Raw genomic sequence first — 288,358 nt, forward strand, 5'->3', positions numbered from 1 at the left:
GTGAGAAGGAAGGAACTGAAAAGCTTTTGGCTACCCTCTCATCGCTAGATGCCCAGTGATGACACCAGTGTGATCTGTGGCTGTGATGATCCTTTGGAGAATTTTAGTGGTAATCTAATAATTGTGAGTACAGTCATTGAAAGTAGTCAGAAGTCACTCTGATCATGCCTGCTTGCTGCAAAGCACAGAATGGTTATGTGTGATAGCTTCAGGGCTTTATACTAAATCAAGGGGGATATATAGCTCAGGATAGTGTAAGTCTGCATGCAGATATTTATGCTGACCTAAGGGGATGTTGGATTGAGAACTAAAGATGTCAAATGCATATGAAGAAAAATACTGATGTCTCCACATTCTGAGGTCATCCTATAACAAGTCCTGAATATAGTCAATATGATTTGCTTCTACTCAAAGTTATGACCAGTTAATAGTATGTTTTTTCATGAAATATACTGTTGTACAGTAAAATGCAGAATGATTTTGAATGCAACCCAGTATGCGCTGAAAATACCAGTTCTTTTAGCAACTGGAACATACTATCCTTAATTATAGCTGAAAATTTCACATGTGAAAGTCCTGAGTTTGTTTCTTTAACAGAAACTATTATAAAAACAAATGTCAACGACTTATACAAAATAGTTGCAGCATGACTGGAAAATAACACGTACTCTAGTCTTGGCATTTCAGTATTATATAATTACTTACATAATCACAAAAATGCCAACAGCGTTCCATCTTGTAAACCAGCCTGACTCAAGCCTGGTGCCCTCCAGATGTGCTGGAGCACACTCCTAGCCCAGAGGCAAAAGTTCCAGTCGAACACATCTGGAAACCAGCCGTTTTCAGGAACACCACTAAAACCAAATATTTTAACTTCTGCATTCCCAAATAACAAGGAAATAAAACTAATTTACAGGCCACACAGCAGACAGAAATACACAGATTTGCCTGATAGATTTTTTTTATTATTATTGGACAGATGAACTAAAATAAGCCAACAATATAATTATATGCCAACAGCCCTCTCTCTAGCGCTGGTAGTGATAGACTGTGTGCCCCTTTCCATCTTGCCCCTGCACTCCTGTTCAATGCAAAAGAAATGATTGTGGCTTTTATCACTGTGTCTGAACTATAATCCCTTCACTATGTCAATCCTGGTATTTGTGTCTGGGAAAGAAGGAGCCAAGGGCTGGGCAGAAAACTAGGAGCAGTAAGTGGACACTCTTTCTGATTCACAAGCGGAGGCCTGGTACTTTGGAGAGCCACATCCATTAAGTGTGCCGGAAGCCATGTTGCTACTCTAGTTGAGCCAGAAGCTCTTTTCCCCATTAGAAGCCACCCAAAGGGCTAGATGCAAAAGGGTCTGAGAGAAGGGGAAGGAGAGTGTCAATTTAGGTAAAAACAAATAAATTTCAATGCCACCCCTCCCAATACAGCCTCTTTACAAGTCATTTCTTATAACATTTTAAAATGGCAGTGCCACCATCCTAGAGAGACGAAGAGAGACAGAAAGGGACTTGCATTCAAGGGCTTCCCCCCACCCCCAAGGGGGTGGGGAGGGGCAGAACAAAACAAAACAAAACAAAAACCTCAAAAGCAGTAGCCCAACTCAAAAAAATGTGGTTCTTCTCTAAAAACAGCACTCATCATCCATCTGATGGGGAGGAGAATAAAGGCAGCAGGGGAGGGAATAAAACAAAACTGATGCAACTTCTTGCCAAGGATGATGCATTTAACCAAAGCTCCATACAGTCCTGTATGTCTACATGTCCTGTGGTGGCAGCAGAATTGCTTAAACTGTCATGGCTGTGTATGTTTGTATATATACACATATGCACATATACATACACATACACACAGAGAATATAGAGTATTTTTTTTAAAAAAGTGTTAGCATTTAGTTTTGCGCCTGTTGGGAAGACTCATCTCTCTTTCACATGGTTCTGTGCTCCGGCGCTACTACTGCTCCCACTGCTGCTGCTGCCATTGCCGCTGCCGCCACCACCATTGCCGCTTCCATTGCTGCTGACGCTGCCACTGGTGGTACAGAGGACCTCTGTGAGGTCGTCCATGATGGTGGTTTCTTTAGGGTCCACCAGGTTGAACTCCCTGATGAATAAGATGAAGTGTATGTAGAGTGTGTTCAAATGTCCATGCAACTCCAGTGCCAATGTTTCCTTGAAGTGGGAAGAATAGATGTGGGCCAGCACATGGAACAGGTACTTGCAAATCTTCTTCACTAGAGACTCAAAGGAGTTGGGGAATTCCTTGCCTGTCAAGAGAGAAAAGTGGGAGTGAAGCCATCAGAGAAAAATAGGTGAGAAGCCATGATATCTTTCTGAATTCCCAGAACATTTCAAACATAGTAATCCTGCTCTGGATTATTACACTCAGTCTCCTGTATTCTACATTGATTCTTTACTATGCTTCAAGTATGGCTGTCTTAGATACCAAACTGTACATGAACATCTCACAGGTTTCTGATTGAATCTTCAATGTGCCAGAGCCAGCTACTGACACAGCAATGGTAATGCATGAAGTTTATTTAATTTGATCTGGAACAAATACCATTAAAACAATGCCCTTTAATATCTATGCTTGCTCACGGTTTGTCATATTTGCATATTATAGTCTTTATATCTTCAATATCTGTAGTAAAAATGATAAGATAATGCCTGAGGCAGATATTCCTTACTCAAAACATACCGTATTTTGTAGGAAAGACATCCTCATCTGTCACAAGCTTCTGTACTGAACTCATGACGAAATCAACATACTGAGGGGCAGTACACTTGATCTTCTTTCCCCGTTCATCATACCAGTAGTATTGTCTGTGGAGAGAATTGAAAACACAGTCACATCTGTCCTGGGTGCTTAATCCCATGTCATCCAAACCCATTGAAGCAAATGCAGAAGCACAAGGTCCTAGCTAGTGCCCCAAAATCCCAAATTCCCTATGTGTAAGGTCTGTTGCTGGTGATGAGGCTCCAGAAATTGCCCTGGCACCTAGCATTGAGGCAGAGGCCTTTGGGATGAAATAGATGTTTTCTGTTCCCAAGGCAGCTTTATGACAGTCAGGGACGGCTCAACCCATTACGCAAAGTAAGCATTTGCAGTATAGTTGATTTTGCCCAGGGGCGCTCTTGAGGCGCTCTTGGGGGAAAATAGACCTTGACATATGCGAGTTGTAGTTACTGGGATGTATAGTTCACCTACAATCAAAGAGTATTCTGAACTCCACCAATGATGGAATTGAACCAAATATGGCACACATAATTCCCACGACGAACAGGAAATATATATATCAGTGATTGGTTGAGGGGGGCGGGGGGGGGGGGGCGGCGCCAAAATACTGTTTGCTTACCATTGAAAATTACCTAGGGCCGCTGATGACAGTTCATGGATACTGGTGCCCCTTTAAGAAGTACTCCATTTACTTGAGTATAATGAGCAATTGAATGTATTGTACACCTCAATTTTGAAAGAAATGGTTTTGCCCTCCAATGTAATGCATTCAACAGCACAGGCATGGCAGGTCAGGAAGGTAGCAGCATGAACAAGGTAATTTGGGATGAAATGCCCCTCTATCAGGCTAAGTCTGGTGAACTTGCCAGTCTCACACAATTCTCAACTGGCCTCATTCATGAGATCTTCAGAACCATGGGGGAGGTTTTGAAGGCCTTGTGAATTCGACCAGTTGGGAAACACCTGGGACTGAGCCTGGGGGGAGTGGGTGAGAGATCCCGAGGGCCACCCAGGAAGCAGGATCTGTGACTAAGTAGCAGAAACAGCCAACCTGCTTCTCCAAGTGGCCATGGAGCCCTGAATCTGCCACTACTACACTACCAGGAACAGCTTCTTCACACTCTCTGACTCTCTGTCCGGCCTCAGGGCCTCTCAAATCTCAATTTGGCAATGTAATTTAGTAAAAAAAGGTGAGCATTACTGGAGTAAATATAGTATTTGAGTGGCCTCGCAGCCAAGACAGTCCACTCTACTTCTTGGCCTGTCTCCTTCCCCTCTCCCACTCCTTCATGGTATTTAATCCATGGATTTTTTTTTGTCGTGTCAGGAGTGACTTGAGAAACTGCAAGTTGCTTCTGGTCCATAGATCACAGTGGTTAGTCCACTTGCATGACACAAAGGTTGCTTTAGTTGTGTAAAAATAAGCTCCCATAACCCAAACTGAAGACTAAACTTTCAGCATCTCAGTAGTTGTATGTTCTTTTATTGTAACAGCTATTGCTTTGAAAGGTTACTAGAAAGACAAAATACATAAATATGCAAGTGGATTAGAAACACACCTGTTCCCCTCTCCCGCCTGACATGATGGCTTTATTCAGTAGAAACCAGGGGAGGCGAGTCCTATTTCCCTTTCACAAACTAATATGTGCCCTCTAGAGATGGGAACATTCAAATAAATACAAAGTGTTAAGTTCTCAATAAGCTCTTGAAACAAAATGTTCCAAATGCTAAATTTATACACAGTTTAAGTTTAATTCTGTGTAGTAATATCACCTATCAGGAGATGGCAGTATATGCAAATTTTAACAGCAAATGGCCATTACTGCAGGTTCTAGAAGACTTGGCATTTCAATGTATCTTTGCACCAAGTGTGAGTATTTTTAATGGTAATAATGTGCTCTTTATTGTAATACAGAATGCAAGGAGGGGAAATGTAACCCTTTTCTTTCTTCCTATGGACCCAGCAAAAAGCACTCCTTTGAAATATATCTACATTGGAAATAAAACCCTTTGGGTGTTTCCTCCTATATCCTTTTTTTAAAACTAGCCAATTTCATCAGGTACACATCAGAAAAGGAAAGGCTCAACATGCCACAGTATTAAGCAATAACAACCAATGTATGCAGAAAGGATCACTTAATTCTTGAAGCAGCTAGACACAAAGGCAGCATTCTAAATGTTTTTATCCTGACACAGCATTAAAGACAAGACTCCACAATCATTGATACACACTAGTTCTACAAAACAAGACCACCTTAAGGTCTTGTACAATTGTGAGATTCCTTGCTCCAAGCACATTCGCCTAAATAAAAAGGCCGTACTTTCCCCCTTGCTCTAGGGGCAACAAATAGACATGTAAACAATTGATCATGAAGCCAAATGCTTGCAAGAAAACAAGGATCTGGAGACTGTTAAAACAATACTAATCCAAGAGCTGGACTACTTCAAAATCCATGCGGTTGTGAAGGCAAGGACTGCCAGCACCACTGAGTCATGGAGGAAGCCATAAAGTAAGTCTGGGCTGTTTTCCTCAAAAGGGCAAGGCTTCCTTCCTGACTTCAAAACTGTTCCTACTCTTGCATAACTTTTTTGAGTTCATCAGGTAGACAGACGTATCCTCTCTTGGGGATTTGCTTGCTATCCGAGTTTCCTAAAACCAAGTTAACTTTCAGGAGAGGATTAAATAGGATTATTCAAGTAGCTGCATATTATTTGTGGCCTCACACAAAAGTTTATTTTTTCAATAATTCCAGACAGAGTAAGCATAAATTATTCTCCCAACATGACCCTGTTATTTGTCCTTTTGCTTTAGGGAAAATATCCCACTCTAACCAAAATACCGAACAAGAGAAACATAGTCAACATGCCAATTTCTGGTTATCATCAACACAGCAAAATAGTTTTGCTGTTTGCCTGAAAATCCAAATATTAAGAAACAACATAAAGAGCACTTTGAGAATGTGAAGGGAAAAGTAGCTGCCTCTAGTTTCACAGCTTAAAAGACCAAACTTAAAAGATTCCCAAGGCCCTTCCACATAGCCCTATATCCCAGAATATCAAGGCAGAAAATCCCACAATATCAGCCTTGAACTGGGTTATCTGAGTCCACATTCAGGTAATATGATACTTGCTGCCTTGATATTCTGGGATATAGGGCTGTGTGGAAGGGCCCCCCGCTGTCAAAACCTGGTGGAGTCTGTGGATTCAAAGGAGGATATCCTGTCACCTCAGCTCTTGGGCACTGTCCATTAAATTAGCTGCTGTCCTGATCAAGATCTCTAAATTATGATCCTTGCCTAAGGGCAGTGCACATTCTTCATGTACTTAAAGAGCACACCTGTTGGATTAGTCTGCTCTGTGGCAGGATTGCCCATGTAGATGCTGTTTAGGGCCTAACTAAACAGATTACTTCCTGCTCCATACATTCAGTGAACACTCCTTTCTAGATCTTCATCTCTGCTTTTAAAAGAGGGATATATCTTTGGAAAACAAAAGTAACTGAAAGAAACACAGATTTCCCTGTTTATAAAGGCATCTGCCACCACGGGTATTAGCCACATTCGGTTTATGCAGAATAAGCTCGACCTAAAATGTTTCTTGGGCAGAAAAGGTGCTACTTTGAACACAGCTGTTTTCAAGGAAGAGACACAATCTGAAGTAGTACACAAACTCCACATGAATCACCTGCTCAGCGAAGTGCAATTAGAGGCCAAGCATTCGGTTGTTTGTGTCCTTTGCGTCACGCAGAGAAGCTAGATTGAATTCCAGATGAAAACTCGCTAAAAGTTCAAGAGGCCAAATGGAGCCACGACTGCCTTGTGACCTGAGCAGCTCAACAGGAAAGTCCTGCTTTGGACAAATGGCAGAAATGCCCATTTTAGCAAGAGAGAAACAAAAAGACCTAAAAATGAAATTGGATTCCTGGCTGGGGTGTTCATGATTTCTGTGAACAGCTTAGTTATGTAGATTTTGTATATGTTGTATGCATTTTTAAATTGTAAGGTGTCTTGAGTTCTGATTTCTGGCAAAAGATGGGACAGAAACTTGAGGATGGTGTGTTCTCAGAAGACTCAAGTTCCACAATTTTTTGGAAGCTTTGACTACAGTTGCAAAAATAAGTGGGAAAGAAGGTCAAAATACAGATAAATCCTAAAAGAAACTATTATCCACTAAGAATCTCTACTTCAACATTATAAGGCAACAGCTAACGGGCCACAATTACCCAAATTTGTTCACTACTGAAGACAGAAAATAGATTCAACGAAGTGGAATAAATAGGGAGAACCAAAGATGGAACTAGATCTACTGCTGCAGCTGTACTAATTACTTAGCAAAAGTGTTCAGAGCTGCTTAAAGAATTCCATGCTCTGGTTACATCCTGTATTGACTACTGCAACGCTCTCTACGTGGAGTTGCCTCTGAAGACTGTCCGGAAGCTGCAATTAGTCCAACCAAATTAGCCAGATTACTAACGGGAGCGGGGTACAGGGAACACACAACTCCTTTGTTGCACCAGCTCCACTGGCTGCCAATTAGCTTCCGAACACAATTCAAAGTGCTGGTTTTAACCTACAAAACCCTATACAGTTCTGGCCCGGTTTACCTGTCCGAATGTATTCTCCCCTATGAACCATCAAGACAATTAAGATCTTCTGGTGGGGCCCTGCTCTCGGTCCCGCCACTTTCGCAATCACATCTGGTGCAAACGAGAGACAGGGCCTTTTCTGTGGTGGCCCCTCGGCTATGGAACTCTCTCCCTATTGAGATCAGATCTGCCCACTCCCTCCTGTCCTTCAAGAGGCTGGTGAAATCTTGGCTATGGAAGGAAGCATTCCCAGAGTAATGGATGAAACCGGCTACAGAACAAAGTTATCGACCACACATACAGACTGAGTTGGACATGATTTTATCTTGGTGATTTGACTTATTTGTAATTTTAAGCGATATGTATTTTAACTCGTTATTATATGATGTTTTAGATTGTACTGTTAGCATTGAATCTTTGCTGTAAGCCGGTCTGAGTCCCTCTACGGAGGTTGAGAATATCGGGAAATAAAAGTTTTAAATAAATAAATAATAAATAATAAAGAGGCAAAACTATAATATTTGGAAAGAAAGTCCAGCTTGAGCAGAAAAAAAAAAAACCACACACGCACACACTGCTCCCTAAGCTTAAATATTTTGCTTATGCTTGCACAGAAGCAGCTAGGTTCTTCTGGAAGAGCACAAGGAAGATATTATATCCAAGAAAAAAATATATTAAGCAGCAATATAAAACAGAGTGAAGCTTCAGTTTACAAACATGATTGTTCATCTGCTCCAGGGCACAGGAAAAACAACTACTTTGTTTAGTTTGATCATAACAACAACATTGCACCCAGATGCAGCCTATTTCCTGTTATCCTCAAACAGCTGCAACCTCACTTTCCCAGAAAACTGAAATAATGGTATGGAAACATTTTGCTCTACTGATATACTTCTGCCCATAATTAGCACTTAAATCGATGGTTCAAATGTGGCCTAATACTTTCCTTTACCTCATCTTCCAACAGATACTCAGTTTAGGCCATCACTGATCTCTCTCTTTTTTATTAAAATAATAATAATAATAATAATAATTATTATTATTATTATTATTATTTATTTATATACTGCTCTATCTCCCCTAGGTGACTCAGGGCAGTTTCCAAATCACAAAAAACACAAAAAACATACCATGTAAACATAACATAAGTGTAAAATTACCAGAATAACACATATACATTAAAAACAAACCCACCTTATTCTTTTGTGACAAGATTAGCTGTTAGAGTCGAAATTACAAAAAAAGGGGGGGCCTAGGCAGTTTGAGATGGCTGGGGCGGGGCTAGTACAAGTAAGACATGGGGGCCCAGGGAGTGGGTAAGGTGCAATAACCAGGCCCAAATATCCATAGTACAGTCTTAGTCCATTTCTCATCTAATAGCAAATGTTAAAACCATAAAAACAAACAACTCTTGTTCCCTGGCAGAATAAGGGACCAATTCTCTCACAAGGGCCTAGCAGTTCTATATAGCGGAATAGCCTGGGAAGACATTGATTACTGGGGAACTTCTTAGGAGAATCCCATAATTATACATAGGATATCAGCACCCTGGTCTGCTGTCCTCTTATATCCAACCCACTCAGTTGTATCAAATACTGCAAAGTCTTCAGATAGCTGTATTTCACTGCAAGAAATTCAATAGACACAATGCAAAGCAGTGAAGTATTGGTGGAGAGGATACAAGACTTGGGCCAGGGAGACTTTGCTCCGAAGTAGAGTGACTGCCTCATAAATCACCCCTTCTCCAGCTAATCCTGTTCCACATGCTTGAGAGGATAAAACAGTATTATCCCATCTATGTTACCTTGTGATTCTTAGAGGAAAGTGGGACAGAAGGGATGACTGCAGACTTTTACAGTTCGCTACATGCAGCAGTGCAGGTAGTGAGCTAGATCTGGAGATGGGAGAGGAAAATACCATTGCAAGAGAGCAAGCTAAGCATGAACAAAAATGATGGAAACATCCTACAAAGACTAAGAGGAAAAGAGATGGGGGAAGATCTAGAGGCTACCTTTACCCTATTTTTCATCACTATCTGGACTTCTCACACCCCACACAAGTTATATTTATGGAAGTTGCTTCATAAAAATATCCATTTGCAGTCTAAACACAAGTGTTGGCAGGGAAACATATGTCCAGAAGGGGTCTCTGGAGGCATGACTCCCTATTTTTGGCCATTATTTTTTCATCCGTGAAAGCTGAAGTTTCAGTTGAAGCCTGCACAGGAGCAGTAACTCCATATGTATGCATTCACAGAAGCCACAAAGAAAAATGCATAAATTAGTACAAAACTGATAAATATTTTGTTTGGACAAGAAGATGGCTGGATAGATATCAAGATTTGAAATATGGTTGAGAGAGAGAGATAGGAGGGCAGTCTAGAAGAAAAAAATGAATAATTGCTCAGATTAACAGTGTGATGTCTCGGCCTAGTATTATTTCTTTGTTGCCTGTTGGATTGTTCCATTTTACCAAGTTTAGGGGAGAGCTTAGGTTCCCCCTAGAGCCAGAATGGGCTGGTTATAGAACTTCGTTTCCCATTCTTTGTTTGTCATAGCTTATAGATAGTTACCAGATAGTGTCTGGTCTGGCCTAGCAATTTGAACAGGCCATCCTAATCACGTACTTGCCCTCTAGATAGAGAGTTCATAGATAGTTTGTATTTGCCTTAAAGTTTATAACACGTATTTGCCCTATAGATAGAGAGTTTATAGATAGATAGTTTGTATTTGCCATAGAATAGTTATAGATAGTTAGATAGATAGTTCATAGATAATATATGTAATAAAGGATAGATAATATTTGTCATAGATAGATAGTTACATCATCCCCCATAGTGTATAGTTTATAGAATACCTCATAGAAATAGTAATTTGTTACCTCAGAGTTATACCATCATAATCAATCTTCACCTTTGTACATTGTTGTAATTTACCTTGATTACTTAGTAAACTATTGTTAAACTTAATCTTGTTTATAGAGTTTTATTTTGGGGGAATTATAGTAATTAGGGCATACCGATGGTCACTGGGAAAATAGCCAGACACATTTAGGTTTCTCATTAGATCTTCCTGGTGTGCCATCACAAACAGTGATACATAGAATTAACTTCAGCTGTGGAGGGCGAGTCAGGGACATCCATCACCAGCGGAAGAGAGGCTAATACCACCAAGACATGATGGTTGAAAGGAGGCAGTGTTCCAAAAGAACAACACGGCAAGAGTGGCAATGCCAAAGGAAAAAACGTTTCTGAGAGAAAAGGTGTGGAAGATCATGACAGTATACAGGATAACTAGGGAAACATTATTTTATGCCATCAATCTTTAATCTTCTGTACTGATAAATATAGGTACCACAGACTGTATCCTGAATTCTTGAAATCACATGGAATTTTACAGCACAAAGCAGCTTAAACTTATCTCTAGAAATCTCATGTCTAGCTATGTGCTAGAAAACCCCAAATGGGAATTCTTATCTGTTAAGTCTTAAGGTTCTCAAACATCCAATGCCATTCATAGCTATCTGATCAGATTTAGACTAACTGTGCCTTCTAACCTCCGCAGGGGTGGTGGACCCATTAGAATGGTCCGCCCCAGGAGACTTATGGATCCAAATGGTTTTCTGACGGCTCTTGGGGATTTTTCCACCTCCTTGGCAGGTGACTCTGTCAATGCCCTGGTCTCCTGCTGGAATAGTGAGTTGACCAGGGCAATTGACACAATCGCTCCGGAACGCCCCCTCTCGAGTAACCGAGCTAAACCAGCCCCTTGGTTTACTGAGGAGCTGGCAGCGATGAAGCGAAAGAAGAGGAGGCTAGAGTGTGTGTGGCGCCAGAACCCCACCAATCCAGCCCAAACACACCTGAATGCCTTTTTAAGGTCCTACGGTGTGGCAATAGCGGCAGCTCAAAAAACATCTATCACAGCCAATATTGCATCCGCGAAGAATCGTCCAGCGGAGCTCTTCCGAGTTGTCAGGGGCCTGTTAAACCCGCCAAAATGCGAGACCCCGGACAACTCGGTGGCTCGCTGTGAAACATTTGCTCGATTCTTCACGGATAAAATTGAGCGGATTCGGTCAGGCTTTGACGTCATGTTAACGGCAGTCTCTGGGGATGTAACGAGAACATCTGCTTGTCCAGCTTTGTTGGATTCGTTTCAATTGGTTCAGCTTGAGGATGTGGACAGGATCCTTGGAGAGGTGCGACCCACCACATGCATCCTAGACCCCTGCCCATCCTGGCTAATAAAAGAAGCCAGAGGGGGTTTGGCAGAGTGGGTGAAGGTGATGGTTAACACCTCCTTACAGGAAGGAAAATTTCCAGCGAGCCTAAAACAGGCTGTTATAAAACCGCTGTTGAAGAAACCATCACTGGATCCCACTCAATTTGACAACTATCGGCCAGTTTCCAATCTCCCCTACTTGGGCAAAGTCATGGAACGTGTGGTGGCAGCACAACTCCAGGGGTTTCTGGTAGACACTGATTATCTAGATCCGGCACAGTCTGGCTTTAGGCCGGGACATGGAACTGAGACAGCCTTGGTCGCCTTGGTAGATGATCTGCGCAGGGAGCTAGACAGGGGGAGTGTGTCCCTGTTAGTTCTGCTGGACCTCTCAGCGGCCTTCGATACCGTCGATCACGGTATCCTTCTGGGGCGCCTCATGGACATGGGGCTCGGAGGCACTGCTCTGCAGTGGCTCCGATCCTTCCTTGAGGGTCGATCCCAGAAGGTGTTACTGGGTGACACTTGTTCGGCCCCACAACCGTTGTTATGTGGAGTCCCACAGGGTTCTATTCTGTCCCCGATGTTATTTAACATCTACATGAAGCCGCTGGGGGAGATCATTCGGAGTTTCGGACTAAGATGTTATCTCTATGCAGATGATATCCAAATCTGTCACTCCTTCCCACCTGTCACCAAGGAGGCTGTCCAGACCTTGAACCGGTGCTTGGCTGCTGTGTCGGACTGGATGAGAGCTAACAAATTGAAATTGAATCCAGACAAGACAGAGGTCCTACTGGTCAGTCGTAAGGCCGAACAGGGTAGGGTTACAGCCTGTGTTAGATGGGGTTACACTCCCCCTGAAGACGCAGGTTCGCAGCTTGGGAGTGATCCTGGACTCACCGCTGAGCCTGGAACCCCAGGTCTCGGCGGTGGCCGGGAGAGCTTTTGCACAACTAAAACTTGTGCGCCAGCTGCGCCCGTACCTTGGGAAGTCGGACTTGGCCACGGTGGTCCACGCTCTTGTTACATCCCGATTGGATTACTGCAACGCACTCTACGTGGGGTTGCCTTTGAAGACTGCTCGGAAACTCCAACTGATCCAGCGTGAGGCAGCCAGATTGCTCACTGGGGCGACTTACAGGGAGCACACCACCCCCCTGTTGCGTCAGCTCCACTGGCTGCCGATCCAATTCCGAGCACAATTCAAAGTGCTGGTTTTGACCTACAAAATCCTAAACGGTTCCGGCCCAGTGTATCTATCCGAACGGATCTCCCTCTACGTCCCACCTCGGAATCTAAGATCCTCTGGGGAGGCCCTGCTCGCGACCCCGCCTCTTTCACAAGTGAGATTGGCGGGGACGGGGAGCAGGGCCTTCTCGGTGGTGGCCCCCCGCCTGTGGAACTCGCTCCCCGGGGAGATTAGATCGGCAACGTCCCTTCTCTCATTTAGGAAGAGGCTGAAGACCTGGATGTGGGACCAGGCGTTTGGACACTCAGGCAGTTAAAGAAAGACTTGATGACGAGCTGGAACTGGACAAGAGGATTTACGGAACTCCGAACTCTGAGCTCAGGATTAGCCTACTATTGTGTTTATGGTGTTACTATGTATTGATGATTTAATTTAATTTGTAATTGCTTAATTGTTTTTATGTATGTATGTATATGTGATAAGGCATCGAATTGTGCCTTTCTCTGTAAGCCGCCCTGAGTCCCCCCAGGGGGTGAGAAGGGCGGGGTAAAAGTGACGGAAATAATAATAATAATAATATCTGCCTTATGTTTTCCATATGAACTTTGAGCTAGCATTGTTCATCATACTCTGAAAAATAAAACAAACAAATGTATCCTTTTACTTTCAACAGTTCATTGCTTTTTAGAAGACCATATCAACTACAACAGAGGGTAAAGTTTAGAAGCATATTGTTTCCCTACTCCCTGTGAAATGGCCAACTCATGGTCACAACACTTGAGACTTCTGGCAGCTGCACTATCTGGAGGTTTTATGCCAAGTGGCCCAGCTTTCATTCCTGAGGTAAAGAAGGCCCCACAGGCTTGCGGCACAAAATTAGCTTTTTGTCCTTCTACAATGTTCTTTGTGGTATTTAAGCTACGCTCCCAAAATGTAGAACTCTGCTCCAGAATGCTAGAAGTGCAGGACAGGGAGAAAATGGTAGATGTGGCTATATTTCAGAAAGCATATCCATTGCTCATTTTTTTACTTCAGTGAAATTTAGAAACTAGATGCATCAAACCTTTATTTTAGCAGTAACAAGTTCAATGTAATTCGCATATTATTTTCACAGATTTGGTATGTGACCAGCTGACAGCAAATTGTTTGATACTGTTCCCATGAAAGTATTATTTCGAAACATTTAATACTCATAAATCATGATATGGTTAAAATTTGCCTTGGTCGGGCTACACCTGGAATACTGTGTCCAATTCTGTGCACTGCAATTGAAGGGAGATGTTGACAAGCTGGAATGTGTCCAGAGAAGGGTGACTAAAATGATCAAGGGTCTGGAGAACAAGCCCTCTGAGGAATGGCTTAAAGAGCTGGGCATCTTTAGCCTTCAGAAAAGAAGGCTGAGAGGAAACAGGATGGCCATGAGGTGAAGTCATAGGGAAGAGGGACAAGGGTTTTTTTCTGCTGGCCTGGAGACTAGGACATGGAACAATGGCTTCAAACTACAGAAAAGGAGATTCCACCGGAACATTAGGAAGAACTTCCTGACTGTCAGAGCTGTTCAGCAGTGGAACTCTCTGCCCCAGAGTGTGGTGGAGGTTCTGTCTTTGGAGGCTTTTAAACAGAAGGTGGATGGCCATATGTCAGGAGTTCTTTGAATGCGATTTTCCTGCTTCTTGGCAGGGGGTTGGACTGGATGGCCCACAAGGTTGCTTTCAACTCTAAGATTCTATTTTGGACTCTTTTTTTTTTACTTACCTTCATGCATATAATCTAATAATTGTTTGTAAGATCACACTTTTCACCACCTACTAATGCCACTATACTAATACCATCACTGCTTTTAATCGCTTAGTTTAGAATAAAAGTACCACCCAAAGTATCCCATTACGCCAAGCAAAGCCATCACTTACGTATTGCACACTGCCATGGTCTGACATGACTCTCCTGTACAGAATTCAGAGATTGTACTATATTGTAAATTGATATGATGAAAAAAGGTTGTTGCTGAAAGAGAGGGGAAAAACATCAAGACGTTTCCATTACTTTTGGCTGCAGAAAAAAGATGCTTGTAAACAAGACTTAAACATTTTTACAATTAGACCAACTACAATATTTTCAGTCCCCTTTCAGTCCCCCTTTTTTCTCAGAAGAATTTAATAGTTGTGATTTCACATGCATCAATAAAATGTTTCTCTCAACAATGAGCATCATCACATTGCTTCAGGGAACAGTTGACAGATCTATAGGAGTCTGATCCCAGTCACCTTTCAACTATATTTGGGTCCTTTCAGAACATTGTGATTCCACTTCCTTGTGGTTACTGGTTTGGTCAAGGCCACTAGTGCTCTCTGATTGAGATTTTTAAGAATACAATTTCCAAAACTATAATTCCCAGGATTCCATTGGACAGAACTATGGCACAAAGTGTGAAAAGTCACTGACTGCTTCTATGCTCCCCTTTTTGAAAATGTAGGAACACAAATGCAAAACAGCTTTATACAGAGGCTTTTTGAAGCAGGAATAGTCTGACATGCACTCAAATGCCCTTCCACAATCAGAAGTGAGATAAATGGTGACAAAAAAGCTATTTTGACTGTGGTGCCCCAATTGTGCAATACCCTTCTCAAGTAGGTTTGACTACTCTTTCCTTACTATCTTTTAAGGTGATAGAATAACTATATTTTCTCATGTCTTACATTTTTAATGTCTGATCAAGAATGAACTCTGATTTGTGCTATTTCATTGTAAGCAAATAGCTAAGACAGACCCAGGGATGCTAACAAAGCCACTGCACCAAAACAAACAATTAAAAATAAAATCATGTTTATATGAGCCTCCTTTATACATTGATATTTGCAAGGCCAATTTGGGTACTTATTAAAATTGAAGGGAAAGGACTGTTATCAGAAGCAGCCTAAAATCTTCCCTAACTGGCATATCATCCTTATCAAACTACTTAATTAAAACATTGTTCAAAAGTGGATGAAGCCCATAAAGACCACAATGTGCCTTGAGATTTGGGAGAAATCAGCAGTCCTTTCCATCTCTGAAAGATACAGAAATGGTCCCATTCTTAATTGGGTTCTTCTGTTTTCACATTGATCAGAGTTCTGCGTTGTTCCTTACTTGAATCAACCATACTTCTATTTTGGCATTCAGATTCCTATTCCCAAATTGCAACTGGAACCAAATTATCAGATTAATCTCAGCAGAAGAAAATGGAAGTTCTCTCCAATCATACCTACAATAGATCTCCTTTTTAGGTATTCCTAAAACCCCTATGGTGCATTGTAAATTACATCATTTCCTTTTAATTAAGAAAATCTACTAACATGAAAACTAGTTACTAGAAGAGGTTGTTAAAAATAGTATAGTACTTACTGTTGCTAGCTAGCCACTCATTAAGATCTATTTCGCGTGGTAACATGACTAATTCTTTGAATTCAAAGTCAGTAATCCTGGACTTTGTATATTCTGGCTCTAGGTAGAGTTTCTTTTCTTCTGGTGCTGGCTTTTTACCATTTGGTTTTCCCTTGGATTTCCTGAGGAAGGAAGACAGAAACAGTGTGAAAAATTATCATCTGAGATACTCTTGATCTAAACCCACTTCATATATAGCCCCTGCATATATTCTTGTACGTATGTCATCCAATTTTCTTTAACACTAAAGAGGATGTGGTGCTACCGAGTGTCTGGGAAGGAAGGCTTCTAACAGCAACCAAAGATAAGGCATATGCCCCCTGAATGACTCTGCATGGTTTGAAAATGCTATTGCCTCTCTGCCCTCCTTTATGAAAACAGGATATGAGCCAGGATGTTTTATTTAAGCTGCCTTCTATCAGATGATCCATTAATGCAACCTTCTATAGTACAGGTGTCCACTCCAGATGACTGCAGCTTCAAATATTTAGAGCCATAAATGAATCTAATGAATCATACAGCCAGTGTTTTGGACAGTTATGTGGAAATATAGGGAGACCCGAGATGCATCTCCCAAACAGAAGAATAACAAAATGTTATGAAAGATGTAATGAAGGGAAATTCAGGACAGGTCCTTTAGATGCCAAAACCTCAATCCTCTTATCTATTTATGATTCCATATTATGTAAACAAAGCATCTGAAAGTCCTATCTATTCACTCTGCATCGCTGGTCCTTTGGTCCTAACAATTATGACTGGTTTTCTGTCCTTGTCAGCTGGATCTTGTCTCTGTCATGCTTCTTGTGGCCCACCCAATGTCCTCCGTATATAACGACAGGTCAGGATTGGTGGACATAGCACACGTTCCATTTTCCCAACATGAAACAGCTCTCTTTAGACCTGCTGGGGCTAACAGCCCTAAGAAAATCAACATGGTTTCAAGGGAAGTCACCCGCATGGAAGACCACAATGAGTTTGGAGCAGGAGGCAGGGTTATCAGTCACCCTACCTGTCCATCAGACTAGAGATGTTATTTCACTAGCAAGCATCTGTTAACTGGAGAAAGCATACTTGGTCATACAGGATCTACTGTGCACCAGGGCTCTTGGTTGCAGATGTAGCAGCTTAGGTGGCCAATAGGCAGATTCTTGTGAGGTTTGCCTTTGCTTGTGGTTTTGGCACTGGGCTGAAACTATGTTGGGGAAAGATGGAGATTGTATGCCCCCTGCCATCACTCTGTACAAATTAATCTCAGTAAGGGATTGGATTGAGATGGAGTAAAGAAATGCAGAGTACTGTCCAGTTTGGGAGCACCCCCCACCTCATTTGTTGATTGCCCAAGGGCACACACAATAGCATGGGGATTTCACTGGCTTCCACCCAATAGTTTTCACAGCAGACAAACTGGAGTGTGAAATTCATCAGTTAATAACTGAATAGCAAATGTATGCATCTACTGCCCTATACTCTCCAAAGACTGCAATAGCTCTAAGTCATAAATGCATGGCATTCCAACTGATTCAAATAATCCGTTACTTGTATGTTTTTAAGCAAACTGGTTTAGCCTCGGACTCTTCCTTATCACTGCTAGTCCTTCCTAAGGATGCACTAAATTCCACTAAGCTATCTGTCTGTGCTTTTACCTTTCCTCCCACCCCAGAAGGCATAGCTTTGCACACAGCTCTTTCCATACTGCACACCCTGTAAGGAAATGACTGAGTGTGCCAATTCCAATTCCCTTCAGAAATTCATTCCAAGCTTTCCAGACCTTCAGAGGAATAGCTTCCAAAAAGAGCAAAAACTGTTTTATCACATTTTCCTATCACCCAACAATTTAAATTCAGTGAGTTCGGAGTAGTTCAAACCATGGTGACTACGTTCCAATTCTGTTGAAGCTCAATATTGCAAAAAAAGTTTGCTTCCACCACAGAATGTACTAGCAAAACATAATAAAATAATGAAGTAAAATAATTCCCAAATCATCCCACAACATCTAGCCATGTTTCTGTATCAGAGCACATTATTTCAATCAGTACCTAATTTGAAATGCTTGAAGCACACAAATGTAGACATAAAAGTTAAAGAAGCAAATGAAAAGCTCACTTCAATATGCTTAAATGTCAGCTAACACTGAGCTTCAGGAATGCAAACTTTTTTTCTTTTCCCCTCAAAGTCAGATTGCATCTCCTTGCAGTTTCCAAGGAAATAAACCTCAGCTATGTTAGCCAGTAAAAACATGAAGGCAAACCAACTCTCCAGGCAACTCTTCAAGCAAAGGTTACTTGAAAAACCCAAACTAGTCTTGATGCAAATATCAGAGGCCCACCTCACCCTGCAGTAGAAAAGGAGGTACAATTAACAGAGAAGAAGAATACTTAGGTCATGATGCAAAACACTGCTGCCATTTAGGTTTGCTAGCCATCACACAGACATACATATACGCGCACACACACACTCCTTTACACATTTGTGGATTTATTTGCCAAGGGTTCCCTCTACAACAGCATTAGAAAATAAATTAATATGCCAAGTGTTTTCTATCAGTCTCTCTAATGATATTTTTCTACACATCTATCCCCTAAATGCTACAGTACTGAAAGCCTATTCAAAATTAAAAACCAAGCACTGGGTTGACAAAGGATTCACCAGGACCAAACTATTATCTGTTCAAGGCAATATAAAAGTTGTTTGATAACAGTAAAAGAGCAAGAAGATTAATGTTATGTAATTGCTTAAAATTGAGCCTGATGGTGGCTTCTGATAAGAACCAGCTCTAATTAATAATGAGCAAATAAATCCATTTCTACTTTTGTGTCATTTAAGGTTTGCATCCACTCCATCCCATCCTGTTCACATATACCGGTACATCTGAAGTGTGATTTTATTTTTTCCTACAATCCATCTGAAAATTCTTATCAAATTAACACATTTTCAAAATACATTTTGATATCTGTTAGACAAGAACTGTCCCAGTAATAAAATCCTTACATAATCTTCAAAGTTTTTTTTCCTTTAAGTACCACACCACTGATATTTTAAATGAGATATCTATGAGTGGGAATGTGTGGGCCCTTCCACATAGTCATATAACCCAGAATATCAAGGCAGAAAATCCAATAAACCAGTGGTTCTCAACCTGTGGGTCCCCAGTTGTTTTGGCCTATAACTCTCAGAAATCCCAGCCAGTTTACCAGCTGTTAATATTTCTGGGAATTGAAGGCCAAAACATATGGGGAACGACAGGTTGAGAACCACTGCAATAAACACTGCTTATCTGAGTCCACACTGCTATATATTCCAGTTCAAAGCTGAAAATAAATGACAAAGGCCTATTTATATATAATTGAATTTTTCACAATTGAAAGGATATATGTTTATCTTTTGTACTCTAAGATCTGTGTCCCAAGTATCTATCTATGACATTTAACCAGAGGAATTCATGAGGACAAATAGCACAGCTACATATAAATCAAACATGTACAAATGGGTAAAAAAAAAAACCCCAGAAAATAATGTTTAGGTAAATATTTCAAAAAGTTTAGATCTATACAATATATTTCAATGATCATACTTTTTGGAGAGTTTACTTTTTAATGTAGGTGGAGAGGTTACTTTTTAATGTAACCTCTCCAAATACATCATGTATAGTACAACAAATTCCTTTTAACAGTCAACTGCACCACTATGGATGAGATAAAGGTTATTAAAATGTTTTGTTTTTAAAAGATTGCTAATCTTCGCAAATATAGCTTTCCTTCCTCATTAGTCAAGTCACCCATAGATATGTGTAAAAAGAGGTCAACCTGTCTGAGGAGGAAGAGTCTTACAAAGGTAATAACATAAATCACATTCTTGTTAAAATCCAGAGGAACAGTTATAGGTTCTCTTCCCATTTAAAACTTCTAAAGTTGCCAGATATCCTTTGTTCTCCTCCTGGATGCTCTTTACTTCAGAGGGTCACAGCTGCTTATAAAAGTAAAGAATGACCCTGATTTACATAACATAGTCCAAAAGTGTTTCTTATAGTTTAAGTTCAGCAATACTGTCACCCTTTGAAATACATGCAAATATCAAGCTACAATCCAAGTACCGTTGTTACTTCCCTGGAAACCCATCTGAAAAAGTCAGAGAAAAATTACACTCCAAATTTCCTGTTCTTTTGTCCCCTTTCCCTATAGATTGAAAGCTTTTCCAACCACATTATAAGCAATGTTTCTATCTGATAGAAAGCTGTCATCTTGACAGATCTGATAAAGGACTTTGACTTTACAACATTGTATAAGATTGTGTTTATTGTTAATCGAGCTGTGGATATGCCAACATCTCCCAGAAGCATTTTATTTATTGCTTTGTAATTTTTTTCAGGCAATGCTAAACCCAATACAACTATTTCAGGTGTTATCTAGTAAAAACAAAAAAAGATGTCATATGTTCTTAATTAATGTTTGCCCTCTTGTTACCCAACCATGGTCTTCTGACCACACTTGATGTTTCTCTACCATTAATAAGTATTCCAGCTTCCATCTGTGAAACATTGGAGGTCATGTCACCTGAGCTCTCACTATGCTATTCCAATGAAAAGCATACCACTGCAAACAATATTGCACAACACACTATTCAGGAGAGAGATCTGATCTGATTCTATCAGACTACTTAGCTGTTTTAAGTTCCTGCCAGTCTTTGAGATACAGTAGATTTCTTATTAGACAAAACTGTTCAGTGCAAAAAAGCAGGAAAATACAGCAGTACCCTGTTTAGTTCAGCACAGAGTAGTAATTCCACATATAGCATTGCCACTATACTGAGCCATTTGCCACCTCAACAGTAGCAAATACCTGCTGAAGTCCCACACTCACCCACAGACATCATATATATATAAAAAGTGGAGGATTGCAGAACCATACTGCTATAGGCACATAGCCAGAGTAAAAGAGGGTGTATTATTCTCTGGTGATCACAGCAGGTGAGATAACTGCTTCACATTTGGCTACAGGGAAATAATTAGAGGCTCCTGCAACCCACCTTCCATCAATACTCTAGGAACAAATAGGATATGGGAGAAGGGCTTCAGCAGGCCTACAGTTGGTGCAGAAGGTCCCTCTGGCCTCTGCAGAGGCAAGAAGGGAATGGAAATTTCTACTGCAACTAAAAATAAATAAACAAGTAGGATTAATCCTTGTGTATGCCACTAACGGGATGTTACTCTGATCTAATCAGAGGATTACTTTGAGACAAAGTAGTAAAGTTTTCACATAAACTATTACACCAAGGCCTACAGCTCCTTCCAGCATAGATTAATATAGACTATGTGAGGATATGAAGTGACCAAGTATTCGTCATCCCCATGCCACAGACAACAACTAAATGATTGCTGCCATTGCTTTATTCATTGCACTTGTGTGCATAGTACACCTTTTATATTTATTGCATACAAGGGCAACATAAAAACTTCATCAAAGAATAAAAACAGAAAAAACTCCAAAAGGAAACTAGCACCAACACAGAAAAGGACTAAAGGGTATAATGACTATAGGCTAATACTAAGACAATAATAATTTTATGTGCAGTACAGCCACTGTACCTGCAGGACTGGTACTCAGTTTCACTTACCTGCATCCAACTAATTATATCTTCCCTAAGAATTTTATAGGTTCTTCGGGTGATTGTATGATATGCTTCTACCAAAAGTTACAACAGAATCCGCCAAAGGCCCTACCTCTCTAGGAATGTTCTAGCTCATCTATGCGACTCTATGTTATGAATGTTCTAAGTCATGTAGAGCGACTTTGTGTTAACTCCTAGCATAACTTGTTCAATACGATTTGCTATAATTAATGGTTTCCAGTTTCTGCGGTAAGTTCAGGAACATACCCCCTGTAGATACAGGGGTCACATTGCAGTCTAACTCTGAAATCTGCCTCAATGTCAGATTGCATGTGAGGCTGGAAGGGAATCCCAGAGCAGCACCAAAGTAATAGAAAATGGATCACATCCAGCAATGGATTGGAGATGCCGGTGATATCTCATACTGGAAAGTGAGAAGCAGAAGGATAGCATTACAGACAAACAAAAGACACAGCAGAACAAAACTTCAGGTAAACAATTTCTTCTTGTGCATAAGAAAGAACATTGCAAGGAAACAAAATCAATAAAAAGGACCGCTACCCATCAGCAGCAGACAGCACCATTCACACCACCAATAAATTGTCAATGAGACAACCATCACCACAGATTTCAATGTTTTGTCTCAATATTGAAAATTCAGCATATACTTGTCTTTTCTCTCCAGTTCCGGGGGGGGGGGGGAACGACCTCTGTTCCCCAGCCAACCTGACCTCTTGCTCCTTCTTCTAATAGTATTTGTACACAGAGTTCTTTCAATTTTCCTAGGATACATGTCCAACTTCCTGAAACTCTCTTTTTCCCACAGGTTGTTCTCACATTTTTTTTTAAAATGCTTTACTGCCTTTGCTATCTTGCCAATTCTTTAGTTTCTAATGCTAAAAATAGAACTGTATTCTAACCAAAACTTTCCAACAGAAATGCAGACTTATTTCTTTTCTAGACATGATGAAAGGTCTAGCTCCTTCTCTGCTTCCATTTTCCTTGCTATACTCTTGAGTCTGCACTATGCATGAAATATTTCATGTTCTCACTATGTGGCCAATGGAGGACACAATTTAATATAAACTTGCATTTTCAGTGAAACAGCTATGTTATTTTAAACATGATGCTCATATTACAGGCAACGTATCATTTATAACAGCTCTGCTTTGCTCCAAACAATGTTTTGTTTTATTTATAAAAACAGTATCACACTTTTCTTATGCATATTTACCAGGACCAATGTGAGCTAGAAATAACACAGCTGATGCAGCCACAACAAATTCTGACAAATACTTATCTTGCTGGGGGGAAATGATTTCAGTATAACTTCTTTAATAACTTCCCTAACACTATCTGTCTTTCAGAATGGACTACTTTGCCTTTCCAGCTAAAGATTAACACCTTTGTGTGTGTGTATGTGTGTACATGAGAGAGAGACAGAAAAAAAAATTGAACTGCCAGTTAATACATTCTGTTTTTCATGAATGTAAATAACGTTCTTCTTTAATTTTCCCCTACCGTTTGACTATTATAAATATGCAAACTTGCGGTGAGAGTGTATTGTGACCCTCTGCACTTAGTTTCTGTCACTGCTGTCACCCTTGTACAGATTCTTTAACCTGTTTTTTCCTCCAGTTCCAGTCAAGACAAGATGTAGACAACACCCTAGCTCTTTTGTAGTGAACAGGCACAATCAACACCTTTTTGTATTAACAATTACTCAGAAAATAACAACAAAATTGCATTTTATATTCACTATACTCCACTCAACTATTTTACATCCAAGTATTCACTCTATATTCTATTTCTGTTTTATTGATTATTCTAAAGCCTTGGACTGTTTGGATCATAATACACTGTGGCAAGTTCTTGGTGGTATGGGATATCAAGCCATCTTGTCTGTCTCCTGAGGAATCTGTATAATGACCAAGTAGCAACAGTAAGAACAGACCATAGAACAACAGACTGACTCAAGATCGGGAAAGGATTACAGGAAAGTTGTATACTCTCACCCTACCTATTCAACTTGTATGCAGAACACATCGTGCGATGTACGGGGCTTGAGTTAAAATTGCTGGAAGAAACATCAACAACCTTAGATATGCAGATGACACCATTTTGATGGTTGAAAGCAAGGAGGAGCTGAGGAGCCTAAAACCCAAGGTGAAAGAAGAAAGTGCAAAAGCTGGGTTGCAGTTAAACATAAAAAAACCCCCGAGATTATGGTAATCATACTGATTGATAACTGGCAAATAGAGGGAGAAAACGTGGAGCCAGTGACAGACTTTGTATTTCTAGGCATGAAAATTACTGCAGACACAGACTGCAGCCAGAAAATCAGAATACGTTTACTTCTTGGGAGGAGAGCAATGACTAATCTCAATAAAATAGTGAAGAGTAAACACAATGGCAACGAAGGACTACAGAGTGTGTGTGTGTGTGTGTGTATAAAACGGTCAATGACCAGCACCAAAAGTCTACATAGTTAAAGCAATTGTATTCTCCACAGTAACCTATGGATGCGAGTTGGACCATCAGGAAAGCTGAACAAAGAAAGATTGATGCTTTTGAACTGTGGTGCTGGAGGAAAAGTCTGAGAATGCCTTGGACCGCAAGAAGATCAAACCAGTCCATACTCCAGGAAATAATGCCTGACTGCTCACTGGAGGAAAGAATATTAAAGACAAAGATGAAGTACTTTGGCCACATAATGAGAAGAGAGAAAAGCTTGGAGAAAAGAATGATACTAGGAAAAATGGAAGGAAAAAGGAAGAGGGGCCAACCAAAGGCAAGATGGTTGGATGGTATCCTTGAAGTGACTGGCTTCACCTTGAAGGAGCTGGGGTGCTCTGGCTGGGCTGGTCCAGGAGGTCAAGAAGAGTCAGAAGTGACTGATCGAATAAACAACAACAAAACACTCTGTAAATTTTAATTAAGTCAAAACTTGGATGAGTGACTGTAAAATGGGCGGTCAAAGGCACGATTGAATATGAGTGGGAGAACAGGACCAGAAGTCTCTAAGAGGTAAATCTGACAGCCTTTCACTATTATTGCCTCCCTATTGCCACATCTGGTTGATAGAAGCTGACTCTTTTTGTTAGTCTTAAAAAAAAACTTAGTTCTCAGAATGCAAATTACATAACAAACATGGCATATGGGAAAACTATGAATGGAGATAAATGGTTCTTTTACTTTAAAGGATCTTGCAACAAGGCAAATGTCTGAAAAGTTATTCCTCTATTGCCACAGCCAGTCTGTTTTCCTGGTTTTTTAAAACAGGGAAAGCAACCAATGCTTTTGCAAAACATTTGTGAAGCATCCTTTGCTTGCTAAACTGCCTGACCCAGGACCTCATTTTTCAGCTTATCTTTTCCAGTCAAGAGCTCGCTTCAGGCCGAGGTGAACTGGCAGTCAAAAGGGAAAAAGGCAGCACAGAGAGGACCAGGGAGGAGAACTGGCTGCAACAACAGACTCCCCTTCCCACCCCCATTTTTTTGTTCTGTTTTTAAAGGGTTGCTAGTAGTTTGTTTAGGAGGAGAAGGAAGGAAGAAAGTTCCTTGCATGCCCGGGAAAAGCTTTTATTTCATATTCTCACAGCAGTTCTTTGCCTTAAAAGGCAATCTCTGCCTAGTCTCCAAATACTGCCAAGCTGTAAGCAGTCAGTGCCCAAGCATGGCAAGCATAGGGAGGATGACAACCCCCAAACACTACTTCACAGGACTGCCTTCCCAAAGGAGCATCCCCCCCCACACTCCCCTTGGAGGAAAGCTCTTAACCAACAGGTATAAAGACAAAATTGGAGTTCAGAAACTCTGCCTAGCATTTTCTCTTGGAAAGTGTATTCGTTTTATATCATTCTAGTTTAGTTGTTCACCACCCTTCAGAACACAAGGGCTTTTAAGGCAACCATATCACAAGTAAAAAGAGATTACAAAAGCAAAAACATTATGAAGATAGGCTAAACAATTTTTTCAAAACAGGTTAAAAAACTATTTTTAAAAATAACTTGGTACAGAGAGTCCTGTCAAGGTTGCTTTTTGACAAAAGTGTCTTGTGGTTGAAGACATGGAACAGAGGTGACAATGCATTGAGTCATATTCAGTGATGGGTCACTGTGAACAAAGGTGGCAAATAGGTATGAATCAAAAAGTACTCTGAGTAGCAAAAGACACTACTCCTATGAAAACAAAGGGAAACTATACTGCACATATGGACTGGCTAAATGAAGTTATCCCCCCCCCCCCAAATCTACACTTAAAAAAAAAAGATGTAAAATGCTAAAATACATTGTGCCACTTTATACTGCTGGTAGGAATAGGAATAGGAGCCCCTGCTGGTGCTGTGGGTTAAACCGCTGAGCTGTTGAATTTCCTAACCAAAAAGTTGGCAGTTCGAATCTGGGGGGCGGGATGAGCTCCTGCTGTTAGCCCAGCTTCTGCCAACCTAGCAGTTTGAAAACATGTAAATATGAGTAGATCAATAGGTACTGCGCCTGCAGGAAGGTAACGCCACTCCATGCAGTCATGCATGACCTTGGAGGCATCTATGAACAACGCTGGCTCTTCGGCTTCGAAACTGAGATGAGCACCACCCCCCCGGAATCAGACACGACTAGACTTAATGTCAAGGAGAAACCTTTACCTTTACTTTAGGAATAGATATCCACATAAATTTCCCTGCAAATATAACAAAATCATACCAGGGACAGATTTGCGCTATCAACACATTTTGCTACGTAAGTTTGCCTAACATTTGGGATTCCAAGCCAAGCCTCTTCTGATATTATTGGTGTGGCACTACTCTGTAAAGTTATACAAAATACCATCTCAAAAACAGATGTTACCAATAACAAACCAAAGCTTCCAAGTTCTGGCTGCAACGAAGGAAAGCAGATTTAAGAATGTGGATGGTTTACATGTGCCAAAAATACCTTTAACCTACACACACAACCACAGGTTCTATCCACAAAGTCTCATTATGAGTAACAATTTCTTTTGAGAGCCACTTATTCACGCTATAAATAGTATTCGTTTCTTGAAGAGAGAAAGACAAAAGTGAAGAGGCTTAGAATAGCAATTTATAACTTGGAGTTTTAAAACAAATCCTGAAAATGGCACTGAAGCCACTAGCCTGGAAAATAGATCAGGTTTTAAATCACAAGAATCAGAAAAGGAATTTCTTTGTGCCCATCACCTTCAGAGAGATAAATTTTTAAAGCAAACGTATTATATTATTTCAAGTTTTTGTGTTCATGTGCTTCCCTAGTAAGATATGTAAAACTGATCTAATATAAATTGAAATTATATTTCTAGCAAGTAGGTGACTGTTGTGCTGGGAAAATGACACAAAATGAAGGTAGTGCCTATTTAGTGTACCATTAGCCAATATATTTTGCTGCCTGAGGTGGAGCAGAAAATGATGCTCTCCCCCTTTTCAGTTTTGGTGCATGAAGTCAGACAATTTTACCAAAAGAGACAGGAATTCATGTAACTAAGGATACCATTCCTGAAGTCAACCAAATATTATAGTGCATTTTAGCCTAATTCATTATCTGTATGAAGTTATTAAAGGTAGCTGTAGATGACTAGGAATTACATCATTTGTATTAAGTACCCCTCACTCTATGGAAGTAAACAAATCTGTTACTTTCAAAACTGTGGTGCTTCAACCAACTGGCTCATTTTGTCTAATGGTATGGCCAGCTCTGACTCCTACTGATAAGCGGAGAACACAACATTATGAAGTCATTAGCATAGTGGAGGTTTTATTTATTTAAAATATGGAGCTTTGGTTTACACAACCTCCATGTGCCATTGCTGAGACAAGCTTTTCACACTGTCAGCTCTCAGCAAGAAAATAGCCCACATGCTGTTTACCAGATACAAACTAACGATACAGAAATATGAAGGGCTTGACTTACCATGCTGACATGAAGGTTCATAGTGACATTCAACTCTAAAACTTGCACATTAATACATTCTCTTCCTCTCTCTCTCTCTCACACACACAAAATTGGGTGTAGTAAAATATTTTGGCACAAACATTTGAATTATTTTCTCTAGCATCAACAATACCTAGGTTTTTAAAATTAAATTTAATTATTCTTTCATAACTGTTGCTGTCTATGGAGAAAAGGATTTTGTACATTCACATATATCTTCCCTTCAAGTCACTATTACAGATCTTAGCACTTATCTCCCAGGTCCCAGTCTAACACTAACTGTACCACATGATGTTTTAGAAAAGTATATCATTTTTCCAAGCTGTACAAGTGCTTCAAAGAAGAACGGAAGAAACAGACAAAAACTACAGCTCCAGTATTTTTCTCATTCAGAGGAAACTGACCTACTTCCAAAAAGGCTGCAAGCAGAGCACAGCTGTAGCTTTCCTGCACCTTTCCTTGCACCAACGCTTGGAATTCAGAGGTTGTTGCAGTTGTGTGCCTTCAGATCATTTCCAACTTATGGCAACTCTAAGGTCGCCCTTAGAGTATCTTATGTTTTCTGGCAAGATTTGTTCAGAAGGGATTTACCCTTGCCTTCCTCTGAGGCTGAAAGAATGGGAGCTGCCCAAAGTCACACAATGGGTTTCCATGATCAAGCAGGGACTTCAACCTTGATTTCAAAAGTCACAGTCCAATGTTCAAACCACTACACTATATTACACTACCCTATGCTACACTTCCCTGAGGCTCAGCCAAAATATATGTGGTTCCAGGTAGCTATCACATGTAACAGCTGGCCAATAAGTCTCTCCACTGTACATTAATCTGTTTTTGAGCTATTTAAAGTAACTTCTGTCATGGTTACATTTTTAGTTAGTAACTGACACCCTCAAAAGATTCTTCTTTAAAACCATGCTGAATCTTTCACAACAATTGTGTTGTCCCATGAATTTAACTATTTCAGATTTTAGAATGATGTTTTTTGACAGATTTACAATTTCCCAGATCCATTCTCAAAGACTGGCAGTGCACTGGCAAAGGCTGCCCTACACTTCTTCAGAAAGATGGCTGATTCCAGGAAGATGATGGTTTTTAAAATTCAAAGATAGTTTCCACATTTGAACTCTTTCTTCTTTTTTTTCCCAGATGCATGACCTATTAATTTGTCAGTCTTGTAATCTAATCCTTTGTTGCTGCTAGTTGTGTAGGGCAACATGGCTGTCCAACAGTTCCATTTAGTTTCTTTACAAATTGTTCTATAGTCTAATACCAACCATCTGCTTTCACTGCAATTTAGGTGAAGCTTTCTCTTTTCTACAAGCCCATCTTGTCCAAAAGTGTTATCTAGCATCTGAAACAAATTTAGAACCTTCCTCTCAAAATCATTACTGATTCATTAAGGCACTCTAATAGGCTTGTACAAGAAATAAACAGTCCTGAATGTGATAACTCAGAGCACTACTTCAGTGTTTTACCTTTGAGTCCCCTTTGGGGAAATAAAGCAGGGTATAAATATTACTATTATTATTATTTGAAACACAACAAGATGAGTCCACAGCATACAAGATCACTCTGCTGGCTGTTGCAACGGATCACACGTCGGACACTTCCCAAGTATCTAGGACTGTGTAACGTATTGACGAATAATGCGTGCAGATGCCAGTAAGGTGGCCTTCTGAAGCTGGCAGATGGTAATTTTGTCAGTGCCGATTGTGTTTAAGTGCAGGCCAAGGTCTTTAGGCACTGCACCCTGTGTGCCAATCACCACTGGGACCACCTTGACTGGCTTGTGCCAGAGTCAGTTCAATCCTGCTGTCACCTGGGATTGCAACATCAACTATCCATACTTTTGTTTTTTAACACAACTGTGAGGTCAGGAGTATTGTGCTCCAAAACTCTTTGTCTGAATTTGGAAGTCCCAGAGTAATTATGATAATGATTATGATTATGATTATGATTATTATTTTACCTTGCAACCAGAATTTCGCTTCCAGAATTTTACAACTATGTTTCCCAGGGTTAATGGTGTAAATATATACCAAAATCCAACAAACTCCTCTTCTACACTAACACACAATGACACAACATCTTCTCATTAGGCAGGGAAGTCACCATCCAAGCACCCTCTGATAGAGAATCCCCTGAGTTTTTAAACCACATAATCTCTTACCGCTAAAAGTATATTCCCAACCTACCTATCCGAACGTATCTCGGCCTATCAGCCCACCAGGACCCTAAGATCTTCTGGGGAGGCCCTGCTCTCTATCCCGCCTGCTTCACAGGTGCGGCTGGCGGGGATGAGAGACAGGGCCTTTTCTGTGGTGGCCCCTTGGCTATGGAACGCCCTTCCCATGGAGGTAAGATCAGCCCCCTCGCTGATGGTGTTCCGTAGAAGATTAAAAACCTGGATGTTCGAACAGGCATTTGGTTAATTTGGTGCAATGAATGTAATGATTAAAGGATTGGTAATATGGACGACGAAACTGGATCACGATTTTAGTCAGGAGATGCATTGGATTGTTATTGATGTGCGAATATTGTGTATCATGCTTTTATGGTTTTAAATTGTATACTGTTGATTGTTGTATTTTGTTGTAAACCGCGTTGAGTCACCGGCTAGGCTGAGAAACAGCGGTATACAAGTATAGCAAATAAATATTCCCAACATGAGAGATTTTAGTTCATTACATGAGAAATGGGCCTCTTTTTATGTCTCAATAATTACCCCCCCCCCCCACTACACTAAGTAAAATTAGCTGGATTAGTAGCTGATGAATTGAATATCTCATATGAACTATGACATAGCTCCAAGGTAGGAAAATTATCTTCATAATATTCAACAAGTCACCCCCTAGAGTGCCTCAACCCCCAAGAAATGAACACTTTGCAGAAATGCTATGATACGAAACCTTCCATATAGGTAGTCTATTCAAATCTTATTGATTACATAATGGCAAAGGCTTTTGAGCTTTTGTGCATTAACTCTTCAGATCTAACTGACAGTTAAAATGTTCATACTTAAGTCAACAAAAATGTTTAGATATAGCCTTGGCTTTAGACCTTGCCAGTGTTTCAGATACACAGGCTTACTGGCTTTATTTATGCTGTTAAATCCATTGGGGAGGGGGGAGAGGGATTGGGAGAGGTTTACCATGCTCTAACAATGTACTGGTTTTGTTTACTGCTTTTTTGAGATGTCAAATCTGGCCATGGGGACATGGTTGCATCCTATTTGGATTACTATAACACATTCTACTTGGGTCCGCCTTTGAAGATTGGTCAGAAACTTCAACTAGTCCCATGACTTACAGCCCAATTGTAAACTGAGGCTGGATACAGGGATCACACAATGCCCTTGTTGAAAGAGCTCAAATGGCTGCCAGTTTATTTCTAGGCACAATCCAAAGTGCTGGGTATGTTCTATGTGGCTGAAATGGTCCAGGATAACTGACAGATCATATTTTCCTATACAAACTGACCAGAGCTCATTCCCAACACCAACATAAGCATGGTTGGTGGGGATGCAAAAAAGGGTCTTCTTGGTAGCTTCCCTGGAAACAGGGAATCCAAAATCTGAGTTGTTAATCCATTCATTTATTGATACTTTACTTCCAAGAAAAGGACAGCTTTCACATCTTGTGGCAAAAACCCCTTTCTACAATACTAACATTTGTCTCTATTTTACCATTCTAGGGAACGTGTATTATATTGAATGTACTGAAAACAAAGAAAGATTAGAATTAGTTGAGAAGGTAAGCAGAATATACTAGAATATATAAGAGATTGTAGAGATGTGTTTATTATAAAGTGTTATTTATAATGTGTTTAAACTGTATTTATAATGTTTATTATAAAGTGTTATCTATAATGTGTTTGAATCTGTATTTATGTATTACATTTGTTGCCAGGGCCTAGCTGAGAGAGATAGGTTGCCATGGTAACAAAGCCTCAGAGGAGGTGGGCGGAGTTTAAGGAATAAAAGGTTTGAAAGCGTCAGTTAATATTCAGTCAGGAGGAAGAGACCCTGAGAAGAGGACAGAGTCAGATAGGGCTCTGGGAAATAGCAGAGTCAAGAAAGGACTCTGGGAAAAGTAGTTTAGTCCGGTGGATGAGACCCGGGGAAGAGGTTCAGAGTCAGTTAGGGCTCTGGGTTGTGAAGCTGTGAGAATTCAGCAGTTCTTAGAATTTGTGAATATTTCTTCAGCAAGAAAGCTGAAGGTGTTACCTTGTTAGATTGCTTAGGTTAAAGAATCTAACAGAGGGGGTTTTAAGGATCGCCAGTAAGGAAAGACTGGTGATCAGAGGTTTGTTCCGAGTATAGGGCAAACAGTGTGGACATTCACAATAGGGAACTCTGAAGTAGTATAAGCACTTCACTAAGGAAGGAGTTTGTAGAATTGTAACAACAGAAGCCTGAATGTTTCTCAAACCAGCCATATTGTAACATCAAGCTTTGTGCCAAGTTCAAATTCTCAAAACTGCAACAATTACGTTCTGTTAACAATAAAACTTGTTCTCTTTGTATTTCAAACCTGCCTCCTCCATTGCTTTTATGTTTGGTGCATTCCACACTACCAAAGTCACCTCACAACACAACTAAAGATAAACAGAGACATAAACCAGCGTCTCTAAACATATTGGTGGCAGCTTAATTGATATTTAAAAGAAGGTTCCTCACAGAATATTGGTGGCATTAAAGAAGATTAATACTTCCTCACATAATTTTTGGTGGCATCTAGTGGGATTAGCGCTTCTTTACATAATTTTGGTGGCAGACGACGGGATTCGTGTAACAACTAATCGAGTGCCTTAAGTTTAATTTAGGAATAAGTTGTGAGGTAAAAGTTGTTGAAAACATGGCTACCAGGCGGCAGAGAAAGCTGGCTGAGGAAAGAGAGGGAGACCAAGAGGAAAGCTCGAGCTCTGAGGCAGAGACAGAACTGGTGCCTATGTCAGAAATGGCTTTTAAATACAAATTAGAGATGAAACGTTTGGAGATGGAGGCAAAAGAAAAACAAAGAGAGAGTGAGTTTGGAGAAAGACAAAGAGAGAGCGAAATGGAGGAGAAACGAAGAGAGAGAGAATTAGAACAGGAGAAGGAGTTAGAATTGAAGAGAATGGAGTTTGAGCTAGAGAAACAAAGATTGGCTTTGTCTCAAACATCCAGTGATGTTCAGGAAGGGAGATCTGGAGGGGATACCCCAGATTTGATGAAGAAATTCCCAAAATATACCAAGGACGATTGTCCAGAGAAATTCCTAATATCTTTTGAGAGATGTTGTCGAGATTTTGGAGTGGCTAAGGAAAAATGGATGACATACCTTAGGCCACAGATAAGTGGGAAACTTTTGCAGATTTATGGACAGTTGCCTGAAGAATCTTATGGAGACTATGATCTGTTTAAGAAACAGATTCAACAAGAGTTTAGATTGACTCCGGAATATTATAGATTTAAGTTCAGATCCTTAAAGAAAGATAAAACTCAAAGTTTTGCTCAGGTGGCCTCAAGATTATCTCAACTGTTCGATAGTTGGATAAAGACGTCTGAGGTGGAAGATTATCAACAGCTGAGGGAACTTTTAAAGCTGGAACAGTTTTTTCAGTTAGTGCCTTATGATATTCGCTGGGTGATTCAAGATCGCAAGCCATCCACTATTGTAGAGGCAGCGGTTATGGCAGATCAAATAACAACCTTGAAAGAAGGATTCAAAAGGGAAGATCTGCCAAATGACCAAAGAACAAACAGGCAGCCATTTTATTCACAACAAAAGCGCTCACAGCAAGAAAAGGGTGCTGACTTAGAAAACACCCTCTATAGGAGGCAGAGTGTAACAAGACAAACTGCTCCTGAGGTAAAAAGACGATGCTTTCAATGTGGAGAATGGAATCATTTAAAATATAAATGTCCCTTGTTAAGGAAAGAGAAAACAACCCTCTTTGTAAATAAAATGAAAGAAACACCAAAGGCAGTTACTGTTGCAAAGGAGAGTTCAAGCTCAGAGCCTCAAGAGAAACAATGTTTGTTCATCCTGTCAGGCAGCCCATCTAAGGACTACTTAGAAACCATTTCTATTGATAACAAAGACAGGAAAGGACTCAGAGATACAGGTTCCGAAGTGTGCATAGTGCATCCCGAAATAATACCTCAGAAATTTCAACAGCCAACCTCTGAAATAAAACTAAAAGGTTTAGGACCGGCGATTTCATCAGCCGTCGTAACTTTGCCAATAGAATATGAAGGATGGAAGGGTATGTGGGATTTTGCAGTCAGTCCTGACATACCATACCAATGTTTAATTGGAAATGATTTGGCTGAGGAGATTAAATACTGTAAGATGGCGTGTGGGGAGAAAGAATGTAACAATGAAAGCCCTGAACAGAAAGCCCTGTGTTTTGCCATACAACAAGATGGGGATGAGAGCCCAGAAGCCAGTGCTACAGTGGCTGAGCTTGTTAAGAAGACGGGAGGAGTTGAGGAGATTCGGCAGGAACAGAGAGCCGATGGATCTCTGAAGCCTCTATTTGCTTTAGCTCAAAACCCCACAGTGTTGACAGAAGAACAGCCCTCCGAGTTTATACTGAAGAATGGTGTCTTATATAGAGAATCCAAAAGTGTAAACTCGACAGAAAGATCAGTGACATGTAGTCAAATTGTAGTGCCTCAAGGTTTTAGAGAACAGCTGATGAGGGTGGCACACGAAAACCCTCAAGGTGGACATTTGGGCATAAGAAAAACCACGAAGAGGATCACTAAAAACTTTTATTGGCCTGGCATGTTCCAGAGGATCAAAGAGTTTTGCCAATCCTGTGACATCTGCCAGAGATTGAGCACTGGAAGGGATAAAGTTAAAGCTCCTATGATCCCTATGCCAATAATTGGAGAACCATTTTACAGAGTAGGCATTGACATTGTAGGTCCTCTCTGTAAACCAAGCAGACGTGGTTACCGTTACATTTTAACCATGATTGATTACGCCACAAGATATCCAGAGGCTGTAGCTCTGACTAACATCGAAACAACTACAATTGCAAATGCCCTGCTGTCCATTTGGGGAAGAACTGGATATCCCAGAGAACTGGTCTCGGATTTGGGAACACAGTTTACTTCCAAGCTTATGTCGAAGTTGCTGGAGTTATGTGGAATTAGACACCTGACTTCCACAGCATATCATCCGCAAACAAATGGACTGGTTGAGAATATGAACAAGACTTTAGTCAAAATGATAAAGTCTTACAGTCAGGAAAGGCCTTATGACTGGGACGTCAAGTTACAACAACTGCTGTTCGCCTACAGGACCGTCCCTCATGACAGCACCGGCTACAGTCCGTTTGAATTGCTGTATGGAAGGAAAGCTCGTGGTCCGTTAGATCTGTTAAGAGAATATTGGGAAGAAAGTCCGGCGAAGGATCCTGTTCCAGTGACAGAGTATTTAAGAGATCTTCAAGCAACAATGCAGCTGGCTAGAGACATTGCTCAAGAACATTTGCTTGCGGCTCAGCAGAAACAGAAAGACTATTATGACTCTACTGCTAAGCCAAAGGTCTTCGACATCGGAGATGAAGTTTTATTTTTATCTCCCAACAAGGCCAACAAGCTTCAATTGGATTGGTCTGGACCATGGAAGGTCATCAGAAGACACAACCACATAAACTATGATATTTTTGATGAACAATCCAATGTAGAAAGAAGAGTCCATGTAAATATGTTGAAGCCTTATGTTGTAAGATCTGCAAATGTATGTTTTGTTGTTTCAGAAGAGGAACCCGGTCCTTTTCTTTTTGGGAGGGTGATCGTGAACAGAACAAAAATTTAGATCGGGTAGATATGAATGTAGAATTGTCCCTACCTCAGAAAAGAGAGGTTGTGGAAGTTTTAAGTAACAATTGGCATTCTGATAAATGTAATATGTCAACAAATGAAAATGGTTAGAAAATCTATAGGGTACGAATAACAAATTGTTAAGATGGAGTTTGGGTTTACAAGATTTCATATTTGACATAAAACATGTTTCAGGTAAATGAAATTTAGTTGCGGACGCCTTATCTAGGATTCCATAGGTTAAAGGTTTGTATATATGTGTAATTGAAATGTATTTATCCCTAATATGTTTCCCTTTCAGAATTGATGTATATATATATATTGTTGAATAATATGTGGAATTATTTTTGCCATTCTGGGATCGAGAATGGTACAAAAATAATATTTCTGGGGGGGGGGGAAGGTGTAGAGATGTGTTTATTATAAAGTGTTATTTATAATGTGTTTAAACTGTATTTATAATGTTTATTATAAAGTGTTATCTATAATGTGTTTGAATCTGTATTTATGTATTACATTTGTTGCCAGGGCCTAGCTGAGAGAGATAGGTTGCCATGGTAACAAAGCCTCAGAGGAGGTGGGCGGAGTTTAAGGAATAAAAGGTTTGAAAGCGTCAGTTAATATTCAGTCAGGAGGAAGAGACCCTGAGAAGAGGACAGAGTCAGATAGGGCTCTGGGAAATAGCAGAGTCAAGAAAGGACTCTGGGAAAAGTAGTTTAGTCCGGTGGATGAGACCCGGGGAAGAGGTTCAGAGTCAGTTAGGGCTCTGGGTTGTGAAGCTGTGAGAATTCAGCAGTTCTTAGAATTTGTGAATATTTCTTCAGCAAGAAAGCTGAAGGTGTTACCTTGTTAGATTGCTTAGGTTAAAGAATCTAACAGAGGGGGTTTTAAGGATCGCCAGTAAGGAAAGACTGGTGATCAGAGGTTTGTTCCGAGTATAGGGCAAACAGTGTGGACATTCACAATAGGGAACTCTGAAGTAGTATAAGCACTTCACTAAGGAAGGAGTTTGTAGAATTGTAACAACAGAAGCCTGAATGTTTCTCAAACCAGCCATATTGTAACATCAAGCTTTGTGCCAAGTTCAAATTCTCAAAACTGCAACAATTACGTTCTGTTAACAATAAAACTTGTTCTCTTTGTATTTCAAACCTGCCTCCTCCATTGCTTTTATGTTTGGTGCATTCCACACTACCAAAGTCACCTCACAACACAACTAAAGATAAACAGAGACATAAACCAGCGTCTCTAAACATATTGGTGGCAGCTTAATTGATATTTAAAAGAAGGTTCCTCACAGAATATTGGTGGCATTAAAGAAGATTAATACTTCCTCACATAATTTTTGGTGGCATCTAGTGGGATTAGCGCTTCTTTACAAGATGCACTCATATCCATAGTTCTACAAATTCTCATGCAGTTTAACAGTTTACAGAACTAACTCCATAGGAGTGAACATTAAAATGCAAAGCTGCATTGAAGGGTAAAGATAACCACATTCACCTCTCATGATCCATAATGTTGACTTCATGGAACAATCACAGAATAGTCATGAACCCTTTTTTTTAAAAGGATAAGTGTTATTCAACACAACATAACATCAGCTGAGATCAATCTGTCTCCTGTTCTAAAGTCACCTCGAGGGAAAGAATGAGGAACAGAACCGTCTTGTCCAAACTTGCCCAGTACTGCCAGAAAAGCTACAAGGACATGAAAAGTGCTCTGAACTGAAGAGAGAGGCTTTCTCTTATGTGGGAGTGGAGAGGAATCCGATATTTTTCATATCTTTTCCTTGCCCCTTATTTTGCTCATCCCATGCTTATTCGTCAAAGATACTGGATTTCCATCTGCTAACCTCTTTATAATATCTCAGAATAGAGAACACAGTAGATGTGAAATGTTCTTGCACTAAATGTGTGTAACACCTATGCCAAAATTTAATCCAGTTCTGGATAAGACAGAAACACCTGCCCTTGAAATTGAAAATCAGCTTGGTAGGCCTGGCATTCAAAACACTGTTTTAAGTTCTCAGTTTTGAATGCTGGCAGGCAACATTGTTCTATTAGAGTCAATACACTGATGATGAACAGAAGATAAAATACGATTCTCTGTTTTATAAACACTCTTTAAAATAAGTATATTTCAATCACTGTCAAGTCATATATGATTGTTTTAAACATACAGCTGGAACAGCCACAATATCTAAAATATGAGTTATTCACTTCTCACCATCGTTTAGCATCTGTTTCTAATGCAAATCTGCAAGAAACTTTTCAACATTCCTTTCCTGACTCTATAACAATGCAAACAGCAAACATTTCTGCACTGCATAGTCTCTTTCCAAGTATGTACAGGCAAGCTTGTATTTCCCTAGGCAAGTAATGTTGGACAGACTAAGAGACTAGGCAGAAGGGTGACAGGTTCCCTACTTGCCTGAACACACATTTAAGAACCACTTCCATGAATGCCACATTAAATATTCCTACAGCATCCATTAACTTATCACTTTAACAATATTTTAAGTATTTCTTTTCATTCTGAAACTGAACTCATTATGCTGAATGCTAAGTACTGATACAGCAATAGAACATCCTTATATTTCCACTTAGCTCCTTTCTCCTCTTTGGAGAAGCATATGACAAAATTTGTTTTGCCAACTACAAAACCTCTGCTATTTTCAACTGCTGCCATAGTTTTTAAAGGTCAATGGTTTCTGTGGGATCTTTGAAAGACTTTTTTTTCCTGTGACAAATTCAAAGCTAGAGATTGTACTGCACCTCTAACTGTCCCCAGATAAGAATTAAGATGTAGTAAATATATTCTTTATGGACACACTGATATTGGATAAATTACGTTTTCATCAGAAAGCATGGAGAACACTGTTCCTTAGATGAGAATATTGTGCATTATGGCTTTTCTTCTCACATCCATTCTCAAACATTGAGAGTCAGACAAAGTTTAGAAACAGAAAAAAAATCTATGCCTATTCTTTAAAGCTGTCATTCAAGTTTGACAACCCTAAATACCAGGGCAAAGACTTTTGTAAAACGGTAACTCCTGTGATTTCTACAGGTGCTATTTCAGAAGAAGATACTGGAAAAACCATTCCTGGGTCTTATTTCCCTAAGAAAACACTTAGAAATTCATGGGGTTACCATAAGTCAACTTGAAGGCACTTACACACACAACACATGTAAGGCAGGATACATTTGTCAACTGACAAGTTTCAAGCATATGGAGAAACCTTTACAACCACTAATCAGGCCCCGAGTCTTTGTATGTCCTTCACTGAGAACTCTGCAGATTGCTAAATATGATTTTCAGCCAGAACGTTCTCTTTGGGGGTAATATTATTACATAATAGGAGTACTTTTATAACACTTCAGTTTTAGGAAACACATAAGAGCTATTTAATTTATATGATATTTTGCCAAGCCTGCCATCCTTTAACCCCTGAGCAACAATTTTGTGAAAGATCTAAGATCCCAATTCATGTATCAATTACTTGGTATTCTCATATTCAAATATCAAAAGGAAGTTGAAGGGAATTCTTCTATATCTATATAAATAAAAATGTAATCTTCGTTTGTGGGATTAAAATAACTCAAAAACCACTGGACAAATTCAAATTTGGACACAATACACCTATCAGGCCAAAGAATGACCATCACTCATAAAAACACTGAAAAACACAGCGGAAGAGACTTAAAAAGCCAAAAAAGCAAAAAAGATGCTACAGTGCATGTGCTAAACCACATATATACACATATACACAAACAAAAACACATAGACTGGGCCATGGCAATGCATGGCAGGGGACATCTAGTAGTTCAGTAAAATCTTACAGGTTTGAAGTTGGAATTGTTGTGGTTATCAGAACTTGCATGCTTACAAATAACTCTTCAGCAACAGAATATGCTGCATCTGGGTGTGGTATAGCCTCCTTTTCTGGAGGGTTTTAAGCAGAAGATCTGTTGGGGATGCTTTGATTGTCTTTTTCTGAATGGCAGGGGGTTAGGCTGGATGGTCCCTGTAGTCTCTTCCAATGCTATGATCTATAATTCTACCAAGAAAACACAATATAAATGTCAGGAGTAAGGTCCCATTGATTTCAACAAGATTCAACAAGATTCCCAGCTAAGTGAGTTCAGGGTTGCAACATTACTGTGAATGCCAAAACGAGGGATGATTTTGTCTACTCTATTGAAACACAATGCCAAATATTTGTAAAATTTCCTTTCCATGTATATCTTTCCATTATAATGACCATAGCTAGAATACACTACAATAAACATAAAATACTGAAGATTCATTTTACCTTCTTCCTAGTTAAGGATGTGAGTGTATCCTAAGATTTTGTGGTTAGAAGAAAAAGAAGACATGTCTCTATTTCCCTGATTAGGTGATCTATCCCAAGGCCTCCAGTGTGTGTATCTAAAAGTGATGGGGGAGGAGAGAATAGACATTTTTTTTCATTTATTGTGAACTCCACTGCTCAAGAGTCTCTCTTCCTGAACAAGGCCAAGTAGTCTTGGGAGTCTGGGTTGGAGTCCCCTTGCTTTGTGTGTTGGGGCATTTCAACTCCCTTGCTGAGGCTACACCTTGGCATTTGAGTACATTTATGGACTCAATCTTGAACCTAGATGCTCAGATTCTGACAGTTTATACCTTAAGAAGAATATTTGGAAACTTCAGCTATTCCAATTGGTTAACATAATATTAACAGGGGCTGGTTAAAGGGAAGACACAACCCCCTTGTTACAATATTTCCACTGCCTGCCAGTCTGTTTCCATGCACAATTCAAAGGCTGGTTATCTATACACATAAAAGTAAAAATATGTTTGTTTGTATGCCTGTATGTATGTATTTGTATCTATCTATCTTCCAAGATGGCTTCCACTCCCAGAGAGCACTGTGAACCCCACCAATGATGACCTGGAATAAACTTGGCATATATACCCAACATCACCTACATAAAATACTGGAGGGGGAGGGGGCGGGGGAGGGAATTACCCTGGATGATGGAAATTGCAGTTCATCCTGCATCCAGGGAGAACTTCCAGAGAGTACTGTGATCCTCTTTTATGACCTATTTGGACCAAACTTGGCTCACAGACCCATCATGACCAACTAAGTACTGGTGGAGTTTGGGGGGCAATGACAGAATGATGAGAGTTATAGTTCACTTATATGTGAAGTGCACTGTGAACCTCACCAATGATGCATCTGGATGGACTTGGCACACTGACCCCCCCCCCCCAAATGATCAACTTTACACACTGGTAGAATTGGAGTGTGTGTGTGACTCTGGACAATGGGAGATGTAGTTCACGCACATCCAGAGGAGATAATACTGTGAACACCACCAATGATAGATCTGGACCAAACTTGGCACATATCATTCATGACCAACTTTAAGTACTAGCAGATTTTGGAGGGACTGATCCTGGACAATGGGAGTTGTAGTTCACCCACAATCAAAGATCACTGTGAACTCAACTGACAATAGATTGGGATCAAACTTGGCATGCATATCCTACATTACCAACTTTAAGTACTGGCAGGGTTTGGGGAGGATTGTCCCTGGACAATGGGAGTTGTAGTCCACCTACGTCGAAAGACCATGTGTATCCTACTGCCAGAGAGAGACATGTGTTTTTTCTGATGGGACCATTCTTAAAATCCAAAATGAAACAAAGACTATTTCTATTGCATCTCTTTACAAAATACCTAACCCGGGCATCACCTAAGCTAGTGCCTTGTATACAAGTTCCTTAACAGCTTGCTCAAGCTCAAAGATCTTTTCAGAAGGAGTTTCTCTATCCCAGCATGGGGCATATGCATGCCCCATGGGATGCAGGAGAGGGACCTCCCAAAGAATGCTCTAAAAATCTGGAATGCCCTTTCAAGGGAGGTGATATTTTCTTTCTCCTTAATGTCCTTTGGTTGGGAGGTAAAGATGTTTTTATTTTAGCAGGTATTGGGGAAGTGGTTGTTTTACATGTAATAGATTAGTGTTTTAGTGTGCTATGCAATGTTATCAAATGGGTTCAATTTTACAGATAGCTTAATAGTTTTTAATGTATAGGTACATTTTTGTAGTTACGCATGATTTTATTTGTATTTCTCTAGATCTGTAAATCAGCTTTCGTAGCAGCATTGAGGAAAAAGTGGGGCATGAACAAAGTGATTGAACTGAGAATAGATTAATTATATACATATAACACGTGTCCTTATTTTTAAATCATCTTCTTCCCCTCAAAAGCAGTGAAAATGGAGTAAACCAGTATTAGGAGATCCTTTGGGAAGGATCTCCTAATATCAGGGATGTGTGCTGTAGCATAGCATGATACACTTTGCTTCTTTCCTCATAAACAGCAGAGAAAGAACTATGTAACCGCCCATGTAAATTTAAACATATTTGTGTGCCATAATATACTCAGATTGCATCACTAGGCCTTTCTCAGTGCAGAATGGTTAGTCTGGAGCACAAGCGTTTTACTTTCAACACAAAATATATAAGGCTCTGTCATGCGCTACAGAAGTGCTACAGAAATTCTGATTAAGAACTTTTGCCAGACCAAATCCAGTGAATGTTGCCTTCCTGCCAACTTTTTGCTAAGACCTAATGAGGCAAGTAGAACTTGATGTATACCTAATAAGAGGCAATCAGGCTTCAGTTTGGAGGGATTAAAAAACACTGGACTCCGTCTGCAGACAATGATTTGCTCTCTGTCTAATGTTTCCCTGGACTATTTTAGTTCAATGGAAAGTTAGAGAAAGGAAAAGAACAAGACAGCTCCCCCATTGCCTACCAGTCTCCACTCCACTTGAAACATCATTTAAACAAGTTTCTTGAAGATCTGTTTTTTAAATAGTCTTCACAGGATAGGTCACATTGGAATTAATGAGTGTTTTTGCTTAGACATACAAATACCCAAATTTTCCACAGAAGATCAAACTCACTTTGATAAGAAGCAGTCTTAAAAGGGAACAGTGATAACAGAAAAGTGGAATCTTTGTTATAAAATTTTTAATTGCTAGGCAACATCTAATTAAACTTGTTGCATCAGATAATTACACTATGTATATTGTGACTAATACCCAAATTAACCAGGACTGCCAGTTTCGTTACATTCTTCTTAAGAATCCATTGTGGAAAGAAACAATTCTAGGAAGCAGAAATTGTATCCTTTTAAAAAGTTTGTAATTCTCATGGTGGTGAATATATACAGTTGTGTCTGTGTAGAGAGAATATAGTGCATATTTTTGTGAAACAAAAGAGATTAATAATATAATAGGGACCCATGGATGGAAAATGGAGCTGCCATTGTATTATATTGCCTGGTCTTCTATTTCGAAATTCCCTTCGCTCATGCACACAGGATTATGACAAATTGAATAGGATTCACAATTACAAGTTGTGGTTGTGGAAAACTGGTGAAACAATTTCACATCCAGAACTTTGGAAAATGTGTATATGATCTGACAAATCTAAGATAATGTACTTTCAGAAAAAGCATTAAATGTAAAAAATCAAAATAAAAAATCAAGGGAGAGCCTTTTCTGACTCATCCTCTACATCAGGAGTCCTCAAACTAAGGCCTGGGGGCCAGATACGGCCCTCCAAGTTCATTTACCCGGCCCTCGCTCAGGGTCAACCTAAGTCTGAAATGACTTGAAAGCACACAGCAGGAACAACAATCCTATCTCATCATTCAAAAGCAGGCCCACATTTCCCATTGAAATATTAATAAGTTTATATTTATTTTAATTATTGTATTGTTTTAAGTGTTTTTTGCACTATAAATAAGATATGTGCAGTGTGCATAGGAATTCATTCTTTCTTTCAGATTATAATCTGGCCCTCCAACAGTATGAGGGACTGTGACCTGGCCCTCTGTTTAAAAAGTTTGAGGACCCCTGCTCTACATTATGAGACGTGATGAGAGGAGATATATACAAAAATAAATATACCCCATGTACTAAATCAATTTAACTAGAGTAAAATGTTCATTTTAATATTTACACTTCCATTACAAGTTTTCTAACCTCCAATGACATTGTGTGCAGAGGTATTAAGAGTAAATGGGAAAATCTGCTCAATGGGTGGAGTCATTGAAAAAACGGCACAAAGTATACAAGTGTTAACTGGATGAAAATGAAGTTTGTTTATCTTTGTTTAAAAAAGATGAAAGCATCCCAACTGGGAAGCCTGGCACGTCTATGTCCCAATTCCCTCTGCAAACACTAAATGAGGTTCATTTCAGTTGCAACACAATGACAAGGCTACTGTTGTACTGACTTTAGCTCCTGCTGTATTAAGAGTCACCCAGCTGTCTTTTCTGAAGCCAGGATAATTGAAAGGGGGGGGGGGGGGAGAGGAATAGGACAGTCTAGTTCCTTTAAAAGCAATGTCAAGAGTTGTACGTTTTCACAATCTTTATCTGCTATCCCAAACAGATCCATACACACTGCCATCTATCTTTTTAAACACCGAATTATTTACTTTTGCTGAGCAGTCTATCCTACTTGTTGCTCCAAGCTTCTTTTCTAGTCACCCTTTTCAGTTGTACCCCTTTTTTAAACAGAGCTATTAAATTTTCGATTCATCAGTCCTGCTGATAGCAAAATAATTACATAAAGAGATGTGGACATATTTAATTACTCATTTCCTTTCTTGCTGGCACTTCAGGTAAGTACCTGAATACATAAAGAGTAACTCATTTCGTATGTGAGTTTTTGATTTGTCTCAATGCTTACTTCATTTTTCTGTTTGTTTGCCTTTCTTTTTCTTTGGAAAGACAAATGAACCATACAAATTTCTTTCACTTCCTCTATGATTTCATCACTCACCTTGCTCGGAGATTTGGAGTAAGAGATGGGGTGAACACACAACAAAATAATCTTACACCAAACTAGTATTGAGAGGAAAGCTAAGAATGTAACTTGCATACATTATACCATATAAGTAAGTTTCCCTCATAGAATTTATTTCATTGCTGCTAGTTATGGAGGAAGCCAAGAGGCTATACATGACACTGATGTCTTATCACTTATTACTGGAAATCACAAATTATGACACTACTTACTTCCAAATAACTCTTTCACAACTATTAAGAATAAAAATGTGGTTTACTGCTCTTTAGGAAACTGAACCAATAAAGTATTTGTTCTTTAGGAAGCTGAACCAAGGCAGATATGTATTTATCTATGTATGCATGCAAACATGGATTTGGCTTTTTGGTAGTCCTGTTCTTATCTTGCTTCATGGCACTCTTCCCTAGCTCATCGTATTTTATCCTATACGTTCATTAACACCTCACCATTCTACCCCATATGGAGTCTAATGCATCTTAGGCATCTCAAAGTATTGACTACTCTAAATGTGTCCCAATTTTTCATGAAAAAAGAGAAAGTGTATTCTTATTCAGCAATTTATTTTGAAAGTGAACCTATATACTATAGGTTCACTTTTAAACAAGTGAACCTATAGTATATGTAAAAAGGTTCCAGCAGTCAAAAATGACAAAATGATTCCATGGTGATGTCATTTTCTCTTCTTTGTTAATTGAAGTTTGATTCAGCAGAAGATCTCAGCCTACGCTGATGGGCAAGCCGCAACTCCACCCCCAAAGACAGGCATTAGATTTAACTCTCAGTGAGGTGATCTCACTCATATGCCATATCATTAGTGTTTTACTCATGACTTAAATTCCCATTGCTTAATCAGCTATGTTTTCTCCATCAACCAAGTCATACATACTACATATGCAATCAGGTTCGGTCACTTTCAGATAGAAAGCAATGCTGTCATGGCAAGTGATATTTAGAAGAAAATACTGTATAGATTTATTCTGATGGACATAGAAAAAAACATTTGTTTTCTCCACATATAAGTATATTATAGGTGGGAGGAAGAGAGAAGAATTAAAATGTTTACTTAATCTGTGAAATATTAGTACATTATACGAGAGTATAGCGAATTCCGAAAGTCATTACTTTCAAGCCACACATGTAAGACTTATAATCTGTTCCTAAAGGGTATAAAATAAATAAGAGACCAGGTTGGAATGGATAAAGAAGAGATGAATTTGTAATAGAGTGCAACAGCATTCAAAACAACTTATGCCATATCGAAATACAGTTTGGAAGGAGCTGTCCTAAAGCAAGTATTTTATGTACTAAGTTTAGGTATTAATAAAAGTCTTTACCAGTTTCATGCTGACAAAATATTTTAACTATTAGCCTTTAGTAGTAGGAACTAACTCCCCAAAGTTTGCCAAAAACAAGCTCTGTGCTTCGCATTTCCCCACTAGTAACCAGATTTTAACAGCTCTGTTTAACACCACCTTAAAGAAGAATTAGTGTGTGATTTAAATAAGAAAAACTCCAGTTGAAAGGTAATTTTCCATTTTGTGTCAGTGGGGAAAAAATCCTGCAGGTACAATGGATAAGTATATTTTCTAGTCAGAAGCCTGACCCCTCATCTTAATATTACGTAAAACGTACATGGAGTTTTCAACATGCTTCTGAATTTCAAACAGCCTTATAAAACTCAAATTTTATGAACAAAACCTCTGAAACAACAACAAAAAAATAACAGGCCATTTCTGTACATCATCACTGGGAGGGAAAAGACATATTATGGGTCTTACTCTAAAATGCGAACAGGATTGCAGATTTAGTTGAGTTCCTATCCTGTAAGAGCCACAGCTGAGATATATGATGCAAATTTGGTTTTCTCATGTTAAACAAGGGTAGTAAGCAAAAGCATACATGATGAATAAGCAAGGAGAAAAATTACACACATGCTACTTTCATTTTTTTAATCTGAATTTTAAGCAACAGAATATGCTGGATAAATCAATCCATTTAAGTTACTGTCATCCTCACGAAAGCCCAGGTTAAACATCCCACAGTCATTTCAACAAGATTTTTTCTGAAACCACTCCTATACTCATTTGTCTCTGAAGATCAAGACTGCTATTTTGCATCTTTAAATTCAATGCTAGTTTTGCCACTGATCTCTACAAGGTTCAGATGGACCCGAATTATTTCAGAGACAAAAATGTTCCAGAATGAGATTGTGGCAAAAGCTCTCTCTCTCATCTCCTTACCCTCCCATCAAGATGATATTTTGTAGAGGTTGTTACCTTAATACTTTGCCCACTGCCTGTAGGACCATTTTGCAGCTTAATCCAGTTTTGGGAGTTTGAGAAAGTACAGGTCTTTCGCCGCTGAGATTACAATGATCCCCAACCATGTTAGAGAGAGAGAAAGAGAGAGAAAATGAGGAGAAGAGGGGGGATTGGGAACTGCCAGTACAGACTTGAGTCGCTTTACCAGATCTCTCTCCTTCCCTTCTAAAAAAAAACTAGTCCAACTACATTCACAGAGTTTACACAGCTTACTTCACTCCAACCCTCCCTGCCTTCTTCCCTCCCTCTTTCCTTCAGCCAATGACAGAGCGGCAGAGGAAATAGGGGAAAAAATTCGGCTGGAAAAGACAAACAGCTGCTCCTTTTTACAAACCCTAAGTAAAAGCCAAGGCTGAGGAGCCAATGCCAATAAGGAAGCATTTGAATTGGCCTTTTCAGACTGGCGCCGACTGTGCAACAGGACAAGAGAAGTAGTGTGAGGCACAAGCAAGCATCTTTCAAGTGCCCTGTTTGCAGTGCAGTGTTACAGAGACACTGAGTGAACAGAAACAAGGAGGAAGCTCTTTTACACTCAAACGCCTGTGATCTGTGGGGTATTCAAGTACACAGGGGGGCCCACATCTAGTGATTCTTCACTTCATATGCACACATTTTACTAGGAAGCACTTATGTATTGCTATCTGGTATGTCTAATAGTATAGGGGAGGATCAGTATGATCAAAACACACATTAAAGAGAAAGGCCACTAATTCAGCCAATACCACTTGCAAATACTCCTTTCAGGAGGTATTTATCATATTTCTTCTATTCTAAGACACCATTAATTGTAAGAATCACTCTAATTTAAATATCACCAACAGAATATATATGGAAGCACCATGATTCTAAGATGCACCCCATTTTTAGAAATGTTTACATTGGTGAAAAAAGTGAGTCTTAGAATCAAAGAAAAAAAGTAGATCATCCAGATGTGCCTGAAATAAATGTACTCTCTCACATAATACTCCATTTCACCCAGCCTCAAATCAAGTATGCTTTGTTTGAAATGATCCTTCATGGCATGACAAACCCAGTGTGGATGCCAAAGTTAATAATTAAGCTGAAATAAATCTAGTTTATATTGGAAAGTATTTTGACTTTTCAGAATCATGTCCAACCTATGCATAGCATTCATCCAGAAGGTGTAGCACTATCTCTGACACATGCCAAATTCTCTGTACCACAAGGCTTCTATTAAGCACTTTACTGGATGCAAGCTCAAGAAGGCATGGCATTCACCCTTCTCTAAACCGCGAATAATGCCAGTCAACAGTGGCACACTATAAACCCTTGATTTAAGTGATGAGGGTAAACAAGTGGGTAAGGTGGTAATTTGCATACAACACCACAATCCAGACAATACATTTCCTCCTGAAATACTATGTCTGCCTTTGTGGTGACATTTGTGCTTATTGTATGATACTGCCTCTACATTAGGGTTTGCATTATACTGCTAATATGCAGGCAAAGTGATAATTTCATTACCACTACATCTCTCTGTTTTAAGCATGCCAGGTCTGTCAACAGAGGAAAGCTATGGAAAGTCTAAGAAAATTTGTTCTCCATAAACAGGGCTGGCTATGAAGAGTAATTATATGGTCCTACTTATACCAATAATATACACAGTCACTTTAAAAATGCAATATGAAATAAGTGAAAACAGAATTAGTAAGTGAAAATAGAATTAGTAAAAACCAAATGGAACTAAAACTTTGTCTATAGAAGCAGTCTGCGATGAAGCAGGCACAGGAGTCTAATCAAGATACGGGAAAGGGAGAGTTAAAAAACCAATTCGGCCAATTCGTGAGCAAACCTTAAGAAAAATTCCAAAATGTCCTCCCGACATGGTAAACTTGGGTTCCAAGGTAGACGGTCCTCCCGGATTAAAGGTGGTGCTGTTGAATGCCAGGTCTGTCAATGGTAAAACATCAACCATTCAGGATTTAATCCTGGATGAAAAGGCAGACCTGGCGTGCATCACGGAGACCTGGTTGGACGAGGCTGGAGGGGTTAATCTCACTCAGCTTTGCCCACCAGGTTATGCCGTGCAACACCAACCGAGACCCGGGGGGCGGGGAGGCGGAGTTGCAATAGTCTATAAAGATTCCATCTCCTTGGTCAGGGGCCCGGCCTTACAGTCGACCTTGTTTGAATGTGTCCACCTGAGGCTAGGAGACCGGGACAGAATAGGGCTGTTGTTGGTGTACCGACCACCCCGCTGCACCACGGCCGCCCTACCTGAGCTTGCAGAGTTGGTCTCAGGCCTGGCATTGGAGTCCCGGCAGCTTGTAGTGCTGGGGGACTTCAATGTCCATGCAGAGACCACTCTTTCAGGAGCGGCTCAGGACTTCATGGCTTCCATGGCAACTATGGGGCTGTCCCAATTAATATCTGGCCCTTCCCACTGTGCTGGACACACACTTGACTTGGTCTTCTGTCAGGGCTGGAAAAAAAAGGTGGCGGTGTGGAGGAGTTATCAATCTCCCCTTTGCCATGGACTGACCACCACCTGATCAAGTTTAGACTTGCTGCAACTTCTAACCTCCGCAGGGGTGGTGGACCCATTAAGATGGTCCGCCCCAGGAAGCTTATGGATCCAGAAGGACTCCTGATGGCTCTTGGGGATGTTTCCGCTGCCTTGGATGGTGATTCTGTCAATGCCCTGGTCGCTCACTGGAATAGGGAGTTGACTAGGGCAGTAGACACGATTGCTCCAGAGCGCCCCCTCTTAAGTCATCGAGCGAAACCGGCCCCTTGGTTGAACGAGGAGCTGGTGGAGCTAAAGCAAACAAAGAGGTGGCTAGAGAGCGTGTGGAGGAAAGAGCCCAGCGAGTCAAACCGAACACGCCTACGCCTCTATCTAAGGGCGTATGACGCGGCAATAGAGGCCGCGCAAAATGCTTTCTACTCGGCCAATATTGCATCCGCAAGGAACCGTCCGGCAGAGCTGTTCCGAGTAGTCAGAGGGTTGTTGAATCCCACCTTGAGTGGGTCCCCTGACAACTCGGCAGCGCACTGTGAAGCATTTGCTCAGTACTTTGCAGACGAAGTCGCTTTGATCCGCGCGGGCTTTGACACCACATTAACTGCAGTCTCTGAGGATGTAACTCAAGCATCTGCTTGTCCAGTTTTGTTGGATGCGTTTCGATCTGTTCAACTCGACGAGGTCATCAGGGTTCTGGGAGAGGCGAGGCCTACCACATGCATCCTAGACCCCTGACCTTCCTGGCTGCTAAAAGAAGCCAAAGGGGGTTTGGCAGAGTGGGTAAAGGTGGTGGTTAATGCCTCCCTTCGGGAAGGCAAGATTCCAGCCAGCTTAAAACAAGCTGTCATCAAACTGCTGTTGAAAAAAACATCACTAGACCCCACTCAATTCGTCAACTTTTGGCCAGTCTCCAATCTCCCCTACTTGGGCAAAGTCCTGGAACGTGTGGTAGCCTCGCAACTCCAGGAATTCCTAGTGGACACGGACTATCTAGATCCGTCACAGTCTGGCTTTAGGCCGGGACATGGTACTGAGACAGCCTTGGTCGCCTTAGTTGATGATCTGCGCTGGGAACTGGACAGGGAGACCCTGTTGGTTCTGCTGGACCTCTCTTCGGCCTTCGATACCGTCGACCACGGTATCCTTCTGGGACGCCTCACGGGAATGGGTCTTGGGGGTACTGCCTTGCAGTGGCTCCGGTCCTTTCTCGAGGGTCGCTCCCAGAAGGTGTCACTAGGGGACTCCTGCTCGACTCCTCGGCCATTGCACTGTGGAGTCCCGCAGGGCTCAATACTGTCCCCTATGTTGTTTAACATATACATGAAGCCGTTGGGAGAGATCATCCGGAGTTTTGGGGTGCGATGTCATCTGTATGCAGATGATGTCCAACTCTATCACTCTTTTCCACCTGCCACTAAGGAGGCTGTTCAGGTCATGAACTGGTGCTTGGCCGCTGTCACGGACTGGATGAGGGACAACAGATTGAAACTAAATCCAGACAAGACAGAGGTACTCCTGGTCAGTCGTAAGACCGAACAGGGTACGGGGTTACAGCCTGTGCTGGACGGGGTCACACTTCCCCTAAAAGCACAGGTACGCAGTCTGGGAGTTCTCCTGGATTCATCGCTGAGCGTGGAACCCCAGGTTTCAGCGGTGGTCAGGGGAGCTTTCGCACAATTAAAACTTGTGCGCCAGCTGCGTCCGTACCTTGGGAAGGCTGACTTGGCCACGGTAGTACACGCTTTGGTTACATCTCGCTTAGATTACTGCAACGCTCTCTACGTGGGGTTGCCTCTGAAGACTGCCCGGAAGCTGCAGCAAGTACAATGCGCGGCAGCCAGATTACTAACGGGTGCGGGGTACAGGGAGCACACCACTCCGCTGTTACTCGAACTCCACTGGCTGCTGATTAGCTTCCGAGCACAATTCAAAGTGCTGGTGTTAACCTATAAAGCCCTAAACGACTCCGGCCCTGTTTACCTCTCCCAACGTATTCTCCCCTACGAACCATCAAGACCACTAAGATCGTCTGGAGGGGCCCTGCTCTCGGTCCCTCCGCCTGCACAAGCAAGGCTGGTGGGGACGAGGGACAGGGCATTCTTGATGGTGGCCCCTCGACTTTGGAACTCCCTGCCATTAGAGATCAGAACTGCCCCCTCCCTCATGACGTTCAGGAAACTAACAAAGACCTGGTTGTGGAACGCGGCATTTGACAACTGATTTAATTCTTTGCCCACATGAAAGGAGGATGATGAATGGGATTGTGATGGTGTCGGACGATTTGGCTCTTTTAACTGGGATGATAATGTTTTAATGTGTATGGTGCTGATATTTTAATCGTGTAATGAAGTGGCATTGTGTTGTTATTGTCTATTTTTTGTATGTTAACACATGTTGTGAACCGGTCCGAATCCCTCTTGAAGGTGAGAAGGTCGGTATATAAAACCTCGAAATAAATAAATAAATAAATAAAGATTATAGAGAGGCACAACCGAAATGGAGGAAACAACTGGTAACATAAGGCCTCAGACTGAATATTTTTCCATGTATATAGAACTTCCCTTGTGCTTAATACATATATGATGCAGGAGTTCTCAGTGTTATTTGAAATGAAGCAAAGGAGGCCCATGGCTTTCATCTAATAATGTAGCATACTAGCATGCAGTAGATTAACTGACAGTACTTGAATTGCCTACTTCAAGACCTTTGCTCATGACTATCAGAAGCCATACTTCATGGGAAATAAATTTCATACATTGACACTCAAATCAACCATATTAGCCCCGTTACAATGGCATTGCTTTCCTCCAATGCCCCATTGTAAGCCTTATCACCACTTCAAAATTACATATAACCACAGGGTTAAACCCTTGTGCCAGCAGGACTGAAGACCGACAGGTCGCAGATTCGAATCCAGGGAAAGCGCGGATTAGCTCTCTCTATCAGCTCCAGCTCCTCATGCAGGGACACAAGAGAGGCCTCTCACAAGGATGATAAAACATCAAAAAACATCCAGGCATCCTCTGGGCAACGTCTTTGCAGACGGCCAATTCTCTCAAACCAGAAGCGACTTGCAGTTTCTCAAATCACTCCTGACATGACCAAAAAAAACACACTTCAAAACTCAAGAGCAGAGCTTGAGCATGGAATCGTTTTCTCTATCCTGAAAATGGAAGAATTTCATCAGAGCAATGGAAGAGTTGTCTCATGATCTGATAGTTCAGACATTTGATTTTCAGCAAACTTGTAGACAGATGCTGCTTTCAAGTCAGTGACAACAGCCCAAACAGGAGGATAACAAAATGGTCTTGAAAAATTAATCCACACACTTTGAACTGTGTACCTGAGTTTCACTGTTGGCAACCTTATAACAAAATTGAATATGGATCTGATGTATTGTATTCCTAAGGAAATAAAGTATTAATGTAATTAAGCCAGTGGTTCCCAAACTTTGGTCCACAATGAATTCATTTCCTAGAATTCTTGAATATTGGCGAATCTGACTAGGATTTCTAGGAGCTAAAATCCAAAACACTTGGAAGACCAAAGTTTAGGAACCACTGTACTAAACAAAGGGACTGTTGACTTAAGCATTCACATCTACAGGAGGAACATTTTGAAGGTGGAAGTAATTGCTAGCTTCACATGGACATGCTCAGAAGAATCGGAATCAGATATTCAAGGAAGACCTGAAAGCATGAGTGCAACCATCTTGTTTCAACATGAATCTCAAATGCTGAAAAATTATCAGCCCCAAAAAAGAAAGTACAGAGAAATCTTATCATATACACAGGAAAGAAAGCTTTCTATGCAGTTTACAGACATCAGTACCCCATACAGCAAGCCCTTTGTTTAAATAGTTTTCCATTAATAATAAGGATCAATTCAACACAGGAACATTTGTTAGAAAATATTAAGGAATAACATTGATAGAGTTTATAAAACCACTTTATTACTAACTGTTGCCCAATTAGCTTTTTATTTGGCTCTTTCTGTGGTTATAAAAATAAAGCATTCAGTAGGCACTCCAGAGAATATCAATATCAATAGGTTTGGGGAAAACATGTTGATTTAAGAAAACAACTCTATCTCAAGAATTAAAAGGAGTGCCTTTTTTCTGGTTAAAACTGAAGAGCAACATTTAGGAAACAAAGGTCTGCCCAGTTTTACTGCAGCGAATGCTTAAGAAAAATTACAGAGTACTCTCACTGTGTCTTGACTAACACAAACAAACGCTTCAAAACTGTTAACTGCCCTTTCTGTTTGACTATGCACTTGTCTTGCTGCCCAAACAAGCCCACTAAATATTTTCAAAAATATTTTGAAACTGATGGGGAAAAACACTCTAAAACTTTTAATAAGGGCTTTGTTTTTTTAAAAAAATAGCTGCAGGCTTCAACCTGCAGCAAGCTAAAACTAAAAATGTTTCACATGAACATATTGGGAAAGCTGTCTGCCCTATCTAAAGACTGATGTATGTTCAACAATACATATCTGAAACTGTTGGGAGACCACCTACTTTCTCTCCCTGATAGATTTCAGGTTAAAATTTCAAGTCATGATCCCGCAGATGTGTCTTCCATTTCCCATTTGATCAACTTTCACAATTCTCCATGCTCCAAATGTCCAACATTCACACACAAAGGGCTATTTGCAATTCTCCCAGTGTCAGGCCACATTTTAAAGACTACCTGGCCAATACAAACAGAAATATAAGTGGTCAAAAGAAGTATTAAGGACTAACAACTATGAAATGGAATCTTGAGTTTACTCCACACTATGAACACTTTGAACAGGGATCTGAAAGTCAAGAGACAGAAACAAGAAGACACCGAAATTCTGTATGGCCAGTAGGATCACTGGGGGGGGATAGAGAGTGTAGAAATTACTATGTGATTTTCTAATCCACTGTCCCATGATCTAAATACAAAGTGGAATGTTCTTTTTAGATAAAATCAGGTAGAATAAAATGCATTCTAACATAATGACACAGCAGTATTTTTCAGTCTCTGGCCCACTAGATGACTGAGACTACAATTCATAGAATCCTTGTTCAGACGCCATGCCAGCTGGAAAGTTATCAATTAAAAACAAATGTGATTGGAGAAACAAAGATTGAGAATCTAAAATTATTCAACCTTGGTTTAAGAAGACCAACCTATATTCAGGAGCATTTATGGTTTTCTAATTTATAGTATAAGGAGGGTGGAGGGACAGCATTTCTGCAATCTGTTTCCTAAGTGCAAAAAAAAAACAAAAACCAGGAGAAGACAAAAAATTCTGGATATCTCAGAAAGTCTCAAATTTATAAGCGCAAATGTTTTTCTACATCATTGCGACATGGAAGATCCTGATCTTCAGGGAAGACAATCTGAAGCAGTTTTATCTAGTGACTGATGAAGACCACATTGCATCAAATAATCACAAGTAGTTTGACCATTGTAATGCTTGTTTATAAGACACACAATGCTTCACTGCAAAATAATCAGTTGTGCACCACCAAACATAGGTGATCAGGTATAACTTTAGTGATAGTGTTCAAACAAGTAGCCATGTCTGTTACAGCAGCAGAAGAAAGAAGGGGCACAAAAAGGAAGGAAGGGAACTGCTGAAACGATTTCTTCCATTTTATTTAACTGACACACAACTTGTCAACACCTTTTTGGAGCGGTTTCTGAAAAAAGACATAAATTTCATAACATTCTAATCACAATTTGAATATACATTGTTTTTCGTAAGATGTGAACTTAAGTAATCCTTGTTAAAAGCCACTTCTACCCATTTTAACTTCTTTTTTTGTTATGACAACAGTAACAAGTCAGTATAATTAGAAACTAAATGAAAAACAGAAGGAAAACAAAAACAAAAACGGCAACAGTGTCAAGATAACAACACAAACATTGCTTATAAGTTAAGCTCTGTCAAAATGCTTACACAGTATCCCTTTAATCGCTTGATTGTATTAAAAAGGTGAAACCCAAAATGTTTGCTAGTACCATTAGTAGAGCACATGGCCATTCTGGCCTAGCTACTGATGGAATAAAAGGAGACCAAACTTTAGCAAAATGTATTTTTCACTAGAATGAAATTCCAAGTTGTGTTTGTTTTGCTTTGTCAACAATATCACATTGTTGCTATTCCTTCATTCGTTGCCTGCTTTTCTTTTCTGGGTAAATGGATGTGTTGGTTTTATTGTCATCAAAAACCTATTCCTAAAACGAACTTTACTCACAAGAGAATATGAGATACAGCAGTAAAACAAAAATCTCAGTTTCAACCAAGAATAAAAAATGTGGGAAGAAAAGCAGACAAGTTAATCTGTTTCTCCATCAGTCTGACACATTCTTCCCACAACTTAAGTGCAAATGTTGGCTTGAGACAGTGCAGACAGAAGTTCTTGAGTGGTTGGTTACTTCCTTTCAGGGTCTGCTCATTCAAGACAGCTTTCCTTCATTTTCTTTTATCCTCTGCGAAGCTTGATTTGAAAACAATAATACTTTTAGTTACAAGATACTCTGTTTTTGGTTACCCATAGTGTTTACCACCTTGGTGAGAATACCATTTTAGTTCCAAATCATCTTTTAAAACATTTTCCTTCTCTACCTTTAAAGCTGAACATTATTTTTTTTTTAAAAAAAAAAACACACACACACATTCTTGTCTATTATAACCAGTGATACACATTTTCCCCTAGATTCCTATCCATACAACCCAAGCTTCCTATAGAGAGTCTGAAGTTTCTAAAATTTTGGCTAAGAGGAGTCTCCAGAGTTCCGTTAATGCGATGTTGGCTGCTCATTTTACATAATGGAACCATTTCACTTCACATTTTACAACACAACTACTGTTTTCAGAATAAAGTGTCAATATCTAAAACAAAATTGAGACAGAAAATGGCTGGGGGGTCAGATATCTAACTTACATGAAGGGGAGGTTTATTGCATTTCCTCTGGATAACATAACTGCACAGTTGTAGTCTGTGAAAGGCTGAAAAATCATAGCATAGGAGCAACCAGTTCTACATCCAAGCTGGGATTTTGACAATTCCCTGAGTACACATGAGAACCTTGCAAAGAAAATGTGAGATGATACTCTCCTTTTCCCTAGACCCCCCCCCCCCCAAAACACACCACACAATGAAAGAAAGAAACAGGAACAATAAAACAACAACAAAATTTATTTATAAGCCGCCCACTCTTCCTGGGGGGACTCAGGATGGTTTCCAAGGAGTAAAAAAAGAAAAGAAAAGGCAAACATTGAGTGTCTAAAATAGACAAATAGCAATCAAGACATAGCCATGAAATAAAATGATCTCAATATAACTTATAAATCTAATTTAAAATTAACGAAGGATTAAACTAAATAAACATAATATAACACAAGGAATCATACAAATTAAAACAGTACATTAAAAGCACACAATCGTCTATCACATCCAGTGGGCAGAGGTAGGTATCTGATATCAAGGCGAGGACATATGTAAAGGTATATTAATCCTCCTCCTCTCCATAAGCTTCTGCAAAAGTAGGTATTTAAAAACTTTTTTAAAGAAGAGGAGAGAGGGGGCTATTTTAGTTATTTAGGGAGGGAGTTCCAGAGGCGGGGAAGGTCCCCTCTCTCGTTCCAACCAACCACGGTTGTGTTGGTGATGGGACCGAGAGCAGAGCCTCTTCCACAGACCGTAGTGCTTGTGCTGGTTTGTATGCAGAGGTGCGGTTTTTCAAATAGCCTGGGCCCAAACTGTTTAGGGGTTTATAGGTGATAACCAGCACTTTGTATTTAGCCCAAAAGCGGACTGACAGCCAATAGAGCTGCAGTACCATGGGAGTGGTTCTCTCCCTGTATGGCAGTCCAGTTAGGGGTGAGGGATATTTGAGGATTTCATCTGACCCCTATTTTTAAGTAAATCAGCCTTATTTGGACTTTGTGACTAGTATATGGACTGGAATGTAGATAACCTTCAGATCATGCCCTGCCCTGAATTTAGTGGTACACCTTTGGGCCAAAAAAATGTGTATTTTAGTACATTTTAGAGAGAATGTTTTCTGGTATTGTAAGCGTGTGTGTACAAGCTTTTAAAATTTGCAGACTGATGTGAAAACAAGATGAAAGAACTTACAATTAAACTCATGTAAAACTGACAGACAGAAAACGGTCTGGTTATGCCTAAATAAAATAAATGCAAACATCAGGGAAGCATACAAACACAAATGAATTCAAAGTACCTGCTGATCTTCCTTTTTATTTTATCAAGTGGTTATTTTATCAAGTGGTTACTGTATTCAAGAAATACTACTGTAATATAACTGAAGCCCTATCTGGCAGGTTAAAAAAGATGTCAACTGGACCTTACGGCTTGGTTGTAAACAATGGATTTTGAAGTACAAATTTCTATGCATTTAGATACACAATGGTCTGAATGAGTCTTAGAGCAAATCAAGTCTGAACTGTTATTAGATGGTAAGGTGACTTAACCGAAGCTGTTGTACTGTGGATATATCATGAGATGATATGATTTGCTAGGAAAGATTATAATGCCTGATAAAATGGGTCACAAAAAAAGGCGACTTTACTAGAGGTGGGTTGAGTCGATCAAGGAAGCTGTGACAGTTGTTGGTCAGGGCTTTTTGAACATCTTTAGTAAGGATAACATAAGCAAACTTCAAACTTCTTATATAGGGTAGTAGAATAACATGCCCATTATGGGACGGAAAATGCTGTCAAAAAAGCGAATCTGCCATCGATTTAGATGGGAGGCAATGTGGAAATTGCAAAAATCTTGATGGAATTGTTAACATCTCTCCTGTCTTAAATCCATATCCACGCATCTCCTTATTTCTACACAACTACTTGAGTTGTTTTACCTACAACATATTTCTCAAAAATACCGTATTTCACAGAATCTAAGGTGCCAACTTTGGAAAAACACTATCTTCTTAGAATATTTTTTAGAATTTTCTCTACATGTACAATACCTTGTTTTTGTTTCTATGTGGCTTTGTAGTACAATATTTCCTGTGCAGTGAGGAATGAGTGAGAGGAAATCCATAAGTCATCTTGCCAGGATGTGTCTATTTTACTAAGCCTATGGGCTCATTGGAGAGGCAGCAAAAACAGTAAGCTCATCTCAGCCAGACATTAAACAGTCATCTAGCTGAGACTGGAGACAAAATGGTGAGGGGCTGGCAGAGGTGTTTGGGGTTGAGAGCCCCTTCTCCTTTCTCTGAGATTAGACAATTAACAGCAAAAAAAAAAAAAAAAAAAAAAAAAAACAAAGGCAATGACTTTGAGGAATCATCAAATCTAAGCACACCCTATTTTGAAGCCCTCTTAAATAGGAAAAATGTGCCTTAAATTCTACGAAATACATTCTATGTTCTTTTATCCTGTTTGTACCTTCTATGCTAGAGAAGAATAGCTCCATATCCTTAAAGTAAAACCTGTTTGGACAGTCTACTTGTGTCAACATGTCTGCAAGGCAAGCAGAAATCTCCAGAAAAGCTTTAACAATGACCTACTTACCACACTCACATGCCAGAAAGGTTAGTTGTACACAGCAATAAATTCAGAAGTGCTCAGGCTTCTAATTGCAGGACCCACAATTGACATTCAATTGAACCCCTCAAAACTGTGACTTGAATCTCAACAGAAGCCACAACTAGGGTAGTACCACTGAATCACTTGTTGAATGGTGAGTCAATAAGTATGTAAATCCCATGCATTCAATGGACCTACTCTATTTGGGATTAAAGACAGGATTCGGGTGTGTGTTTTCTTAAATTTATCCATACACAGGAAGTCAGACTTGCTATTGCTTTATTAATAGGAGATGAAGCATTCTTCTTTGGAGAACTGATTTAAACACAAAGACACACACACAGAGACAAACAAAAGGACAATTTCCTGGAAGGCATCTCATAAACATGTTCCATTTTGAACTGTATATGGAGTTTGTTTAGGTAACAGTAATAATTTTAGTTCGGGAAGAATAAGTATTTGGTATTAAAAACTGAAATTGGTGGTTAACACATAAGGAACCAATAAATGAAATCAAGTCATTCTTTACTGCCTCCTCTCACATTAAAATGTTAGAATAACAATTTGCAGGTCAATCCAGAAGAAGGACCTAAAATGGTAGAAACACAAAGATTTTCTTCTGCAATTAAACCAAGATTACATAGTTTAACATTACCCCAGTACTACCAATTGATTGCACATCTACAATCTAGAAGGCCAGAGAAAATTCCTATGATTTCCTTTAAACATAAGCCATATTATTTATTTTGGATGAATCACAGACAGCATGTTTAAAATATAATTTGTTCATATTTAGATCTTTATACTAGCCAATGTGAAGAGTTTTTAGCTCATACTACTGTGCACTTTTCTTTTTAACAATTCATTAAAAAGTTAATTGTGATTAGCAATTAACAAAAAATGTCCAAATAAGTCTTAAAGTTATTTTGAAAGGCTGCAAATCTCTATTCTTTGAAAGTTTATACAAAAATATAACTATTGCCATAAGCATCTATTTTCTTACAGCTGTACATTGTCCAGCCTTCACTTCCAGACACTTGCTTTTCCAAAAGGTCAACCATTTTCTTTAACCTGTTGTTGAAATTCTACAAAATATCTCAAACACTCATCAGCATGTTGAAAAAGATATGTACTAGGGTAGAAATATCCATGAAACGTTGTGTATGTATCCACACTGGAAAATCTCTTTGCTGATTGTTGAATTTTTATTCCTCTAGTTTGGAAACACATTAGACCTGACTGTCACATCACTGAATGATGAGGTCATGCTCAAAGATCCAGGAACTTATAGATTCTCATGAAGCATTCCAGTATTTGTGTCCAGACATCTTACTATATTTAGCTTTGTCGCGTTTTTTACCATATTCTAGTACTTTTGGCAAGACGTTCGGATTGCTGTAATAGCTGTTTGCACTAACACATGTAAGATTTGCACAGTTCAGCATACATGAATACTGAGATCTCCCCGAGTCTATCTTTCCACTGTACTGATAATAAAAGAGTTACTGGAAGCCAGACAGCATTTCAAATCTGATAGTGAGTATTTATGTGGATATACTAACTTCACATTGACAGCATGTCTTTCTACTTCATCACACTACAGAATGAATCCACTTTAAATTCGGTTTCTGCCTCCTGCAGAATTCTGGGGTTTGTAGTTTAGTGAGGCTGTTAAAGGCTCCTCCCTAAAGGCAGCAACCAGATTTAAAGTGGATTCATCATCTAGTGTGATGAGGTCCAATGTACCTAGCACTTTCTCCACATTACATCTCTGTGGTTGAGGCACGTTACAACATTGCTGAAACACACATTCATCTAAAAACCTTATTTAAAATGCACATATTAAAACATATTTCCACAGAATACACATTAAAATACCCAAAACAAAGATTAAATATAAAATGCAAGTTTATAATTTGTCGTTAAAACTATCTGGGTACGCCTCAGACAGGTCTCTACTAGAGTTCTCTACTTATTACTTACTACTCTCCCAACTACAGTAGAGTCTGACTTATCCAACCTTCGCTCATCCAACTTTCTGTATTATCCAACGCAGTCTGCCTCCTGCCCAGATCCACAGTTGTTTCAATACCCTGCAATGTTTTGGTGCTGAATTCGTAAATACAGTAATTACTACATAATGTTACCACGAACAGAACTGCTTTTTCTGTCGTTTTGTTGTAAAACATGATGTTTTGGTGCTTAATTTATAAAATCACAATGTAATTTGACATTTAATGGACTTTTCCTTAATCCCTCCTTATTATCTAACATTGTCGCTTATCCAACATTCTGCCGGCCCATTAATGTTGGATACGCGAAACTCTACTATATTGTGATCCCCTCTATTATTCTCTCTGTTCTGTATGCTTCTACCATATTGGATTATAAACCTAAAGAGGGAGCAATAAACTATATTTTTAGCAAGTTGTAATTGTACCTCTTATAACAGAAATCTACAACATGGCAATATCATTCTTAAATTTCTTCAACTGAGTATTTTGGCTTCCAGACGCTGTTCAGTTTCCTGCCATTATCTGAGCTAAAAACTGAACCTAGATTACAGTCTGCAAACCGCAAATTGCCTCTGACCACATTTTCATTTTTCTCCATGTTGGCCTCAGGATGGCAAGCTCAAAATGCATGTTGGGTGGGTACTATAAAGAATAACATTCTGGTTTAATTTGATGCGATATCATACCATAGCTATTTGAAACTGGCAAAATTTAGGAACAAAAATTATAATGTGTAAACTTTAGCCGGCAACACTGCTAGGTGATAGCTTCAGGTTGTTGCTAAGACAATCCCTTGGAATTCAGCTAAGCCACAGTTCAAGACATCAGCAAACTATTCTTCCTGTGTATTCCAATCAATTAGAACCAGACTACACAGAAGTGAGGCAACAGTCTTCAGCATGATATGGTTGCATTGACTTACACCCCCCCCCCCAAAAGGCAGTGTAGAATTCTCCTGTTCATTAGTTTTGTCAGTCATGTTTATTTTTTTTCTTTTCATCCGATTTCCCATTTGTAACTCAAGTTTCTGTGACCAATGTGCATTTTTGATCCACTCAATTAGAGAGTGTCTTGTAATTGAAGAATTTATAGGTCCTCAAATACATTTCTATGGGATTTAGGAATGGACATTAGATCATTGAAAGGCATCCAGAGGTATCTGCAGTTTCACATAACGTGGTTCAGCTGAGAATGTATTGTCTTCATATATGAGGTCTTTATGTAAGTATTGAAACTTAACATCTAAACTAAAGAATTAGAGAAAATTATTACAATTATGCAAAGTTGTGTCAGAAATATGGCGACAAGTGGGACAAATCTAACTGCCACTATCAAAGTTTTTTAAGTAGTCCTTGAAAAAAAAACCCATGCATTTAGTATTTGCAAATGCATTTAGTACAATAGTGCAAGAAACACAACTCAGGATCATAAAAGCATGAACAGAACATGTGTGACCATTGCTTTCTGTGCTCAGAAAAAAGAATTACAAAACTTAACCCCTCCCTTCTCTGAGAAAAAAGAAATGGCAGGTAGGACTAAAATCATTCTCACAAAGACAAATGTCAAGGCAATGGTGAAGTATGGCAGGACTGTTTGTTCAAGGACAGTGGAAAGTGGAAGGCTTACTGGATTTTCTGAAAGTCAGTGTAGAGACTATCTTGTTAAACTTCAAGGAATTATACTGCTAAATTCCAAAGGTTCAGGAATGTACTATTAAAACATTAGACCATTTACAAGGTAGTAAACCATTCTGCAAGAGATATTTCCATCAAAGATATAAACACAGTAAATCACCTGACATACAGCATTTTAGAACTGAATATATTATCTCTTGAGAGATTATGCAAACTGATTGAAAACTTGTTACAGTGCACACATGCTAACATGTTGATCAGGACCAAATCATTTTCTAATTACAAACCCATCTTTGTGTTTCAATGTCAAACAAATGCAAATTTAGACCTCAAAGGTGTAGAATTCCATAAGACATACAAATTATGCCAATTTACCAAATATACAATTTTGTTTATCCCTATCCATCATAGCACTCAGCATCTCTCATGATAATTTTATCCTGCCAAGAATACTATGAAACAAAGCAGACAGTGATTAATATTTTTTTAGAAATTCCTGTATCAACATTGGTTATATGTGAATTCACTGCATGACCACATCTTAACTTAACAAGACTCAGTTATTCAATATATCTACTCTATATAGAACTGACAATTGGATTTAGTCATCCTCTCCCTTTTACTTTATATACTCAGCTTGAAAACAAGAAGCAGACATTTGTCAAGTGGTCTCCCATGTGGAATGCCCTAGAGAAAATTACTGTGCAAATTAGCCCTGAGTCCCTTTGGGGAGTGAGGATGGTCTAGAAATAAAGTTTACTATTTATTATTGTTTAGGATTATTCTGTTGCCAATTCAAGACGGTCTCGCTTAGGAGCGAGATGGGGTTTAGACTGGTGTATTGTTTTTTTTGTTTTTGTTAAAACAGTGCACTACTATGAACTGCGCATTGATTTTTTTTTTTGTATGTTGAAGAATAATTTTTGGCTTATTTCAAAAATAAGACGTGGTAGTTTTATTAAACTCATAGGTACCAGAAAATAATGCTTAGCTATAAATACAATTCAAGCACAAAATATTTAAGAGGCTTGTTTAAAAAAACATACTTTACACTGTAGAACACTTTCTCAATTTTATCTTTGTGCTCTCTTTGGCATTAATAAAAATTATGCAAATATGTGTCACTTTTTGAGCACATTCAGACCATTCTGAAGAGCCCTTCTGTATTTTAATTAATACAGCTACATGTGACAACAACATCAGACATACATTTTTACTAGACAAGCACCTAACTGGCTCATTTTGATTGAATGCTAAGCCATAGCGTAATGTCATGGAAACCAGTAGTGGCAAGTCTCACACTTGTATTTTGCAATCATCTCTCTGCTTTTTCGTCCATTTTAGATTAACTGCACCTTTTTATGTCATGTGAATTAGCAATCTGTGGTTAATCACAGAATCAGAGTTGAAAGAGACTTCGTGGGCCATGCAGTCCAACCCCCTGCCAAGAAGCAGGAAAATCGCATTCAAAGCACCTCCGACAGGTGTTTAAAAGCCTCCAAAGAAAGAGCCTCTACCATACTCCGGGGCAAAGAGTTCCATTGCTGAACAGCTCTCACATTCAGGAAATTCTTCCTAATGTTCAGATGGAATCTCCTTTCCTGTAGTTTGAAGCCATTGTTCCGCGTCCAAGTCTCCAGGGCAGCAGAAAACAAGCCTGCCCGCCTCCTTCCTATGATTTTCCCTCACATATGTTTTCATAACCATCATGTCTCTCTTCTGCAGGCTAAACAAGCAGTTCCTCATAGGGTTTGTTCTCCAGACCCTTGATCATTTTGGTCACCAGACTGTGAACACATTCCAGCCTGTCAATACCTCCCTTAAACTGAGGTGCCCAGAATTGGACACAGTATTCCAGATGTGCTCTGACCAAGGCAGAATAGAATGGTATTATGACTTTCCTGGATCTAGGCACTATGCTCACATTTATGCAGGCCAAAATCCCATTGGCTTTTTAAGCTGCTGCATGACATTGTTGGTTCATGTTTAACTTGTTGTCCATGAGGAATCCGAGATCTTTTTCACACATGATGCTATCAAGCCAGACATCCCCATTCTGTATCTTTGCATTACAATCTTAATTGTTGAAAACTAATCAGTGAGAATGTCTGTGTACCATAATACTACATACTTTTATAATAAAGGTCTACAGTTTGATAATAATCTAAGTCCAATCATTAGTCCAAACTAAATTAGTTCCACTCATTGATAACCACATCAATAAAACTGTTGCACACACATACACAATTTTTAAAAGGTCTTTGAGATTAGTAAGTCTGAGAAGTCACTGTACTATATAATTTCTACACAGAACATAAAAAAACAAAGACAGCTTATGTCCACCTGCATTTCCAAAACCTCTTATCCACAAAGTCCTTCAATCACCTTGCAATGATGCTACTATGCTAAAGGACCTGTTCAAACATCATCTAATGTAACACAAGGAATTTGATACAAGTGACTTGCAAAACATAGTGAAATCTAGATCCTAGTTTACAATCTCCACACTGGATTGTTGTAGGTTTTTCCGGGCTACATGCCCATGTTCTGGAGGCAATTTTTCTCCTGATGTTTCGTCAGGAGAAAAATTGCCTCCAGAACATGGCCATATAGCCCGGAAAAACCTACAACAACCCAGTGATTCCGGCCATGAAAGCCTTCGACAATACAATCTCCACACTGCTAAAATTAAGTTTTACAGATCAAAAACAACTACAGGTCATGAACCAGTAAGACTACTGTTGCTTATATCTACATACATACATATTGACATGATAGTAATTACATACATTATTTACAATTGAAACTGTTCCAAAAGATGCAGAGACTTTGATGCTGCGTGTCTTCCAGTCAATTTTACTGCTAGTAACCCTAAAATGAACCTAACATGGGATTCTCTTGGCAGGATTTGTGCAAGGGAGGCTTGCTCTTGCCTTTCTCTGATGCTGAGACAGTTTGACTTGTTAAAAGTCACTTGTTGAGTTTCAACTGAGTAGGGATTTGAATACAATGGTCTCAAAGTGTAGTTCAGCGCTTTCCAACCTGTGTGTCATGACTCAGTGGCTGCAGTGTGTAGGTGTGCTGCACAAAATGTAATGAGAAACTTCTAAGTCTATGTGAAATAAGAAATAAATCATGTATTTTAAATATATATAATTAATGAAAGGTTTTCGTGAGATATGTTGTGTCCCCATACATTTCATTACTACAATTTATGTATGTATCACTATATCTTACAAGGGGTTGGTTTAATGTCTGGTTTGTAAAACTGAATTTCTGTGTTGTGAAAGAAGCATGTCTGAAAAGGTGTGTCATTAGCATGAATTGTTTGGAAAGCTCTGGTCTAATATAACACTCAAACCACTACAGCATGCTGACTCTCAGGGACTAGTGGTTGACATTTACTATGTGCACTACAAAAGTGGATTTCCATAATAAAGGAAAATGGCTTCTTTGAGTAGTGCTGTTTCCTTTCAAAAATAGCGAAAAGTCAGTACAAAAGACAAGTCAGTATCAGTGGATGTCTGGCCATTAGCATGTGTTCCCAGACATTGCTGAGGTTACAACAACGGCACTGTTTAGAGCACAGATCTATTATAAAAAGCCAACACACGATGTAATGTTAAATAGGTTCACTGCTATGGATTCAGACTGAGTATATTCCTACACACTCATAAAATGAAATTAGCATATTAATAGCTCGTCTGGATAGTTTTAAATCAGAAGGCTATTATAATAAGACGGGTTTTCTAACTTGGAAATCATTGGAGCCATGCTGAAACAATCTCAAAGAACATCATCCTTCTTCCCTCTTCTCAAAAGCCAGTGCAACTTTTCCTATATGATATCTATAGGAATGAATTCTATAATTTGGAAAATGGTGAGCTTGTGAAGGTGTCTGAATAGCTGTGGCTTATTTGACAGTTTGCATTGAACTAATAGAGACAATGCTGTTTCCCTAATTTCTGGTATCAAGCGCAATTAGTGCCAAACAGGAAGGAAAACAAATTCACAACACACATATACACACTCACAAATGTTTAAACTATTTGTTCCATGTGCCACAGTTTTTAAGACCTCATACACAACCCAATACAAGCTTTCAGTCTTTTCCTCATCTAGAGTAAACCTCAATAAGTTTAATAGGTCGCATATCTAAGTAGCCATACAAACTACAGTGGAACCTCTACTTAAGAGCATCCCAACTTAAGAGCATTTTGAGTTAAGAGCTGTTGCTCAGCTCAGGTTTCACTTTGACATAAGAGAAGCATTTTGAATTAAGAGCTAGTGTCAAAGGAGCGCAAGCATGAGAGTACAGGGCTTTAGGGCTTCAAAGGAGCAGCCTCCATGCGTCGTGCTCTTTGTCCACTCTGGGAGATTGCTGTCTGCTTTGCTATTGTTTGTTTTGAGAAACTTTGGGTTAGTTGATTTTGTGTAGTTTTTATTTCTGGTATATTTGGTTTCATGAAGAGAGAGAAAGAGAGAGAGCAAGAGAGGGAGGGAGGCTAGAATGAGTACAGCATAAAGAATAGGATGCTTCTGCCTTTTTGCTTTGTGCGCCCTTGCCACAACTTTGTGTTTCTACCATTATGCCACAACTCTGTGCCTCTACCATTTTAAAGTTGGTCTTTCTTTACGTTTATTGTCACATGTTAATGTGCATTTATGCATTTTCTGTTATTTATAAAGTACATTTTCTCAATGAAAAACATGTAACAAATTTTTTTGAGGGGGGGGGCGTTCAGAGAGTCAGAATGGATTAATAGTATTTAAATGTGAAAAATTGGCTTTTAGATAACCGTGTTTTGAGTTAAGAGCTTGGCTATGGAACAAATTAAACTCTTAAGTCAAGGTATCATTGTACTGCACTACTAATCCCATAGAAAATGTAATGATGACTAGTGTTAGGGCTATTTCACTTGACAGAGTAAGTGTGGGACTCTCCAGGTATTACTGAACGACAAGTCCTAACAGCCATATCCAGCACAACCAATGGTGAGCAATGCTGGGAGCACCAGTCCAACAATAGCTGAATGGCCACACTTTGTCCACCTCTACAAGAAAGCATCAATTATGTACACATAAATTCTGTTTAGTACTAGCTTCTAAAAATAGTCAAAATTACCAGCCCTCAATTTAAATACATAAATATGCATGGGCAAAACAAAAGTGAACTTTAAGAAAGTAGTTCTTACATTTGCCTTCTACAACTTCAACATTATCTGACACAGATTGCTGTGTGAACAGGACAATATAAAATAGTTGCAACTGCTATCAAATGGCACAGTCACATAAGTAATTATCAATAGTTCGTCCAGAACTAGCAGAGCAGCAGCAGTAGTACATGGAAGAAAGAGCTTGGCCCAAGAAAATTTGATCTGGATCTTTTCTCTTCCTCCTCCTCCTCCCCCCTCCCCGGGTCACTGCTAATACAGTGGGATTGAAAGGTCAATTAAATATGAAGTCATTAGATATCATAAAAATATTTAAGAATATATATATGGAGGAATTAAAGTGTTTACTTATTTTCTCTAAAAGCTACACACATCTGTTTGTAATGCAGCTGTCCGATACTGTCTGAGCCACTTCAGCCAAAGTAGCACCTCCCTTTTGTTCTCTTTCGTTCCCTGCTTCAGTTTGAAAGTTCTAACTCATGTGTCAATATATCCCTTTACTTTGGGAATTGTTGCTGTCCAAACCTGCTGCCACCATGTCATCATGGAGGACACACAGGATGTTCACATATTTATCATGACATCTGATATTCAGGATGGTCCTGAGAGCATTATGATTTGTGGTGTCAAAGGCCTTTGCAAGGTCGATGAATGCCATGGACAAAGGTAGACTTTGTTCCTTGCATTTTTCTTTGAGCTGTCGTCCAATGAAAACCATATCCACTGTTCCTCTAGAGGGGTGGAAGCCATTCTGGGATTCAGGGAGGACGTTTTATCAAATAGGTAAAAGGCTGTTTGCGAGGATTCTTACAAGGATTTTTCTAGCTGAGGTTAAAAGGGGGATACCTTGATAGTTTCCACACTCTATTCTTTCTCACTTTTTGGAGAAAAAAAGAGATGATGATGGCATTGTTGAAGTCTGCTCGGATCTTCTCAGTCACCCACAGTTTTTAATGAGTTTGTAGAGTTGTTGTATTAGCTCAGGCCCACCCTCTTTAAAGATTTCAGCTGGCTTTGTTATTTCTTAGTTGATTTGTGGCTTTGATGACCTCCAAGGTAGGCAGTGCTGCAAGTCATCTCTGGTTTGTTGTTGTAGGATTTGCAAAAGAACCTCTTTAACCATGTTGGAATTGCAGTTAAGGAGATTATGATAGTGTTCTTTTCAACATAGTGCAATGCTTTTACTATACAGGGAAGCAGGTGGAGAGAAGTTATTACAAAGTTATTATCATATTTGTGATGCAGAAGGTAAGCAAAACCTCTTTCTTCTCCCACTTTTTTGCAAATGCCCTCTTGCACACAAGTAATATTCTGCACAGAGACATCAACTCCATTTCTAGTTATGAAGAAATATGTGAAGATAATACACAGTAATGCATCCCCAGGGCATATTAGAGCTACCCAGGTGTTCAAGTTGCCTGCAAGGGGAAGAGCAGAGTTCTGTGCTCAAGGCTCATCTTTCTTTTGCATTCCTGTTGGAGGACAAGCATCTACAGCAAGAAGCTATCTATACTCAAATTTGCTCCCCGAGTATTTGAATGCTTTTATCAACAGAAGCAGAGACATCACCCCAATCCAGTTGAGTGGCAAGGCAAGCAAACACACCTGGAGTTATTGCATATCCCCCCCCCCCCCCCACAAACACACACATGATTGCAACTGAATACCTGAATTAGGTTATAGTTCACAGAAGAATACTGAGCAAAAGCAATGCCCAAGAACAAGAAACACTAAAAGAGTATAAATTTTTTACAAATTAAAATCCCAACAAAGCTACCAGCAAAAATTTTTCTACTGTGTTTGTCTATGTTAAAATGTATGGTATGTTAACTGTCTGGAAATAAGTGAACAGTAGGTATTTTTCTAATTAACCAACGATTCTTTGCTTAGTTTACCCTATCTACATGGAATGTCGTTCTACAGAAATTATCTGCCAAAATACTAACCTGCAGTGCAAAGAAACACACAACAGATGCAGATAAGCAGCAAAGGAGGACAACATAGTAGTGTGAAGGACAAAGACGACAAGTGGGAGTTGTAAATCAGGCTTCATCCTTGAAAGATGTAAATATATATGAAAAGAAAGTCCGGCTTGTAAATAACCACTTAACTAGCAAGTAAATCTGCTTCAGGCAAAAAGCCATGGAAACTTTTCAAATGTTTTGATAGTTTCAATCACATAAACATCTTAGGTTAGGAATGAGACCAAGCAGAAAAAATGATTAAGATTTTGGAATTACTTGCAAGGCCTCAGAAGGCTCCTTGTCTAACACCAGTGGCCTGTGGGAAACTGAGAACTTGAACAGGAATGAACCAATGTCTCTCACAATCTACATGAATAGATATCCAAAGACATATAGTTACTGAAGTAGATATAGATATAGATCTATATTCGGAAAGGATATTTAGGCAAAAAGAATAAGAACAAAGGTGATAATTTTGTATACCGATCAGGCTATACACATACCAATACAAATGGGTAAATTGGTGTATCTTATGTGAATTTTATAATTTACTAAGGATGCATCTTCCCTTTAGAATTAATGCAACTTGACAGCACTCTAATATCATGGCTCAATGCTATGAAATCATGGAAGTGTAGTTTTACAAGGTCAGTAGTCTTCTCTCTCCCAAAAAGTGCTGCAGCGTCAACAAACCACAAATCGCAGGATTCTATAGCATTGAGTCATAGCAGTTAAATTGATGTTGTACTGCATTAATTCTATAGTATAGATGCACCAAAGAAACTCAACATTCTGGCTTTTGAAATTCAAAAGTAAATACAATAAGAAAATATAACAGTATCCAGAGGTATATTAATTGAGCAAAGTCTGACAAAACCTGAAGATGATAAACATAATAATTCATAATTGCTTTAAACTTTCATATTATAGCTGTCATGCTTAAAATATACTCGGTATCTAGTAAATCTGACAGTAATTGCTACAGAAATCGGTATCAATTGGTAATGATCCTATAGCTCTGATCTGGAAGAAATGGCACAAGAAATGACAAGCTACATCTGCTTTCAAAAACATAATCTTATTCCTATCAAGATGGAAAAATATGTCACTATTACTAAATGCATTCAGCATTATATCATCACACAACCTCAGTGTGCTAGCCCTGCAAAAAAAAAAGAAAAGAAAGTAACATGTCCTTCAGACTCACTAGCAATTTTCCAAATGGTGAAGCAACTATACTATACTTGGTTATAGGCAGATTTGTTTGGATTTGGAGGCAGGAGTACCCTCACTCTTGCATGTTCCTTCTCCCCCAGGAGTGGCGAAAAAACAAGAAAGGGGAGTATGAAAGCTCAGTGTTTTCAACAAATCTCTGAAATGTCTGCACTCAGCTCTCACATTTTCTCCAGCAGGCCTTATTATTGAGAGCCCCCCAAACTGAAACTGACCTCATCTTTATACATTCTTCCAAGGAAAGGTTTGTTTTGGTTAAACTTTCCTCCTTGTAACAGGCATGAATGTGTAACTGAAATCTGATCATCTTTACCACGTGCCACCACTGCAATTTAAAGACCAGGTTATTTTTTGTGTTAGGATACTGAAAACAAGGAAATTTTACATACCTTTGAAGTATTACAGCCAGTGTTGCACAACTACTGGTGTTTGGCAATTACAAGACTTGGAAAAATCAGTTCATATGCTGCAAGCCTACCACTTATTTTGCCATGAGGGCAAAGAGTTAAAACATTGATCATGACAAACTTTCTTAAGACATAAAGGAAATAAGGTATTTAAGTCTCTCTTGATGGCGTTCTAGATATGTGAAGGTCTTTAATTTACTGTTTCATATTTTCATCCTGTTTTGTACTGGCTTTGAAGACCTTTTTTTTCTTTCTCCACAGAAATGTATATACAGGCAGTCCCCAGGTTACAAACAAGATACATTCTGTAGGTTTGTTCCTAAGTGGAATTTGTTTGTAATTTGAAACAGGTACTTTTAAAAGTGTAACTCCAACCATACATACATACATATATTGGGGGGGGGGGGGGGGGGAGGTGGAGCAAGCTTTGGATAGCACAGGGAAGGGATAATGTGGCAAACTGGCAATTCCCCATGCCATATATAACAGAGATTAGTACTGCATTTGTGCTCATTGCATACAATAGCTTATATCTTGAAAACTTGCCAGAGAGAGTCAACCAATGGATCATGGATCATCACTGGTTCAGAGAACACTAATTAGAGCAGAATATTACAGATCACAAACAGGATAACTCTGTGAAAAATAAACCTAATCTGATACAAATTTCTTTTGCATTCCTCAGCAGAACCTGACCTTTTTAGCAAAATGGAGTCACACACAGTATATGGTGAAATAAAAAGCATATATTAAAGTATAACTGCAGCTAGAAAAAGGAAGTGCTTAGTCTTGTGACTTCTGCTCACACAAAGACACCAAAGCTTGGATATTCTTGCTGCATATTTCCATCCATACGCGTAAAAACAGGGAGTTAGGAGGTTATCCCAGGTGGAAGAGCACAAGTTCTACCAGACTCATGTTACTTACTACTTATCTACACTGTCCTCTCAGTTCTTCATCAGTACATTTTTGCCTCACACCCATTAGGTTGCTCAGAAGGAGAACACAAAAACACAGCCGGTTATAAACAAAGGATATTAGAGGACAAAGTTTGCAAGGGCAATCTATCTTTCTGCTGACAAATTAAAAGTTTAAGCTGCACAAAAAGAGCTATTTTCCTTGGCAACGTTTCCATTATATAAGGTTATAAGGTCACCTGGGATGAGACAACATAAATTAGGAATGAATTTAATTAGAGACAGATACTCTCCCTTCCATGTTTAGAAATGAAGCATTTTTTTGTTAAAACAAGACCTATACTCCCACATACAGGAAAAACTGGCAGAACTGAATATTACTCCTGCCTCCAATAAAATAGTGCTCAAGTGTCATGTTCTATGGTAGCTATCTGTAAGTTTATAAAAAAAAAAGAAGAAAGAATTAGAAGTGAAATGGTCTCCCTCACAAAGCCAAGTAGATATAAAGCACTCACTTCAAAAAATGAGCTGATAAAAGTAAATGAAGACCAGGAATTACATCGATCAGGTAATATATACTGTCTTATATAAATGTCTTCCTGTTGCATACTTTTTAGAAATAATTTTAGATAGTGAAAACAGTGATCCATTCCCCCTCTCCTTTTTATACTAGCATGTGAAATCTACAGGGAAGGCTATATGTGTGAACCCTACTTTATTATTCAGCTTGCATTCCTCATTAGAGATACACACACACAAACACAAAGAGCGAAATGAGACTATGGTTTAAATAGTTAAGACTTTAAGCTATTACAGTCTGTTATTTGTATAAGGGCAATTTTTTAGTCTATACAGACTAAGGCAGCATGAGCTACTGGGACACAAAATGCATAATGTACACACTATTGAAAATATCAGGAATCCTATGGAGCAAGTGAGTATGGAAAATAACAGAAGATTAAGACAAAGATTCAAAGGACATTCTTGAAAATATGACAACAGGAGCAAAAACAAGTGCACTGAATAATCTTGCTGTAAAATTTGTTTCTACACATAACAATCTGTTCTACTTAACGAGTCAAAATCTACTTCTAAAATGAATTACTTTACAAATTATTCGGGTATCAATAAAAAACATCAGCATGAGTTAAATTGTTTTGTGTAAACAATTAATTTACATAATTGCTTTAAGTTCTGGGCATGAAATGATAGCATGAAATGATGACAGCAAGCAACTATAATGTGTTGGGCTCCCCCAAACCTTTATGAAAATACTTCATGCATACTGCAATCCAACATACTGTTAATTTTTAAAGGCCAAACAATCTGAAATTCCATCACGTTGTTGTAATAAAAGATATGAAAAATGGGAAGACATTTTTTAATGTCTGAAGTTACTGTACTTAGTAGGAACTCCTAAGATTTGCATAAGAGATGATATTCTTTCAGCTTCCAAGATGCCTCATCGGTTTTCCATATGGAAGAGCCAACATGGTTCGGAGCAGAGTCTGTGCCTGGAAGATCTAAGCTGAGCCCACTTTTACCAAGAATTCATGGCATGATCTTGGACGAACCTTTCTCCCACCCTGGGCTTCTGCCTACAAACCAGAAAGCTATACCTCCTGTTGTTCTGAGGGTACAAAATTATGAAGAACTTTATTTTCCTTCAAACTCAAAAAATACTAAAACACACTTTGTTTCCATTTTCATAGCCAGTACAAATACAGTAAATTAGCAATGTAGTGGAAGCAGTGATATACTTCAGGAAAAAAGGTTTTGTCTTAACTTAACTAAAAATAATTTTAGCTGTAGTGAGATATGAATAAAATATAGGATTATCTTTCCTTACCTGTTCAGTGTATAAGATCCATTCTTCTTGAGTTTCATGCTTGCAGACAGAAATTTTATTAAAAAATCCAGAATGAGATGTGCCTGTCCTTGTGCTAGTGAGAACAGAAGCACCTGTTTATCAGAACAGCATTTGTTGGTCAGGGAAACTCCTGTTCCACAAAGTCATCAGTTAGGAACAATCAGAGACCGCCAATCAGCCGGAAGGAAAATCTCCACAGGCAAAACAAGAGCCCGAGGATGTGAAATACTCCACCTCTTTATACGCAAAACCTTTCAACCTTTTCCAAAAAGGACTAGAATTTGGCAGCTATGCACAGGACAAGGAAGAGATTTTTTTTTAAAGCTACATCCTCTCACATGTTTCAAAGAAGAACCAAGTTTGATGTCCTTCGTCTTCCTCTTCTAATTAGCCTGCAAGCAGCTTCAGAGATTGCAGTTCCTCTTGAGCTGACTTGACTTATAACTTAAGTATCCAAGGCTGCCGCGGGAGAACAAGGAAAAGGAGACACAAAGCAGAGTAGCTTCTATCTAGATTCCTGAATGTCAGAAAGAGATCAAGCTGAAGACAATCAAATAGGTGTGAAAGAATAATAACCAAAACTGTCAGAGAAGACTAGTTGGCAGGTAAGCTACTTTTAACGCAAGCAAAAACCAGGCCAGGCATACTGTGGGGTGGCAGGCGGCGGATGAATTTTTCCAGCAGCCTAGTGCTAGGCAAGCTGTTCTGCATAAATCACCAGATCGCACTTTACTGAGGCTGCTTAGTATCTCTTCCTCTACTGCTTCTCTACTCCCTGACTGCAAAACACTCCTACTGACCCATGCAGTTTCAACAATACAGAACTGAAACTATTATTTTTAAAAACATCAGCCAAGAGCAAATGTGGATATGCTGGAGTTGGAGAAGACGCACTAGTCCCACAGAACAAAATCATATTTGCACGACAAGGAAGATAGTTTCAAACAGGAATTCAAAGGTGATTTAGTAAAACAGTAAAAATGAGAGATGAGAACCAGCACAATATATGGTTTGATAATTGGACTACAAATCTAAGACCAGGGTTTGAATCCCCACTCAGCCATGGCAAGTCACACTTTCTTAACCTCAGAGTAAAACAAAGGAAAATCCCCTCTGAATGAATGTGACCAAGTAAACCCCATGATAGAGTCACTTTAGGGTTGCCATAAGTTGGAAATAACTTGAACAAACACAACATGTGTTCAGATGGTAACCCGTGATAATCACACTGGGACTTTTAAGCATGTGCCTATGAATTCATGCATGAGGGAAAGATCTGGATATGAGATCTGTACACGGTCAAAACTGAGTTCCCACCCCTATTCATATGCAAAATTACTTTTTGCATATGAAATCTACAAACATACCTGTTAGAGGAGTTTGAGCTACGGGAATGACCAGGATCCTCAGTGACATACAAAGTGCATTTCAACAGGAGCTTTAAAAATGCAAGCTTCTTTGAGCCATACATTGGGAGAGATATTAATTCATTAATCTAATAATGATGATTAAATCAGTACAAATGTTTCAAAAGCATCCAACAAGACAAATGAAAAATATGAGGCAGGAACTAAAGAAAAATATGTAAAAGGGAAATAGTGAAAGCATGTGAAATGGTGACTGTCTTGAGAGGGGGGAGCTAGAAAACCACTTTCTGGCAGTCTCAGTTTGTATGTTTTCTTTGAATCCAACCCATAATTAACAGATGGAGGAAATTAGTAAAATCAACCATAATACTCTCATCCCCCCCTCACACAAAGAAATACATAAATGAGAGTAAATTGGCGTGGGGGTGGGAAATGGCTTGAGAACACATGTATGTGGTGCATGTGTGATTTATAACAATCTAATCCACAAGTGCACAATTATCAAGGAGGAACAAATAAAAATGGCAAACTTGAAACAACTGAACAATGCCACAGATACACACCTGTAGGGCCCACCCCAAGGCATTTAGATGAAAGTTAAGCTCTCTCTTCACCCCCCCCCCACCCCCCATCTGTAATGGCACTAAGATTTGAGCAACAGGCTAGCCTTGAGGATACACGGAAAAGCGTGTTGCACTCAAAACTTTGTTCTCTAGTACTCTACTGCAACTCAGTGTTCTTCATACTCCTACTCCTGCTCTTTTCAAGCAAATGCTAAGAAGAAGTAATGCATAAGATATAAGCAGAGCAATACATAGTCATGCTGCAATATATAGTCTGGACTTGCTGCCCCATACTTGCTTTCTCATTCAGGGACTTTCCCTACAGGAACTGTGATATCTTCTGTGAAAAGATGATTTAGTAAGATAGCAAGCCCAGAGATGTAGCACTGGAGAATGAGTGTTGCCTTTTTTTGTTTCAGCAGGCCTTTGCTCAATCCTCAAAGACTTGATGAATGCCTTGAACTGTTTATTTATTTTATTATTTCATTGTATTTTAATAGTCATATTTCAATTGCTTTCAATGCTATTTGCAGTTCAAATAAAAATCAAACTGTGTATGATATGAACCCTTTAGCTCTATCTCTTCTAACTTTTAAGTCCTAGACTAGTAAGGACAATGTGATATAATCACAGTAATCGCAATAATAAGCTTCCTCGTTTTTTGAAGAGACTTTGGCACTTGAATTATTCTGAGATAGGGAAAAGAACACAAGACTTCATACATTATTCTGGTTTCAAACAGTAGGATGTGTTTTCTTTATTCGAACAACTTAAACGTAAACTTTTTAAACAAAGCTAAGAACATGATAGAAGGTAGGTATAATGATGTTGCAAGAAATTCAACTACAGTCCAAAATCATGCAGTTTGGGAAAACAAGTATTTTTTTATATTCTGCCCAATACAAATCATGCCAAGAAGGTGGCACTGTGACAAGTGCCACCTTAGGGTTGCCACATGTCAGAAATGACTTGAAGGCAAAAAAGCTGATATTTGAACAAAACACAGCAATTATTGATCAAAAATGACACATGGGAACAGGTTTGAGTCCCGTTCTGGGATAAAAGTGGGATAGAAATAAATAAGAAGAATAAGAATGGGCCCCTGCCATGGTAAACTTCCTGTATTTAAAAATCAGTTTTGAGCATTTAAAAGGATAGCTAAGCTAAAGGACTAGAATAAGAACTATGTAATATATAGAAGAACAAGGGTTTGAAGAAGAAGTTGAAAGCTCATCTAGAATAAAGCTACAGTTATTCTACCTATCAATCAACATCCACATTGAAGAAACAAGAACACAAGAACTGAAGACAATCAGTGCTCAACATGCAATTTACTGAGTTCTAATTAGAGACTGTGCCAATTTACTGGTTGAAAACTACCACACATACTATTAAAAATTACTTTGTTTCACAAAAAAAGTCACATCAAATCAATAAATGAAATAATGGAACTACTACTTTAGAATTAATTCACAAAATAAAGCATCCTATCTGTACAAGGGAACTATAAAACAATTGCTAACTGGTCTAATTGTAAAGTGCAACAATTTCTCATATTTTAGCACTATCATGTTTACTGGAGTCATACTGGTTTATTCCTATAGCCTGTCCAATTAAGGTTTATTGTAATTTTTATTTCATCCTGCTAATAAAGGGCAAGATGTTATACATTACCCTTTGACCCACTTGCTTCACAAAAGCTCCGTGGGGGAGTTTTGGCTGAAAGAGGGTGACTTTCACGGAATAGGGATATGGACCTGGATTTCTCCAAACCTCTAACCAATACATCACATTGACTCTCCAAGCGATCTTAACATCTGCTGTTCAATGCCCATCTGTATGTTCTCCTTTTTGATCCTCTTACAATCTGGCAGGCAATGCTGGTTTTAAAAATAGCTATGAGTTACCAGGGACAACACCATTATACTCAATGTTATTCAGCAGCTCAGTGTTTCCACTTTTTCTTTAATTTACAGGTTTTCAGTATTTACATTTCATTATCAGAATTTAATACAAACCAGACTGGATAGTATTGATATTTCTCAATGGTGAAGGAATCCCAAGAAACTATGAGCTGCCATGCTGGATCACACTCAAAAGCTCATATAGTCTAACATCTATGTCCACAATGCTCAACTAGAAATGCTAAGGAAGTCCACAAATAGCAGATATGGGCAGCAGTCCTCTTCTATTATATTGTTCAGAAATTTCCTCTAAACTAAACAGCATGACGTCGTCTTGAACCATAGCCGCCAAAACTCTGTGAGTTCATCCTATCCCCTTTAAAGCCATTGCCATAGCACAGAAGAATTCAGGAATATTTCAGACTGATTACTGGCTCCCTTTCCTACAACCCAGGCAGTCATAATAATTGAGGGTGCTCAAAGTATTCCAGGAAGGATCAAAAGAAGAGAATCTATTCTTCCCAACACTTTTACCAGATAACCAGTAAATGAGATAAATTGGAATTTGGTTATTGGTAGTTGGTTTTCATGCATGTTTTATATATTGTTAAAATGTTGTTTTATTTTGTTTTATATTGTTGTTATGCATTTTCATGTGTTATATTTTAACTGTGTTAATTGGGCTTGGCCCCATGTAAGCCGTCCCGAGACCATTCGGGGAGATGGAGGTGGGGTACAAAAATAAAGTTATTATAGCTGTTACTTCTTTATCATGAAGTCCAAACACCTGGCTGCTCCTTCTTTTAACACTTTCCTGCTATAAGACATTGAAATCAAAGAGCTTTAAGGGCTTGGAACTTATCTGCAGAATTGAAAATGAATTGCCATAATCATGATGAACAAGATTCTAATTTTTATCACCCCATTATTTTATTGTAGTATTCTTAAAATACATTTGAGAGCTTTCACTTGGAACATGAAATGTACAGCATTACTAACTGTGTTGTGTGTCCTGAAGCATTTCCAATTTATGGCAAACCTAAGGTAAACCTATTACATGGTTTTCTTGCCAACATTTGTTCAGAATGTTGCCTTCCTCTGAGGATGAGAGTGTGCAATTGGCCCAAGGTCACCAATGGATTTCCATGGCTGAGTAAGGATTCAAGCCCTTCCCTCTAAATTACTATACCACGTTGACTCTACAATTCCAACTCCCCTCCTGATAAAACAACTGTATATTTTCTTATGCTACTGGAATTGTTAGTTCTCTTTTGTTTTGCTTTCCATGGATCTGGCAATTCTAACAGCAAAAGAAGAAATATATGCACTGCAATATCTCCATTTGAAAGGTACAAGTAGTTTATCAGGAGCAAATTCAAAAAGTTCACACTGAGGCTATATAGCTGGTGTATATCAACACTATTTAAATAGACTTTCAACTGGCTTATAAATGTCACAACTCCTTTTTTAGCACACTGTATGAGAAAGCATTTATTTTAAAAACAACTGTCTAAGCAATATATTTAAAATTGGTCTAACAATGTAGTCTGGGTTCTGTCTGAAAAGTTATTCTCAAATGCAAATACAGGTAAAACTACCCTAAAGCTGGACTAAAGAACGGAAAAAATACATTTATTAACACAGAAAGTTACCACACAGTTTTTAGAAAAACGTAATATCACAATCAAATTAGCAAGTAGCTCTACACTCTTCAGTTTAAGAGACTTTTTAACTGCAGCCACCAACAAAAGCCACAGTCATAGCCTAGATAGACATGCTTAACTTCATGCTGGATTATGGCCAAGGTTCTTAAATATCCCAATATATGAAACCACTATTCCTCAGAGACTCAAATAAAGAGTTACATAAATTTTGTGGAGAAGGGGAGAGGGGAGGGAGCTTGCAGTCTATTGGAGCGGTTTTCTCCTCCTTCCACAGAAAAATAACAATCAGGTAATTATGCAGCGGCACAGCATTTGCCCAGATACAGGAAGCAAGCATGTAGCTTGCCAATTTGCCCCACCCAAGAACTCACAGTTGGTATAAAAAGCTCTGCTGCAAAATATAGCCAGTGACACAATCCAGGGAGAAGAAAGTTTGGAAAGAGTGAGGAGAGCAAAATACATGAATTCAAGCATGGAGCAATCGTTGCCTGATTCACATTAGCTGATATTAGTGTTGTCCTATTGATCAGAAACCCCTTCAAAGAGGTATTGGGTAGGAGTGTTACCCTGTCTGAGCTGAAGACACCTTGATCTTAAATTCTGTCTTGATAGAGATACATAGAACAGATCATTATTTGATAATAAAGAAATCTGAATAGAGAGCTATAGAGAAGGTTATTCAGATGATAGAAAAGCAGCGTATATCACACCAAATGAAAGAAGACAGATATGGAGACAATCCCCTAAGCCACTACCCTCCAACTCTTTAGGCATGTATCAATCATTTGCAATTCTCTGCAAGTTTCAAACTGGTTCAAATGGGAGTCTTTTTTAATTTTTGGAAATCTAAGAATGGGATGCTGCATGTTTTCTATGAAAAAAGGAGTGACGTATGAATTATATCAGTATGAACTATCTCAGAGTATACCTTGGCTAAGAAAATCCTATGAAACCCATGGGTCTGCCATAATTAGCAGGCAACCTGAAGATACACACACACACACACACACACACACAATCTTTCATCACTGGTTTTTGGGTTTGTGTGTGTGTGTGTGTTTTGTTTTTACAAAAGAGGGATGTTGTACGTTCCCAAACTGGCATCCATTTATTCACATATTTTCCAGTCAACAATGGCTGCAATAACTGTGGACAAAGGTCCATCTTAAGGGCACCAGATTTGGGTAGGCTTTGTCATTTTCAAGATATAGATACATGCACTTTAAAAAAAAACCTGATAGTTGATTTCCCTCCCATTCTAGATGTGTCAGACTATTTATTCGAATAAAGCTTCCCTTTTCCCATCCTGTGATCTTGACTCTCTTTCACATCTGGCTTCAAATTATTATTCAGGGTCTCTACTACAATGCCAGAAGTTGTTTCTTGAAAAGTTATGTATCAAACAAAATATGGGCCAAAATACAGAAACTTAATGCTGCAACTTTTCCTGGAAAAAAAAATCATCTGCTGCCTGTCCATGAAGACACTCCAAAAAGCTACAACTGGTTGATTTTCCATGTTGAAGTTAAGATGTTAGTTTTACTATAATAATAAACTTTATTTATATCCCACCCCCTCTCCAAGAGGACTCAGGCAACTTACCATAACTTGGGATGGCTTATATTCAAAACCCTCTATATCTTGGAACCAAACATATCTGAAGAATCATTTTCCAAACATGTGCCTGTCTGAGGCTTTTGTTCCACTTCAGATGGCCCACTGCCATCTGAGATAAGGTAAGTGGATGTGGGAGAGGGTTTCCCAGCTGTGACCTCCCAGCTGTGGAACAGCCTCTAAAAACACCCCAGACCTTCTGATGTGTATTATTAGATATGGCAGCCTATATTAGGTAAACAGAACTTTTACAAAAATCTGACCTGGTTAGTATTCTGCTGGTGTTATTTTGCTTAATCATTATTTTTATTATTAAAACTTATTTTGCATACAATTTTATATAACTGTCATATTATACTTTTTGTAAAGGTTGTGAAGAAACTATGTAGAGGAAAAGCAATTCAGAATCAAATAAATATATTTACAAGCTACAAAGTAGCAACCATTAGTAAATTGTAGTATACAATATTAGCAGAAAGTGTATGCAAAATAAGGTCTTCTCAGACTGTTTCTACTGCACAAATTCCTCATTTGTCGTGTCCAGAATCACCGTGACCTCATATGCCACAGATCAGGAGTCCTTAAACGTTTTAAACATAGGGCCAGGTCACAGTCCCTCAAACTGTTGGAGGGCCAGATTATTATTTCTTTAAATGAATGAATTTTTATGTACACTGCACATATCTTATTTGTAGTGCAAAAACACTTTTAAACAATACAATAATTAAAATAAAGAATAACAAATACAAACTTATTAGTATTTCAATGGGAACTGTGGGCCTGCTGTTGTTGTGTGCTTTCAAGTCGATTCAGACTAAGGAGGACCCTAAGCGAGGGCCAGGTAAATGACCTTGGAGGGCCATATCTGGCCCCCGGGCCTTAGTTTGAGGACCCCTGTCATAGATCATTGTTGGCCTATAGTCACTTTGGGAAAATGTAGCATTGTCCTCAAGTGTAGGGTCTTTGAATGTTTCATTACACAGAAAAGGTTCAATATGATTATTTAATACTTGCAAAGCAACTATCATTTCATAAATGTTGTACAGTTATCAAAAGATACACACCATGCTTGATTGCAGGCTTTCATTTAGGGATAGGAAAGAATGCAGAAAGTAAAAAAATTAATTAACTGCCATGAATTGTGCCAAATTGGACTCTATTTACTGAGACAATCTGCAGAGGAAATAAAGGGTGTAGCCTCATCAGCCGTTCTGTTCACACATCAGATGCCAAAGGCCAGTGTGTGCTTCCTCTCGGCTCTGCATTCCCAAAGCAAAAAGTAAAATGAAAACCAGAAGACAAAAATGTTATCAAGCAATGTGTGTTATTTTATTTATAATCAAGTCTTGTACACACCATTCCTAGGAAGAAAAAAAAAGATAGTGACCTGTGTGTCTTCACCTGTCAATCAATGGTGGCCCCATAAATATGACAGGGTTTTCCAAGGCAAGGCGTATCAGATGTGGTTTGTCAGTTCCTTCCTCTGAAATACAGGCCAGGCCTCAATTGGTAGTCTCACATCCAAACACTAACCAAAGCCAATCCTGCTTAGCTCCCAAGATCAGATGGGATCTGATACCTTAAGGGTATTTTTGTTGTTCATTCGTTCAGTCGTCTCCGACTCTTTGTGACCTCATGGACCAGCCCACGCCAGAGCTCCCTGTCGGCCGTCACCACCCCCAGCTCCTTCAAGGTCAGTCCAGTCACTTCAAGGATGCCATCCATCCATCTTGCCCTTGGGCGGCCCCTCTTCCTTTTGCCTTCCACTTTCCCCAGCATAATTGTCTTCTCTATGCTTTGCTGTCTCCTCATGATGTGGCCAAAGTACTTCAACTTTGTCTCTAGTATCCTTCCCCCCAGTGAGCAGCCGGGCTTTATTTCCTGGAGGATGGACTGGTTGGATCTTCTCGCAGTCCAAGGCACTCTCAGAACTTTCCTCCAATACCACAGCTCAAAAGCATCTATCTTCCTTCGCTCAGCCTTCCCTAAGATCCAGCTCTCACATCCGTAGGTTACTACGGGGAATACCATGGCTTTGACTAGGCGGATCTTTGTTGCCAGTCTGATGTCTCTACTCTTCACTATTTTATCGAGACTGGACATTGCTCTCCTCCCAAGAAGGAAGCGTCTTCTGATTTCCTGGCCACAGTCTGCACCTGCAGTAATCTTTGTACCTAGAAATACAAAGTCTGTCACGGCCTCCACATTTTCTCCCTCTATTTTCCAGTTGTCAATCATTCTTGTTGCCATGATCTTGGTTTTTTTGATGTTTAGCTGCAACCCAGCTTTTGCGCTTTCTTCTTTCACCTTGATTAGAAGGCTCCTCAGCTCCTCCTCGCTTTCGGCCATCAGAGTGGTGTCATCTGCATATCTGAGGTTGTTAATGTTTCTTCCAGTAATTTTCACCCCAGCTTTGCATTCATCAAGCCCCGCACATTGCATGATGTGTTCTGCATACAAGTTAAAAAGGTTGGGTGAGAGTATGCAGCCTTGCCGTACGCCTTTCCCAATCTTGAACCAGTCTGTTGTTCCGTAGTCAGTTCTTACTGTTGCTACTTGGTCCTTGTACAGATTCCTCATGAGAGAGACAAGGTGGCTTGGTATGCCCATCCCACCAAGGACTTGCCACAATTTATTATGATCCACACAGTCAAAGGCTTTAGAGTAGTCAATGAAGCAGAAATAGATGTTTTTCTGAAACTCCCTGCCTTTCTTCATTATCCAGCGGATATTGGCAATCTGGTCTCTCGTTCCTCTGCCTTTTCTAAGGGTATTTAGAGTCAGCATAGAAGCTGATCTTGGATTGTGCCAGCTAACATTTCTTGTCATAGATAAATCAGGATCAACTCTACCTAAATAGTGCAGCTCTAATGAAATTGAAAATTAGGGTGGAGACAGACCAGTGAGAAGCTCAAGGCCAGAAAGTAGAGAGGAGTTTCAGCACACATTCAGCAGTCCTTTCCAAGATACCCAAATCCTTGCTTTATATACATCCTCCCCCTCATTTTTCTTCATGGTATTATTACTCACCAAGCTCTGAAAACACTAACACTCCTGATATCATTCCCAATTGATAGTACACTGAATCACCTTATTTGTAATCTTCAATCATAAACTTTCTAAAAATATGTTCCTAGACAACTAGCTACATGAACTTGTTGCACTAAACATAGTATTATCTCTTCATGAAACAGAACAAGAAAACAATAGCCACTACCAGGAAGGCTTTGTTTGGCTTTTTCAGTTTCCCAATTGTAAAATAATAAACTATTATATCTGATCCTGATTCAGAACTAGTTTTGCTGAGATGCAGGGGCACATTAAATACTGATGAGTTTCTGTGACGAAGTGACAGCAAGGAACAGTGTGAAGAATTGTTACTAAACAATGAAGTTATAGTTATAAGTTAGAACCCTTGTTTTAGATGTTACCTGCTATATTGATTAAAGGATTATTTTAAAAAATGAAGAGGTCTAAATACAAACTAGAACTGTGCTCATTGTAAATATGGTTAATATTGATATGACTAAAACCCTTGCTACCTATTACTTCTGTTTGCTCGCTCTCACTTCAAACACAGATATCAAAATGGGACAAGGACGAACTGAAGACTCTTTCACAATATTTTTTTTTCCTTTAAAGAAAGGAAGGATGAGCAAATTCACTTGAAGATTAAGCTAATACATCAAAGGAAAAAAATGATTGCACGTGATTCACACATACAGACCAGGCTTACTTACCCACAGATGCTTTAAACAAATCTTTGACCAGACATTTTCTGGCCTGGAAAATATGGCAAGACTGGTCTTCAGGACTACAAACTTGGTCAAAAAACAAATTAAAATTAAGATCCAACTTCTATAAAGTATAAAGTAAGGTTAATCACAGAGTTGCCCTGGAGGACCTAGCAATTAATAGACAGAAAATATTAGTCTGCAAATAACCAAATCCACAAAAGTTAAACCCACAAACGTAAACTGCTATACAATTCCTGTAGCATCTTCCACTTTCTCCAGTATAATCACAGTGCATAAGCAAATACACTCAATCCCACATTCCACATCTTCTTCTCATTCTAATCATGCTTATAACCTAATACTAGGGTACAAACAATAACAGATTTAATTTAACATCACTTCTCTCCCTTCACTTTAACATTTCAAATTGTGAGAAACCAAGTCTTGTCTAGGTATGTATGAATTTGCCCCTTTTCATTACATACAGTAATCAGTCAATTGCAAGAAAAATCTCATAAGTCAAATCTGCTTTTAATTGACTTTGATCTGCTGCATCTATGCATATGAAGAATAGATACATATGCACCTGTGTTTGTACAGAATATTTAATCTGCGCCCGTATCTTGGGAGGTCTGACTTGGCCACGGTGGTCCATGCTCTGGTTACATCCAAAATAGATTACTTCAATGCACTCTATGTGGGGTTGCCTCTGAAGACTGCTCAGAAGCTTCAGCTAGTGTAACGCTCAGCGACCAGGTTGCTCATGGGAACGAGGTACAGGGAGCGCACAGCTCCTCTGTCACACCAGCTCCGCTGGCTGCCTATTAGCTTCTGGGCACAATTCAAAGTGCTGGTCTTAACCTATAAAGCCTTAAATGGTTCCGGCCCAATTTATCTGTCCAAATGTATCTCCCTCTATGAACCACCAGGGACCTTAAGATCATCTGGTGAGGCCCTGCTCTCAGTTCCACCGCCACATCTATGGCGGGCATCCTCAGATGCTGTAAGGTCTGTTCACTGCTTGACTCAGATAATACTTCTGTAGATATCTGTGTGTGTATACACATACACACACACACACACAACTACTATATAGTCCAGAAGTGCTCAACCTGTGGGTCCCCAGATGTTATGGCCTTCAACTCCTAGAAATCTTAACAGCTAGTAAACTGGCTGGGATTTCTGGGAGTTGTAGACCAAAACACCTGGGGATTCACAGCTTGTGAACCACTGATATAGTCTCTCCCAGTTTGAATTATGTAGTCTATTCAACATTTTTGCATACTCCTTAACCTTCACAGCAGGATAATATTGGTGTTTTTCATCCAATGATCCAGTGGCATACAGATAATCATCAGTCGTGGCCACGTCAAACTCAATGAATTTTACTACATAGGTGCACGTGTCAATCTCGACTACTCAAAATATCCACAAAAGTGTTACTTGTTAATACTCAGAAAGGTAATAGCAGACATACAGGGAAGAAGGAAAACAGAAGAAGAAAAGCAGGTTACTCAAGTAGCAAATCCAGTTCTTATGTTTTAGTTAACCATGTCTTATTGGATTGTTTTGTTTTATTTTTTCATCACAATGCTTAATTCTTTGTAAGCTCACTGTTTTTAGTGGCGCTTTATTGTGTATAATTTTGATATGTTCATACTTACCTGAGACACTGAATGCTTGTGTTTTTGTATGTGTAAACCACCCTGAGTGCCTTCGGGGAGAGAGTGTGGTCTAGAAATAAAGTTACTATTATGTTCTTACACAGATCAACAACCAACCCATGCAAAAAAGAGAGGTTTCTCAGCTCTAACAAGGTCTGTAAGGGTCATAATTTTTGCTCACAAGCATTTATATTAATTGCAATATATTTCTTAATAATTTATCACAGAACTTGCCATTTTTGTAGTGGCTCAAATGCATATCTGAAATATCAGAAGAGCCATGATGAATCAGAACTAAAATAAGCGTGGTGATTTGCAAGATCTAGGTATTAGTTCTCAGTGACCCATAAATACTCATCATGTGACCCTGTGGCAGTCACCTACTTTCAATCTCATTTCATTAAAACTAAATTCAAGTTTAATGTGTGTTTGCGTAGAGGCCAGCCAAACACATATATGAGTGCAATGTATGCCTCTCTGCTTATGATGACTAGTGACTAGTATAAAATTACAAAACTATATTGTTAAAAATAAATGAACACAACAGTTGGATCCCTCCATGCTGCTCCACAAATAGAAGAGCATTAAGTGAGTCAGATCCTGTCCTGCTACTCCCACAGAGGGAAGAAGAGAAAACAATTTCACTGACACCCCCTTCCTCTTGCAGCAACCAGCACATTGTCCACACTATTCCAGAGGGACAGTCCTCTGAAGCAGATTATCTTTGATGGGACAGTCAGTAGAGTAGATTCTACCCATATGACTTCCCTCTCCTTCCACTCACAGATACTCCATTATGTAGGATTGGGCCACACAACTCTGTATTCAACCCAATGGATCTATCTATCTATCTATCTATCTATCTATCTATCTATCTATCTATCTAAGAAGTGATAATAACTTGATACAGAGCAGAAATCAGTAAACACGCCACACTGTTGGAATGCTATAGTCAACCAAACTATACTTAAAGAAAACAGAATTATTTTTACCTAAACATTTGTAAGTATTTTAAGACACTGCAAGGCAACAGAACACATTACCTCACATTTTAAAAATAAGTGAACACTTAGAAAACTGTTTACTTATATACAATGTCAAGAAACCCAAACAGCTGTACATTTATATTAATAGATGTGCCCCCAAGGAGTAGTTACCCTCAAAAAAGTTATTTTTAACTTGATGGCTAATATTATGTTACTAAATTTATGAGATGGCCTAAATAACCTAAAGGCACCAAATTGCGTCTGACCTTGGAAGCATGTGCTGTTGGCAAAAACCCAGACAAAATAATGGGCAAAACCTAGAATCATAGAGTTGAAAGAGACCTTGTGGGCCATCCAGTCCAACCCCCTGCCAAGAAGCAGGAAAATCACATTCAAAGCACCTATACACTTTGCAGGAAAGAATGGACAAAATTGAGTTTTCTTCTAATTTTTGGTGAGAAAGCAGTATTCTTGAAAAACTGGAAAAGGCAATAGTAGTATCCTTTGCAAGATAAAAGTACCAGTTATTTTAAATATATAAAATACACATAAAGTATGTTTGCATTTACTTTTTCAAATGTTATTATTAAAGATGTCGCTACAAGGTCCTGAGTTATAAAGAATACCTAAACTATAAGGAAACTACTTTTACCAATTTAGAAAGCTCAGACTTCCAAAAAGTCAAAAACTGAAGAAATGATCAATATTAGTAAACCAGAGATTGTTTTCTTAAAACATTTAAAACATTAAAACATTTAGCATTCGTTGTTATACAAGGAATTGATCAGAGGAAACCAAGACCAAGAATTATGTACATGCTGTGTGACTTCAAGTAATTTCTGATTTTCTAAGATCTATAGAGAAACTTGCAGAACCACCTCAGCAAGTGTGAATCCAAAAGTGGCAGGCAAAAACCCAAAACCTCAATCCATGGCTGATAGCAAATGAGAGACTACCAGCCTGGGCACACAGAAGACTGAGCGACTTGGAAGGCACTGAACAGACTGCGCTCTAGCACCACAAGATGCAGAGCCAACCATAAGAAATGGAGCCACAAAGTGGAGTCCATGACATGTGAGTCCCCGTTGGGGAGATGGTGGCAGAGTATAAATAAAGATTATTATTATTGTTGTTGTTGTTGTTGTTGTTGTTATTATTATTATTATTAATGTGAATATGGAGAAGAGCAGACCACAGACCACCTATTACAATGCAGTCTGAGCCCTGCCACATGCACAATGAAGGACCTCCTTATACCAACACCAGAGGCACTCCAAGTGGCCAGCTACTGGTCAAAGGACATTTTATATAATGCAAAGTTTTTAAACTTTGTGTGTGTTTTTAAAAATACATTACAACTGTACACTTGGTTTGCTTCTGATATGATAAAAAAATCTGACCCACGGTGACCATAAGGTCATCTTATCATGTAGTTTTCTTGGCAGAGGTTGTTAATTTGCCATTGGCATCTTCTGGGTGTGAGAAAGTGAAACTTGCCCAAGGACAGTCAATGGGTTTCCACGGCATAGTACAAATTTGAACCTCTGTCTCCAGAATCATAGTCCAATGGTTAAACTACCATGCCATGATGCATCTCCATATTCTTCTAAACTATTTACTTGCAACATAGCCTTTGGGGGGGGGGGGGGGGGACTGGAGTAGGAACATAGGAATACTAGGGATATAGGAACATTTTCTTAAATAAAAGAAAATGCTCCACAGTCCACCATCCCCGTTTTTGTAGGGGGAAAAAAACAGTGAAAAATTGTGTCCCTCTCTTCTCAAATTTACCCAGTTTTCCCTCCAGGACCAGGAATTATAATGCATGTATGTAATCCCCCACACACATACCACACCCATAGTGACGTAAACTCAAGTGAGTGAATTAATATCTCTTTGCTAAATAGTGGGTAGGAAGAGGAATCAACAGTGGTCAATTAGCCAAAAATTAGTCATAAACACAAATAATTGTTCCACATAGTTTAGAATGGCCACAGGTGCATGTCTAATATGATTTGGACCATGTTCTCAGAATATGAATGAACATCGTGATACTTACTACAGAACAGTAGAAACTCCCCATTTACTGGCAATCTCAGAGTTACAAACATCTGACTTACTCGTAGTTAAGAACAAGAGTAAGAAAACAGGAAGTGAGAGATCTACCCTAGATCTCCTGAAAGAGTTATCAAGGGAGAAAGCTTTATCACCAATCGTTGTTTCCACAACATGCCAAATTTTTCAAAATCTAAATATCACAGGGACAGTGAGATGAAATGTCTATAAATTGGCTGGAGTTATACTTAAAAATGTCCTGGCTTACATACAAATTCAACTTAAGAAAAAACCTACAGAACCGATCTTTCTCATAACATGGGGACTGCCTGTATATGGTTTTCCCAAGGGGCACCTGTACTCCATTAGTGAACCGCCTACAAGAAATCCATCTGATATGATACATGAACTGATACTTCACCAGTAAGTTGTTCTGCAGTATTTTGCAATTACTGTGTCATCAACCTAACCATACAGCTGGAAGATGACCAATATAAAAGAAAGTTAAGCAGTCTGGAAAAGCAATGTTATTATACTTCCTTCTTCTGCTTGTGTGCCCCAGACAGTGCTGTTTGTAATACCCAATTTGTTGCCACGTGGCTGCGACAGGATTCTGTTAAAAATTCTGTGACAAAGGGTATACCTTACCACAAAATTGCTGAAATTCCATCACACAGAGACAGACTAGCATCTCCCCCTATAAACCCCTATAAAAAGTGTGTTTATAAACCAACATTTTAACATTCGGTCCGATTCATATTTAGTCAGAAGTCAGTCGCATTGAATTCAGTGATACTCCCAGATACATCTTCACTCCAGATACATCTTCTGCATGTCAAGGTCATGAGCTAATCTCAACAATAGCACTCTTCAAAGCCAGTAGGTAAGATAGTGGTGCTTTGGAAATATATCCCTATTTTACATACTATTCCATTTCTAGAATCCTGCCCAGATGGTAATTACTGATGCTATCAGCCAAATACATTGTACCAAAACAAACACTGACTTGCTGTGTTATTCTACTTGATGCAAAACATGGGAGTAAACTCGTACATATCTATGTTCAAGTTAAGAGAAAATAAGGAGCAACCCATTCAGCCAAAGCAAGGTTAAGCCATGGGACATTTTTACACAAAACTGTCTTTTCTACTATTTATGACTTCTGCATATTTATGAATTCTCCAGGAGCAAGCTAAGAATCAGCAACTTGGAAGTCCCTGAACAGACTCAGAAGAGTGAGTAGATCAAAAGACAACCTGGCAAAATGACACTACCTAAAAGAATCCTCCAACTTGTGTTATTGCGGAGCAGAACAGACAACTCCGCATCTGTATGCTTGTCCACAATGTCCTGCCTCATGCACAGAGGAAGAATTGTTTGAGGCTACAGACAATGCAGTTGCTGTTGCCCGTTTTTGGTCAAAAGATATTTAGACACTTGTGCTCCTTCTATTTTTATCAGTTTTATACTAATGTATGCAATGCTTTTGATACGAAATTTTAAGACAAAAACCCTAAAAGGAACAAGACAGAGCAAAAGCCAACTGCTTATTATGCTGTTCATTCTTGAAATGAAGTTGCGTCTCATCTGAGGCACAGGCTGCATTTAGCAGCTTACAAATGGTTACCTCAGGAAGTGAGTGGGCTTCTGTTTCAGGGATACTATTTTAATCCTTCATACCAAAACTTGTTCAAATAAAGCAACTATCCACTGCCAACTAAGAAAGCAGTCTCTTCCAGACAACTGTGCTCTTTAACTATCAAAAGTGACCTCTATCATTTAGACAGCATTACATACTTGCTGTATCTGTCAGACAATGATGTATCGGTCTGAGCAAACAGAGCTCTCCGCAAACTTATTCAAAATATGCCTCCCACTCACTGCCTTCCTCCACTGCTAAACTTCCATCACTCTCACCAGGCAAAAAATACAGACTTTTTAGCTCGAAAAAAATATCCTATAAAGCACTATCAAAGAAATGCTTATGAACCAACTCCCATGTAATTGTTAAAGAGGCAGAGTGTTATTCGCTTAGCTAAGCTTCTAAGGTTTGGTCTTATGTCAAATACCAGGAGAGGGAGGGGGAGGGGGGTGTAGTCACTGAACTGACACTTTGAAGTTTTTGAAGAGATTGCATAGAACACTTTGATATAAGGCATTTAATCTGAAAGACAGCAACCAGAGGCAGGCTTGAATGTTAGCATTTTTCCATATTTGTAAGGAGAAGGTTAGAACAGAGTCGTGTGGTTAGCTCATCCCTTTCATATATCCTTTCATTTTGCCATCTAGTATTCAAAAGAGCCAAAATAAATGTTGGGCTATAGTGACAGGATGCGCTACTATTCGGATTTGGAGGGAAAGTATAATCTTATCTAACTAGAGGTGTATGTATTTGTGGCTTCAAGTTGCCTGTCATTTTTTGGCAAACCTATACATTATATAGGAAATTTCTTAGGTGAGGAATACTTATAGGTGGTTTTGCTAGTTTCTTCCTTCAAAATACAGCCTGGTATTGTAATGGTCTCCTCTTCAAGAACCAACCAAGACGGTCCCTGCTTAATTTCAAGGTTCAGATGGAATCTAATGCTTTTAGGGCATTTATTAATTATTTATTTATTTACTTACTACACTTCTATACCACCATTCTCAGCCCGAGGGCGACTCATGGCGGTTTACACAGCGGCACAATTCGATGCCCACAACCGTACAACATTAAAAACATTTAACACAGATTAAAAAATCATTACAATTAACATCAATAAACATAATAAAAAACCATAAGTCCTCTGCATTTCATTTAGGCTATAAGTAGAAACTTTTCGGAAGAAAAAAATAATCAGTGGCCAGGATTCAAGGTACTTCTATAGACGGAAGTGCTTCTAGAAAGTGACTCAGAAAAGTGCAATTCACTCCACTACAGCCCCTTCCAATAAAGTCACGAAACCTGCTTTGGAGAGTTGGGAATTTCTTTCAGAGATGGTTTTGGAGTAACATGAAAGAGCCACAGAAGGAATAAGTCACACATCAGTATGATTCTGGGCATATTAATATTGCTAGGTTTTTGAAGAAAAGATATAGGAAATGATGAAATCAAGCCAACATATACTATCACACGTACTTGGAACCAAGATAGGGACAAAATGGAATGCCCACACTAAGGACATTTCAGTAGTTACTTGATTTAACAACCTTTCCTAATGTTCTTTCTCAAACAATAAGCAAATTGCTTAATAGGCAAACATTCAGTGAGAAAGAGCACAAACATTTGTGGGGAAGCATCCCTACTTTTAAATTTTGCAAACCCAGAGATGTGTAATCTGTATCCAAAAAAATCTTAGTGCCTTAGAGACTAACTAAGAGACAGAGGCGGCCCTAGGTAATTTTCAACGGTAAGCAAACAGTATTTTGGCACCCCCCCCCCAACCAATCACTGATATATGTTTTCTGTTCGTCATGGGAGTTGTGTGTGCCATATTTGGTTCAATTCGGTTCTGGCCCTGCTTACCTCTCCGAACGCATCTCCACCTATGAACCGACGAGGACGTTAAGATCGTCCGGGGAGGCCCTGCTCTCGGTCCCGCCTGCGTCGCAGGCGCGGCTGGCGGGGACAAGGGACAGGGCCTTCTCGGTGGTGGCCCCTCAGCTATGGAATGCCCTACCCGCAGACATCAGGCAGGCCCCTTCGTTGCTGGAGTTCCGGAGGAGGGTCAAGACGTGGCTCTATGAACAGGCGTTCGGTCAACAAGGCAACTGAACTCATGAAGACGGTATAAATGATCAAAGGAATGGTAGAAGGACTATGAGAACGGAATCTGATTTTTACTGAGGCGTTGATGACTACGTTGTGTTGTCTTGTATTGTCTGTCATGTATGTTGTGTTTTAACTAATTGTTATTGTTATAAATTGCATTGTAAACCGCATTGAGTCGCTGAATTAGGCTGAAAAATGCGGTATAAAAATAAAGCAAGTAAATAAATAAATAGATAAATAAATAAATAAATTCCATCATTGGTGGAGTTCAGAATGCTCTTTGCCTGTAGGTGAACTATACATCCCAGTAACTAGAACTCGCATATGTCAAGGTCTATTTTCCCCCAAGAGCGCCCCTGGGCAAAATCAACTATATTGCAAATGCTTACTTTGCGTAATGAGTTGAGCTGCCCCTGCTGAGAGAAGAAAGTTGGTAGAATGACCTTTTGTAGACTAAGCCTGCTTCTTCAGATTCAACTCATTTATTTGTTTATTTATTTCAGATATGTGTACCCCGGCCCTTCTCACACACCCCCCCCCCAGAAGGGGGGGGCAGGGTGGCTTCCAGCCAGCAACGATTTGATGTCCCTATGTGCATATAATAAAATACATAAAAAATCAATAATTACATACAGTTAAAAACGTTAAATCAATGCAATTAAAATCTGTTTAAATATAACAGCCTGGTGGCCTTATGTAAGCCGATTTCTGTGATTAGAGACTCCATCAAGCTTGTCCATTGTCCATTTCCATAGCGATTGTCAGCATAATTACCCGAAGGCCTGGTCCCATATCCAGGTTTTAAACTTCTTTTTAAAGGAAAGGAGGGACATAGATAACCTAATTTTGCCAATTCCACAGATGGGGGGCCACCACTGAGAAGGCCCTGTCCCTCATCCCCACCAAGTGCGTTTGCGACAAAGACGGGGTCGAGAGCAGGGCCTCCCCAGAAGATTTTAAACTCCGAGATGGGATGTAGATGGAGATACCGTTCGGACAGGTATGCTGGGCCGGAACTGTATAGTGAATGAGAAACAGGTCCACTGTCTCTCATGCACTTCTTCTACAAAAGTATATGCTACCAACTTCATTCTCTCATAATCTAATGTGCTACAAGATCCTTTTGCATATTGACATTCCATACTAACACAGTTTTTGTCTTTGAATCCTAGAGATGGAATGTTCATGTTTAAGCAACCACCTGCACCACCCATCCTGTATACATTTCCATGTCTGCTACCTCCCTGTGGTGTCAGATGGAAATGGCTGGATCAAAGGTGGTGGTGCTCAACACACATCGAGGAAGAACCAGTGTCAGCTAAAAGCAGACAAAACGCCCAAAATTGGTTCTGGATTGAGATTTGGACTTGATGGAGGGACAAGCGGCTATAGGGCCACAAGGGCTAGCAACCCTAATGACACTGCTGCAAAATTGCAAAAAAAAAAAAAAAAAAGACAAATATTACCTAAACAATTTCTGGAATTTCATCAAGGCACCTGATGAACTACGAGTACGGATCAGCAGAAAGGTTAAAAGACTGTCTAAAAATTTCTTTATTGCTTCCCATAACACAAGAACTATGTCCTCAGACACTCTAATTGATATTTACCAGTGGCATTATGGCAAATATAAAAGCTGACGTCATGGAATACAGTATGTGAAACAACAAGAAGAGAAGATCTACTTGCTGAATGGAAAAATTAAGACTAATTTTTTCGGGAAGGCCTATGTCAATTGATCAAGGAAAGGCAAAGTTGGCTTTGTTGCGAGAAAAAAAAAGATCATTGGCCTAATTAAAAGTTGTGACCTCATTTCACCTGGGTTTAATTTTATTTTTAAGTAGTTTCTTCTAATGATTCCAACACCTGGAATATTGTGTCCAATTCTGGGCACCACAATTGAAGAGAGATGTCGACAAGCTGGAATGTGTCCAGAGGAGGGCGACCAAAATGATCAAGGGTCTGGAAAACAAGCCCTATGAGGAGCAGCTTAAGGAACTGGGCATGTATATCCTGAAGAAGAGAAGGCTGAGAGGAGATATGATAGCCATGTATAAATATGTGTGAGGAAGCCACAGGGAGGAGGGAGCAAGCTTGTTTTGTGCTTCCCTGGAGACTAGGACGCAGAACAATGGCTTCAAACTACAGGAGAGGAGATTCCATCTGAACACGAGGAAGAACTTCCTGACTGTGAGAGCCGTTCAGCAGTGGAACTCTCTGCCCCAGAGTGTGGTGGAGGCTCCTTCTTTGGAGGTTTTTAAACAGAGGCTGGATGGCCATCTGTCAGGGGTGAGTTGAATGCAATATTCCTGCTTCTTGGCAGGGGGTTGAACTGGATGGCCCATGAGGTCTCTTCCAACTCTATGATTCTATGTTTCTCTGCCAAAGAACGGATGAGTTGATTTTTTGAACCAGTAGATATGATCTTTTCACCAATAACTGAGAAATCACTTAATATTCTTTTTGTATGTGACAGTACATAATCAATTTGGCTTCTAGTCTTACCATCGAGACTTCTTCAGGTCCACTGTCTCTGCCTGCTTTGGTGGTATGTGTTCATTATGTGCAATCAGTTACTTGCTGCAAATGTTACTAGTTGTGTCCCTCTGTCATTTCTGACACCAATTCCAAAGCTTTCAAAAAACCATTCATTTTCATGTAGTTCCCCCCCCCCCCCCATTATGGCACTGAAATCTCCCTGTACTATAGAATATGTCGAGGGAGGGAGGGGGTAATGCTGTTTCTACTTCTTGGTAGAATTCTTCAATTTCTTCCTCAGCTTCTCCCTGGCTTTGCTTGTAACTTTTTGCCTGTGCATAGACCTGGATTATTTTCAGACTGATCTTGATGTTAGAAGGACATTGCTAGTCTGAAAACAATCCAGGTCTATGCACAGAAAACTTTAGCAACTATCATCCTATTACACTCCTCTCTCAACTATATAAGCTGTTCACAAAGACCCTGCCACAAAGAGTATCTTAAGATGTGGAAATCAACAAAGAACAAGTGGGCTTCGGGTGTGAACTCCACCCTCGATCATATCCATGCAATCAAACAGCTACTGGAAAAAAGCAGAGAAATATCAAGTTCTGGGTTGTCTTGCTTTCGTTGATTACCAAAAAGCCTTCAACTCAGTTGAGATAAATGCTATTCTTAATGCTCTGCACCAAGCCGGTGTAAATCCAGAGTATGTGAACATCATAAAAACCAACAATACAAGGAATACAACAGATATTAAATTGTTGTCAGAAGTGTGTCATATCAGAATAAACAAAGGAGGGTGTCAAGGAGACACAATAAAGTCAAAGCTGTTTGCAGTGATTTTGGAAAGCCTGTTCTGAAAAATTAAAATTTAAAGGCGGGATTTCAATAGATGACAAACAACTTTCTCATCTCCTCTTCAGAGACAATTGCATCCTTTTCACCAAAAATCCATAAGATTTATAACTTGATCTCCAATAACTAGTACAACTCTCAAAATCAGTAGGACTGGAAATGAACTTGAAGAAAACGAAATGAATGAAAAATGAAGAATTTGTCTAGGGCCACATCATTATAAACGGACATGAAATTGAGGAAGTGACTGAATATGTATATCTAGGTCAACAAATACAGTCAAATAATTTAATAAATGGTGAATGGGGAAGAACATGTAAGGCTGCTTGGATGGCTTTTAATTGAAATCAGACAGTGCTAACAGATGATAAGTTGCCAATGAAGGTCAGGGCAGATATCTTCCAACACTACACTCTTACCGGCAATTTTATATGCATCTGAAACATGGGCAACAACAAAGCTAGAGGAGGAAAAACTGGCGGTGATTCAGAGAGCAATGGAAAGAAGAATGTGTGGTGTGACAATAAGAGATAAAATCAGCAATAAAGAGCTGCATCAAAGAACGAGAGTATGTGACATCATCAATTAAATCTATGAGATAAAAAGATGATGGGCAGGGCATATAGCATGAAAAAAGACAACTGATGGACATGTCAACTAATGAATTGGATACCATGAGACCACAAGAGGCCCTTGGGAAGTCCTTGTACTTGATGGGACGAACCAATTCGGCCAGAAGTAGAAAAGAAAAGCACAGGATTGTATATTTTGGCAAATGGTAGATTTGCACAAAGCCCAAAGGAGTGGATTGATGACAAATTGGAAAGGATAGGAATTATTTTTAAAAGAGATTTGATAGAACTGAGACAGATTTTGTGTTTACTGTTGAATATTTGAAAAACTGTTCTTGGGTGCCAAGGGACCCTTGGGAATTGTGTGGATTAGGAACTACAGCTAAAGGAGAAAATCAGCAGAAAAATTGGAACACACCTTGCATGAACAGAAACACCTTATGCTTATGTTTGTAAATAATTCCTAGTGTAAGTATATTTCTTACAGTGAGCATGCAGATTTACTACTATGGTCCAATACAAGCCTCATTAGTCCCAATTTAGAAACTGGTAAAGAGTCCTATATTTGCAATAAGAATTCGACTACTTGCTTTTCAGAACTGACAGCTGTAAGTTATCAACCTTCGCAAATGATATTCACTTTATGAGAGGGTTCAGCTAGTATAACATTTTCTTATCAACTATTGTATGGCTTTTTGTGTATAAAAAATATCTCAAGCCAAGTACTACCAAATAGGACAATTTGTTTCCAACAATATTGGGTTCAGTGGATAAGAGGTCTTCTTCATGCAAGTGAGATGTCTTCTGTTAATTAAAGCAGAAAGCTGTTACAGTAGTTCTCAAAGAACAGAAATATTCTTTTTCAGATCTTAACAGTTTTATTGCAAAGTTTGATGGATGGAAGAGAAATTGCACACAGAAGTGTCAATAACATAAATGAAACAAAAAAATTAACATGAGTTGGTAAAGAGATTATTTTAACATGTCAGTTTCACAAAACTATCATCCCATCATAGTCATATCCAGCGCAAGAAAACTCTTATGGCTTCAGAATGAGCCCAGTACTGTGAACATTTGAATTTAGAAACTGATTCATTTTGATCACATATCTCCCTGATGAAAAGGTTATATGTATATTCTAGGGGTGTAAGGATTGTTCATGAACTGACTTAAGAAAGGAAGGGTATCTCAATACGTCTTAATACAAGAGTTTGTGCATTCTACAAGGGGTTTTTTTTTTTCCATTTTATGATATTTGTGAAAAAAGTACCTTGCATTTGCACAAATACCTAATTTGACATTTTAAAGCAAATAAAAATATTTGCAATTTTTGACACAATGGGGGAAAATCACTTTAAAATGTGCAAAACCTCTCCCAATCTTGTCAAGCAAAGGAGAGAACTTTGAGCATTTTCCATTGTTTTGTATGAAAATGAAAAAAAGGAAAGCCTTACAAATCTACTTCATATTTCACTTTGCACTTGTGAGTGAGCATAAACATTTAGGATTCTTAGTATCATAAAGTCTATAAATAGAACAATAATTCTCTTACTGTATATGATCACATTCTAGTGCTGAGATAACAGTATTACATGAGCACATATCTAGATAGGGATTAGTGAAATTCCCCAAAGTATTTTCAACTAGTATTTTTCAATAAAGAACTTAACAACCTCATCTCAAAACTGGTAGTGCACACCACCTTGTGGGGAACAGAACAACTACAAGTAAAAATAAAATTGAAGCAACACAGGATGTATTGAATACAGGATGGCCCTTGCATCTGCAGAAGCAGTATATGTGATGCACATATTACTTGCTTAGGGTCTCCTGTACAAGGCATACACTACTCCATCTTTCACCCCATTGAAAATAAGAGATTTCAGTATTGTCTGTAGTGTCACATATTCACTCCAAGTCAGAGATTGCAGATATGGGTGTTGTTCTGTATATTCAACTCCTCTGCCATAGCCACTAATTTTTATTGGATTCTGAAATAGTGAACATCATACAGTATGAGGTGGAAATGCTCAGGTCTCTGACATTTAATGGTATTTCAGGTGCCAACAAACACACAACTGGGATATATCCAGGTAGACATTTATTAAGCTGTCATTTCTGACAGCAGCATACACTTCTTAATCTGGTTTTACCTAATTTCATTTCTCTTTCATTTTATTAACCTTTGTACCACTATATAAAATACTTCCATGTTGTTAACTACAAGCTGTAATCTCATGTCACAAATACTCTTCAAATTCCCAAAGTACATGTTCTGAGTGAAAGTTTCTTTAGGAGGGTTTTTGAAAGCAGGGTGAATGTTATACCACATATTTTGTATTTCTTAAGGAATCTATCAAACTTCTGATTGGGTGTTTTGCTTGGGCTCAGAAGCAAAAGTTTTTTGTACTTTTGTAATTTTTAAACTGTTTTAGTGCTTCCCTCTAGTGCTCAAATGAGGTAGTTAGAAAAAAGCATTTAAGCATGCTAAAACTTAGTCTTCGTCACTAGCAATTTTTTTGGCATTTAAGTGAAACTCTTTATCACTAATTAATTTAGCCAAAAAAGCACATACATGAAAAAAATGTAACTAGAGAATATGACTGCATAATGTAAGTCATAATGAGAACAAACCATCAGCTACACTGCTTCATAGTAAAGCGAATTGTTTTGTTGGCAATGGTTACCCATCACCATGAGACATGGATGTGTGGAAACCCTGGCACATCATTTATTGCATCAAGGTCAAAACCCTGGTCACATCAGCTCCACTCGCTACCAGTCTGCTACCAATCACAATTAAAAGTGCTGGCTTTAGCCTATAAGGCCCTAAATGGTTGTGGTCCAACTTACCAGTCTGAATGTATCTCCCTCTATGAACCACCTAGAACACTAAGATCTGCTAGGGAGGCCCTGCTTTTGATCTCAACCCCTTTGCAAGCGCGATTGTTGGGAATGAGAGACAAGGCCTTTTCAGTGGTGGCTCCTCGGCTATGGGACTCCCTCCCCAGTAACATCAAATTGCCCCCCCTCCCTTCTGGTATTCAGAAAAAAGCTAAAAACTTGGCTCTGGAACCAGATGTTCAGGCAATAATCTAATATGGAATTTGACACACAGCTCCATGAATAACAACTTTGAGACTAGGCATTATTTTTAATTGGTTTTAATTTGTATCTGTATGTTTAATTGTTCTGTTGTCTATTAGTTTTATTGCCTAATGTGTTGTTTGTTTTTGTATTTATAATGTGGCATTGAATTTTGCCATAAATGTAAGCCGCACTGAGTCCCCTTCGGGGTGAGAAGAGTGGGGTAGAAATACAGTAAACGAATAAAATAATTAAATAAATGTGAATATCGTTGGCAATTCAATAAGAGGAGGAATCAGGCGGATTGTACGCTCCCTGTACGCCACTCCGGTGAGCAACCTGGCTGGCACCCGTTGTACTATTTGGAGTATTATAAAGTAAGAACACTAAAAACATAACAAATTAAACTTAAAATGCATGGAAAAACATATGGGCCAAGATAAATATTAGAGAAATGGAAGCATAACTTTATTTTAACACACAAAACTTAAGCGGTTTTTGACAGACACCCATTGCATCCAAAAAATTCGTTAAGCTATTAAAGTGCAATCATGAGTACAGAAATGTATTGAAAACTCATCTTTTAAAGCTTCAATAACTCAGAAAAACAGCATTAGCTGTATCTGCAACAAGTACCTAGAATTCTGGAATCTACATCCTTTAAAATTCTTCCTCTGGAGGTTGTGAGCAACCAAATAAGAAGCATTCATTGTCAAGGTCAAAGTACTATTTGTGACAACTGTTTCCACCCTTCCTTGAATTATATAGACATTTCAGTTCAACCCTTAGCAAAGGACATTCTTTTACTTCAAGTATATCCGCATAGTCATCCAATGTCTGCTGACTATGGTTTCTCAAAAAGTTTTTGGCACTTCTTAAACTCTAGAAAACTATTTTCCAAAATATACAATGTCCTTGTTATTTCATTTTAGCTCACAAGAAAGGAGGATATAACACATAATTATGTTTTAGGAAAAAAAAACCTAATTCAATTAATTAATAGCTGAATAGTCAAATTTCACTTTTGTTACTTAAGTATTTCATGCTAATAGAAGACCAATGCACTGTGGAATAATGGCCCCTCTGCAGTTCCTCAATAGTCCTTGCTAGTCATGTAGAAGGGCATAACACAAGAGTTGTAAGTAAATAGTCCCTGGTCATCTGTGTGAAGCAAAAGACGCAGGCGATCAAGCAAGAAACTTGTGACTATTTCCTCCTTAAAGTTATGAATTTCAAACTAATACTCAAGCAAGTAATTTAGCAAAAGAATTGTGGGCTATAATGCTAAAAAACCAAGCTCAATCACTAAAAATAGAATATTAGATCTTATCACATGTTAACTAGTTCCTGTCTGTTAGTTCCTGCTAGAAAAGACCCATTCGACTGTAGAATATTAAGTCACCACACAGGTAAATCCTAATTATCTGAGAGGTTACTCTAGTCAGAAACAACATCAAGATTAGGGTGTTAATTGGCTTTCCTAACAGAATGATATCCACGTTATCAGCAACAGTTTTGTGACTGGCCAATCGTAAAAATGTCATTATCCTACTATTTTCTGCATTTAATTTCCTTGCAACTTCAAATATAATCCAGCCTCAAACCATTTGTATTTTATATATTTCTGAAATTCTGGGTAATACTGTACATAAACATTTGATTAATATGCTTTGGTAGTTATACTCCACAAAAGCCCATGCTGTAATTATTTTGTCCTTCCTTAGAATGTTAAAACTGCACTGTTATTTTTGCTGTAACCTGCCAACATAAAAATGGCTAGGTGCACAAGATACAATATGCTTGTTTTCCTCCTCAGCTGACTGATGAGCTCTAGAGCTGCTTAAGAAAATCAGGCCAAGCCACTCCAAAAGGCCTAGAATCAATAGGATAATAGTCAGCCTCTATGTAGCAGGAACTCAGTGTGCATAAGAACAGAACACCTGGGAACTTTACTGGTTGCATATTTGGCTTCTCCTGCCTTCATTAATAGGAGAGAACACATGTTGGTCTAAATCCTTACCTTAATTTTGCCCCAGAATGAGGGGAACTACATCTCACATAAAATATTTAAATTTACCAGTTTAACAAGTATAAGTTAATGTCGACAGTCTCCATTTATTTCAGTGCAGTTTTGTCTGGGAGTCTGAAACAAGTATAGTGCAAAAAATGGTCACACAGCAGCAGCAGTATTAAGAGGACTCTGTTTACATGTATCTCTAGAAGCTTATTCTAAGTCATACCAATTTTTACTAAATGATGTGATATGAAGGGTTGTTTCTGCCACAGAGCTGAGGAAAAGCACATGATTTTCCATGATGACACATGCTCTGACATCACATGTATGTAGCACAGGGTGTCATTAAACCAACAACATTATGTATCTTCAAACAAAATGTAAAAAGATAACAATGTTAACCAGAAGCAATTTCTATCATATGTATTTGGTCACATGCCCTGAAGACAATTTTGGCTTGTACAGAGGTTTTGTTTAGAGACAGGAAGAAATGTACGATAAGGCTACTTCTTATCACAAGTCAGACTTATGAAAATACTCTGACGAAACAGAAGATAGGTTTTACGTGCAGTCAATAGCACAACACAACAACCGCATTAGGAAAGGTTTCCCCATTCAGTGCATGAGCTAGCTTTAAAAGTCTACACTTAATCATTATAGTTAAAACTGAAAAAGCTTTAAGCTTCTGGTTGTACAAACCTTTAAAACCACACACAAATACAAGGTCAATGCACACTCAAGTTGTGCGCATCCAGTAACTTAAATAAAGAAAAGCATCCAGTTAAATTAACTATGTAATCACCACTTGCCTAATGTTTTTTCCAGCTACTGGAAAAATACTGTCATGCCATTTGGCTTCTTTAGAGGAAACAAAGAGGTTTAGGATGTCTTCATCTTGAAGTTCAATCTGGTTTATGCAAACATTTCTGTCCGAGTCCATAAGAGTCAGAAACAAAGTAGCAATCTTGTGAGAAAAAGTTGTTTCCCAGCCCCCTTTGGTCTCACACAACTTACCATCACACAAAAAGACAGACTGTTGTTCATATCGTAAGGAAAGATCTGCTACCTGTCTTAATCAAAGCGAGAAAATTAACCTAATACAGTAGGTAGTGATACAAATATATTCAGTCTGTTTCTTTCAAAATATTACCTCCTGGTATTTTCATTCAGAAGTTATAGAATGTGCATAATTTCACCGTCATGTAGATTAAATATAATATTGGGCATCTGCCTTCTGCTAATGAGAGGATGCCACATGTCCAACTTGTCCATTCAATTTCAAGGAGCTCCTACATGTTTCTCCTCATTTGGCAGGTAACCCCACCCTCTTTTATGCATTTATGAATGTCTAAGAAGTCAGCCCTACTTGCCGATTTGCCCTTTTGCCTGCTTCCAACTCCTGTGAATCTGCTTGTGGTTGCAAGATTCTCCACTTGACCAAATATAATATATGATCAAAAGAAACCCTCCTATTTGCAGAACAAAAAGTCTCCATTCAGTGGATACAACAGCAAAAGCTCATCAAGGAGAACTTGATGAGCTTTGTACTGCAAACTACTAACTTACATAATTGCTTCCTATAGTTATAAAAGGTATACAACCCACTCAGAGTTGTACTAAAAATGCTCTAAAGCAGAATCATATACTATGAATGAGAAGTACAGGCACAACTTCAGAAAGAAACACAAAAACTTCATGCAGCTGATAGTTGATCCTACTCCTGATTCTAACAGTATCAGGCTAAAAGTTTGAAAACTGGCAGCAATAAAACTATGTCCAACCAAGTGAAAGGCCACTAAAAGTGTCCACTAATAAGAGGCATGAAGTTTTTCAACTGAAAGAATATTCCAGAGTCACCACCACATGCAACTAAGGCATTTTGTGTATCAATCTGAAAACTGTAAAACTTATTTGAAACCACCAGGTGTTAATCATAACTGAGGAGTATGCAAGACTGGGTGGAGAGTGATTATTAACAACAGTAGCATCAAAAGTATCATTTTTAAAGAAAGGGTCGCAAGTATAGCCTCATTTAGACCCATGGGAACCAGTCCCTGTAAAGTAGAGATGGCCACACTCTGGAGCCCAGATCAACCACCACCCCCCCCCCCCAAAAAAGCTCCATAGGGTTGCAGCCATGCTATTGCAGCATGCTATTGTAGCTTGCTGACTAGAAGTGAATTCCAGCTGTCTCTCAGGCTATTTGGGGACAGGTTGTTTTGGGATGGAAAGCTCCCAAGCAGCAGACAAACACTCTCTCAAAGGGCTTTTTAAAAAGTTTTTCCCCAGTCCAAAACAGCTTTTTGACCAAAAATCTTTGGGGTTGGAGGGTCAAGGCTTTTAAGAAGACTGATGGAAATCCCAAAAGTCGAATGTGAAGTTCAGAAGGTACACAATTCCCACCGTGCTCTATGGAAAGTTCTGACCGCTGCTGCAACTGCGACTTCCAATCTTGCTGCTCTGGTCATGCATACACATGGTTGGTTTTGCTATATCACAATTCTGTCCATGTCCTTAATCTCAAAGGCACACATAAAAATGGGCTGAGATGGCATCACTTCATTCTCCATCTTTGATTCTGATTCAAAGTCAAGCCCAAGGAAGAGTAAATAGATGTAACTGATGAAATGAGTTGGGCAAATAAACTATTTCTATGCCTTGGTCAGGTTGCAAAAATGCTCTATGTCATGAAAAAGAAAAGAGGCAGGATGGAAAAGACAGGGTGCTTTACTTTATCATCACTGAATGCTAAGCAGTAGTTTGAGTTCTAGCTTTACAGTCAACCTGATTTCTAAATGTATTCCATCATTTGGTTCTCAGAAGCTCAGAAAACTAAAGATCTGGCAAAACTCTACAAACTGGAAGTGAATAATATTTAATTATTGGAATTGTAATTCACTTTTTTCCTATTAAGCACAATTGTGTCAATGATACATGTAATTTCCCTTTTCCACAGACCAGCCCGGATTACAGCAGAGTCCAAATACAGCTTATTAACAATAAATTCAGATTCAAACTTTTGGAGATGGGCCAATGCAATGCCTCTCAACAGATTTCCATGGAACTCCACATCCATCTTCCATCAGTTATTTCCCACATTCAAAATGTGCAAAGGTAATATATCTATAATAATTGTAGTAATGAGAGAATTCCAGCCACCCATCAAAGGGACTATATACATTGAGGCAGGCCCACAATTGCCACTCAGGCAAGTCCTAAACTAGCACACATGTAATAAGTCATCAAAGGCAACCAGTATGTTTTCATAATATACAAAACATTCTTTCTAACGCAGCACAACCTTTTTTTTATTCTTCTTACTGCTTGTTTGAAATATAGCTCTGTGATCTCTACTAAACAAGAACAGTTACTTTACTGCAAGCAACACTGAAACTGTATCCTGTGACTCCTGCAGAAACATGGCAATTGGGACTTGCAAAGGGACCCTGATAGTGCAGACAGTTCAACATTCCTTCTTTGAGAGGAATGGTGCTTTCAGACATTGAGTATGTCTGTACAAGATGGGCAGCATGAAAGAACCTTCTTCACAAGAACTGTTGTACACACAGAAGCAGAACAGTGTGCACACACATATGAAGTGGCACCTACAACTTAAAGCCAGGACAAAAGTATCTTCTAGAAATGTTATGAAATCTTCCAATAAAGCCCAGCCATATTTAGTCCTTTCCACAGACACAAATCCTATTTACTACTTGCCTATAATCACCATTTCATTCCATTTCCTTCATGCTCTTTTAACAAAATACATAATGATGTCATAATTATCCAAAGGTCTGACCCAACACTAATCCTCTTTAGTATTATGCCATAGTTCTGGCCATAGTAGGAAAAAAGTATTAGAGATAACAGCAGCTTAAATAAAGACAACATAAGCATTTTAAAAAATAATCATCATGCATTATCTATTATATCTAAGTATTCCACTTAAAAATAATCATGCATTATTTATTATAACTAATCAACTCCTAACTTTCAGGTTATCAGTGGAAATATGTAATTTGAAAATACATTGTAAGAACATCATTATTAACATACAAAGGTCATCAAGTAGAGATGGACAAATCTTGCATTTTCACATTCTCTCACATTTGAATGTTGTAGATTTTGATAAATTACTATAAAAAGAGCCATACATTTCTTGTTCATCCTTATTATAAATATCTTTCCCATAAGCATATTTTGCACTGATATTAATTGGATGGGATAACAGAGGAAAAAAGTTCAGATCAAGCGATCTCTATAGGTTGTCTCTGTCTACTTTCTCCATACTCCTAGGTCCTACTTAGGGAAATTGGTGGGAACAAGAGAGAGTCTCTTTTCAGTGGCTGCTCCTAGACTGTGGAACTCACTTCCAAGAGAAACAAGGATGGCCCCGTCCCTATTCGCCTTCTAAAAGTAGAATAGATACTTCTCTGTGCCAGCAGGCATTTGGGAAAGGATAAGGAGGATGCTGCTGAGAAGATTATGGTTGGGATTGTGGGAAGTATTTTAACTTTGTATTCATGATACAAATATTAAATTGTTTTAATGCTTGTATTTGTTTTGTTTTTAAATTTTATTGGGTTGTTTCATGCTGTTAGTTCTTATGGGGAGAAAGATGGGATAGAATTAAAGTTAATAATAATAATAATAATAATAATAATAATAAGTAAAATCACTAACTGTTTCAGAAAACAGCAGAAGGTGCAATATGTAATGGAAAAACCATTTATATTTTGTGAACCTCAGAAATAGTATCACTTCTTTCAATGCATCAAACTAGCTTGTGATTGGTGTTCTATTTAGATTAGTATCACAAAATTCATAACTTCCACTGGCAGTTTTAGGTACTGCTAATCACCTCTTCTACATACTTGTCAGTTATATTGCTAGCTAAGTTACCATATTTCAAATAAGAAATCTAGGAGGAGATAAAAAAAGGGAAATCTATTGCTAAAGACAACAAGGAGACCCCTCAATGTCTGAGGTCTATTTGTTCTGAAACTTTTAACTACCCTCTGTCTAGTTCTCATTTTAAGCTAAAAAGCAAGTACAATGAAACAAACTTAACTAATTATGTAAGGTGAGAACGAGGTTTTTAATACTGATACAAAGTATTTACAGACATTTTATTTCTTAGATAACACTTCAAGCATTCCCCCATATGTGTATGTGTTTTAAATATATGCATATATGTATGTGTATATGTATATGTATAGTTGGACCTTCCATCTCAATTTTGCATATAGGAACTACTTGCATTAATTTCTTCTGGCACAAGCAGGGAAAAAATAAAGCCTGCTAGCTGAAACACAAGCTATATTGCTTCCCATCAATGCTACTCTGTAAGAAATTACAGAACCTTTAAAAGGTAGATATTAATAGCTTGTTTACTTTAGGCTTCTGTTCTGTCACTGATCAGTTGTGCTACCAAAGAGATGCGTCATCACTTCCAAACCCCATTTTTGTACTTTGACAATGAAATCAGGTTTAAAATAACATTGCAAACCTCAGCCAATTCTGCATAAAATAACGAGAGAAGATTGTGTTTTACCTATAGTAGCATCTTCCTATCTCTAAGGGGAAAAGAAACGAGTTCTGCTGAGTCATTACATACAAGATCTTACTGCAGAATGGGTGAGGGACGCACAACAAATACTCAGCTTGCTCTAAGAGTATTTGAGAGAAAGACTGAATCTTTTGCTAAGCTGCCTACCCCAAACCTGCCTATTCCAAACCTCCTAGATTTCAAGGCAGGATGGTATTCTCACCTCCCTACAAGGTTATTCAAGAAGCATTTTGATCAAAACATAGGACAAATCTATTGCATCTTTATTTTTTAAAGACTAATACATTCAATGACACTGCCCACTTCATCAGTGGACATTTCGGAAGAGCTCTGAAGACATTTCAATTTATTTTTCATGGCTTGCTTCTCTTTTTTATTTGCTTCACTGACAGTGTGATATACATCAGTCATATGCTTACCATTTCATATATGAAATACTCCAAGCTACATTGCCTTATGTGCTAATAGGAAAATTTGAAAATCACATGTCCTTTATATGAGACATTTTCAGGTCTGGATGCCCAATGGGAAGAATGAATAAACCTGCAGAATTGCCACAGTGACTAGTACTGGGCTGTGACATTTTACAGATAAAAAGGAGGCAAGATGAAGAGATCTTTTTCCTTCCAAATATGTTTGCTTTGGGATTTGAGCCTAATGGGATAGCAGTGCCAATAATATCCAAAAGGAAAGATGCAAAGCATGGGGTTTGCTAATGTGACCCTCTTTATTAGTTGAGTCAACGATCTGGAAACAAGAAACCTATATTAAATGGGTTGTTGCCCACCTTTGACCTTTAAAAAAGAGTAATAAATAAGCAAATGGGCTTTGATGGAATAAACCCATATAATGCTTTTAACTATTTATTATTTTCCCTGTAACCTATGTCAGTTTACTTTCCTAAAATGATTTGTTAAAAAATTCTCCCAAAATATTTGTTTTTAATGTTGTTTTCAAAACCTCTTAGAAAGGCTTACATCTTAAATTTGCTGCAGGATTCAACTCTGATTCCTTGCTGAGACACAGACAGGATTTCATTGCTTCCTGTTATTAGCTCAAAAAAATTGAGGAAGGTCCTGTAAAAAATAGGTCAATCCATAACCTTTAATACAGGATGTCCCAATCTTGTGAATTTAAACATTCAACCAACCACGATTTACATCTAATTGTTTATCTCAAATAGAGAAGGGTCCCAGGTGGCGCAGCGGGTTAAACTGCTGAGCTGCTGAACTTGCTGACTGAAAGGTTAGCAGTTCAAATCCAGGGAACAGGGTGAGCTCCCGCTGTTAGGCCCAGCTTCTCCCAAGCTAGCAGTTCAAAAGCAAGCAAATGTGAGTAGATAAATAGATACCACTTCTGTGGGAAGCTAACAGCGCTCCATGAAGTCATGCTGGCCACATGACCTAGGAGATATCTACAGACAACATCGGCTCTTTGGTTTAGAAAAGGAAATGAGCTCCACCCCCCAGAGTCAGACACAACTAGACTTAATGTCAGGGGAAACCTTTACCTTTTGAGCAAGGCTACTGAAATGCCTATACTTTGGTAATCAGAAATCTAAACTAAGACATGTTATATTAATAAATGAACTGCAGTATATGTTTTTGTTAGCTTCTAAAACAAACATTTCTACAACCATTAAAAATGCAACCATGGATAATACAAAGATATTACTGAATTCTTACATGTCTACCTTATTTAAATTTTGTATATTAACAAAACACTTAATAACTTCAAATGGGATTGGGAAGAAACTCAGCACATTTTTATATTTGAGAACATCTTGTATCAGCTCTCATTTCTGCATCTGAGGAACTATAGATGCTTGGAATCGCACTTCCACAAACTCTAGAGTAACACATTTTGAATATAAATGAGGCATCTCATGTCTCTAATTACAAGCGCAAGAAAGTATGAAGCTCAAGAGCTGGGCTGCAAGGAGATCTGCAGCTTGCAATTTGAGTTGGTCTAGGTCAAAATAAAGTCAAGGGCATCCTCCACAACTTCAGAGACAAAATAAAGGGCTCACTCAATAAACTATAATCAAATATTTTCTTAGCTTCCATATTCACATCTGAATATAGAAGACTTTACAATCTGATCTGACCTGCTTTCTGCAAAAAGATGTGTTTTTGTTATATTATTTAAGTGAAAATAAATGTTCCCCAGAAACAGATGGAGTCATGATGACATATCTCTATAGTCTTAATTACTTCCACCAATGATTCCCCAAAAACCTGCAAGGTAGCACTCCTATTGAAGTGTTCTGGGAGCTGCGGATCAGGGTGCTGAAAAATGATGACTGCACTGAAGAAGGAAGCTTTGCATAAGTGCTTGATGTAGCTAGTTAATGAGTTAAAATGAAGACATCTTTGATAGTCACATCCTTTCAACATAATCAACATAATCAACAAATATGCACAAATATATTCAATGAGTACTCCTGCAGATTCAAACCTCCTGATAATTTAATCTTCAGTAAGAATTACACATTTTTTTTAAAAAAAATGTACAAGTTATCACTTTCAGAAAGCTAAGCAATGTCTCTTCTTCTCAGCAGGTCATGTTTCCTTATTTCGAATGTGTATTACTGAGCAGCATAGAAAACAGACATAGCAAGAAAATGGGGATGTTCTCTTAAATGATAGCTGCCTAGGTGGCTTTTTTTATTTTTCTACAAATTGAGCACCTTCTACTGCAAAACCTATAGGAAAAATATTAATGTAGCCCATGCCTTGAGCAAAACATTGGGAAGACGTAACAGAAGTTTTGCCAAACACTTAATCTTGGATGACTGTTTTATTCACATCAATGAATCACAACACAGCTTGGTGCTAAACTTTGTTACAAGCTGTCTTCCATATCCACATTCTAACACATTCCTTTACCTTAGTTTTGCACTCCATGGCACATTTTTATGTCTGCATCTGCATCCCAGAAGAAGTTTTAATTAACACATCACGAAACAGAAGTCTTGTTGGGTCAGACCACAGGGTCTAAACTGGAGTCAATCAGTATTCAGTCCACAACTCTAATAGGGGGATTCTGGGTGTTATATGCAAAAAGTGTTTCCCCCTACCTCCCCCAAGTTTTAATCCAACCCAACCAGAAATTTAAAATCTACTCCTCAACATAGAATATTATGGTGAATGTCTTCTGAGGTGACAAGGGGGTGATTTGGCTTCATTTTGTCATGTAAGGGATAATTAATAGCAACAGCTACATTGTATCACTCTGGAAACTTTGAGAGGCTAACTGTAAGAGGGACCACAAAAAGGCAACCCAATTGCATCAGGATATGAATGACCCCACACTTTTTTGGCAACATCACAGGTTCTTGCAAAAATTAGATGGTTAGTGGTGCCATATTCTTCTTAGAGCTCTCATCTAGTGGCCTCAGACTTTCACTTATTCCATCAACTGAAAAAAGGCCTTTGGGGATAGTACTTGAATGATAGGCGAAATGGAAGATGCTGTCTGACAAGAACCAGGGAGTGCCCAAAAGAGATTTTCCAAAGGGGATTTGATGAGTGGTTCAAATGTATCACCACTGGCTGATAATAATTTAAATATTTTGTTGAAGAAAAAGAGTTACTTTACGCCTTAAATAGTTATGTATGTCTCTTAATAAAGGAGCTATGACCTGAAAAGTATTAAAGTACGGCCCAGATATTTAATGTAAAACTTAAATGGTTAATGAACAGCATCTCTCAAATGTTTAGTCATCACCACAGCCATAAATCCTCCTGTATTTTTTATTCAAAATGGTGACTAAATTAGTTAGTAAGACAATGATTTACCAAACAAAACAGTTATGCCTCATTTGCCTTCCCGGCTTGTCCAGACAAGAACTAAATTAAACTTGTGGGAGAAAGCCACATAGCCTTGATATAATGACTAATTTATAAGTAACGATTTTGTCAGAATTGCATTTTCACCTATCAGTTATTATACATGAAAGTTTTGAAACCAATTAGATATGGCAGAAAACAGAAATGACAGCAGCCATGGTTAAGGAACATTGTAAGCGAAGATAAGGGAAGATGGGTAGGTCGAGATCTAAGTTTGAATAGCATATCTAAGGAGAAGTGGATTTTCCTCCACAGTAAATTGTCTGTGGGATTCAAGTGCTTTTAAAGGGTTTCAGGCTGAATGCACAAGAATCTATTCAACACACTCCATCTGTTTTTGGGGAACACTACATAGCATAATGATAGTGTTTTTTAGCCTGTGGACCATGGAACCCAGGGTGGGGGAGGAGGAGGAGGAGGAGACAAAAGTGTCCATATAGGGAATCCATGAGGAAGGGAAATGTCCAGCAAACAGGAAGCCCCACCATCACCAAAGCTAGTCAGGCAGTAGGTCAGGCAGAAAGAGACATTATAATTAGTGCATGGTTCTCAGCTGTCCCTCTCTTGTACCTTCCACTAAGGCAACAAGTGCTGAGATGACACTCTTCCACTGCTTCCTGGGAACGGTTCCCTCAGACAGCAATAAAGCAGCAATAGTAGCTGAATTATCTTTCTCCTCCATTACTACCCCAATCAAGTGGAGATGGCTAAGGCCAGGCAAAGCAGCACTAGTTTCTAATATATCTCTAGCAGATGATGGTAGTACACTGGCCCAGGCTGAGCGATGAGGACAGGATGTCTGTGTCAGTGATGAAGGCCGAGCTTAACTGCTCACCATCTACTGCAACATCATGGTGAGTGAGTGACTGTGGGGCAGTGGTAGCTACAGTCTACTTACCAGCCGCTGCACCTTTCTGGATTATTTCTAGATTATTATCCCTCAAATCTGGACTTGAGAAGAAAGTGACAGGTGAGGATAATGGGAGGAGGGAAGGAGACTTACTGCAGGTTAGTTGCTCCAACAAGACAAGGGCAATGATGAAAATATTACATTGGACCATGGCTTGGTGTTCGGATTATAATAGGCCATGCCTGCATTGCGATGTTCCTGCATAACCACTGTGCAACCCTGCAAACAAGACTGAAGTGCTGCTGCTACCACCATCATCAATCAATCAATGACAACTAGGGGCACTCCAACATGGCCATTTTTGAAAAATTTGTGCTCCTACTCAGTCTTTCACAAATGACTTCATAGGAATGCCTCCAATGACAACCGCAGGGGGAGGAGCAGCTTCTATTAGAATATGCTAATGGGGAGGGGAGTAATTCTGCTGAATACACAGAGTAACTGAAACTAATATCTGGATGCAAATAATCTTATTCTTTTTATCATAGCATTTTGAAGTAGTATTTGTCTTTTACATGTGTCTCTAAAACTTACTCCCTGCAAAAGCATCCAAATATATAATTTCAAAGCACTTCCTCCTTTACAAACCTTTGTTTTTTTCATCTCTGTCATATAGATATGCATACATACCAGGTTCGAGTTCACCATGCCCTTTTTAAAGTGCTGTGTTACATACATTTTACTTGTCTACATTTTAAAAAAAATATATCACCTATGTTTCAATGGCAAGTTTGTTATAAGGAGGAATTAAACTCCTATACACCTCTCTATCAAAATAGATCAACTTTAGGAAAATTTAATTACACAACAAGACTGGGTTTTATTCAGCAATAAAATTAAAAACATTTTTGAAAGTTTTTGGGACTTAATTTCATTTGTTCAAATTATCTAAGTGCAATAAAGAGAGCAGTTTAAGACATATTTCATTAATTGCCTTCAAATTAGACCAGGAAATTGTCAGTCATTTCATTCCATAATCTTGGTGCTTCTTTTTTGCAGCCTCCAGCATCAACTAAGTGGCTGTATTATACTTTGATTGTAAATGGGCACCTATATTCTTATCACATTATATTTAGGGTGTTCCTCCCCAGTGTCTAACAAAAGATGAAGAACAAAGAAAACATAAGGGTTACTTCCTCTTTTAGCGATTATCTAAGTGCAGTAAAGAGAACAGTGGCTGCTATGGATTCCAAACTATTACTTCTAACATCAGAATGTCAGAATACTATTTGGATTCTCATTTAAAGACTACACAGCAATCAAAGATTATTTTTGTAGGAACTATTTCACAGCATGTAACTTTTTAAAAATCTTCTGAGTTTAAAATAGAAATTTGGGTCGGTGTTCCCATTATTGCAGACAGTTTCCTTCTGCTGTTCTCACATTTGTTGTTATGTGTGTCTTCAAGACACTTCTGACCTATGGCGAGTCAAAGGCCACCTTATCACAGGATTTTCTTAGCAAGATTTGTTCAGAAGAAATTTGACTCACTCAAGGTCAGAGAATTTCATGCCTGAGTGGGGATTCAATTCCTGGTCCCCAGGTGGTGTAATGGTTTTAGCATTGGATCACAAGTTCCCACAGCACTAGGCTAATTTTCACATAACAGTGTGGGGTACAGTTTTGTATATAAGTCATAAAAATGTACTCCAAAATATAACATGACAACTTCACAGTATCATGACAATCCACACAATCCTTCTGTTTGCAATTCAAAATATTGCAGCTATCATTTCAGATACAGAGGTTGTCAGCCACCAGTGATTCGGTTTCCTTGGTTGCTTATAAATAGCCTGAGCAGGAAGAATGATAACATTTCCTTCAGAGTTAGTCTGAAATACTTCCTTTGGACCTTCCACTTTTCTTACAAATTGTTGTGAGAAAATTAAGCTCCACTGATATGAAATAGTTATCTAATATTAATCTGGATTCAAAGCTTTAAGCGGAACTGTAGATGTACTCAATTTTATAATAAAACACAACAAATTCATTGTACACATGCACGTTCTGATATTTTCTATTTTGTTTCTTTATTTTTATAACTGGTTGTAGTGTGTACCCCTCAGTTAATTTTAAGATTCAGAAAGACAAGAGTATGTATTTGTAACTCTTAAAGCGGTCATTTGTGCCCTCACACAAATAAGTCTCAGGCTTGTGTAAATCCATCCACAAAATGATCCACAGCTGATTAGCTTTTGGTGATAACTTTGGCCCTCCACATACAAACATAAATAGCACTTAGAGCTACTCTCATCAGATCGAGAGATGCCAGCATGTTCAGTGTATGGATCATTAAGAAAAGAGAGCAAGTGATGGCACAGATGACCACTTGAAGAACTACAGTTACAAGAAAGCAATCTGTACTAATTTTTCATGGTCTCTGTGTGTCACACACATTAGCTTACCAATGGAGGATGGGCAGGTCAGCTCACTGCCCTCACAAACACTGATCATCTCATGCTATACACTTGAAGCATTAGTGCCACATGAAAGTTTATGGCCATTTTCAGGTAGCTACTCTGCAGAATCCAGCAGAGATATGTCCCTAAATAATACTTGAGACATGGACACAGCAATGATAAAAAATGTGACCTCAGCTCCATTGGCTGAGTTTCCCTGACAAGCTGATACATCAAGTCAACTACCCATTTGGTGAGCATCTGCAAAGGAACCAGAAAGCTTGAGTTTGGGACCCCATAACAAATGAAGAGCTACAGAAAATGCCAAACTGATGTGGTGCGGTGGGTGTAAGAGGCCTGCCATATGTCATAGATAATGCAGGGCCTTTCCCATCTGGGACAAAGGATCGTGATGGACTACTGGCGAGAAGTATATGATGTTTTAATCTACAAGTGTGGCTAATATTGTGAAAGCCAAGAAGACTGCTGAGATCTCAACAACTATGAGGACTGGCATGAATTCCTAGCTGGTATTTGTGACCCCCAAGGAAGATAGTGGCATGTCATTGTGACTATAAGGTCTCAAAAGACAGACCAAGCAATATGCTTGGTGGAACACTTCTTGGCTGCTGTGCAGGCTTTGAAGAGGGTATCTATCAACTCATTGGTCTTTGAATTGGAAATACTTTTTCCATGGAAGGGAAAGGTCTCAAAACACTCGCAAGTATTCTCAGTCAGACCAGGTAATCTTAATCAAGCTAGCAGAAACTGTCATAGTAGACTACACAATCTCGTAGATAATGTATAGCACTTCGAGCCAAACAAATTGAGATACCAACCTTCTCTGTCCAGTGAGTCTCCCTCAATCACAATTGAATTTAATACTTGGTGGGTAAGCAGAAATGAAGTACCCTCCTACTGTAGGATCTCTAGAGCTTAGAAGTCCAGTGGAACAGAGGGAGGTTATGCCCACAAATCCTTAACAACTTAACTAGGTCACTTGGTTTCCATGGTGAGTAGGGAGTAGAACACTAATCTCCAAACTCACTGTTCAATCCTCAAAACACGACACTATGCTAGCTCTGATGTATACATATAGGTATGCAAAGACATATCATTGTCTCTTTATGGAAACACAGGACATTTATAATCCACTGTGTTCCGAGATGGATGAAGGTGAAGCGCAAGCTCCCTGAAATCATTCTAAAAGGTGTCTGGAAGAAGTTATACTGGGTATACTCCTCTGCATCTTTAAATCTAGCTTCATACTTTGAACTATTTTACCTGGGATAGATATTCATCTTACAACTCCTATGATATCCTGAATTCCCCCTTGATGTATCCTAGTATTTATGTAGACTTTATTTTTGATGAATAGCACACACTAGTATTTTTAAATAACAGGAAAATTAGATGCACAGTCCTCCCCCTTGTTTAATCATAAACAGCAGGATGGTTAGTGAGTGACTCTTGCTCAATGTGGACTGGTTCCAGGCCATCTGTATAAAACTGCAGGCGGGACGTTCTATCCTGCTTCCAGCATGGGCACAGTGGTGCCAGCCACCTCAGTGTCAAGGGTGGGGAGGGAGGCACTGTTGTTTTCCTTATTTCTGTTGCTTTATTCTGGCAGCAAGCAGGGGCCTTATGCTTGCCAAGCTCATTACCACTGAAAAACGTTCCCAATTATGACAGGAGAGAAAAGTACAGCAGGGGGAGGAGCAGGGCAAGAAAAATCAAGTTTGCAGACGGTACTACAGAGATTAGCCTCACTTCCCAGCAACCTGAGAAGAGCAACCTGACTATGTTTCTAGGAGAGAAGCATGCCCTCTCAACAGCTGATCTGGCAAATATAGCTACATTTTCCATAACTGTCATTTCTTTATTGAAGGACAAGATTCTGCACACTCACTCTAAAATGCTTCAGTTGCACCCTGCTAGGAAAGTATTTGCACTAGCTTCACTTCAGCTTTAAGATTACCAGCACCACACTGGTCACAGCACTCACTGCTTATGATCTCATCATACTTTTAAACAAATGGTTTTAGAATGTTATGAGCAATCTAGCTGCTCCTTGCCTCCCAATGGGAGGGGGAGAATCCTGCTACAAAAAGAACTACTGCAATCCTGGATCTGATTAGCACCAGAAAGAAAAGTATCAACCAAGTATTCACAAGGACAACACAGAAAGCACATGGTGGTCAAATTTAAATGCTACATTTTCTAAACATCTTTGAATTTCAGTAGAATGTCAAGGGTCAGGTCTGGTCACACAACCCCAAAACATGAAATATATCCCATGAACAGTTTTGTCCATTCTAGAGGTCATGCTCCCAAACAGCTGTAACCTAAAAGTTACCTGAGAAAGAACCTTGGCGAAACTGCTTGAATATTGTGAAGGATATTGGTGTAAAATGGTAAATGCCTACATTCGCTAGAAATGCAGACACAATCATGTTGAAAACACAAGACAAATTCCAAACTTTATATTATGATGATGTCTCTATTAGCCCAGCATAAAGACATAACATTCATTCTGGTGACTTTCAAAATTAGAACAATGAGCTTTAGAAGCTAGAAATAACATTTATGCCTTTTTAGTTGGGCTAATAAAGATTCCCTGTTATATCACACATCGAGAATGATTAGTAAGAGACCACTCCCCCAACCATGTGGGTTTGCCTGAGAGTTAAGATTCATGCACTGCCACTGGCCTATGTGGCGAGGACACATGAAAGGAGAATAAAGTTGTTCCCAGACTGTACCATTGCCACCCATGGCAGACCAGGCTGCCTCCTTCCCTGCTCTCATTCTGCCAGCAGACAAAGGCCCTTTTGTTTAAACAAACATCTAATAATTAACTAGTTTCACAGAAAAGATTTTTAATAGGGTGTGTGCTATACTTTTATCTTTACTGTTATATATATTTTAAAAATTAATGTCCTATAGTCTTTTGACTTACTCATTTTTAATACAATCACTCATTCATTTTTTTCAAAAAATGTTATCATGTAATTAGTTGTCTCTTTCTGTGAACCATGTTGTAAGCCACTATGTGTCACATGTTAGAAGAAAATCGGATAATAAATAAATACTGATAAAAGGACCAAATGATGATAAGTATTGATTTTATATTTTCACAGGGGAGATTATCTGAAGTCATAAAAAGCAGCCGTTATTAAAAATCTCCTGTTTAGGTTTTTACAGCTAAGGTTTCAAAAACAAAGCCAAAGTGCCCCATTCCTCCATTGTAAAATTATTTAGGATTAGATAAAGTTTTATGCAAATCCTAAATATAATGTATTCTGTTTAGTCACAGTTTAATAATCTTAACACTTGACCATTTTGATGTATTCCATATATGGATTGCTCTAGAGCAGTGGTTCTCAACTTTTCGAACACTGGGACCCCTAAATATGGTTCCTCATGTTGTGGTGACCGCCAACCATAAAATTATTTTCATTGCTCTTTTATAACTTTAATTTTGCTACTGTTACAAATCGTAATGTAAATATCTGATATGAAGGATGTGTTATAAATTCAACATAATTAAAACATCATGATTAATCAGAAAAAATATGTTTGGGTGAGTATGGAAAACAGAACTCCCATGTTAAACAAAAAATACTGGAGGGGTTTGGGATGAATTGACAGTGATTTAGGGGAGATGTAGTTCACCTACATCTGGAGTGCATTGTTAAGACAAACAATTATGGATCTGGACCAAACGTGGCACAAATACTCAATATGCCCAAATTTGAACACTAGTGGAGATTGGGGAAAATGCCGGATAGCGACGCAGGCTTTGCACCAGGCCAGGCCTTGCGTGGAGGACCCCTTGGCTGCCCTACCCCCTCGGCGAATGGCGAGAGAGCGAGGCAGGCTTCGCGCCAGGCCAGGCCTCGCGCAGAGGACCCCTCGCCTGTCCTACCCCCTTGCCGGATGGTGAGAACAAGGCAGGCAAGGTGGCCTTTGCGCGAGGCCAGGCCTCACACGAAGGAGACCTTGTCTGGCCCGCGTCCTTGGGACGGGGCCAACAGAGGCAGCCTCGTGACTTCCAGGTTGAGAACCGCTGCTCTAGAGACTGCTACGAATTAATGCACTATATGGCAGCCTACCAGAAACACATTGCAATCATTGCAGCAGAACTCAGGTGTAAGCATTAGCTTCCTATCGGCTTACCGATAGTGGTCAAGGTATTAATTCTGAACTACAAAACATTTTACTTGAAAAATAATACAGGATACAGTGGCACAAACAAAAATTCAAAATAGCACCATCAGCCGGAAATCCCTAGTTCAAAAGTCATCCCATTTAGAATATTTTTCTTTTCTCCTTCTTTTTCTTTTCCTTCTTCTTGCTATCTAAATTCTGAAAACTTCTTTTTAAAAGTATTTTTAACTGTATGTATATACAAAAAATGCTAATAAAGATTATTTAAAAAAAGTCATCCAGGAACATGCTGGCTGTCCTCAAGCAAGCAACTACCATCATCATTGCTACACCATTTCCACCTTGTATTATGGGAAATATTGCTATGTTTTAAAGCTTTAAATATTGCTAATAGAGTATAAGTGGCATGCTCTGAAAACTTAAAAAATCACTGTATTAAGCAGTATTTCCGATATCTCTGTCCCTAATAAAAGGACTGAATCATTTCGACCTCTACATAGTATGAAAACCATTACCATCATTAATGAGCTGCAAGATCAGAGAAGATGTGAATGACTAAAAAGGCAATCATCCCTAGAAGGCCATGCAAGTTCAGACAGATTTCAAGTCTAAATATCAGATTACTCCACCTATATTCTTAGTACTCTAGCATTTATAAATATTCTGAGTCTACTTAGTTCTGTAGATGCATACAATGAGGAAATGTTTAAATTTTATTGACTAAAGGCAGCAACAATACACTGAGGATAAAACATTTGAGTAAAGGGTTTACTGAAAGAAAGCAGTGGACAGGACTTGTGCAGTATTATCTTTTAAAAATAAAGTTATCACTTATTAAGTAGCATAACTCTTTTGGTATTCAGAAAGGATTGGAAAGTCATAATCTCAAAAGAGGGAATTAAACAGGGAAACATCCTTCCCAGACAAATGGCCAATTGCTTTAACTCTTCAACTGAGAACATAAACAAATCATTTCAGCAATATCCCAGCTAGATATATGTTCAGAATGCACGGACTTCATAAGGTCAGCTTGAGAATGTAAATAATCTACACAGGCAAACTGTTGTGAAGAGTCACAAACAAACACTTTCAAAAACATCTTGATATATTATTCCTTTTACCTGTAGGTTTAATTCTTCAACAGGGCTGATTTCCAAGACAAACTGACAATTACAGCTTAATCTACTGTTAAAGCTACTTGCTTCCTCCCCTGCCACTCCACCCATGCAGCATTACACCAAACATAAACAGCTGCTCCAGATAAACCTAGGCTACTGCTTTTTTATTGCACCAGAGAATTCTGAAACCGTCACAGTACGCTTAAGTGCTGTAACAAATATATTGCTACATGGTCTGTCAGCCAGAGGGACTAGGGAAGAAAAGAGAAGTCCAAAATGTTTAAAAGTGGCAGACCAGGATAAGTTTAATTTGAACAAGCCAACATGTTCGTAGCAACTACTTCTGTGTGTTCAAAATAGGTATGTTCTACATTTATACTTTTAAACTCCTAAAAAGGAATAGAGAAACCCAAGGCATTTCAGCCAAAACAAATATGGTATTTACTTATATCTTATAGCTTACAGCTATCAAAGTACAGGTGGACTGTTGAAAATGTGAATCTGGAAAACAGTGTGTATGTGCTAACAAATTACTGCTGTCTGGGGACCTCTCTTTTTCATACAAACACATCATATCCCACTGTTAGAATAGCAGGCAGCAGAAGATCAACTCAGGGAAAGGAGACCTAAAACACTACCTATCTTTGCAGGTTCGGTAATACTGGAGACATACAGGCTGAACATCTGCAATCTGGAAACCTGAGATCCAAACGCTCCAAAAATGCATTTTTTTGCCACCAGACGCCAATTCTGTCTTTGAGGCCATGGCTGTAGTGCTCCTATTCATTTGTTCACAAGGCAGAAACGAACAGCTGGTAGGCTCCCCAGAGATCTTGTGTAATACTGTATTTTCTCCTCCAAATGTCAGATCCCTTATTCCTCAGTCTCTCAAACCTTCAATATCTCTAACACACAACACAAATAGCAAACAAATGAGAGACTACAATATGTGAAATGGCAGGAGGCATTGTAAATCCAAGATTTCTCATTAAATAAGTGTAAATAATTTAAAAATTTAAAAAATGCCCAATCTGTATCTGTAATCACTTTCACCCAAAAAGTGTTTTAAATAAATGCTAGGCTAGCTAATAAGAAAATGCTGAGGATCCTTGAGCATAAAGAGTATGGCATCTTGTGTTGCATAGTTAAGGCCTGGTCAGTAAAATTACCACCTAAGTATCAGGTACAGCACCAGACACAGACTGAGAAGCAGATGTGTGAAGTGGTTATAATCTGTACAAAGTCTCTCTCCTAGTCATGTAGCCTACCAGAAGTAAACTACTTCTGGATGCCTTTGCTTGGCACTGAACACAGAATCAGTACCTCACAAATATAGAAAATGTCAAGGTTTGTGTAAGACACAGAAATACAATTCTTTATGCACTATCTATCATGTTTTCATAGGAACCAAACGTTCCTTAAATGGAAGCAACCAATTCACTTGCAAGATTAGTTATCACTGCATAAAAAATCTTCAAGATACACTCTTGTCTGTTGTAACAATCTTATCTGTTTTACTGTTAGATATTTGACAGGGGAAAATAAAAACCTCCTAGGTTCTTCCATTACAAAAAAATCAACATAGCTTCTAAAGACAGAGCTAAAACTGCAGAACAAGGAAGCTGCAAACTGATGAATCAAGTTTACACAAACACAAGGTGGAGTCATAGATCAAATGCAATGAAATAGATCATTGAACATTAAATTTGCATCCTTACATGGTTTGCTTGTGGAAAAATCTGCCCTTATTGAGTTTAAATTAGTTTGATGTAGACAGTTTTGAGATATTTTACTTCCAATAAGTACTGGAGCTTGTACTGCTGGCAAGCTGCAACATGATTCATAACTGCATACCAATGCTGATAACTGCAGCACTAGAAGATCACTCAAATTAGTTTGCAAAAATCAACTTGGGTGTGCAACCAAGTTAGTGCATGCTCCCCATCACCACTAATTTAATCATTCCCTTGTCAGCACCTCTCAATTCACCAAACATCCAACTCATTTTTACAACTACATTAAATTCGGGGTTTTACAATGCCACTTGCTTGGCTGCTGACAGAATATAAGACAGGATTACACAGTATCTGTGAAAATTGATGTAAAATTCTTGCTTGCTTTGCATGTGAGAACATCTGAGTTTTCTTGGTGCCCAGTCAATGTTCCTCTTCTCCTATCATTGCACTACTCTTTCAGATATCCATCAAAATATAAGCAGTTATACCCTAAGACTAAAAAGTATTACTACATAGACAGATGGGAAGTATTCCCAAATCAGAAATATTAAACTTAGACAATAGCATAAAGTTCAGTTAGCTGTGTTATTCTTAATACATATAATCAGTTCTTCTATCAAAAAAAATCTTTATACTAAACAAATTTCCTGTGTTTCAAAGCTAGAATCTTTGAAATTCTTGCTCGGGGCAGGTGAAGTTGGCGGGTTACACCAAGCAATTACATTTGGAATATAAGTCAAGTAACATGTAACACATAACAGCATATATAAAATTATTTTTGATACATTAAAAACCTTGTTAACAAATTATTTGCAGGAAGGAACTGAGGAAATGAATTAAATCTGCAACACGTAGTTAAAAATACAACATTTAATTTAAAACAGCACATTATAAAAATGGCTTCAACAACTTTATATTTCTTACATTCAGACATCTGCATAACAGATTTGTACACTGAAAAATGCAAAAGAAAATGTACCAAGGCTCCCATATTCATGGGACATACTTTCCCAGCTGGAACACAGTTACATGAAACTGTGTATATGACTGAGGCCCCTTCCACAGAGCTGAATAAAATCCCACTTTACCTGCTTTGAACTGAAATATATGGCAGTGTGGACTCAGATAACCCAGTTCAAAGCAGATATTGTGGGATATTCTGTCTTGACATCCTGGGTTATATGGCTGTGTGGAAAGGCCCTGAATGCTATTAAATTAGGACATTTCCAGCCCCAGGTTATGCTGGATATAGACAAGGGATCCCCAAGCTAAGGCCTACTTGGCCAGATGCAGCCCTCCAATGTCATTTACTTGGCCCATGCCCTAAACTTTAGACTTAGGGCCACCCTAAATCTGAAATGACTCAAAGGCACACAACAACAACAGTCCTAATTAACTTGACCATCTCATCAGTCAAAAGCAGACCCACACTTCCCATTGAAATACTGGAAAGTTTATGTTGGTTAAAATTGCTCTTCATTTTCAATATTGTATTGTCCTTTCATATTTTTGCACTACAAATAAGATATGTACAGTGGCATTGGAATTTGTTCATTGTTTTCTTCAAATTATAGCTTAGTCCCCCAGTAGTCATGAACTAGTCACCTGCTTAAATCATGAACTAGTCACCTGCTTAAAAAGTTTAACATAGAGAGTATGAGAGACATATCCTCTTCAGTAAATTCCTAGAGGCTATTTCCCCCTGAGTGTGGATAAGTGAACGAGGATATGGGTATTGTGATTACAGGGGTCTTACTGTATAGTTGGGGAATATTTCTCTACAGTCCTTATCCACTTGTACCTTACACCAGAATAGTGAGTAACTGAGTAAACAGATGCATCTGTCTTCAGGAAGATTCAGTGAATACTCCAGATCCAGCTCTACAGTTTTAAACAACAAATTAAGTTTAAATAATTAGAAACATGTGAACTAAAAGTACAGACCTTCAAAAACTGATGACAAATAAATTCATTTCTACAAAATAGTCATAAAAAGGCAGCAGTTCAATAATAATATGTACTTATTTTGTTTCACACTAAGGATTATTTCTTTCTTGTGTTATAGGTCTATATATGTCCAAGTATGTTAATTGTCTGAAGAGGAACAATATCACATTATCCTGGCAGTGACCTCAGTCTTTCTCAGGTGCTCACCCCATGTTCAAATAGAGGAGATTGAAGCATACAGCACTTAATGACAGATCACCAAAACTCCACATCCCCACCCCCAGGTCTTGTCTGCTACTGAACAGAGAACCTATCAGGGTAGATTCAACACTCCCCACCCCCACACACACTTTAGGTAGCCATGACTCTGTGATACAATACAAATCATAAAGCACAAACAGGATCAAGTGCTAGATGAAGGCTTCATAAAGAAACGTTGTCATCTGATCCCACCCTATATTTCTGTTCTCAATGCTCTAAAAAGCTGTTAGCCATATGGGGAGACAAATCTGAACCTACTAATATTAAAGGCTTGTTCTGTGGGAATACACAGAAGACTAATTTATACTTTCAAATTGAATGACAACTATGTACTACAACGCTGAAGGTCACAGATCAAATTCATTATCATCATAAACTGCTTTGGAAGAAACATAAATAATTCAAAGTGATACAGTGTACCACTAGAGATTTTGTTTTTTTAGCAGGAGTTATTATGTGATTAACAGAAATCAAAACAGCATTCTTTTCCTAGCCAAAATCATATCAAAGTACTGTGCACACGGGGAATTCTGGCCATATTTTTATACTCCTATACTGCAACCTGGGAAGCTGATGCACAAGAACGGAAGAGTTACCAAGTTATAAGAGAACGGTGAACCAATTTCGGGAGATAAATGTTACGTAATTATTGAGAGACTGACCCCTGAAATCATTAGTAAGTGAAAAGATGAAACAACTGAAAATACCTTCTTTCTCTACTTTGGACAAGATTAAATATACAGAAGGTATTAAAGAACTCATTTAAGCAAAAAGAAAGCCATTGTCACTCCACTGAGAAAAAAACATTTCTCCACTGAGATAAATATATTATTAACAATACAAGGAGGTCCAACATGTCTGTGAACTAGTTAATTTAAGCAAAGAGCCAATGTTGTGTGTGTGTGAGAGAGAAAAAACAGACCAGCTTTCAGTTATTTCAACTGTCCTTTTCAAAAGGGCATCTTGCCCACATTCTCTAGAGGCCATGAGACAACACAGCAAACATACCACAGAGCCACAAGAAGAGTTCCTGGCTGCACTACAAGCACTGAAAGGTTGCACAAAGATTTATTAGAATAAAAAGAAATTAAGCTCAACACATGTTCACTTTTTGTCTTTGTTCCATTTACAGTCTGACAGATCTGAAAACAGCCTGGTCAGCAGCCAAAACTAAAGCAGTGCCCTCCCATGAACCTTATTCAGCAATCTATGAAAAATACTCAGGTCCTTGAATATCACCTCCAAATTAAGCAAATTCTGTGCTGCATCCCATGCACACTGCCCAGTTATTTTGACAACCAAAGCAGTTTCTTCTTAATATTTGCAGAAGATTCTCTTGCTGGCTACAAAAGAAATATAAACTTTTATTTATAAACAAAAAATGTTAATGTTTCTCCATAGAAGGAGACAGAGGAAAATGCTTTCACTTTCCATTTTAGCATGGTATTATATTGGAAATTATCGATACTAAATTCTAAATGTTATATCATTATGAAGGCTGGAATCCTGCTGGAGTACTACAGTACTTTTAATGCAGATAACAACAACAACAACAACAACATTTATACCCCGCCACCATCTCCTCAAGGTTACTCAGGGCAGCTAACATGAAGCCAAGCCCAACAATTACAATAAAACAAAGTAAAAACTACATACCGCAAATAGTAACATCGAATAAAATTCAAGCAATACTAAAATAATACAATAAGGCAAACACAGGATATGAAATAAAAATGAAAAAGTTGAACACAGTGTGTTGGACCAGATGCAAGGGGTAAAATTATAAAACCCTGGGTGATATAGGTAAGTAGCGTAATGTATCTGGTGGGAGATTCAGATGGGACAAATGATGGGTTTAATTTCCACTAGGGGATGAGATAAAGTGCATCAAAGGACAAATTTGTACTGGGACAGTCATGGTATGGGGATTTGTTGTTCATTCTTCAAAAGCACGCCAGAACAGCCAGGTTTTCAGGCTTTTCCTAAAGGCTGTCAAAATGGGTGCTTGCCTAATTGTACAGTTGTACAAGTAATTATGCTTCCTCTGAGGCTGCATATAAGTACAGTCCCTTATATATGCAATCATTTCTGCAAGCACACATTGAGCTCTCTCCCACCTCTTTGATTTGTTACCTATAGAGCTATTTGCTTATGGCAGGCCACAAACCCTTCATCCTTGTTACATAGTAAACTATGGAACTGTCAAATCCAGCACAACTACACTGACATATTTATATGTATAGACTAATATAGTAGGATCATGTCAAAAGCACTGGGGTAGGAAAGGAGTGATCTGTCCACAGAAAACTGTGGACTCGCCTTCCCACCTTCCTAATCAAGCCACTGCTGTTACCAAAGACAGATCTCGGATGTGGCTACGTCCATTCAGGATTAACCTTAGGAGAGTATTTGAATTTGTTGAATGTATAATCACAATTAATAGAAAATCTTCTACAAAGTGAGAAAGTCTCAAAGGCCTAAGTTTAACTGCTACTCCAATCAAGAATAGACACACTCCTTGCCATTCTCAGCTCTCTTCCTCACCCCAAACATGGTCTCACTCATTTGGGGGGGGGGGAGGCAGTAGGAAAAAGAAAAGACCCCCAAAGAGCATCCAGCCAATCAAAGCTCTCCCAACAGATAGCCATCCAACCTCAGTTCCAAAACCTCCAGAGAAGGAAACTCTACTGGACTCCCAGGCAGTCTATACTTTATTGGGTTTGAAGATACCCCCACAGGGTTCAAACCCCTTCAGCCAGACAGGGAGATACAGTCAAAGCAGCCATGGATCACCATTCAGCCTCTGTTTAAAACCTCCAGAGGGATTTAATTACTACAGAAGCAAAATGCTGGTGTTGATCAAGTGTAGGTATTATAACTTTTATAATTTGCGCAATTTGTTGATTGACTTGCAGCAATAACCACAAATGGACATGTTTCTAATTAAGAAAAGAAAATATGTTGACAATGATGTTTGTTGTATTGTCAAAGGCTTTCATGGCCAGAATCACTGGGTTGTTGTAGGTTTGTTCGGGTTATATGGCCATGTTCTAGAGGCATTCTCTCCTGACGTTTCGCCTGCATCTATGGCAAGCATCCTCATGACCTCTGATGATGCTTGACATAGATGCAGGTGAAATGTCAGGAGAGAATGCCTCTAGAACATAGCCATATAGTCCGAAAAAACCCAATGATGTTTGTGATAACCCATATGGAGCGGGTATAGAGAAACCTACACAAGAATAAAGTGTACTATTGTACATAAGAAGAAAAAAAATCCTAACCTTGTTTATACATTAAAGAAAATATGAAACATAGATATAAACACTCATTCTCTCACTCTCATATATATAGCGGGAGGGGGGGGGAGACTGACTCTTATAAGGGGTTGGTTTAACCTTGGTTTGCAAGTGAAACCGAATTACCATGTCATGAAAGGATGCGTGTCTAAAAGACATGTCATCAACATGAAAGGTTTTGAAAGTTCTATAATTTGAATAATTTGAGAATTTTCTAATTTTTCATTACCTCTTGAAATAATATACAGGTTGAGCCTCCCTTCTAATATTTGGTGGGGGTACAAACAGTGTATTGTATTTGCAAGACTGAACAAGAAGGCTGGGAGGTGTAGATTAATAACGAGCACTACTCCTGGATTCTTGCCATTTCACAGGTCATGACTCCCTCGCCATCCTCGGATGTCATAAATAACACATGTAACACACAAGATGTGGGACTGGAAAGAGACTAGGGATCTGTGAAACACTGGAAATCCAGGCATAGTGCTTTTTGCCATTTCACAGATACTCGTGTCTCTCTCCAGCCTTGTGACTCTTTCTGCAGCCTTTCATTTCATGTTCATAATTTGTTTATGAGTTATAAGGCTTAAGAGGGACAGAAAAAATATAGAACATTTCCAGGGAGTCCACCAGCCGCCTCGAGAATGAAAAACAACAACAAAACTTTATTTATATATCGCTCTATCTCCCCAAGGGGACTCAGAGCAGTTTCCAAGTAACATAATCAATACATACAAAAATTAGCATGAACATAAAATTAACAAGACAATATAAGCATTAAAAATCACAGTGGCACATCTATTTAAAATAATCCTGCCTGAACAAACAGCAAAGGCAAAAGAGGGCAACTGGCAGCAAAAAGGCCCAATCTATATTGTATTCAACTTTTAAATCATTCTTAAGCATTCCAAATGGATTCAAAACTTTAAACAGCATTCTAGACTTTAAAAAATACTTTGCCACAACCCCAAAATGCATCCTCTCATTCTGATGAACTTTTCCTTCATCTCCTTTCTCTCCTCAACTGAACTACCCACCAACTACCCTCCACCCTTTCTCCATCACATCCACATTTTCCATCCAACCCCTACCAAGCGCTGTTGCCCTCTCTTGCCTCCCACCACCCCTTCTTATTTCCGTCCTCCCTTCCTTGGAAGATGAAGAAAAGAAAAAAAAACGCCCTTCCAGACAGCACCCTATAGAGTCAAATGCTCTCTTCCTGAGATTCTTCACTGAGTATAGCTAGGGCCAACTGGCAAAACTGCCTATGCTGCAAAGTTCACTAGTGTATTTTTGGATTTAAAAATTACACAAATCAACAGATCCTGTAGTTAAATAGAATACAGCGCTCAAATATGATCAACTAAAAATAAGCAAATATCCTAAACACTTCAGATTATGTGAATGTTTTGAGAGGTACTTTTTGCAGCTCATTTACCAAACAGGAAAAACAGGATGTCATTAAAGGCTTTGGAAAAGAAGAAAGCTCATTCTTATTTTAACATTTGGAAATTTTCATGATTTTTACATTGCACTGAAGAAACATTGATAGTTGAATTTTTAAATATATATAAAAGCAGCACAGGGGGGGAAAAGAACATTCCCAAAGAAGGGAAGTTGAAGAATATTCTTGAAAACACTTAAGTATATTTTCCAAAAGTTTAATAATGAGACATTTTTAATCACTAGTATTAGGCAGGAGAGCGACCATGGTGTAGTGTTTTGAATGTTGGACTAGGACACAGCATTTGCCTCCCTTTGCAAGAGCTTTGGCCTTCTATACAACACATCAATTAGGAGACATATATGGTATTGATGAAAATGCTTCCACTCAAAAATAAAGTCAATCCAGAGAGCTACGTGTAGCACTATTTGTACAAAAGATAAATGCAATGCGTTGCTAAATTTAAGAAAATTGTTTTATATGTATTTTAGAACGTTTTTATTGTATGTTATTCTGGAGTCATACATTCCAAATTCTCATGACCAAGCATAGCTGAGATAATAAAAGCTTTGCCAATTAAGTATGGTAGAAAACAGATCATAGAATTTGAAATGCCTTTTTATACCTGTCCTATTGTGGCATATTTACAAATTACATTTGGATATAAGGTCAGAGGCTCTATTCATGATCCAAAAAAAGAAAATTTGATATGTGTAAGAGGAAACTAACCGTGTTCAAGCACACTGTAAGACAGAAGTCCTGTTTTTGTCATTAACCTGGCAAATTACCACTATAACAGGTAAAGGGATATTTCTAACCTCATTAATGCCTCAGTATAAACTGCAGGGTTCCTTACACTATACTCTTGATAATGAAAACAGTCATTGGTTGTCTGAGGGCTAAAGTGCATCTAAGGCAACAAATGTGAATACAGGACTGAAATATCTCTGTCAATTAAGGGAATTTGTTCTTGGGCAACACTTATTTAACAGAAAATTGGTACAAGAATCAGAAATAACATGGAAAGAAGAGGGATAGATTCCTGCACAACAACAAAAAGAAGAGCAGTTCAACATGTGTGTGGTACTTGACCAAAGTGTGTGGTTGTTAGCTGCCTTGAGTCCCTATGGAGAGAAAGGTGGAATATAAAGGGAAAAAATATTGCAAAGTGAAATGAAAGTCTAACAAAAGTAAACAAAAACACCCAGGGAAAACATTTTCTTTTACTAGACACCACTTTTGTTATCATTTCTGTTATGGTGGGCAAACGTAATTACTGATCAATGCTTTTTTTTAATATGCAAAGAATAGCTGACAAGGCAAGCTTATCTCCTTTCCCCTTTTATATCTATTTTGCTGTCCATATATTGCTCAGTAATGAATTCTAGAGGCAGCTATTTAACGTTTTTGTTGCAGTCAGGCACACACAGCTGCAATACAGCAACACCAAACATAGTAGAATCCCATTCTTCCACAACTTGACACACTGCTGCAGCCCAGAACAAAAAGTTTTCAGCCTTTCTTTAAAATCATTCCAGTAATGATGCTGCTAGAAAAAATCTAGTTAGACAGAAACAAGTTTAAAAAGGCATTTTACAAAGAAGTATCTTTCTCTGAGGCTTTGTTAACTAATGTATACCTATACTCATTCCTGGGGAAAAATATGTTTAAAGTATTGATAACTATTGTGATAAGAGAACAAGGTGAATTCACCAGTAAGTCAGTGAGGCAGCACCCCCTTTCTGGCCTCACATCTTTAGTAACTAAATAAATCCATCAGTTACTTCATACTACAGAAATAGCACACATTTCACATTTCTAAATTAGGAAAACGTCTACATACACATCAAGAGACAGATTTCCAACATTTCCCAATCTTCCCTTAACAGAACAATCTCATATATGTCTTCTTAGAAATGCCATTAAGTTAAATTGGAGCTTACTCTTAGATAAATAAAAATACACCCCAAAAGACTCAGTCCAGGTTAAAAACAGTTACAAGCTTCTACTATTACTATGTTCTACAGGAAAGGGAAAACAGCACCTCTTTAAAACAGAACAACAGTTTAGAAAGTTAATATGCACAGTCATGCCAAGTGTTACTAAAATTTTGCTGAACCTTGTGCCAATAAAGTTCCTGAAGAAGCTTGTTCCTATATTATCTCCATAATTAAGATGGAACAGATAAAAGAAAGACTTAATGGATGCACAGTATAAAGATTTTTTTAACAAAAAACCATTACTAGGTCCTTTCAAGGCAAAGTAGTGAACAGTGAAGAAGTTATATTGCTGTTGACCAAGGTTTAAAGCATCTCATTCCCTATTGTTATTTTATGCCTTCAAGTCATTTCTGATTTATAGCAACCCAAAGGTGAACCGTTCATGGGGTTTTCTTGGCAAGATTTATCAAAGGGGGGTTGATTTTACTTTCCTCTGAAGCTTAAACATGTGACTTGCCCAAGGTCACCCAGTGGATTTCCATGGTTGTTCTCCAGAGCCCTAAATGCAACACTCAAACCACTACAACAAATGGATCTTCTCGTTACCTATGGAACACAAGAAAACATACTTCACTGCTCAACTGTAATACTACAGGACAATATATGAAACATGTCCTACCTTGGCCACCCTCGTCAATCTGTACCAAAATACCCCAACAGTACTTCAGTTCCCATCTTACCTCCAACTGTGTCACCACTTCAGATCTCTTCTCCCACCTCAGTCTTACCCTCTTTATTTTACCAAAGTCTTAGTCTCTTTGGGAAAGTTTTATACCACTCTTACAATCTAAGTTTTATACCACTCTTACAATCTCGGAGCAGAAGGGCACCAAGCCAGAGCAGCCCCTCATGCCACAGCCGGGAAAGTTTCTCTTTGGGAAAGTTTTATACCACTCTTACAATCTAAGCAAAGTTTAGTTTTCTCAGATTGCAACAATTATTTGGTATTTTAAATTAATAAACAGTCAAGATTTTTGAATAAAACGAGTAAATTGAAATGGCAAAACATTTTTGTAAACCTGCAAGCAAGTGTTTGATGAACGCACTTCATGAATTCAGACACAAAGATCAAAAAGAATAAGAGTTATAATTTAAGTAGAAACCCTGCAGCAAAGTAGATGCAATCACAAGGGTCTATTGTGAGATACTATATCAGATCTTTATGGCACATTTGATTAGTCTATAAGACTTTTCAAGTATGGGCCTGATACTTTTGGAGATAAAGATTTACAAAAACAGAAGCACATGGAACAAAAAAAGCTTTACATGGAAAGGGGGCATCTGCTTTATGAGGCTTATGGGGGGTGGGGAGTTCTGGTATCGGGTAAATCTGTGTGTGAAAAAGACTTGTCAAAATGTGTTTTAAAAATACAGTCATCTCCGAGTTACAAACACCCAACTTAAAAACTACTCATAGTTAAGAACAAAGGTGAGACAATAGGAAGTGAGAGGACTCTACCCCTAGGAATAGAAATTCACCCCTGAAAGAGTTATCAGAAGAAAAGGTGTCTCAACTGAAGCTTTCTCGCCAATCCTTGTTTCTACAACATGCTACATTTTTCAAAATCTAATTATCACAGGGAAAGTGAGGTGAAATCTTCTGAACAGGGGCACAGACAGAAAAACAAACACCACAGGAATGTTAACCCTTCTCTATGCTATCCAAAGCGTGTGAGCACACACAAACAAATTCATCTTAAGAACAAACCTACAGAACCTATCTTGTTCGTAACAAGGAGACTCCCTGTAGTTCGAAAGTATGTCCAAACTTGAGTTGTCTCACAACATTTCTACAGATTGTTAATGATACAACTCATTTCTAATTTCCTTTACCAGATTACTGTTATACTGAAGTAAATAAAGTGTCTAGTTTAACTTTGTTTCAACTTTTGTAGATACTTGCCAGCTACATTGCAAATAACATCATCTGATTAACTCCTTCACTGAGCCTAACTATATGGATCAGAGCAAGAAAATTATCAGTGTATGACAGGCGTGGGCAAACTGGGGCCTGCCAAGTGTTTTGGATGTCAACTCCCACAATTCCTACCAGCCGGAGGGCCCAAGTTTACCCATGCCTGGTATATGACAAGACATCTGACATATATTCGACCAAGGCTATACAACAGCAGTGGGAATCATGGAGTATTCCAATTATTATTATTTTTTTATAAATCATTTTTATTGCGTTTTAGTGTAAATACAAGGAAAGTGGGGGAATAATTGTGGAGGAGATAGAAAAGTAGGAAATAATAGTGGAGATAGGGTATTGTGGGGAAGGGGGGGAGAAGAAAAAATAGGGTGGGGAAGGTAAGAGTAGGAGTACCAAATAAAAACTAAAAATTTAACATCAATCAATATATATATATATATATATATATATATATAATAGAAAAAAAAATAATAGAAAAAAGAAAAAAAAGGAGGGGGTGGACTTCCATCTGTTCTTTGAAGATCTTCTAATTTATTTTGCAAAAACTAAAAACATGGTTGGAAAAAAAGAAAAAATGAAAAGACAAAAAGAAAAAGTCTTTCATTTTAAATAGTCCAGTATGCTTTCCTGTGGTACAGTTATTTGTATTCTATGTTGTTGAGGATCAAGAAATGACCTCTATTTTTTGTCGTTTGAAATAGTTTTTCACCAAATCCCAGTTTGCGTGTTTTTTCGGTTTTCCTTCATTCGATGTTAGCCAGTATGTTAACTCATCCATGTTCATTATTTCTAGTATTTTACTTTGCCATTCTTCTATTTGTGGTATTTCTTTCTGCCTCCAATTCTTGGCATAGACAATCCTGGCTGCTGTAATTAGGTAGTTAAAAATGATATCTTTATTTTTGTCTCCTATAATATCGTACATTCCCAGCAAGAACAACTCTGGTTCTTTTCTCATTTTTATGTCAAGTATCTTTTGTATATTAAAATAAATTATACTCCAAAAATTTTTTGCTTTTGGGCACAACCACCACATGTGGTAGAAGGATCCTATGTGTTGATCGCATTTCCAACATCTATCGGATGCTTTTTTGTCGAACTTTGAAATCTTTTGTGGTGTGATATACCACCTATGTATCATCTTAACTTGATTTTCTTTCAGATTGTAAGAATAGGTGTATTTCATTTTCTGATTCCAGATCTTCTCCCATTGATCTATTCAAATTTGATGGCCTATATTTTGCGCCCATTTAATCATTGATTCTTTTATTTGCTCTGTTTCTGTTGACCATTCTAGTAATTTTTTGTAATTGTTTTGTTGTTTGTCCTCATGATAGTGTCCCAGAATCCCTCTTTGGTTCCAAAATTTAATTCTTTATCAGTTTTATAGCAGTCTAGAATTTGTCTGTAGTTTAGCCATGATAGGGTACTGAAAATTTCTTTGATCTCTTTTTCTTCTTTTAATTCATATTTCCCTCTTTCTAACCTTAATAAATCTTCGTAAGTGGGCCAATTATTACTGGATTACAAGCCCCAGCAGCACTATCCTGCGTAGCCAATGTTGAAGGATGCTAGGCATTCCACTTGGCAATATGCGAAGGACCACACAATTCCCAATCCTACTTTACCACATCATTCATATATGCATGCCTACACATGCACCTGTACACATCCATCTGTTCACACAAATATGGCAAGTGACTGTGAACTATAAAAAGGTTAACACCTTGCAAAAATAGGTTCAGAGTTTCTCTTGATCATACTGACCTACATGCCACAAATTTTATAATGTATAAAGCAGCAATATTTTTCCAAATCCTAGGCACTCTTAGACTTCTTAATAATGGCTTAAAGCAAGAACAAAGGTTAAGTGTAATCAAAGGAATTCAGAGCAGAACGGTTTTACACATTACCTCATGTGATTAACACTGCAATCTTATTCTACATGTAGGAAATTGATGCATTTGGAAATATTAGTTTAATCAGGAATCCAAGTGCAATAAATGACAGAGTTAGAATGGTTACAGAGCTACCTAGAAAGAATTTATCCTTGGCTTACCCCCCCCTTCTCCAGCATGATGCAAGTATTATTAAACTGTCCAGGAACTGTCATCACCCTTGTATTAAACTAAATAAGAATGCAAATAGAAAACTGGAAAGGAAAATTCCAACAATCACATTAAAAAGAAAACACTACACAAACACTACACAAAAACATGAGGTAACATGTTTAAAGACAGTGGAGGAAAAAATCAAGATGTTATAATACTAATCATCATCATCTTTATTTATACCCCACCCAATCTCCCCGAAGGGACTCAGGGTGGCTTACAACAGCGGCTAAATGCAATAAAAATACATAGAAAAAAAACACAAATAAAATAACACACTATATAAGCTATATGAGACAAAACTATATAAGCCAGATTAATCAGTAAGCATTATAAAACATTAGTTAAAATCACAGTCATTTCTACATTTCATTCAGTATTACAGTATTCATTGTAATTTAATGCAACATTAATAAAACTTATTTACAATATTGACCACAGATTAGGAAAGGTCAAATCCAAAGAGATGCCAGCAATGTTAACAAGCAGGAACTTGTAAACCATAAAGACCCTATTCCTTTAATAGTGAAGGCTCTATTCCAACACAGAAAGAAAAGTGCAAACTGATCCAAACTAGATCTTTGATTACAAGGCTACCAAAAATACATCAGAAGCAGGAAACTAGCCAGGGTGGTGCTAGGCTGTTAAGATGAGAAAGGTGTGAAAGCACAGGAGGATATGACAATATCATTGAGCTTCACTAAATTCTTTGCTCCTGTGGTGTTGGAGGAAAGTGCTGAGAGTGCCTTGGACTGCGAGAAGATCCAACCAGTCCATCCTCCAGGAAATAAAGCCCGGCTGCTCATTGGAGGGAAGGATTCTAGAGACAAAGTTAAAGTACTTTGGCCACATCATGAGGAGACAGGAAAGCCTAGAGAAGACAATTATGCTGGGGAAAGTGGAAGGCAAAAGGAAGAGGGGCCGACCAAGGGTAAGATGGATGGATGGCATCCTTGAAGTGACTGGATTGACCTTGAGGGAGCTGGGGGTGGTAACGGCCGACAGGGAGCTCTGGCGTGGGCTGGTCCATGAGGTCACGAAGAGTCGGAGACGACTGAACGAATGAACAACAATAAACCAGGAAAGACACCTGAAAATCTAAGTCAAATAGGGGTGAAGTTCAAGAGCTAGATGGTATGATACAAAAAACACAAACCGTTGCATTGTGTCTCTTTTTAGAGATAAAAGGTGGGATATTAATAATAATAAATTACCAGTACTGGTTACCAGCAAATTCCAGCTATATAAAAGTACTTCATGTTATGGCAGTGTGTCTGCTGTCATGCTGAATTTATCTAACCAACAATAGGTACCCCCTTGTCAGAAAAGCAGTTTACCTCTTAAACTCAGTTCTTCTTAGAGCAAACAAAGGGTACGAAATCATCTGGCTGGCCACTGTTGGAAACAGGATACAATAGCAATCCTATCCTTCTTACTCAGAAACAGGCTTAGTCCCTATTAACTGAGTTTAGGATTAGAGCCTAAATGAACTATAGATCTGACCCATTAGGACAATCCTTGTGTTTGTAATCTAGTCAACCACATACAATGACCTAAATGTTTAGATCTCGGTATCACCAGTCCAAGTTAAGAAGCATGGTCACAAATGCACTCAAACCTTACTAGTATGATATTCATTCACCATCAAAAATAGCTTTTTTAGCTGTTACTCGGAAAGAAAGTTTTGAAGAATATAAACTAGTGTTTTCAACATAAAGCATTTTATCTGGAGAATAAGATTTCTGTTTTTCAATGTGGACAGTGTTAGTGATGCCTCACTTTGCCAACTAATACATGTTCAAACAATATCAATATTAATATTTGACATTCAGTGACAGGGTTGAGTGATCCAAGGTCATCAAACTAATTTCACACAGTAGATTGAGCCTTAGGGAAAAGGGGGAAAAGAGCTGACAGACAGCCATATAAAGCAAGAGCTTGCTCCCTTCTAGAAAAAAAAAATTAATAAAACAGAGCAGCCATACTGAATAGAAGGAGGGGAAGTGGCCTGCACAGTTCAAAACTCCTTCTTTGATCAGCCTGCTGGGCATAGAAGTAGCAATAAAAGCACAAAGAGAGAAGCCACATTCACAGCTTGCACGGCAGCCACCAACAAACTTCTCCCAAAGGAATAAAGACCTCATAAGAAGGGAGCTTTTCCACTACTGTTCTACCAGAAGAAATAGACAGACGATGGTAGATATATTCTATATGCACAGAAACATTATCCAGCATTAGGGTTAGGGAACCTGTAGTCTTCCAGGTCTTGCTTCCACATTCCCTAACATTGGTTATTCTAGTTCGAGTCAATGAAAGCTGGACTTGAATATTATCTGAGGCCCTTCACACTACACAATTATTGCACTATGATTCTTACGAAGTCCTAATCAACTGGAGTTGAGACTCCAATTTGATCATTATGCTAACCAGCTTGGATTTCCCATGTTTCAGAAAAGAGCCTGCACTAAAAAAAAATCAGAAGATGTAATTTAACATATAAAATACTATCTTTCTCCAAACATCATAGCTTTTGGTCAAAACATGGGTGCAAATGAAGTAGTGAGTCATCATTGTCTTCATTACAATATAAAATTGTGGCACAAATTAGAGAATAGTGTTATTTCAGGCGAAATGATCGCTCCTTCAGAAGCAGACACCCTGAACTCCCAAGTGCCTTCTGCCTTCTCTAAAAGCACACGGGTTTTAACTAGCTCAGTGGACAGCAAGCAAAGGCTGGACATTTTTCTCAGGTCAATTAAGGATCCCCTTAGGAACAGATAATATAAATCCACATCCTGAGCTGTTTTGCCTTTGCTTTCCCACAAGGTACAAAAGTCTTCAACAACCATAGGGAAGTTTAAGGAAATATATGACAGGAGGTATATGTCATCATCGACACTGTATCTTGCTCCTAGGATTACATAAAAGATTCCTAAATTGTAGTTCTACACCAGTTGTAAATCCAATATACATGTACCTATGCACTTCATAGGTTCTTCTGTAATCCTTACCATCACTCTCTAGGGTAGGATACTGCTGTCCCCAAATTATTAGAAAAAGTTCAAATTATAATTCATTGATTAAAGAACACAAACAAATTCTCTGGATTAGATTTGGCTATATAGAAAACAACTGCTTTGTAAAAGAGCTGATTACATGTAAAGTTTACAAAACATTCAGAAACTTTCTAACACATCTCCTACAAATAAACAATTATCATGAAAATAATTTTAGTTGGCACGGAACATCTTACCAAATCTCATTATTGAATATTGACAATCATGTCACATTCAGGTTGACGAATTCAGTAAGTTTTACTCCTTAATATGGTAAAATTCAAAATGAGAAAAATTACATAACTCAAAAGAACAAATCGTCTTTATTTGTAGCACTAAAAACTAACAACCCAACAATTCTTCTAAGCAATCAATCCTCTTCTAAAACAAAATACTTTCACCAGATCTATTACCACATCTAAATGCATACAACCCTTTAAAAACTCTGTAAAGTTAAAGCTGTGTCGTGGTTTTTTTTTTTTTTTTACATGTAATGAGTTTTAAAAGGTGCAATGTCTTGCATAACATGCTGCCTGTATGCAGTACAACTCCTGTGCAGACTAACAGGATTTACACACGCCCTTAAGTCAGTAACCTTGACATTAGTATGACACTGTTCTGCAGTAGGCTATGGGCTGTTTAGCCAGTGCAATGGAAGGTCATGTCAACTTGGTGGCTCAATTCTGGAAGATTGGTTAGTTTTTTTCCATCCCACATTTCAGCAAATCACTGAGAAAACAAACTGCATCCTGAAGTTCAGGTGAGGAAGTCATGTCATTATAGTTACTCCTAAATGAATACCACATATTTTTCACAAAAATGGACCACATAGAAGCAGAAGTACAGTGTTTCTTGACACCACAATTATCTTGGTTACTTTCCTCCGAAACAACTTTCATGTTTTCTTCCTCCGCTTAGATTTGGTGTGGAAATAATATTCCCTAATGTTCTCACCTTGGTTAAATAAAAGCATCACCATCTGACTGAATGGTCAAATCCCCTTTCTCCAACATAAAGAGTGTCCATTGTTACCTTTGGGTAACTATGTATTTACAGAGGTTAAACACTAATGATGGTTTGCTTTAACCAGGATCTCTACAGTCTCCTTAATCTCCAATTGAAGACAATCATTAAGTAGGTGTGCTGCTCTGCCATCAAGAGTGAAAATGTAGAGGAAATCCCCAAAGAAAAAGAAAGAGGTGGATGCTTCCAATCTCTTAACCTTCAGGAAACATTGCACATGCAGTAAGTTTACACTCATAACTAAGCCCAGAGATTTTCAATTCACACTCAAAAAAGATAGATGAGAATTAAGCTCAACCAATGCTTGTAATGAAAAGCAATTGCATAGTCATTATAAAGTTGAATATGTAATATTCTACAATATTCTACTTAGGCTGAGAAGAAAATACAAATGTTTCTGAAAGTAACATTAGCCAAATACACTGCAATCCAAGCAGCAGGAGCTTTAATAAGCAATACTGGAGAAAAATCCCAAAGCATTCAAATTATTTCAGTTTTTCTTTTTCCTTTTTTATTTTGCTATTCTCAAATGTTTTCCTTCCTTTAAAAATAAATTCTAAAGTTTTACTTACAGTCAATACTGCTGCTCATTATTAGGCTTTCACTTTAGTGATGGAGTACAAACCAGTGATCCTCCAAATGTTGATGAACTGCCCCCTTCCCATTATCCCTCACTATTAACTAAGTAAGCTGGGACTAATGGGAACCAGAATCTAAATCCATTATTCCAGGTCAGAGGACCATGTGCTCCTGAAAATTGAAATACACTTGCAAACTATGATGTTCTGAAATGAGCTCAAATTATAACACAAAGATGAGCAACTTAAAAGCACACTTATGAAGCACATATTACTCACCAAGAGATTTGGCAACACTGCACTTTATAATTTGCTCAAGGCAAAATATTCACGTAGCTGGAAAGCACTCAAATCTTTGCACCTTGTCATAGCTAACTTCCCAACCTAACTGAGATTTTCAGCCCTAAAACCAGCACCAAATAGCTTCCTGCCTCTGTGTAATTAGCATTAATCCCAAGCTCTTCAAGGCCCCTGGTGTGGCAATGATTTGGTCTTAACCTCTGCCAAGGTCTCTCCTCTTCTAAGTTCTAGAAAGCAAACTGCTGAAAAAAATGTTAAGGTGTGACTTGAAGTACTTTAAAAAATGTAAGTCTACATTGACAGAGATGGGCCAAGACCTGCCTTTTCTGAATACAAGTTATTGCTGCATTGATGATTTATACAGAATGATTTGTACTCCACATTCCTTTCTCTTAATATCTAATTAAGCAATATTCTTGGGCTGAACAACTAACATATTTAACAGCATCACTTCCAAAACGGTTTTCAGTATTTGCTCTCCTGGTGTTAATGTTATCTCTGTGCTTCTCGTTCTGACCAAGTTATCTTTGACTGTGACCAAGTTTTCTGCTATTACCATATATACAAATCTTTACTGCTGTAGGGGGATATCTGATTATTTTTGTGGTCTTAAAATACACACACTGCCATGGTATTCCTAAGGAACAAGAGAAAATTTAAAATACCTTCATGTAGAAATGAAATAAAGCAAGCCAGGAATTACTAACCATTTGGCATCCCTTGGTATCCAGCAACACAAAATCCCAAACCAGCTGCTGTGATGCTCCATGACTGCCCATCAGGAAACGTCCCTTAATGACATCTGATCTAGCATTCCTGCAGCTCACCGGTCACACTTTGTGCTTCCCTCACTCCACACTTTTTGGGACTCCCTCCTCCTTGGTGGGGGGGGGGGCTGTGCCAGGGCTCGGGTTCCCATGGAAACGGCATCTCACTACACCTTCCTATTCAAGCCAGATTTGCTGCCCTCCTCCCAGCCCCCAAGTAATCCAGGGCATCCTCTGCCTGCATTTCTTGATAATCCCTGGTTCATAAACAACGGAACAGTAGAGTGTATTACAGGAACACGTTCCAAAACATCCTGGCAAAAAGCCACATCCTTGACTTCAGACTGTGTTTTCCTGTGGTAATAATCAGCCCTTATTCCACACATCAAACAGCTTAACTTGGGCTGAATTCACTGCTCCCTACTTTCATGTGCAGCAGACAACTCTGCAGATGCACAGGAAATTGGGCAGGATTTCTTCTCCCTCTCATGATTTGAGGCCTATCCCACTGAAAAAGGGGTGAAAATGGAAAGGCTTTCGCAGGTAAAAAGCTCCAAGCAAAACTTAGTGCCCGTTTGCTCAAGACCAGAAGTGTCCCATATTTTGGATTTTGGAATACTTTGTGTATACAGTTGGCCTTCTGTATCCACAGACTACCCGTGGCTTGAAAGTATTTTTTAAAAAAATCCAAACGGGGAACCATGAGTTTGCCATTTTATCAAAAGAACACCATTATAATCCTCCAATGTATATACTGGAACATGTGCACCCATGGAGTTTGGTCCTGGATCCAAACTCCAGCAGATATTCATTGCAGATCAAGAGATATCTTGGAGACTATGTGTACGCCAATCTGTAAGCTATCTTGAGTCCCCTTCAAGGTCAAGAAGGGTGGAATATAAATATAGTAAATAAAGAAATAAATAAATGTACGCTGTAAATAAAATACCAGTGAATTTCTAAAGATAAAATTCACTGATTTTCATTCACTTTTTGTACATATTGCCTGTAGGTAACTGCATACATAATATTTTAATGATTTTTTGAACATGTAACAAAGTTTCCCCAAGCAAAGCTGTTGCAGCCACAGAAATTGGGACTATTTGGGGATTCATCTCCACTGTTGAATTAGTAAAGTTTTGCCCCACATGAACAGCCATGGCTCAATGCTAGAGGATCCTCAGAGACATGGTTTCACAAGATCTTTAACCTTCTCTGGCAAATACAGAGAGGTGCTACATCTACAGCAGGCGTGGTCAAACTTGGGCCCTCCAGGTGTTTTGGACTTCAATGCCCACAATTCATAACAGCCTACAGGCTGTTAAGAACTGTGGGAGCTGAAGTCCAAAACACCCGGAGGGCCAAGGTTTGCCCACGCCTGATCTACACTATGGAACAGTAGTTCTCAACTTCTGGTCCTCCGGGTGTTTTGGACTTCAACTCCCAGAAATCCCAGCCACCTAACCATCTGTTAGGAATTGTGGGAGCTGAAGTCCAAAACACCCGGAGGGCCAAGGTTTGCCCACACATGATCTACACTATGGAACAGTTCTCAACTTCTGGTCCTTCGGGTGTTTTGGGCTCCAACTCCCAGACATCCCAGTTATGTAACTAGCTGTTAGGAACTGTGAGAGCTGAAGTCCAAAACACCTGGAGGGCCAAAGTTTGTCCATGCTTGATCTACACTATAGAACAGTGGTTCTCAACCTTTGGTCCTCCAGGTGTTTTGGACTTGAACTCCCGGAAATCCCAGCCACCTTACCATCTGCGAGGAATTGTGGGAGCTGAAGTCCAAAACAGCTGGAGGACCAAAGGTTGAGACCCACTGTTGTAGAAGGAATGCAGCTGGAGGCCAGTTTGCCTGTCATGAGATACTGGGAGTTGTAGTTTGGTGAAGCACGAGCTCTCTTAAGCAGAGAAGGCGAAAGGCCTTGCAGAACGACAAGGCCCATTATTCCCCAGCCTTGGGCCACAGGAGTCTGGAACTGAGTTAATTCCACAGTTAAGACGCTGCCTTGGCGTGTCCTGAGTAAGCGATGCTCAGCCTGCACTCCTGAGGGGCAACCTGCAACTTCCAAGCCTCTGTGAGGAGGAAAGGAGGTGGCTGTAAAGCAAGGCTGCGTGGCCACCTGCGGGAGTGCCTGGACGGTGCCTGGCCCAGCCCTGGGAGCCCGGGAAGGCAGGCGACTCACTCACCCCATGAGCCAGTCCATGGCGACGGTGGGCCGGGGAAGCGAGCGAGCAGGCGGCTCTGGCTGGAGGGTGCCCTCCGCCGCCTGCTGCCCGCCCGCCCTCCCGCCGGCCTCAGCGCCTCTCTCCCCGCCGGCCCCGGCCTCTGAGGCGGACCATGGGTGCCTCTCCCAGTCCGGACCTTCTCCTTCGCGCTTCTCCTCCTCTCCTCTCCTCTTCCTCCTCCTCCTCCTCCTCTTCGGCAACCTTCGCTTTCGGTTCAGCGGCGGCTCGGCTGCTCCTTCTCCTCCTTCTTCCTCTCCTTCCTCCTCCTCCTTCTCCGAAGAGGTTCCCGCCCTCAAGGCAGCGCCCGCCGGCTCCCCTCAGCCAACCAGCCGGAATGAGCGAGGCAGAGAGCGGCACTCACTCCCTCTCCCTCTTTCTGCGGATGGCCGGAAGTAAACACACCGCGTTTCCTACCACACTTTTTTTCCCCGCCCCGTCCCGCGCGCCCACGTGCAACCCGGAAGCGGCCGCCTCCCCTAGGAATCATGGGAAGTGTAGTCTATGGAGGGCGGGAGCATGGCCTCTTAAAGGCGCAGGGTCCCAGGACTGCCACTAGGGAGAAAGGAATGGGAAGGAGGAGGGAAAAGGAAGCACGCTTCTCTACCCAATTCAGGAAACTGGAAGCCAGTGGGTGGAAATGAGAACCAGAAGAGGAACATGAAGGTGTATGTTACAGGTAGATGAGTGTTCCCTTATCATTTGTTGTGGTTCATTCGTTCAGTCGTCTCCGACTCTTCGTGACCGCATGGACCAGCCCACGCCAGAGCTCCCTGTCGGCCGTCACCACCCCCAGCTCCTTCAAGGTCAGTCCAGTCACTTCAAGGATGCCATCCATCCATCTGGACCTTGGTCGGCCCCTCTCCCTTTTTCCTTCCACTTTCCCCAGCATAATTGTCTTCTCCAGGCTTTCCTGTCTCCTCATGATGTGGCCAAAGTACTTCAACTTTGTCTCTAGTATCTTTCCCTCCAATGAGCAGTCGGGCTTTATTTCCTGGAGGATGGACTGGTGGGATCTTCTCGCAGTCCAAGGCACTCTCAGCACTTTCCTCCAACACCACAGCTCAAAAGCATCGATCTTCCTTCGCTCAGCCTTCCCTAAGATCCAGCTCTCACATCCATAGGTTACTACGGGGAATACCATGGCTTTGACTAGGCGGATCTTTGTTGCCAGTGTGATGTCTCTACTCTTCACTATTTTATCAAGATTGGCCATTGCTCTCCTCCCAAGAAGTAAGCGTTTTCTGATTTCCTGGCTACAGTCTGCATCTGCAGTAATCTTCGCACCTAGAAATACAAAGTCCGTCACTGCCTCCACGTTTTCTCCCTCCATTTCCCAGTTGTCAGTCATTCTTGTTGCCATAATCTTAGCTTTTTTGATGTTTAGCCGCAATCCAGCTTTTGCATTTTCTTCTTTCACCTTGATTAGAAGGCTCGTCAGCTCCTCCTTGCTTTCTGCCATCAAAGTGGTGTCATCTGCATATCTAAGGTTGTTAATGTTTCTTCCAGCAATTTTCACCTCAGCCTTGCATTCATCAAGCCCTGCACATCGCAAAATGTGTTCTGCATACAAGTTGAATAGGTTGGTGAGAGTATGCAGCCTTGCCGTACGCCTTTCCCAATCTTGAACCAGTCTGTTGTTCCGTGGTCAGTTCTGACTGTTGCTACTTGGTCCTTGTACAGATTCCTCAGGAGAGAGACAAGGTGGCTTGGGATGCCCATCCCACCAAGAACTTTTCACAATTTATTATGATCCACACAGTCAAAGGCTTTAGAATAGTCAATGAAGCAGAAGTAGATGTTTTTCTGAATCTCCCTGCCTTTCTCCATTATCCAGCGGATATTGGCAATCTGGTCTCTCGTTCCTCTGCCTTTTCTAAACCCAGCTTGAACATCTGGCAACTCTCGCTCCATGTATTGCTGGAGTCTTCCTTGCAGGATCTTGAGCATTACCTTACTGGCATGAGAAATAAGGGCCACTGTACGGAAGTTGGAGCAGTCTTTCGCATTTCCCTTTTTTGGTATAGGGATATAAGTTGATTTTTCCAGTCTGGTGGCCATTCTTGTGTTTTCCATATTTTCTGGCATATGGCATGCATCACCTTGACAGCATCATCTTTCAAGATTTTAAACAGTTCAGCAGGGATCCCGTCGTCTCCTGCTGCCTTGTTGTTAGCAATGCTTCTTAAGGACCATTCAACCTCACTCCTCAGGATGTCTGGTTCTAATTCACTCACCACACCGTCAAAACTATCCTTGATATTATTATCCTTCCTATACAGATCTTCTGTATTAGTCTTGCCACCTTCTCTTGATCTCTTCAACTTCTGTTAGGTCCCTGCCATCTTTGTTTCTTATCATGCCAATTTTTGCCTGAAATTTACCTCCAATGTTTCTAATTTTCTGGAAGAGGTCTCTTGTCCTTCCTATTGTGTTGTCTTCTTCCACTTCCGTCCATTGCTTGTTTAAAAATAGTTCCTTATTTCTTCTGGCTAACCTTTGGAATTGCACATTTAATTGGGCATATCTCCTCCTATCACTGTTTTCTTTAGCTTTCCTCGTTTCTTGGGCTACTTCCAGTGTCTCAGCAGACAAACATTTTTCCTTCTTGGTTTTCTTTTTCTTTGGTACATACTTTGTTGCTGCTTCCTGAACAATGTTGCGGACTTCTGTCCATAGTTCTTCTGGGACTCTATTTACTAAATCTAGTCCTTTAAATCTACTCTTCACTTCCACTGCATATTCGCTAGGAATGTTAGTGAGATCATATCTAACTGGTCTGTATGTTTTCCCTAATCTCTTTAGTTTTATTCTAAATTGAGCATTAAGAAGTTCGTGATCTGAACTACAGTCAGCCCAGGTCTTGTTTTCACCGACTGGATGGATATCCGCCACCTTTGGCTGCAAAGGATGTAGTCAATCTGATTTTGGTGTTGTCCATCTGGTGAAATCCATGTATAGAGCCATCTTTTAGGTTGTTGGAAGAGAGTGTTTGTTATACACAGCGAGTTCCTTATCATAAAACCATAGAGTTGGAAGAGACCTCATGGACCATCCAACTCCCTGCCAGGAAGCAGGAAAATCAAATTCTAAGCACCCCCGACAGATGGCCATCCAGCCTCTGTTTAAAAGCCTCCAAAGAAGGAGCCTCCACCACACTCCGGGACAGTCCCACTGCTGAACAGCTCTCAAAATCAGTAAGTTCTTCCTAATGTTCAGATGGAATCTCCTTTTTTGTAGTTTGAGGCCATTGTTCCATGTCCTAGTCTCCAGGGCAGCAGAAAGCAAGCTTGCTCCCTCCTTCCTATGACTTCCTCTGTCAGTCCTAAGTGTCGCATACGTTGCTATAAGGGGGGATGAGACAAATAGATAAAACCAATCCTTGATTCCACAAAAGCCAAATTTTCCAAAATCCAAATATCACAGGGACAGAAAGTGAGGTGAAATCTTCTTAACAGGGGCACAGACAACAAAACAAACACCACAGCAGTGTTAAACTTTCCCTGTGCTATCCAAACAATCCCCCCCTCTCTATATTTATGGAGATACATTGAAAAAATGTATCATCTACACTACAAAATTATAGCAGTTCTGCATCACTTTAACTGCCAAAGTTCCATCCTATGGAATCCTGGGATTTGTAATTTGGTGAGGCACCAGAAACCTTTAGCAGAGAAGTCTCAAGATCTTGCAAAACTGCAATTCCCATAATTCCCTTGCATTGAGCCATGGCAGGACAAGTGGTGCTGCACTGAATAAGCTCTACTACTATGGTGTTCTTGCTCCCTTGGAGTCACTGAATAGTGATATATATAAAGTCACTGTTAGCTTTGGTTATTGTTTATGTGATGTATATCAGTCAATCAACATGTTTATTGTACTAGCCAAAACCATGGCAGAAAGCTATAAATGTAGATAGCAGAATGTGCTATATAGAAATCCAGGGTGCCCACTTGAGAACTCATCCTTTAACAGAGTAGCTATGGGGATTATTTGATGACTAAGTGCATACATTTATATTGAAGAGAGAATGCTATAACACAGGTTGAACATGCCTTATCCCAAAATCCCAAACTGTCCCCGTTGGAGGCTGCGAGAATAACACTTTTGCTTTCTGGTTCCTCACTGTAAGGGCTGAGAATGGCGGTTAATAAGTGCATCAAATAAATAAATAAATAAATAAATAAATAATATGCACTTCGTTTTATGCACAAAACTATTAGAAATACTGTGTATAGAACTGCCTTTAGGGTATGTGTGCAAGGTGTAAATGCAATATACATGAAATTTGTTTCTGGACTGGGATGCTATCTCCACAGTATCTCATTATGTACCTACTTGCAAATATGGGTACAGGCAGTCCCCGAGTTGTGAACAAGATAGGTTCTGTAGGTTTGTTCACAAGTTGAATTTGTTTGTGAGTCAAAACAGATCCTTTTTTCAATGCATATATATATATATATATATATATATATATATATATACACACACACACACACATACTAGCCATCTCCTGCCATGCGTTGCTGTGGCCCAGTCTGTGTATATGTGTTTTGTGTTTGTATATATGTGCATATGTGTGTATATATTTGTGTATATATGTATATTTGTGTGTTTGTGTCTATATATGTGGTTCTGTGCATGCGTTGTAATGTAGTTTTCTTTTGGCTTTTTAAGTCTCTTCCATTGTGTTTTTCAGTATTTTTATGAGTGATGGTCACTTGTTGGCCTGAAAGGTGTATTGTGTCCAAATTTGGTGTCAGTTCATCCTATGGTTTTTGAGTTATGTTAATCCCACAAAGAAGCATTACATTTTTATTTATATAGATATATATATATACACACACACACATATACATACATACATGCATACATATAAATAGAGAGCGAGAGAGACATACGTACACACAAACACATACATACACACATAGTACACATATATAGGGATGGTTTGGATAACATAGGGAAGAGTCAGTAACTCTTAACCACACGGACAAAGGTGATGAATTGTGATTTTATTTTGACGACTTGGCCTTATGTAATTATATTACTGCTTTTAATTTATTTATGTATTACTGTATTATGGGATGTGATGTTTTAAACTATTGTTTATGAATCTTTGTTGTAAACTGGCTTGAGTCCCTCTCCGGAGGTAGAGAAGACTGGTATATAAAAGTTATTAATTAATAAAACACCCATGTGGTGTTTATTTTGCAGTCTATGCAGAATATTTCACCTCACTTTCTGTTCCTGTGATAATTGGATTTTGGAAAATAAGAGTTCTGTGGAAACAATGATTGATGATAAAGCTTCAGTGGAGATACCTTTTCTCCATGATTACCCTTTCAGGACTGAATTTCTCTTTCTAGGGGTAGGTTTCTCTCACTTCCTGTTGTCTCACCCCTGTTCTTAACTTTGACTCACTTGTAAGTCAGGTGTTTGTAGCTCAGGGACTGTCTGTATTCCAAAAGAAATTCTAAAGTCCAAAACACTTCTCGTCCCATTTTGGATAAGGAAAGAGACAGGTACCCTTTTACCTGATAAAAGGGTATCAGGTAGTAATTATGGCTATATCCAGGAGGACAAACATCCCTGTGGCCCTTTCACACTGTACAGTTATAACTCCATGACTCCACTTTAACCGTCCTGGCTTTTCACCTGTGGAGTTGAGAGTTCTTGCTTGGCGAGATACTGAAGGAGCTCTCTAACTGAGAATTATAAATACTGACCATTGTAGAATTGGACAGGACAATCTCCTGCAGTTAGACTGGAACTGTAGCAATATAAATGTGCAGTGTGAAAGTGTTCCTGGAAGCACTAGCAATGCTTTCCCCTTGAAGAATCATCTTTAAAAGCCTGCCTGAATTGTTATTCCCTTATTGGAACGTAATAGTCCTGTAAAAGGAAAATAAGAGAAGTGCTTAGTGTTGTCTCAGTAAATATATTTAGGTGTCCATTTAGTAACTACTCCATGAAAACCAAATTAGGTAGCATTTCCTAGTGACTCAACAATGAAATTCAAGACTCAACCAGTAGACAATGTTATAATGACAGGTGTGACCAAAAGAAAAACTTTGAAGACTAAAGTATTCAGATACCATTGTCAGGCCCATACTAAATCCTTAAAGCAATTCAGTAGGTCTCAAAATTCTTACTCTCTTGCCTTGACTTCTCTATTATAATGAATACAACACTTCGATAAGAGCCATGGTTCGGCAGTCTACAGATTAAAGACAGGAGCTATAGGATCTATTTACATTTATTTACTCTATTGGAATGTATACCAATATTATAAAATGAACTAATAACTCCTATATGCACATCATATTGGAGTGTAAGCAAAATTACCAGCTAGATAGATGACTTGGAGAATGATCCTATGCCTAAAACACACTGCGTTAGTTCTCTTTTCTGCAAAAAAAAAAAAAAAAAAAACCTTCCCAAACAGATTATCACATACTTTAAAATGTAAAATCCATTATCCAGTGCTCTGTGCAAAGCAAACAGGAGCAGGTGTAGCTGGAGTGGTCCAAGGCCATACACAAATCAGAGAGTGTGGGAGAGCGAATTGATTTCTGAAATGTCAGGAGAGAATGCTTCTGGAACATAGCCATACAGTCTGAAAAACACGCAACAACCCAGTGATTCTGACCATGAAAGCCTTGATCTCTGATTGTCAAGGCTCAGTTTAACTCCAGCCATGTCAATAGGGCTAATATTCTCTCTTTGCATCAGTACCATTTCAATGCAAAGGTTTCCTTTCATCCCTTCTTCTCCATATGCAAAATGAAGACTGAGATCTCAAAACTGGTTCTTCCCCCAAATATCACTGTGGCCTGCTACTCCAGCCTCCTAATTTCCAAGTGCAAATTTGAATGTTCTGTGCATAGATCTGAGAGGTCTAAAAACAAGCCTTTACAACAGAAGTTTTAGATCTAAACATTCTTAATACCAACAGTTTTTTCTCTTAATTTCCAATTTCTAGTTCTTAGGCATTTACATTCTTACACTTGTTCAATTTGCATATAGATTAGACATATGCTAATGTATGCTAAATGTAATAATACATGTTGTAAAAAGTCACAGGGGGTTAGTTGTCACTTAATTTTATTCTTACTTTATTTTTAGTATATCATTCTGAAAATGCAAGATAATTGTAACTATCGTGAGCTGCAACATTTATTTTCTGTACCTGTTATTACTTCTACATCACCAATCAGCTTAGCAAGTTTATTTTAGTCTGATTACTTTTAATGGCTCAGGAAATTCATAAACATTATCCACCAGCCATGGCAACCCTCTGGCCCACAGGTCAATATGTTCCTTAGGATACCCCATTGACCCCACAAACACCTTTTTCCAATACAGATGGAGACAGGAAAAGGCTTCTGTCAGTTTAATTGTAAAACACATGAATTTGTTGCGTATTCTCATTGTTCAACCTTTTTCCTTCTTTCTCCCAGCTTTGCCAATCTGGTTTTTGCCAGCATCAATGTTGGTTTGTTTTTTCTCCTATCATTTTTCTCTCTGCTAAAAGTATTCTTTTTGATCTCATTTCTACCATGATTTATTTGGTTGCACAATTTTCTTTGAGCGATGGAGCGACATAATCATTTTTCTTTGTTCTTTTTCTATCTGGGTTATTTTTCTTTCTTTTTGTGCAAGTTCCTTTACTAAGCACCATAAGTGCTTTCTCTTGCAAGATCACAGATTGGCCACATAACTTACTATATTCAGTATATACTATAGTTGGTCTAAATACTCTAAGGAACCAGATACCATCTGATCTTGGAAGCTAAACAGGGTTAGTGTTTGAATAGTGCTGCAGTGCAGGATCCACCAATGAATACTAAGTGTTGTAGACTCTATTTCAGAGGATGGAAATGGCAAGCCACTATTGAGCATTCCTTTCCTAAAAGAGTACTGTGAAATTCATGGGGTGGCCCTAATTTGACAGGTGACTTGAAAGCACACACAAGGGAAGGAGTAACTTCTGTTCTGTCACCATGCTTTCTTTTTTCCTCCAAGGGAGACAGCTATGTTGAGTCATAGACAGTGCAAGAATATCCTAGAGCCCTCTTTCTCTGTCAGTCCTACATAGTTTCTCATTGAGCACCCAAGAGCCTATCAGATATGTTGGCTAATAACATCTAGAGTAGGGTTGATGATCGATGGAAGGAGAAAGTGCCAATTTTTGCACCAGCACACTTGTAGTGAGTCATACCATACCACACATGCACACACACTGAGCCTGAAGTAACAATTAAGAATGGCTTTCAGTTGCAACTTCTGGGGATGCAGAGTAAAATAGACGGTGTTATACGTTTTTATCTTTTCTGTATGTTTCTGTCCCATCCTAGGGAGTATTTCCAAGTCTGGGGGGGGGGGGGTGCAAAACACAAAAGGTCTTGGGAGCTGCAAGCAACCTCTGATTTGTCCACCCCAATCTACAGTGCCACCAGGTGCCCACCACAGCCTAAGATCAGTCTAGAGACTCTGTTTTCTAGCTACTGATTGCAATGCTTTCTTCTGTTTTTGTCATTTCTGCAGGTGTGAAGATATCTCACTCCCACTGCAATGCAGGCAACAAATGTGGCTTGAAGCAAGGCCAGCAACAGCAACAAATGCCACTCTAGTTGTGTCTCTGTGGAATAGACCAGGTTCAGTTTCTGCTGGCATCTCTTTTCTTTCTCTTCTCTTTTCTTTTAGGGCTCCTTGAGTTAAAAACTCCATGGACATTGGATGTGTAACTATTCCTTTAGCCCCCATGTACTGTGTATATGCAAATAACAGATACTTCACAATCCATAAAACTTCTGGTCACAAGTATTTTGGATAAGGGAGCCTCAACCTTTATTATGTATCTGACAAGTATTTTGCAACAGAAAAATCCGCAGCTCTGCTTCACTGTCATTAGTTAATAGATCACACAGGGAATCCTTTAGGGATGCTCAACAGTTTTTGCAGGAAAGTTAATTGTCTGATATCGTCTAAAATGTCATGCTAAGGTAAATAGCTTTGTTTATGTTCTCTATATGCTAAGTGTAAAATAAATCATTTAAGGCTATACTGTTGCATTCTGTTCATGACCCATGTATCCATGATAGCTAGGACCATACCCCTTACTCCCTACTTCAAAGAGGACACTATGTGGAGAGATGTTGGAATACAATCCTCTGTTTACATGTATCCATTCTTTCAACATCTATTTGAAAGGCTCTCCAGTCCAAGCTAAATTCAAATGAATATCTACAAGAAAATAGGTTACTGGGCAACCAATGTTGTCTAGTACAAATTAGCTCATGGAGATCAGACCTAGAATATAATAATTGAGTGGGTTTATTAGTCTTAGTTAGGGTAAACCCATTCATTGTAATAATACATAGGAAAATCCCATTGCTTCAATTGGTTTACTTTAGATAAATTTCTCATGAGAACTTAAATCATTTATTTGTATTTCTTTTTTAAAATAACCATTTTCAAACATTGAAATGAAAGATACGTACATTTTCCAACACATTGTCAATTTCATATGCTGTTACAGAAATCCCTTTAAAAGACATTCGAGCAATGGAAAAGCTGGAGTGCTATTTGGCGCAGCATAAGGTAGCAGTTCCATGTGCGGCACCATATAGCAGATGTCCATTGACCACTCTCCAGACTTACTGTGGAACCATTGCAGTCTTGCCCTCACACACATTCCATCCTTGGTAGAGAGCACAAGGGGACGAGAATCATAGAGTTGGAAGAGACCACAAGAGCTTGCCTGTTTAACCTCCTACTATCCAATGAATGGATATCAAACTGAAACTATTTTGCCTGTCTTCTACTGTTCCTTTCATGTTTATGAATTTAAATGTTAATTTGTTGAGCATTGTAAAGGTATGGACTCCCTCAAGCTAATTGTGAACCCTGAAAGTATGAGATGAGATACAATGGTAAGGAGGACTACTATATATCCACGGATAATATACCTGCAGCAAAGAACATGTTCTTGTTAACTGTTGTCAAGTCAACTTCAATTTATGATCATATGAAGAGTGACAGCTCTGCTCTGGTCGTATAACCTCAAGGATATGGCATCCTTGACTGTATCTGTCCATCTGCACTGTGATCTTCCTTTTTTCTATCTTGTCAAGAATTATTGCCTTCCAATAAGCCATGTTTTCATCATCTACTTTAAAGTTATGTAAATCATCGGGGGGTGGGGTGTTGGTTTCTTAATGTTCAGTTGTAAACCTTCCTTTATACTTTCCTCCTTAAAAGTCAGTATTCATTCAAGGTCTTTCTGTTTTCAAACCATTCCCAGGATGCTCCAACATCTTACTTTAAGGCAGGTCCCTCCTTTAATTCCTGAGCATTGCCTCCACATATATAATAAGGTTGATCCCACATGTTGGCTCCATAAAACAGCAAGAACAGATGTCACAGATCTGCATTGAGCCTTTAATTTTGAAATCTTGAGTAATCTTCCCCCTCTGCCCCACTTGTAACTGCAATCACTTCACTCCTGAAAGACTCTTAATTCTAAGTAGCATGGCATAACAGATTGACAACCCCAAAAGATCAAAGGCAATACTGTTATCCGTAAACAAGAACACATTTCACCTCACAAATACAGGTGCATCTTTTATACAAAAAGCTATATCAGTATAAGCAACCCAGTGAAGAAGAAATATAGGCAGACCTGCACTATAGGATTAGTCTTGAGACTACAAATAATCATTTCTTTTCCTAAATCTATATTACAGAGTGGAGATCATTCATGTGCAAATCACTTTTTCTCATAGCAAGTGATACAAAAGAAATCATACAATTTAAAGTAATGACCTTTCCTTTCCCTTTTTATAGATTAAAAAAATACTGATAAGCCATCTGCTGAAAATAATTATCCTTTATGTCGTCACTCGATCCATCATTATCTACAAACACTGTAGAACAATTGTCCCTTCTTTTAAATACTCTTTCTTGTCATCTCTTGTTAAGGGTGTTTTGAATGGGATGGGGAAATGTGAATTCTGTGTACTTCTACTCATCGTGTTCCTACAGTTAGAGTAGGACATTTAGTTATATGACACACATTTCAATCCACAATTGACTCGCAAAACAATGCGCCTGTCATATCAGATTAAATATATTCTTCATGATGGCAATGATATTGCATGACAAACAGCAAAAAGATTGTGTTCAGCAACATGGTATACGCTTTCTAAGAAGCTTTGTATAGTTCTTGTTTTTTTGGTTGCATGTTATCTAGACTGATTTTTGCTCTTTTGTTTGTAATTTAACATACTGTTTATTTTGCGTAATAAGATTTTAATTTTACTTAAAGTCTGACTAGTTCATTAACTACCTTCAGAAATGTTTCTTGCAAATACTTTCTGTACAATGCAGTCGTATAATTGTACACTGCCAGGCATTCAGCAGTTGCAGGAAGACTTCATAAAAACAACAATCATCAAGTAGCATAAAAGTTAAAAAATACAAATTATAGTTTGTATTTTTAATTTACCTTGTCATTGAAGTGCATAATGTGGATTAATTGACTGATTGATTGACGTAAGGTTCACAGAATTTCATATTTAGACGTACACTCTGGTCTTTACACTACGATATAGCTTCCTCTCTGTAATACATTCAGACCTGTGTATTCAGGGATTTAACCATCCATGATTACATGTCCGAATGCATCTCTCCCTATGAACAGGTGCAGAGATTAAGATCCTCAGGGGAGGCCTTGCTTTCCCTCCCTCCATTGTCACAGGCACAATTGGTGGGGACAAGAGACAGGGCCTTCTCAGTGATTGCTCCCCAGCTATGGAACTCCCTTCCTGGTGAGATCAGGTTGGCCCCCTCTCTCCTGTCCTTTAGAAGGATGGTAAAAACTTGACTGTGGGACCAAGCTTTCAGGACAGGGCAATAAAGCAGCAATAGGAAAGATTACCAGGCCAATTAGATTTGACGTGGGTGACTAGGACAGTTTTAAATGGTGTATTTTAATATTTTGATTAAAAAAATTTAATGTTTATGTATGTATATAAGAACTTGTGTCCCGGCATTGGATGTTTGCCATAAGTATGCTGTGCTCCACCCTGAGTCCCCTTCGGGGTGAGAAGGGTGGAATATAAATGTTTTAAATAAATAAATGAATGAATGAATGATTGGAAAATATTTTTAAAATCTGCATATAAAACCTAAAATTTTCTGCTCTGCATTATATATAATGGAACTTGAGCATGCACGGATTTTGGTATCCATGGATTCCCATCCTGGTACCAAACCCTAGAAGATCTTTAGGGCCCACTGTACATTTTGTTTTTATCCTTACAACAGTAGTTTCAAATAGAATAATATTATCATAGCCATATTACACAGGAAGAGGACTCTGGAACTGAGGCCAAGATTAAATTCCCTAAAGTCATCCCTTGAGTCCTTAGCTAAGTAGGATTTTTTTTCATTAGTTTGACATTTGTTGAAATAAGCACCTCCCTCAATGCTGTTCCCCTGTGAACAGCATGTGAAGCTCTGAGTTATCCTTCCCTCGTGATGATTTTACCCCACCCCCCAAAAAGGGGGGATGCTAGAAACCACTATCATGGCTTATGCAAAAATCCTTTCGGCACAGACCAAATAGTAGGAAAGCCCATTATCACAAACCCTAACTTGTTTTATTAAGCTAAATAATATGTACAGTATGTGAGTGAATGAATTATATGTTATCCACTGCCTTTATATACACACTGCCTTCATATACACATATTGGTTTTGCTCCCACTCACTGGTCTTTACATGACTACCCCCTATTTCCATTAATAATTGCATCCTCCTCCTACATCTCATGCAAAATTTAAGATTGTCTGATTGGCAATCAGGCAGCACTGTGATGGTGCCAGCAAGAAACTGTGCCTTACAATAGCCCACAATTAAGTGTTGGACTTGGAACTGACACAGCAAACAGACAGGCAACATTCATAATAATATGAAAGTAACCCTCTTTATTCAGAGAGACCAACACCCACTGCATATGGGGTGGCAATCCAGAGTAGACCAAGTTAAACAGGATAAAAGCATATTAAACAGGCCAGATAATGCAGCAATAAGGCTAAACAGTTTAAACCATGTGTGTATAGCATTTTAATAAATGATTACTTGGTCCCACATGTAAGCCGCCCCGAGTCCCTTTGGGGAGATGGTGGTGGGGTATAAAAATAAAGTTGTTGTTGTTGTTGATGATGATGATTAAAGTCATGCTTAACTTGACACCTAAAAGAAACCAGTGCTGGTGGTACCTGTGCCTCCTAAGAGAGGGCACAACAGAGAAGGCCCTCTCCCATTTTCCAGTATGTTGTTAGATGGATAAAATATCTATCCAGGTCTCAGTTCTTGGACAGGTATACATGGTAGAGAGAGAGAGTCATGTCCTACTTTGAATGTCCTACTTTCTCAAGATATGAGAATGTCCAAGGTTCAATTCCTGGTGTCTCCAGGCAGACCTAGGAACAACTCCTAATTCAAACCTCAAAGAATGGATGGCAGAACTAAATGGACCAGCAGATTGTCTTTGTGTAAGGAAGTTTCATATACTCCCATGCATATGGAAAAGGAACAAGTATTTAACATGAATTTGCTGAACAATGAGTAAGAAACCATTATAATTTTTGCAATCCTGAGTGCAGAGGAAATCTATGGCTTTTGCTAGACTGCATTAAAACAAGTCTGCTGCTTCAGACAGTGTTTCCATCCTCCGTTGGCTAATGGAGAAAGCCTGGTGGAAAGGGAGTCTGTTTGTCTGCACCAGTCTCACACAAATGGCTCTTCCATAAATAAACAGATGAGAAAGAAGATTGTCATCTGTTAATATTACCCCAGGGAAATATAATTTCACCAAAAGAGGAAGCAAGAATTGCCTAGAACATCTAAAGCAGCTCTACTTTCCATCCTTTTATATGCTGGACACACAACATATAAAACAGGCTTACCTGAATTTGTAGGTGGAACTCATTCATCCTGTGACATGTATTAGAGGTGCCCTAAGGTCAAGATCATACAGAGAAAAGATTCACGTTAACCTTAGGTCCTTTGTAATTCCATGGCACTATAGTCCTGACTTGAAAACTTCCTTCTATGGCATGTCTTAATTATAAAACTCCTAAGAGACCACAAGCATTTTAAAGCTCAAGATCCAATGCTAATGTTTTGAACAGTTGTTGGACTTCACTCATCTCACTAATTGCTATTGTTATCGCAGACTAAAGTTAAAACTGTTTCTTCATTCTTTCTTCTTCAGTTCATGTCCCTACATCATTTGTAATAAATATTTAACCCTCCTTCCAGAAGAGTCTATTAAACTGCATGTTTAATCCATGGAATGAAAAGTGCTCATCTACAAAAAGAAAGATATTACAATTGGATTGATGCCCTAATGCAGTTTTGTCTGCTGCAGAAAGCCCTGAGTCATTATGTTCTATTCAAGATAATGGAAGGGCACAAAATAAACAGGATTAGACCTATATCCACACAGATAATTTTTTCTAAGTCCTGTAATTGTTCCTCATCCATTTTATATACTATATGTAAGGGCCTTGTGCTAATGCTGTTGAAACATGATTCAACTTGCTGAACTTGACGTCAGAGCATAAGTGCTAAGAATGTTAGAGCTTGAAAATATTACTATCTGGGGGATTCTGGCAATTGTAAGATCAGGAAAGCAAGTCTTCCATGCCCTAGTTCAGATGTGTAACACAGTGGTGCTTGAATAGAAATAGAATGCAATGTTACCCTAAAAGTAAAAGATTGCAGTAAACATCTAGTCCCCAATAACATTGATATGCAACTGCCATAGGGTTTCTGATCATGTGGAGAACGATGCTGTTAACATATCTAAAGACTGTCAAATCCTTTTTAAAAGATTACAGGAACAATACTGAGCTTCTTGAGCTAATCTCTGTACAATTCTATTTTAGTTTATTTTCTGTAGAGAGTCCAAAGCAGCTAACATTAACCAAAGACAGAAAATCCATATTGGTATTGGAAGTGCATACAAACTCAACAAAAATAAAATCAAGGCTCACTACAAAATAGTGTGCCTTGATTTTAACTAGACCCATCTTCTATGAAACACAAAACAATCAGGCTGTATCTAATGGCATTTTCATAAATATTTGTAACTTCCAGTACAGCAATACACAGTGTTGCCATTGAAAACTATTTGGAACTTAGCTATCCATCTTCTGGGAGGGTCTAGCCATAGTTTGAGAAGTTCTCATCCTGACACAATTGCATTGCCTGCTGTCAGTGTTTTAAAAAGTTCACTCAAGTTGAAGAAAAACAGCTCAAATGTATTCACCTATGCCTTAATCTGCAGTTGAAACTTACAGCATGTGTTTTCTATTTAACCTAAGAGTAGTAGTTAAATAGAACAGAGAATCTTTTTCAATTAAAGAGCCAAAAAATACTGGGATTTGGCTCCATAGTTGGGTGGAACCAAAAGTAAAAGGGTGAAATAAAAAATGCCAACTGTCAAGACCCTATATTTGAAGGAATAGTTTTGTATTTGAAGATAAAGTCCTGAATAGAAGGAACTACAACATATTTACCCATAATCCCACTTTCCAGGTGTTGGTGCCATGGTCATTTACAAGTTGGTGGGGAACATGGATTTCCACAACAGAGAAGTACCCCACTATGTTCCTTGCACAGCAACAGGATCCACTGGGAGTTCTTACAGTTTGGAGTGGGTGATATCATGGCTCTATTCAGCACCAGGAACATGGCCAAATCCATTCCTCTTGTATGTCAGAAAATGACCATGTTATGAAGAGGCTGCAACAGCTCAACATTGGGTCTCAAGTTTGATGTTTTAGCCAATCGTAGAGGGTATTGACCTCCACAATGACCAAATATGCAAGTTACATAGTTATAAAATAGATTTACATTTATATTCACAGTGCTCTCTGAATGTAGGTGAACTACAACTCCTATAAATCCACCCAAAGACCGCCAATATTTTTTTGTTGGTCATGAGGGTTCTGTCTGCCAAGTTAGTTGCAGGTCTATCACTGGTGGGGTTCAGAGTGCTCTTTGATTGCAGATGAACTATAAATCCCAGCATCTACAACTCCTATAAATCAAGATGAATTCCTCCCAAGTCTCTCCAGTATTTTGTCTTGGTCATGGGGGTTCTGTGTGCCATATGTGGTCCAGGGCCATTGTCGGTGGGGGTCATAGTACTCTGTCTTGATGCATGGTGAACTACAACTTCCATCATGTTGAGTCAGGTGCCCAAACCCCTCTAGTATGAGCAGGTGCTAAACAATTCCTCTGTGTTTACTGTGTGCCATCGGAAAGAATAGGAAAGGGTTATGGGAGAGGCAGTGTGTGGGGTCATGCAAATTCTACACCAATGGAGTGAAAGAAACAAACACTGGGATGTCTTTGGTGGAGGAAAAACATAAAATCTAGGATGAAATGGTCCCTGAATGAAAGGCTTCACTTGGATGGGGGGGCAGTATTGTGTTTGTGGAGGACATTGGCAGGACTTTTGGACATACTCATTGAGCTCACTATAACCTGCAATGTCATTGGAGGGAGGGCCATTGGTGTCTCCTGAGTGGTGGGAGCTATAACTGTATGTGGAAGCAGGAGCTAGTATGTGTAAGTGGTCATCCCAGACACATACACACATACAAATTCACGCACATATATATTTTCACGTTTATTATTTGTATAATGTATAGATATATTCTGCCTTTTACTCAATATTGGGACTCAAGGCAGCTCGCCATAGAATCAGCAGAGATGAAAACACATACAAAAACATCAGTAAAATAGATAATACATGTTAGATTAAAATAAAAACTAAACAACCTATGTTCTTGTTCCATTGCTCAAAGTAAGCAGTTAGTTGCTTCATCAAGACAGGGGAAGTAAAATGAAATTGCACCATCTAATGGTCATATGAAAAATAGAGACTACAGCATTCTAAATTGCTCTGCAGATCATACGGACAAGGCTGAATCAAAGAAAAACAATGATGCACCTACAAGATGAGTGTAAATAAAGAAATCCCAGAGGATATTCTGGAAGGTTCACCCAGGAAGACTCCTTCTTCTGTAGAACCTCAAATATACCCAGAAAGAGAAGGTTATGGGAAAATCAGGACACTGGGTTGTTCAGAACCTCAGATCATGTTATTCACTATGTGACATAAATAGGCTTAATAGTGTGAAGCAGTTGGTACTTCTCCTGGGTATTGACGAGAAACCCTTGTGGCAACAGAGAGATATGCCTCCTGTTCTCACCATGAAGGTGCATCACATACTTTTGCTATGAAAAGTTGGGGGAAAGGGTAATACTTCTTTTAACACACACAACCCTGGTAATTTATCATCCAAAATCACAAATGTACATCTCAAATATATAAATCAACAATTTTTGTGTGTCTCACTCCTATCCACTCCTTGTAATATTAAGAAAATTCACAATGAGACAGTTTATGAGATGCACTTTATTATGCAGTAGCTCTCGGAATATTAAGTGGACCTCTTTCAGGGATGGGCATAATACAGTGCAATCTCACTATCTGTCAAAGATACATTCCCAGGATCCACAAAACTGCAAAGAATAGTGAACCCTGTTGGGAAAAAAATGGAGTTCTGGCTCAAGAGTACCATTATGCTAGAGAACCTAGAAAATGCCTGGAGATAACATATTTTGTTGGATGTGGATTAATGAAACTATGGATCCAGTCCCATAGATCTAGGGGTACATAAAAAAACTGAAAAGATCCATGGGAAGAGATGGTCCTATAGAAAGCAACACCACTTTCCTGACAGTAAAAGAAGTAGACAGTTTCAGCCACCAAAAAAGCACAGAGAGAAGGGAATGAAGGGCTGTGCTTTCTCCTCCAGTTCTCTGATCAGCTGAGATGCCCAGCCCCAGTTCTCTCTTTTGTTGCTAGCAGTCCAATCTACTGATCCTTATGCCTGTAAGAGCAGGAGCAGCCTGCATCCAAGCAGCTGTGTGCTGAATTTCTGTGCTTTCATGTGCCAAACAGATGGCTGTCAGTGGATAGATTGGAGGATCAGAAGGTAGAGGAGGTTTACAAACTGGGCGGGGGGGGGGGGGGGAGTTCTGAGCATTTGAGAAACACTTAACAAAGAGTGCAGGGTCAATGGGAGAATGTTTATTTGGCTAAATTGTATTATTTCTTATAATGGATCATTGTACAAAATAATCTAATCCCACACATCTAGTTTAATTTTGATTGTAGTTTCCAGATTTGTATGTTGATAATAGTCACTATTTTCTTTCTTCATCACCATCATTTGCAATATTTATATTGCACCATCTCCGTATGTGGCACTTTATAAGCAAAAAGACAGTTCCTTGTCTTCAGTTTTAAAAACTAATTCAGACATGAAACAAAATAAAAATAGGATGGCAGTGTGGGAGGGGATTGGGATTTTGAATCCCTAATATAAATTTTGATGTATTAATGCAAATTGTACTAAGTAAAACAATGTTTTTTCAAAGGAGAAAATCCATGAAAAAAAAGAACATTTTGCAATCAGTTAAAAACAACCATACAAATGGGTGGCATCTAATTTTGATCCTCTCCCAGTAGAAAACTTTTCAGTTTCCTGCCTCCTTCCTGCCCAGTTTATCTCCTTATACATTGCAGCTGATTAATTTTTCCATTATTTAAGCACCCTATTTCAAAGGTTGTTGTTAATTATACATAACTGAGCTATTTCCAATAGTGTATGTGTCTGAAAGATTTCAGACACATATTAGAAACAACTGAACACAGACTTGAAACTGAACGCAGTGTTCAGTCTCTTAGATTCTTAGCACAGCATACAAATTTATTATTTATTTGGGGTTCTTCTACCCCGCCCTTCTCACCCCAAAGGGGACTCAGGGCGGCTTACAGAGGCAAAGGCACAATTCGATGTCTGCATCATAAAACAATCATACACAAAATTACATCAATTCACAGTTAACAACAGTTCATGCATTATAACCATAAAATCAATAAAACCAATACAAACCCAATTTCTCCTCTTACATGGTCAGCATTCGCTAACACATAGATCTAGTTTTACGTTCCACTTCATCAATCCTGTTGGTCTTACTCGCCTGATTGTCTAATTTAATTGCCAGAGTGCCCAAAGGCTTGGTCCCATAACCATGTCTTTACCTTCCTCCTAAAGGCGAGGAGGGATGATGATGCCCTGATTTTCCCCGGGAGTGAGTTCCACAGATGAGGGGCCACCACTGAGAAAGCCCTGCTCCTCGTCCCCACCAGCCTCACTTGTGACAGTGGTGGGGTCGAGAGCAGGGCCTCCCCAGACTCCGGGGTGGGACGTAGAGGGAGATACGTTCGGACAGATACACTGGACCGGAACCGTACAGGGTTTTGTAGGTCAAAACCAGCACCTTGAATTGTGCTCGGAACTGAATCGGCAGCCAGTGGAGCTGGCACAGCAGGGGGGTGGTTTGCTCCCTGTATGTCGCTCCGGTGAGCAGTCTGGCTGCCGCTCGCTGGACTAATTGAAGTTTCCAAACAGTCTTCAAGGGCAACCCCACGTACAGAGCATTGCAGTAGTCTATTCGGGATGTAACAAGAGCGTGGACCACCGTGGCCAGATCAGACTTCCCAAGGTACGGGCGCAACTGGTGCACAAGTTTTAATTGCGCAAAAGCTCTCCCGGCCACCACCGAGACCTGGGGTTCCAGGCTCAGCGATGAGTCCAGGATCACTCCCAAGCTGCGAACCTGCATCTTCAGGGGGAGTATAACCCCATCCAGCACAGGCTGTAACCCTATACCCTGTTTGGCCTTACGACTGACCAGTAATACCTCTGTCTTGTCTGGATTCAATTTCAATTTGTTAGCTCTCATCCAGTCCAACACAGCAGCTAGACACCGATTCAAGGTCTGGACAGCCTCCTTGGTGACAGGTGAGAAGGAGTGACAGATCTGGACATCATCTGCGTAGAGATAACATCTCAGTCCGAAACTCCGAATGATCTCCCCCAGCAGCTTCATGTAGATGTTAACTAACATTGGGGACAGAATCGAACCCTGAGGGACTCCACACGACACCGGTTGTGGGGCCGAACAGGTGTCACCCAGTAACACCTTCTGGGACCGTCCCTCAAGAAATGACGGGAGCCACTGCAATGCAGTACCCCCGAGTCCCATATCTCTGAGGCGTCCCAGAGGGATACTGTGATCGACGGTATCGAAGGCCGCTGAGAGGTCCAGCAGAACTAACAGGGACACACTCCCCCTGTCCGAAGATCATCTACCAAGGCAACCAAGGCTGTTTCCATTCCATGTCCCGATCTAAAGCCAGACTGTGCCAGATCAAGATAATCAGTGTCTACCAGAAATCCCTGGAGTTGTGCTGCCACCACATGTTCCAGGACTTTGCCCAAATAGGGGAGATTGGAAACTGGCCGATAGTTGTCTAATTGAGTGGGGTCCAGTGATGGTTTTTTCAACAGCGGTTTGATAATAGCTTGTTTTAAGCTCTGTAAGGAGACATTAACCACCACCTTCACCCACTCTGCCAAACCCCCTCTGGCTTCTTTTATCAGCCAGGATGGACAGGGGTCTAGGATGCATGTGGTGGGTCGCACCTCTCCAAGGATCCTGTCCACATCCTCAAGCTGAACCAATTGAAATGAATCCAATAAAACCTGACAAGCAGATGCTCTCGTTACATTCTCAGAGACTGCAGGTAAAGTGGTGTCAAAAACCGACCGAATCCGCACAATTTTATCTGCGAAGAATCGAGCAAACGCTTCACAGCGAGCTCCAGAGCTGTCAGGGAGCTCGCTTTTCGGCGGGTTTAACAGACCCCTGACAACTGTGAAGAGCTCAGCTGGACGATTCTTCGCAGATGCAATATTGGCAGCAAAAGATGTTTTTTGTGCTGCCGCTATTGCCACATCGTAGGACCTTAGAAAAGCATTCAGATGTGTTTCGGCTGATTTAGTCGGACTCCTGCACCACACGCGCTCTAGCCACATTTTCTTTCGCTTCATTGCTGCCAGCTCCTCAGTAAACCAAGAGGCCGGATTAGCTCGGTTACTCGAAAGGGGGCGTTCCGGAGCGATTGTGTCAATTGCCCTAGTCATCTCGGTGTTCCAGTGAGAGACCAAGGCATTGACAGGGTCGCCAGTCAAGGAGGTGGGAAATTCCCCAAGAGCCGTCAGGAAACCATTTGGATCCATAAGCCTCCTGGGGCAGACCATTCTAATGGGTCCACCACCCCTGCAGAGGTTAGGAGGTACAGTAAGTCTAAACCTAATCAGGTAGTGATCGGTCCATGACAATGGAGCGATGGTCAGCTCCTCCACCCCGACACTATCACCCCATCCCTGAGAGAAGACCAAATCCAGTGTGTGTCCGGCAGTATGGGTGGGACCAGATACTAATTGGGACAGGCCCATGGTTGTCATGGCGGCCATAAAGTCCTGAGCTGCTCCTGAAAGAGAGGTCTCGGCATGAACATTGAAATCTCCCAGGACCAAAAGCCGCTGGGAGCTCAACGCCATGTCCGAGACCACTCCTGCTAGCTCAGGTAGGGAGACTGTCATCCAGCGGGGTGATCAGTACGCTAACAGAATCCCTATCCTGTCCCGGTCACCTAACCTGAAGCCGGCACACTCAAATGACGATGATTGTGGGATGGGGCACCTGATCAGGGGGATGCAAACCTTATAGACCACTGCCACTCCTCCTCCCCGCCCTCTGGGTCTTGGCTGGTGCTGCACAGAGTAACCTGGTGGGCACAGTTGGGAGAGATTCACCCCTCCCCCCTCGTCCAACCAGGTCTCTGTTATACATGCCAGGTCGGCTCGTTCCACCTGAATTAGATCTCGAATGATGGAGGTTTTTCCATTTACCGACCTGGCATTAAACAGCACCACCCTTAGCCCAGAGGGGCCACCATCCTGACATCTCAGCTGTATCTTGTCGGGAGGATTTTTTGGAATTGCCAATACATTCCTATTATTTTCAGGCCAAATCGTTTGTATGGTTGTGGTATGAGTAATCTTTAGGATTGCCAATGTTCTATTATAAATTTTGGGCCGAATTTGTTTTTGTCCCAAGTCCTTAATACGTTTTGAGTTTGCCAGATTAATGTTATAAATTTTGGGTCGAGTTGGGTGATTCGTTCTCCCTTTCCCGTATCTCCCCCTACCTGTCACCACCCGTAGCAGCCCCCCACCCGTAGAACCACCCGCCCTGGGGGGATTTCCTCCATACTCCTCACTTGCAGAATCAGTTTTTGATGCATAATAACAGACATTGTTGTAATTGTATATCTCTTGACCCTCCGGGTCATCCCCCTCATTACTTTCTACTCCTTCCAGTTTGCTGGAAATCCTAAAGTGCATTTGTGCGTCACTGGCAAAGATTTAGATCAGTAATAATAAAAGTGACAAAAGTGATGACATCAATAGATTACTGGAAGTACACAATGTAAATCAAGGGTTAACCAGAGACTCAGTCTGTCTAAAGTGCTATAGTGCCAACACCTCAGCAGCAACTTAGTGGTTTGGGACCAAGGCTAAAGTGCTTGATAATTCTATTACTCAAAGTCAGTGCCCACAAGAGATTCCCAATGTCATTCAACTAGGACGGGCAGATCGAAACACAGGACCCAGCTTCTAGGGCCCGTGGACAACAAGCCGGCACCCCTTGGCCCGGTCCTTAGTTCTTCTTGACCGCCCAAGTGAGAAGCTGATAGAGCTTGGTGGGAGTTGGTCTTATATATTGCAGGCAGAGACTCCAAGGAGATAGTTCTAGCAGCAGTGTGGGATGATGTTATTGCACCTCCAGCCCGAGAGGGCGATGTTGCAGAAAATAACAGGATTTATGTTGCTATGAGTTCTTAATGGCAACCAGCTGAACGCTAAAACTTCTAATTGGTAGGCCTTCCGGTTGTTGCTTAGGCCCACAATGATGGAAGATTGGCGGTGTTGTTCCGGATGACAGTGGGCGTGATGGATCACCATTGCATCACTCTCAGAACTGGTATGATATTTAAGAAAAATATTTTACTTCGCTGTTGTAGCCTAGATTCAATTAGATTCTTAGGGACATGCATGGTCTTGTTCTGGTGTGGGAGAAACTATATTTTAACAGCAGCCTCCCTTCTCACATCACAAACATTTGAAGCTTCTCTCAGTGATACCTGCCATTTGATGTAAAAGAGACCAGGGGCTTGCCTACATGAGCCCAAAAACCCAGAGTGAGGCAGGAGTCACCCAGGATGTCCAGGGATTTCTGGCCCTTGCTGTGAGGTTATTCTTTCATTTCAAAAGCATTGCATAAATTAGTATAAAACTGATAAAAATAGGAGTTCAGGCGGCTAAATATCTTTTGACCAAAAACGGGCAACAGTAATGGCATTGTCTGTAGCCTCCAACAATTCTTCCTCTGTACATGAGGCAGGGCAGAGTGGACAAGCATGCAGATGCGGAGTTGTCTGTTCTGCTCCACAGTCACACAAGGTGTGGGATTCTTTTAGGTAGTGCCATTTTGCCAGGTTGTCTTTTGATCTGTCCACTCCACTTCTGAGTCTATTCAGGGACTTCCAAGTTGCCCATTCTTGGTTTGACCCTGGAGGAAGACCCTCGTTTGGGGGGAGGGGGTATCCAGTTGGGATTTCCTGGTTTAACTGCCCAGAGGGATACCCTTGCTGTTGCTGGGGGACACAAAGAGGAGTGGTAGTTCTCATAAAGCTTTTCCTTGATTTGAGAGGAGACTGGTAGCCAAGTAGTGGATGGCTTTCACAGTGTTCAACCTTTTTTCTCTCACATTTAGCAGCAACTTCCCATCGCACATCGGGGGGGGGGGGGCAATGCCAGCTGTGAGGTAAACCAAGGTGAAACAGTTTATCCTTGTGCTTCTTACTCTCTTGCTTCTTTTTCCCTTTGCTTGACTGGGGGATTACAGCTTGATGTTATTGATTCTTCCATCCAGCCAAAGTAGTGTTGTTCTCACTCATTAGCTTACTTTTAAAATGCAACTTTTTTCTGCTCTTCTTAACTAACAGAAAATAACAAGTAACAGTCCTGGATAATATTAATGTCAAGAAACGTAATTGATTAAAATGGTGTTAATCAATTATGGTTCTGAGTGAAGTTCCTTGCTTTTTCTTTTTCTTTTTGCATATGTTTGTAAGGCACATGGCATTCAAGAGCTCAAGATTAAGAAAGAGGATATCTAACTTTCTTAAGCCATCTCAGCTGGACCCTATTTTCCCACTAGCCCCCTCCTTGATATATGTGTATCTTCAAGTTGCCTTTACATAAGGCGATCCCATGAATTTCATAAGGTTTCCTTAGGCAACGAATGCTAAGTGCCAATTTCTTCCTCTGAAATAAAGCCTCAGCAGCACCTGTATTAATTGTTGGTCTCCCATCAAACTACTAATCAGAGATGCCCTCCTTAGCAAATGCCTTTAAGGTACATAGTAATGTTCTGCAATCATATAAATATAGCTGATTTTAAAAACAAAGACAAGTTGCCATTACTTGATAGTAGCATTTTCAGGTTCTATTCCTTTAAGTGCTAAACTTATGGCCTCCCTTTCAGAATAACACCACAGTGTATGTCTACAGGAGAAGAAAGAGATTTCCTGAAACAAAAGCCCTCGGGGGAGTTTAAGTGGAGGCTGATCAATAGCCAAGCTTCCGCTGAGCCTCTCAGACCCTCCAGCTCAGCTATAATTGAGAGGTGACCTCATTGCTAACAATTCAGATAGATCCCAGACCCAAGGGCACCTACAAGCTCAAGCAGTGGAAGAACCTGGGTATCATTTCCCCCACGTCCCCGTTAGTCAGCAGCTACGGCACCTCACATCCCTGGGAAACAGACAGCAAGAGTGCTGTCCTCAGAGGTGATGTGTTACATTTTGGATGAATGCAAGGGCAATGCTGACAGTCACCTTGTGGCAGCATTCAAGATTGTTGACACTCAGCCTGCTGAGCATAAGCGGCACTGAGACTACAAGGCCCAAAATAGTTTTGAGAGCATTAACTCAGAAAGCAAAGTTCTCATTCCAGCATGTTTCCCTGCAGAATTGTCAAAGGGAATAGATTCCCTTTTTAAAAAAATCCCTATAGAAAAATAATACCTATAAAGTGAATACTATATTTGGCCTCATCACTTTCTCATTGTCTACATTTCACTCATATTTGTAAAATAGTATCCCTATATCATCTGAGAATATGTTACCAGAGTTTGTGCTGATATATAAAACCATGGATAATAATGAACCCAATTGAATTGAAGGACATCTGGCTCAAATGCACCATAAAGTTATGCTGGAGGACTAGAAAATGTCACGGTGGAATTAATAAGGTTATGTATGAGGCAACTAATGCCTGACTGCTCACTGGAGGGAAGGATATTAGAGACAAAGATGAAGGAGTTTAGACACAGAATGAGAAGACAGAAAAGCTTGGAGAAGATAATGATGATGAGAAAAATGGAAGGAAAAAGCAAGAGGGGCCAACCAAGGGCAAGATGGATGGATGTTATCCTTGAAGTAATTGGCTTGACCTTGAAGGAGCTGGGGACGGCCACGGCTGACAGGAAGCTCTGGCATGGCCTGGTCCCTGAGGTTATGAAGTGTCGGTAGTGACTGAACGGATTATTTATTTATTTGCTGTATTTATATACCGCCTTTGCAGCCTGAAGGCGACTCAAGGCAGTTTACAGTTGGCACAATTCAATGCCCCCAACAACATAAAATGCAATTGAAAACATTAGCATATAAAATATAAAACCATACAAAACCAATAAAAACATAAATCCTCAGTGTCTTCTTACTAAAATTATTATCCAGTTGCATTGTCCAGTCGTTCCACAGGTCTGTTTTTGCCTGTTACACTGCATTTGCAAATGCTTGCTCAAAAAGCCAGGTTTTAACTTTTTTGCAAAATGTTAAGAGGGAGGGGGCCAATCTAATATCCCTAGGAAGAGCGTTCCACAGCCGAGAGGCCACCACTGAGAAGGCTCTGTCTCTCGTTCCCCCCAAGCACATCTGTGAAGAAGGCAGGACCGAGAGCAGGGCCTCCCCAGACAATCTTGAAGTCCTAGATGGTTCATAAGGAGATATATGTTAGGATAAACAACAACATGAGGCAACAGAAACAACCCCCCTTTTAGCAGAAGTTCTCTCCCTCCGGTTTAAGGAGTAGATGTACACCAATTGCCTTTGTAATTGAAAAAGAGTTTATACAAAAGAATATTTACAATATAGCAGAATATGAAGACTCTTCTTTAACCCTTCTGCCAGGCACTCCCAAGTAGTTGAAATTGAAATCTTCTTTCTTGCAAGAGGCCTTCTCCTTCTTCTGGAACTTTGCAGCTCTTCTCTCAATCATTACAACTTCTTCAACACCAACCTTCAACAAAACAGAAGCTTTATACTACTTTAGTGCCATTACAACTGCTCCACCCTGGTTATAAATTACATAAGACTAACCAGGTGACTTGATTCTGAATTTTCACAGTATGCTTGGGCTTGATCCTTTCATTTACTTATTGTAACTTAAGAAATGACAAACTTAAAAACTCCAACACTTCTTTCCTTTCTTAAGTGACAATCCCCAACCATTCAATTATACAATAGCACAACAACAACAACAACAACAAAACATCTTCATACAGCTTTACACAATCACTTGAACATAAGGATTTTGTTAGATTTTTCTTCACATCTATCGAACCCAAACCAGATATCAAGTGGTAATGTTTTTCTACTAAAAGTGGTTTTGTTAATATATCAGCCATATTTTCTTCAGATCTGCAATATTATAACTTTATAGTTCCTTGTTGAATCAATTGCTCAATGTTATGATATTTTACAGTTGGACAAACGTTCTGCTCTTCCGACTTTCACTTTCAGCCATGGCTATGCACGTTTGTGAATCTTCATATATAGTGACTGGACATTTATTTGCTAAACCTAAATCAGTCAGTAATTGTATTATCCAAATTAATTCATTTGCAGCCTCTGAAAGTGCTGAAAACTCAGCTTCTACAGTAGAAACAGCTACAGCAGTCTATTTTTGTGACCTCCAACAAATCAGAACTTTTCCATTCTGTATAAAATAGCTGCTTACTGATTTCCTGAGCTGTTCTTCTGCAAATGAGCTGTCTGCAAATACTGTTAGCTCTTCATTACTTTGCCTATGAAAATACAAACAGTAGATAACGGTTCTCTTTGAAATGTCAGTTCCCATGATTCCACAGGAGTAATGCCGTGAAGGCGGTGTGTTCTGCAGCCTTTCGGTATAGAAGCCCGTGAGCAGTTTTTACTATTTTGATAAAGTGCTTGTATTCCTCAGGAACTGAGGCAACATATCTGAGAATTTAGACCTATCTACCTTTCTGAAGTTGAATCAGTTGGTGTAGCTTCTGCAGGAAGATAACGGCGTTCCATGCAGTCATGCTGGCCGCATAACCTTGGAGGTGTCTATAGACAATGCCGGCTCTTCACCTGGGAAATTGAAATGAGCAACCCCCCCCCCCCCCGAGTCAGATCAGACACAACTAGAGGTAATGTCAAGGGAAACCTTTACCTTTACCTTCACTGGCACATTATATATCTAAATTTGAGCTGTACCTGCCTTGCCTTGCCTTGACACTAGATGTCGCTTCCACACTTCTTTATCAGGCCTGGATTCTCTTTTGAGAAGCCAAGCCAGTATATGGTATTTTCTAAAGATTAATATTTATTTCCTTGAGAGATTTTATGAATGTTGTAAAATAAATATTTTATGAAGGTAACATAGCTTGTAAATTCATCTGATATTGCATGCAAAGTCATTGTTTCTTTGAGAGGGACAGTGAAGAGAAATAACGCACAGGTTCTTGTATAGATAAAGATTTTTTAAAGTCACCTTTAAAGTGTTCTTTCATTATTATTATTATTTTATCAACAGGGGTCACAGAATGAGTCTTCTCAGTGAAATTGATGCATTTTAGGGTCCTTCAATATGGGAATAGTGATCCAAAATAATAAACCTTCTAAGCTGTGTGTCATGTGATGTCCATGGTGATTTGTCTAAATGTGCCCATTACCACAGAAAGGTTGATAATGCCTTATTCTGAGAGCCTCCCTGGTTTTAACTTTACCATATTTTGCATGGATGGTAATCCATTGTTGTTAGTATACGTCTTCATATCATTTCCCACTTATAGTGATCTTATCAAAGACTTATTTTGGCAAAATCCATTTGGAGGTGGTTTGCTATTGCCTTCCTAAGGTCTTCCTCAGCCAAAGGCTGAGAGGTGTGACTTGTCCAAAACCACCCAATCCATTTCCAGGCTGAACAAGAATTTGAAACCAGGTTTCTGGAGTCCCTGGTTACATCTAAACTGTAGAATGAATGCAGTTTGAGACCACTTTAACTGCCATGGGTCAATGCTATGGAATCACAGGAGCTGACATTTTACAAGGTCTTTAGCAATCTCTGCCAAATACCACTGGTGCCTCACCGATCTACAACTTCCATAATTCCATAGCATTGGCTCATGGAAGTTAAAGTGGTCTCAAACTACATTCATTCTCATTACAAAAGATGAAAATGCTTTGAAAAGTGGGGGCCCATCCAGACAGTACCTTTATTTCAGGAGTTTCCACAGCAAACAGAAGGGTGGCCAGACCCCATTCCCTGTTAATGCAGAAGCAATCGCTACAAAAGGCAAAAAACATGAGATTTCCAGGTGCAGGAATATTGCGGCTTTGAGTCGACTATCCACATCTTTGAATGTCTGTATGTCCCTGCAATCAGAAATTATGGGATTTTTTTAAACCTAGGTTTGTTCCCAGGTTTTAGATATTTGTTCCTGATAGGTTGGTTTCTAAAAAGAAGGCGATAGTTGAGTAGAATGCAAAAACTTTGTTTGCCAGAAACTTTATGAAACATGTGGAAGGCACATTTTCTCTGGCCAGGACAAAGTTATGCCCCCTAGTCAATGTTGTCCATCTTTTCACAAGAAGAGCAATCAGAAACAACCATGTATAACCCAGGAACAGCATCCTGTGTTTGATGCCACAAGTACACAACCAAATATGTCTGGACAGATAGCCAGACAGCTAGGCTCGAAAAAGTGTCAATAATGACAACGTTCTGTTCCTGGCTTGTGTGTTCCTGTTTGATTATGCAATGCTGACTTGGGACAGAAGTAGTCATACTCATAAACTTTGTGTGGCAGATACTTAATGAAACATCTGGAAGTCACAGTTTCTCTGGTCAGGACAAAAAACTGAACTTATGCAGTGATTTACTGCAGTGATTCTCCTCATATCTGCATCTTGAGGTTTTTTTAAAAAACTGCTGAAGTTTCTGGCGGACGTCCTGAGGCGGTCATCTTGGGAGCCTCTAAATCTTGCAACAAAGCATCTAGTCTGGACAAAGGAGGCAGAAATTCTGGGACCAACAGGTCTATATGTGGACCTCTTCTGAAGTCCTGGGATGTTTTACTCCTGTTTGAAACCCGTGATTTAATGCTGTCTTGAAGCACCCTGGGAGACAGGCCCGTAGCCAGGATTTTGATTCGGGGGGGAGCTGAGTTTGGTTGGGGGGGGGGGCTGAGTCTGAATGAAAGAGGGTCTACGCTAGCAAACCTTTTGTATCGTTAGCCCAATACCCCCATGCACATGGTATATATTGAGCATGATGATCAGATCATGATATGAATAAACATAACAGTTTAAATAATATACCAGTAAGGCCTTCTCATGGACCACCATGAGAATTTCGGGGGGGGGGGGGGGCTGAAGCCCCTCAAGCCCCCCTCCCCCCCCCCCCCCGGGCTACATGCCTGCTGGGAGACAGTAGGGCAAGAAGAAGACAGCATTACAAAGTGGATAGACTGTACCAAGGAAACTATTGCCAAGAGTTTCCATGATCAGAACTGAACTATTGATGATGATGTCTTGGAGGTCTCTCACTGCAAGATGAAGCCAATTTGATGGAAATTAAAATTTGCCTTAAATGTAGATTTCCTGTTTTTCCCCAATGAAACCCCCAGAAAGGATTACATTATAAAGGTACTGCAATTGCACATGGTCTTCTAAACCTGGGTGTATCATGGTCATAAAATGACAATATAATAGCTGATGTTTAATTCTGAGATTTATATTGCAATTTGGTTTAATTTAGTGTAAAGTGGTGCATGTTGGGACAGAAATACATGGCTATTTTTATAGATTGATTGGCTTTGCCTCTCATTATGGAAGGGACCTAGGCCATCATGGGGAAATGGCTCACTATACACATCAAATCTGAGTGTTTTAAAGAAAGAAGTTGAGAATGAATCAAAAGGTCACCATGGATCTGTAGGAGTGGAAATGTGGTGTAAAATAAAATAAATAGGAGCCTAAGCAGACACATAACAAAATAATAAATGTGATAAACTAACCTGGAGAATATACAGTACAAACTCCTAAGAGACCGTTGTAGGTCTCCACAGTTTCCTGTGTATAAAGACATGTCCTAGAGTGCAAAGATTCAGCCAGGTTTTTAACCTGTGCAAATCAGTGTGAGAGCTCAGAGATAATGACCAATTTCTGCCTGCTGTGATGAATTGCTGTTTTTGTGGCATATTTTACCATTGTTGTGGTTATTGTTTTTTCCTATGCCTGCATGAGGGTGTTTGGGAATCTACAGCAGAGGACACAATTCCTTTCTGAATCCTCATTATGGATTCATCCAAAGATAATCAAGGAAGTGTCTAAGAAATCTCTCTCTTGGCTGACGTGCAGCTGTAGTCATGTAAGCCATGAGTTAAGATAGGGACTTAAGCAGTCACTTTTGTGTGTGTTTGCACATATTTTTCTTAGTGAAGTCATCTTCCAAGCTGGAGTGACATGGTGAGATCATTCCAGCCCATTACATACTCTGAGTAATGGATTCCAGTCTATACAGATAACACCCCTGGTGCCTGGCACAATGTCCCCATCTCAGGCTGCAGAGATCTATGGTTCAAGCCGTTCTCAGAGGCCATAAACTTTTATTCTGTAACGTAATATGGCCTTTAAGCCGACTTTGCTGATAGTACTGTCGCCTCCCTCTTTGCTGTTTCTGTCTGTGTTCTGTGTGTGAGCAGACCCCATGTCCCCGTCCCACAGCAAAGTAATGGCTGCTAATAAACACCCTGATTTCTCTTTTATATATGAGGTGGAAGCATACATGAAAAGGCACACAAACACGCCCTGAAGGTTGAAGCACCTATTCACATCTAATAGAGCTCATTTCTCTGTATGGCCATGTTCTAGAAGCATTCTCTCCTGACATTTCGCCTGCATCTGTGGCAAGCTTCCTCCTGATGTTTTGCCTGCATCTGTGGCAAAACTCACGACCTCTGAGGGTGCTTGCCACAGATGCAGACGAAACGTCAGGAGAGAATGCTTCTAGAACATGGCCATACAGCCCGAAAAACCTACAACAACCCAGTGATTCCGGTTATGAAAGCCTTCGACAAGACATAAATCTCATTTCGCCTGCTGCATCAAGTGAGAGGAGGACTACCCAGTCCCTTTGAAGATCAACATATTATTCTGCTTTTATTTAAAAAAGAAAATAAATGAGATGAGTGATCCTAAAAAGGGGGGGGCTAGGGATCCAGAGATTTCTTATTCCATTTTTGTCATCCTTCCTCCCTTGCTATTCTTCAGGAGAATAAAGATGAAGGATATGAATTTCGGGGCTGTGGCTTAGGTGAGTATTCTTTCTCACTACTAATCTCTGCTCTTAGTTGGATTCAGGGCATGACTTGTGTGAGACAATGGGATGTTTTCCCTTGTAGCTAAATAGAATGGAGGTTGCTTTGCAAGCAGAAAGTGTCAGGTTAAGTGCCTGGCACTTCTAAGTAAGGCTGGGAAAACTCTGGCCTGAAAACCTGCCAGTACTATGCTTGAGGGGCAACAGTCTAACATGATATAAAGCAATTTCCTTTGTTCACACTCCAGTCAGCAGCACCTAGCTTACAGACTCTTTGCACTGTGGGAATTGCAGATTGGAAATTGCACTCCATAGGGGCTGGTAAAGTGCTATTTGGAAACCACGTACAGCTCAGGAAAAGGATTAACTGGGCCATTGCCCATTTTTAATGTTTTAAAGATGGATTTTGCATTTTAAGCTGCAGCTTGATTGATGATGTTTTTGTTTTGTTTTGCTTTAGTCCTGAAAAGTCTATACATCAAGGTTACAGCTCCAGGACTTCAAGGCTTGGCCCTGAACCATCTTCTCTGGTCCTCACAATGAGGATGAGGAATCTTAGGACAAGAACTCTGCATTTAAAAGTGTTTGTGGATGTCAGACTTATGTGGGTTTTAAGAATAGTATCTGAATCATGTATTGTCGAAGGCTTTCATGGCTGGAATCACTGGGTTGTTGTAGGTTTTTTCGGGCTATATGGCCATGTTCTAGAGGCATTCTCTCCTGGCGTTTCGCCTGCATCTATGGCAAGCATCCTCAGAGGTAGTGAGGTCTGTTGGAACTAGGAAAAGGGGTTTATATATCTGTGGAATGACCAGGGTGGGACAAAGGACTCTTGTCTGCTGGAGCTAGGTGTGAATGTTTCAATTGACCACCTTGATTAGCATTTGATGGCCTGGCAGTGCCTGGGGCAATCTTTTGTTGAGAGATGATTAGATGTCCCAGATTGTTTCCTATCTGTTGTTTTGCTGTTGTAATTTTAGAGTTTTTTAATACTGGTAGCCAGATTTTGTTCATTTTCATGGTTTCCTCCTTTCTGTTGAAATTGTCCACATGCTTGTGGATTTCAATGGCTTCTCTGTGTAGTCTGACATGGTGGTTGTTAGGGTGGTCCAGCATTTCTGTGTTCTCAGATAAAATTCTGTGTCCAGGTTGGTTCATCAGGTGCTTTGCTATGGCTGACTTCTCTGGTTGAAGTAGTCTGCAGTGCCTTTCATGTTCCTTGATTCGTGTTTGGGCGCTGCGTTTGGTGGTCCCTATGTAGTCTTGTCCACAGCTGCATGGTATACGGTAGACTCCTGCAGAAGTGAGAGGATCCCTCTTGTCCTTTGCTGAATGTAGCATTTGTTGGATTTTCTTGGTGGGTCTGTAGATAGTTTGTATGTTGTGTTTCCTCATCAGCTTCCCTATGTGGTCAGTGGTTCCCTTGATGTATGGCAAGAACACTTTTCCTCTGGGTGGATCTTTGTCTTGACTCTCGTGGCTTGTTCTCGGTCTTGCAGCTCTTCAGATGTCTGAGGTGGAGCATCCATTGGCCTGTAGAGCCCAGTTTAGGTGGTTCAGTTCATCTTGGAGGAGGTGGGGCTCACACATTCTTTTTGCTCTGTCTGCCAAGGCTTTAATGGTGCTTCTTTTTTTTTACTTGGGTGATGGTTGGAGTTTTTATGTAGATATCTCTGTGTGTGGGTTTTCTGTAAACAGTGTGACCCAACTGTTGATCTGGTTTACGGAAGACTAGGACATCTAGAAAAGGCAGTCTTCCTTCATTTTCTTTTTTCATGGTGACTTGGATGTTTGGATGGATGCTGTTAAGATGGTCCAGGAACCTGTTGAGTTCTTCTTCTCCATGGCTCCAAATGGTGAAAGTGTCATCCACATATCTGAACCATATAGAGGGCTTTTTGTTGCTGTTTCCAGGGCTTGTTTTTCAAAGTGTTCCATGTAGAAATTAGCTATGACCGGGCTGAGAGGGCTCCCCATAGCTACTCCATCTTTCTGTTCGTAGAATTCATTGTCCCACTGACAGTAGCTGGTGGTGAGGCAATGGTGAAACAGAGCTGTGATGTCTTCTGGGAGCTTCTGGTTGATTAGTGCAATAGTGTCTGCTACCAGGACCATTGTAAGTAGAGCCACCACATCGAAGCTGATCAGTTTGTCGTTGGTATTTAGCTTGAGATTGCTGATTTTTTTCTATGAAGTGGGCTGAGTCCTTGATGTAGTGTGGAGTGAGCCCAATATGGCTTTGTAACTGCAACAAGAAATTTTGATAAGTCGTACGTGGGGGGTCCAATGGCACTCACGGTGGGTCTGAGTGGGGTGGAGTCCTTATGGATTTTTGGGAGTCCATAAAGTCTAGGTGGAAGGGCTTCCGATTTACATAGCTGTTGTCGTATGTCAAAGTTGATTGAGGAGTTCTTAATCAGAGTGTTGGTTTTTCTGGTTATTTTGGAAGTTGGGTCTTGTTTAAGTTTTCTGTATATAGTAGGATCCAGGAGTTTTCTGATCTTCTCCTTGTATTGTTCTGTATCCATGATTACTGTGGCATTCACCTTGTCTGCTGGGAGAATGAGGATGTCAGGATCTGAGTTGAGGTCTCTGATGGCTTGTCTTTCGTTCCTTGTTATGTTACTGGAGGGAAGTTTTGCCTTTTTCAGGATCCTTGCTGTTTCCCCTCTTACTTCTTCTGCTTCTTCCTTGAGGAGGTGATAAATTGCTGATTCGACATTGGCAATGATGTTTTCTACTGGGATCCTGGTGGCGATTACAGCAAAATTTCCTCGTTTTGCTAGTATGGATACTTGGTCTTCAGAGAGTTGTCTGTCTGTCTGTCAGGTTTATGATGATCCGTAATGTATCCAGTTCTGGTTTCGGCTGTTTCTTTTGGCGTTTGTGGAATTTTTGTTTTTGTCTGTTGGTGTGGACAGCCATGTTTTTCTCCATTTTCCTGTAAGTGAGGTTGTCTATTTTGTCCCAGTCCTGGGAATTAATCTTCTGGTGTTGATATGGAGATGCAGCCAGGCATGTAGCTGGGGGGGGGGGGGGGGCTTGGGGGGCTTCAGCCCCCCCCCCCCTCGAAATTCTCATGGTGGTCCGCAAGAAGGCCTTACTGGTACATTATTTAAACTGTTATGTTTATTCATATCATGATCTGATCACCATATATCTCATATGCATGGGGGTATTGGGATAACAATACAAAAGGTTTTCTAGGGTAGACCCTCTTTCACTCAGACTCAGCCCCCCCCCCCCCCCCGAAACAAACTCCTGGCTACAGGCCTGGATGCAGCAGTTCCTTGTCTGTGTTTGCGAGTTCTTTGCGGATGACCCAGTATCTGAATACTTAGAGCATTCGGTGATGGTTTATGTTTTATGCTGCCATTTGGTTACATGTTTTGGCTCTCAAATCTAGAGCCTGGGATGATAGTAGGATTGCCAGAGTGCAAGCTCAAACTGTGTAGAGTCACCCTCTCAGCCTCAAGATGAAACTAAATAAAATAAGCTAAAATGAAATAACTTGAATTTCCCTTAATCCTGCTGCCCCAAGAAATACCAACATACAAATATATAAAATCATACATTTATTTAATCAACAAAACTAACCTGTCTTTTTCTCTCGGTCTGATCCATTAGGACTGTCTCTTTCTTTTTCCTTTTAATTTCTTTGCTATTGCGGATCTTTGCATAGCCGATCTACCAGCTCCAGTATACAACCATTTTGCTTCTACAGCTGAGCCCCTGCCGTTCAGCGGACCAAAATAGGATCCATTGGACTGAAGGTTTTCAAATCTCAGAACTTACATAGTGCTTATGTGACTTTGGTTTACAAGCCTGTCTTGAGAAACAACACAGATTCTTCCAGTGGGTGAGTGGACTCCTCACCGAGAGACTGATTTCCCTCAGGACCCAGTACTCATCAAGGATTTTATTTGCATACTTGATTGACTTTCCAGTTTTTCATGCCTCACTTTTTGTCAAGAGATTAGTCCAAACTTCCGAAGTCTGTTAGTGCCAAGTACCCATTATTTCCAGATTGGATCTCTGTTTCTGCTGCCTTCTCCTTTATCCCAGCCTCAAAGTATCCTCACGCACCATTTCAGGTGAGCAGCTGATTTTGGTAACACTGGGACTTGACATCCAAAACAACTGGAGGGCCAAAATATGGGAATCTCTGTAACAGATTAATTGTTAGAGCAAATGATGGTAGCCATACCTTTATTAGGTCAACCCACTAGGTTGAATTTTGTGCCTTTTTGAGTGATTGGAACAAGGTTCTTGCCACGATGTGGACTGTGAAATACATGTCTCCTAATTATATGCTTTTCAATTTTTTTATAAATCAGAAAAGAAATCTTGGAGTGTCCCACTTTAGAGGTTATGCTGTTTGCAATAAGAGTGTGAAAATTGGCCAAAATAAATAATCATTTTCTTTTTGAAATAACAGATATCCAACAGCTCCTGCCAAGAATTCTGGAGCCTCTTCTTAAGCAAACAAGCTCTGCACACTGTGTCATCCCTGAAGCAAATCAGTATCTGTCCATCAAAAATACCTGCAAAGAAATGTTTGCAGGCATAGCCGCTATGATTTTAAAAAAAACACCAAAAAACGAGGCTATACAGAGAACACCAAGCTGCCAGTTAGAATAGAAAAGAGGTTTGTGTGTATATGCATGTGTATGTGCAATCAAGCCTGCTTCAGCTTCATTTGCATTGGCTGTACAGTTTTGTTTACATGGCACAGACCCACGATGCTGATGTCATCTGTCTTTTCTGGAAGGAGACAGGCCATGACTTCACTGCTGTGCAGGCAGGAGTCAAAGTGTTTGCTCCTTATTCAGCCACAAGGCAGGGCGAAGCCTTCAAAAACAGAAGAGCCTGTCTGGCAAGTCAGTTTACTTTTGTAGCTACAGTGAGAACTGCAGAAGCAATGCAAACCCACAGATCATGGGTTTTTATGTTGACCTCTCATACTTTCAAAATTACATTTTTTAAAATACTAAAAAAAAATGCAATAACATGGCAAGGGCATCTGAGAGTTCTGATTTCAGAAAGTTGAAATCAATACTGACTGAGTGACAGATGGATTTGATTTATAATCCATGTTTTCCCTTGAATAAGAATCAGCTTGATTTAACCTAGTTGTGCAAAAATGTAAAATGAACGAATGTAGTGTTTAAAAATATCCAGCAATAAAAGAAGAATGTCTCCAGTTAAATGATCTTCCATGGCAAGTGATTCCACATTTAAGTTTTTCAAACAGGGGTTTTTGTTCTGTTCTCTAGGAACAAACTGTCTCCTTTGAACTAGGTTTCACCAGTTTTGCTGAAGTACACCTTCTCATTAAGCTAAATATGCCCTTCATTTGAGGGAGAGACTGAAATCAGTACAGGTGATCTCAAACTCAAGTGGGAGGTCTCACACTAAGCAAAATCAAATTATTATGTGAAATCAGTGTCAAAACTTTTCAAGGTTAGTAGAATATGTTTCATTCTTTCGACAGAAGGAAATTGGCATGCGTATTGTTTCTCTACTACCCCAGTATTCAAAATTTAGTCTATTTTACTATGTATAATCTATTTTACGATATATAGTTCTTGGCCCTACAGTTTTGCATTTGCACAATCCCTTGTCCTGTCCTATTAGTCTCAAATCTGCACATACCGACTTTTTTTTTCAGCTACTGGTTGTTTGATGTCTGGTTTATGTTTTATGATGTTTTATATTTCATTGGTTTTACTGTTTTAATATATTTTACTGTTATGCATTTTTAATTGTGTTATTTGTAACCTTTGTTTATATTGGGTTTGGTCCCCTGTAAGCTGGCTCGCGTCCCTTCGGGGAGATGGAAGCAGGATATAATAATAAAGTTATTATTATTATTATTATTATTATTATTATTAAGTGAAGTTGTCAAACAGAAAAATCTTGGCTTGTCATCAGAAAGACAACAGAGAAGAAAGCAGCTCCTAAGCTCCCTCAGTAGGAAGTTCCAGAGTCTGGGAATGACCACCAAGAAAGTCTTACCTCTATCCACACTGAAAATGCTTCAGAAGATGGTTGGAACAAAAGAAAGACTTGTTCTAGAATCTCTACATCTTGACTGGGGAGGCAATATGTTGTATAATATGATATATCACTTAGCCTGAATCAAGATGCACAGGGCGTTATAGATAATTTTGAATTATGCCCAGAAACAGACCACTAATTAGTGTCACTGTTGTAACAAGGGAGCCACAATGCATTCATCAACAAGCCTCAGTGTACAATCTTGGCACAGCACTTTGCACTGCTGAAGTTTTCAGAGTAGCTCTTTAGTTATAACTGTGCATACCTATTTTCAGGCGCGATTGTCTCAAATTTAGACACTAAAGTAAGATGCTCTGAAAATTTGGCTCTGGGCAAATATATAGGAATTGATAAATTCTGTAAGCTATACCTAACATCTCTGGAATCGTGCTCTTCTCAATGTCAAATTGACTAGATTGGAAAAAATTGCAATGCACAATACCTGAAATGGAACACTTGTTCTGATCATTTGTGAAGACAAATGCAGAGCATTTTCAGATGAGGCTTTTACTGTGCCATAATCTGTCTACATTGTTTTTTTATAAAGGATGGAGAAATATGTGCTGGTGAAGGGAAAGGATGTGGCCTTTGCAGGATAAAATCATCAAGTGTCCCATAGAAGCTGAAGTAGTCCACATTTCTTGAGCAGCTACAACTGAAGTCAAAGTAGAAAGACAAATTCATGGGTCCTAGAACAAAGCAGGCCTGAACTCTTTCTAGAAGCCAACATAACTAAACAGAGATGGTCATGCTTTGTTCAGAACTCACTAGAAAATGCTATAATACTTGGTAAGGTAGATGGCAGTAGGAAAAGCAGAAGACCATCTTCCATATGGATAGATTGGAGGCCAAATACCTGAGTCTATAAAACCTGAGCAGGGCTGCAGATGGCGATCTCTTATTCATGGGGTTGCTAAAATTCAAGTTGACTTGAAAGAACCTAACAACAGAAAACCAAGTGGCAAAAGAAAGAATGACCAAAAACATGGTACATTTTTTAAAAATGGTATGTGTGGCCTAGCATCACTGTTTTCATTATGAATGCCTCACAGAAGGAGGAAGGTGTCAATGAAACCAGTAAGGCCACCATCATCTCACAATCTTTTGCTGCATAACTGCTGAAGTGACAGATACAATTTCTGTCTTGCAGCCGGTACAGTTGCCAAGTTATATCAGTCATACCTTGGGAGCAGGAGAACCACTCTCTGCCTTCAGCAGAAACCCTTTCAGTTTATTGGCCTCATTGTTGCAAGAAGAAGCCCTCATTATTGTTGCATTGCAGAGTACCAGGAAAGCAGTCTGTGGAAGCTGATTGAAAGATGGTCTTTCATATTATGCACAAGTTTACTTTTCAGAGCTGAAGAGATGAAAACTCAGGGCCCTTCCACACAGCCATATAACTCAAAATAGCAAGGCAGAAAATCCCACAATATCTGCTTTGAACTTGGTTATCTGAGTCCACACTGCCATATATTCCAGTTCAAAGCAGAAAATGTGGGATTTTATTCAGCTGTGTGGAAGGGGCCTCAGTGACATTTGACCAAATAACCTCAGAATGTGGTAAAGATGGCAAAAGTTATTAACGATGAAGAACATACAAGGTAGGAGAGACTGAAGCAGTTTGCTTTTGCCTAAGACTCTGGGAACATTCTGCAGCTCTCTTGACAATTCTGAGTTGAGTACAAATTAGTTTTGATCTTGTAACTTAGCTTGCAGCAATTGATGTAAAGGGAAAAAGGAAAAGGAGGAGAGGGAAATTGAAACATTTTGAGAGTAACTAAGAAATTAGACCAATAGAAGGTTAATCAGGACTGCTCCTGCCAAACTGAGAAAGCAGGAAGATATGACACCATCACTGGCCTCCAGCAAGTGAAAGTGATCTGCTGTTCCCCAATAGTCTTCAGTATAGTGCAAAGCTGGTCTATAAGATGGAACCAAAGTGTAGCACTGCTATGAAAGTGAGACAAACTTTCACTTGCAATACACCCAATGCTTGTGGTTGTTTAAGCTTTGAACTGAAACTCATTTAGATGAAAATTATGAGAACATAAATCAATTAATAGTCTGCATCTTTTGAAAACAACAGAATGAGAAGCAGAGACTCCATCCTGGAGAAGTGCAGACAGCTGAGTAATGGGCACCTTTAAGTAATGGCATGCCCAGCCAGCTGTGAGTCACTGAAGAAGCTGACTTGTACTGGAGCCACAGCATGGCTGTTCTTAATCACAGTCTGCTTCCAGATGGTGCCTTGCAGGGGAATAAGCAGGTTAGAGGATCAGAGGTGTGGGAAGCAGACTCCTGCTCTAAAATAGCATCATGCTAGATTTTGTTTTATGACCACCTCCTTTCCTACTTCCTTCTCTTTTTTCCTAGCTGACCTCATTGTTGCTCTCCCATTGCATTTGCCTTCTTCAAGGTTAAAGCTTCCTTGGAACCTTTCCGGTAGCCTCAGCACTCTACAGCTAAGGGTATTACCCATCTAGTCTGGCCCTTTTGAATTTTTGCACATTCCCTCGGCTCTATTTAGGAACCGGTGCACTTACTTTGAGCCTGAACCCAGACTCAATTTTCTTTCTGTCACGATACTGTTTTTATGATGTTGCTTTGAGATTGTAGTATGTTTTTATTTGATTGCTACTGTTGATTTTATTTGTTTTATTTGTATTCTTTGGGCTTGTCCCTTTGTAAGCTGCCCTGAGTCACCTCGGGGAGATGGTGGAAGGTTATAAGAATAAAATTGTTGTTGTTGCTGCTGTTGTTGGAGTGTTTATAGTGGGAACTGAATATACTGTCATCCAGTTGCAGCCCAAAATCTGAAATTATGCAAAAACCTTGATTTAAAATGTTTAAAGCAGAGGCTTTTAGTACAGTATGACCCCTGTATCCATGGGACTGACATCTATAGTTCATTTACCCACATCTGAGAAAACGTCCTTTCTAAGCATTTCCTAGGCCCTCCAGCGTTCTGGTATGCTTCAGTTAGAAGATGACCACAGAGTTCCTGGCCAACCATGGCTGAAACTACCTCAAGCAGATGGAGCATAAAGTTCTATCAGCATATTTCTATATCCTTCTTCCGCTTTCTGGCCACCATCAATCCTCAGAAGGGCCTCCCTGTAGCTTATTACCAGTGGGAAGGCAATTGAGACATTCAAGAAGCAGCCTGTCTCTGCTTGGAGGAGGGAAGAAAATATGGTGTGCTGTATGACTACTCTATACACATGAGGGATATGTTCCTGGATGAATAATAATAATAATAATAATAATAATAATAATAATAACAACAACAACAACAACAACAACGTTTATATATACCCTGCTTTTTCTCTCCACCAGGAGACTCAATGTAACATAATGAAATGAACCATTTGTGGTGGAAACATACCACAGACTCAGAAAATGCCTAGTGAGAACATCTCCTTAGTACTTTCCAGTGTGATTCTATGATCACTTTCAGGCAGAAGCACACTATATATTTGTGTCGGAGGACCTAGAAAAATGCTTTAAAAGAACATAATTTGTACTGTACCCACATTCCTTTTCCTTTCCCTGCACCTTCACCATCTGAATTGCCTCCACCTCACCCATCATAAGCAAGCACTACTGAAGCCTTTGCTGGGGTTTGTTATCTATTTGGGGAGAAGGTCTGGGACAGAATGCAAAGGGCTAAGGAATAACTCCCTGTAACTGTCCAAAAAACGTGCCCACATGTACTAACTTAGGTGATCTGAGTATGATGGTGTAGTGAAATCTACCTTTTAGGCGACCAGACCGAAGCCTGAGTATCAGTAGCTGTCATCTTGAAAGACAGGCAGAAGCAGGAGGAGGAGTCAAGCCAACTCCTGATTGGTCAGAGCAATTAGGGGAGGAGTCAGTTGAGAGAGGGAAAGAGGCTGTCAGCTTTTGACAAGAGAGAGAAGTGTCTTGACATCAGACACAGAAGGAAGGGATTTTTAGGAGAGGAAGCTAAATAGAGTTCTGACAGGGAAAGAAAGCTTTAAAGTGAGCCTTAAGGAATAGGGAATAAGGTTGAGACAAGGGCTAGGTTTTTACTGTGTTGAGAGGACCAGTAAAAGAGAGTCTTGCCTTCTTATACTTAGGGAAAGTATAAGAGAGCTTATTGCCCTGTGTGTGAGACAGATAGGAGTCTGTTCTCTAAGTGATACTGTTTCTAAGACTAGAACAGGGTGTTTAAGGAAACTCACAGTTAATAAAAGCTTTATTGTCAGTAGCACTACTTGTTTAAATATCTAAGTCTCTACAACTGAATCAAGTCTCTGTACCACTCATTCTATGAGTAGATATTTGCTTAAAGTTCAATAAACCTTTTCTAGTTCATTTTTAACTAGTGTCAGCTTCAGTCTGTCAATCTCCTCAGAACTAAGTCAAGTCAATAATAGAAACCTCTTTAAAGTCCAGTCAGCCAGCGAAGAAGCAATAGAAGAACTAAGGGCAAACACACCTTACTTACAACACACTCACACCTTTTGGTTCCTCAGACCAATAAAAGCTGAGGTGGTGGCAGTCATATCTACCAGAAACATCGGTCGTTAATAGCTTTATAGCATTGGCAGCCAGTATCTTCCTTACAGATGGCCTTCCAAGTTCTTGGAAGATGCCTATGTGAGAGTTTTTTTAAAATGTGTGGAGGCCGGTGCACAGCTGATCAACAATATCTTCACAGAGTGAGGGTCCCAACCACTGGCATGGTAAACATGAAAACGGTGGCTTCTCAAGTCTGTTACAGCCATCTTCCGCCTTCACAGCAGTTGTAACAAATCTTCTGCCTGATCCACCGTTGAAGTCTTCAGATTGTGCTCGGTGTGGAACCTCCCTTATGGTCCCCCTGGGAGTGCATGACTCTGGTGATTAAGCCTGCAGGTTCACTGGAACACACAACCCCCCTCCCCACAACAAGATTGCAATCCATGGGGGGGGGGGGGTAAGCAGAGGCAGCCCTAGGTAATTGTTAATGGTAAGCAAACAGTATTTTGGCACCCCCCCCCCAACCAATCACTGATATATATTTTCTGTTCATCATGGGAGTTCTGTGTGCCATATTTGGTTCTATTCCATCATTAGTGGAGTTCAGAATGCTCTTTGATTGTAGGTGAACTATACATCCCAGTAAGTACAACTAGCATATGTCAAGGTCTATTTTCCCCCAAGCGCGCCTCAAGAGCACCCCTGGGCAAAATCAACTATACTGCAAATGCTTACTTTGCGTAATGGGTTGAGCTGCCCCTGGGGGTAAGCTAAAAGGATTCCACCTAATATTTTCCTCCTTGAATAGATGTACTATGCACATATACCTGGGGGCTACCTGTGCAGAATATTTAGTGGTTTACTTCACTGGGATCTTTCCCCATTTTCCCCCTAATTTGGGGGGTTGTAGGTTTTTTCGGGCTATATGGCCATGGTCTAGAGGCATTCTCTCCTGATGTTTCACCTGCATCTATGGCAAGCATCCTCAGAGGTAGTGAGGTCTGTTGGAACTAGGAAAGTGGGTTTATATATCTGTGGAATGACCAGGGTGAGACAAAGGACTCTTGCCTGCTGGAGCTAGGTGTGAATGTTTCAACTGACCACCTTGATTAGCATATAATGGTCTGACAGAGCCTGGGGCAAACTGTTGTTGAGAGTTGATTAGATGTCCTTGTTTGTTTCCTCTCTGTTGTTGTGCTATTGTAATTTGAGAGTTTTTTAATACTGGTAGCCAGATTTTGTTCATTTTCATGGTTTCCTCCTTTCTGCTGAAATTGTCCACATGCTTGTGGATTTCAATGGCTTCTCTGTGTAGTCTGACATGGTGGTTGTGAGAGTGGTCCAGCATTTCTGTGTTCTCAAATAAAATGCTGTGTTCCCCTAATTTGATATGCTTTTAAAGATGGTGTCCAACATGTTGGTTGCAATCCTGTGACAAATTGGTTGCAATCCTAACCTTTCCTAAAGACAAGGCAATTTTTAATCCTAATTCTCATTAGGAATGTATACAACGGTTTTCTATGCTTCTGAGCAGATTTTTAGATTGAGAAGAATTTAAGAGAAGGGAGGAACATTTAGAATTGATCTTCCATTTTTTTAAAGTTCAAGAGTGGAATGTCTTTAGAAGGAAACATTGATTTAACGCCTCATTTGATGGACCATGCCAAATCTACTTTTTAGGTTCTGAATAAAGCCAGTATTTTTGTTGTTGTTGTTGTTTAAAAATTAATACTCTGTTTTTAAAATAGTATAACTGTGGTTTGGATTTGTATTTTTGTATCCTTGTGTTATAGAAGCGATGATTTTGAGGGTTCAGTTAATGGATATGGATGTGACATATGATTTCGCTGGCAATCACTTATTAAATGCTTTCCTCTCTATGTCATGAGGGGAAACAGAACATAAAGTGAATAAATAAAAATAACTGCAGCAGAGTGGGGCTGGGAAGTTAATTGAAGCTGCAGTATTATACTATGAAAGGAATATGGGATTGAGAAAACATGTATGTCTGCTGTAATGTAAAGAAAAATTGCAACCCCTTCTTCTCATCTTCCATCTTTAACACTTCAACCATGCAGACTTCATTACTTTAACATCACTTTGCCCCCATCCCCTTGCCCTTCCTCCATATTTATTCCTGCCCCACTAAAGAATAGATCTGGTGATCTAAAATAGTTCACATTTTTGGTGACTTCTGAATTAGCCAGGTAGAAGGCATTAAGCTTTGAAAGCTCTTGGATCTTTTTCTTACCATCTATATGGATACCTCTGCCTTTCATTGTGAATTTACCATATATAGTCTTCTGTATTTTGTTGGTACTATGAAGCCAGGAGATAGAGTGCCAGCTGAGTGGCTCAGCCCCCCCCCCCCCCACCCCCAATTAATGTGTTAATCATGCTCATTGTTTGCCAGGGATGGACTGTGCGAATGCAACTGTTAGAATGCACATATGTGGTTCTTTGATTCAAAGTCAAATGGCCTGTTTCTCATTTATACTTTAGAACATGATGTGAAGTGAGTAGTTGGGCAAAATGGTTAGAGCTAGCCAGTTGCAACTCAGATCATGTTCTGAAGGAAAAAGCTAGGAGGGAAAGGATATAAAATGGAGGCTGATCAGTTAAATTGTTAGGGCCAGTTGGAAATTGAGTTATACTTAGAAAAACAAAAATGGAGGAAAAGAGTTTGTTTTTAAAGGAGATGCTACTATAGCCTGTGTGTTCAACCCCAGCATACAGCTAGATGCTTATTTTATTATGCAATAAAACTTTCCTGGTTTTGTTTTCTAGAAGCCTGTCTGGATGTTTTAATTTATTGACTGATAAGGACAATTTGGACACATGTAGCCCACTGCATACAATAACCAACACATCCACCTGTCCAGGTACCAATCATCTTGAGGCCTGAGTATGAGATGCAGGGAGGGATCTCAGGAGGAAAAGGGCAATTGCATGGGCAGGGGTGACCAACCTCCCCCTGCAAGAACCTCACAAGGAAAGACAAATACAATGGTTTGGGATAACCAAAGGCCACAACTTGTTTATTGGCCACAATGAGAAACAGGGTCGATAGCCATGCATGGGTCCTGGATCAAGAATCAGACAGTCCCTGGCAGTGAGCTGAGCAGTTCCAGCCTGGGACACTGATACTACCACACCCCTATGCCACCAGGACACTTCCCCCTCCCGATAAAGGGAGGAGGTACGCAAACCAATCCAGGGCCCATGCCACATGCCCACAAATTGTGACAAAAGAAAATGCTAAGCAATTGAACAATAAATGCATACAACAATACCATTTCAGGGTGGGAGGGATGGGACAGCTGAGTGGCAACTGGCTCTACGTGCTAGTCTGCCCCAGCTTTGCACTGGCAGAACATAGCAGGACCCGCATGCAGCTGATACAAGCACAGTTTGGAGTAAACTCCTGATTGGCTGCCCAGTCAAGTATGCCAAAAAGCATAGGGCACAGGGGCTCCTGGGAGAGAGAATACTGAAGAGATGGTGGTGGGTAAGGTGCACCAGCCACCACAACCTCTCTACCTGGTAAGTCGGGCAATGCATTAATAGGAGTCCCAAGGGTTGAATTTGCAGGCAAAGAAAGGGGAGTGCCACACACTATTATTATGACCCTTGGCCCTCCAGAGCGCCCACAACCTTCTGCAATAAATAAATAAATAAAAACCCAAGCTTTTCCTGCTATTGAAACATCCAAGACAGTAGATTTCACATACCACAGGTGGTGGTGGGAACCCTCTTAAGTTTCTCGAAAGCTCCCCTTTAATTAATTGGAAGTGGATGTCTCATTTCCCCTTATTTCTCCCCTCCTTTCAACTTTTCCAAGTATGTTGAGTACTGAGGGTAATAATATGACCCATATCCCTCTAACTGCCCATCCTTCCTTGGGAAGATTATTTATCTTACTAGTTGCTCTCCATCTTAGCGAAGTCTGTTTCACTAGCTGACAGCTGTACCACTTTACTGATATTTCCAAATCACAGTAGGTGACAAAAATCTGAGCTGCATCCCTTTACTAATCCCTTTGCAAGCTCATTTATGAATCAAAAAATGGACAGCTGTAGGCTCTTGTGTAACTTGTAGGAACCCAGGCAGACAGCAGTAATGGTATGCAAAGGGACTCCAAGCATTTGAGGAAGTAGACTTAAGACCCTTCTATGCTATCCTAACACTTGGGAGGAACTGGCTTATTTTAACCCAGTTCCTCCTGGGTTGCTATCCCCACCTTCAACCCAACCCTGGGTTTTCCATTGGGCATGACCAGATACCTTCCTGGGTCAACTAAGGCCCCCCATTTTCCCCTCAAAAACCTACCCAAGGGGCCTGCCAGCAGTGTAGGCCTCTCTGGAGAGTACTCCTGACATGCAAAAATGACATATCAGGATGTTGGGGGGAGAGGAGGAGGAAAAGGGAAATCCCAGAAACCCAACTCTCCCAGAGTCTGAAGAACCGGGATAGCTGTGAGGATCGATATCTGTGATTGCAGAAGAAGTCCAGGGAGTCAGTCCCCACAGGTCCCTCACCCAGAAAGATCTGGACCTTATGTCTGGATTTATCCATGTATTTTATTAAACCGGAGCAAACTGGGAAATTAAATTTTTTCTCTGAATTAATTTGGTGTCATTTGGACATTTCAGTTAAAACTGAGGCAAGTCCTGCATTTTGGGCCTGTCTGGAAGAGCCCTTAGGGTGCATCTACACTGTAGAATTAATGCAGTTTGACATCACTTTAACTGCCATGTCTCAATGCAATGGAACTCTCTGGCAGAGAAGGCTAAAGACCTTGTAAAACTACAAGTCAAATGGCATTGAGCAAGGACAGAAAAATTGGTATCAAACTGCATTAATTCTACATTGTTGATGTTTGCTCAGCCTGTGAAAATATGACAACTTCTTTCTCTCTGTTAGTTTCAAATGTACCACAAAGATCCACTTTGCATTCTGATATTTCAGACTAATATAGCAGTGTCTTTTAATTCTACTAGCAGTAGTGGTAGTTGCACCTCTGTCATAACTTCTAGCATTTACAACTCAAATAATTGCCTCAATCAGCCTAAGAGGACTGGATCTAGAAGGAATGTAGAAGGACAATTCAAGTACTTGGTTTCTTGGCAGACCTGACAAAACCTCCCTGTGGAGAAAGGGCTTGTAAGGATGATAAGTTGAAAGCTGTTTATGTGCAACAGTTCAAAAAGACAAGCTCACTCCATTCTCCGCTTGCAGCTCTTCAGCTTTCTGCCTTCCATGAGTGGTCATGGTATGACTGGGCTCGACTATGTTAGATTTAATATTGGCAGGCTCTTATGGAGGCACAAGCTAAATAGTCTTTAGCCTGTTGCAATAGCTTCTATATTTAGTACTAGAACATTTATTTATAGGCTTGGCAACCAATCTGAGTCCATAAAAGCTTGAGTAGTGGAAAAAGGATGTTCACATGCAGTAAGTGCTGCTTCCATGGCCATCAGAGGAAGTCTGCTCTCATTCATTTAGGGAGTGCTATCCCTCCTTAACCTGGAGGCTGAGGGCAATTAATTTTCACTATTTTAAAAATGATTGAAATAGTGAAAATTGAAAGTTGTTACCAGGGTCTTACAACAAGAAAAAAATAATTATTACCAGTGTTTCTCCTAAAGGTCGATCACGCTCTTTAAATGTCAATTGCAATAATTTAAGAAGGGATTGTCAGCCATGTAAGGAATGAGAATAATTCTGTTCTACGCATCCATGACGATGCATGAACAGAAATGATGTCCCATCACTTCTGGCTTCATTTTCAGATAATTTCCACTGATTCCCAGTCTTCTATTTCTTTAAAATAAGCTTATAATTTGGGGAGGGGAAACCACAATTTTTAAAGTAATACTGTTCCATGTGGGGTGTTTCAAGAAGAAAGATATCATTAAAAAAACACACGGGGTTGTCTAGGAGCCTTGGGAGGCTTCAAGGGCCCAAATTGGGACCCTAGGGGCCCAAGGGCTGGACTTTGCCTACTCTTTGTCAAATATCTAAAATCTACCATTTGTTTGAACTAGGTAAGAGTGATTGAATCAACTGGATGTATATTTTAGTTAGGGCTAGCCAACAGAATTCCAATCTAAATTATGCCTCGAGAGAAAAATAACTGAAGGTATTGTTCCAGTGGATTCTCTCACCTTTGACCACATTGGCCAGTATCTAAAATACTAGGTGCTGTAAACAATAATTCACAGGAAGGAATTGAAAAAAACAAAACCCACTTCTGAGTATTCCTTGAATAAGAAAACGCGAGGAAATTCATGAGATGGTCATAAATTGACAGGATGATTTGAAAGTACACCCCACCTCACCCCAATGCATTGAAGGACACTGTTTTCTTTCTTAAAGGCTGCAACTGTATCCAAACTGCCAAATCAGACTCTCCTTCGGCAGCACTAGTTCAATATTCACTTCTCGTTGGATGCAGAGGTATGTTCAATGCACTAGCAGGTACGCTGACCAGCCTTTAGGCACCAGGCCATGAAATCAAAAGTTTTCTGCACATAGGACCTAGCAGTCTGAAACTGTCACTCTCTTGATGCGTTCCTGAATAAAACTGCAATGTTTAGGAAAAAGCCTGGCTTTGTGATTCATTTGGCAAAATTATCTTTCAAAGGTTTGTAAAGCGCAGCTGTTGAGAGCTTTCTGTAGGCAATCAGTGACAGATTTGCTAGTGAGTTCATATTCTTCAAGTACAATGGTGAGATTAGTGTGCATGTGTGTGATGCCTTTGATTTTTTTAAAAACTGAGAATAAGTGTACAAATGGACAGTAATTTGCTGCATGGCTTCTGGACATCTTTATCTCCATGAGTGTATTTACGAGGCTTTCTCAGCATTCTGATGCTGCAACATTTTTGTAACTGGGAAACAACAAAGCAGTTTTCTTTTCTGTTAATGGCCTCTTTTACCATTGTGACAACTGGGTAAGAGGTAGTTGGGGAAACATCACATACATCAAAGGAGACACAATCATGCTTTGCTTGTGTGTTCCTGAATTGTAGGGGGTTATATTGGGTGGTTTTTGAGGCTTCTTCAGGATCGCAGTTTCTGTGATTATATATCAATGTGTAGCCATGTTGGCTATGCAAAAGAGATCGGTACGGCTTTGAAAACTTGCAGAATGGATTGTGTACATTTTGGTTGGCCAAAATTGTTGTTGTTTCATAGACATCAGTGGGCTGTGCCCAGATATACAATTCCTCCTTCATAGCTATATTTGTAATCTGGATGTCATTTTTGCATGTGTCAATCTAGACTTCCAGTCCTTTTCCAAATCTACATGTGATTTCTACCCCACAGACCCACCAAATACATCATGCTAAAATGTACAGTACGATCCCAATATACATGCATTTACTTTCCACATTTTGAGTTATTTGCGACACTCTCTTCTCTCCCCCCCCCCCATTTTTTGCCCCTTTGGAAATAATAGGGTTCACTATTGCTCATATAATTTAAATGGCCATTTTGATGTCTTTCACTGGATTGCAACACTTGGCAGAAATGGATAACTAGATTTCAATCTGTGTATGAGCCCTAAAGGTGGAGATCTCATCCTGTTCCATAGCTTGCAGCTTGGGTCCTTCAAAATGCCCATTCACACCCCACTGTTGGTTTCCTTGGGAAAGAATAGGGTTTACCATACTGGTTGGGCTATGCAGATACCCTCTTATGTGCTGAAGGTATTCAGCTCATCACTGTGCCGCTGTCACCGGTTTCTTCCGTTCAATCCTTCTTTGTCTGTTTTCCTTATGTTTTCCTCCATCCCTCAAGAAACACCCAACACTCATTGTTAAAACATCTATTAGGAATTTATTACAACACATTGTTCCCAAATACAAAAGAAAGGAAAAGAAAGAGAGGGTAAAAAAGCACTGCTGTTTACAGCCTCCAGTAATAAATAAATAAAGTCAAAGCAAGGGCAGAGTGTACCACTCCATCCTGCCAGGCAACATCCAATGTCAGCATTCCTTTAGCAGGCAGAAGGGGATGCATTTTGGTTACCATGACTCATGAGAGAAGGAAGGGAACACACTCACAGACTGAATGCAAGATGTTCATCCCTCACCCACCCCACCCTACCTGTAGCCCACCCCAGACACAACTCAAAATCCATTCCCAGAACAGACAGATGTTGACATTCAACTCCCATTTCATAAGTAATTCTTGCTAATGAACTCCACAGCCAGAGAAAATCTTGTTCACCTGTTGCATATTTTTGCAGATTCCGACCTGTTCTGTATTTGTATCAAGGGCTCAACATCTCAAACGCCCTGCATTAAAGTTTGTTCATGAATATTTGGAAAGTAGGAGAACTTCTGGAACAGAAATGTGGAGTTGCAGAGAAGCGATCAAATGGGATTCTAGATATACCTCCTGAGAAGACTAGTTTGACTCAGTTTCTCCACTTTCCAAAAGTATTCTGAGCAACAATAAATGCAACACACTACAATGAAAAGACTTCCTTTTGCATTTCCTTCCCCAGCTTATCTGGTTTTTATTGCAAAAAACCCCTTTACATGTTGAGTGTTCTAAACTGATTTGCTAGGAAAGTACTGTGGCAAGAAGGGGATGACAAAAGCCAGATAGTTCAGTTCACCAATGTTTTCTGTAATACCAATCCCCGCCCCGCTGAATACTGAGAAGGCAAGACATACTAATTTCCACTGGGATACTAGTCACCAGATGATACAAGGTCTGTAATGAATTTGGGGTGTAAGATGGAAATGGAAAATCCTTTCCAAGTATGTTGGAACAGGCCTCAATTTCTTCACAACCCAAGTGGTGATTTACAGTCAGAATTGTCCATTACCTTAGCCCATATAGGAAACATGGTGCTTTTAGCATTTGGAGAGCTATAATCCTTGGCATGTTTACCTAGAAGCACTTCATTGGAATTAGCAAGATTTTACAATTATCCTATGTGAAAAAGCTCTTTATTTCAAATAAAGAGTCATGTGTCTTGAATCTCTGCAAGTCAGTTTGAACCTCGTTAATTTGAAAATTCTTGTTGATTTGAATGCTTTGGGATGTGTTTATTTTTCTTCTCTCATTAGGGACATATTTGTATAATAGCTATTGTAGAAAATATGGATATGACTTTTTGGAGATTGTTATAAAAACACAATTTCTAGGGTCCCAGGAAGTTGCTGCACTGAAATTAATTTGGGTTGTAGCCCATGGTATCCAATTTTGGGTCCTTCAGTGTTGGAAGACCAGGATTCTCATAATCTCTGATCATTGGATACACTGGCTGGGGTTCCTGAGCTCAAAGTCTAACAATAGTGGGGACCTGGGGCTTGAATCAGTGGCTTTAGAAAGAAGGAAGCTTATTAACACCTTTCATTTCTTTGTCATGAAGTACTACAGTATGACCCTCATATCAGTGGGACTGGTATTCCCACTTTCATTTATCCATATCCAACAAAAATATGTCCTTCATAGGTATTTTCTAGGTTCTCCAGATTGACTCTATAATATTCTTGGGCCAGAAGTTCTTAATTTCAATAGGGTTCACTATTATCCACATTTTCATGTATCCATGTGAATGTATACCCCACAAAGGAATGTATACCCCACAAAATTTGGGGGCCTTACTGTACTTAATTGTATGAAATCATTACAGACCTCTTCACTGTGCCATCTACAAGCATTGTGGCTTGGAGAAAGCTTCTTTTTTGGCAGAGCTTTGAAGAATCCATAGTTACCTAAATGTAAGCTCAATTCCACCTCCTCCTGCTGAAGACATCCAATGACCATAAATGCCACAGTACTGACCAGCTTTAACCTGGGCCTGAAGCCAGGGAAGGTGGTGATGGGACAAGCCCACATATACCCACAACAGAGAAACAAAGATCAACATACATATAAGAAAAATTACATAATAATAATATAATAAATACTTGAATCTATAATTCATACATTGCAATTACAACGTTGATAGCTTATTATCGTTAGCATTAGGATCAGGAGGAAGGCCGGAAAGATCTCCTTGTAAAGGGATGGTGTCCAGTACAGAAGACAGAACAAGAACACATGGGCTACCAGAAGAAACAAAAAGGAAAATAATAATAAATAAAACCAGAGAGCACGCATGAGGGAACAGTCAGAAGGGCAAAGAAACACAGCACAGATCTGAAGGAAAAACATTTTTTTTTGTTATAAGAAGATGCTGCAAGCTAGAAATTCACCATGTAAGATATGGGTGGTAACACCCTTGAATAGTTTAACTCATGAAATAATGTCTAAGTGGCATTCCTTTCCAATTCATTACAAAAAAGTGTTAGAAGCAGGAAAATGGCATTTCTCCAGAATCAATCTGCCACCCAAAGTAAGCTACTTCATGCTAAAGCTGATCCTAGACTTACATTTCAAGATTTGCATTGCAGACACCATATGCCACATTGTCTCGCAAGCATTCAGCCCTACATGGAGCATAGATTCATGTGTAAACATTTTAAAGAAAAAATTGAGAATATTATCAATTGGTATTCCATTTGAGGCCAGGTTGCAATATTAAGGTCTTGTTATTTCCCTTAGCAATTACAACATCTAAAAGACTTGATGTCTGTGTTGCTGTAAGACAGGTGTAATCCAGGATGCAAAATATTTCCCCTTTTCATTTTGATTGTCAACTGGTGGGGTGTAGTAGATAATACCTCCCCCACCATATGAGTGCATACATGGTATTATGGTTCTCATTCAAGATGCTGCCGAGTCAGAAAAAAATCTACTTTAGACAATGGGGTGGACAAAGAATGGGCATCTTATTACAACTGGATGTTATGATCCCTTTGCATTTATTTACTGGTAAATTAGGACTACAATAATAAATTGCAATGCTGCTGCTATTTCCAGGAAAAAGCATATACTAAGTCAACAAGGGCTTCATTTTCATCCCACAGAAGGCTAGACAGCAAGAAAAGCTTGAGGGGATAAGCTTGGGTTAACTTGAGTTTTGTATTTCCTGCTATACAACCTTAGCGAATTAGGCTGCAGATATTGAGACCTTTTGTTTCCCTTTCCATTTTGGGAGGAGCGAGTTCTGCAAGATGACAGCAGTATTCTTATTGTCCCTCCACAGAGAAACTATCTGAGGCTTAAGGACTGCAGCACATGTTCAGGTTCTAAAAAGAGCAAGATTTTGTCTGATTTGATATACTGTAGCAGTTTTATATAATCACAGTGCTTGCAGTCCTGACATTTGGGTATTGGCTGCATCAGACCCTGTCCACTATTCATGTTAGCATGGAACAGATTTCAGGGGTCTTCAGCATTGTTATCAGAGTACAAGCTGTTAATCTTTGTAACTAAATAGGTATCAAAATCACACTATCCCAGTTTACCGTATAAAATGAGCTTTATAAATGAGGAACAGGGTGAGTCAGGCTCACATTGTAGTGATGTCACAATAGCATCCATGCATCTGCAGAAATTTAGGATCAAGATAATCGTATCCATTGTCATGGCCAAGATAGCAGCTGCCATTGAATGAGGTAGGGTTTTTCAGGTCTTGGGTTTTCCAATAGTGTGCCACACACAGGCAACACTGTGCCAGCAGGCAACTACTCGCTACCCTTCAGTCTCCCTGCTCCTTCTAAATTATTTCATTTGAATATTTAATTAAAAATTAGAAAAGCTGGAAAACAACAAAGTTAAGAGAAGGCTTCCAGAAACACCTTTGTTTCTGCTATAGGGCAGTGCTGTCAAACTAATTCCCACCAAGAATCACATCAGCTTTATGGTTGCCTTCAAAGGGCCAGGTGTAATTGTAAACCAGTATAAATATAATTACGTTACTGTGTCACTGAAAGCCTTGCAGGTCACATAAAATGATGTGATGGGACATATTCGGCCCATGAATTTTACATTTGACACGTGTACTTTAGGGCCTCATAAGTAAGTTTAGAAATTAGGCAGGAGTCTGCTGTTGAGTATTTCATTTGTAAGTGTAGACACATTTTTTTAAAAACCCAGCAAAATTAAAATGGTGGGGAGCATCTTGAAGGCTAGATGAGATGGCAAAGTGAGTGTTGCAATCTGTGTGTGTTTGCTTCTTTTGGAGAGGGGATTGGTGTCTTGGGCCTTTGCTTGGGTTTTGCATATGCACACTTGCGTTTTACCTTGGAATGGGTTTGTATCTCTCTTGAAAACCTGCAATTTGATTTCTATGAAACAGCTATATTGTTCAATTTCTTGCAGCAAACATTGTCAGTTGAAGCTGAAACCCAATTTCTGTCTTGTATAGTTTTAGGGGGACACCTTACTTTTCTTTGACAATGGTTTTGCTTCTATTAAATATGTTTTACACCACGGAATTGGGTGTTTTACGAGCTAAAGTTGTGTTTTAGAGTTCAGACACCATCTCTATCATACATTTAGGTTCTAGAGCAAGTTTGAGCCCCATCAGTTTGCCATCTGAGTAATGTATTTCGGGATTAGTAACATCATAGCCACCTTTTTGGTTAAGCATACTCTCTTATATCTGGGTGGGCTGTAAAAGGAGGCTGAGATTTGGAGATTAGGTTATGAAATGAAAGCATGTTCAAAGAGAATTAGAGAACCCCTTAACTGTCAAAGGCATTATTATACTAAAAAGGAATAGTTTGTATGCAAGCTCCATGGAAAGAGGGTGGAAATTATGCACCAGTAATTTAGGTAACTCTGATTCTACTATCTAAAAGATTATTAGTCAGCAACACATGAATTCTGATTATTATATGTCAGAAAGGAAATGAATGGGTGTACTACACTTCTCAATAAAGGAGTGGAGGAAATATTAAATTATGATAATATGCTCTAGATTCCTAATATAAGTTGGAGGAATCTAGAGCATGTTATCATAATGTAATATTTGTCAGAGAACTTGGAAATAGCAAACTACATATAGCCAATTACTTGTAAGCAGCTCTTTTTCTTAATAACAAAGATGTTCCTGTGTTAACAATCCAACATTATTCCTTACATAAAATGACAACAACTATTCAGTTATTAATGTAGGTACAAGGCATGGCCTCATTTAATGAGAGATGAAGAATATCACCTGTTCAAATACTAGGTCAGGCTATGCCTTTTTTATTGGATTTATATCCCACTGTTTTCCCAAGATGAGTTTTAATATGGGTTTGAAACTCAAAATAGGATTCAAGATAGCCTTGTGTACCTACTTTGGAACACAACAGCATTTTGAATCCCTTTGTGTCACAGGCTAATAGGTTACACTACCCAGAAAATGTGAGAAAGGTGAGTTATTTTTTTAAAAAAATCTGTAATTTGAAGTACTAAGAAAATCCTTTGGAACTATTATTGTAACTTAAAGTAATGCCCATTAGTTATTGATTCACATTGTCATATAATGTAAGTTGCTAAAGAGGAGCATTTTATCCACATTTCAGATACATGGTTACAAGTGAAAGACAGATTCTGAACTTTCAGCCAGATGCCAAATATGTTAAGCAGTTGTAGCCGTTGTAGGAGGTGTGACCTTACTGACGAATATGTTAATAAATTGGTCAATTTCTCAATATATGCACCAAAATGTATCCTATCCTATGCCATGACCCCATTGTCCTCTACCACACCGCTCCCAAAATACTATACAGGCCAGCAGGATCACTTCTGAGCTTGCAGCATCTAATTCAAACATATCATGGCAAAATATGTATAACAAAATCTCTGCCTTCTGTGCTGGCAGCTATTTATACTGCCAGGAAACAGACAACCTGATGCAAAAAAACCATGTTATTGCTGCTCCCTGTGGTTTGTAACGGTTTGCAAGATTTGAACCTGAGATTATTATTTTTGTCTTGTGTAGGACTCTATAGTCAATGCTTTTAAAAAATTACCATTCAGCAAGAAAAGAAATGAAAAAAAGAAATGAACATAAAGAATCTTGACTACTTTTTCCTTTTAAAAGCTACACAAATAACCCTGAGGTATTAGCTCAAAAACCAGCATGTGATAGAAAAGGAGCGGATGTAAAATCAGTTAACACGGGGGGGGGGGGGGGGGAGTGCTTTCAGCTTTAAGAGCGATAACTCTGTGCCTTTGTCCCAAAAGGATGAAGCAGCATTGTGGTGTCCCTGTGTCAGGAGCTCTTGAGCTCATGTCTATGCTGCTCCCTGTAAGGGAGGAAGTGTAGTGCAGTCAGCAGTTAAAAGGCATGTTGCCCTCTCCTACACTGTCTTAATGGTATTCGCCGAATTGCCAACACTGTTCTGACATGCTTGTTCATTCTTCTGCTCTAGAATTCCATTTGGTACCAGTGATGGCCAATGTAAACAATATGGACCCCAAGTAGAGCATACTGAAAAATATCTTGTGCAACAGTCCTGTGTAGGGCCTGTAGTGTATACCTCACTTCTTTCCCATGTAATGCGGTCCCAGCTCAGCAGACGATCTGCACACCAGCAGAAGTTATACTTGCTGGAATGGATGCTCTCCACATTATTGGAGCCTTCCTCTATATAGCCAGTGTTTTACAAATCTTGCCACCCTTGCAGGGAGTGGTGACTGGTAACCATTTCCCCATCAATTAGGGATTGTGAAGTGCCATAATGTTTGAATCAGTCCTTAGTATAATTAATGGAAACTGATTCCAACACTTTCATCATCCATGACCAGCCCTGCTAGAAAGCAAAGGAAAGCAGTCACTTTAGACAACAGATTTCCACCTGCAAAGTATGACTAATGGTATGTTATTTAATACAGTATTGTATTTTTGCTATTGGGAAAGGAGTTGGGTGGATAATAACCCAATGCATGACATTTTGACAGTGGACGCAGACAATCTACTTCTGGTATGAAAATGTCTTAAATTGACACCTTTCTAATCCGTATCTTTTGCTGTTCAACTTACATTATTTTTTTTTCCTCATTTTTCCAAATAAAAGAAATTTCCATGAAGGATAATTTCTTTAATCCAAACTTTCTCCAGTGATGTATTCAGATTAGAATTAAATTTCTCTTGTGGATAACATCTCAGCCAATCAACAGCTTTTGAAACATTTATAGTAAGATTTATAGTCGCAGTAATCTTCTTAGCCAAACACGTGAGGGCTGGAAGATGGGTTGCTGAAGTGGAAGATGGAAATGGATCAGCAAATCCGTCCATTCTATGCTGAAATCATCTGTCCTTTCTAGACGTTCCTTTCTCAAAGGGTTATTTGAATCTGGCCATTCACTGGTTCAGCTTTGTCTTTGGACTGCTACTTCATTGGCTGATTTGCATTCACTGGAAAATCCCTGTGTTGCAGGGACTCCTTTGGTAGATGGTCAGCATGTACACAGAGTAGAAATTTGCTCTTTCAGTTGTACGTTGACCCTGGTTTACAGCAGGATCACTACCTAGGGCCTAAGAATCTTAAAGCAATTTTACTATAGTACCAAAACAACACAACTCAAGATTTTCTCCCAAGTCTAGCCCTTTCCATAAAGCCTGGATTCAGTAAGACCAGTATCTGAACAGCTATTTGAAGTAGTCTACCCCATTTGTAAGGGCACAGAATGGCCTGTTTATCACCCATAATTAATTTGGGAGATACCCTGAGCTATTGGAAAGGGACTTATTCTATGGGAATGCCACCCCAGATCTAATATGCCCTCTCTGTAGAGAGGAATTAGATATAAAAAAAACTTTGTTGAAATAGTTGTAATGATCCCACTCACCCCTCCTTACTCTAGGGCTCTTTTTTGAATAGTGATACAAGTGCCTGCCCTTACCACCCTAACCCAATCCCCTTCCCTTGAGTCAAGAAGGGGAAGATTTTATGGCTTTGATTGCAGATGCAACAAAAGTAGGAAGAAGCATTAAGAAGAATTCCTGGCTCAGTTTGCCTTGAAGATTTTTCTCATCTTTTTCAAAAAATAAAAGTGCACACACATGCAGCTGCACACACCCACACGCCTCCTCACCCACACAGAAATTTCTTATCCCACTTTTGGGGGTGTCTGTGCCACTGATGTGAGCTACAGAAGGAGCCACAGGCCTAGGATATTGCTTTGAAACTCATGTTTCAGATTTAAATAGTATACACAGTAAAAACAGAGCTGGAAGTACCGCCCCAACATTGTCTGAAAATCATTGCCAGAATGAACAACTTCAAATAAATTAAAAAGAAAAGTTGAAATATTATTTGTCTCAATAAAAACTGTAGTAAAACCATTTAATGTCTTTTCTTTGTGTTTCTCTCTCTCTTTTTCTTTTATATTATATATAATATATATTTATATATGTATAAGGCTGCTTTTGTGCAGCATTAAAGAATACTAGCCAGAGAAACACAGAGGAGCATGCTCAGTATGGGAAGGGAGGATATAGAAAAAAGCCATTGAAAATTAGCCTTTCCATTTTAAGTACCCCAATCTGGAAAGCAGTCATCAGTACATAAATGTCAAGCCCTGATGGCAATGGGAGGGAACTCCCTTCCTGCAGAGGGAGTGGATGGGCCGTTTTACATCATTTCCTACAGGTCAGATAGGAAAGGATTATTAACAATTGCTAATGCACGCTCAAAAGAAAAGAACCTGCTTCCCTTTAACTTTCCCCATGCAAATCTGCTGATCAAACAACAATAATTATCCTCTGGAAAAACTTTAAATTGGTGGAAGTCTTACACAAATGTAACTCCCTGCCCCAGGTTTCTTTACCCAATCTTTGAAGCTACACCTCAGCTCTCCCATTTCCCCTGGGGAGAAGGAAGCACTGTCTACATGCGAAAGGAAAAGAATCCAGGATTTAAAGAGTTAACACACTCCACCTGCCAAAGAAGGGAATGTGGCTATGGTTCACCTTGGTGGTGGAGGAAGGACCAAAAGGAGGCACTAAGCATGCACCATTCTGTTTCTTGACTTTGGATTCATTTGTCTTTGCCGTCTTCTTCGTCTGAGCATGTGTGCCCTTTGGAAACGCACACAGGCATATAAATAACACCCCCACCCCCACCCATGCCCTTCATCTCCCCAGTTAAATATCTCACGGGGCTTTCCCTACCCACCCACCCGCACACCGATGCACACACGCTTGCTCTCAGATCTCACAAGGTGAATGTCAGGACACCTCTATGATTTCCATGCTGCCTGAAAAGCTAGACTGTTTGCTGATTTTGCCCAGGTCTTCCCGAGACCTGCTCTCAGATAAGGTCTCCTCGAATTCCATCTGGCAACTCCTTCGCTTGAACTGCTTCTCAGTGGTGGTGTCCTCGTGCCAGCTATGCCGCACGTCCCGCTGCTCCCCACGCTGCTTTTCCCTCAGTCTTATCTCACAACTTGCCTGGATTGTGCTGCAGCTGAACGAAGTATAGGTGGTGGCATTGGCAAATAGAGTCCCGCTCCCATTGCCTTTGCCACCCCCCACTGCTGGGTCTGTGCTGAAGTACCAGGGGTTCTCTGATGAAGGTGTGCTAGGGGATTCCAAATGCAGCCCCCAAGTGCCAGCAGAGGTTGGAGTAGATGTTGGCTGTGCCAGCTGTTGCCCCCCACTGGGAAGGCTTAGCCGAAGTGTCTGCTTAAGACTGTCCTCCACACTGCTGCTTTTATGCATGGAGCACACCCCACTGAAATTAAGGCTCAGCCCATGGGCGGGAGAGCCTGCTTGGTGCCTGTGCTTTCGTCTCTGCCGTACTTTAGCTTCTAAAAGGAAGTCAGGACCACTGGGCCAGTCAGGGCTATCAGGGAGAGGAGAGAACTGGCATGTGCCATTGGGACTTGAAGGGCTGTCCAGCTTACAGAGCTTGGGTGTTTCTCCTGCTTCTGTAGGACCTGGAGTCTCCTGCCTCTGCGTAGGGGAATAGGCAGACTTGATGTCTAGGGAGAAGGAACGTTTCAGACGGTTTGTGTCTTGGATGCGCTCTGAAGATAAGTGCAACCCATTCAGTCCTTGTTGTAGTGTCGTTGGTGAGAAAACCTTGGGAACACCTGATGGCCTCTCAGAGTCAATTGAGGAGATTTCCAAGGATGTGGTTTTGAATAGCTCCTCAGCCTTTTCTGAGGTAGACAGAGTCTGCTGCCAGTTGCTTTCATGTGCTTCAGAGTAATCTTGGTGGCATTCTCCCTCACTCTTCTCTCCTTGTGTCTTTAAAGCCTTCAGCAGCTTCAGGCTTCTCTCATACTCTAGGAGCTGACCCAGGAAGTTGAAGTTGGGGGATATGGAAGGCCGCCGGTCTTTGACAAACCTTCCAAAACAAACAGAAGAACAATGTTTATTACGCTGCCTCTCAACTATATTCTTTAGTTCCTTGAATGATACATCTAACTCTGGGAGCATCTAATCATAGCCACCCAAGTAGATGAAGAATCTACCCTTCAATCAACAAACAATTATTGCATTTATCTTTTTCATCCATCCTATGTTTGAAAGAGTCAGGATGCAGCATTATACTTTCAAGACCTTTCACTATGTTTAGGCAGCACCTATTGTCAATTTACACAACCTTCGGGCTCATGAAAATTGCTTCCATAGATTGGGTCTTTGTCTATCTTACTGCAACATGTAGTACTATGCCTTTTGAGTTGGAAATACTAACAGCAGAAACTTACTATTTAAAAAACCAACTCCACATCCAGTCCTGCATCTAAAAGCAGATGTATAGGGGCCAACTGGCCACAAGCCAGGAGCAAAACTGCAGGTGATATTTATGTAAGATTCAATTATGCAAGTTAGCTTCTTAATCTCTCACCTAAGGCATGGGCAGCAACTGAGCCCTCTTCAAGTTCCACAAAATGTTCCTTGCTTGGTTATATACCTCAGTTGATATATCTCAGCAAATGCTTGGGTGCAGTGATTTTCTTATGATCATCATATAGTACTCTATTTTTAGACACATGGAAAATATTCTTCATGTGCATTCTTAAGGGGAAAAAAGCTTTCCTCAAAAATAAAACCTGCCTACATGCATAACCCAAGCAAATTACCTTCAGCTTCTTTGGGGGGAAGCAGGGGGGAGATCAGCAATCTCTTTCAGAAAAAAAACTTACCTGTAGGCATCATCTGATGACATGCCCATAGTCTTCATGATGTATGCAATGGCAATGGTGGCTGACCGGGAGATTCCTGCCAAGCAGTGCACAATCACTTGGCAGCTGGAGACCTTAGCCTTGTCTGCAACAGGGGAAGACAGCTATGAGTAATCTTGCAAAATTCTACACACTCAGACATTTTGAGCAACTGGAGGGCTTTTTGGAACCTTAAAAATTAACAGATTTATTGCAAAATTAGTGGACTAAAGATTATTTCTTGAAAGCTCATGCTGTCAGAAATCTGTGAGCTTTTAATATGCCAAAAACTTTTATGGTGTTGCTGTTATAGACCAACACTTTTGGAAATAATTCTGAAGGAATACTCTTCTTAAACAACAGGAAAAGTAAGTACATAACTTGAAATAACTTGAAAGCAATCAACAACATGCTTCAGGCATACAATTTCTTTCTTAGTTTCCTTGTGCCACATAATTTTTCAAGGAAGGCCAGACAGGCCTAAATTGCCTCTAAAAGTCTCACCAATAATCTCTGGTGTTAAGTGAGACATAATTGTTTTTAATAAACAAAAGTGGCTAGATAAATCAAGCTATTTCTACATGGAACAGCATTAATGTCCCAAGTAAGTGAATCTTGAGAGTTCTTGTATCTGGAGAATTCACCGCCAAGAAGCTTGTTTTGTACTATGGAAGTAGGTATAGCTTTGAAGGACTGAAGGATGTTTTGTACACAGTAAATGAAAAATAATGTCAGGAACAAAACAGAAGTATGCTGCAGTAGGGTGGAGAGAGTGAATAGCTCAGTCATAATGATCTAGGAGGCTTCTGTAGCAACACCACAAAAGCATAGTCCAGAAGAAAGAAAAAGCTCTCAGTAACTGGTTAGAAGGCTTACCAATGAACTCAATGGATTTGTCCAACCAGGGAAGAAGCTTCTCACAGTAATTGTCATTAACCGGAATGCGCATGAAGTGACTGTCACATATGAAGTCTGGCTTGGGACAAGAATTGCTGGCATTGAGGACATAGCTTATCCCATTCTGGGTCATCAGGTCCTGGGCAAGAGTGAGACAAACAATGCAAGTTAGTCCAGTACAGAATCTTTTCATTCACTCTTCCAGGGGTTTGGCTCCATCTCTCCCTGCCTCCTTCTACAGTGTTCACTCTGCAATCTATGGCCGTGCTATCATATAGAGGTGCGGTATATTAGCTGACAGCTTGGCAGAGTTGTCTAAGAAAGAAAAGCTAGAGGAATTCGTGGTTTTTGCCCAATGGAAAAATTGAAGGTTTCCACGAGGAAGTAAAGATGCAGTATTGCACAGATGCTTGCTGTATGCTAAATTTCTAAAGAGGCAGTCTTACACAAAAGTCTCTGGGCTCCATCTCCTATTACATTCCTCCCATTTTCAAATAGTGAAACTCAACACTATGGTTCCTCTTCTGAGTTCATACGGCTCATTTTTTTTCTTTCTGAGCAGTTCTTATGAGACAACCCTAACCTCAGTCCCTAAGAGCAAGAAGCCAAGCTCACATTCCTGGCATTTTTCTCCCTCATTTACTTCTACTCCCTGCATAAAATGTTTCCTACTCTCCTTTCTGTGCTTCTAGTTTAGATCCTTCCACTTAACCCTCCCCTGGGACAAGAACGCCCAACTGGCTCCCTTCTGTCCAGGATATGTGCCCACTGGTATTTTAACAACAACTATGGTTTCCTTCTCCTTTAATTTTATTAGGTTTTCTTTTTCCTTTAAGTAGAAATCATTTCCTTGAAGTGATATCATGGTTCAGGCATTCTGGCTCCTTTTGAAAGGACACTGCCTGTTCTATTCCTCTCCTGCTCCCAATGTACATCTTTGTCCATTTCAGAGTTGACTCAAAGGGCTCTTTGGTTGCAGATGTGGGCTGCAGGATCTATGTTGTCTTGTACCTCAATTCAGCATCAGTCAGAACTGAATGCCAAACCAATACTTCATCATCTGGCTCCAAGGCTTGACATGGAAGAGCTAAAGTCAGTGTTATTCTTTAGCTTGGCTTTCAATGGATCTTGGCAATAAACATCTGTCTCTCCTTTCAAATCTCCCAGGCTCAACTTTGCTGTCTTGATGCTCTTGATGCTGCTAATGTCCTTAACTCTTCAGAGGAAATTCATATATTGAATCGTTGCCCATCTACAAAATGCTCCCAGAAGATAACACTGTCTCTATATTTTTTCTATACTGTCAATGGAAGTACTTTCCCACCCAGTTCCCCAAACTCTTAAGGGTTCTACAAGGCAAACACTTCACTTGCTGTCAGACTGTACCTTATTTAAGACATCTTTCTGGGAGCCGAGATAGAGGTGAGGCAGGATGCGTGTTGGGCCAACGTTGGCCACTGGCATGCATGGCTGGGAGATACTCATTGGCAGGATTGCAGTGGGCTTCCCTTCACAGAGTCCTGGGAAGCAAGATGAGAAGGCAGCAAACCCCCCTGAAGGAAAAAAAAATGACAAGAAATGAGACTGAGCAACAGTGAATGTTTTACATGCATTGTTAGCCCTCCACATTCACTCCAGTTAAGAAAGATTTTAAAAAAACCCACAAATTAAAAATGCTATTTTTAACCCGAGTGTAAAAAAAAACTCTATGGTCAATGTCTAAGCTGACCATAGAGTCACACTGGAGGATGTTGAGATTCCTAGTAAGAGCATTTAATACAAATCTGTGAATAATCAAATCTGCAAAAGTCAAACCCGCAAATGTGGAGTGTCGACTGAATAAGGCATCTCTCTGTGAGCTGTGTTTAGAATCTACAAAGCTTCCTTCTTACTCTGTTATGATCATGACTGCCATGCTGGTCTTTTAAACCCTCTTTCCTTGCTTTGTCATACTCAACCTCCTTTCAACCAAGACCCTAGTCCTCTTTTCTTATAATGCTGCCATTGTTTCCACACTCTTGAAGTGTGAAACACTTTTTGTACAGTATTTGCACTGCAGAGATTTAGAGCACCCCTTCAGTGGTGTTGGGCTCCAATGCCCATCAGCCCCAAATATCACTGCCAATCATCAGAATTGTTTTGCAGTGCAACAGAAATAGGAGCGCTGCTATGTTAAATTATGGCTCACAATGCATTGCTTTTATTAAGACTAACTAAAAACAAAACAAAACAGCAAGGAAGCTTTTGAGATGCACAGAACTCTTCAATTATGTACATTGACAGAATGCTATCCAGCCATGCATTTTAACCACCAGGGTGCTCTTTCTGCTTTTTGTGCTTTTTTTGCATGGCAGAGGGTTGGACTAGATGGCCCAGTTGGTCTTTTCCAACTCTATGATTCTATGAACTTTCTCAGATGAGTTAAGTATCTTGTAGAAAAGTTTAAAAAATGATCTGGAGTAAACAAGAAATACAAATAATTTACACTTTGTGAAAATAAACATGTTGCCTCAATCAGGAGACATGTGATGCCTACAGCAATGCTGTCATCAGCACTGAACACCAAACTGATCACACTGCACACTCTAATATGCTTGTAAAAATTCACATTTTAAATCTGAGATTAATGATTCAGGCCATTAATCATATCCAGTAAGTGCCTCATTCTTTCAGCTCTCGCTCTAATAGCAAACAGAACCCGGATTTACTATTACCCACTTCTTTTTCTATTATTGTACATATTTTTCAGGATTGACTTTTAGTTGTTCACTGATTCCAATCTGTTAGTGAGCCCACGTGGCTAACTATAATCCTTACAGGCTCTTCAGTGGAATAAATTACTTTCCCCAATACTCTTTAATGTTTTAGGGGTTGTTGATCAGTATGTTACAGATTTTCAACTCATTCCAAGGCAACCAAGTATCTTAGTGAAGAGAGAAGTAATAGTTATAAACACGTAACGCTAAACAAGTTACACTGAAACTGCAGGGGGTAGGGAAGAAGCCAAAGTGTGAGCATGTGCGTGTGTTGTGTGTAATTCTAGGAAAGCAGAAAATAAATTACCTGCACTGGAATTTAGCCAGGAGTCTAAAGGATAATTTTACTCTTTTATAAATAGCCCCCTGGGAATTTTGGCAGCCACACATGAGAAAGGCTGGTTATCTAAGAAACAGCATGCCTAGCTGTTGCCACTATTGTTATGCCTTGGTTTAGAAGGAAATATGGTTGCCTACAACAGCAGTTTTTAAAAAACTGACCTTTAGGAGCCACTGCAAGGTAGACATGATGGCCAAGGAAACCAACTTGGTTCCTCTAAAAGCCCCAGAGCATTTGTTCCTACCCCACACCTTTTTCTATCTCACAGAAAATTCACTTTAAGGGGTGCACTATCTCTTCATTTGGGGGGCTCCCTGGATATGCTGGGCCTTGCTGTTACTCTATGTGAAATCATAAGCATGAAGTTGGATCTTCAGCTGGGCAGTCAGGAAACTGAAAACAATTAGAAAGTTGGTTTCCTAAATGTATTGTTGAAGGCTTTCATGGCCGGAATTACTGAGTTGTTGTAGGTTTTTTCGGGCTACATGACCATGTTCTAGAGGCATTCTCTCCTGACGTTTCACCTGCATCTATGGCAAGCATCCTCAGAGGTTGTAAGGTCAGACTCACAACCTCTGAGGATGCTTGCCATAGATGCAGGTGAAACGTCAGGAGAGAATGCCTCTAGAACATGGTCATATAGCCCGAAAAAACCTGCAACAACCCAGTGGTTTCCTAAATGCTTGTTTGGACAAAGAGTGGGTTCTAGATCTCAAACAGAGATAAGAAGTAAATAATTCTAGCAATAGAAATTCTAGCAGCTGGAGGGAATCAACACAATTTCCTGCAGAAGGGAGTCCCACAGCCTGGAGCAGCCAGAGAGAAGTCTCTCTTACATGATCTCACCAAAGGTGGTGCTGGAACCAATGGAGAACCCTCCCCAAGGTTCTTAAAACTCAGGTCAGCTCATTCAGTGGTATAGGGTCATCTAGATAATCTGGAGACAAGCTGGTCATAACCAGTACTTTAAATTCTGTCCAGAAATGGACCAGTAGAAAATAAAACTGTTTCAAATAGGGTGGATGACATAATCCCCACAATCAGCACTAGCCAGCAGCCTGACTTCAGACTTTCTGAAGTTTCAAAAGGCAGCCCCACACACAGTGTGTTACAGTAATCTAAATGGTATACAATCAAGGCACATGTCATTGTAGCTAATTCTTTCTTCTCAAGGAATGAGTGCAGCTGGTGCATTTGTTTTAACTGTATGAACATATTCCTGGTCACGAATAAAACACGGGTACCTAGATTCAGGGTACACCCTGATACATCCACTACAGCTGGTCTAGTCCCTAATCTGTCCCACTGTGACCAGAACACCCCTGTCTTATCTGGATTAGCTTTCAACTTGGTCACTCTTGTCTAGTCCATTAGCAGAAACTAGTTTAGTACAGAAATGACTTTTTTTTTAGTTCAATGAAAATAGGGAGCTTAGGGGACAATAACTGCATTTTTAAAAAGTAACTGTACAAACACTATCTGAATGGGTTGACCAAGAGCACACCAAATGTTTTCTTGCAGCCGCAGAGGAAAAATTTGCAGCAATCTTTTGAGGAAGCAAAGTTGTCTTTGTAGCAACTTCTAATTAACAAACTCCTGGTCAGATCTGAGAAATCTCTCAGAGTCAATTGAAAAATACTTGCCTAGGCAATGATTCCCAACCGGGGTAGATACCACCTTTGTAGAATTCCTAAAAATTATGAAGAATTTGTTCCCTTTTGATCCCCATGCCATTGTCCTACAGACAATGACTGCCATAGATTATCTATCTACAACCTTTTGACAAACTGGAAGCCACTTTAGATACTTGCCACTTTAGATACTAGTCCCCATCTCCTGCTGCCCATCATTGATGTGCCGATTACTGTTTTCCAGCTACTAGTATAATTCATATTTTGTGTCTTCTAGCATTGCAATTGTAAACTTACTGTAAATGAATAGCTATATACTGTATTTCTTTGATTGCAAGACACTATTGATTTTAAGATGCAACCTAATTTCAGTACAGTCACTATCAACAGAAATACATGAAATACACCTGCGATTCTAAGACACAACCCATTTTTAGAAATGTTTCTCTAGAAAAAGTGAGTCTTAGAATTGAACAGATACAGTATTTGTTCTTAGAGAAAAGAGGACTTTTTGTTACTATTATGGTAGGACCCAAATTCTTGGATAGCATAACTGGTGGTGCTTCAGATATGAAAGACTGGAAACCATGGGCCAAGGGACTCTCACCCAAGATTGTTCAGTGGCATCTGTTACTGGTAAATCTCATCTCTTAATCCACCATCTGTAATCTCTATCTGAATCACTGCAAACATTGCTGCAGGCCTTTGTACTTGAAACAGACCTACGTCAGAGTCATGCAGCATTTCAGAAGCGCCTCTCTCTGCCTCTCTCTCCCCTCCCCGCATGCTCTTTCATTGGGGCTCCCACTCATGTACACAGAGCTCTTTTCTATTTCATGCCTGAGTGGCTGGCTGCTTAAGCAGTCCCATGTACAGCACTAATTAGAAAAGTGAGGCCTTACACTGGGTGGCTGGCCATGGTATTTGGAAAGAGATGGCAGGATTTTATTTCTGAGCAGACCTCAAAGGGATTTCTTCATGGTCAATGTGTTGCAGGACACAACAGAGCAAGCAGCATCTGTAATCACAATAATCCTGTTCCAGTGTGCAGCTTCAGGCTTAGTTGTATTCCAATCAGTTCCCCCAAAAGCTGAGTACAGAGAAAATGTGACTTCTTTAATTCTCAGTTTTAATAGGAAGTATCTGAAAGGTTTGCTTTCCTAACATATTGGACCAATGTGACCGAAGTGGAAATTGCTTCAATGTTAAGTGGAAAAGTTGTTTCTAAATCAATTTGGCAATAGTCTTTTTACAAAGGGTCTGCAATCCCCAGAGCCCATGCTAGGCACATTGTAAAGGTCACATTTTATATGGAGTACTCTTGCTGGTTTCTCTCAGCAGGAAGTAAAGCTTGATGTCAAAGCTCATATGAGACTTGTGGTTTTTCTTTTGCGATACCCTTGCTTTGAGTAAAGTAAATGAATAATTCTGAGCTACACCTTGACAAGATTTTATTTTGTTTTCCTACAGAAATGACTACTTACCAAGAAAAAAACAAAACAAGATATGCTTATTATTTTTGGTGAATTAAATTACCTCTGTGTTCCAAATGTACACAATAGAAACACTGACACAAAAATTAACAAAGACTTGTCAGTTTGGGGCATGAAGAGTTAATATTATGCCTTACAATACCGCCTCCCCTATGGCTCTTTGTAGCATGACATCACCCACTCAATCAGGATATTAAATAAGAATGAATGAAACAAGATTAGCACAGGTGCACATGAGCTCTGGTTACTCTTATCTTCCTCCACCCTCCCTCCCCACAACTGCATCAATTGCACCAGGACGCATAAATCATAGGTTTGATAGGCATGAGTGTAATTCTCCCTTTTATCGTGGACTGAGAGAACTGAGGAGGGGGATGGGAATGAAGAATAATTTGGGAATGAAAAGGCAAACATCTGGAAATACTAGAAGCAATCCCACTGTATACAAGTGGGGAAATATGCTGTTATCATATGAACACATAAAATTGTAATATGAAGTGAGTCTGCTGATCCACCTAGAACGTGAATATATGGCCCTACAGATCTTTTGGACTACACCTCTCACAGTCACTTATCACTGATCACATAGGGTGGAATAATGAGAGTTAAAGGCCAAAGTATCTGTAGGGTCAAAGGCAGCCTGCCTTTGGGCAGCCCCCCCCCCCCCCATCTACAAGAGAGAGCTAGTTTGTCTAATATACAGAGGCTTTGTAAACTGAAGATTCACATCAGTTGTGGGAGAGCTGGATACATCTGTGGATATACAAAACTGCCTGGGAGTTAAACCACAAAACAGATATGGTAATACAGTAGAGTCTTGCTTGTCCAACATAAACGGGCCAGCAGAACGTTGGATATGTGAAAATGTTGGATAATAAGGAGGAATTAAAGAAAAGCATATTAAACATCAAATTATGTTATAATTTTACAAATTAAGCACCAAAACATCATGTTTTACAACAAATGGACAGAAAAAGCAGTTCAATACTCAGTAATGTCATGTAGTAATTACTGTATTTACGAATTTAGCACCAAAACATCGCAATGTATTGAAGCAGTAGTGGATCCAGGTGGGAGGCAGACTGTGTTAGATAATACAGAATGTTGGGTGAGCAAAGGTTGGATAAGTGAGACTCTACTGTATAGAGTCCTTCCCTTGCCTGCTGCTTATGTTCCCCCTTCAACAGAATACTTCTTTGATAAGCAAACTGCTGGTATAAGAGTTCAACTTGGAAGTAAGGTGTGAGTGTGAATAAAAAGGTCTATAAAAGTGGAATGCAGTTTACAAAAGATTTGTACAGTCACAGTTTACATGCCACCAATCTATACCCGCCAACACACTTAGGGGGGTACAGATTGAGAGCATGTAAAATGTGACTGTGCAAATCTGTTGTAACCTGCATTCCACTTTTATAGATCATCCCTTTTCTTTCTGCATGGTTCAAGTACAGTACAACCATGCTTAAACATGAGGGTGTGTTATTGTTTGCATGAGATCTTTAATTGGAAATGTCACAAATTGAAACTGGTACAACATATCCAAAACACATACTCTAGACCAGTGGTTCTCAACCTGTGGGTCCCCAGATGTTTTGGCCTTCAACTCCCCAAAATCCTGGTCGTGTCGTGTCAGGAGCAACCACTCCTGTTGTGAGAGAATTGGCCGTCTGCAAGGACGTTGCCCAGGGGACGCCTGGATGATTTTTTTTATGCTTTATCATCCTAGTGGGAGGCTTCTCTCATGTCCCCGCATGAGGAGCTGGAGCTAATAGAGGGAGCTCATCCGCCTCTCCCCGGATTCGAACCTGCGACCTGTTGGTCTTCAGTCCTGCCGGCACAGTGCTTTAACCCACTGCGCCACCGGGGGCTCAGAAATCCTGGTAAAATGGCTGGGATTTCTGGGAGTTGTAGGCCAAAACACCTGGGGATCCACAGGTTGAGAACTACTGTTCTAGACTAAGACACAATTCCTTCAATGGATACAGCCATCCTCCCTTAAAAAAGTAATGTTAAATACTTTAACAACCTGTGCCCCAACAAACACCAGTTATCAAGACAATTAAGCAGGATGGAAAATTAGCACTCTCTCTTTTTCCAGGCAGCAGACTTGCTGCCAATTTTGTGGGTAAACATTTTAGCAAGTGTGCAGGGGCTTTTAATTCCAGTGAGGATTCACCAAGGGAAGCAGTGCCCAGGATCTTAGATTATGCTTGGCACATGTCCTGACCCAACTAACCCTTGCTTATGGGCTAGGTGGGCATGAGCTGGCATTGGATCTATGCATGAAATCAATTCAAAGGACACAGAGTATGGGAGAGAGAAAATCAGGTTCAACCAGGTCCCATTGCAATAAATTGATTTCCATGCAAGGTTAACCTCTTTTCATCTGAATTGGAGTTTAGACACTCCTTTCAAGAAACAAGTGGTAAACATACAGAGATGGGACTGGAAAGGGCTAGAGGAACGAGGGACAAGAAATGAGAGCAAAACAAGGAGAGAAGGTGAGGAAGTGGACATGTGAAGAAGAACAATGTCAAGGGATGTTGCCAAAGGGCTAGTGGAGTGAAGTAGGACATAAGTGCACCAGCTGTCATTTATTGGTATAGTCTTGGAATCTCTTATTTCTTTTTTCTCATTAAGAAGCATAATATTCATATTAATCAAACTGCTGCTTAATTTGACACCACTAAGACCATGAGCAGGTTTCTTGACACAAATGGTAATGGTGCTGTCATTGCTATTAGTGTTTGTTAACCGACCTTCTAGCAAAACAATATAAGCAACAGGTCCCAGGCTTGTACAAGCATGGCTCTGTTATTTGCTGGGCTATATAGCCTGGGAGTGGTATTCTCTTGGCATGAGTGGAATTAAGCGAGGGAGTGAATTGTATGTGGGATGGGGTGGGTGGAAAGAGCTCTCAGATTTCTCCGGCTTTCTCTGGCAGCAAGTCTGGCTGAAGCTTTGGGATAAGGAGTTTTTTCTTGCCCTATTTGGAATCCTGAGGCCGGCCAAAGCCATTCAAACTTTGTTGGAGTATTTAGACTAGCAAATACTAGCAAACACCCCAACTGATTGAGATAGTGGTCTACCGTACATGAAAGCAATGTGATAAGAACAGGGATCTAATATGAAGAGCAGTCTGGGTATCTCATTCTTTTATAACCATAACATAAGAAATACATTACAAAAGATTAAGACCTCACGACGCAGCACCTACTCACCTAGATTTTAGCAGAGAAAGAAAAGAAATTAGTGCTGGCACAAACCCTAATTTTTGTAATCACACTATTCACATTTCAATCTCCCTATTTAAGCTATGCGAAGAATCATGGAAACATTACGGCAGGGTTGTCAGACTCATTTTCATTGAGGGCAATATCAGCCTTATGGTTGCATTCAAAGGGCCTCTGAATCTATGGACAGAAAATTCATGGATATAGAGAGCCAACCATATTTTTTTACATAATGGTCAGTGCTCTGTACTTTTTACCCGATTTGCTCCTCAGATGTTATTGAATGACAACTCCCATCACTTTTGATTATCTACTATGTAGACTAGGGATAACAGGAATTGCAATCCAACAGCACTTGTTGCTCTGAAGTTGGGAAAGGTTAAAGAACATTTTAAAGTCACACATCCTATCCACAAGCCTTGTTTCTAAATTCAGATCCCAATATTCTGATGAAAAAGAACAAACTATAGCCTTCCAGATGTTACTGTATCACGACTCCCATCAGTTGTAGTCATGGTGTCTAATGATGAAGAATACAGGAGTCATATTACAGCATCTAGTGGGCCAACCAATTCAATTTGTACTGTTTAAATGGTTTTTAATCTAATTTTAATGTTGTAACTTACGCAATTGTTGCTTATTTGTTGTATATGTGGGGCTTTGAATTGTTGCTGGCTGTAAGCTGCCCTGAGTCTCCCTTTGGGGGTAGAGAAGGGCGGGGTAGAAATATTTGAAATAAATAAATAAATAAATAAATAAATAAAATGACATGTTGGGCAAGATTCGACTCGCAGGCCTTAAGTGTCACATATGCGCATTAAGGAATCTGATCTCAGGCCATTCTGCAGGTACCAAGGATGGCTCAACACTCTGGATTCTCGGGAGTTGTAGTATTACAAGAGCTTTAGCCTTCTCTGCCAAAACATGCTGGTTCCTCACCAAACTACAAATCCCTAGATTCTGTACCATTGAATCATGGTAGTTAAGGTCCATGTTCATAGTAAATCAGTTGTCACTCTTGATTGTATTAGAAACAACTGACATTACTGCATGCTTACTCTTAAATTTTCAATAAAGGCTTCTGATGGTATGCTTAGCTGAAAGTTGAATTTATCATAAACTCTTTGGAGACTCACATGCACACATTATAATCTTGTCTAACACCTAATCATGGGAATAGTGGTTGGATTACCACATCTTTAGAATAGATAATGCCTTGAAACAATGTTGTTCCCCTCTTCCCACTGTCACTACACAGAAACTGGGAAGGGACTTAGAAGAGAAAATGTAAAGCTAAAAACAATACATGCTACTTCACGTTTCCTAGCATAGAAAACAAAAATAGCTGGCAATTCACACATAATCCTTATATTATTGCAATTGTAATGTACACAAAAATATGAACATAAAAATTCTTTTAAAAATATTGCTTAATTTCATGTCCAGATCTTGCTTATGGCAATTAAGTGAATTTATAGCAGAGATGAGATTTCAGATCAATGTCTCTCTGAATGGGAGTGATTCTGCATGTAACAAAGCTCAATGTGTTGCTCTATTTAGAAATTTCACATAAATAGCAGGAGAGATGGGCTTGATTTAAAAATGCAAAAAGAAGAAAAATGACCTTCATATTTAGTAACACTTAAGTGGCAGGAGTGAAGGAATTAGTTTCCTGCTATATTAAATGAGGACAATATACAATTCACCAACTGTGAATATGCCCACCCACCTAGTGCTTTTCACAGTCTACAAATTTTTTGTTAGAGAATCTCACATTTTATGCTGAACTCAGATTTACTGCCTATAACCTTAAGTCATCAAATTTAATTTGGAGGGTGGGAAGCCTCCCTGCCCTTACAGTTAACAAAGCAAGCTTGAAAACAGAAGGGTAACATGCCTGCAGGGTATGCTGAATGATAAAAAGCAAAGAAAAGGAGCTCCATGTTTGTAATATGAGGAATGAATTATCTTTTTTAACTGAGTTAACAATATTGGTTATCTCGGTCAGCTTGTTCATCTGATGTAGTAACCTATGTCTTTACATAAGTTATTTGAATGGAGCCTCCACTGGCTTGCTAACTGAAAGGTCGCAGGTTCAAATCCAGGGAGTGACGTGAGCTGCCACTGGTAGGCCCAGCTTCTGCGATTCCAGCAGTTCAAAAACATGAAAGATGAGTAGATCAATAGGTACTGCTCCGGTGGGAAGGTAACGGTGCTCCATGCAGTCATGCTGGCCACATGACCTTGGAGGTATCTATGAACAATACTGGCTCTTCGGCTTAGAAATGGAGATGAGCACCAACCCCCCAGAGTTGGACACGGCTGGACTTAATGTCAGGGGAAAACCTTTACCTTTACCTTGCATATAATGATAGCATTGTACAAACAGAATATTGAAATCAAATGGTGAACTGTTAGAAAAGAGGTATCAATCTTGTGTCCCTCCAGAAGTTTGGGCCTCCAACTCCCAGAAGCCCTAGTCTACTTGTCCAGTGGCCAGGAATTTTGGGATCTGTAGTCCTGGAGAGCCACAAATTTGACACTACTGTTATAGGACATCAAACATTGTATAGTGTTATGACACTTCCTCATTCTACAATACTGATAACAATGCAAGTTGTTAGTCACATCATCAAGGAGTTGGCAGGGAAGGGAATGGCTCACCCCCCCCCCTACACACACACACCTCTTAAATTTCATTTTTCTTTCAAGGTTTCTTGTGCAGGTGTAATGAGTCTAACCTTTTGCCAGGAAGGCCGAGGCCTGAAGTCAGTAGCTGACATGTTGAGAGATAGGCAGGAGAGCTAAGAGGCAAGAGGGAGGAGTCAGCCGGCTCCTGATTGGCTAGAGCAGTCAGGGGAGGAGTTAGGTTTTAGAGGGAAAAAAGGCTGTGTCTTTTGACAAGCGGGGAGTTGAGCTTTAAACATTGAAGACTGTAGAAGGATAGTTAGGAAGAGGGAGCTGAGAAGATTTTAGGCAGGGAGAGAGAACTTTTGAAGTGAGCCTTGTAGTTAGAGCATAGGAAAGGCAAAGGTTCCTGAGTCACTGTACATAGTAGGGTCAGTGAAGGAAAGCCTGGTTTGCTCTGTGAGGCAGTCAGTGGACTGTTCTCAGGGACACACTGTGTCAGTGTAGAGACCAGTGTGAAGCAAGGAACTCACAAGAAACAAAAGTAAAAGTCTTAAGAGAAGACTGTTTGTCTAACCAGCTAAGCCTCTGAAATGCATTAAGCTTTTGTACCACTCTTATTAAGAGTTGATTTGTTCATCAAGTTTTCAAATAAACCTGTTTATAGTTTCATCTTAAAACTGGTGTCTGCCTCGGTCTGTCACAATCATCAGATCTCAGCAAGTCTAAAAGCAATTCTAATTTCAGTCCAGTCAGCGAAAGAAGCAGCCGTTATAGAAGAACTAAGGGCTTGGACAAACTTTACCTATTTTCACATTCACACTTATGTTTTCCTCAGACATATAATTGAGGTGGTGGCGGCGAATCTACCTATTACATCAGTCATTAACAACGTTAATACAGTTGGTCACTGAATAATATTACTGAGGTGGGATAAGAGAGACTTTCCCCCTTTGTCACAGTCATTTATTCTTGTTAAAGTAGTGTCCAGCTGAACGCTAAACCCTTCACACTGGTGGGCAGTGGTGGGATTGTGTGTCCCCCCTGCCCAAGATAGCGTTTATCTTTGTTACACTGGTGGCAGCGGTGGGATTGTTGTCCCCTCTGCCCAGTGTGTCGTTGATCCCCTTTATAGCAGGTGAGTCCAAAATCTAAGTCTTGTGCATTTTTTTTCTCAGAATACCTTTTACAATCATTTTTCATACAAGTAATCACTTGTATCTTAAAATGCTTATTGAGGGAAAGTAATTTTTAGATAACTGATGCAGATATATTGCAGCTAGTGTATAACCAACAGGAAATTGTTGATGTTTTTATCCCAAACAAAAGATTGCAGATGGAAAATTTCAATCTTACTGGGGTTTCTTCAAACTTGATTTCTTTGATAATATATAAACTGTTTACTATTCTTTGCCACTTATACCAGTTGACAAAGCTGATACACCTTTTTAAAAGCGATAAAAAGAGATATCGAGTGATGATTGCTGCCTTGAAAGACAGTGGGATAATTCTATATTTCTTTTCAAAGTTACTGTCTTGAAAGACACAGTGCTACAGTCATTTTGGAAAACTTGCATCTTAGTCCCTATCTATGGTTTATGGTAACCACTGCCCATTCATCCAATTACTAACGCCTCCCCCTCCAGACACACACACCCCTTTTGAAGAAGGTATCAGGGAAGGTTGTGGTGACACCACTACAAACATTCTTGGGTGAGACCAATTATCACTTACCGGCAACATGTGAGAATGTGCCTCTTGACTTTGAATGGACCCTTTGGAATACTGGAATTCATATATGAGCCAGTGATTTTGAGCTGAAGACAGAGATTTTCCCACCATATGTTCTCAGATTGCTGATCGAATAAATGACTGTTTACTAGGCTGAGTTAGACAATATATGGATAGTAAAACTATTACGTAACTACATGTACAGTTCTGGAAAAACCCACACAAATCACAAGATTAATATGTCAATTTTCTTATGAGTACATCTCCTTAGGGATGTTTCTAGTGTCTTCACCATAGTATTCAAACCTCTTGTAGTTTGAGTATATTCCCATTTATATGTGAGTGAGATATTACCTTCATCCCTTTAACATGCATACGAAGACTGGGCCACAACAATGACTATTCAAGACAAAACATTAAATCTACGGGAGAGTGGCCAAAGCCTGTATTCCAGAGGAACACAAACAAACATCCACAAGCCATCTACAGGATTTCTGCAATTTTCCACAGAACCAACTTCCAATGGATTCACTCATGGTTTATCAACTTCTTAGCAGTTATAAGAGATCCCAGCTACTAGCAACTATTCAGGAAACATATCTCAAGAGTTCAAGCGGACAGCTTTGGAACCTTTGAAACGGAAATCAATAAAGTCATAGGTTGGGATGTAATCTCTATGAGTTGTCCTTCAACACATTAAAAAAGTATTTTGAAACTGTAAGATGTAGGTTCATTTGCTTGAGAAACACTAGTCTGTTTCATATGGTGGTGCTAATCAACTGTTTATATTCAAGTGCTTAGCATGTTTTTCATCATGAAAAATTATTTTAGTACACACACACCTACACACACATGTCAGATTCTCTGCATTTGTAAATAATGCCATCTTTCATGAACGTCTCTGCATTTTTGCTATCCTTTGATATTCTTTCTTTCTTTTTCTGTTCACCATTCAGTGAGTTGGGTGTTACTTATTTTTTTCACTTTACTCCTCACCAGTATTCGTATTTTCATTATATATATATTTAAAAACCAAAGATTTGGAATCGTTTTCCTTTGTCTTTATCACATCTGCTGCCCAAGCGTTCCCTCTCATAGTTGCTTCCATTTTCAAAGTAGTCATTTTAAACTTCTGATTGTTTGGCCACACTTTTAACTTTTCTGTCATTCTCTTCCCAAATTCTGATGCTCAATTTCAGCATAAGCAAGGTACATCTGCAACAAGTGTTCAATTTCCCTTCCATTTTTTTTGTTCATCATATCTGTCTTTGCACACTTTTTATTACTATTATTTAGAGTTGTGTGTGGAACCGTTTTCCTTTAGTACATCTGTTCTGTCATTACTTTTGTTACCTTCAAGAGCACATAACGGGAAGGCCCCTTGAGGTACAAAAATCAGCTCAACATGAAAGCAAGTGGGAGCCAATCCTGGCTCCTTGCCTGCCTTTCATGAGCTTGTGGTACTCCATGCTTCCTTGCCTTGTAAAGAGCGAATGTGTGGCATGCATGCCCAGAAAGCATGCCTACCTGCAGCCAAGCACCTCCTCTAGAGTAAGAAAGTCAGAACTTGTTTCCTTGCCTTGGAAAATGTGTGTGTGTGGCATGCAGGCCTGGAAGAGAAAGCACACATGCCTGCCTGCAGCTGAGGGCCTCTCCTCTAGAGTAGAAACAGGTAAGAAGCCTCCTTAAAGCATGCACCTGCCTGCAGCTGTGTGCCTCTCCTCTGGAGTAAAGCAGCCTAAATGCCTAAAATGGCAGGAAAGGGAGCCTGGGAAGCCTCTCCCACCAAATAATGGACTGATAGAAAATGGATCTTTCAGCACCCCAGAGCGAAAACAGATATCTGCCCTCATCTCAAATATGTCAATTTCTTCACCTACTCCTTCATCTTGTTTCTTTTGTGATGCAGTGGTTACATTGCTCTTTGCTGCCGCCCCCCCCCCCCTCTAGATTTAATTAAATTGAAGTCCAGAAGGAAGCTTGCAACCTTTTTAAAACAGTGTGATTGATTATAGCCAATCTCAGACATTTTGGAATGTCCCCATATGGTTTTTAACACACAAAGTAGACTTTAAGTCTGTGTGTCAGATTTGAGAGATAGTCTGGTGTAGTTTTAGGAGATTGTATATGTATATATTCTATCTTCGTATTACATTACATTTTGACTTTAAGAAAAGTGCATTATCAAATAAAAGAGGCACACAGTGACATATTTTTAAAATATTAAACACTGAAACCTGGTTTATATTAAAAGAGCTCACCAAGTTCATGATCAAGTCATGTACAGGTTGCCAATGTTCTTTGCCATATACTTCTGGTTTCTGATGCTGTCAAGGGAAGCTGCCATTTTTGCCAGTTCCCTCTCATTCATCCCACCTTTTCAAATAACAAATCCTCTCATTTTCAGGAACAATGATCTTGAAAAAAGATCTTACTCTGCTCCAATGCCCCCCCCCCCCACACACACACACACACAAACCATACTTGTAGGCTGTGTTGAATAATTTCCTTTAAAAACAGGAATTAATAAAGTCTAGCAATTGTAGCATCAAAGATAATACGCTGATTATTCAGAACTGCAGTTTCTTTATGCTGTTTTTATGTAGGCAGAAAAACAACAGACTGGTTCAACATTACCATGCACTGATGTGCAACCAGCCTTTGCAGTCTGCATTGTGGCATGGATCAACTGAACATCAGTCCTGCACCAATTTAGAACAAAGCCGCAGGATCCAGACAAAAGGCTTGCTCAGTCATTGGTGCACTAACTATGCCAGCATCTGTATGGCTCACACTTCACAGTCTATTAATTTTGAGAACAATGTGCCACCCAACCTTTCCATCTGTTTCTTGCCATACCAAAGTTGTGTCAGTGAGGACAATAGGTGCAGCCAGCCTTAGCTTTCTTTGCAAGGCACATGCATTTTTGCTCTATTCTTCTTTAGGGGAAAAGGCATTTTCCTCTGTTCCTTGCAACCAGACAGATGCTTGCCTTGGTTCAAACTGAGTGGAGTCTGAGAAATATCCCTTCAGCAGGAAGAAACTGTGACAATTATGGTTTAGTTTAATAAGCCCACAATAATCAATTCCTCTGTTTTTCTTGACTTTCTTGGACAGCAAATACTTAATTAGTACTGAAATGTTATTTTATTTTGTGTTAAGTAGGAAAAATGGGTCCATTATTTGTGTGTGTGTGTGATACACACACACACACACACACACATACAAACACAGGGGTGGCCATCTTGCAAATGACTGTGACAAGGGGCTGTTTGTGTGCTAGGAGAGGGGTCTAGCAGTAATCCTTTGAAACTCTATGTCCAACTCTTTCAAATGGGAGAAGTTTCACTCATTGGTAGTTTGTGGTTGTAGAGATATTGCAATTTCAAATCAAGTCCATCTTTTTCAAACATGCTATGTGAGTGTGTATGTCTACTTTGAAAATAAGGGATTACTCCACTCTATGGAGCATGAAGCCACCTGCTAGGGAAGTTGAGTGATAAAATTTAAATCTAACAGGAACTAGAGGTGTTAAAGGGCATATACCTTAAAATAGGATTTCACCCCAACCCACATGCACCTTACAAAAAGCCCCAGCACAGCTGTCGTCCTGGGTGTTATGTATTGATACGTGTCTTTTCTGGACAGCTCCTGTAGCAGACATTAAAAAAATGCTTCTGGGAGGAGTACAGGCAACTGTACACACAAACATACCCCATCTTATGACCCCCTGCTGCTTCTCTCCATTCAGCACGAGTGTTTCCCAAGTAGTGTTTCCAAGTACCATAGGGATTTTGTTTCATAAACGTGAAACAGAAGAGCGAAGGGAGCTTACTGGAGATGCCTTAATGCAATCGGGCAGTGCAAAGACATTCCTTAACCACCTTGTAATAATCTGGTTGGGAATTTTAAAAAGGTGCAGTACTCCCTCCCAATCCCAGATTTTCAATGCATGTCTGTGAATGAAATATAGGCTCTAATCCACTACTGATGATTCTTAGACATGAAATTAGGGTGTTACTTCTTTCTGGAGCATAGTATAAGAATTTTTGGGTTATCATAGGTATGTGGTGCTATTATCTCTGTCCTCATCCATAAATAAGAAATAATTCCTGTTTTTAAAAGAGGCTGTATTATTGCAATCCCAATGGATATTATATTAGTAATACTAATCTAAAACACTGAGAATGGAAAGCTGCAGCTCAGTTCACAGAACATTTGAATAAGCCTTGCTTGTGCTTATAATGAAAAGCACTTTTTGTTTTACCTTACATAGGCAAATTTTCCATCAATGACAGCAAAATGTGACTGGCTTAGTTATTTATAATGTAATGCACATAATATAATTATAAAACAATTTTAAAACATTCATCTATCTCCTGTTCACTCCACCCCAAAGTCAAAATCATATTATTACCAAGCCATGGGGAATGACACATTATTTTCTTCTTTTTATTCAATAAAAATTCAATAATTGTACACTAGAAAATATGGGCATTGAACAAAGAGAAATATACAGGCTGCATAAGGAGAACTGTATCCTTATGTCAACATGGCAAATCCTTAGGAACGCACACCTTGTTTCCTCTAGCATCTTTTTCATAATGGAAAAAAGGAGGGGGTACTAAATTTTAATACTTGAAAATATCAGTACAAGCTTTGAAAATTCCTTGGCTTTCACAACTTTACACCCCTTTTGCTAAAGGTGCTGCTGTCTCCTACCCAGTTCTTTAAGTGCAATACAGAAACCTACATTTTTTTTTGTTTCTACATAAAGCGGAGTTCTTGAGCATGAATAGTATGTTTTTGTCACTGCTTAGTATAGCTCTGACACAAAAGAATTGTGACTCTTGCACAGCTGAAGAAACTGGAGGAAAGCAGGGACAACACTTCCAGCACAGCTTCACATCTGACATTTTTTCCTGGGCAGATATTTATTTTTGAGTAGGAAAAAAGCATAAAAATGAAAAGGTAGGCAATTATGCTATTTTGATGTGTGTGCCACATATTTGCTCAGATTAGGATAAGTGGGCAACTAAAAAACCATCCCAATTGAACAGCATGGTTGGGCTGTTGAATCAGGCCAGAAATAGCAAAACAGCATTTTAATAATGCTTGTGTCCACTCTATACCAAAACCCAGGCATCAGGCAGGGACACTTGGCAGCATTTTCTCCCCCTTACAGAATTAGCGAAAGGCAGGTTTGGCTTCCTTCCTCATGTAACAAATGGTGCTCCACTCCTTATATCAACTCAATTAGCTCATCCATTGCTGGACAATGGCCAATTTTACATAATATCCTTTTTTGTATTATCAGAGTGGCCAGAACGTTCGGCACATTTCTGACGCAGCCTCGCTGGCCCCTTGTGCAAGGGCAACATTTGCTGTTTCACCAGAGTCAAACACTGATCTTTTTATGGTGGTCAAGGCAGTATTCTGAAAGAAATTTGGCACTTTCTCTTACTCCCTTCTGAGACTGCCTTCCCTGATCCCTCATGTTAAGTGGCTTTAGACTCTTACCTCATCAAGTTCCTATTTGAATTCTATTACTGCAGTGCAAAGGCTCAGTAGGTTGTTCCAGCTGTTTCCCCTCAAAATCCTCTGTTATATTGATTTTTACTGCACTCCCTCCTTGCATTTACTGACCTCTTGCCATGGCTACCATTCTATTCTTTTGCTAGCACCATCTGCTATCTTTTTTTCTCACTCCAGCTCTAGAATGATGTTTTTCTACATTTCCCAGTTCAGATCATTTGAAAGCAATAAACCTCTCTGATGATCATTACGGTATATCTTCTGTCTTTCCCTACCTTAAGGGAATCTGAAATGTACCCAAAAGGATAGAAAGGGCCCATACTACTATATTATAGCACTATGAATCCACTTTAACTACCATGGCTAAATACTAAGGAATCCTAGGCATTTGTAGTTTGGTGAGGCCCCAGAGGCCGCTACTAGCTGAGAATCCTCTAAATGTCCTAAGATTCTATATGATGAATCAGTGCAATTGAAATGGAATCATAATAGTATACCTGTGTAATGTGAAAAGACCCTTGACTTCCCCAAATTTTATAAACCAACACCCAAATCATACATCAAATGCTCTGAGTGCACTCATCATAGAAATGAACATCTGCCCAGACGAAGCCAGAAGACTCCACACTCACTATCCTCAGCTGATCATTTTTCAGTTTGAAGGCTTTGCCAACCCTGTCATACTTCCTAAAATGCTCATGTAAGTAGGCAAGCAATCCTTGTGTGTTTGTCTTCTAAAAGACAGGGCAAGGACAGAGTTCAAGAATTAATCTCCTGAGTTGCTGGTCCAGATTTTCCTCTGGTTAATGTTCCTCATCAGGACAAGCTTTACTGGTTCTAAGTAAAGAGAAATGTGTCATATCCATAAATGACCTATTACTAATAGCATCATCTCTCAAGTATGTATCGCCTGACATTAAAAAAAAAAAGACTCCCAACGCCCCACATAGGAGAATACTCATTTTGTAAAGAGTGTGGGAATGATGGGAAAGTTGCCTGGTTCCACCATTTGGCAATGTAGGTCATTCTAGTTTTTAGACCTGCGTTTCCCTCCTTATCTAGGTTTGCAAGTAATAAGCTGCTGCCTGGACACATGGATTCCCCAAAAGAGAAAGGCAGTTAGCCAGATTGAGAAACAAAACAGTGGGATTTATAGAGTAGTTTTTCTTAATGGGTTCTGCAATCACCCTGTCTTTATACTCTCTTTCTAGAGATCACTGCTTCCCCTACTTTCCTTTCCCTCCATCTACACAACCTGTTATGCATTGCTGCCTTTTCTAGAGTGACCTCTTAAAAAGATAGCAATGAATGTGCAATGCTTCTTCATGCATAAGGATGTCCCCAGGAAATTTCCACCGCTCCCTACCCCTCTGTCCTGGAGAAGTGAGTGTGTATAGGTTACATAAGAAAGGAAGAATCTGCCTTTGTCCACTGCATTCCCTATTGCATGCCAGCTTCAAGGTCTTCCAACACAACAGTAAAATTAAACATTTTTGTTACAGTTCCAGCCTTCTGAGATTAAAAAAAAGAGGCTGGTCCCCTGAATTTGATAGGAGGACCATAACATTGCATGTGTAGGGCCAGAGGGGGACATCACAACAATCAGCAGTAAATACCCATTTCTTTGCAGCTGAGCGGAAAGATCCCAAAACAACAGTACATCTGTTAATTGGTTTTTGGGGAGTGGGACCGAGGGAGGGAGGAAGATAACGACACACTGACACATTCTTGACAGCCCAATTCTGAGCACGATTCTCAGAGGTAGATTTCATAAATGAGCTTTATGCAAGTATGCATGCATAGGGACTGATGCCCATTTCTTGTATCTTACACATGCAGCAAAATGGGCACCTGACCACCCATTACTACTACTGACATCTTAAACTTGTGCTGTTGTTTCTCTGGTCCAGTGGCTGCAAAATACCAGTTGTCAACACACATACTCCTGTACATTCCAAAAGCAGAAAGAGGTTCAGTTTAAGAACACTATCTCTCACCCCAATCTGTTTATGCATTCACTACTTTTGCACCTCCACTTTTGCACCTCCCCATCTAAAAGAACAGCAGTAAATAGACTAACCTCTCATGTCCCTGCTCTCCTTCATCCGCCTCACCCTGATTTTCAGCTTCATCTGTCCCTTGTGAGTGTCTGGCCAGAACTGGTCCTCAGAGGGAGCAATCATAATATCCAAAGGCATCCAGGCAGCTGGGTTGTGTCTCTCCAAGAGCTACCTCCTGCCCTCCGAAAACAACAGCTGGCGGAGATGGGAGGGAGCCTCCTCTTTCCAAAAAAAAAAGGGGGGGGGAGAAAGGGAGAGCTGGAGGCACCCTGAGATCCAGCTTTTAGGAGAAATGAAAAGGGGAGGGAATGGGGGAGGGAATGGGACAGAAATATTCCTGCTCCTTCTCAGCAGGATTATTCTCCTCCTCTCTTCATTCCCTGATGTGCAGCGCCAACTCCAGTGAGCCTGAATGAGCTCAGCACATGAGCAACAGCCGTACTGATCTACCAAGGAGCAGTCATAGCTAACGGGTCAGGCATGCAACCGCATTCCTTACTCAGCACACAGACATGCAGTTTAACTCAAGGGCTACACTGCTGGCATATGGTTTGCTCAGCTGCTTAAAGAGACAATATTCCCTTTTTTACTGCCAACAGCTCTCCCCTGCTGCTATTCCAGAACTGTCCACCATGAACCAGCAGTCAGCAGGGGCAAGGGAAGCCCCTCTGGTGTGTTTTGTTTTGACAGGTTAATATATCTGCAGGGTAATATGAAGCTTTGGAATGTCATGCAGTCCTGTTCATCCAGTGGCTGCATGTTCTTTGTCTCTCCTCTCAAATCAGTGGCAGAAAGGAGGAGGACGTTGAATTAGCTTCAGATCACATCACAGATTGACCCCACTGTTCTGGCATAGTGGATTGGGGCCTCATACCACACAGAGGTAAACATAATGTGCAAATGAGATGCTTTGTAATTTCAAGTGGAGAAGCAAAACTTTATTGCCTTTTTACTGCCTTTGTTCCCAGTCAACTCATGGCAGGAGCAGGAGGAAAAACCTGAATCAGTGCTTTTTTCTCTCTCTTTTTTTTTTTTTTTGGGGGGGGGGGGGGAGAGCCTTCTGGCCTCTCTACTGATTTTTAGCAGTGGTTTTGGAAGTGGTAACAAAATGAAGATACTGGGAATGCAACTTGTTTGGGGGTGACAGTACATGTAGTTATACTTTCCACACATGTAGATAATACTGAGTGAAAAGAACCAATGGCTTGATGAATCAGAAGAAGTTTCCCCATTTTTTGGCTTTGTGAGCCTAAATGTGCTTGTCAATCAAATTCCCTAGTCTACTGGGAGTTGCTATTACCCATACTGACATGTGTGCAACCAATACACCAGAAACAAAGAGATAGAATGTTGCCCTGACCAAGTGCCCATACTCTCCTCCAGATCTCTCCATATTCTTTGAACACATATCTCAGTGATGCTTTCTATGCCTTTGTATGATTCCGGGTGCATCATACTGCTGTGGCTCAATGCTATGGAATCAAGGGGGTTGTGGTTTGGCAAGGCATCAGCATTCTGAAAGCTTAAAGACCTTGTAGAACTACAGCTCCCACAATTCCATAGCATTGAGCTCTGGCAGCTAAAGTGGTCAAACTGCATTCATTTTATGGTTTAGATATACCCTTACCTCTATGGATATACCCTTTGCCTCTATGGAAAATATACAGAATTAGATGTACATGATAGGATGCTTTGTCTCTTTAAATCTAAAGATTTAGGAGGAGAAGGAATTCAATGCTGAACTGTTTCATGAGAGTTCAGTGTTTTTCCTAAACAGTGACATCACTCCAGATGAAATCACCAGCATGAAATAAACCCTCCCACCTTCCCGCGCCATGATTGGAACCAGTGTTCTAATGAGAGTCGTTATTGTAACAAATGTGGGGCTGGTTATTGTCACATGTGAGTTGGAATTTAAAAAGGCATGTGCGTGTGGTGTGTGTGTACACGCGCATGCACATAGATTTTGAAAGAGAGACGATATATGAAAACATGAGATGCTGTTCACAGTTAACTCTCAGGAACTGTAAGGGCATGTCTCTATTGCTCTTTATGTCATGCCACTGTGCTACAATAGAGCAAGGGTATAAGAACATAACTTTCGGTTGCACTACATAGGCCTTCCTAATACTTTGAAACTTTTTTTCATGTCAGGAGCGACTTGAGAAACTGCAAGTTGCTTCTGGTGTGAGAGAATTGGCTGTCTGCAAGGACATTGCCCAGGGGATGCCCGGATGTTTGATGCTTTACCATCCTTGTGGGAGGCTTCTCTCATGTCCCCACATTGGGAGCCAGAGCTGACAGAGGGAGCTCATCCATGCTCTCCCCGGAATCGAACCAGCAACCTGTCGGTCTTCAGTCCTGCTGGCACGAGGGTTTAACCCATTGCATCATCAGGGTTCCACTTTTAAACTGGGTGATGTCTCTAATCTGGTAAACTTGCAAAGCCTAAATACTAAGTCACCACATTCCATCTGATCTTGGAAGCTAAGCAGGGTCTGTCTTAGTTAGCAATTGGATGGAAGACTGCCAATGAATACCAAATCTTGTAGGCTATATTTCAGTAGAAGGAATTGACAAATCCACCTCTGGGAATTCCTTAAACCCCCAAACCATAGGAAATTCATGGGGCTGCTATAAATTGACAAGCAACTTGAAGGCATACACCTACAAATCTGTTTCCTAGTTCACTTGTGAAACACACATTTCTGAAGCTCTGGAGAAAGGACTTCTCCAGCCATTTCATAACAGTATTATGACTGGGAGGTTTTTCAGGAAGCAGTATCCCATCTTCTATATATATATAAATGTTCTGTGCATAATGAGTACCTTAAAAACAAAATAACCAATGAACGAAGTCACACCAAATTTGGCAACAAAATGTCTCACAACACAAGGAATGACCATCACTCAAAAAATTATGATTTTGTCATTTAGGAAGTTGTAGTTGCTGGGATTTATAGTTCACCTACAATCAAATAGCATTCTGAACTCCATCAGTGACGGAATTGAGCCAAACGTGGCACACAGAACTCCCTTGGCCAACAGAAAATACTGGAAGGGTTTGTTGGGCATTGACCTTGAGTTTGGGAGTTGTTGTTCACCTTTATCCAGAGAGCACTGTGGACTCAAACAATGATAGATCTGGACCAAACTTGGCACAAGCACTCAATATGCCCAAATATCAACACAGATGGAGTTTGGGAGAAATAGACCTTGACATTTGCGAGTTGTAGTTACTGGGATTTATAGTTCACCTGTAATCAAAGAGTGTTCTGAACCTCATCATCGACAGAATGGGGCCAAACTTCCCACACAGAACCCCCATGACCAACGGAAAATACTCAAGGCCATCCAGGCCAACTCCCTTCACCAGGGCAAGAAAACATAATCAAAGCCCTCCTGACAAAGAGCCATCCAGCCACAGATATAGATAGATATGATTCACACACAGAGAGATATAGTATAGATTTGAAAGGGACCCCTGAAGAAGGACAATTATATGTTGCATGTTCCAGAGTAGGCAAATCAGACACTCTCCACATCAACACTGACAAAGAAACAGCAAGAAATACTGTTTACCCACAAGCATAAATAAATTAAATATATTAGAAACCAACACTTACTTTATTTTCCAGATCAACAGACTGGGCCACAGCAACGCGTGGCAGGGGACAGCTAGTATTTAAAAATCTTTAATGATGGTATTGGTCTTGAAGATGTGAATTGTTCAAATCCAGGATCATTCCCAACAAAAGTCATAATAAATACAATAATCAGGAAAAATATAGGATTGATATGTGCAAAGGGGTGTAGGAACTAAATACGTACCCTAAAGATACTACGGATTGCATACTAGTGGAGAAATCACAACACTGAATTACACAGCAAAGCCTCGGTTTTCTGTCTTTAAAAGAATAATACACATACACACCTCACTACTTGTTTTATCTTATTAAATTCCTTGCAACAACCATTCTCTTTTTTTAAGGCTTCTTCTACACTTTGTTAAGCATGTACTAAGTGCAGTGAGTAGACACTTTAAGAAAAAGACCCAGCTGTAGTTGTGCTTCTTCAGTTTGCCTACTTCTGCCTTTCAAACAGCAGTGCCGTTGAAAATACAACTAAGCCATTGCTTGCAACATAGACTGTCAAACATGCATGCACACATATGGACACACACACACACAGATAGAAAGTTCAATTTGTGATAAGTCCTCCTTAGACTAGAGAGAAAAGCATCAAAGGTGTGTGCAATACTAAGAGGTATGTCCTTAAGCCCTTCAGTGTCTCTTTTCTGCATCAACAAGGTATCACTGTAATCTTGCTGCTTAGCCTCAGTACAAAGGAAGGCAATATTAGAGCTCTCCACTTAATGGTTTATTTGAATGGATTCCCTATACACACCCACATGAGGTCAGTTTTACTAAAAGGAAAGGCATACTAACACGTTTTCCTCTCCTGACATAGAAATAGAGTGTGAAAAAGCTTAGTACTTTTGCAGATTTAATGTTTAGAGACTCTTTCATGTCACACAATTACAGCCTGATGATTTCACTTCAGTTGCCATGGCTCCACCTGATAGAACGATGGGATTTGAAGTTTAGAAGGGTGTTTAGAAGACCTCTCTGGATAAGACTTCTAAACTTCATATTCCAAGATCTCATAACATGCAGCCATGAACGTTGAAATGGAATTATAGTTCTATAATTGTGTAGTGTGGAAGGGTCCGAAATCTGTGGATTGTCCCTCTGGTTCTTCTCCCCTGTTACTACATGTTAATCTTGTTCTTGATCCAAAGCTGGTTTGGTGTGTATATGTGCTTAGTGGGCAGAATGCATCCAAAAAGAATAATTATAGAACCAGAAAAACATCTCGTGATGACAGCTTATTACACTAGATATTACAGAGTACAAAATGCAATTTGCACATTCAGTTGACCTAGCTTGTTCTCTCTCTCTCTCTGAATAAAGTAGTTGGTGAAATCTTAAGATTCTGGCCAACAATCACTCTTCCTAGTGTTCAGTCTCTTTGAATATGGGTGAAATGTATCTCAAACCTTACTAGCAAATACAGCCACCAGTCTCATTATTTTTTTTCCTATTTTCTCCTACCTAAAATGAAGCATGGAAATCTATCAGTTCAGGAGGACACAGATCTCTTTTATTGAGCTGACTCATCTTAGTTTCCCTTCTCACCTCCTTCCAAGAAGGGAAGGGAAGTGGTGTGCCTTGTCCACATTGACCCCCTTTTCCAGCTGTTCAGAAATAACACAAATTTGAAATGGAGGAAGAGAGTGGGCTGGATGCAAAAGTCCAGATTTATCCCACAGAAATTCTTCAATTTCAGGGGCTTCATGGGAAGGATAAGGAGCTTTTAGGGCTATTGTCACCATTATTATGTTTGTTTATACCCCACTTTTTTCTTTCCATGAGGAAACACTACCATACCTTCTCCAGGAGACACAACTTATTTCTAGAGTGACAGAGGCGATTTGGATCTAGTGACCATCTATTCTTTAGCATCTTTCAAGGAATTTCTTCCATGCAGTGAACTTTTGTTTGACAAGTCGTTTCTTCAATTTTTTTACACTGAATTTTGTCTACCCTGTTCATTCAAGTGCTTTAGTAGAAGTATGTATCCTGTGGCACGCAGTTGCTTAATTCTAGGCAATCTGATCATGTCACAGAGAAATTTGCAGTATAGCCCTGCAGTGGATATATATGGCTACAATATGTTCAATTCTAGAAGAGTAAATCTCCTAGCTACTGGGAGATGAGATAATTTTCCAGCATTGCAAAGTGAGACTGTAAAAATGTTTCATACCCAGAACTCTCTTGCATTTTTTGTGTGTTCATGTTCCCTTGGAATTGTGCCTGCTTCTTTTCTTGGGATGCATAAACTGTCTTTCTACAAGTTCCCTTGAAGTTTTAAGTTGCTGCAATGCTAGCAATTTGGAAACTGAAGGAAAATTTCTTATTTTGGAGTAATATCTTTAGATTGCCCTCAGGAGTTACACCCTGGACCTCCTTCTTCCTTTCTGGAAAAATTGCTGTTTTTTTGTTTTTTTAATGATTTGCTTCTCCATGACATCACCAATTCAATACTTTATCTTACTATGGAAGAATGAAATTAAGACTGCAAATTTCATTCTTAAAGACTAGCTATGTCTCCAGGAAAGATCTATTCTCAATGGACTCTTTTAATACGTAGAAGACAGCATTTTGTATTTGTATGTGCCTTCAAGTTTATTTATTTATTTATTTATTTATCAATTTTATATACCGCCACTCCCCGAAGGCTCAGAGCGGTTCACAATATACACATGCAATACATAACATTAAAATCAAGGAAAAATTCAATCAGCAAGGTTCAGATGCCAGCCTAAATAAATAAGTTTTACAAGCTCTACAAAAGGATAGTAAATCTCGGAGAGCTGGTTGCTTTATGTTAATCCCATGAATTTCATAACATTTTCTTAGGCTTATGGCTTCTGGTATTCATCCTTGGTCCCCCATTTAAGTCTAACCAAAGCTAACCCACCTTAACTTCCAAGATCAGGTGAAATTTGGAACATTTACAATATTGTCACATAATTGTGTAACAGAACAGCAAAACATATATTAAATATGGCTATCCACAATCTGTTTCCAGATTGCAACTTTACTCATGCAAGTTCAAGAGTGATATTGTGTATACATACCCCTCCCAGAGAATATGCAGGGCATCAAAGTAGAACAGAGCTGAACCCCAAATACTGAATTTAGGCTCAATGCTCATTATCTTCTAATTTATGAAACAAATAGAAAACAATAGATACTGACTCAATGTTAGTGTCAAATTCCCAGGGGTTTCTACTGGAATAGTTATCTTGGGGTAACTCGCTACTTTTTGGAATAAAAATATATTTCATTTATTGGCATAAGGTAAACCAATAAGAAACATTAAGGCAGTTACTAAACTGTGGGAAGGAACCTTCATGATAGTTCTTTGTGGTTTGTACAACTGTTCCCCCTCTGAAATCATCCAAGTATACATATAGCAGGGATTGAGAACTTGTTGCTCTCCAGATGTTGCTCGAAGATGACCCCATTATACCTAACCATATACTGGCTTGGTCTGATGGGAGAAAATCCCAAAACAAGTTTCAGAAATAACTGTATTAAGAACACATTAAAAGTTACTTAATTAAAAGTTAAAGGTTATCCCTTGACATTAAGTCTAGTTGAATCCTACTCTGGGAGGTGGTATTCATCTCCATTTCAATGCCAAAAAGCTGGCGTTGTCAGTAGATGCCTCCCAAATAATGTGGCTGGAATGACTGCATGGAGCACTGTTACTTTCCCACCAAACAGCATCAATTGATCTACCTACATTTGCATGTTTTTGAACTGCTAGGTTGGCAGAAGCTGGGGCTAACAGCCGAAGCTCATCCTGTCCCATGGTTTCAAACCATCTTCCAGTCAGCAAGTTCTGCAGCATAGCAGTTTAACCCACTGTTCCACCGTGGCCCCTAAGGGAGGTAACGTTCAGTAATATCGAGAGCAGGCCTGTACAACATTGCCCTTGTGAAGGGCCAGGATTTTCCCCAAATCCTTCTGCAGGCCACCTCTCCTCCCCTCCCTTCTGAAGGGGAAGCCCTTCCCCTTGCACAAGGCTGGGAAGGGGTTCAAGCCCCAAGGATGAACCACCGGTCTCTCCTCAGCTTCACATCAAGCCCATGGGAACAGAGTAAAGCTGAGGAGAGGCCCGAGCTCTTGGCCCTTCACAGTCATCAGACTCACCTCATCAGGCAGGTGTCAAAGAGGAAGCCTTGCCAAAAAGTGCAAGGAGGCATGACCTTGCCCATGGACTGCACTAAAGGTCTTCACAGGCTGCATCTGGTTCATGGGCTGTATGTTCATGGGCCCATGACCACAGGTTCCCCAGCCCCATTCCAGAAATACACACTAGTGTGGTTGATAGCCAGACATTCCTAACACAAAGAATTACTCCTCTTTTCCCCAGGAAGTGGATAGTTTCCCCCTTAAATCTTTAGGAGAATTGTGCAAATGTGTTTCAAAAAAGGGGTGCAATATGTTCACTGGATTGAGCAGATGGCTTTGCATGTAAGTAATTTTTGTAACAACAAAGGTGTTTGCAGAAGCTTATTTGGATGGAGGCAAGCCTTCAGCCTATTTAGCAGAGTCTGCAGGCAGATCCTGACACAATTAAAAACTTGCAACTTCCCCTGGAAAAAAGCCAAAACAAATAAATATCGAATGAAAAAAATCTTCCTGTTATAGGCTTCAGTGACAGCACTGACTGTTCTCAGAGCCAGCATTTTGTGAATCAATAAAACTATATAACTGCATTCAATGGGTTGCATGCCCAGGTTTTTCTCCTTACAGTTCTTTTCTGTATAAGTTTCTGAGCAAGGCAACAACTGAGACTGCATTTGCATGAATAAAATATCATACGTACTCAATGCGCTCAAGGGTAAATCTCCTGCTGTGAAGCCCCTGTCTTATTTATTCCCTTTTTAAGAAGACCACAGTTGTCTCAAAGCAAATATAACATAATACAACATGACAATTCCTAATCAAAAAGAACATAACAGTTTAGTAATACCAGTATATAACAGAGGGCATTAATCGTAAGAGTTTTGTCAAGTGCCAGAAATGAATTTCCCATATAAATCAACTGTACGTATTTTACCCCCATGGTTATCTAAATTTAGTTCTTTTGTAACAGAAGTTCAAAACCATAGAGATGACGAGCTTAACATCTAAATCAATTTTCACTGGCCAGTGAAATCACATGCATCAGAGACAAAGTTTCTATTACCCAATGATCCAAAGTACAATCTTTCTCCAGAGCCTGTGTACAGTTTGTCACTCATTCATCAGTACTTTTATTCATTCATGATATTTATTTATTGCCTCTCAACTCATCATGGCTTTCATTTTCTATGCTCACAAAACATCTGGTCTCAAATATATATTCTTCATATATTTTGACATTTGGTTTCACTTTCTTGGGAATACATTTCTTTTGACATACTTTTTAAGTTCATAACCATGTGGAAAAATGGATATCAGCTACTTCTCAGGAAGATAGTTCACAGATTTGGTATCCTCTGGGCTTTGACAAATGAAAACTAAAGTGCCTTTATTCCTGTTGATTTTCTAGCGTTGGGGTAAATGGAGAGCCCCTTGTCTGAGTATGTCACACCAAGCAAATGGACAGTATTAAGTTTGTCAGGAGACAACAGACTTAAGGCAGCTTATCATGCTCATATTCAAAGGACCTTTTATAAAAAGATATAAAAGGAGAGAAACACTGCATTTTCTAGATCTACCACAACTGCAATTAGGACTTTTTACATCTCATAATGGGGAACAGAAATACCTGAGAACCAAAGCCAAGTAATAGCTCATAATCTAAATGCATACCTATTCCCTGAGAATTATAAAATGTGTTTAATGTGTAAAGAAAGGTACCAAGACTAAAGCCTTACTTGAAAGTCCTACCTACACAAATCCCTCCATCTAAAGTTTGGATGAGATAGTGATTACCTGTTTCAAGAAAACTGAACTTCATGAAACGCTTAGAAACTCTCCTATTAGTTCATAGCCATAGGACTGAACTCTGGAGCCGTAGGATTGAACTCTGGCTCTGACAATAAGACTCCTGGCTTTTCTAGGGTTAGACCTGGCAAAAATTCATCCTTAGTGGTGCATGAGATTGTAACATACTTGTATATGACAGAATTCAGCTGCTCCATCCTTTGAATGCAATTTTCCTGCTTCTTGGCACAAGGTCTCTTCCAACTCAATGATTCTATGGAAAGACAACAACTAAGCTCGCAAATTCATTTGCATGCTGGGCTAGAGAAGCTCTTTAGGTAGCATTTGAAATAGTTCAGAATACCCATGGACTTACATATGAAGGGATGTTTTTTCTGGAGGCTGCATATGTGATAACTATAACATCTTATTCTTATTGACCAACAAGATGTTGTTTTCATAAGATGAGTCACTGACAATTGAAGGGTGGGGAATTGTCACAGTAAGGTGGTAGAGACGTCTCATTAAGAAAGGTTTGTAGGGGATACATTTGAGATATTTTCCAGTGATAATTCCTCCCTACACATAGTTGAGGATTATCTCTCTCTTCATGCCATTTGTGCATGGATGACTGGAGCTAACAAAACAATTTTACAGAAGCAAACCAATGGCATAGTGGTTTGAAAGTTGGACTATGCCCCCCATCTACACTGCTATATAATGCAGTTTGAAGGTGCATTATATGGTCAGCATAAACCCATATAATGCAGTTCAATGCAGTTAAACTGTGCTGCATTATATGAGTCCACACTGACTATATAATGCAGTTTCAAGCTGCATTATATGGCAGCGTAGATGAGGCCTATGGTGAGGATTCAAATCTCCATTCAGCCATGGAAACTCACTTGTGCAAATCAGACTCTCTGAGACACAGAGGAAAGCAAGAAGGAAACCCTCTCTGAACAAGTCTTTCCAAGAAAACCCTGTTACATTTGCCTCAGTGTCTCCTGGTCAAAATCAACTTGAAGATACACATCTACACAAAAACTAATGAAATCCATTAATTTTTTTTTGAAGTTCACTTGTTCTTAAAAGAACTGAATAAGATAATGCATTTAACCTTGGTGATATTTTACAATACATAATACAATATGTATAAATTGTAGCTTTTGAACAAGAACTTTATTCTGTGACCTTAAAAGCCCAGTTGAATAAGTGCATGATTGAGATAAGCTTCTTGCATTCTTCCTGAGACATTCATTCATTAACAGGCCCTATCAAATGTCAGGACTTAAACCAAGATGCTGACTTATCCATCCTCCTTTCCTCTGTCATACAGATCTGCCTCATACCAGGCACTCCAAACAATGAGAAGTCAGCCTGAACTTCCAATAGGAAATGGTATGCCATTGATTACCATGATTTTCTGAAGATAGAAGTGACAATTGTCCTGTCCCTTGAAATCTTTGTTATTACAATAATACATTTATGAGGTGGGAAATAGTTGCAAAAGTGTTCACTTTTATACTGTATAAAGCATGCATAAGTACAGGGTAAAGAGCAACTACCAAAGATACAACCTCCTCCATAGAGCTTCCCCCATTTGTGGAGTGTCCACCCAAGACAGGCCAACCTAGTGTCTTAATGGCAAAGTTTGGTGCCAGGTAAAAACTGTCCTCTTGCAGCAGGCATTTGGTCCTTGAAATTAATTTTTATCTTTACACCATTTTACTACATCATTGTATATAATGGAATTTGAGTATTCATGGATTTTAGTATCTATGGGGTGGTTGGGATACTAAATGCCAGCATAGCATTTAATGGTCCCTTTGGTTTGCTACTGGCAAACTGCTTTGTTAGCACCACATTAACATCCACAGTTAACAAGCATTCAAGAAGTCCACTCCTGAAGCAAGCAAGACTGCCACAAACTAAATTGTTTTTACCAAATCAGATCAAGTATTTCCTTTTCTTCATTTGGAAGTCAAAAGTGATAGTTTCTAAGTATGATAAATTGTAATTCTAATGATAATCCACATCTGTATTGCAAATTTAGGGTTGAATATGGGGTGCAGAAAGAGGTACTAGAAAACTGGGACTTATTAGATACAGTTCTAAATTTTTGTCCAAAATAAGCTTTATTTAAAAAAAACCCCTCTAACAACAGTGGCCTCCAAGAATTTAAAAAATATCCTAGTACACATTCTTTGAGTTTTCTTAACAAGACTGCTATATGAAAGCTGTACTGTACTATATAAGAAGTAACAAAATTCTTCCAAATTGCTTAACAAACCATATCTATAGGAAGAATTTCCTGTGCAACCAAACTTCAGCTAGATTATTAAATCAAGATAGAATCGTATTAGGATGCCAAATTTTAAAGTATTTCTCTTTTTGAACATATTCACCCTCCATAGCTGGAAATGTCTCTGGCAATATCATGCCCTCTAGCATGATTGTGATACTTGACTGAAACCCTCTCTATCATACAACCAGTCTTTTGCCTTGAAAATTTCTGATCCAAGCACTGGCTAAACATAATGGCAAGACCAAAAGGCACTCATGCCAGTCAATTAAGCATTGCACAGCAAGGAAAGCCACGTCAAGAATTCTCCCAGTTGAGGCAACAGTTTAGCACATTTGTATGGACAGATTTACCGGAAACATGGACATTATACAAAAGCATTGCCTTTATCTCTCCCAACCCCACCACCCACTATAGCTGTTGAATTCTGGTTTACACCAATTATCCATAATTCTGAAATCCAAACTGCTTCAAAATTGGCCATATGTATGGCTAAGATAGTGATACTTTTGCTTTCTAGTAGTTCCCAAGCATTTTGGATGTTACCCAACTTATATAAGATTATGTGGTCACTAATACAGGTTGTGCCTCCCTAAACCTGATAAAAAAAATTTTGCCACCAGCTGCACACTTCCACCTCTGAGGAAATGGGGCTAGCCATATGTCCAACATCCGCTGAGTTTTTTCTCAAAAAGCCCTGATGGGGAAAAGAGGTGAGTTCCACTTGTACAAGCTGTGACAAGATGGAATGTGTCCAGAGGAGGGAGACTAAAATGATCAAGGGTCTGGAGAACAAGCCCTATGAGGAGCATCTTAAAGAGCTGGGCATGTTTAGCCTAAAGAAGAGAAGGCTGAGAGGAGACATGATAGCCACGTATAAATATGTGAAGGGAAGTCATAGGAAGGAAGGAACAAGGTTGATTTCTGATGCCCTGGAGACTAGGACGCAGAGCAATGGCTTCAAACTACAGGAAGGGAGATTCCCCCTGAACATTAGGAAGAACTTCCTGACTGTGAGGGTTGTTCAGCAGTGGAACTCTATGGTGGAGGCTCCCTCTATGAAGGCTTTTAAACAGAGGCTGGATGGCCATCTGTTGGGGGTGCTTTGAATGAGACTGTCCTGCTTCTTGGCAGGGGATTGGACTGGATGGCCCACAAGGTCTCTTCCAACTCTATGATTCTATGACTCTAAGGCTCCTGTAAAAAACAGATGTTCCAAATACTTCTGTACTTGCTTTCTGCCCAGCCAACTCCTGGCTATATGATAGAAAATTGTTCTAATACAGAGGGATTCTGCTGCTTTTTGAAATATAGGGGGTATACACATTTAGCACAGGAAGGAAGAGACGGATCAACACAACTGCTTGCATTTTAGATCCTTCTTAGGGATACTGATATGTGTGACCATTATGATGAATTCCTGCAATTCTAAACTCACCACTGCATCATAACTCACCACTTTACCAAAACTAATAAACTGATTTCAATAGTCTAGGGCCCCTTCCACACAGCTGAATAAAATCCCACACTTCTGCTTTGAACTGGAATATATGGCAGTGTGGACTCAGATAACCCAGTTCAAAGTAGAAAGTGTGGGATTTTCTGCCTAGATGTCCTAGGTTACATGGCTTTGTGGAAGCACCCTAGATTGCTGGGGAGATTACTATATCTAAAGGTTATCTTTGCATTGTGGTATCCTTCTCTACTGTTTTCTAATGTATTACTTCACTTTTACTGAAACCCCATGGTTACTTAGTTCTCTTAATAGACTCCAAAGACCTATAGGCCTGTTTGAGAAGTTTAAATAAACTATCCATTCTGCCGGTAGTGGTTCAATCATTTCCGTTACACATACTCTACTTATAAAAACTGGGGTCCTGTTGCTGTTCATTCATCAGGCACTATTAAACAACTCAGCATAAACAAATGGGAAAGTTAAATGGCCCAACACATATATTGGCTCCCAAGGTGTCACACGAATGTGAGAGTATTTCTCCACAGCTGTAGACAGCGGCCCTTCCTGGATATTATCCAACCCACAGGAGGCAAAGAAAACAAACGAGTTTTCTGAAACTGGGGAAATGGAGTGGAGGGGAAATGGGTTGGTGTGATATGCTCATGAAAGATCCAGGCTCTCTACAGCACTGCAGGGTTGCAAGTGGTCTGGGAGCACGGCCAGATCCATCAGAAGCAACGTGTTTGCTGAAGAGCTGGGGGTGGGGAAAGATCCCTCATCAATTATTTCTGTGCTGCATTCTTTCCAAATCATGAGAGTGTAAAGAGGGACAGTCCAAATTTAGAAAGAAGAGGGCTGGAAAAATCTAAACATTCTTCACAGAATTGGTGCAAGCTCAAGAGTCGGGAGGAAGATGAGCTCACATGTGCATCAGAGCCAGATGAAAAGCTTCTGACTTGAGAAAGGAAACGAGAGGCCTTAGTACAGGTTGGTGACTAAGAACGAAAGAGAAGAGGGACAAACGCAAAGACCTCATAATCTAGGTGTAGTTTCTTAAGGCACAGAATATGAAATCCCCTTTTATCCATGTACTTAACTGGCTGTAAAGTTGCCTTTGAAAACTAACTATTACTATTTAATGTATTGTTGAAGGCTTTCATGGCCGGAATCACTGGGTTGTTGTATGTTTTTCGGGCTGTGTGGCTTCTAGTGCAATGTATGGCTTCTATTGCTTCTAGTACATGGCGATACAGCCCAAAAAACCTACAACAACCTATTACTATTTATTCATGTGCTCAAAACCAGAGCATGTTTACTCTTTTGGAAGTCTATTTCTGTGTAACTTTTAATGTTAATGGCTTTACTTCTACAATGCTTGCACAACCGACCACTCTGAGAGCACACACCATTTCCACTGATGTATGTCAGGATTCTCCCAGTGTATCCTCAATGTGATGGGGAAAGGTAGCTATTCCATAGTTCCTTGCAGCATCTATGAATGCACAAAGCATACTGCAGACAAAGAGGTGAGGGCTTCCAGTTGGGAGGAAAGCAATAGCTGTTAATGAACCACCAAAGCACCCATCCTGTCCCTTCTAAAGCCAATTTAAAAAGTACATAGAAATATTGCTACAACCACCTGGTATAACCATCTCTTTTAAGACTGACCTACTGTGAGGAAAGTGCATGTTCTACAAGAATTGATGCCACGTTAATTTCGCTAGTAATCAGGTCAGGTGCTAATAGAGCTAGTGATACTAGTCCTAGTACAATGTGCTTACTGTAGGTGACTGAACACATACAAATGCAGTGAGAGAAAACTTCCATTGCAGACAATGGGTGTTTTCAACTTTCCGATTTACCCCATGATCTATACAATTTTTTCAAGCTAGTGTGATCTCATAATGCTAATGATTTTTTTTGCATAACCAAGTGAATGCAATGGCCTCACATCAGAGTCAACAAACTCCCAGCTCCCCTTTCACTGATTTTTGTGGGTAGAAACAGAGGAAAACTCTTGTTTGCAATGGTTTCAAAAGACCTACCTGACTCAGGGTGCAATTCTATGTTTTCCTTTGTGTGGGACTTGCTTATGAATAAACATGTATAAGATTGTGTATTACAGTTCCAAAAACAATCCCACAAACCCTCCCAAGCCCCAGAGTTTTTGTCAGAGTGCTGAAGCCCAATCCTGCTCTTGACAGGGTCTCCCCATAGCGAAGGAAATCTGTTTGTTCCCTTCCTTTCAATAATAGTCAGTGGATACTTGATCTTCTGCAGAGCAGAGGAAAGGGTTCTCAGAGAAGGCAGCTACTGTGTCAGAACTTGTGTTTGACATGCTAATTTTTTCACCCCTCTTGGAGCCAAATATAAAAGGGGGGGGGGGGAATGTGTCTCACACAGATTTCTTTACCTACATCAGCCTGACACCTTTACTGCTGACAGCACAAACTTAAGAGGGCTTCTTGATAAACCAATTATCAAAAAAGCACAGAGGTGTTAATTGAGGAGCTGCACAAGTTGCTTTGAAATCAGAGGTTAAAGAACAGTCAGGCTCCAAAAGGAGCAGCAATGCTGGAATGGGAGGAGTACGTAATGCAGAAAAAATGTTGGCTCAGTACACTTTTTTTTTCAATGTGACATCAAGAAATCCATCTAAATCAACAAGCTTTCTCTTCCTGAATGTGGAAGACAAAAAAGGAGGTCTGTTTACAGATATTTGCAAAACAATGTTTAACAACCACTGCCTAGAAAAACAAGAAAAAGTTGATTTCCAAGAGTACACTCAATTTAATTCCTGGTTACTCCTCCTCTTTTGCAGATTGCCTATGGCCATTGTCCACTTCTCCTCCAGGTTGCCACAAAAAAGATTTCAGGTCCATTGCAACTATAGGGGCTCTCCCCTTCCATCACTTTAGTAATCTTTTGGTGTTCCTCTCATGTTCCAAGTCACTGAATTCCCTTCAGGAAACATAAATACCAAGCTGCTACATGAAGAGGTAAACGGCTTGATAAAAGCATGAGCAAGGACAGCAAAGTGGTGCCATTCTGAGAGGGGGAGATACATTTGCATGCACCCAAATATCAGAGCTAGGAAGATCTCTTATCAACCACAAAGGGTAAGAGAGCAAGCGCCTTAGCTCCAATAAATAGCTGCAGCAGTAATCCATTTTTTTCTACAACAGGGGAATTCTCAGTACAGCAAACCCAATGGTTTCATAAGCCAAGAGATTTTACTAGCTGTCAGCTGCAGGGAAATTCCAGATGGGGTTTCTCAGCCCAGTGGGAGCGCTTTGTAACCCTGCCACAAAAGATCAAGGATTATACATGATGCTTTTGTTCATCAGTATCTTCTCTGTGGGTCGACAGTTGACAAGAACAGCAGAATCTGCTATCCATGCCTCTTATTTAATCATCAGGTTATTGATTTTGAGATTTTGGTATATTTCACCTATCCGTTCTTTGCTAGAACATTTTATCAAATCCCATTTGACCCAAACTTTCTTTTTTTATCCTTAGAGCTTATATACAAAACAACAACAAAAATTTAACACTTCTTAAGAGTGAGTGTAGTGTCATGACCTATGGACACCCAATTCAAGGATAACAACAACAAAAAACAAATATCAAGTGACCTTCTATCTGCACAAGAAGCCTTGTTTCCTGATTTGCTTTGGTCAACAGACAAGGTTTCTGTGCATTTACTGGGTGTGCACACAGGGAGGTTTTAGTACATACATAAACACCCTAATACAGAATTTGCTTCAGGATCAACATCACTAGTGCTGCTTTTTCCTGTCCTAAAAAATTGGATGGTGTGTCTCCATGCACAAACACAGAGACACATGCACAACTTTCTACCTAGGGTCACGTCTTCTTGGAAGACATATTTTGCACTTGTATGAAATGAAGTAGAAGAAGACAGAACTTTGGAATGCATTATGCATTTGCCAAGGGAACCTTAAATAAGCCAACTACCTAAAAGGTGAAGCAGATATGGATACTATCATATGTTTTCTAATAGTCATATATATACACTACCCAATTATCTTTTAAAACATTCATGGAGAGCTTGGAAATCATAGAATCATAGAATCAAAGAGTTGGAAGAGACCTCATGGGCCATCCAGTCCAACCCCCTGCCAAGAAGCAAGAATATTGCATTCAAATCACCCCTGACAAATGGCTATCCAGCCTCTGCTTAAAAGCTTCCAAAGAAGGAGCCTCCACCACACTCCGGGGCAGAGAGTTCCACTGCTGAACGGCTCTCACAGTCAGGAAGTTCTTCCTCATGTTCAGATGGAATCTCCTCTCTTGTAGTTTGAAGCCATTGTTCCGCGTCCTAGTCTCCAAGGAAGCAGAAAACAAGCTTGCTCCCTCCTCCCTGTGGCTTCCTCTCACATATATACATGGCTATCATATCTCCTCTCAGCCTTCTCTTCTTCAGGCTAAACACGCCCAGCTCCCTAAGCCGCTCCTCATGTATTTTCATGGACAACAAAAAACATAACCTCCCTTGGTCAACAAGAGGGCTATGTGCATTATACATATTTTCTGCATATAGATCTTCAGAAAATAACAGCAGAATGGCCTTCAGACCACCAAAGTAGTGAAGCAGTTAGTCTAAATTAATAGGCAATGTCCATACTAGATGAAAGTGTGAGTGTATTAGAATTTTAATCCGCCTGCCTCTTTTAAGACTTCAGCAGCTTTCTTGTTTTGAGTCACGATTTCCATATAAAACTCAGCAGCCGTGACCCAGTGTTCTACATTTCAGTTCCTCTCCTCCACCCAGCACATTAGTGGTCTGCATTTGACATTAGTAACTTGGCGGGCTCCAGGGCATGCAGCGCATGACGCCACAGCAAAAAAACACATCAGAATCTTTGCCAAAACCTCAGGAAGGAAATTACCAGCAACTTCTGGGAACAGGCTTTCTCTCTTGCATGAGTGGAATGGTCTATGTGTGCATGTTATTTAATTGAGAAAGTGAACAGGCAGGGGTAAATGAATGTAAAATAAAGGCACGGGTAGGTTGATCATCAATTTTTCTTACTGGCATAAATTTTGCTGATGACAAAATAGATTTCATTGATACAGCATACTTGAAAGTTTAGCTGTCAGTGTTTTTAATTATCATATTTGTATCGCACTCTAACTTTGAGGAACTCAAAGCAGGTCAGTTTATCTTCAACGTATTTCTGTGATGAGCCAGTTAGAGGAACATTTCACCAGATGCTGATCAGCAGTCTGCTGGTGGACCTTCATCTGACTCCTGGTCTACACATATCAAATTGTTCAATTCAATTGTTGTCACACTGGGTAAGGAATATGGTCAAATAATGCGGACAACTTAATCCAGAGGACCATTGTTGGTTGAGACACATTCTAAGAAGCGAAATCTTTTCCAAAATGAAAGTTTACATGAAAAGAAAATTACTTTCACAGAACAATAGATAATAGTCTCCCTTTCTGACTGAATAAATCCTGTATTGTCGAAGGCTTTCATGGCTGGAATCACTCAGTTCTTGTGGGTTTTTTCGGGCTATATGGCCATGTTCTAGAGGCATTTCTCCTGACGTTTCGCCTGCATCTATGGCAAGCTTCCTCAGAGGTGAGGTCTGCTGGAGCTGGGAAAAAAGGGGTTTATATATCTGTGGAATGACCAGGGTGAGACAAAAGGCTTTGGTAAGTTGGGCTAGGTGTGAATCTTTTCAACTGACCACCTTGATTAGCATACAATGGGCTGACTGTGCCTGGAGCAAACTCTTCTTGAAAGGTGATTAGATGTCCCTGCCTGTTTTTCTCTCTGCTGTTTTAATTTTAGAATTTTTTAATACTGGTAGCCAGATTTTGTTCATTTTCATGGTTTCTTCCTTTCTGTTGAAATTGTCCACATGTTTGTGGATTTCAATGGCTTCTCTGTGTAGTCTGACATGGTGGTTGTGAGAGTGGTCCAGCATCTTTGTGTTCTCAAATAAAATGCTGTGTCCAGGTTGGTTCATCAGGTGCTCTGCTATGGCTGATTTCTCTGGTTGGAGTAGTCTGCAGTGCCTTTCATGTTCCTGGATTCTTGTTTGGGCGCTGCGTTTGGTGGTCCCTATGTAGACTTGTCCACAGCTGCATGGTATACGGTAGACTCCTGCAGAGGTGAGAGGATCCCACTTTCACCATTTGGAGCCATGGAGAAAAAGAACTCAACAGGTTCCTGGAACATCTTAACAGCATCCACCCTAACATCCAGTTCACTATGGAAAAAGAAAAGGAAGGAAGACTGCCTTTTCTAGATGTCCTAGTCATCCGCAAACCAGATCAACAATTGGGTCACACCATTTACAGAAAACCCACACACACAGATAGATATCTACATAAAAACTCCAACCATCACCCAAGTCAAAAAAGAAGCACCATCAAAGCCTTGGCTGACCGTGCAAAAAGAATCTGTGAACCCCACCTCCTCCAAGATGAACTGAACCACCTCAATTGGGCTCTACAGGCCAATGGATATTCCACCTCAGACATCAGAAGAGCTGCAAGACCAAGAACAAGCCATGAGAGTCAAGATGAAGATCCACCCAGAGGAAAAGTGTTCCTGCCATACATCAAGGGAACCACTGACCGCATAGGGAAGCTGATGAGGAAACACAACATACAAACAATCTACAAACCCACCAAGAAAATCCAACAAATGCTACATTCAGCAAAGGACAAGAGGGATCCTCTCACCTCTGCAGGAGTCTACCGTATACCATGCAGCTGTGGACAAGTCTACATAGGGACCACCAAACGCAGCGCCCAAACAAGAATCCAGGAACATGAAAGGCACTGCAGACTACTCCAACCAGAGAAATCAGCCATAGCAGAGCACCTGATGAACCAACCTGGACACAGCATTTTATTTGAGAACACAAAAATGCTGGACCACTCTCACAACCACCACGTCAGACTACACAGAGAAGCCATTTAAATCCACAAACATGTGGACAATTTCAACAGAAAGGAAGAAACCATGAAAATGAACAAAATCTGGCTACCAGTATTAAAAAATTCTAAAATTAAAACAGCAGAGAGAAAAACAGGCAGGGACATCTAATCACCTTTCAAGAAGAGTTTGCTCCAGGCACAGTCAGCCCATTGTATGCTAATCAAGGTGGTTAGTTGAAAAGATTCACACCTAGCCCAACTTACCAAAGCCTTTTGTCTCACCCTGGTCATTCCACAGATATATAAACCCCTTTTTTCCCAGCTCCAGCAGACCTCACCTCTGAGGAAGCTTGCCATAGATGCAGGCGAAACGTCAGGAGAAATGCCTCTAGAACATGGCCATATAGCCCGAAAAAACCCACAAGAACTGAGTGAATAAATCCTGTCTGCTCAGAAAACATACCCAATGGTAAATGTGATAATATAAGAATAGAGATAAGTTCTGAACCTTTAAAGGTCCAGATGAGGTTTTTTAACGATCTGAGTGAAAGTCCATGTGAAGATGTACAAAAAGAGACTCCCATTTGGGATCATAACTTTATGACATCCTAATTCAGGGCCCAATGGCTTTCCAGATCCCAAGAGGGTGGGGGCCAGGGGTGGGGTAATGCAGTCCACCAGCCCTTGTAGTTGACCACATCTGCCTTAAATAAAAATAAGTATTTGTATGTTCACAGTACAACTATCCTGACTGCTGCCTATCTTGTGTGGTATGGCCAAGTCTGAACTTTCTGCCTTATTTCTAAATACATGTGAGCCGAATTTAGTTGAAGACAAACATAATACCAAGTGAATTATAATTATTTTCTGAAGAGAACTAAATGATATGGGTTTTTAAAATGATAAAATCCCGATACTAGTATCTATGTCTTCATCATTCCACAGGCTTTCACTAGGATTCATTTTAACCAGAGTACAGGCAATCCCCGAGTTACAAACATCTGACTTACAAATGATTCATAGTTACAAAGAAGGTGCAACAACAGGGTGTGAGGCAAATCTATCCCTAGGAAAGGAAATTCTCTCCTTAAAGAGTTATCAGGGAGGAAAGGTGTCTCCACTGAAGCTTTCTCATCAATCCTTGTTTCCACAATAGGCCAAAATTTTCAAAATCCATTTATCACAGTGACAAAAAGTTTGGGTTTTGTGTGTGTGTGTGTGTCAGGAGTGACTTGAGAGACTGCAAGTTGCTTCTGGTGTGAGAGAATTGGCCGTCTGTAAGGACATTACCCAGGGAACGCCAGGTTGTTTTTATGTTTTACCATCCTTGTAGGAGGCTTCTCTAATGTCCCCGCATGGGGAACTGGAGCTGACAGACGGAGCTCATCCGCGCTCTCCCCGGATTCAAACCTGCGACCTGTTGGTCTTCAGTCCTGCTGGCACAAGGGTTTATCCCACTGCGCCACCAGGGACAGAAAGTGAGGTGATATCTTCTGAACAGGGGCACAGGCAGCAAAACAAATACCACAGGGGTGTAAACCCTTTCCTATTCTATGCAAAGATAAAGATACACACACACACACACACATGGCTGGAGTTACATTTTTAAAAGTATCTGTTCTGACTTACATACAAATTCTACTTAAGAACAAACCTACAGAAACTTTATTGTTCGTAACTTGGGGACTGCCTGTACTCTTTACAATGGAGATTGGGTATTTGCTAGCAATTAAGCTGTCTACTTTACTGTGTACTTAGGGAGCCTTGATGGTGTCCTATTAATTTAAATGTGATAATAATTCCATGATAAAGCTTCACAGCCTGCTACATCAGCTGCTAATGAGATGTCAGCAATTCTCTCTAAGACACAAAAAGATAACAAAAGACTTTTCTTCATGACTGTGCCCCACAGACATTTGCACATGGAGCACAAAGGAAAGCTATCTAAGCTCTTCATTGCAGCAAGAAGGTTGTATGTTTTTTTTTTCTCTTAAAATGCATTTTATGCCTTTAGAATCCTAGTTCTCTGTATGGAAAATTTTGGATGGGCATAGTGCAATGTCATCCCACTGAATCTCACCTACACTGTGAAGTGGTGCAACCCACACCAAATGGAAATGGAGCTTCATAACATCACCATAACGAGGTCCATGATATCACAAGTTTTTGCCCTTATGTCTCAGGTTTGGATCCTGAAATTTCTGAGTCTAGGTTGGCACTAATGTAGCAAGACTACTGTCAACTTACTTTCAGAATCAGAGATGGGATGGTTGAAAATAGTCTGTAATTCCAGACTGATTGTTCCAGGTTCAGTGTGTGGAGTCTGTAAGCTGCTCTTAAACAGCAGTAGCCGCAACTTCTTCTCTTCCTCTTCCTCTTTTTAAGGGGATGGGACCTAGGTTACTGAATCACAGAATTTCTTCATGACTCATACTTTTGTCCCAAAGGCATGCCATTTCACACATGGCATTTCCCCCTGTAGAATATTAATCTATACAAAGAACAGCATATATTTGTATATGTACCATGTCAAGTTTGAAAACAGTACATTTGGTAGTGATTGCTGGTACTTGGAAGCTGCAATTCCAAACACACCAAAATCCATACCTGTGCAATTTTTAAACATGGCAATATATACTGCTGTAAAACAAGACTCCTCTGTGTAGGAAATACTATGTGTGAAGCAGCCTTTCTGTGGTCACACAGAGGTCAGAATGACTATGACAGGTACAAGAATGAAAAAGGTAGCATTATATCCTAGGATTCCTTCATTCCGCTGCATATTAAATGACCCTAGTTAATCTGATCCTGTCAGGATCAAGCGGACCTGGAATGAACTTTGCATATTTCTGCTACCTAATGCAACTAACTATCCTCTTGTGTTAAGAAACAATGTACAGCTATCATAGGTTGGTATTGGACTGAATTATTATTGCTGTTATCGAAACAGGGTCACTAAATTAATGGATACTTAATAAAACAATAATCTTTCCCCCTGAAATATTGCTAGAGAATGCACCCTAAGATTCAGGACTATAATTAAGCTCAGACAGACAGAGAAGATAACTGCAACAGAAACCTAATTCTGTTTTATGTTTTTACTGTAGTGCTCACTTCTAAATTGAAGCAAAGCAGGCGAAATTAACTATCACTATGTCCCAGTAAACTGATTATGTTTCAGAGGTTGTTGCCATATATACACTCTGCACTGAAGAGTATATCTGGATTGCCTGTAAACCTTACTTCAAACAATTTGTGTAGTACAAAAAACAAGATAGATGGAAGAGCTGCTTTCCTCACCTACAGAACAGATGACAGTTTTAACCTTCCCCTGCCTTTCCTCTCCTTTGTCCTCATTCATTCATTCATTCATTCTCGCCTCTTCCTTGGAGCCTGCTAGCACTGTAGCTGCATGCATTCTGTGGAAAGGCTATAATTAGAATATGATGCTTGCTGCACTTTTACTGCATGGGCTGTGGTTTCCGATAAGAATCCCTCAGGGACCCTGATTCATTCCAATGAAACTGTTACCATTGTCCTTCCGAATGAATCCATTGATTATTTTTTCAGAGATATAGGAAACGACTCTTCTCATTCATGTGTTCTGTAAACACTAACAAGGTTAGACGTGGCTGAACCACTGGGATGGAGACTGAGTGGTGGTCATGGTGGGAATATTTGGGCTTCAGTCTTCCTTCCTGCAATCCTATTTACTAAGGCAAACCATAACTGAAGCTGAGAAAGGAGTCAAAAGATGATGGTTTCTATTTCATTATGCTTTCTGCATTCAGTTGCTGGGCTGCCTCCTCCCCATGATAAACCTATCTCCTGCTATTGATGGGAAAACCTGTCAATATCTGCACATCATTCCACTACCATGCCAGCATGCAGGGTACGATTCTTTCTCTCACATTTGTGAGTTCTAATTTTTTGATATGAAGTTTTATATGAATATTTCAAAAATAGCTTTAACTGGAATTGTGAAATTGCTCTAAAATATAAACTAGAGCATAGTTATGAGGTTATGAAGTACGACCTCATTTGCATGAGTGCAGAGATGTGCAATAGTGAGGGTGCTTATCCCGACACGTTATCGCTATCAGTTATTGCGTGACTGCTCTGCAATAGTGGCTTCATAGGATAAAGTCCATTATTCACCTTGGTTACCACTGCAAAAGTATGCACCAGTGAGGAATTCCTACTAAACTGAATAGGAATTTAGGTTTGTACTGTAAGCATGCAGTTATACAAACATACATCTGCTAGGTACCTTTTTCAAGGGACTCAAAACAAGAGCCACATGCAGACCCTGTGTTATGAGGTGTGGCACAGGTGAAAAGAAAAAGGCAACAAAAGACGCAAATCCTTGTTAGCATGGCACACACACTGATGCATAGCCTGAGCTGTGCTGATTCAGCTGAATGGGCAACACTCCCCTCTGCTGGACAAAACAGACTTTGTAGTAGCTGACTTTGGGAGAACTACCACATCCCTTTAGTCTTATGGGAAGATACCATCTGTGCAGCAATCCTTCTGCTGTGCGCACACACAAAAGCAAACCTCCACACATATCCTTCCATAATCAAGTCCACAGAATGGTCAAGTAGCTAAGTGTGGGCTAAGTGGTTTAAGTAATATCCCTTTCCTTCAAATCAATTCATTAAATCATTGCTTACTGCAAATCATGGAGTCCATTCACCCATTCCATCTTCCACTCTGCATAGTATTGTGACCAAAGTCTGCTGATGAAACACCTTCTATAGCTGTGTTCAGTAATCAGATTACAATTCTCCTTAGACAAACTGCTGACTTAAAAGCTAAGATACCAATTCTTGCTACATGTTGTGGTAGTAAATTCCATTAAAAATACATCAGGGTGTAGCACTCCATGGCTACAACACTAAACATGGAATTCACCTGTAGCAATTTGCTGAATAAAATTTTAATCTATGTTTTAAAATTTTATAAATATACCAAACCATGTAACTATATTTACTTCCTAAATACAATAAATATTTACATGAAGCCAACCACAAGGACCCTGAGATCTGGAGCCTTGCAGATACCAGGATAAGGCATTCCCTGCACCTCAAAGAGTCCTCACTTGCTTTATCATGAGTCTTGGTGATATAACACATTGTCCATTCCCCAATAAACCTCTCTGTCTCTGTGTGATTAATGTCATGAGTATCACAAGAAATGGTATGACGTTTTCTCACTGATTGTCCAATCAATGCAGAAACACTAGTTGTACTTTCAGGGCTTGTCCAGCATAAATCATACAAAGTGAAACTATATTCACTAAGGCCACTATCACTATTTGAAAGGACTGGATTTAACAGTATTTCTCCATTCAATGGTGTTTATTCAAAGGAGTGAAAAAAATCTACAGGGGATTCAGAAATTGCAGGTATATAGTTGAAGCACACCAAGTAGCAAGGCAAACTAATCAGTGGCTGTCGAACACCATTTTGCACTTATTGTTATGCACATGTGGTCAATACTCTCAGAAATTATTTCCCTTTTCAGTTTTTCACTTCATTGCTGCCAATTCTTACCTGTAAGGATGGAGACGTTGTGGAAACAGCTGTCAAGCTTGCTGAGGAGAATGGAAAGAAAACTGTCGGAGGCCAGCCCATTTGCATTCTGTGTGCTCTGGTCATAGACTACTACATCTTGGTGCTTTTCTGCTTCCACCTGTAAGAGAAGTGCCACAAGAAAAGTCGTAACTTTGAAACAGAGGTTAACCCATAAAAGCTACCAGTACGCAGAAATCAAACAAAGAAATGCTGGAGCAAATTTCTTTACTGTACTCATCCAGGGACAAAATGGTTTGTCCATTCCCTCACGTGATTTCCCCTATAATTTTTTTTAAAAAAAGAAATAGGTGGAAGAAAAAACTGGGGAGGGACATTTCAACACAAGATAGTTGTTTATGCTAGTGAGTGTATAAACTGCAACAGAACATGCTATTCTTATTCATGTAAGATGATACATACTGTTATTTTTCTCTGCAACACAGATTTGGCCCTACTTCAATACAGAACAAAGTTGTCCTTCAGTCATAGCAGTTAAAATGGATTCATAGCAGTACAACTGTATAGTGTGAAAGAATCCTATATTTTAATGCAATCTAAGCGAATGTCTTGGATGAACAAGCTGATTCACATGTCAAACAAAATAGAAAGCATAGCTCTAGTACAGTGGTTCTCAACCTGTGGGTCCCCAGGTGTTTTGGCCTACAACTCCCAGAAATCTCAGCCAGTTCACTAGCTGTTAAGTTTTCTGGGAGTTGAAGGCCAAAACATCTGGGGGGGGGGGCACACATTGAGAACCACTGCTCTAGTATGATAAAGATTCTGGAACCACTCAAATGTATTTAGGAGCTATGTATCATACTATATAGTATACTACCTGAAGTTTGAGGAGAGAGAAGGTATTATTGACACTAAGACACTACTAATAATGCTGAGCTGCTCAAGTAATGTTGATACTTGATATAACAATTCAGAAAATTTGAAATTACGTAGTCTTACTTCTACACTATTAGAATCTCATCTCATAACAAAACCTCATATGGCACCTTAAAGTCTAATACATTTTTCATACATGAGCCTTGTAAGGTGTCTCATAACTTTTTTTGTTGTCTCACCCAAATAAAAATTGATTCAAATAACCACCCTTTGGAAATTGTTGCTATGGTCACAAAATGTATAGCTATTTTAAATGTCAGTAATAAGGGATTTAGCAGAGCAAGTACGATCCACCACCGTGAGATAGTACATTAATTTCACACCCACATGGTGCTCAGATTTCTCCTTACGAAGGGAATGGGTACCTATGTCACATAGACACACAAGAAGTAGGAAAGGGATTTTCTTCTCACATGGTTTGTAAATCCAAAGCCCTGTGACATTTTTCCCCACAAAAATTAAAACAGAATAAGCATGGTTGTGAATGGAACAACATTATCTTGCTTCGACTCTTCATCTTCATGCTTCCCACACCATTTTCAGCTCACAATATTGAAGGGATCGTTTTTGTTGAGTCTTTAGAAGACAAAGTATTGTGTTGTAAGAAAATAGTAGCACCTTATCAGTTTTTCATCATGGCGAAAGAAATCATGTATTTATGGCTCCTTAAAAAAGTGTGGGTTGAATGCAATACATTCATTGCATCTTTCAGATGCTTTTCCTCTTTTCCGAACAAGGATAGAGGCCACACACATTCTGGGTGGTAGGAACACATCCACTCTCTTCCCCAGTATGAGAATAAGCTGTTCTTGGCCATCTGGCCTATAATCAGTTGCCTTCACAGGATTTCTGTATGGCACAAAATGTGTTACGTGTGTATGTAATGATTGCAAGTTACAGCGGGGAACAGAGAAAGGCTGAGAAGATCTCTCTGCTACGACCAACCAATGTAAACAAATCTCATTCAGGCACACCACACACCTACAAAAAAGACAGGCTGAGATTCACCACCCTTAGGTCTGCATCCACGTGTCTTTGATCCCCACTCTAGGACAAAGTGACAAGGCTCTGTGGCATACCTAGGCAATGGTATGAGTAGTTCAAGGCAGAGAGTGCAAGACACAGTCAGGGGCTGCTGTGCCTAATGAAAAGGTTAATGCATTAAAGGCTGATAAAATCCTCACAGTGCCATGGCTCAGTGCATCCACTGAATAGGCTGATGGGTGGCATACGTCGGCCTTCTGAGCTGGTGGCCTTCTGACTTCTAGTGCAAAACACATCTATCATTCTCCTGTCACAGAAAAGCAGCTGTGGTGAAGAAGAGCAAGAGAGAGAGAAGGAGGGAGATTGAAAGAGAGAGAGAGAATGCATAACAAGGCTGTGGGGAAGGGAAAGGAATAAATAGCAACTTCAACTACATTCCAGATAGGCTGAGATTAAGTCAGCTCTGGAAACTATATAAAATGAAGTTGGTTTGCACTCTCCAGACCATTCACTTTTTAACGTGCCAAATCCAGGATAACTGTGTAGAACTCACAGTCATAGAAAATAACACCAGTGTAGGTCTGTGGCATAGCTATTCCCTTTACAGCTATTCCTAACTACACTGTGTCTACAACTATTTGTTTATTTATTTATTTATTTTGAGCCTTTCTATCCCGTCCTTCTCACCTCCGAAGAGGGACTCCGGACAGCTACCAACAGGCACCATTCAGTGCCGAACAATAAAAACAAGCATGATATACATTTAGCAGTCCATTAAAACAATCTATTCTGTGAAAGCTTGATCCCATAATCAGGGTTTGAGCTTCTTCCAGAAGGTCATGAGGGAGGGGGCAGATCTGATCTCATTAGAAAGGGAGTTCCACAGCCGAGAGGCCACCACCAAGAAGGCCTAGTCTCTCGTTCCCACCAAACACAACTGTGATGGCGGTGGGACCAAGGGCAGGGCCTCTCCAGATTATCTTAAGGTCCTTGGGGGTTCATAGAGGGAGATACGTTTGGACAGGTAAGCTGGGCCAGAACCGTTTAGGGTTTTATAGGTCAAGGCCAGCACTTTGAATTGTGCTCAGAAGCTAATAGGCAGCCAGTGGTGCTGGTGTAACAAGGGGGTTGTACGCTCCCTGTACCCCGCTCCAGTGAGCAACCTAGCTGCCGAACATTGGACCAGCTGGAACTTCCAAACAGTCTTCAGAGGAAATCCCACATAGAGTGCCTTGCAGTAATCTATACAGGATGTAACCAGAGTGTGGACCACCGTGGCCAAGTCAGACCTCCCAAGATACAGGTGCAGCTGCTGCACAAGTTTTAATTATGCAGAAGCTCCCCTGGTCTAATCTGTTATTTATTCTCCCAAAAAGAAATTGCTTAACCCATAGGAGTTGGGTTGGAGGTGTAATACAAGTTGTCTGATTTCTTTACAATATAGACTTTACCTTTTTCACAGCAGCTCCACACCAGGTCAACATTTTCACCACGCTATTTCATCATCACAGCCTAACAGTTCTCTGTTGGTCAGACATGCAGACCCCATCAATGTATATGTGAAATTATGACTTATGTTGTGTTGTCACCAACAGTTTTGTTACTGGCCGCTGTTAATAATACAATTCTCATTGTCAGTACTTTCTGCATTCAGTTTTGCTCTGACCCCAAATCCAACAGAGACCATAATCTATAAAATCTCATGCCTGTCTGCTGGTCTTAAAGGGCCACATGACTTTGTGCTGATATTTCCCTCTTTTTGTTACAATAAACCACATTTGCCATTTTAATGTCCATTCATCCTTTTAGAGCTCTTGATTATTCCTCCTTTAAAAACTGCGAATGCTGTCACACTCTTAAAAGGTTTAATATTTACTTCGGTTTTTACCATTGTCATTTTAGCATATAAATATTTAACACTGTTTTAACTCTCATATTAAATACTGGGTTTTAACTCTGTTTTGGACATTGTTTCCTAATGCCTAAATGTATATGTTCTTATTCTGACATCTGTACTTCTTTTTGGGGCTGGTCATTGACCTAAATAAATGTATCTATTCATTAAAGTATACTCTAAATAATATGTTATTGTCAGGGAATCTATAACTGCAGTTTGGTCCTTAAGATTAATGGATTCACTAGCATATCAGACAGCTTCATCAATGAATTAAGATGGTGGAGAAGGTAGAGGAATGCAGACACACAGGCTATGGATGAGCTTTTTCCAGGCATAATGGATCTCAAAGACTCATTGATGCTATTGTTCACAATATTATCCCAGAAAACAGACTCATTTTATCTGTGTGGTGCCCTTCAAATGTGCTGTTGCTAGAAAGAACCCTACCCAGCCATCCATCTTACCACCACATTGAACCTTTTTTGCAAAGCTTGGTGATACAGATATAAATGGGAAGGACAGCAGCTTGGATGAATAGAAATGGCTTCACTATTCTGCCCTTTTATAAACATTATTCCCCCCTCCCAAAAAAAAAAAAAAGCTGAGGGTACAGTCTCACTTATTCATATAAACCCAGAGTTGTTTAAGGAACACATATTTGCTTTCAAGTTATCCAATCAAATAGGATTCAAGTAGCCATAGTTGCTCCTGTTCATGTCCTCTTCTAGCTTTGATGCCATATCCTAAACATTTGGCCAGCAAGGTAAGTATGAATAAACCTATGTTCAGTGTGAGAAACGGATATCACAAATGTGTTGCTAGAATTGCTTTTTTAAAGGATGAGATAAACAATGAACTAATTGCATTCCTCCACCAATTTTCTTGAACAGCCAGACTTTGACAACAAAAGCAGCTACAGGGGCATTGCATTGAATTGTAGGCAGATTTTTAGAATAGATATGCATGCATTTTATCAAAAAATAAGAGGAGGTACAAAATGAGGAGACATGATCAAACCCACCACTTAAACAAGAATCTTACATATATTCTACAGTATGCTCAACTTCCATGAAAATGATCAATGCCAAAACACAAACCTTTTTTCTGCAGGCAGGCATTTGGAGAAGGGGCACATCGCTGGGGAGGTTATAGGTGGGATTTGGGGGGGGGGGTAGGTGTTTTAAAATGCATTTTAATTGGATTTATTGTATTTTAATTGTATTTTAAACCTAACACAAACAGCACCGTTTAATTGGGTTTTTTATTTTGTATATTTGCTTTGTTTTAAATTGATCATGGTGTGTGACTGTTAGCTGCCTTGAGTCCCTTTGGGGAGTAAGGTGGTGTAAAAATAAAGTAGATGATGATGATGATGATAATGTAACTGAAATTACTTTTACAGGGCTAAGGCTTATAAATTCACCTGGAATAATTCTATCAAAGCATATTTGACACTCACATGCCTAGAAGAATCAGTGCCCAACATTCACTGTACTTTCTGAAATGGAAGAACACCATATTTTTGCATAATTCCAACATTAAATATTTAAAATGTCCAAGCAAGTCTAAGTAAGAACAACAAAAACTACATCCTATGTGTCTTCTTCTGGACACAGAAAAGTGTTCAGATCCAGAAAGAAAGCAGAATCTATTCCAAGTTGTTTTGAGTTCACTTGGCCTGTTTAGCCGTGTGTAGTTGCTTGGCAACTTTCAACACATCCCTTGCTGACTGATTTGTGTCTGGCTGCCAGGTTGAACTCTGAGGGATGCTATTGATGCTAATTTAGCCTTCAATTATGACTGTCAAAACAAACCACTCTAAGAGAACAGTAGAAGTACATGCCAGGCATATCGTGCCTCGCTAAATATTTCCAGTGTAAAGGGAAATTTGGTATCCAAAACTCAAGGGGGTCTGGAGTTGAGCAGGAAACGGATTATTAAAATGTATGACTTGTGGAAAGGCAATTGCTTTTCACATGGTCTGAAATGAGAGAGCACACTCAGGTGTAGATTTTATGGGTGCTCTGTCTTCAATGCTTGAATAAGACATATGTACATACATATATAGTATTCACAGATTAAATTAATTTGTCATTTAAATTTTTCCCCAGTATCCTGAGACTGTTCTCAGAATGCAAAGAATACCTAGAGAACTACCTCTGTATTAATTTTTTTTCACATGGCACTGACATTAATTGTAATTTCGAGGCTTCAGTTGGAAATAACCTAGTTTTAAATTGTACAGAAATACATAAAATTGTAATCAACACTTTCATTTTGTGTTTGAGAAGAATGTTGGTGAAATTGATGAATACAAACAGACATAAAAGACTTGCAAAGAAAATACAGTTGGTTATTTTGAGATTAGATTTTCTAACTGTTTTTCAGACTTCAGTCACAACCAATGCTGCAGAGTGTCATGTAGATACTAACACACTCAATTCTTAACTATAGCAGTGGGCTTTTAGTCATATTATCTGAACACACCCACAAGAGGTAATTCTCCATTAACGTCCCCAAGACAAAGGTGAGAGGACAGCCACACAAGTCCAGTATGAATGGCTGCTACAGGTGGAGGGGATCTTCAGTAGGGCTGGGCTGTTAGAAGAGAAGGAAACAACAGCTTTGGAAACAGAATTATCCCACAGTGGGATTTAGTGTTCCTTCCACACGGGGAGCTTTGTTTGGGGCATCACTGAACGGTTGCTGAGCAACGGCAGATGGATGCGACATGGTTTGTATCATATTAAAGTTATAAGGTTTCAAGCAACAGAAATGCCAGACAAGCACTGGCAACACATTAAAAAGCTACATAGAGTAAACACAGTATTGCCTCGAAAGGGTTCATACGTGTGTGAGTGTTTGGGGGGGGGGGGGTGGATAGCAGGAAGGAGTGTGGATATTTTAAATACATTTCTGCTAAATAGAGTTGTTTTTCCTATAATTGTAAAAGGGATGAATGATAGATTGCATGAATCCCAGTTCAAGAACTTCAGTAAGGAATATTCAGAGGAGATTTGCCAATTCCTTCCTCTGAAACATAGCCTACAGCATCTGGTATTCTTTGGTAGCCTCATACCCAAACATATCTAAACAAGGCTATCTTGTCTCCAGCTGGTCTGATTGTCTCCCCCCACTGAAAAACAGAGCCACTACTGAAATGAAGAGAAAGGTATATGAAAAATGTTGCCTGTGCATTTCTCAGTTTGTGTGTGTGTGTGTGTGTGTGTGTGCTGTTGTTGTTAATTACCATCAAGTCGACTTTGACTTATGGTGACCCTGGGAATGAGAGAGCTTCAAGTCATCCTGTTATCAACAGCCCTACTTAGGACTTACACACTTGGGCCCGTGGCTTCATTTATTGTACTGCTACAAAAAGCAGAAGACTGAGACCAGGAATAAAATGTTTCCAAGATTTGTTTTGCAAGACCTTCATAACTAGGAAGAGAGGCTCTATGATAGAGGACATGCTTTGAATGGAAGAAGTTGGCATGGGATGGGCTGCACCTTAAAGAATTAGGAAGGAATGTTTTTGCTCTGAGTCTGGCAATCCTGGTCAGATGAACTTTAAACTAGATTGTGGGGGACATTATACTTGTGGGGGACATTATACTTGGGAACAGTAGTTTATCAAGGCCTGGAATGAACAGACAAATGGCTAAAAAGAGGACTGGACAAACATAACAGTTACCAAGCAGCAAGGGGAAAATAATTTCAAATAATCAGCTAAATGGAATGCCCCATGGGCTTAAATGTCTTTACAGTAATGCCCAGAGCATAGGAAACAGACCAAACATTGGGGGGGGGGGGGGGTAGAATAACATCATAGGTCAAAAATTACACCTGTGAAGAGATGCAAGACCTTAATCCTGAACACCAGGTTGAACACCAGGCAACAAGGGACCAGCTATTCTGGATCTGATTCTAACCAACACTGAGGATTTGGTCAATGGAGTGGAAGTGGTGGGATTTTTAGGTGGGAATGACGATGTACTATAATTCCTATTCATCCAATAGGACATCATAATGGCAGGCAGTTTCTGGGAGTTATAGTTCCCAAAAGAAACTTGTCTAATCTTAGCCTACATGACTGTTAGCCCAATCTATTTCTCTCAGTCCAACCAAAAGGCATCCTCTGCTGATTCCATTGTGAATTAAGTGGCTTAATTGTGGCTGGTGGGTTCCAGGTCACTGGCACAGTGAATTCATCTGGGTTTCAGTAGAAATTTTAAAAGTGTTATACAATGTGCAGGATCTATTTGAAAAATAGGGTTTTGGCACCTTGGATAACTCTTCAAAACTTTCCCACTAACATGGAAGCCACCAGCTACCACTGAGATAATTCCAAGGTTGCTGCCTACAGTAACTGCATGAAAACCAAAATGCAGAAGTATAGTTTTTCCCTTTATGAAAATGAAGGTGTTTCTCTGTTGAATTTTTGCCTCTCAGGCACCTAAGAAAGAGACCAAATTCCTTCTGGGACAAAGAAGAGGGGTTCCTATACCACAAATACCTGGCATTTATGACCTTATCACATTAGGTTGAGGATTCACCACCCATTGTGGAAAGTCTATGGGGGTCCTGGCGGGGGGCGTGGATAACCCATCACTCCACATACTGCATCACATGACTTACTTTGACCCCTATCCCATGGGGAAAGCGTCACTGACCGGTTTTCCCACATTGCTCCTAAGGCAACATGGGAAGCCTTTTGTGTTGCTGTGGGGTCGCATGTGCTGCTTCCTCTCTCCTCTTTCACCATGGAGCCCAGCCAGAAGTTGGTGTGTGTTGTGAAAAGGGTTCTGTGGTGAAAAGGGAGAACAAGTGGCATAGGATGGCTAAATCAGCCCATCTGATGAGGTTATAAGAGGAAACCACTGCTGCATCACAATTTGCATGTGCCAAATGTGAAAGACATAGGGGCTCCAGCTTTGAGCAAAACTTTCAAGATCTATTCAGCAATATGTAGATGGATCTGGATATTTTGTAACAAGAAGAGTGAAACAGTGGGGAGGGGCTTTAACAAACCAAGAAGAATGTGTGGGGAAAAGAGCAAGGTGTTTTTTTTAAAAAAAAAAAATTCAGAAACTTGAGTTACAGAATTTCCCCATGACCAAATCCATAAAAGCAGAGCAAAATCTCTTATCAGTAAAGCCAAACATTTTTAAAAACTCAGAGCCAAGGTGATCCTTGCTCTCATTGGAAAGGCTATGACCCTAAACACACTTGCGCGGGGACATAAATCACTGAAACCAATGGGATTTCAACTTCCATATGAAAGGAGATTTGAAGCATAACCTGGTATGCTGAGATAACAGGAATGGTCACCCCAGCAATTTTTAGTTTTGCAAAGGAAGGAGATGGGTCATAAAACCTCAACTTGAAAGACTTAGCAAAGTCTAAGCACATAAAGAATAAGAGTCTGGCACTCGACTTGTTCCTGCCACTTCAAGACTTAGAATTAACTCAGAGGAGAAACAGAGGTATCAACCAATACTACTAGCTTTAGTTCCAGGAAAAATGCATTTAATTGGTATAGTTCGAAGAGTTTCCAAAACCATACATTTCACCATACGTGTGGTGCTGCATCTAATCAATTAAGTATGTTTATTATTATTATTATTATTATTATTATTATTGTTGTTGTTGTTGTTTATTTATATCCTGCCTTCTCTCTCCATACAGAAACTCACAATTAAAAGTATTAGAATATTAAATCTTAAAACAGTATTAAACATCATTAATATTATAAAAATATTTGCCAGATATTGACCACAGAATTATGCTGGAGGATTTAGAGATTCCTAGAGAGGTGTTTTCTGGCAGAAGTTAACTGTAGAGTTGTTTTGGAGAGCCTAAAGATTTTGAGATATAATATATTAAACAAATCTGCAAGCAATAAAATCTGCAAAAATTGACCCCACACACATGGAGAGCTGACTGTATGTGTTAGGAACTTGTAGACATGCCTCTGAAAAGACAAGCATTAGCAAACACATAAACATAGACTAGCTAATAAATGCACTACTAAACATGTTCTATAGTCCGATCTCGGGTCGTGTCTGATCGAGCACGGGCTAAAGCCTCTCTTAAGGCATACTCCGTGGCTATACGGGCGGCCAGGAAATCATTCACGACCACCCGGATAGCGTCTGCAGCAAATAGATCATCGGAGCTGTTCCGGGTCGTGGGGGAACTCCTCCACCCACCTGTGGTGGAGGAGGTCACTGATGACCCAACAGCTCGGTGTCGCGATTTCGCACACCATTTTGCAGATAAAGTCGCTCAAATACGCCTTGAGCTTGACTCCAATTTCATCGCAGTGCCTGAAGAGGTGACGGAGGCATCTGCTTGTCCAATTTTGTGGGATTCTTTTAGGCTTGTTCTTCCTGAAACCGTAGAGGAGGTTCTTGGGGCTGTGAGAGCGACCACCTCACCTCTAGACCCATGCCCATCTTGGCTCATTAAATCAGCCAGGGAGGGGTTGCTTGATTGGTTTGTACTGATTATCAATGCATCGTTGGAGCAAGGGTTTTTTCCATCCAATCTGAAACAGGCTGTGGTTCGTCCACTCCTCAAAAAAGCCTCCCTTGACTCCACGGTGCTGAGTAACTACAGGCCAATCTCCAACCTCCCTTTTTTGGGTAAGGTGCTGGAGCGGGTGGTCGCCTCCCAGCTCCAGAGTTTCTTAAACGATACCAACTACCTAGATCGGTCACAGTCTGGCTTCAGGCCTGGTCATGGCACCGAGACAGCCTTGGTCGCCTTGGTGGATGACCTCCGCAGAGAGCTGGACAGGGGGAGTGTGACTCTGCTGGTTCTCCTGGACATCTCAGCGGCTTTCGATACCATCGATCATGGTATCCTTCTGGGTCGTCTCTCTGGGATGGGCCTTGGGGGTGCGGTTCTGTCGTGGCTCCGGTCCTTCCTGGAGGGTCGAACCCAGATGGTGAAGCTGGGAGACGCCTGCTCTGACCCCTGGCCTTTGACCTGTGGGGTCCCGCAAGGCTCTATTCTGTCGCCCATGCTTTTCAACATCTACATGAAACTGCTGGGAGAGGTCATCCGGAGTTTTGGAGTTGGGTGCCATCTTTATGCGGATGACACACAACTCTACTACTCCTTTCCACCTAATTCCAAGGAGGCTCCTCAGGTGCTAGACGAGTGCCTGGCCGCTGTGTCGATCTGGATGAGGAAGAACAAGCTGAAGATCAATCCCGACAAGACAGAGGTCCTCCTGGTCGATCGTAAACCGGATCGGGGTATAGGGTGGTTACCTGTGCTGGACGGGGTTACACTCCCCCTAAAGCCACAGGTCCGCAGTTTGGGTGTCCTCTTGGATTCCTCTCTCACACTTGAGGCTCAGGTGTCGGCGGTATCCGGGAGGGCCTTTGCGCAACTGAGACTTGTGCGCCAACTGCGACCATACCTCGTGAAGGCTGATCTGGCCGGGGTGGTCCATGCCTTGGTCACCTCTAGAATGGACTACTGCAATGCGCTCTACGTGGGGCTGCCCTTGAAGACAGCTCAGAAACTTCAATTGGTCCAGCGGGCAGCGGCTAGGATGCTAACTGGGGCTCATTATCAAGAGAGGTCTACCCCTCTGTTTAAGGAGCTCCATTGGCTGCCATTTATTTTCCGAGCCCAATTCAAGGTGCAGGTGCTTACCTACAAAGCCCTAAACGGTTTGGGACCACCCTACCTGCGCGACCGCATCTCCATCTACGAGCCCACACGCTCACTTCGATCATCTGGGGAGGCCCTGCTCGTGATCCCATCCACGTCGCAAGCGCGCTTGGTGGGGACACGGGACAGGGCTTTCTCTGTGGCGGCCCCCCGACTTTGGAACGCCCTTCCAAAAGATCTCCGACAGGCCCCTACCTTAGCAGTTTTCAGAAGGAATTTAAAAACTTGGCTGTTCCGCTGTGCCTTCTCAGAATAGGAACCCCCATCCCAAGCCATAGTAGCACTTTAGCACAACTAATGTCGCTGCACACCGCACTTTTATCCTACGTTCCTCCTACCATCTCAGCACTTTTAACCCTGTACCCCATTGCACCGTCCGAGCCAGTTTTAAATAATGTCTTGATGTATTGCCATTGTTGTTTTTGCTTAATTGTTTTGATTTGCTTTGTTTATTGTTGTGTTACGTTTTTTATTGTATTGTGTTTTGAGGCTTCGGCCTGTGTAAGCCGCATCGAGTCCTTCGGGAGATGCTAGCGGGGTACAAATAAAGTTAATAATAATAATATAATAATATAGCACACAAAATTTCTTGTTTCTCAATTAGTTACAAGTACAAATAGTCAAGGCAAAAATGTGATATGCTCCTTCTGTCCACAGACTAATATCCAATCTTTATTAAAATGCAAGTTACAACTAGATGTTCATAATCAGTCTTTTCTCAAATTGAAATGGAAATGGTTAGTAGTGCAATTAATTAATTAATTAATTAATGAAGCTTTAACAAAAGTGATGTTTTAATTTGACATCTAAAGAAACGAATACTGATGTCAATCAGGTCATCAATGAGAGATCATTCCATAAACAATTGCTCTCTTTTGAGTAAACCATATTTATCCAGTAGCTTTATTGTTGTTGTCAATGTCAAAGCAGTTTACAATGTAAAAGAACAACACATATACACTTAAATAAGCACTGGGGAATTTATTTGGCAATGTCCTAGGTTGATAGCTATTATTTTACTTATGATTTAATGAATCAAGTTTGACTAGCAGCATTTACAGTTCCCAAGATTTGTAGTCCACTAGGCCCCCATGCAAAAATGATTGAAAGCAGTGATTTTCTGCAAAACTGAAGCATGCCAATCAGCCTGGACTTGGCACAAAATGTCCAGAATGTCACCGAAATATCAGGATTTGTCAACATCTGTTCATAATGGGCATTCTAAAACAAAAGGCAGAAAAATTTAAAATTTTTGTTCAGAAGAAACCTGAAGCTGTGGATTGATCAAATTCAACACTACACTATAGTCTTTGTTTTGGTTCCATTATATATCATGGCTGGTGACTGTGATAACGTTACAGAAAGACAAGTGAATAGATATCATAATATATGACATATGAACTGGCTCCTCTTCTCTGTGTATTACGCATCCATTTTTCTAGATTACAAGCCTAAATAAAAGTATGTGTTTTTACGTTCTGCATTTACTGTACTTCTTTAGATTATGATGACGACAACAGTGATGACGGCTATTTGACATTGACAACAACAATAAAGCTACTGGATAAATATGGTTTACTCAAAAGAGAGCAATTTTGAGGATCTCAGTCTGCCTCTATTTTTCTCTTTCCCAGCTTCAAATGCTGTCAGCAGGAAACCAGAAAGGAGGGAAAGAGCCTGTCAGGAAGAATAATGGGGCAGGACAATTGTGCCTATGATGTCACCCTTCCTGCCATCTGCTACTCAGCCGCAGCTCCACTCACCGCGGATCCCTCCCCCATTAAAACAAAAAGTCTCCACATAATAACATGTGGGTGATTCACTTCACAACTGCCCTCCACATGCACACCTCCCTCCCAAGAGGATTTAAAGAAGCGTCACTTATGACAAACGATGCTGAAACCTGCACTTTTAATGCAGCTGTCTCTAAAAACAAATGTCACAGGGATGGTGGTGACGTGGGATGGAGGGAAGATGTTGAGCGCATCATGATTTAGACATGCCACAAAGAACTGATGCATTTCTGAATTCTTCAGATTAAGTGTTTCAGTTTCATATACTACCTGAACTAAATGGTGTAAGGATCTACTATTCCTACCACAATATGAACAGCATGTTAACTCTGTGGAAAGGCAGACAGGGAGGGAACACAGGTAAATAAATGTAAGGGTAGTCCTTTCCCAATCCTGAGATAGCTGATCATGGTGTAGTAGCTTGACATTTGGGTTGGAGGTCAGGATTCAAATCCACACTCATCCATGGAAACCCACTGGGCAAACCTGGGCAAGTCACACTCTCTCAGCCTCACGGGAAGACAAAGATAAGAAATTATGAAGAAATTATGTTGAGAAAATCTTGCGAAGGGTTCATTGTGGGATTGACATAAATCACAAATTACTAGAAGGCACACAAAAACAACAAAGCTAATACTTATAGACAGAAACTAAGAAGGGACTAGCTATTCCACAAGGACAATACCATGCTAGTGTTACACAAAAATGTGATAATAGGTACAAAATAGGTACAAAATCTTGTTACACTTCCCGCTGATTAAATGTACTTACAAGGAACTTTAGTGTTGTTCACTATGCATTCACAACACAAACTGCTTGACAACACTTGATCCTCATTCAGCCTGCCACCCTCCCTTTATCAGACAACTGAAATATATACAGTGTGTCCAGCTATCCTTGCCCTTGGCTGCCCATGTGTTCAACAGAGAGTCTGCTCCATTAGTATAGGCTCCCTAAATAATAATGTAGGTCTCCATATGTTGCTGACTTGGAATTCCCAGTGTCACAACTCCCTCAACATTGGCTATGCTGCTGAGAAATGCAGTACAACAACATCAGGAGAGCCACAACACTGCATCATTCCCAACAAATTTCAAATCATGAAAGGAAGCCTGTAATAGAGAGCAGTATCCCTTTCCATAACTCTTTGTGCTCGTGGGAACACCCCACTTTCACATGGAGGGGATACCCACTGTATGTGGGGATGGACAAGTGATGACAACATTAGAGTGGGAACTCACATTTTGTAATTTTGTGGGGACAAACACCCTAATTAAGAGTTCAAAGCAGATAATCTGGATTTTATACGGTGGTGCAAATGAGGCCTGAGAAAGCAAAGAAGAAAGTTTGCAAGCCCAAGAAGTGTATGATTAAGCTTGCGTGTGTGGGTTCAACAATAGATATGATGATGGGGAAGAAGAGGTGGTGGGAGACAGACAACTGTACATTTTCCTGGCATATTCAAAGTTACTATAGACATCCACTCTAAGCAAGGCCACAACAACCCTGTTACTATAAGAAGGTAAACCCTAGGGCTTTGAGATACCTCTGTTGTTCCCAACTGTGTCCAATAGCTGATGAAGAATAACAGATACAAATGCTTGATATGGATGGAGGAAATCTTGCTCAAAACCCTATTTGAGCAATAAAGTTCGCTGGCTGGCCTAAACAAGTCATGCCTCTTTCAGTCTATCTAATGACCGAGGTTCATTATGAAAGCAACATATATAGCACTACCTTAAGATCTTTGGAGAAACGTGATAAACAAGTCATGCAACAGTCTCTATCTCTACTCTTCTGGATTTGCCCTCTTCCCCAAAGGAACTCATTAAACAGCAACCAAAATCTTATAAGTAATTCCTCTCATGTTCTGTTTTAAACCAGTCATCCCTTTCTGAACTTAGCAACAACCAATAACCAAATGCTGACAAAAACAGGAGAGCTAGTGTTGTCTAATTGTGTGAGTGTTGGACTGGGATCCTGGGAGACCAGGGTTTGAATGCCCATTCAGTCATGGACCCCCACTGGATGACCTTGGACAAGCTACACTCTCTCAGTGCAAACTCCCTCTGAATATATTCTACCAAGTAAATCTCATAATAAGTTTGCCTCAGGATTGCTGTAACTCAGAAATAATTTGAAAACACACAGCCACTACAACTACAATAACACAAACAAGCAACAACAACATGCAAACTTTCCTGTTCACAGCACTCTTGATGAAGCTTTGGAGAGCTAGGAACTTGATAGAGGCATATGCTTAAACCTTGTAACCTAAAATATACTTGCTTTGAAACTAGAACAAGTATAACACAGGGGTCAGAACTCTCAATGATATATTTGTGTAGATTCCTGAGGCAGTGGTATATCTATATAAATATCAGTCTATAGATCTATTAATTTAGTAGGCATGTAAGAAAGAAGAATTTTTATACTACATTATTTTACAGAATTTATTGTCGTAAGATGTGGCGATGGCCAGAATCTTGCATGCATATCCTTAGAAAAGATTAATAGTAATTTTAGTTTATGTCTAAAACAGAAAAAATAAAATTATGCAAGACACGTACATTTGCTAAAATTGCATAATTTATTCTAGGTATGTAATTTCACTACAAATAAATAGGAAAATGTACTGTCTTATCTCTTGAAGGCTGATCTCCTTGCAGTATTTTTGAAGAGTCTTTAACAGGTTGAGAAGTCCATGTTAATGAGACTGCCTCCTTACTAAACACAACCCTGTTATAATAGCATGAACTGCAGGACCAAATTCAGCGCTCAATAGAAATTCAGAAATAAATTGCTCAATAGTATCTTCTGGTTTAGCAAATAATTTAGAAACTGTACTTTTCAAACAAAGCATCTTTACCTGGCACATAATATGTTTCCAATTTTTTCAAGAACTTTTCCCTCAATGGCAAAGAAGAAAATCCCATACTAACTTTGATACCATGAAATACAATCTCAAGCCTTGCACTGGGAATATATGACATTGCAGCAATAAGAACATTGTACATCTTAATGTCTGTGCTCAGATCCCTTTTGAAGACTAATGTAATTATATGTGATGCACTAATAAAGGACTTGTGCAAGTTTTTGAGTGAGTATTTTCAAAATATGTGTTTCCTAATGAAAGCTATCTTGAAAATTTCCCCAAGCACTAATGGACATTTTTCTCCAGTTGGCTCCTTTAGAGTTTCATTTCTGTCAGTACCTGAAGTCAGAAACTGGAGATTATGATGCCACAAGGCAAAAAAGGAAAGGAAAGGAAAGGAAAATTATTATGAAAAATTCAGGACTTTTCAATTTATGTAAATATTTAAAAACCTTTTAATGAAACAAACAACATGATCTATAGAGGCATTTCAAGTGAGCTCTGGAGAGCAAATACAGGGCTAGAGATGTCATTCACTCAATTAGCAACTGTCTGAATGACTTCTAAGAACTAAGTAGCATCAACTTATAGGATTGGAGCTTTAGCATGAGAAGTAGCATGGTTTTAATCCTTTCTATGTCCTGAAATTCTAATTGGCTTTTAAACGTCATTGGATATCCCAATCTAATCATATTTAGATGTAGTCAAGTTTTAGGCGGTACAAACTGCTTACTGGATGAATGATGTGTATTCTAGTTTAGCCCTTTACTTTCACAAAATAAAGGAGCAGATAAAACGTTCAGCCTGGGTAAATGTAATAAGAAAGATGCATGGGTAAATGTAATAAGAACGAAGAGAATAGCTAGAGAACAAAATTATCTTTTTTGGCAGTATCACTATTATAAAATATGCCCGAAAGAGCCCTCAAAGTGGCTATCAACATACAGAAATACAAAAAATTACAATGAAAATAATAAGATACAGCAAATACATCAATTTCGTAATTAAAACAGCAGCATGAGAAAGACATTGAAGAATTGGATCATTTTTAAAAGATGCAATCCAGCAATCTTAGCTAAGGTACAACTTCAGATATACAGATAGACAGTCACTCCTCTTGATCTATAAGTACTATACCAGTTTGAATTTTTTAAATCCAAAAAGCAAACTTTGATTTTGACATTTTAAATAATGGAGACAATGTTTGTAATGGGCTTGTGTATCTACCAGTTTTGGTATACATGGAGTAGGGGGTGTCCAGGAACCAAACCCCAGCTGATACCAAGGGCCCACTATATTAACAATTATTTCTAGATTGGTATATTGTGTATTTTGCAATACACTCTGTGTGAACACTTTATCACATGGTGTATTTGTTTTGTTTGGGTTTTTTTTTAAAATAAGGCCTGTTGCTACTTACATTCACTGTTAGAAGTACAATTTTATCATGGGACATGTCTAACGCATGTTCCAAATATGTCCATAAAAAAGTTGAGGCCTGCATCAATTTACAACTAGCAATAGGAGCAAAAAAGTCGACACTTAGAAAACACAAAAAATAGACATGTATTGTTTTTCAAAAGCTTACAAACTTAGAATTGATTTCTTCATCAAGTAAACAGAATTATAACATGTCTCTTCCAACGTAACCTTTGTTCCTGCTGAGGCTGTTGTTCAGGTGCTAACTGTTGACAGACAACTTCAGGGTCCCTGAACTCCTTTTCCATGGCTCTTTTACCTTCAACTCAGATCTGCTCTGGCTGGGTAGCCCTTCAAATAGAGAACAATTTGAAGGACAGCCAACCCTTCAGACAGAACAGCAGGGCACCAGCTCATCCTAGGGAGGATTAATCTCTGAGGCAGGGGGACAGGTAGAGTCCCTTGTGGCTGCTTTCTTTTCTGAGAAAGGACAGACTGCTTCTGGGAGAACTACAAGACATGTTCTAAAATTGTCAGCCAAGAATTTGGGGAAATGGATTTTCCCCTAGTCCTGTCCATTTGGATTCTGCACCTTCCCTCGGCTCTACTTAGGAATTATTGCACTTATTTGAGCCTGAACCCAGTTTCGTCTTTGTTTCAGCCATGATTTCATTTTTTGATTTTGTTTTTTGATTTTAAAATGTTTGTTTTTATCTGTAATCTTTGGGCTTGTCCCACTGTAAGCCGCCCCGAGTCCCCTTGGGAAGATGGTGGCAGGGTATAAAAATAAAGTTATTATATTATTATATCTCTTCAACTCCAGTCTCTTTCAAAATTCTGCATGGATAACCCAAAATCTGGCATCCCAACAGATAAGTTCTATAACCTTTGTGAAATATGCAAATGAAACAAATGTTTATGTATTATCTTATGCTGCACATTATACTCCGTCTCTGCAAGTCAAGGAGGAAGGGAAAACATTTAAATGCTGCTCCCTGATGAGCAGTGAAAAATCCTACTCAACCTCTTCCTTTAGTCTCTGAGATTTCTAAAGACACATTCTCAAGCCTCTCTCTGCATCCAGGAGACTGAGAAACTGTTTTCGTTTTAGGTAACAATTTAACTGCAGTGCTACAGTTCTCAGGGCTCTGAAATGCACAGGAGGTCCCAAAACCCCGTGCCCAAAGAATCATGGAAGACAGAAAGCTCTGCAGATGACATCAAGGCTGCCCTATCTGGGAGTAGCTTTGCATCCATTTCTCATCCCCCAAACAGTTACCATCAGGGGACACATTTCTCTTTTTTTCTGGAAACATTTGCACATTATTCCAGCTAGCGAAATCTCCCAGAATTTAAATGAGCTGCAGCCACTCCAGGGGTGATATCCCCCATGTCACCTAAAAGCAGATATGTCTCTTTGAGAATCTGAAAAACGAGAACACAAGTATTATGCGCCATTCTTCCATGTGAACAGTGGCTTAAAAATAGCCATTCTCTATAGCCCCTGCCTGAAGCATCAATACAAGGAATTATCCCCCCCCCCTTCCCACTTCATGCACACTCTCACACACATACACACTCTTACTTCATCCAGGCAGAGGTGATGTCACTGCCAGCCAATTGCAATGAGCCCTGCGCATCCAGGCAAAAGGAGGGGGAAATGAGGGCTCCACAGATGGCTCCAGCTGGGCCTAGCATTTGATTAATCGCTTGAATTACCCTCCTTTGCTACAAAATAATAAAAAAATGGGGTGGAGGGGGAGAATGGGGGAGAGGCAAGAGAAAAAAGCAATCCAGCTGCTGAGAGCTACCCACAATGAAGGAAGATCTATTGTGGAAAGATTGCTGGTGAACTTGAAAAGGGCTGACTATACCTGGGCCCTTTGGAGGAAGAGACAGAGAGGAGGCAATGTTAAAAGAACAAGGTTCTTATATCAAGAGAGGGAACGATTGCTTTCTTGGTCTTCTCTTGCCTATCTCTCTGTGATATGGCCAAACACCTAACTGTACTTCCAGAGTCTTACTTGTGTGTCTTTACATGCTTTACATGGGACTACAACCCCAGAATCTTTCCTCACTGACCATATTGTCTAGGGATTATTGGAGTTCAAGTTTGACAACCCAACAGTGGGACTCACCATATTACTGTTTGTCTATGAAGAGCATGGAAACATTCTCCAAGAAATGTGTCCTGGCATAGGGAAGTTTAAAAAACACTGTACTATACTCTCAACTGTTAATCGCTGTACTTGTGGAAAGAGCAGGAAGCTTCCTTCTGGTTGTGCTCAGGTGCATTTGGCATAGTCTGAACTGCAGGAGAACTGTCTTAAGAGTACTTGCCTTTTACACACAAGGTGAATGGAAGAGTTATATTTTAGCCTGTACAGCACAGGGGTGGCATGGTGGAGTGGAAAATGCCAAAGAGACTATGAGTAGAGACTGACATGGGGACTCTGGAAAGAAGGTCTGATCAAATAAATCAGTACATCAGATGACATCACTTTGAATTTCCAAAAAGATAGGAAGAAAAGAATGTGTATAGCCAAGCTCTTCTCTTTCAGTGCTGGCAAGCAAGCCCACTCTTCACATCAAAAGAGCACTCAGACCATTTTTGATTGTTCACTGCCCTCTGTACATGGAAAGGATCAATAATGGTGGGTCCACAGTATCACATCCTGATCCTCCCTTCCCCAGCACACAATTTGCTCTGCATGAAATTATTTTCATTGACATAAATCCTACTTCAAAGGATTATCCCTGTTAACCCATGGCTCTTGAGGACAGATTATGCATCAGGAAATGAGTTCAGAGAAGCAAGGAACTAGGGAGGGTGAATTATTAGAAGCACTGCCAGTATACAAACACAGTGAGGTACCTCTACCATAAGCTTAGAGCCTATGATGGAGGTAGCATTGCTATTGGTCGAAATCTCACATGTCAGACTGCCTTTGCCCAGGAGCTAGATTAAATATTCCAATCACCCTAACACAGTAAGAGGAAGCTACAGGGCAACAGCTAATAGAAAACTACATAAAATATGATACATTCCTTCAAGGAAGAACTTTTTGAGAATGAATCCTGAATTTTTATAATACATTAGAGAGAAAGTTGCTTCCAAAGCACTAGGGATGGATAAATTACTAGGAACAGATGGCCTATCAATAGATCTGTTTCAAATTATGGACAAAATTCATCTGAATTCCAACAAAAACCTACAGCAAATATGGAAAATAAAACAAAGTGCCACAAACATCCCTCACCAGGGGAAAAAGATACCATGGATTATGGTAACTACCAGATCATCATATAATTCCTCCATTGGAACAAAGTGATAGTCAAGATTTTACAACAAAAAGTTTTACCAATATAGACCAGGTATGGACAAACTTCGGCCCTCCAGGTGTTGGACTTCAACTCCCACAATTCCTAACAGCTGCAAAGCTGGCTAGGATTTCTGGAGTCCAAAACACCTGGAGGACCAAAGTTTGCCAGTGACTAATGCAGACAATAAGAAATGCCAGACATCCAAGCCAGGTTCAGAAAAGGAAGAGGCAGCAGAGATCATATCCAGAATATATATTTGCTAATGAATCACACCAAAATGAGCTCTTTATAGATTATAGTAAAGCTTTTGATTGTGTAGATAATGAAAAACTGTGGATTGCTCAAAAGAAATGGGTGTGCCACAATATTTCATACTTCTGATACTGTAGCCTGTACTCTGGACAAGACACAATATAGAGAAGCAGAATGACTTCAAATGGCAAGGGGATATTTATATGCAGATCATTATAATATGGAAAGCAGGACTCTGAGGAAGGCAGTGTGAAAATTGGGGGAAGTGACATTAACAATTTAAGACATACAGATGGCTCCATGTTAATGTTAATCTAAATATACAATGTCCACTGGATCGCCACCACACAGTTTCCTGTTGTCATTGTCAAATAATTTTATAGAATCATAGAGTTGGAAGAGATCTCAAGGGCCATCCAATCCAACCCCCTGCCAAGAAGCAGGAAAATGTACTAAATAAATTTAATTTAGTGAAACTGCTATTAAAATATATAGTAGATCTTTTCCCTCTCTTTTTAAAATTTATCTTAATGGTTTTAAATATTTATTAAATAGCTGCTGATTAAATAAAAAATAACACATACAAAAATAAAAAGAAGGATGTTTCCCCCTTTATTGTTTTGAGGTGCAGCAGTGGTAACAACCCATTTATTACTGGGATAGAGGCCAAAAAGATTTTTAAAAAATATTCAAAGGAAGTATTACTCTTGGTATGAATTGGCTTTATTTGATCGCAGTAATGTTCCTAATGTTCCTACATAACCAAATCTGACTGGCGATATGGCCTTACAACTCACTTACATAACTACAGATTATGGGAACTTGAAGAAAACTATTCCCAGGAACAAGATAAATGAGGAACTATGAAGTTAAATTAACAGAGAAGAAGTGAAACATGGGCAATGCAGGGAACAAAAAAAAAAAAAGAAAATAACTTTTGCCTAAGCTGAGGTTTTGGGGAAAATTATCTGAGAACTGTAAAAGCAGTACTTTATGTCCCCCCTCCCACCACCTAGAAGGAAACATTTGCTGTACTCCTAGATCATAGTGAATATTACACAGCTCACATTAGCTCTACTTTGTCCTCCCCTAATGAAACCATGATCTGTTTTACAAACAAAGGTACACATGATGTGCAACATCAGAATCCTTAATGGAGTGGTTACTTTTACATCACAGAACTCCTATAGCTGCAATCTGTGGTGGGAAACTGGTTCAGAAATAAAACAGTATTAGAAGGTTTCCACACTACCAAAACCGACATGTTTTTTTCCTACGAAGAGGAAAAGTAGGAATGAAAAATCAGCAGATAAAGAAGAGATTGGGATGAACAAAAAGTCACAATTTGGACAGGCCTTTCTTTGTGTGTCTTTGCAATTGCAATATCAGCAGCTATATTTGGAAGAGAAAAGGAACCATGTAGGATAATTATGTTCCAACTTTGTTACTGCTACTTTATATATATCAGGGATGGACCTCTATACTTCCTGAATATAGAATGTCATTGTAGAATGGGGATTAGTAGCTACAAATATTTAATAAGCAGGAATACTTGAGTCACAGCAGGGCTTGGAGGGTTACCAAGGACCATGTTTAAGTACCTTTATATTGGAGGCTGGCTGGATGAGTTCTGTGATGGATACCTTGTCTTGCTGAAGCCTCCTCTTGACCAGCTTGGAGCAGCAGATGTTGACAGAGTTGAGGACATGCCAGGAGTTGTACTCCACAAAGGAGCGACTGTCAATGACCAACATGCCTTCAGCCCCACTCCTCAAGAAGCCGGCAAGCTTCTTAGGATCCATCACTTTGCGTGGAAGTCTGTCCCCGGCCATTGTAGATTTGTCCCTCTTGGGAGAAGGGAGGGGACGCTCAGCGTAGGGGAAGCCAGCTGAATTCTCCCAGAGGTAAAGGGAAAGGGGGAAGGGGGAGAGGCAGCTTGAAAACAGCCAAATTTTGCCACGCTGCTAAGCCCCTGCATAGGAAGTCATTGTGCCAAACCTGTAGGGAAATACAGAGACAGATAGAGAAAGAAAAGAGAAAGAAAGGAGGAAAAAGTAGTCAGATGCTGCAAGTTCAAAGTAGAACTGATTTACTCTATTCCAGTTTGGGGTCTAGCAAAACAAACAAACGGCACCAGCATATACAGAATGGCTGAAAGGGCAACCAACGAAGTTGGAACTACAATCCATGGACCTCCAGATGTTGATCTACAATTTCTACAGCCCTGACCAGAACAGGGAATGATGAAAAATGATGGGAGCTGTATTCCAACATCTGTAGGACTAAATACCTCCAACTTAATGGATCACTCATCTACACATGAAAGCCAGTGACTTGAGCATTGGTATATGACACAAGAGACTTGGGTTCAAATCCCCATTTAGCTATGGAAGCCCACTGGATGATCTTGGACATGTGACACTCTCTGGTGATAGGTTCACCTCAGGGTTACCAAAAGTTGGAAAGAACCTGAAGGCACACCACCACCATCACTACCACAACATGCAAAAAACAAACAAACAAGGGCTCTAAAAGTAGTGACCTGATGAAAGAATCAAACACTTTTAGTCTTGATGACTGGCTTCACTGCTTCATTTCTACCTCGCACAATGGCAGAAACACATTATTTGCTGCTTCACTATTTGTTACACTATATTATAAAGCAGGGAGCTTTTCAAAGTGTGTTTTCCTTTCAAATGAAAGGACCAAAATCCCATGACTCCTCCACTGGCCCTTTCTCTCCCCCCCCCCCCCCGCCCCACACACACACACTCCAGGAAGTCTCCAAGAGAGGCAATTAAGCTTTCAAATAGTTACTGTTTAACATCACAAAACTTGTTAAACATGCACAGTTTAATATCATAAGTAGCTGTATTTCAAATCCAGGAGAGGACTTCCAGCCATTTCCTTCCTTCCACCCTATTTTTGAAAATGCATGAAGAGGGGCTCACAGGCAGAACTTTGCCCCACCCCATCACCACCAATTAAGTTTCACCTTTTAATTCCCTCTTCAGGACAGGTATTATGCCTGTAACAATATGAAGATGTAGGATAGTATGTTCCAGTCCAAATGCTCAGTTCAATCAAGGTAAGAATGAAATCCCAAAGAACAGGGTGGCGTGTAATTTCACATTATCTCAAAATCTTCTGCAAAATATAGAGGTTCTTCATGCCAACTCCTCAGAAGTTAAAACTCAGAAGAACACTGATATCATTTATACATGAATTCATTATCACATAAAAACAGATTTTTTTCACTTGAAGGACTCCACATTTATGTTCTTGTTTTGCTATATGCTTTGTTAGGATAATCAAATCTGAGCATATTAAGTAAGGATCTGTATGAGTAGCTCATACATGTAGCTCTTTGTCCCTGCTTTGCTACAAAAGGAAGAAGTCACAAAGACAGACTCTTAGTTCCCTAATACATATGAATTGGAACTATGGTTAAAGGGCTACAAGCAAGCCAAGATTGGAAGCTCAGATTAAATCATAGTGTAAGTCACACTTACACAATAGGAAATGAAGGCTAAATCTACCTTACATACTTATTTCTTTTGCTTGTGTGATGGGCAGAGCAAAGCCATGGCAAAAGTGATGTGCACCAGTCATGTAAGACTTGCTTTAGCACCTAAATAAGGCCAATGGCTCTTTTTATATTAAAACAAAATTGAGGAAACACCAGAATTAACCACCTCAGTAGGAAGTGAATTCCACAGGCAGGGGGCCACAGCTGAGAAGGCCCTGACATTCGTCCCCATCAGACGTATTTGTGATGCTGGTGGGAGCGAGAGCAGGGCCTCCCCGGATGATCTTAAACTGTGAGGCGGGACATAGTGGGGGATGCGTTCGGACAAGTAAGCTGGGCCAGAACTGTATTAGGGAACTATGATTCTGTAAACAGACTAATCTGCCACTGTTACACCTCTAAATGATTCCCCTGTCCTACCAATACCTTGTTAAAAACGTCTGATACACTGTGGGCCAAGGAGATGATGCAATTCCAGGATGCCTCATTTTTAATTCAGTCAGTATGCAGAGCTCCACTTTGAACCTCCCTGCTTCTTTGTTTCTTGAGTTAGACTGATTATGTTATGTTACCATCTTTTCCTTCAAGTACTAATTTATATAACTGGAAAGTTCACTACCAGCTCTTAATATCTGAACTCTTTTCTAAGGTCTGTTTCAAATAAAGATATAGACTTGCTTCCTCTGTAGGGTTACCATAGCTACTAACTAAGACTCTTAACAGCAGAATCCTGCTCAGAGACTTATTCCAAAGCAAATGAAGAAACACTCCCACCTTGGACTTAAGTTCCCAGCAAACTCAGTGAGACTTAAAACACAGAAGATATGCACCAGGTTATGTTACACCCCCCCCCCCCCCCAAATTATCTATTGACTGTAGGTGTCTGTATCAAGATCTGTGCATACCCCTTGATTCTTCAGTACTGGAGAAAAAGCAGTAATCCTTAGGTAAACTAGGTGACACCAGGGCTGCATAATATGGACAGTGTAGAACTGGCATGGGCAAATTTCAGCCCTCCAGGTGTTTTGGACTTCAACTCCAACCATTCATAACAGCATCGGGAAAAGGCCTGTGGCTGTTAGGAATGGTGGGAGTTGAAGTCCAAAACACCTGGAGGCTTGAAGTTTGCCCATGCCTGGTGTAGAATCATAATGCAGTTCAACTGTATTGAACTGCATTATATTATTCTACATTGACCATATGATGCAAATTCAAACTGAAGAAACCACTGCAAAAACTACACAGTGGACCTTTGATATTCTCCGGGATTTGATTTCAGGGCCCCCATGGATACCAAAATATGTGGATGTTTATGTCTCATTATATACAATGGCATAATAAAATGGTGTTACTTATATAAAATGGCAAAATCAATATATGGCTTTTTTTGGGGGGGGGGTGGATATTTTCAAGCCACAGATGGTCGAATCTATGGATATAGAATCCACTAAAATGGAGGGCTAGCTGTTTTAGAAGCCACAGTCATGCCTTCTAATACCTTCTTTGCCCATTCTTCCACTTCAGTGACATGCATTATTTATTTATTTGTACTTCAGATGAAAGATGCCAATTATAGCAACAGCTCCTTTGGCAGTTGGCTAGCCAACCCCTTTGCACAGAAGCAACTCTTTGTGGCATCCCTTTCTTGAGTTCCAGTATTAGATTCAATTTTTGGCACTTCAGGGCAGGCTTTTAAATTTTAAAAAACCCTCTAATTAGTAGTGGTCTAAGCGGGAAAGACATAGGCTCCTGCTACCGTTATGACACACTTCATTATGCGCTTTCCGCCTCACTAAGGATCCCCTGCTGTACCTGAGCAGCAGAACTGAAGGTAATCAGAAAAGGTGCAAATTAATTGGTTTTTCCCTCCCGCCCCCTTTCCTCACCCATTTCAAACCATCTCTTTCTCTTGGGGTGGAAAATAACCTAGCGGCACGTTTCCCTTAATTTCTCCCAATTCCAGCAGAGAGAAATATTAATCGAAACAGAGAGACAAAGGACCCCCAACAAAAAGACAGAGATAGCACAGACAAAGGGATAAGGAATGAGATGGACTGATCAAACAGATGCGAACAGTGGTTGAATGAAATATCAAGAGAAGTTCAGTCCCTCCATTCTCAAGATTATGGTGACGGGAGAGCATCCAGGCTTTTCAAAATATAATGGAACAGGGTTTCGTGATTTTTTAAAAAATCATTTTGTCCCACAATGAAGAAAACGATGTTTTGGGAAGGCCTGTGAGTGTTAACCATAACAAGGAAATATATTACTAAAAGGTAGCAACAAGGCCAATCTGTATACCACCCTATCTGTACTCATTCATCATTATACCTATTGAATAGGGTTGACTTTGCTCACCTAAAGTGTTTTTCTATTGTTGTTATATTCATGTCTGTATTTATCTGTTTGTTTACTGCAGTTTCGGCGAATGTTTTCTGAAATAATAGGCTACAATAGAGGGAGGGTGCAGCTTACCAAGTTTTTTGACTTTCCTCTTGTTCCCATTCCCCCCCCCCCCCCCATGGTTTCCCCTTGACATTACGTCTAGTCGAATCTGACTCCGGGGGAGTGGTGTTCATCTCCATTTCTAAGCCAAAGAGCTGGTGTTGTCCATAGACACCTCCTAGGTCATGTGGCTGGCATGACTGCATGGAGCACCATTACCTTCCCACTGGGTACTTATTGATCTACTCACATTTGCATGTTTTCGAACTACTAGGTTGGCAGGAGCTGGGGATAACAACAAGAGCTCACCCTGTCTGCAGATTTGAACCACCAATGTTCCAGTCATCAAGTTCTATAGCTTAGCGGTTTAACCCGCTGCATCACCGCAACTTCAAATGTTCCCACAATAAAGAATCACTCCCTTAGAAGAGCTGGGGGAGATGAACTAGCTTCGTGACCCTCATACATAAAGAGCTTACGTAATGTTCTGGAGTGGAGGAAGAATAGATACTGTCTACAGACTCTCCAGGGCAGCCCAATCCTGACACAAAGGAACCACACCACAAGACACAAGAATTGTGAAGTCAAGAGGAATGGAAACTGTGATTTCAAACAGGCAAGAACACATACACCCAAATCCACAGCCAGCACAGTAAAGTCAGCCTCATCTATAAATTTAAAGCAGGTTTAGAGGGGAAAGTATAGTTTTCGATATTTATTTATTTACCGCATTTATATACCGCATTTATATACAGTTGGCACAGTTCGATGCCCCCAGCAACATAAAAACACTTAAAAAAATAGCATACAAAATATAAATTCAATAAAAACATATCGGAGCCATGGATAAGGGATAACACCAGGCTCATTTCAGGATGGCCGCTGCCATTTTCTGCCAAGGACTTTTGCCACTTCACACAGAAAAGGGGATGTTTTCTTATCTTTGATACACATTAAGGTACAGAATTAACATCAGAAAAAGAAACATCCTATTTATGAGGGTGCATCTACACTTTAGACTTAATGCGGTTTGACACCACTTTAACTGCCATGGAATCCTGGGAGTGCTGCTCCTTTTAGATTCTCCCGGAGTAGACTAAGCTTTCACCTTTTGGGATTCTACTTAAGACAAAAGGATGGTTTCTTTGTCAATAACCGATAAGGTTACATTGACCGGTGGAAGAAACTGACCCAGGATTTTGAGTCATTTTTTTCACTAACATTTCTAGCCTTAGACATGTGTATGTAGAGTATTCAAAAGGAAAATGCTGAAAACCACTTTTTTGTAACTTTCAATAAGGCCAAGCCAGCAGTCACAAAATACTGTGCAAGCCTATGGAATCTACTTATTTATCTATTTAATTTATATTCTACCTTTCTCCCAACTTCTCATCATAGTAGATAACAAGCAACAGGAGAAGAAAGGGGAGAAGGCCCCAAGGCTTGCTGAGACAATGAAACAAGCCAACAGTAGCATCCCTGCTCTTTTTCAACAATTGAAAATCCAGCTTTTTAAAGAATTTCTGACTTGCACCAAGCAATATGCCTCTCATCCCCTATGCTACAGGAATTCAATATACTTGCAGTTACTCCTATCTGGTGAGAAGGGAGAGTTCTCATGTACAAGCCACAATATATGACTAATGAGTTCTGTTCAGCATGCTAGGTCACAAATTACAGACATAGTTAAGAACAATGAGGAAAGTCACAGGCTGAAATATATCATTTTGTTTCCTCCTCAGTTGCAGGACAGGACAGAAACAACATTACTTCCCCTTTTATTTGTAATAGAACAATCTCAAGGAAAATATTTGACATTTTCCCTTTAGATTAAACTTTAAAAACAACGTCATCAAATTTCTTGGAAACAAGCTGGATTTTTTTTTTCATGTCAGGAATGATCTGAGAAACTGCAAGTCACTTTTGGTGTGGAGCCCCCGGTGTCGCAATGGGTTAAACCCTTGTGCCAGCAGGACTGCTGACCAAAAGGTTGGTTGTTCGAATCCAGGGAGCAGAATGAGCTCCTGTCTGTCAGCTTCAGCTTCTCATGCAGGGACATGAAGTCTCTCACAGGATGGTAAAACATCCGTCAGTCCCCTGGGCAACATCCTTGCAAATGGCTAATTCTCTCACACCAGAAGTGGTAAGCTGGATAAAAGCATCTGATATAATCTGACTCTGACATAACTATGTTTAAAATGATAATCCTAAAATGCTTGGATATCTCAAAGAATGTACCATTTTCACACTTTGTAAAATAAAAATATTAATTATCTAATCACTTGAGGAAGGAAACTGACTCCATTCTAATGCTTAGTTCTCATTAGGATCCCCCCCCCCCGCCCCCGGTGGTCTGAGAAGTGATAATGCGCTCATATGAAAGCATCTTTTTGTACAAACATTTGGATCTATGTGAACTGTATGAAGTATAGCTGGATGTATCACATAACACTGCAAAAACGGTGGAGATAGACACTACAACCAGAATATTCTCCTCATAGTCATGTGCATAAAGTATAAACAATCAGTAACTAGTTCACACAAAACAATATTTGCTTTGGAGACTGGGAGCTGATAGAAGTGACCTGTCCATAAATCACATTACAAAATTATAGAACTAGGATCCCACTGACTACATTTTATGAAATCCTGGGTTTTGGGCTTGAAGATAAAGTAGAGCTCTCTTGCTGGGATTTCAATGTACCCTTCCCTAAACTGCAAAACCGAGGATGGGATTAAATCATTTAAAGTGGAATCACAGTGCTACAACTGTGTGGTATGAAAGGGACCTGGGTACATTAAGAGCATAAGATAAAATTAAAGATTATTTCAGTTTACTGACAGCCAGATGTTAACTCCTAAAGCAGTGTTTCTCAACCTGGGGGTCAGGACCTCTGGGGAGGTCATAAGGGGGTGTCAGAGGAGTTGTCAATTTCTGTTAGTAATGGTTTTGTGTGGGAAGTTTGGCTTAATTTTATCATTGGTGGGGTTCAGAATGCTCTTTGATTTTAGGTGACCTATAAATCCCAGCAACTACAACTCCCAAATATCAAGTCTATTTTCCCCAACCTCCACCAGTGTTCACATTTGGGCATATTGAATATTTGTGTCAAGTTTGGTACAGATACATCATCATTTGAGTTCACAGTGCACTCTGGATGTAGGTGAACTACAACTCCAAAACTCAAGGTCAGTGCCCACCAAACCTTCCAGTATTTTCTGTCGGTCATGGGAGTTCTGTGTGCCAGGTTGGCTCAATTCCATCATTGATGGGAGTTCAGAATGCTCTTTGATTGTAGGTGAACTATAAATCCCAGCAACTACAACTCCCAAATCTATCCTCTCCCAACCCCAGCAGTATTCAGATTTGGGTGTATTGGGTATTTGCGCCAAATTTGGTCCAGTGAATAAAAATACATCTTGCCTATCAGATATTTACATTATGATTCATAACAGTAGCAAAATCACAGTTATGAAGTAGCAATGAAAATAATTTTATGGTTGGGGTCACCACAACATGAGGAACTGTATTAAGAGGTTGCGGCATTAGGAAGGTTGAGAAACACTGTTTCAAAGAATAGGAAAGGAACCTACACTAGGTTTCAGGAACGAAGTTTCCTCTCTTTTTAAAATCAATTTATCAAAGCCAGCATAATCTGCTTGAGTGCCTCTGTAGAAGAGTATCATAATCCGTTAACTCCACCTCTCTCTTGAATGGCTGTAATGAGGAGATAAGCAAGGGGTTAACCTGAATGAGAATGGAGAAGATGCCATGCCACCGCCAGGACAAGCTTGGGGCAGCTTAGCATAGCTATTAGGGCAACTACAGGCCATCTGAGGACAACATGGAGCTCCCATGGTGAACTGGGGGAGGGAGGGAGATGGTAGACAGGACCATGCCAAGCAGAATTAAACTCTCAGAAGGTGGAAACTCATTATCACCTGTCCAAAGCTATGCGGCTGCTATCAACATCCGTTGCTGTGGGTTACCAATTCCATGCGGGATCTCTCTAGAAAGAGAATCCACGCCAGATCTTACCGTATGTAGAATAATGTCTGAGGAATCTTTATGTTCTCCTCCTGCATGATATATACCTCAGCTTTTTCTATCTGAGGGAAGAAATAGGGTAACATTCTCACTAACTCCCCATAAAAACAAACTGAAAGGAGCTAAATCTTCTTCATCAGGGCAGGGGTTTGGGAAGGTAAAAATATTATGTAGTAATTCTCATGTAAGTGGACAGGAGCAGGTACAGACTTGTTGCATCTTTACACTTTTAAAGATTTTATAAAGTAGAAGGAAGTGTTGTTTTCTAATTTTGACTCGCTTGTATCAGGTTGCAATTAGATAGGATAGCAGAAGGGCCTAATCTGAGTCCTGGAAATTCCCTAAAAATTGGGTGTGAGGAGCAATTTGATACTCAGCATTGGCAATTGGAAAGGGTTGAAGAACCCTCTCCTCACTTATCTTTTCCATTCCAAATTGTTTTTAAAACATAGACACACACATATACATTGAGGGGGAGTTATTTCTGGTCTCATATTCCCATGAGAATTAAAACTATACTTCAGCTTTATTTATTTTTTATTTATTCAATTTGCATCCCACCTTCTCCAAGGTGACCTATAGTGTTTAAAAAAACAAGATAATGTTTGGGAGACTTATGCATTTATCGTGTCAGGAGCGATCAAACAGTTGTATTAAAAGAAAAAAAAAATACAAATTTGCAAACTTGGCATTCTATTAAATGTCCTTTGACCAGTAGCTGGCCACTTGGAGTGCCTCTGGTGTTGCTATAAGAAGGTCCTCCATTGTGCATATGGCAGGGCTCAGATTGCATTGTAGTAGGTGGTCTGTGGTTTGCTCTTCTCTGCACTCGCATGTTGAGGATTCTACTTTGTAGCCCCATTTCTTAAGGTTGGCTCAGCATCTCATGGTGCCAGAGTGCAGTCTGTTTAGCACCTTCCAGGTCGCCCAGTTTTCTGTGTGCCCAGGAGGGAGCCTCTCATTTGGTATCAGCCATTGATTGAGGTTCTGGGTTTTAGCCTGCCACTTTTGGACTCTCGCTTGCTGAGGTGTTCCAGAGAGTGTCTCTGTAGATCTTAGAAAACTATTTCTTGATTTAAGTCGTTGGCATGCTGGCTGATATCCAAACAGGGGATGGGCCTTGGTCCTTTCACTATTGGTTGCTACTTCCCGGCAGATGTCAGGTGGTACAATACCAGCTAAACAGTGTAATTTCCCCAGTGGTGTAGGGCACAGATGCCCCGTGGTAATGAGGCATGTCTCATTAAGAGTTACATCCACTGTTTTAGCATGGTGAGATGTGTTCCACACTGGGCATGCATACTCAGCAGCAGAGTATCAAAGCGCAAGGGCAGATGTCTTCACTGTATCTGGTTGTGATTCCCAGGTTGTGCCAGTCAGCTTACATATGATATTGTTTCTAGCACACACTTTTTGCTTGATATTCAGGCAGTGTTTCTTGTAGGTTTGGGAGATTGCTAGTTGACGTTTAAAGGAACATATGCACATGAAGTTTGCTTCACGTTGTGTCAGACTAGTGTTTCTCTATGAACCCTATTTGTCCATCTGATCTACGCTTGAATACCAATGATTCACAATCATTTCTGCCAAGAGATGCCAAGGGGTAAATCTGGAAAACCTTACGTGCATAGCAAAGCACATCCCTATCATTTGAATTCCAATATTTCAACCAGCAATAATCCTTGTAGCTGTTGCACAGTTGCTTGCTGTAAAGACATATTACCAAGAGCCTGATAATCTCTGATGACTGAAGTCAATACTGGTGGTACCAGAACACACTTTTCTCCTTAAAGTGGTCTTCTCATTTAAATAAGTGCTATTCAATAATGCATGACAATTTTAGTAAACAGGTGGGCCAAATTAGACACTACTAAAGCAATCCATGTACAGAATTGATTTGTAGTTGCTTTACTGAAGCCCTAAAATTTGGTGCTTTGGGAAAAATGTAGCATGGGACAAGAAAGGATTTGTTTATTTGTTTTAGTCATAGGATTAAACAACTTGAAGGCGCGTCAAGCCAACCCTGACCGGGACCGCCTTCCACCTGGAAATCAATGCCCACACTGCGGAAGAAGATGCAGAGCAAGAATAGGGCTCCACAGCCACATGCGGATCCACAAGGAAACCCATAATGGAAGACCATCTTACTCGTCCAACGAGGGATCGCCTAAGTAAGTAAACAACTTGGGGAAAAACAAAGTAGTATGTTCTTTGGAGATCTATAATACTGATACAAAGTTTGCATTGGAGGATACTGTGGGGGAGGGGACGTGGCAACAAACTTTCAATACATTATGGGCTATCAAAGGGAGGAGGGGAGAGATCTGTTTTTTGCTGCCCCAGAAAGTAAGATCAGGTCCAATGGTTTGAAGCTACAAGAGAGTAGATTTTGACTTAAGGACATCTTGAAGTAGGAGTGGTTCAGCAATGGAACCAATCACCTAGAAAGGTGCTGGGTCTTCACTTCAGACAACTTCAAAAAGAATTTGGGCAACTACCTGCTGGAAATGCTTCAGATGGAGGTTCTGTACTGAGAAGTAAGATGGACCTAACGGTCCATGAAGCCTCTTCTCACTCTATGGTTCTCTGATTCTAGTAGTTGTTTTACTTGAGTTGCCTTTGCCTTGAGTCGCCTTCGGGCTTGAGAAAGGCGGGATAGAAATATTGTAAATAAATAAATAAAATAATAGTAGGCCGAGAATATCTCATACTCTTCAAGCTGATGTTACTTTGCCTGAGTAATCCATTTGGGATGCCTTAGCTGTGCTTTTGGTGTGTTTACCCCCTCAGTACCTGTATGGCTGACCTATGACCAGTGTTGCACCAAAGATAGGCAACAGCTATTCCTTAAGTAGGTTCTTGGTTATCTTTAGTCAGTCACTGCATGTGTGGTTGGTGATAACAACACTAGGTATCCCCTTACTATCCTTCACAGGTTCTTTCAACACATGAGAGAGAGTACAAGTGGATTCTGTATTTACTACATATTCCTTTTACTTTTTGCCTGGCCACTCAGGGGTCAGATTTGGCCCAAGAGTTTCCAGCTGAATTGGCCTAGAGTAGGGATGGGCAGCTGTCAAGGGCTGGGGGATGGGACTGACCATCCAGTGAGCATCAAAGGACTGCCCTGAAATCCTGATTCGTGTTCTGTATTTTTAAGGTGCCTCTTCTTAGGATAAGACTGACTAAGGAAGGCTGTAAGTGAGAGAAACATACGTACAGATGTGGGAGAACACAAAAGCCTCAGAAATGGCAATTAGTTCCACAGGACACATTTTGCCCAGCCCTACAGAATCTTCTTCTATAAAAAGATGGGGATCATGCAGATGCCCAAATGTTATCCCTGTATTCCTAATCATTGACTGTGCAACTTATGGATGATGGGAGTTGCAATCCAACAGCACTGGAATGGTTATATGGCTGACAGTAATATTTTTAATTGTTTTAATTAATATTCTGAGAAGGACGGGATAGAAATGCTGGAAATAAAATAAAATAAATATAGGGGCTCCATGCTTTCCAACCCTATTATATAACCACAGTTTGTATACAGTCTTTCCATTGTGTGCATCTGTTTGTGTGTGTGTTTTTTTAAAAAAAGCATGGTGTCCTGGTACAGCAATTAAAGGGTAAAATCACAGCAGTGATGGCAAGCCTCCTGAAGAATAAAATAGATCAGGACAGGAGTTGACAGAAAGTAATTCTTGGTTCAGCCTTCAGGAATGGCAGTTTATTATCTCCAGGAAGGATTACCAGAGCAAGCAACTGTCAGCTTAGAACCTGAAATGCTGGCAGGATGGCTTAAGCTATGCAGCTATGTACACTCTTATTAAGATGTAAATTCTGGCACTGCAGCTGAAATCCCTCCATCCACCCCTTCTTCTCCTTCTTTCAAGTGCTTAAGTGCTTAGCAAGCGGTATTCTTACCACCCACTCTGTGCCATATGAGGAATCCCAAAATCACAGGGCCATTACTGAATTATTCGTATTTTTGCACTAGCAGCAATCAAGGACATTAGTCTTATTAACAACATTGCCACATGTTTCCACAGCAACTGCGAGGGATGCCAGGCAACAACTGTACTTCAGAGCGCATGCAGACATTAAACTGGGATTCTCACTATCGTCATGCAGGTACAACCTGATTCTCAAGTCTCCTCTTGGCTTGGGCTTTCCACAAACTGAATGTTTGCTTGGTACAGGGGACGATGTCTCCATTAGAGATGGCAGCCCTGTTAAGGTGACATCACTTTAGACTGGTGAGACAAGCCTCATTTATGTAGTCAGCTTCAAAGAGTGGTCTTTATCTACTCTCTTTGTTGGAATTTCACTCCCTTTTATTTCTTTCTCCCTCTCCCCACAATACTTATTCTTACCGTCTTGTTCTGCTCCTTCCATTTAATGACAAAACCAATGTTCAAAAACATGAAGTCTAGTCTATTCAACTCTGGGGAGTGATGCTCATCTCCATTTCTAAGCCGAAGAGCCAGTGTTGTCCATAGACACCTCCTAGGTCATGTGGTCAGCATGACTGCATGCAGTACCATTACCTTCCCACCGGGACACTACCTATTGATCTACTCACACTTGCATGTTTTCAAACTGCTAGGTTTGCAAAAGCTGGGGCTAACAATGGGAGCTAGCCCTGTCTGCGGATTCAAACCACCGATCTTCCGGTCAGCAAGCTCAGTAGCTCAGTGGTTTAACCTGCTGTACTACCATGGCCCACAATTACAAAAAGCAACAATGTATGCACAACAACCATGACTGAT

At 39.9% G+C, this 288,358-nt stretch overlaps 2 protein-coding genes and 2 long non-coding RNA genes across 9 annotated transcripts in view; 2 read left to right on the forward strand and 2 right to left on the reverse strand.

The window, feature by feature from the left end:
• Nucleotides 1–943: 943 nt before the first annotated feature.
• On the reverse strand, nt 944–143,400 carry MOB2 (MOB kinase activator 2). 4 transcript variants are annotated; one of them, XM_060768831.2, is made up of 5 exons: nt 142,956–143,400; nt 16,127–16,287; nt 14,656–14,749; nt 2,707–2,831; nt 944–2,272 (listed from the first exon to the last, which is right to left on the reverse strand). In XM_060768831.2, the coding sequence occupies exons 1-5, from the start codon at nt 142,970–142,972 to the stop codon at nt 1,923–1,925; spliced, it is 747 nt and encodes a 248-aa protein (XP_060624814.1). In that variant the 5' UTR covers nt 142,973–143,400; the 3' UTR covers nt 944–1,922. The 4 variants fall into 4 exon arrangements, with proteins under 4 accessions (XP_060624814.1, XP_060624798.1, XP_060624805.1 ...); XM_060768815.2 differs by lacking the exon at nt 142,956–143,400 and adding an exon at nt 140,700–140,776; XM_060768822.2 differs by lacking the exon at nt 142,956–143,400 and adding an exon at nt 73,953–74,387.
• A 35-nt stretch (nt 143,401–143,435) lies between these two features.
• Nucleotides 143,436–152,058, forward strand: LOC137095799 (uncharacterized). Its single transcript, XR_010908920.1, has 2 exons — nt 143,436–143,670; nt 151,542–152,058. It is a non-coding gene; the product is annotated as an uncharacterized lncRNA (long non-coding RNA).
• Nucleotides 152,059–178,021: 25,963 nt separating this feature from the next.
• Nucleotides 178,022–180,633, forward strand: LOC137095800 (uncharacterized). The gene is made up of 2 exons (XR_010908921.1): nt 178,022–178,851; nt 179,196–180,633. It is a non-coding gene; the product is annotated as an uncharacterized lncRNA (long non-coding RNA).
• Nucleotides 180,634–193,123: 12,490 nt separating this feature from the next.
• Nucleotides 193,124–288,358, reverse strand: part of DUSP8 (dual specificity phosphatase 8) — a 114,699-nt gene continuing 19,464 nt past the window's right edge. The window contains exons 2-7 of one of the 3 annotated variants that reach the window (XM_060768776.2): nt 275,208–275,562; nt 252,420–252,558; nt 206,608–206,774; nt 205,201–205,360; nt 204,307–204,430; nt 193,124–203,504 (exon numbers count right to left, since the gene is read on the reverse strand). In XM_060768776.2, coding sequence (XP_060624759.1) covers nt 202,382–203,504; nt 204,307–204,430; nt 205,201–205,360; nt 206,608–206,774; nt 252,420–252,558; nt 275,208–275,396 — 1,902 coding nt within the window. In that variant the 5' untranslated portion in view covers nt 275,397–275,562 and the 3' untranslated portion in view covers nt 193,124–202,381. Of the gene's footprint in view, nt 203,505–204,306; nt 204,431–205,200; nt 205,361–206,607; nt 206,775–226,648; nt 227,108–252,419; nt 252,559–275,165; nt 275,563–288,358 lie in introns of those variants that run through there. The other 2 variants (XM_060768768.2, XM_060768785.2) reach the window with 2 other exon arrangements.

Source organism: Anolis sagrei, chromosome 1, assembly GCF_037176765.1.
Source record: "Anolis sagrei isolate rAnoSag1 chromosome 1, rAnoSag1.mat, whole genome shotgun sequence".
In the NCBI taxonomy this organism is placed as follows: domain Eukaryota; kingdom Metazoa; phylum Chordata; class Lepidosauria; order Squamata; family Dactyloidae; genus Anolis; species Anolis sagrei.

Bases quoted from the DNA above. Each gene is read 5' to 3' on its own strand.
- MOB2 (XM_060768805.2), bottom strand. From the start codon at position 46,802: ATGGTTGGGGATCATTGTAATCTCAGCGGCGAAAGACCTGTACTTTCT. The intron at 16,288-46,692 runs GTAACAACCTCT...TTCCTTCCTCAG, and splicing joins GCAGTGGGCAAAGTATTAAG to GAAATCCAAGGGAAAACCAA. The intron at 14,750-16,126 runs GTAAGTACTATA...CCTCTCTTTCAG, and splicing joins TGAGTGGCTAGCTAGCAACA to CAACAACCTTTTTTCATCAT.